Below are 288,358 nucleotides of genomic sequence, written 5' to 3'. Positions count from 1 at the left end.
GCCTTCTTTCAAGTGCAGCGCCGGAAGGGGAAAAAACAGCACACAAAAATGCAAAATGCTTTTGTTTTCGTTTTTAGGTGTGAATGAGGCCTGAGTGTTTGTTATCTCCGTAAGTTGTTTAACCTCTATGGGCTTGATTCACAAAGCAGTGCTAACCTACTTAGCACGTCTAAAGTCTTTAGACATGCTAACCAGGGTGCTAAGTAGGTTAGCACCGGATTTCTCAATCAGATCGCGCGCTAACTGTGCGCGCGCAAAGTCCTATGCGCGCTAAGTCCCATAGGTTGTAATGGGCACTTCGCGCAGAGCACGTGTAAAGTTTTGCGCGCATAAAGGTTTGCGCGCGAAAAGCTCGTTTAGACGTGCTAAGGGGGTTTTCACAGGCATGCTAACAGTTAGCACCGCTTTGTGAATCAAGCCCTATGTCTGACTATACACTCTTGAGAACACCTCTGATTTTCAAATACTTATTCACAGTTGCAGAGAGTTAGCTTGAAATGTCTTAGAACATTATTTCCAGACCAGTACCAGCTTCCTGTGTCTGACTAGCAAATCTATAGCTGCTCCTATGTGATTTAAATCTCTTTGAAGTATCTTGTGACTGTCACATGGCTCCTACTATCAGGAAATACAGGCCTTGAAAATATATAATAGCATTCTGTCTTGCAGAACAAAGTGGTTTTCAGGCAAGCAGTAGTGTGCCAGCATTGATAATAAGTCCAGGCACGTATATTAATGACATTTAAAATAGTTTTAGGCTGCAAAGTACTAATCTCAGGTGCGACAGACCCACAGTTGTTTATAACTGATGCAGAGCAATAGACATTGTTTGATGTCTATGTGGTATGTAGTTTGCGAAATAATAATTAGTAATAATCAGATGGAAGCTACCTCAGTAGTAAAAAAGGTATGCTTAAGACACTGTTCTGCTTTCCTTTCCATGGATCCTTTGCAGCATTCCCACTAGACTGATATCCATTGTAGAAATCACAGAGACACTCTGGTATTCATAGAGGTCTGAGATAAGGGTAACATACCATACGCACACAGAATTTTAGGGGACTGCATGAAAGGTAATATCACATATTACAGCCTGGATGAATAACGTTCTCCTATAACTAGAAGCAATTTTCTCAGAAATGCAGCATTTGCGGAGGAGAAAATGATATACAGTATATATATATATATATATATGATGCCACATGAGTGTGGTTTTTGGTGTATATATATATATATATATACTAAGTGATGGCCCGGCGTTTCCTGGGTATGTATTTGGCTGGTATTGGCTCCACCCACTTTTTCAAACCCTAACACGCAATTACCGTATTTTTCGGACTATAAGATGCTCCTGACCATAATACGCACCTAGGTTTAGAGGACAGAAACCAGGGTAAAAAAAATATACTAAACCTGGTGCATCCATGGTGAAGGGGCATCTTGTGGATTATGCCCCTTTGTACCTCATGCTCCCTTGTACCTCTTGTGTCTCCCTGTGTCCTCCTCTGTCCCCATTGTGTCCCCCTGTGTCCCCCATGTGTCCGCCTCTGTCCTCCCTGTGTCTTCCTCTGTGCCCCTTTGTGCCTTCCTATGTTCTCCGTTCGTCCCCCTTTGTCTTCCTCTGCATGGGCACAGTACAGGGTTGGAGTTTAATATTGGCAGGCGTTCACAAGCCAGGACCTCCCGCCATTTGGACTATAAGATGCAGTGACTTCCCCCCCACACACACACTTTTGAGGGAGAAAAAGTGAGTCTTATAGTCCAAAAAATACAGTACTCAATTACTCAATGACCAAGTTTGTGGGCTTTGCTGTCTTTGGCATCAATAATTTGCATTGAACTGAAACAGATCTGATTGGCTGTTTGTTGCTCCACCCCCTTTTCTCAATTTGAACTCCAGTCACCCAATGACCAACTGTACCAGGTTTGAGGCTTTGGCTATCATTCATAAAACAGCTTTCGGTAAGGAGAATCAATGCAGGAAAACACCGCTGCCGGTATTTTAGACTTCTGGGTGGGCATTCATAGAAAAGGATACAGGTGCGATAGGAGTGCAGAGATTTTCTGAACTAGGCTGGCGGTAGGCAGGCAGTAGGCTTGCGGAAACAGGAGAAGCTGCGGAGTTTATACATTTCTCCGTGTTCTGCTCTACTGCAGCTGCCTGGGAGGTCTGTGTCTCCATTAACTTAACATTGTTATCGCCACATCAGAGGGGGCGGTATTCCCCGTCCTCATACCGCTTGCGGTAATCTTTATGAATTGACAGTTTGTTACATTTTTTATGATAATCACCGCACAAGGCAGTAATTTATCGCTCTGCTCGGAAATGTCAGCTTCGCATGAGGAAAGAGCCTTTATGAATAGAGACTTTGCTAAGAGGTCGGTAAAGTGAGCTGTTTTCAGCATTTCCGCATGCGGAAATGCTTTATGAATGATAGCCTTTGTATGCTTTGTATTCTTTTGCAGCATCAGACTGTATTTTTGATAATTCTGAGCACCTCAGCATTTGGATGTCCTCTTGTCTTAACTCATCAGCATCATAGCTCTTCCTCTACTCTTAGTTGTCTTCTTCTCTTCCCCAGTACCTTGTTGAGCATCTTCAGACCTTGGGGCCACATCTTCGGATGCCATATTGACATAACTCTGGTTGCCTCTGCTCATCTGGTTTTCTTGGTAGAAGTTAAATAAAGTGGGTCTCTGGCTAAAAGGGGCAGATAATCAGCAGGACTGTAATGCAATTTAAATTGTTTAAAAATAAATATGGTAAATATTTCAATCTCCATATTCCTCTCAGTTCAAGTGTCCTTTAAGTGTGTCAATTATCACTTTCCAATAAAGATTGTTTAAGGTTAGTAGTATACAGAGCACCTAAGGTGAGTGAAGGAGGGGGGAGATGGCCCCCCTTCTCCACCGCTGCTCACAGCTCTCCCTCTTCTCTGCGCTGCTCCCCTCCTAAAAAAAAAAAACCCCTGCAGCTCAGCTGGGCGCCCTCGGGGACCCGGCGCCCCTGTCCTACCCCGACCCCCCCTAGCTCTGCGTCTGACTCCAAATGCATTGCTAAGGGCAGGGGCGCCTCTAGCCATTTTGTCACTCCAGGCGAGAAAACCTGTGGCACCCCTGCAAACCACCATGAAAATAATCGTAATGCGGCAGCATTTCACCAGAAAATAATCGTAATGCAGCGGTGTTTCACTATAAAATTGTAATGCGACAATGTTTCACCAGGAAACAATTGTAATGCGGCAGCATTTCACCAGAAATTACACTTATTGTGGCAGCGTTTCAACAGAAAAACAGGGGACTGAAGGTGGCACAAAGGGGGACAGAAGGAGGCACAAAGGGGGTCAGAAGGAGGCACAAAGGGAGATAGAGGATCAAACAGAGGATCAGACATGGCACAAGGGACTGAAGGAGGCACAAGAGGGACAAAAAGAGGCACTAAAAGGGGAAAAGGATGCACAAGGCACAAAGGGGCACAGTGGCAGCTGCCTGCAACTTACGTTAAGCAGATGCAGCAGAAGCAAGTAATAGAACACCCAAAGGGGGTGCGGCTTAGTCAAGGGTGGGGCTTCATTCACGGGGTGGGGCTTAATCCAACAACATGGCACCCCCAGGACCAACGGCTCTCCAGGCAATGGCCTGTACTGCCTTTGTAAAAGCGCCCCTGGCTAAGGGCAATGACAACAGCAAAGAAATGACTCATTCCCAGCAGGTAAATGCCCTGATTACATGTAGTGCATTTCACCATAGTACATGACAACAAACAGCCAAGACCCATAGTCAGAGGCCAATTACACCTTTATCTTCATTATGGAAGGCTGCAGGCAGACAATGTTAGGCACTGGACACCAACATTTTAGTTTGCTAATAATATTCAGGCATATATACTAATTATGTTGAAGCAATGGTACTGTGTCATTCATTATTGAAATCATTGCTAAAGGCAACAACAACAGCACAAGAATTAATTCTTCACAGCAGATAATAACCTAATTATGTGCAGTAAATTCCACCCTATTACTTGGCAGCAAACAGTTAAGTATACTTTCATGCACGTGGTCAAGCGCTGCAAACACCGTTAGAAGCTTGACACCAACATGTTCGATTGTTGACCATATTAACAGTGTTGACACAGAGGTCCACCTCAGAGAATACCCATATGTAAAAATGTCCAGAATATTAGCAGCAGTAGTCACTATCCACAGCATTACTGATTGTTGGTTAAAGAGAACCTGAACTGAGTAAAATTATTTAAAATAAACGCATGAGGTAACTTCAAATGAACGTTACATTGTTACCTTGCCATCAGTTCCTCTCAGAAGCTCATCATTTTCTTCTGACAATAATCCCTTCCAGTTCTGACAACATTTTGTCAGAACTGAAATATATCAGTTGCTGCCAGTTATATATCAGTTGCTGTCAGTTATAGCTGAGAGGACAACTGATGTGCCAGGTAATGTCCATGTTTCCCTATGGCTCAAGTGGGTGATGTTACAGTTTAACAGTGCGCTGACCAAAAAACTATTATGGGGTAATGGCCATTTTCAAAATGGAGGACAGAGAATTCCCTTGATCACAGTGGAAAAACAGGATGCAGGACAAGAGAAAAAGATTGAGGAGTAGACTACACGGGAGGTAAGTATGACTTGTCTATGTTTATTTTGACTTTTAATTTTCAGTTCAGGTTCTCTTTAAAAAGGTGTGGCACAACTTGTTGGTCATCAGAAAGCACCAATCCAGTCACAACTTCCACTCAGTGTTCTATGTAGCTGACCGTCTTATTATATAGATCTTGGGGATCTTCTCTGCTAGTGACTCCTCTTGCAAGCGGTGAAGCAGAAACCACCAGTAGCCATAGCCAGCACATATCACTTGCACATTGCAGGTTTCTTCAAGTGAGCATGCTTAAAAACAATAAAGACTAGTAAAAGTCAAATGTCAAATGTACAGGTACAAGGAGGAATATGAGCAGTGTTGCCAACCTCAGAAAATTGTTTTTACTGACAAAACTCAAAAAATTCACTGACAGAACATTTTTTTTTTACTGACGTCTAATATTACTGAAATTCAATTAAAGATGTCACACACACGCCTCATATACCGACAATCACTTGGGGCGCCAATGAGGAAGAAGAGTGCAGAGACAGGGACAGACACCGGACAGGAAACGTATTAATGCACAGGCACTAGGAGGGGTACATCTACATTTGAGGAACGTGACCCGGGGATTTGTCGTCCGTTATTATGGCATGCCGTGCACCCAATTGAGCATGTTGGCCCAAGATTTTTTAGCATTTTCCGATCCATACCTGTGACCAATTTCAGCCTGAAATTGGTAGAATTGTCAATTGAGGATGCTTTTGGCGGCACCAATTTTCGAGTGGCTGCCAAGTCTACAGATGTTTGGCCACCTTCAGCTAAAGCAGTGTACATTCCAGAGTGACACATGAACTGATAAGCAGGAAGTGCTGTAATCTACTAGGGAAGAGAAAGGGTTTTTTTTTACACCACAAAGTTAGCACAGACTTTACTGGCAGCCCAGATTTGTTTACTTGTTTACTGACTGTCAGTAAATTTACTGACGTTTGTCAACACTGAATATGAGGATCCTGATAGTGTGCTGTAATGGGGGTCTTGTACTGAGATTTTCATATTGCAGGAGCTTAGAGACATCATAGTAATAGCCACAGCAGTCACAGCAGTTGCTATGGGGTCCATATTAAAGAGGGGCCCAGGTAGTCCTTAATGTGCTTACTATCCTTAATTTTTCAGTGTTCTTCCATCCTATAAATACAAGAGAGGTAGATGTAGTATGTATGTAGTATGTGGACTGGTGGAATCAGTGGGTACTCACAGATACTGATGTGGTGTGTATGTAGTATGGGGACTGGTGGAATCAGTGGATGCTCACAGATACTGATGTGGTGTGTATGTAGTATGTGGACTGGTGGAATCAGTGGGTACTCACAGATACTGATGTGGTATGTATGTAGTATGGGGACTGGTGGAATCAGTGGATGCTCTCAGATACTGATGTGGTATGTGTGTAGTATGTGGACTGGTGGAATCAGTGGGTGCTCACAGATACTGATGTGGTGTAACGATTGTGGAACTTTCTCCGTGATCAGCGCACAACGCGTGCGCTGACACGGCGGAAATCCTCCACAAGCGTGTAATTGCAGGCACCCAGCAAAAGGTGCTACGCACCTGTAGAGAGAAATTCCTGTCGGCAGATGGCGCTGGGGAGTGCAGAGGAACCAATCCTCTGTACCTCCACAAATGCCAGACAGGAATTGTACGAAGCGCAGAACGTAATCGCAAGAGAGGCGATTGCGAATGAGAACGAGCAAAGGGACAGGTTGTATGTGTGTGCACCAATCCAATCGCCACCCCGCTACCGTGCACACACAACAGCAGATATGAAATAGGAACGCGATCGCGAGACGTGCGATCGCCAGACGTGACACAAGGCAGATCAGAACAGAATACGAGGGTAGCAAAGGCACAGTAAATAATACAATGAGAAGATGGGGAAAACAACAAATGCTAGCTAACCGCGAACACCGCACTCATTCGCAACAGTGCACGCGGTCATGCGCGGTCTCCACGTGATAAGCACAATAGAGACAAGCACGCCTAACTAACCATCGACAGACAAACATGAAACAGAGGACGCGAACACTTGCTTAACGGTTACCTCACCGAGCATCCAGCAAGCGGTTGTAGCAGATAAGACAGACACACGAAAACAGGGACAAGCGAGAGATAGGATCCACAGCACTAGCGAAAAGTGGCTAGCGTGATCCAGGTACAGAGTAGCAGAACAGAAGGATCCCCAGCGCTAGCGAAAAGTAGCTAGCGCGATCCCAGGAGACAGAACAGAAGGATCCCCAGCGCTACTGAAAAGTAGCTAGCGCGATCCCAGGAGACAGAACAGAAGGATCCCCAGCGCTAGCGAAAAGTAGCTAGCGCGATCCCAGGAGACAGAACAGAAGGATCCCCAGCGCTAGCGAAAAGTAGCTAGCGCGATCCCAGGAGGCAGAACAGAAGGATCCCCAGCGCTAGCAAAAAGTAGCTAGTGCGATCCCAGGAGACAGAACAGAAGAGATAGCTGGTAGCAACCGCTGCACCAGCTATACTCCAAGAACAGAGATCAGAACCATTTCCTGTCAACCACCATAGGGACAGGACAATGGCAACAGGCAAGACAAGACAGAACAGGCAATACAGATAATACAATCCTAACTGCACTAGGGAAATCTGTCTAGCGCAGATTCAGGAATTACTCTAAGCTGATGTTCAAACAGAGAGCAAGGCTGACACCCCACCAGGAGTGTTACATAGGACGAAATCCTTATGAACAGCGAAGCATTGTGGGAAAGACATAGTACTTATAGTACACGCCTCCAATGAATGTGGCCAGGCAATTCGCATGACAACGTATGCAAATTCCTCTGCAAGCACAAGCTGCAAAACTGACAGAAGCTCTTCTTTCCAGAGTCCTGCAGCATGCAAATCAAAACAATGGTCAAAAAGCTGCCTGCCTGCACAGGCAGCTGAGCAAATCATCACATGTGCTATGTATGTAGTATGTGGGCTGGTGGAATCAGTGGGTACTCACAGATACTGATGTGGTATGTATGTAGTATGGGGACTGGTGGAATCAGTGGATGCTCACAGATACTGATGTGGTATGTATGTAGTATGGGGACTGGTGGAATCAGTGGGTACTCACAGATACTGATGTGGTATGTATGTAGTATGGGGACTGGTGGAATCAGTGGATGCTCACAGATACTGATGTGGTGTGTATGTAGTATGGGGACTGGTGGAATCAGTGGGTACTCACAGATACTGATGTGGTATGTGTGTAGTATGGGGACTGGTGGAATCAGTGGATGCTCACAGATACTGATGTGGTATGTATGTAGTATGGGGACTGGTGGAATCAGTGGTTACTCACAGATACTGATGTTGTATGTATATAGTATGTGGGCTGGTGGAATCAGAGGGTACTCACAGATACTGATGTGGGGTGTATGTAGTATGGGGACTGGTGGAATTAGTGGATGCTCACAGATACTGATATGGTATGTATGTAGTATGGGGACTGGTGGAATCAGTGGATACTCACAGATACTGATGTGGTATGTGTGTAGTATGGGGATTGGTGGAATCAGTGGGTACTCACAGATACTGATGTGGTATGTATGTAGTATGTGGACTGGTGGAATCAGTGGGTACTCACAGATACTGATGTGGTATGTATGTAGTATGTGGACTGGTGGAATCAGTGGGTACTCACAGATACTGATGTGGTATGTATGTAGTATGGGGACTGGTGGAATCAGTGGGTACTCACAGATACTGATGTGGTATGTATGTAGTATGTGGACTGGTGGAATCAGTGGGTACTCACAGATACTGATGTGGTATGTATGTAGTATGGGGACTGGTGGAATCAGTGGGTACTCACAGATACTGATGTGGTATGTATGTAGTATGTGGACTGGTGGAATCAGTGGGTACTCACAGATACTGATGTGGTATGTATGTAGTATGGGGACTGGTGAAATCAGTGGGTACTCACAGATACTGATGTGGTATGTATGTAGTATGGGGACTGGTGGAATCAGTGGATGCTCACAGATACTGATGTGGTATGTGTGTAGTATGGGGACTGGTGGAATCAGTGGGTACTCACAGATACTGATGTGGTATGTATGTAGTATGTGGACTGGTGGAATCAGTGGGTACTCACAGATACTGATGTGGTATGTATGTAGTATGTGGGCTGGTGGAATCAGTGGATGCTCACAGATACAGATATGGTGTGTATGTAGTATGGGGACTGGTGGAATCAGTGGGTACTCACAGATACTGATGTGGTAAGTATGTAGTATGGGGACTGTTGGAATCAGTGGGTACTCACAGATACTGATGTGGGGTGTATGTAGTATGGGGACTGGTGGAATCAGTGGGTACTCACAGATACTGATGTGGTTTGTATGTAGTATGGGGACTGGTGGAATCAGTAGGTACTCACAGATACTGATGTGGTTTGTATGTAGTATGGGGACTGGTGGAATCAGTAGGTACTCACAGATACTGATGTGGTATGTATGTAGTATGGGGACTGGTGGAATCAGTGGGTACTCACAGATACTGATGTGGTTTGTATGTAGTATGGGGACTGGTGGAATCAGTAGGTACTCACAGATACTGATGTGGTATGTATGTAGCATGGGGACTGGTGGAATCAGTAGGTACTCACAGATACTGATGTGGTATGTATGTAGTATGTGGGCTGGTGGAATCAGTGGGTACTCACAGATACTGATGTGGTATGTATATAGTATGGGGACTGGTGGAATCAGTGGGTACTCACAGATACTGATGTGGTGTGTATGTAGTATGGGGACTGGTGGAATCAGTGGGTACTCACAGATACTGATGCGGTATGTATGTAGTATGGGGACTGGTGGAATCAGTGGATGCTCTCAGATACAGATGTGGTGTGTATGTAGTATGGGGACTGGTGGAATCAGTGGGTACTCACAGATACTGATGTGGTGTGTATGTAGTATGGGGACTGGTGGAATCAGTGGGTACTCACAGATACTGATGTGGTATGTATGTAGTATGGGGACTGGTGGAATCAGTGGATACTCGCAGATACTGATGTGGTGTGTATGTAGTATGTGGACTGGTGGAATCAGTGGGTACTCACAGATACTTATGTGGTATGTATGTAGTATGTGGGCTGGTGGAATCAGTGGATACTCACAGATATTGATGTGGTATGTACAGTATGTAGTATGGGGACTGGTGGAATCAGTGGATGCTCACAGATACAGATGTGGTGTGTATGTAGTATGGGGACTGGTGGAATCAGTGGGTACTCACAGATACTGATGTGGTGTGTATGTAGTATGGGGACTGGTGGAATCAGTGGGTACTCACAGATACTGATGTGGTATGTATATAGTATGGGGACTGGTGGAATCAGTGGGTACTCACAGATACTGATGTGGTGTGTATGTAGTATGGGGACTGGTGGAATCAGTGGGTACTCACAGATACTGATGCGGTATGTATGTAGTATGGGGACTGGTGGAATCAGTGGATGCTCACAGATACAGATGTGGTGTGTATGTAGTATGGGGACTGGTGGAATCAGTGGGTACTCACAGATACTGATGTGGTGTGTATGTAGTATGGGGACTGGTGGAATCAGTGGGTACTCACAGATACTGATGTGGTATGTATGTAGTATGGGGACTGGTGGAATCAGTGGATACTCGCAGATACTGATGTGGTGTGTATGTAGTATGTGGACTGGTGGAATCAGTGGGTACTCACAGATACTTATGTGGTATGTATGTAGTATGTGGGCTGGTGGAATCAGTGGATACTCACAGATACTGATGTGGTATGTATGTAGTATGGGGACTGGTGGAATCAGTGGGTACTCACAGATACTGATGTGGTATGTATGTAGTATGGGGACTGGTGGAATCAGTGGATGCTCACAGATACTGATGTGGTGTGTATGTAGTATGGGGACTGGTGGAATCAGTGGGTACTCACAGATACTGATGTGGTATGTGTGTAGTATGGGGACTGGTGGAATCAGTGGATGCTCACAGATACTGATGTGGTATGTATGTAGTATGGGGACTGGTGGAATCAGTGGTTACTCACAGATACTGATGTTGTATGTATATAGTATGTGGGCTGGTGGAATCAGAGGGTACTCACAGATACTGATGTGGGGTGTATGTAGTATGGGGACTGGTGGAATTAGTGGATGCTCACAGATACTGATGTGGTATGTGTGTAGTATGGGGATTGGTGGAATCAGTGGGTACTCACAGATACTGATGTGGTATGTATGTAGTATGTGGACTGGTGGAATCAGTGGGTACTCACAGATACTGATGTGGTATGTATGTAGTATGGGGACTGGTGGAATCAGTGGGTACTCACAGATACTGATGTGGTATGTATGTAGTATGTGGACTGGTGGAATCAGTGGGTACTCACAGATACTGATGTGGTATGTATGTAGTATGGGGACTGGTGGAATCAGTGGGTACTCACAGATACTGATGTGGTATGTATGTAGTATGTGGACTGGTGGAATCAGTGGGTACTCACAGATACTGATGTGGTATGTATGTAGTATGGGGACTGGTGGAATCAGTGGGTACTCACAGATACTGATGTGGTATGTATGTAGTATGTGGACTGGTGGAATCAGTGGGTACTCACAGATACTGATGTGGTATGTATGTAGTATGGGGACTGGTGAAATCAGTGGGTACTCACAGATACTGATGTGGTATGTATGTAGTATGGGGACTGGTGGAATCAGTGGATGCTCACAGATACTGATGTGGTATGTGTGTAGTATGGGGACTGGTGGAATCAGTGGGTACTCACAGATACTGATGTGGTATGTATGTAGTATGTGGACTGGTGGAATCAGTGGGTACTCACAAATACTGATGTGGTATGTATGTAGTATGTGGGCTGGTGGAATCAGTGGATGCTCACAGATACAGATATGGTGTGTATGTAGTATGGGGACTGGTGGAATCAGTGGGTACTCACAGATACTGATGTGGTAAGTATGTAGTATGGGGACTGTTGGAATCAGTGGGTACTCACAGATACTGATGTGGGGTGTATGTAGTATGGGGACTGGTGGAATCAGTGGGTACTCACAGATACTGATGTGGTTTGTATGTAGTATGGGGACTGGTGGAATCAGTAGGTACTCACAGATACTGATGTGGTTTGTATGTAGTATGGGGACTGGTGGAATCAGTAGGTACTCACAGATACCGATGTGGTATGTATGTAGTATGGGGACTGGTGGAATCAGTGGGTACTCACAGATACTGATGTGGTTTGTATGTAGTATGGGGACTGGTGGAATCAGTAGGTACTCACAGATACTGATGTGGTATGTATGTAGCATGGGGACTGGTGGAATCAGTAGGTACTCACAGATACTGATGTGGTATGTATGTAGTATGTGGGCTGGTGGAATCAGTGGGTACTCACAGATACTGATGTGGTATGTATATAGTATGGGGACTGGTGGAATCAGTGGGTACTCACAGATACTGATGTGGTGTGTATGTAGTATGGGGACTGGTGGAATCAGTGGGTACTCACAGATACTGATGCGGTATGTATGTAGTATGGGGACTGGTGGAATCAGTGGATGCTCACAGATACAGATGTGGTGTGTATGTAGTATGGGGACTGGTGGAATCAGTGGGTACTCACAGATACTGATGTGGTGTGTATGTAGTATGGGGACTGGTGGAATCAGTGGGTACTCACAGATACTGATGTGGTATGTATGTAGTATGGGGACTGGTGGAATCAGTGGATACTCGCAGATACTGATGTGGTGTGTATGTAGTATGTGGACTGGTGGAATCAGTGGGTACTCACAGATACTTATGTGGTATGTATGTAGTATGTGGGCTGGTGGAATCAGTGGATACTCACAGATACTGATGTGGTATGTATGTAGTATGGGGACTGGTGGAATCAGTGGGTACTCACAGATACTGATGTGGTATGTATGTAGTATGGGGACTGGTGGAATCAGTGGATGCTCACAGATACTGATGTGGTGTGTATGTAGTATGGGGACTGGTGGAATCAGTGGGTACTCACAGATACTGATGTGGTATGTGTGTAGTATGGGGACTGGTGGAATCAGTGGATGCTCACAGATACTGATGTGGTATGTATGTAGTATGGGGACTGGTGGAATCAGTGGTTACTCACAGATACTGATGTTGTATGTATATAGTATGTGGGCTGGTGGAATCAGAGGGTACTCACAGATACTGATGTGGGGTGTATGTAGTATGGGGACTGGTGGAATTAGTGGATGCTCACAGATACTGATGTGGTATGTGTGTAGTATGGGGATTGGTGGAATCAGTGGGTACTCACAGATACTGATGTGGTATGTATGTAGTATGTGGACTGGTGGAATCAGTGGGTACTCACAGATACTGATGTGGTATGTATGTAGTATGGGGACTGGTGGAATCAGTGGGTACTCACAGATACTGATGTGGTATGTATGTAGTATGTGGACTGGTGGAATCAGTGGGTACTCACAGATACTGATGTGGTATGTATGTAGTATGGGGACTGGTGGAATCAGTGGGTACTCACAGATACTGATGTGGTATGTATGTAGTATGTGGACTGGTGGAATCAGTGGGTACTCACAGATACTGATGTGGTATGTATGTAGTATGGGGACTGGTGGAATCAGTGGGTACTCACAGATACTGATGTGGTATGTATGTAGTATGTGGACTGGTGGAATCAGTGGGTACTCACAGATACTGATGTGGTATGTATGTAGTATGGGGACTGGTGAAATCAGTGGGTACTCACAGATACTGATGTGGTATGTATGTAGTATGGGGACTGGTGGAATCAGTGGATGCTCACAGATACTGATGTGGTATGTGTGTAGTATGGGGACTGGTGGAATCAGTGGGTACTCACAGATACTGATGTAGTATGTATGTAGTATGTGGACTGGTGGAATCAGTGGGTACTCACAAATACTGATGTGGTATGTATGTAGTATGTGGGCTGGTGGAATCAGTGGATGCTCACAGATACAGATATGGTGTGTATGTAGTATGGGGACTGGTGGAATCAGTGGGTACTCACAGATACTGATGTGGTAAGTATGTAGTATGGGGACTGTTGGAATCAGTGGGTACTCACAGATACTGATGTGGGGTGTATGTAGTATGGGGACTGGTGGAATCAGTGGGTACTCACAGATACTGATGTGGTTTGTATGTAGTATGGGGACTGGTGGAATCAGTAGGTACTCACAGATACTGATGTGGTTTGTATGTAGTATGGGGACTGGTGGAATCAGTAGGTACTCACAGATACCGATGTGGTATGTATGTAGTATGGGGACTGGTGGAATCAGTGGGTACTCACAGATACTGATGTGGTTTGTATGTAGTATGGGGACTGGTGGAATCAGTAGGTACTCACAGATACTGATGTGGTATGTATGTAGCATGGGGACTGGTGGAATCAGTAGGTACTCACAGATACTGATGTGGTATGTATGTAGTATGTGGGCTGGTGGAATCAGTGGGTACTCACAGATACTGATGTGGTATGTATATAGTATGGGGACTGGTGGAATCAGTGGGTACTCACAGATACTGATGTGGTGTGTATGTAGTATGGGGACTGGTGGAATCAGTGGGTACTCACAGATACTGATGCGGTATGTATGTAGTATGGGGACTGGTGGAATCAGTGGATGCTCACAGATACAGATGTGGTGTGTATGTAGTATGGGGACTGGTGGAATCAGTGGGTACTCACAGATACTGATGTGGTGTGTATGTAGTATGGGGACTGGTGGAATCAGTGGGTACTCACAGATACTGATGTGGTATGTATGTAGTATGGGGACTGGTGGAATCAGTGGATACTCGCAGATACTGATGTGGTGTGTATGTAGTATGTGGACTGGTGGAATCAGTGGGTACTCACAGATACTTATGTGGTATGTATGTAGTATGGGGACTGGTGGAATCAGTGGGTACTCACAGATACTGATGTGGTATTTATATAGTATGGAGACTGGTGGAATCAGTGGATGCTCACGGATACAGATGTGTTATGTATGTAGTATGGGGACTGGTAGAATCAGTGGATACTCACATATACTGATGTGGTATGTATGTAGTATGGGGACTGGTGGAATCAGTGGCTGCTCACAGATACTGATGTGGTGTGTATGTAGTATGGGGACTGGTGGAATCAGTGGGTACTCACAGATACTGATGTGGTATGTATGTAGTATGGGGACTGGTGGAATCAGTGGGTACTCACAGATACTGATGTGGTGTGTATGTAGTATGGGGACTGGTGAAATCAGTGGGTACTCACAGATACTGATGTGGTATGTATGTAGTATGGGGACTGGTGGAATCAGTGGGTACTCACAGATACTGATGTGGTTTGTATGTAGTATGGGGACTGGTGGAATCAGTGGGTACTCACAGATACTGATGTGGTATGTATGTAGTATGTGGGCTGGTGGAATCAGTGGGTACTCACAGATACTGATGTGGTATGTATGTAGTATGGGGACTGGTGGAATCAGTGGGTACTCACAGATACAGATGTGGTATGTATGTAGTATGGGGACTGGTGGAATCAGTGGGTACTCACAGATACTGATGTGGTATGTATGTAGTATGTGGACTGGTGGAATCAGTGGGTACACACAGATACTGATGTGGTATGTATGTAGTATGTGGACTGGTGGAATCAGTGGGTACTCACAGATACTGATGCGGTATGTATGTAGTATGGGGACTGGTGGAATCAGTGGGTACTCATAGATACTGATGTGGTGTGTATGTAGTATGGGGACTGGTGGAATCAGTGGATGCTCACAGATACTGATGTGGTATGTATGTAGTATGGGGACTGGTGGAATTAGTGGATGCTCACAGATACTGATGTGGTATGTATGTAGTATGGGGACTGGTGGAATCAGTGGGTACTCACAGATACTGATGTGGTATGTATGTAGTATGTGGACTGGTGGAATCAGTGGGTACTCACAGATACTGATGTGGTATGTGTGTAGTATGGGGACTGGTGGAATCAGTGGGTACTCACAGATACTGATGTGGTATGTGTGTAGTATGGGGACTGGTGGAATCAGTGGATACTCACATATACTGATGTGGTATGTATGTAGTATGGGGACTGGTGGAATCAGTGGGTACTCACAGATACTGATGTGGTATGTATGTAGTATGGGGACTGGTGGAATCAGTGGGTACTCACAGATACTGATGTGGTATGTATGTAGTATGTGGACTGGTGGAATCAGTGGGTACTCACAGATACTGATGTGGTATGTATGTAGTATGGGGACTGGTGGAATCAGTGGGTACTCACAGATACTGATGTGGTACGTATGTAGTATGTGGACTGGTGGAATCAGTGGGTACTCACAGATACTGATGTGGTATGTATGTAGTATGGGGACTGGTGGAATCAGTGGGTACTCACAGATACTGATGTGGTATGTATGTAGTATGGGGACTGGTGGAATCAGTGGGTACTCACAGATACTGATGTGGTATGTATGTAGTATGTGGACTGGTGGAATCAGTGGGTACACACAGATACTGATGTGGTATGTATGTAGTATGGGGACTGGTGAAATCAGTGGGTACTCACAGATACTAATTTGGTATGTATGTAGTATGGGGACTGGTGGAATCAGTGGATGCTCACAGATACTGATGTGGTATGTGTGTAGTATGGGGACTGGTGGAATCAGTGGGTACTCACAGATACTGATGTGGTATGTATGTAGTATGTGGACTGGTGGAATCAGTGGGTACTCACAGATACTGATGTGGTATGTATGTAGTATGGGGACTGGTGGAATCAGTGGATGCTCACAGATACAGATATGGTGTGTATGTAGTATGGGGACTGGTGGAATCAGTGGGTACTCACAGATACTGATGTGGTAAGTATGTAGTATGGGGACTGTTGGAATCAGTGGGTACTCACAGATACTGATGTGGTATGTATGTAGCATGGGGACTGGTGGAATCAGTGGTTACTCACAGATACTGATGTGGTATGTATGTAGTATGTGGGCTGGTGGAATCAGAGGGTACTCACAGATACTGATGTGGGGTGTATGTAGTATGGGGACTGGTGGAATCAGTGGATGCTCACAGATACTGATGTGGTATGTATGTAGTATGGGGACTGGTGGAATCAGTGGGTACTCACAGATACTGATGTGGTTTGTATGTAGTATGGGGACTGGTGGAATCAGTAGGTACTCACAGATACTGATGTGGTATGTATGTAGCATGGGGACTGGTGGAATCAGTAGGTACTCACAGATACTGATGTGGTATGTATGTAGTATGTGGGCTGGTGGAATCAGTGGGTACTCACAGATACTGATGTGGTATGTATGTAGTATGGGGACTGGTGGAATCAGTGGGTACTCACAGATACTGATGCGGTGTGTATGTAGTATGGGGACTGGTGGAATCAGTGGGTACTCACAGATACTGATGCGGTATGTATGTAGTATGGGGACTGGTGGAATCAGTGGATGTTCACAGATACTGATGTGGTATGTATGTAGTATGGGTACTAGTGGAATCAGTGGGTACTCACAGATACTGATGTGGTATGTATGTAGTATGGGGACTGGTGGAATCAGTGGATGCTCACAGATACAGATGTGGTGTGTATGTAGTATGGGGACTGGTGGAATCAGTGGGTACTCACAGATACTGATGTGGTGTGTATGTAGTATGGGGACTGGTGGAATCAGTGGGTACTCACAGATACTGATGTGGTATGTATGTAGTATGGGGACTGGTGGAATCAGTGGATACTCGCAGATACTGATGTGGTGTGTATGTAGTATGTGGACTGGTGGAATCAGTGGGTACTCACAGATACTTATGTGGTATGTATGTAGTATGTGGGCTGGTGGAATCAGTGGATACTCACAGATATTGATGTGGTATGTACAGTATGTAGTATGGGGACTGGTGGAATCAGTGGGTACTCACAGATACTGATGTGGTATTTATATAGTATGGAGACTGGTGGAATCAGTGGATGCTCACGGATACAGATGTGTTATGTATGTAGTATGGGGACTGGTAGAATCAGTGAATACTCACATATACTGATGTGGTGTGTATGTAGTATGGGGACTGGTGGAATCAGTGGGTACTCACAGATACTGATGTGGTATGTATGTAGTATGGGGACTGGTGGAATCAGTGGGTACTCACAGATACTGATGTGGTGTGTATGTAGTATGGGGACTGGTGAAATCAGTGGGTACTCACAGATACTGATGTGGTATGTATGTAGTATGGAGACTGGTGGAATCAGTGGGTACTCACAGATACTGATGTGGTGTGTATGTAGTATGGGGACTGGTGAAATCAGTGGGTACTCACAGATACTGATGTGGTATGTATGTAGTATGTGGACTGGTGGAATCAGTGGATGCTCACAGATACTGATGTGGTGTGTATGTAGTATGGGGACTGGTGGAATCAGTGGTTACTCACAGATACTGATGTGTTATGTATGTAGTATGGGGACTGGTGGAATCAGTGGATACTCACATATACTGATGTGGTGTGTATGTAGTATGGGGACTGGTGGAATCAGTGGGTACTCACAGATACTGATGTGGTATGTATGTAGTATGGGGACTGGTGGAATCAGTGGGTACTCACAGATACTGATGTGGTGTGTATGTAGTATGGGGACTGGTGAAATCAGTGGGTACTCACAGATACTGATGTGGTATGTATGTAGTATGGAGACTGGTGGAATCAGTGGGTACTCACAGATACTGATGTGGTTTGTATGTAGTATGGGGACTGGTGGAATCAGTGGGTACTCACAGATACTGATGTGGTATGTATGTAGTATGGAGACTGGTGGAATCAGTGGGTACTCACAGATACTGATGTGGTTTGTATGTAGTATGGGGACTGGTGGAATCAGTGGGTACTCACAGATACTGATGTGGTATGTATGTAGTATGTGGGCTGGTGGAATCAGTGGGTACTCACAGATACTGATGTGGTATGTATGTAATATGGGGACTGGTGGAATCAGTGGGTACTCACAGATACAGATGTGGTATGTATGTAGTATGGGGACTGGTGGAATCAGTGGGTACTCACAGATACTGATGTGGTATGTATGTAGTATGTGGACTGGTGGAATCAGTGGGTACTCACAGATACTGATGTGGTATGTATGTAGTATGTGGACTGGTGGAATCAGTGGGTACTCACAGATACTGATGCGGTATGTATGTAGTATGGGGACTGGTGGAATCAGTGGGTACTCACAGATACTGATGTGGTATGTATGTAGTATGGGGACTGGTGGAATCAGTGGATGCTCACAGATACTGATGTGGTGTGTATGTAATATGGGGACTGGTAGAATCAGTGGATGCTCACAGATACTGATGTGGTATGTATGTAGTATGGGGACTGGTGGAATTAGTGGATGCTCACAGATACTGATGTGGTATGTATGTAGTATGTGGGCTGGTGGAATCAGTGGATACTCACAGATATTGATGTGGTGTGTACAGTATGTAGTATGGGGACTTGTGAAATCAGTGGGTACTCACAGATACTGATGTGGTATTTATATAGTACGGAGACTGGTGGAATCAGTGGATGCTCACGGATACAGATGTGTTATGTATGTAGTATGGGGACTGGTGGAATCAGTGGATACTCACATATACTGATGTGGTATGTATGTAGTATGGGGACTGGTGGAATCAGTGGGTACTCACAGATACTGATGTGGTGTGTATGTAGTATGGGGACTGGTGGAATCAGTGGGTGCTCATAGATACTGATGTGGTATGTATGTAGTATGGGGACTGGTGGAATCAGTGGTTACTCACAGATACTATAGGCCATATCCCCTAAATATCAATAAAGTTGCCATGTGCAGGTATTGACTTCAACCAACTATATAACAAGCGTTGCACAGTTAGCACAATCAATTATACCTGGGTAGTGAGCGTGTTGCTTGGATAATGCATGCAACGCAAATATATTTATAGAAATTAAGTGACTATGGCCATATGTGAAAGGGTAACTACACATCTCTGTGTCCATACACTGTGGGTATTGTCATTTGTATGCAGGTATACTCTGCCATATTCATTCATATCTAAAGGTGGCCATACATTAGAACGATTATGGGCAGATTCGACCAAGAGACAAATACATTTGTCTCTAGTCGAATCTGCCCATACACTACAGGCCGATTCCCATCCGATCTCAGCATAAAATCATCAGGGAGTAAGCTGAGCCGCTGCGTCCGCCCCGCCAGTGCCCCTAAAATGTATAAATGTATGTAGTGTAGTGCATTTATACATTACCTGTCCTGTAGCAGCTTCTGCACGGTGTCCATCCATCTCGCCGGGTAAGCCGCATACACGCTAGCGGCGCATAGTGTCTGACGTCAGCCGCTATGCGCCTTTGTGACGTCAGACATAGCGCCACCGGCGTGTATGCGGAACCTGGCGAGATGGACAGAACCTGCGTGGAGGCTGACACCGGACAGGTAATGTATAAATGCACTACACTACATACATTTATACAGGCTTCCCACTACTGAGGCAAGCATCCAAACTTTGCCCCCCCCCCCGCCAATCAAAGGTTTGCTTTAGTGCTGGAACCCACTAGAAAGCGCAAATGGCTATCGCTGAGCGCTTTTTCAGGGTTTTTGTTTGTTTGTTTGTTTGTTTGTTTTTAGCTTCTCCTGAGATTTTGAAGCGATTTTGAATTTAATGCAAGTGACTTGTACAGGGACTGTGGTTTCCATAGCAATTTGCAATTTGAGTTTTGAAGTAAAAGCGCTGCAAAATTGCATTGTACTAATAGAAAATCAATTAGGCAGTGTTCCTATACTTTGTATACTGATGTGCAAACGTTAGAAAAAAGCTGCAGGAACTACGATTGCAATTTTGGGACTATCCACTACTATGCCCCCCTCCCCCTTCCCCCATTGACATAGAGCTTTTGAAATCGCCAGCGATTCCAAAACATTGCTGAAAGCACTCTAGTAGGCCCCAAGCCCTAATTTAGATGAATCAAAAGATAAGTAGGTCACAGTGGCGTAAGGATCACCATAGCAGCCATAGTGGCTGCAAAGGGGCCATAGCCAAAGAGCGCTCGGTGTGAGTGGCCAGCTGTGATAAGCTGGTCTGCTGCAGGCCACATGAAGACTTCTGAGGTGCAGAGTAGCGTGAGCCAGGGATGTAACTAGAGGGGAGCAGCCCCTGCTATCACAGGGGGGCCTAGAGCTGTTTTGGGGCCCCAACTACTTCCTTTCCTCTGATAAAGGGGACTATACTTCAGATCAGGTGTTTTGTGGCTACACTTGTTTAGGGTGTAAAGATCATGATGGCCACACGAGTTTTATGACCCTTGTGAGATGGGCCCCAAGGCTGAAAAGGGCACCAAGGGGAAGCAAGGTGGGAACATTGGGGTCCCATCAAAGTTTTCCAGGGGCCCCATGACATGTAGTTACTCCACTGGTAGGTCCCTTAAAATCTGAGTGAAAAAAAACGGCTTTCAATGAATGGTGAGAAAAAAGATAGGTGAAACAAAAGTTTCTTCCCTCAGAGCTATTGTCTTCTGCAGGTTAAGAAAAAGTTGCCTAGCAGGATAAAAGAACAATGCAGACTGTATAGTAGATAAACTGTACCTATTCTGTTATACCTGCTGTCACGTTAATAGCTTTGAATAATAATGTGGGTGATATACTATGGGAGATAACTATGGGAATTCTCTGTAGCAGAGAACCGGATCTATCAGGCTTACTTACCTGCCAGTCTGCCCATTGAGGCTGCTGAGACGAGTGTGGCACCAAAGGGTAATTACTATAAATACAGGTGTGCATGTGTTTACCTGGACAAATGTCACACAAACTTTCATACAGTTACTGGAACTAAAGTAGTCAGTAAAGAGGTTCACAGCAAATCATAGTAGCAAACTGTGCATATGTATACAGTGTATACAAAGGTATGCACTGCAGATGTGGGATACAACGATTTATTTCAGGTTTACCACATTTAAAGGCTGCCAAAAGGAAATGTTGTTCCTCAATGCTCAATGCTGTCACACAAGTGCAATAACAGGTTTTAGAGCCAGTTGAACCGGGAAGAATCCCCAATGCAGAGAAGTGGATAGAAGACCACCCCCTGTTCCTCCACCCCTCCCAGAGATTTGGCATTTCACACAATGGACCAGTTGATGAGATGTTCCAGCTTCTTAGATCCCTTAGGATGAACTTAGCAATGCTGAAAACAGAGTAATAAAGCTGTATTGTTCTCGTGCAGATTGTTGATTGCACCAAGAGAATATCAGTAGTACAATAGGTTCTGTGCTCAAGAGCTTGCAGTCTTTCAAGGGAAGGATGCCCCCGTAATTAGAGTTGATTTCTCAGCCATGTCGCTAAAAGCGAATTGGTTGTTTACTGATGACTGCACTTTGCTCTTCACGCTGCCTTACTGAACAACAAGATGAGTAACACATTTTAAACTTTAAAGAACTATAATCAAAATTAAAAGTTGTGTCTTGTTTTAAAATAAACAAATTCCACAATCATTAATTGTAACTATTTAACCCCGCTTTCATTGCAAAAGCTGAGCACTTTAGAAACATCCCAGGACATATTCACCCACACAGATGCCACCTTTGTACCCAGTAACCATGGCAGCCCCCTATAGTATGACAGTGAAGAATAAAGGATGTTGCATCATGGGACCTTTTTTCTATTGGTAGGTACAATCTCATGCTGTTATGACTTGCTGAGACAGGAGAGTGACTACAGGCAGCACCATGTATTGATGCCACAACCATACAAAAAGGTTTTTGGTTCATGTTACGTTTTCAACGCAAACACTGCTAATGGAGTTATGCTTTAGTTTGGCTTGCAAAAGACTAAAAGAAAACATACAAAATTATGAATATCAAATGTCATTAAAATATTTTCTAAGCCCCATGGATTAACACAGTGGCACTAAAGCCAAATCAGTTATGAAGGAAGTCACAATTAGCTTCTGTAAACGTTTAACTATGCATAACCACCTAACAGAATGCCTATTGAAGAGCAGCAGGCATTCACCAACTATTAATTACACAAGCTGGCACGCAATGAAATCTGTGTCACCTATATTGTAATTTGTACAACGTGACCAAATGAAGCATGGAAGTCACTTTCTTAAGCACAATGGAGAGAAGCAAAAAGGGAGACTAAGCCAGTAAGTGCAAAGCTCAAGGGCAGGAAAGAATCATGGAATAAGATATGTCACAATGGCAAGTTCAAAAGCATTTAACACTCTGTCTTCTACTCATCTTCAAAAATAGCCCTATGAGCTTGACATTAAATCCAGGGTCGGATTTGTGATAAGGCCACATAGACTGAACAAACTCTCATGTATTCCTGTAATAATAACTCAAATGTAACAATCATAACAGGCAGAACACATTGGTTTCTTTTTGTGTGCTGTTTTTAGAACTACAGAACAAAGTGATCCAGCTAACGTGCCTGGTAGTGCCTACTGTGGGAAACATTTTTTTTTCCATTAAATAACAATAACAATAACAATAATATTTATATAGCGCTTTTCTCCCTGGGGACTCAAAGCGCTGCTAAATGCAGACTTATGTATTTATTACAGATAGGATCTTGTTGGTTTGCCATGTGACTGCAGTCACATCAACTATAATTCACCACACTCTCATATATCCTGTCTATATTCATATGACATAAATATGATCCAAGTGAGAATTCATTCCACCTAATGGCAGAAATGTTCACAACTTATCAATGAAATGCCTATTAACCTCTTGAGGACTGCAGGGCTAAACCCCCCTAGTGACCAGGCAATTTTTAGTTTAAAAGGCCACTGCAGCTTTAAGGCCAAGCTGCAGGGCCGCACAACATAGCACACGAGTGATTCCCCCCCCCCCTTTTCTCCCCACCAACAGAGCTCTCTGTTGGTGGGGTCTGATCGCTCCCCCCCTGTTTATTTTTTTTTTAATAAATATTTATGTTGCTGCTTTTTTTTCAAAAAACCCTCTTCCTTTAAATCCCCTCCCTCCCTCCGTCCCTCCCTCCCCCCCAGCCGGCCAATCACGCAATCGGCTGTCATAGGCTTCTGCCTATGAGAGCCGATCGCTCTCTTGTCCCCCATGGGGACAGCAGTGTCACACGGCTGTCCCCAGTGCAGCGCTGCTGCTCATCGCAGCGCTGCACGTAGTATATAGACGGCGTGATCGCCGTCTAACAGTCTCCCGAGCGGCAGTAGCCGCTCGGAGACTGAAGGCGGAGCTCCGCTCCGCCCACCAAGCAGGAGATGCGCGCGCATCCTGCGCGCGATCTCCTGCAAATGCAAGCCCCAGGACTTTCCGCCAATCGGCGTTAGGCGGTCCTGGGGCTGCCGCCGCGGCCACGCCTACTGGCGTGTAGCCGTCGGCAAGTGGTTAAGCTACAGCAAGCAAGAAAATAATCAGAATAATTTTGATAGTACTTTTTCACCTATGTTTTCTGAATGCTGAAAAGCCATTTTAAACAGAAGATGAAAAATAAGCTCCTAGGAGAAAAAATGAATTGGATCGGGCCCAATGTGTAAATCATCCAGGTCAGGTTTTCTGGATCACCTACAGTCTCACATTTTTGTAAATATTTTATATCTTTTCATGGGACAGCACTGAAGATATGACACATTGATACTATTTAAAGTAGTCAGTGTACAGCTTGTATAACAGTGTAAATTTGCTGTCCCATCAAAATAACTTAACACACAGCCATTACTGTCAACAAAAGTGAGTACACCCCTAAGTGAAGAATGACAAAATTGTGTCATATCTTCAGTGTTATCCCAAGAAAAGATATGATAACGTATTTATAAAACTGTGAGAGGTGCACTGACTTTTGTGAGATGCTCTATATTCTCCAGCATTTCTCCAGTCTTAGTAAATCAGCATCTATGGAGTTATGGCACGAAGCAGCAGTAATATTGCTGTGCACACACACTGCACGGCAATATTACCATTACTACTGTCAGCAGGTTACTGCAAATCACAGTGTTAGCACAACCTGTGGCACTAGAATACATTGAGCATTACTATGGTAATGCGCAATGCACATTAGTAACAGCAATATTACTGTAGCTTTGTGCATCTACCCCTTCAACCCCTATATGTTTACAGTTTATGCAGGGTGCTTACAATCTATGGAGCAAGGCACAGCAAAAGCAGCAGTATGGATGTGCGGTCAGATTCAGGGTACGTTCACACTGTGCATGTTGCAATTCACTGTAACGTAAATTATATATGCACAGCAATGTGTTCTATAACAATGTTTTGTTTTATATTGCCCTTGTTTTCCCCTGTATTTGTCTATAAAATATTTATCTGTACAGCACCATGGAATATATTAGCCCTTTATAAATCAGTAATAATACTGTAATAATGATGATCTGACAACCTGAAATTTCTAATTACACTGTTATGCTCATTTTGTCTCCATCTGATTTTCTTAGTGGTCTTCCCAACTAGCAAAGGGTTAAAGGACAACCCAGGTGACATGTGACATAATGAGATAGACATGTGTATAGACCAGGCATGGGCAAACTTGGCCCTCCAGCTGTTAAGGAACTACAAGTCCCACAATGCATTGCAGGAGTCTTACAGCCACAGTCATGACTCATAAAGGCAAATGCATTTTGGGACTTGTAGTTCCGTAACAGCTGGAGGGCCAAGTTTGCCCATGCCTGGTATAGACAGTACCAAGCACACAAATAACTAGGCTGTGTTTCTTTTTTTCTTTCTCCGCCTGAAAGAGTTAAACATCAGGCATGCAAGTGAGTTTCTGTCTGGGTCGGGACCGGGGCGGACTGGGTCAGATTATAGCATGACCCTCACTGATAAGTAATTATAGCCATAAAACACTTTCCTGTCAGTAAATGGCTTCTGAGAGCAGGAAAGAGATAAAAAATAAAATTGAGCTCTGGAATACTTAAATGAAAGTATCATTGAGCAGACATAATAAAATAGTAAAAACTTTAAAACTAGTTTTAAATATAAAATGAAACTATGGGATATCTAAAAAAAGTCATTTTTAGGAGAAGGAGGACAGGTACAATTATTTTTCTCATCAGCTAATTTTCACCTCGGATCTCCTTTAAGTAGATCACCCCAGACTTTTTGCTGAATTAAAGGTTCCTCTATCTTAAACCTTTGGCCAACAAGAGAGCTTACCGCAAAGTTTCCTATGCTGTTTCCTTATATACAAACCTTGGAAAATGTTGAAATATACAAAAGTGAAACGAAGCAAAGGCTATGCTCATTATGTTTCTTCCTATTTACTTTTTCTAGGGCTTCTGTCTTTCCATTCTCCTCAGCCATCTTCTCACATTCACGCCTGCAAAAGTCAGGGCGAATATGCTATTGCTGAAATATGAGGATATACTGATAGAGTGGGTTGGAAGTATTAGATTTAACAACCACAAGATGTCGTATATATGGAGAAAAGAAAAAACGTGCACCTTCCGTCCTCTGTAGTCGTGTTTATTTCAGCAGTGATACATCCATCACATGGGATCCATATAGTGGATAGTTCCGCGGAACGCAGCGTGACCAAGTGTCTGTGTGACACGAAACGGCCGTCGCCCTCCGCCGTTCTGATCCGCCACCCACCCACTCCACCACCATTGCCTCATAAGTTGGTTTGTTACCACTAAGACCACTATATGGATCCCATGTGATGGATATACAAAAAGAGGGAGAACCGAGAGCCCGATATGGTGTAGTAAGTTTAGGCAAATGGTATAATGAAAGGGAGTAGAAATATACTCACAAACCAGGGTTACCTCCAGGCAACCACTGTATAAGCAGGTGAGGAGTTTGACCTGTCCCCACTCAGGATTAAGAAGTCGCTCTCTGTAGACGTGAAAAAGAAAGGGGGTATCCCCCTCCACCAAGGGTGGATATATGGTACAGTATAAGTAGAACAGAGGTGCCAAAAGGATAAAAGCAGTATTTAAAATGTGTAAAAAATTGCTGAGGAGGCAGTGGTGGATCCGCCCCCTCCAAGCAGACACAAAAAACTGTGTAATATAACAAAAATAAATTTATTGGTACACTCCAGGGTTTATATATACAACGCGTTTCGCGGGCATAAACCCGCTTCTTCAGGCAGTAGAGGTAGGAGTGCACAGCAATTTGTCAGCAACACACCTGGCGCCTTTGTCCTACATTTTAAATACTGCTTTTATCCTTTTGGCGCCTCTGTTGTACTTATACTGGACCTTGTGAGGTCGTCCGCTACTGAGCCTGTGTGAGCGCCGTTGTCAATCACTCTCATGTGGTGTGGAGTGTACTGCGCAGGTGCAGAACTAATGCCTGCGCAGTACACTCCACACCATGTGCTGGCGGCTGGGAGCGGAGCTGCTGCGAGGGACATGTCGGCTGCAAGGGGCTGGAGGAAGCCCAGAGTAAGTAAATGTAAATTTTTCCCCCTGCTCGGATATTCCCTTAAAGTACACCCTAGGTGAAAATAAACTAATGAAATAAACAATTGTATCTACCCTCCTTTTCCTAAAAATGACTTTTTAAGCTATTCCACAGTTTCATTATATATTTAAATCTACTTTTTAAGTTTTATTGTTTTTGCTCAATGATACATTCACTGAAGTATGCCAGAGCTAAAATCTATGAACTGTTGACCCTTATTATCTCTTTCCTGCTCTCGGAAGCCATTTTCTGCTAGGAAAGTATAGTTGTACTCTCTTATCAGTGAGGGTCACACTGTAGTCTGACCCAGTCCGGAACTGCCACTTACATGCACTGTACATAGACATGTCTATCTCATCATGTCACATGTTACCTCGTGTATCCTTTAAAGAGTTCTAACTTATTATACCGGGTGCCTATCTGCATCTACCTACCCCTCTGCTCCATCAGGATTCAGGAAGGGCTACTGACACATGAGAGAACACAAAAAAATGGTCAAGTAAGCACATCACAAAGGAAAAACAAGGGCTATGCATTTGTCCCATTTGTATTAATAACAGGATAACAGGATGTTGCTCCAGAGTTCTAAAATAAATGTGTATGAAAAGGATTAAAAAAGAATACAAAGACACAGAGAATTGATTTTCTCATGGGAAAGATATTCATATTTGCAGATGTGAGCCACCAAGATAGAAAGTTTGGATTTACTGCAGCGCAACAGTTACTTTGGATACTAAAGGTCATATGTAATGGAGAAAGGATCTGGGTGGTACAATGCCTTTATATATTTATGAATGTGTTTTTAATGGAAAGAGGACCTGTAATGACTCATAGCAGAACATAAATGCTGCATTTTATTGGTGTGATTTCAAGCTGCATACATTTTCATAAAATTCGCACAAGAAATAAATGTCTTCAACTTGGAATTATTTGCTTCTTATTGACCACCCCTAGTAAAAAAAACCTTGCTGCCCATTTTATCCTGAACAAGAAAAATAAAACAAAGTGCGTAGCGTCACAGGACTGCAGCACAATAGTTGGAACACACATTGAACATGCAACCTAATGTAAATCTGTTGGAAATGAGACCGCAACAAATGGCAGAAAGAAGTCTGACTGCAGTGCTTGCTCCAAAGCTGACCGCTGCTGATGTGAAGAAGAGACGGTTTCACCTTCTCCACCAACAGAAATGTGCTGCTGTAGGAGGTAAGCAGGGCAGGTTTTATACATTTTGTCCTCCACCCCACCCCTGGGACAACTCACTTATGCTAAATCCACCAAAGAAAACCGTAAAGCTAAGCTGAAACTATACAGCATGCTAAACTGCTTAGTAACTGCATAGTGAAAACACGGCTCAAGTACCCATCCATGTTGTTCTGTAGGGTGCAGTGCTGGTTCTACACTATTTGCTGTCAGAAGCCAATTTTTTTCTAACTGCCGCCCTCCCTTGCAGGACTTAGATGGGGAGACACCCGCCCAGCAGAGGTGTTGAGGGGGTCAATATCATGCCTCCTATCTCCATTGCTCCATGCCCCTCCTGTGTCCCCTTGCAGAGCTGACAAGGTGGTGTGTTTTTGTAAACCTCTCACCTGTCCATGTGAGGCTTCCATGCTTCTCAGCAGCCAGCTCTTCTCTACTTCCTGTTTACTTGCATGACACGTAGTGAAACAGGAAGTAGAGAGGAGCCGGCTGCCGAGAAACATGGTAGCGCCGCATGGACAGGTAAGAAATTTACAAAAATTCACCACTGCACCAGCTCTGCAAGGGGACACAGGATGGGGGCCCATGGAGAAGGAGAGAGGAATGGTGTTGGCCCCCCTTCATACTTCTGCCAGGTGGGTGTCACCCCTTCCAAATCTACACCGCCGCTCACGATGTCACTGTCCCTGCACCATCCCCTGGTAATCTGCAGCTTTAAGCAGGAGCTTCAGACTTTGTCATGGTAGGGTAAAAATAATGGCTCATGTCCATCTAGTACACATTGTAAAATAGGAGGAAATCACTCCATGTCCAGTTATTTAGATTGGAGTCTAGAATGTCAGAAGGCTTTGTTGCTAGACCTTAATTGTGCATGGCCAGGACGCTCCTGGCCAAGGTGAGCACAAAGAGAGGAGTGAGAGAGAGAGAGAGAGAGAGAGGGGGGGGGGCAGAGCATGTGCCCTTTGAAGAAGATCGTGAAGTGTGTGTGTGTGTGCGGGGGGGGGGGGGTTAATAAAAGCTGCAAAAAGAAGCTCCGTACAAACATGTCACTAGCCTGCAGGTGCGGTGCACAATGGAGCTGCATTAAGTGGGTGAGGTAAGTACGGTCGGCTAAAATGATCTGCCAGGTTGATCTCTAACCAACCCTTCGATTTGTATTTGGTTTCATTGCAGAGATTTTCAACAGAGGTGGCCCTGACTGTACTGGCTTAAACCTTTAGAATAACTATCTTGTTTGTTTACAGAAGTTTTTATGGTGTGGCTAACCTATTGCAGGAGAAGGGATATTATGACTGAAGCTCCACTTACAGTAAACCCATTCCCGGTGCCGAACCCCAACTGTATTTTTTTACCTATGCCTAGCCCTAATCTCAACCCTTTTCTATCAATCTGTCAACCACAACATACTCAACTAGTTTCTTCTAACCATAAATGATAACCCTATCAGACTTGCATAAGCTATGGTAGCACTCTCCAGCCGCACCCCCTAAAGCTCATGTTAAGGCGCTCTAAAGCAGCCAACTCAGAAATTCACAAGAAAAGGCTTGCAGCTTCTATGTGTTTATTGACAACAAGACACACCTTAATTCTCCAAGACAGTCATAGATCAAAATAGCAAATGATCAGGTATTGCCAGCCATGACCAGCTTTTAATCATAATCATGTTCCTTTTTTTCTTTTGAACTTCAAGGCAACCCTAGCAGACCCCAATACACTGGTGCTAACCATCCAAGTCCAACCTCCCCTGAGCTTCCTGTCCCCTGATAACCTCTAACGTTCATTTTTGTGCACGTGGAATGTTGATAATAGCGTTATCAGACGCCCAGATGAAGCAGCACCCAGTTTATCAGGCATGAATACACAAGCCCGGACTGTCGCAACAGGAGTAGGAATGAGAGAGAGCTATAATAGAATGCAAGCACTGTGTCCTTTTCTGTCATGGAAATGAGAGAACTGTTTAGCTATAACATGCTGGGAAGTCTTGGCATGTGATAATGATCATTTTATTATCAGACAGTTAATCTTATTTGTTAGTATCTGGTCATGTGTCGCTACCAAAACCCCCTAATAAGACAGATTTCCTGGGGTACTGTTTTCAGTTCTGAGATACCCCTCAAGAGCTTCAACATCATTACCATTTTGGGGAATTGGATAAAGAATACATCATCAAAACTATTGAGAGGTTTTTGGCTGAATCTGTTACATCCCAATGTGCTGCATCACAATACGATATTCATAAATGTTTTAGAATTTGTAAGATGTGCACTTAATTTTAAGGAAGAGGTGACTGGTGACACTAGACTTTTCATCATAGGCCTTGTCAGTGGTGTAGCTTAGGAGATCTGGGCCCCAGTGCAAGTATTACATTGGGCCCCCTCCATACATAACAATTAATATGGAGCGCCAAACCTGCTAAGGACAGCTACAGTGTCAGAGAGATGTAAGCTGGGGAGAAGAAAAGTACATTAACCACCTGAGCAGTCTGGACGAGCTGAGCTCGTCCAACACCGCCGGAGGTCGCCGCTCAGGCCCTGCTGGGCCGATTTTAATCAAATAAAAAGCAGCACACGCAGCCGGCACTTTGCCAGCCGCGTGTGCTGCCTGATCGCCGCCGCTCTGCGGCGATTCGCCGCGAGCAGCGGCGAAAGAGGGCCCCCCTAGCCGCCTGAGCCCTGCGCAGCCGGAACAAAAAGTTCCGGCCAGCGCTAAGGGCTGGATCGAAGGCGGCTGACGTCAGGACGTCGGCTGACGTCGATGACGTCACTCCGCTCGTCGCTATGGCGACGATATAAGCAAAACAAGGAAGGCCGCTCATTGCGGCCTTCCTTGTTTATTCTGGGCGCCGGAGGCGATCGGAAGATCGCCTCCGGAGCGCCCTCTAGTGGGCTTTCATGCAGCCAACTTTCAGTTGGCTGCATGAAATAGTTTTTTTTTTATTTGAAAAAAACCCTCCCGCAGCCACCCTGGCGATTTAATCAGAACGCCAGGGTGGTTAATGTTTACAATGAATCCAAACACATATAGAGGTGATCATTAGAGATAGGCCGAATATCAAATTCTAGGTTCGCAAATTTCGAATGTGAATTTCCACAAAACTTTGTAATAGTCGAATCCAGCGAATCTCCATAGACTTCAACAAGCAGGTACTGAGGTTTGAACCCAGGTTGCCAGTGCCAGAGGCAGAGCCCTTAACCACTACACTATCCAGAGAGAGTGGAGAAAAAAAACTTTTATTTAGCTTCCCTGTATGACAAGAAGACAGCCAGCACTAGGGGAAGGGAGAAACATAGGTTAATAAGGTGAATAGGGCAGCACGGTGGTGTAGAGGTTAGCGCTCTCGCCTTGCAATGCCGGGTCCCTGGTTTGAATCCCAGCCATCTGCAATGCTTTTCTTCATGTAACAACTGCTGCCTTTTTGTAATTACAGTGCATCTATGTAGCATTGCATATTGTATATGTACTTTGAACAACAACTATTAAAGAAATTGTAAACCCCACATACCTATTGAGCTTTTACCTAGCAATACTAAAATGCTTTTCAGAGATCTCAGCACAACCTATGTATGTATATATCGGGGGGGGGGGGGGGGGGTGCAGAGCTGAACTGTAATGAACTGTAACCTGGCTGTAATGTGTTTACTTTACACAGACAGGAACACAGAGCTTCAGCTGGTGATCATTTACACACATTTGAAGCTATATTTCTGCTTTCTATCATTCTAAACATATTCCAGTTACAGTATTAGAGCCAGTGAAGATTGCTTCTGTGTGCTGGATGTGCTTGGCACAGTCCTCCATTGTAATGCCCACAGTGAGAACTGCTCTCTGTAAATGTCATTTTCTTCAAATAAAACATGAAAAGATAATAAAAAAAGCCTTTTTATTGCTATTTGCTATTAACTGCTGGCATTTAAAATTTTAGTGAACTTTGATAGTTGTCCTTTAAGCATCCTCTAAACCATTACTATACATATTTAATGTATGGAAAGCTGAATGTGATAAAAATGGTTTAATTTTGTTATATTATTTGTGATGCTAACCACAGAAAAATTTGACTACAATCTTCTTAAACTATCAATTTTACAATAATTGCAAAAGCATCTGAAGTGAATATTTTAAAACTCAAATTGATTCAATGCTGTCAAAATTGTACCCCATTCACTAGAACTATCACATTTGACTGTAAACAACCGCCACTGATTGGTCCTTGTTAACTTACCAGTTTGAGTTTGCATAGATGCATGGTTTTTCAAGATCTAACGTGCCAAATGATAGATCAAAACTGAAATTAATGTGGTCAGCACCACATCTATAGAATACACTTATTATTTAGTATTTATATAGTGCCGACATCTTCCACAGCGCTGTACAGAGTATATTGTCTTGTCACTAACTGTCCCTCAGAGGGGCTCACAATCTTAGTCATTAGTGTTGAGCCGAAAGTTGCGTAATTTCGTGTTTCCATAATTACGGACGTGGATTTAGCCACTACATCGCAAATTCATAATTTTCGTAATTAATATATAAACAGTAATTCACAATTCCATAAGCAACATTTCCGTCACGTCATTTCGCGTTTCAGCGCAAATTCGTGTTTAACACAAAATTTCGTAATTTCATGTTTTCTATAGAAACAGTTATTTTAATTACGAAAATGGATGTAATTTCGTTTTTAATAGCAATTATGCAAATTTAAGTAATTACTAAACTCAGGAAAGTCACTCATTGATTGCAATTTCTGATTGCAATTACTAGTAATGCAAAGGCCCCTGCGCGTGCTGTCGCTTTAAATGTATCAGGATGCTCTACCTGCAGCCTCTTCTAAGACAGGTGCTCATTATCAAGGTGCACTTAGTGATAATGCATGCTGAGACACTTGGTTTTGGGCTTTGCAATATCTGAAAATGCAAAGGTCCCTGCACGTGCTGTCGCTTTAAATGTATCAGGAGGCTCTACCTGCAACCACTTCTAAGGCCTCTTTTCCATAGACAGATGAACTGTGTGTTCAGCAAGCAGTTACCAGGCAGCAGTGAGCAATTATCTGGCAGCAGCAAGCAGTTACCAGGCAGCAGCAAGCAGTTGTGAGAGTTTGAAAGGCATAACACTGCTTATCAACTGTCCATGGAAAAGAGGCCTCAGACAGGTGCTCTTTGTCAAGGTGCACTTAGCGTTCATGCATGCTGAATCACTTGGTTTGGGGCCTTGCAATATCTGATAATGCAAAGGTCCCTGCACGTGTTGTCACTTTAAATGTATCAGGAGGCCCTGGTCTGGAACACAATTTCGAAAACGGGCGAATTTCCATGTTAAACACGAAATTACATTTTGTTTCCGTTACAAAAACAACTGAAATTACAAAAAACATTTGTAATAATGAAATTTCGCATAAATGTGAAATGTGAAAATACGATTACGGCCATAATCGTAATTTTGTGAGTTACGCGAAATTTTGTGTAAACATAATTAGGTCATTACGCTCATCACTAAATATGTATGTATTGTGTAGTGTAAGTATCGTAGTATTGGGTCAATTTAGGGCAAAGCCAATTCACTTATCTGTATGTTTTGGCATGTGGGTGGAAACCAGAGTGCCCGGAGGAAACCCACATTTACACTTCATATAAGGCATACAGCTCAGGCACGTGCTCATAAGTAAATATTAATGATTGATTTATTTTTAATAAGAAGCTAGTCTTCATTCCTGTAGCAGACAGGAAAAACTAATTACAACTATTTTTTTTTCTGTTTAAAGTCTTTTTGAAACTCACAATCTTGGATCTTATTCTGAAGAGCACCCCTTAACTTTTGTGCAAATAACAGAGAGATCCGCATTTTATTTAATTTGGTTTGAATATATTTACATGAGCATTTGATACCATTGCAAAACGGGTTAAAGTTTATTCAACCTATACAGGATTGTGTATTTTGGCCCTTGCAACACAATGGAAAAAAATTACAAAATCAAACATGCTGAAAGAAGAGTAATATATGAACAGGATGTAATGTCAGAGGCTAAATGAGAAAACTTTACAGAAAACAATGGATCAAAATGAATTTGGTTGTTTTAAAACTTGTGTCATGTGAGAAGTGTATCATATATACCAAAACAAATACTGTAATAATATAATGTTTCTAAAACTATGGGAATTTATCAAGACCAGTGCAGAAAAAGAAGTAAGCAAAAAAAAAAAAAAATAAGTCAGTTGTCTACAGCAACCAATCAGAATCCTTGTTCTCCTTTACAACTGAAACCTGTTGGTTGCACTGGCTGGTTGCTGCACTTTTGTTTCAGCTTTCTTGTAATGTTATTGATAGATCAGCCCATGGTCTCCAAATCACTCTCTGAGGAGGAATGAATACCTATAGCTTGCAATACAACTGAATGTGAGTGAGGACAAATATAATAGAAAATAGGGCAGATTTTTTTTTCTCTACTAATACTAAAAAGAAATACAGTAAGGGTTTTCCCCCTTAAAAAAAAAACAGAGCACTTTTCACCTGTCAGCACTCCTTCCATTCACTCGCCTATAACTTTGTTACTACTTATTACAATAAAACAATCTATATCTTGTTTTTTTCGCCACCAATTAGGCTTTCTTTGGCCTTAGAATTATTTTATTCTAACTGCGTTTTAACAGTAAAAATAAGAAAAAAATGTTAAAAATTCATTAGGTCTCAGTTTTCTGCCATTATAGTTTTAAAATAAATTATATATGCTACCATAATTAAAACCCACACATTTTATTTGTCCATTTCACCTGGTTATTCCAACGTTTAAAATTTTTACCTAGTTCAATGTATTTTATTTGGAAATAAAGGTGTATTTTTTCAGTTTTGCGTTCATCACTAATTACAAGCCCATAATTAAAAAAATGACAGTAATATACCTTCTTGACATACATATTAAAAAAGTTTAGTCTCTAAGGTAACTATTTATGTATTTTTTATATATATATAGATATATATATATATATATATATATAGAGAGAGAGAGAGAGAGAGAGAGAGAGAGAGAGAGAGAGAGAGAGCCCAGGGGTAACTGGGGTAGCCCAATCCTAAAATATAAATAAGAAGAAACGTGGAGCACACAGCTCTTTTTTATTTGAGCAATACACAAGTATACAGGTATATATATATATATATATATATATATATATATACATATATATATTACAAGAAAATGTTTTGGGTAACTATTGGGGAGTGTAGGAGGTAAGGGGGTTAATTTTAAATGTAAAAAATGTCTTTAAATGAAAAAAATACTTGTAGATGTAATTTTACTATTTGGCCACAAGATATCCTCACGCATAACTTTCCTGTGCATAGTATTACTACGCAACCAGGAAGTAATGCGTGGATGTGTAAGTATCGGTTTTTGTGGATGACGGCACCATCTCGTTGATGGCGGCGGTCATTCACATGGGGACTTAGATCAATGAATGGGAACACTGTTCCCATTCATTGATCTCCCATCTAATGATTTGTGGTGAGAACAAGTGCGGGAGCGGGGGGGGGGGGGAGAGGGGGGGGAGCGAGAGTGTGCGGCAGCAGGGAACATAGTAGCTACGTCCCTGTGAGAGAATATGGGGAAATGCAGGCGCGTAGTTACTCGTCCCGTGGGAGGGGAAGTGGTTAATGCTTCTATTTAAAGAGAACCCGAAGTGGGTTTGAAAAATCCTATTAGGACACAGAGGCACATTCTGCATACAATGCCCAGCCTCTGTGTCCTTACAGTGTCCCCCCAGTCTCTGCCCAGCCTCTGTGTCCTTACAGTGTCCCCCCAGTCTCCCCCCGTGCTCTGCTGTTCCCCAGCTGGCTCCAGAAAATCCTCAGGCTGGGGCCAGTTGGAGCAGACGCAGTCCGGCAGCATGTGTTCCCTGTTGTGCTCCCGACGCAGGGAGCGTTCTGTTTAACCACTTCGGGACCGGCCGCCTAACCCCCCTTAATGACAAGGGCAATTTGCATGGTGGGGGGGCGCATTTGGGGAGGTCGGGCGGCCAGATCCCGTCTGTAGCTGGCTGGGCATGGTGTCCCCCATGGAGGCAGGTGTCCCCCCTGTAGCTGGCAGCCATCACTCACCTGAATATATATAATTGGGTGTTATCCTTTCGAAAAAGTGAAGGATCAAAAACACAAAGTCCTCTTAAGGGCAGTCCACCTTGCCCACAAGACCTAAGTAATTTATAGAAAAGGACTTATAAAAATAAAAATAAACAGGGAGATACAGTGCAATTTAGGCAAAATCTGTAGAAAAACTTTATTGATACAAAATATCGAAAAATTCATTAAAAGCTTCTTCAATTCCACATAATTAATTAGTCTTCATATGATCAATTAAGTATCACAAAACATGGATAATCAAAGCTGATTGATTGGTATTATATTCTGGCTTGATGCAAACTTAAAATAGATTTTTTGTATTTTACAGGCTACGACACATGTTCGTTTCGGGCTCCTTATATTGTAAATATGCCCTTCATCAGGCCGTAATACACATTTCTGTATGGCAAAATCAATCAAAAAGGCCAGAAATTAACAAGAAGCAGACATAGGCATCTGGACCTAGCAGATGCACATAAGAATCTTTCCACGGCGTGACAGAAGAAGAACGCTGCTAGGATGGAAGCCATCACTCACCTTCCAGGCTCCAGCAATGAGCTGCAGTAGCCACCTCTTCTCCAGCCGGCATCTCGGCTCCAAATGACGCTCAGGTCCGGGTCGCGGCTTGACGACGTCATCAAGCCGGGACCCGGCGCTGATGTCAGACGGAGCAGAGATGCTGGCCAGAGCAGAGGGGGGCGCCGATCGTTGCTGGAACGGCAGGGAGGTGAGTGAAACCTCTTCTTTCCCCCCTGCCGCCGCCGCTGTCAAAGTGATCACTACGATCCGCCCACGATCGTAGTGATCACTCGGGGGGAGATGCCAGCTGTCTTATGACAGCTTAATCTCCCCCTCTGGGTGCGCACGGTGGCGTTGGGATGGTTTGTTAGCGCGAACGTTGAATCAACGTCCGGTCAGAACGGTAGCACCACCTGCTGATTCAACATACCTGGTCCGCAAGTGGTTAAGTACCATTGTTTTTTATTCATCCTATTTTCCGGACTGTAAGCGTGACGCACCAGGGGGAAAGAAAAAAGATATACTAAACCTGGTGCATCCATGGTGAAGGAGCATCTTGTGGATTATGTCCCCTTTGTACCTCATACCCCCTTGTACCTCTTGTGTCCTTCTTGTGTCCTCCTCTGTGCCCCTTTGTGTCCCCCTGTGTCCTCCGTTTTTCCCCCTGTGTCCTCCTCTGCATGGCAGGTGTTCACAAGTTAGGAACTCCCTGCATTTGGACTATAAGATGCAGTGACTTTTTTGCCCCACTTTTGGGGGAAAAAAGGGTGAGTCTTATAGTCCAAAAATACAGTAATCCAATTTATTTTACAGTCGGGCCTGTTTTGTTTGTTTCCTTTTTCTGTAATACAGATGCACTGTCTTCTCTCTTTAGTGAATTATTTAACTGGTTACCGACTGCGTCACGCCGATGGGCATGGCCACGGCGACAGCCCCAGGACCGCCTAACGCCAATCGGCGTAAAGTCCTGGGGCTTCATTTTGTAGGAGATGACGCACATGCTGCGCGCACATCTCCTGCTTGGTAGGCGGAGCTCTGCTCCGCCTTCAGTCTCCCAACGGCGACCGCCTCTCGGAGAAACATAATACAAACATAGTATAAACATAGTACAGCTCTATGATCTACAGTAGCGCTGTACTGGGAACAGCCGTGTGACATGGCTGTCCCCCTGGATGGCAAGACAGCGATCATCTGTCATTGGCTGAATCCTATGACATCCGATCACTATGACTGGCTGGCTCTGGGACGGAGGGAGGGGGGAGTAAAAAAAAAAAGTAACATTTATTTAAAAAAAACAAAAACATAAATATTTGTAAAAAAAATAAACATCTGGGGGGTGATCAGAACCCACCAACAGAGAGCTCTGTTGATGGGGAGAAAATGGGGGGGGGGGGCGCAGTGTTAAACCCCCCATGGCCTGGTCTTTAGGGGGGTTTAACACTGCGGTCCTCAAGTGGTTAAATCATTGTGCACTAAGTACTGGTAGGAAATTAAGCTCCTGCAACTGTAATGCTGCAGAAATCTAGTGTTACAGACCTTATTTAGCAAAAGGACTAGAATCACAGTAGTAAAGCTAAAACATAGGGGGTTGTAGTAATGCTAAAATGTGGTGATATAGATATGTTTGCGTGGGCAAGAATTGATCAGTTTAGGTAATGTTGTCTGTGACACTCCTCTCAGCTTGCGAGTCCTGTTGTGCTGTACACTGGATGTGCAGGTTGGGGCTGAGAGGGGGTTAATCACAGGTTTGATTTGCATCTGATTTCTTGTCCCAAACATGCCTATAAAACTAATTTCAAAACAAACACATATAACAATGAAACTGTGCATGGAGCAGTTGTACAAAGGTACATGTAACATTGATGGATTGATGGATTGAGCATTGTAGGTGGTAAGTGTGATACTAGATCTTAATCTTTTCAGGGCTAATATAGCACCATAAGGTCCAGAGCCCTTTTATTTCCTCTTTTAATGTGATTACTCTAATTGGCTTACTGTGATCACATGGTCAGGAGCCAATGGTGTTATTGTGTAGGAGTGTAGTAGCAATGGCATGACAGTGGTGGGCGAATGAAATCTACAACCTGGGAGGGTAAGAGGCAGCAAAACAGGGCATCATTTCCAAATAGTGGTGTCCAGAACAGATTAGGATGCTGCTAAAAAGATGCACTGTACATCCTACACGCAATGCTTCTTTTCGGCAGCGTTGTGATGGTACACAGTGTGAAAGGTTCAAGAAATCTTGTGCTAAACAACTGCAGAAATGGAGCAGTTGCTCAGAGTTAAGTATTGGCCGATTTCCAATTCTGTGGAAATTCCAATTTCTGAAAATAGCGATTACCATTTCTGTGGATTTCCACGGAAATCAAAATTTCTGATACCAGTACAGATTACCACAAAAAGTTTTTTTATTGACATTTTTGGTAATAAAGGCCTGTAATTTTGATAAAAGTTGTTTTGCAAAATGCGTTATATTTTGCGGATGACCACTAATATTTTTGATACAGTACCACATTTTCTGATTGGCCAAATACTTCCAAGTTGGAAGCATTGTAACAATCAGAGTCCGTTTAATTTTTCCGTATTCTGAGGTAAACCTCCACATTCTCTGATTGGTCCAAAACTACCAAGTATTTCCGAGTCTCGTGATTGGCCAAAATTTTCCAATTTTATGCCAAGCACAACACTCAAAATTCAGAAATAATCAGAGAATGCGGTAATTTACCATGGAAATCGGAATACCACAGAAAGTTTAGACCAATAACAAGACTCAGATACTACTTAGTTTTACCAAGTCTTGTGATTGCTCTAAAAAAATTTTTTGTGGTATTCTGCAGCCTGTGATTGGTCCAATGCTTCCAAGCTTTGTGACTGAGCTAAAATTTCCGAGTTACGTTAAAGCAGTATTTCCGCAAAATACCAATTTCTATGGTAAGCCACTTTTCGATCGGAAACTCAGAAATCTGTATTCCATAGAAATGTTATGGAAAACAAACGTTTGCTTTCTTAAAACAGAAAATATTAGCGATAATTTAGGATAGAGTGAGCTCCGAGATATCTCCCAGTGCATCCTTGGTCAAATATGCAAATCAACCATTGTCATCCTTAGAAGCTAAACACTCCTCCAGATCCACTGAAATGCAATGATGTGTCAGCTGCTAATTGTACAGAGCCACAATAATCCAACATGCCTACAGACTAATTCAGACTGGTTGATCTTCTTCAGTGCATGGCATGGATTCATGTGGCTCTATGGAGTAGGACTTGAAACACCCAGAGGTACAGACTAACTAAAAAGCTCATGGTGAACCTGAACTCATTGGAGTGTGTAAGGGGCTACAATGGTGTAGACATTTTCAAACCCTCCCTACGGAGAGCAACCAATCAGTATCCTTGATTTTGCACCATTTTTGCACCAGTTCTGCTCCATTTTTTGCACTGGTTTTGATAATTCTTCGTCACTGTTCTTCTGCAGCAAAGTTCTAATACAGCTGTTGATATAGATATTATATGTATAATGATAGGGCATATTAAAGCATAGCATTCCGTTATACAGTTATCTGAACATAGTGGCACCAGGCTGATGGATCACTGCTTTGTCAGTTCTCTGTTTGTCAAATGCCACTAGCTGAATTTGTTGGAAGAACAGAATGAGCTTGTGTCTAAATTCTGGGAAATAAAGAAACCCATGAAAACATAATTTTCATCTCCCTCTTTATTTTACAGCAAAACAGAAATCTGCAGCATCGTGTAATCCTTTCCTTAAAACCCTCCACAGCAAGTACTGAAATGCTGTTTAAATGCTTTTGCCAAAGCCATGATCACCTTTTAACTAAGCACAGCTGATGACCTTGCATACCCTGTACAGTTAGGCTGATAAAGAGGAGCCCAGAGCACGTTTTGTACTGACCTGAGCTTTCTCATCGGGTGATTCTTTTCAAACAAACAATCCCCATTTTATATTAATAGTTTTCTATTAAAATATTTCAATTTTCGGTTATCAAAATTATGCACAATCTAATAACAATTCACTATTCATAAAGTACTGATCTCTATACAAAGTGTGAAACTGATATAGAAAACAGAGGCAAAGGGAGCAATGTCCAATGCAAAAAATCCTAGTTGTGGACTTAAAGGAAAGTGTCATACACAGGATCACATGCATGCACACCACCGGTAATGGCACAGGATCACATGCATGCACACCACCGGTAATGGCACAGGATCACATGCATGCACGCCACCGGTAATGGCACAGGATCACATGCATGCACGCCACCGGTAATGGCACAGGATCACATGCATGCACACCACCGGTTATGGCACAGGATCACATGCATGCACACCACCGGTAATGGCACAGGATCACATGCATGCACACCACCGATAATGGCACAGGATCACATGCATGCACACCACTGGTTTTGGCACAGGATGACATGAATGCACATCACCGGTTTTGGCACAGGATCACATGCATGCACACCACCGGTAATGGCACAGGATCACATGCATGCTCACCACCGGTAACGGCACAGGATCACATGCATGCACACCACCGGTAATGGCACAGGATCACATGCATGCTCACCACCGGTAATGGCACAGGAACACATGCATGCTCACCACCGGTAACGGCACAGGATCACATGCATGTACACCACCGGTAATGGCACAGGATCACATGCATGCACACCACCGGTAATGGCACAGGATCACATGCATGCACACCACCGGTTATGGCACAGGATCACATGCATGCACACCACCAGTAATGGCACAGGATCACATGCATGCACACCACCGGTTATGGCACAGGATCACATGAAATTACTTTTCTCCTATGTTGCTGTCACTTACAGTAGGTTGTAGAAATCTGACAGAAGTGACAGGTTTTGGACTAGTCCATCTCTTCATAGGGGATTCACGGGGATATATTTATTTTCAAAAGCACTTAGTGAATGGCAGTTGCTCTGTCCAACTGCCAAAAAACGGTGTAGTGAACATGGAAGCCGGCCAGCATCATTGTATAAATCCTTTTTAGGGAATATCTTTATAAAAAATACAAGCTTTGCTGAGAATCCCCTATGAAGAGATGGACTAGTCCAAAATCTGTCACTTATGTCAGATTTCTACTGCCTACTGTAAGTGACAGCAACATAGGAGAACAGTAATTTATGGCTCATTTTACTCTGGAAAAAATGTACTTCTTATTTGTCTATGTTTGCACATATTTTAAATTTTACAATTTTTTGCCATAGTGCCCCTGTGATGGCACATTGGGAATTCACTAAGTAAGTCACAGCTATAGCTTCAGAGCTTCATGTTCCAGGTGATGGCTGCAATGACTACCTCCAGATAGCTGGTGATGATGCTGGAAAATGCTTGTAAAACATCTCTGCAAGTTTTCAAAATGTATTATATTGTCAGGCTTGTCTGGCTACCTGCTATAGGTCAGACTGTATGCTCATATGACTGACCTATGACCCAGCCCTAACACCTGCATAAACTTCTGCCTAGTAACAAACTACAAAACCCTGCAGGTAGATGTAGCATACAACCTGGCAAATAGCAATCACCAAACACATCAAGGTAATATAAACACAGTATACTTGAATAGTCACCTGAGGCCTACGATCTGAGGCAATCCAGACGAAAGTGTAATCACAATTCAGATGCGTAGTTAATCAGGCCGGAATCAGGGGCAGGCAGCGTTCATGCAAGTCCTTTAACAATCCGAGGTTGGCAACAGGTAGTCCAATAGAGATGCGTGGTCAGGTACAAGCGAGGTCGATAACAGATGATCAGAAGAGACGTAGTCAGGTGCAAGCCGGGTCAGTAACAGGTAATCCAATCTGCAAGAAGCTTGATCAAGAGACAGACAGAAGTCCGCAGCAAGACAAACACTTGGTGTGAGCGCAATCTCACCTACAAGCCCAGCACAGGCTATCACGGGGACACAGACAGAAGCGCTCACCAGATTCAAATACAAAGCCCCCACCAACAAAGCCCCCACCAAATGGAGCTCGGTGTGTCAGCTAATCAGCTGACACGCAGGGAGACACGTGGCTACTGTCGGAGTGCGCACTGAGACGCATCCTCCACCTGTTGCCGGTGGCGGCGGCCTACTGACTCCTTACATATATTCATTTTTGGAGGGTTTTGTTGCTGTTTTGCAGACCCATCTGTAAGAATTTTCATCACTTCCTATCCATACAGGAAGTGGAGAATTCTTTCCAGGTGCGACAAAGATATTAATAAATAAAATATTTCTGTAAAGAGGTGAAGTGGGGAGTCATAATCCTTAACCCTTTACCACTAATAGTTTAAAAAAAAAAAAAAAAAGCTACATTACTGTGCCAGATATTTTGGCAGACTGGTCTAAAGGTGTTTCCAAACGTTCACCTACATACATCTAAAGGCATATCTTCACCAAAATTACTTCCAAAGATAGACCTTTAGTTGTCCGCAACATACAGTTGCGAATGTTTGGAAATGCCTTGAGAAGTTTGCAGCAGGCAAATTAAGTTTTGCTGGAAATAGTGTTTAGACTTTTGCAGAATATGGAGATGAAAATTTTGAACCGTCTAACCATTAAATTGTACTCAAGGTGACATGATGAGATACACTTGCGTATGTTCAGTGCCAAGCTACAATAACTAGGCTGTGTTTCTTTTCTTCTTTCTTCTTTTTTTTTTTTGTCTGAAAGAGTTAACCATTAAAGAGAACCCGAGGTGGGTTTCTGAGAACGTGATCCCCATACAGAGACTGGGTCTGCCGATAGAGCCCAGCCTCTGTTGCTAGTCAGATTCCCCCTAAGCCCCCCCCCCTGCGCTCTGCGAGACCCTATTAATCACAGCCGCGCTGTCGACACGCAGCGTGTCGCAGCGGGCTGTGTTTACCTCTCTAATGCCAGTCTCGCCGCTCCCCCGCCTCCTGCATCGCTCCGGTCCCCACCCACGTCCCTTCCCTCGCCGCTGATTGGAGGGAAGGGATGCGGGCGGGGACCAGAGCGATGCAGGAGGCGGGGGAGAGCGGAGACTGACATTAGAGAGGTAAACACAGCCCGCACAGCGCGGCTGTGATTAATGGGGTCTCACAGAGCGCAGGGGGTGCTACATAGCAACAGAGGCTGGGCTCTATAGGCAGACCCAGCCTCTGTATGGGGATTAGGTTGTTAGAGCCCCGCCTCGGGTTCTCTTTAAGTTATGCAAGTAACAGTTTCTCTCCAGTAGGGACCTAGTCGGACTGTAGTAACCCTCACTGATCAATAAATACAGACATAAAGCTCCTGCTTGGAAGAGAATACCTTCTAAGTATAAGGGATAGCTTAAAAAAAAGGTCAAAAGTTCATATATTTTAGCTCTGGAACACTGAGATTCTGTGAAAGACAGTATCATTCACATGATACAATACTTTTAAAGAGAAAATAAAACCGTGGGATTCTAAAAAAAAACAGTCATTTTTCAGGAATATAAAGATAGATATAATTGTTTATCTCATTAGTTTATTTTCACCGCAGGTTTTTCTGCGGTGAAAATAAACTGATGAGATAAACAATTGTCTCTATCGTTCTCTCAACAGTTTATTTTCACCACTGGTTTCTTTTAACTATTTTTTCTTGCTGTTCCTCATTTCCTGTCCCTGAGTTAACCAGTTTTTATATAAAGGCCACGATATATTATGGGATAGGAAAAGAGGGAAAACCTTGGCTGGTGCAGCATATCTGGGTTGACACCATATTATAGGACATTATCTCTACAAATGTTAGCACAGTAGGATAGAGGCCAAACTTCTAGCCATCTAACTCCTACAGAAAGTCTAAAGCGAGACTCTAGACTCCAAAGGAGATGCACCAGGAAAGGAAGATTACAGAAAAAGTAACAATTTCCCTGGTTCCCAGTTACCTCTGTGGCAGCATGCTTCTTCTGGGTACTATCTAGCCTAAATATCCAGGAGAGAGATGGGCAATGCCATTATCTATCAAAAGTTAAAGTAGCCAATTGTAAATACCAAAATTGAAGGACAAGACTGCAACTCAACGTAGGTGGAATACAATCTTACTTGGTCAAGAAAGAATGTTGTTAAAGGGACTCCGAGCTCTAAATAAAAACAAAATTGGTACTCACCTGGGGCTTTCTGCAGTCCACCGTAGGTGGGGAGGTCCCCTGCGTCCATCTGGCTCTTCTCCCTGGGCCTGGCCAGAAATGGCTCCCCGGCGGCTCCCCGGCGGCTCCCGGCGACACTGGACCCGACACTTCTTCGTGAAACGTCACATCTGTTGTTATCACAGTGACAGTACTGCGTATGCGCGGTTTAATCGCACATGCGAAGTACTGTCACGCCGGCCGCCGTGATGACACGAGGCGGCCGGCGTGGTGACGACAGACGTGACGTTTCAGGAAGAAGGAGCCCGACACTCGGGCCCAGTGTTGCCGGGAGCCACCGGGAGCCATTTCTGGCCAGGCCCTGGGAGAAGAGCCAGATGGATGCCGAGGGACCTCCCGACCTACGGTGGGCTGCAGAAAGCCCCAGGTGAGTACTAATTTCGTTTTTATTTAGAGCTCGGAGTCCCTTTAAGTGTTCTTTTGCACCTAGAGTAGATGTTTTTGACACTGTCCTTGCCAAAGAAATGGCTAATAGGAAAGGGACCCCAGCTTGAACCTCTCCAGCAGGCTATGACAGTTTAATTTCTTTAAATTGGTTACTGACTGTATGCCAAGTTGTTGATTCATCTGTACAAGAAAGACCAACCAGAGAGTAGATTATTTTATAATTTTGACTTAAAGAGACACTGAAGCCTATTAAAATACTTACCTGCTATTTATGTTAGCAGTGCTGAAACGCCGCATTCCCGCTGCAGAACGAGGGCTTTATACCCCCCAAATCCCCGGGCAGTGCTTCCTGGTAGAGGCAGAGCATTGCGCTGTAGCTCTGCCTCTACTGGAGTCAATCTCCACCGATCGCCGACTCTCCCCATCCCTCTCATTCTTCTTTCACTGAGAGGGGTGGGGAGAGGTAGAGATCTGCGTAGATTGACTTCAGTAGATGCAGAGTTACAGCACAAAGCTCTGCCTCCCTGGGCAGCAAAATCCATGACCTGAAAAGTACTGGAACTTTGCCCTGGTATTTTGGGGTATAAATCCCTCGGTTTGCTGCGGGAATGCGGTGTTTCAGCACTGCTAACATTGCTTAACATAAATAGCAGGTAAAAATAAGTATTTTAATAGGCTTCAGACTCTCTTTAAACTCAGTTGTTTGTATGACATATCCACTTATCCACTGACCAATGCTTCAACCATACAGCTCTTCTAGCAGCGACAGCCAACATTATTGTTCGGGCTGAAGCTGTTACACATCAACAGCATCATCACACACCAGGGGCCATATTATTATTATTATTATTATTTATTTATTTATTTATAAACCGCCAACATATTCCATGGCGCTGTACAATTATATTTAGATTAGATGATATTTTAATAACTTGTAAATACAGTTCATGTTTAATCACCAGCAAGTAAGAATATAATTTAATTTAAGAATTTAAATAGTTGTTTTCAACTATTTTTTTTTTTTGGGGGGGGGGGAGGATACTTTTTAAATTCCAAAATGATGAAAATTATTTTAAATGCAAGATGAAAAATGATCTCCTATGAGAAAACTCAAGAGAAAAAGTTAAATGCATATAAGCCAATGCCTTTTGCTAAAGTCCTCTAGGGCAAAGAGAATTACCTTCTCATTTATATTTGCTTGGAGAGCAGCACTGATGCTCATAGTCCAAGGCTTCATAGCTTTAGCCAGTGTGGTTAAAGAGGAACTCCAGTGAAAATAACGTAATGAACAAAAGTGCTTAATTTTTACAATAATTATGTATACATGATTTAATCAGTGTTTGACCATTATAAAATCTTTCCTCTCCCTGATTTACATGCTGACATGGTGACATTTTTACATCTGGCACGTGATGTCAATGGAAGTAGCTGCTGCTTGCTTTTTTGGCAGTTGGAAACAGGTGTTATTTCCCACAATGCAACAAGGCTCCCACAGTGTGATGCCAGCACCATGGTCTTGACATCACACTGTGGGAGGGGTTTCAACACAACATCAGCCATACAGAGCCACCTGATGATCCATTTGAGAAAAGGAAAAGATTTCTCATGGGAAAGGGGGTATCAGCTACTAATTGAGATGACGTTCAAACGTTGGTCACAGTTACAATTTGTTATGATTTTTTTTATTTGTATACATGTTTAAATGTTGTTTTCTATTCAAATATTTTCTTATTTGGGATGTTGGGGTTATATACTCTATAACACTGTTTTTTGTTTGTGTCTTCCAAAAACCTCATTAGAGTGGGTCCACACTAGACACAGTTGCAGGACGGACACTGCAGTCCGGATCAGGGGAAGTACCCACCGTACTGCAAACTGATGAAAGTGCATCAGTTTTGCATCAGTTTCCGTTCAGGTTTTTCCCTGACAGAAAACGTCTCCATCATTAGGAAGGAGTGGGAGGATTTTTTTGGGCCAATCATAAAGCTCAGGCTATCCGTTTTAACATCCGTTTTTTGCCTGTGGAGCTGGAGATGCGTTTTCTCATTACTTTCACTACCCCTGCGTGTATCCGTGGTCCTGATCCGTTGCGTGAAAATGCAGCAGATCCGGACCTTCTGTTCAGGTTTTGAAAACGGATCCCCGCAAACGCAGGTGGATCCGTTTTTTACTTGGGTGAGGCTGGCTGCTATTTTCAACATTAGTATCCGGGACTCCGTTTTTCATCAGGTTTGAAAAACGCAGCCACGGATACGTTTCCGGACCTAGTGTGGACTGGCTCTTACTCTGTTGTTTACTGTCATGACATTTACTTTACACAGATTTATTTGTTTTTCAGCTCAAGATAAATCAGTTTGAAATGATTATTGATGATATGCTGTATAATACATTAACAAATAAAGATTATGAATGCAAGGCAAAGAGCCTGAATTAGAATTGCTGCAGTATACATCATTAACCTGAGATTAGGGAAAAATCCCAATTGCAAATTTAATAAATAAAACAGGCTGTGCATGACGTATCTTGACGTATTTACCAAGTGATTCCTGACCATTGCAATGCTCTCAGAAATCGCTGCAGTGAAGTCGCTTTTTAAACATTGTTTTGGTCTGTCAAGGAAATGCGTGAAATAAAGGCACCAGGAAATTCAGGCGCCGGGAAATAGCCAATAGTACAATTTCTGTAGCATTTACTGATATTCAATTATTTTACAGTGGTAATTTTCGTTAGTATAATAAGTAATATCTTTAAAAATTACAAATATTTTACGACAGCTACACCTAACCCTACAGTGGCTACACACCTCTCATAACAATTATTGAAAGGGTTTGTTATGTGGGTTGAGTGAGCGAGGGAGGTGTATCCTGCCTAGTAGCAGTTTCTGTATGCTTTATAGACTTATTTTGAGAAACAACATGATATCTGTACATATCCTATGAATTTGTTATTTCTTGCCTCCAAAACAAATGAATGCAGGGTATAATCTTCCTATTAACAGGTCTGAAACAGGACAAAAGGTGCCTTGCCTGGGGCATCGTAATTGCCGATCACACACAACTTCAGCTGGCAAAAGATGCATACCTGCCTAGCACACTCACAGTAGGGTACTAGAATCTCAATTTAACCCTTAAAGGGGCACTATGGTAAAAACTTTTAACATTTAAAATATGTGCAAACATAAACAAATAAGAAGTTTGTTTTTTTCCAGAGTAAAATGAGCCATAAATTTCTTTTCTTCTATGTTGCAGTCACTTACAGTAGGTAGTAGAAATCTTCAGAAGTGAAAGTTTTGGACTAGTCCATCTAGGAGATTCTCCATCATAGGAGATTCTCCATCATAGGAGATTCTCAGCAAGGCTTTTATAGGCAGAAGCCTATGACAGCCGATCGCCATAATTGGCTGGCTGTAGGGAGAGAGGGAGGGAGGGAGGGAAGGGATTTAAAAAACAGTTTTTTTAAAAAAAAATGACAACAATAACTTTTATAAAAAAATAAAAAATAAACATGGGGGAGCGATCAGACCCCACCAACAGAGAGCTCTGTTGGTGGGGAGAAAAGGGGGGGGGGATCACTTGTGTGCTGTGTTGTGCGGCCCTGCAGCTTGGCCTTAAAGCTGCAGTGGCCAATTTTACTGAAAATGGCCTGGTCACTAGGGGGGTTTAGCCCTGCAGTCCTCAAGAGGTTAAAGAAAACCTGAGATGACAAATGTAAAGATCTGATACTTACCTGGGGCTTCCTCCAGCCTCATAAGCACCGCTGCCCCATAAGCAGTCCATTCTCCTGTAGAGTTGGGCCGAAAATCCGATTTTAGGTTCGCGAACCTGGTTCGCGAACTTCCGCGGAAGGTTCGATTCACGTTAAAGTTCGCGAACCGCAATAGACTTCAATGGGGATGCGAACTTTGAAAAAAAAAATAATTATGCTGGCCACAAAAGTGATGGAAAAGATGTTTCAAGGGGTCTAACACCTGGAGGGGGGCATGGCGGAGTGGGATACATGCCAAAAGTCCCGGGGAAAAATCTGGATTTGACGCAAAGCAGCGTTTTAAGGGCAGAAATCACATTGAATGCTAAATGACAGGCCTAAAGTGCTTTCAAACATCTTGCATGTGTATACATCAATCAGGTAGTGTAATTAAGGTACTGCTTCACACTGACACACCAAACTCACCGTGTAACGCACCGCAAACAGCTGTTTGTGTAGTGACGGCCGTGCTGGACTGGTGCGCACCATGGCGAGAGTGCAGGTTTTGGTGGCTTTACAGCCCATATGGTCGCCTGGCTGATGTAGCTGAATGACAGAACAGTGACTGTCCAGCTGATCAAATTTGGTCTGACCACAATGAGGCAACGACCTTATTATCGTGGGTGTTCCCCCCGAGACACTCATCTAGGCGCCGGTCATTGCTTCATTGTGATACGCAAGCCCCTTCACCACGGCAAGGTAATGATCACGAAGGGGAATGGGCGCATGTACATGCCTTTTCTTTTGTTGTTGCAGCTGCCCGCAGTGCAGCCAGAAAAATTAGGCAGTCATGTACACGCACCAGAAAAATTATTACAGCGGCCGCTGCTAGCAGCGGCCTAAAAAATTCAGCAATCCGCCTGAAGTCCCGGACCCTGTTGGTGGTGGCGGAGAAGGTAGTCAAGCGGCCTGCAGGCAGACATGCTGTGTGGAGGGACTGGGAGCGACTTAGTCTTCTTGGGGCAGGCCAGGCAGCCAGTCACACGGCGTGCAGGCAGAGATGCTGTGTGTGCGGGGACTGACTTAGTCTTAGGCCGGGGAGCAGCCCTCCGGGATCCATGCCTCATTCATTTTGATAAAGGTGAGGTACTTAACACTTTTGTGACTTAGGCGACTTCTCTTCTCTGTGACAATGCCTCCAGCTGCGCTGAAGGTCCTTTCTGACAGGACGCTTGCGGCAGGGCAGGAGAGAAGTTGGATGGCAAATTGGGACAGCTCTGGCCACAGGTCAAGCCTGCGCACCCAGTAGTTCAAGGGTTCCTCATCGCTGTTCACAGCAGTGTCTACATCCACACTTAAGGCCAGGTAGTCGGCCACCTGCCGTTCCAGGCGTTGGTGGAGGGTGGATCCGGAAGGGCTACGGCGAGGCGTTGGACTAAAGAACGTCCGCATGTCCGACATCACCATGAGATCGCTGGAGCGTCCTGTCTTTGACTGCGTGGACACGGGAGGAGGATTAGTGGCAGTGGTACCTTGCTGGCGTTGTGCCGTCACATCACCCTTAAAGGCATTGTAAAGCATAGTTGACAGCTGGTTCTGCATGTGCTGCATCCTTTCCACCTTCCGGTGAGTTGGTAACAGGTCCGCCACTTTGTGCCTGTACCGAGGGTCTAGTAGTGTGGCCACCTAGTACAGCTCATTCCCCTTGAGGTTTTTTATACGGGGGTCCCTCAACAGGCAGGACAGCATAAAAGACGACATCTGCACAAAGTCGGATCCAGTACCCTCCATCTCCTCTTGCTCTTCCTCAGTGACGTCAGGTAAGTCAACCTCCTCCCCCCAGCCGCGAACAATACCACGGGAAGGTTGAGCAGCACAAGCCCCTTGCGATGCCTGCTGAGGTTGTTCTCCTGCCGCTGTCCCCTCCTCCTCCTCCTCCTCCCCCAAAGAAACACCTTGCTCATCATCCTCTGAGTCTGACTCGTCTTCTGCACACGACTTCTCTTCTTCCTCCTCCTCCCCCCTCTGTGCTGCCGCAGGGGTTGAGGAAACAGCTGGGTCTGATGAAAATTGGTCCCATGCCTGTTCCTGCCGTAACGGTTCCTGGTCACACTCATTCACAGCTTCATCCGCCACTCTACGCACAGCACGCTCCAAGAAGTAAGCGTAGGGAATTAAGTCGCTGATGGTGCCCTCACTGCGGCTCACCAGGTTGGTCACCTCCTCAAACGGCCGCATGAGCCTGCATGCATTTTCCATCAGTGTCCAGTTGTCGGGCCAGAACATCCCCATCTTCCCAGACTGTTTCATTCTACTGTAGTTGTAGAGGTAGTGGGTCACGGCTTTCTTCTGTTCTAGCAGGCGGGAGAACATGAGCAGGGTCGAGTTCCAGCGAGTCGGGCTATCGCAAATGAGGCGTCTCACCGGCATGTTGTTTTTGCGCTGAATTTCCGCAAAACGTGCCATGGCTGTGTAAGACCGCCTCAAATGCCCACAGAACTTCCTGGCCTGCTTCAGGACATTCGCTAAGCCAGGGTACTTTGCCACAAATCTTTGAACCACTAGATTCATGACATGTGCCATGCAGGGTATGTGTGTCAGCTTCCCCATATGCAAAGCGGCAAGCAGATTGCTGCCGTTGTCGCACACCACGTTGCCTATCTCCAGGTGGTGCGGGGTCAGCCACTCATCCACCTGTTTCTTAAGAGCAGCCAGGAGAGCTGCTCCAGTGTGACTCTCCGCTTTGAGACAAGACATGTCTAAGATGGCGTGACACTGTCTTACCTGGCATGCAGCATAGGCCCTGCGGAGCTGGGGCTGTGTAGCTGGAGAGGAGAACTGCCACTCAGCCAAGGAGGAGGAGGACAGCGAAGAGCATGTAGCAGGAGGAGAGGAGGTGGCAGGAGGCCTGCCTGCAAGCCGTGGAGGTGTCACAATTTGGTCCGCTGCGCCCTGCTTGCCATCGTTCACCACCAGGTTCACCCAATGGGCTGTGTAGGTAATGTAGCGGCCCTGCCCGTGCTTGGCAGACCAGGCATCCGTGGTCAGGTGTACCCTTGACCCAACGCTCTTCGCAAGAGATGACACCACTTGCCTCTCAACTTCACGGTGCAGTTTGGGTATGGCCTTTCTCGAAAAATAAGTGCGGCCTGGCATCTTCCACTGCGGTGTTCCGATGGCCACAAATTTACGGAAGGCCTCAGAGTCCACCAGCCGGTATGGTAACAGCTGCCGAGCTAACAGTTCCGCCACGGCAGCTGTCAGACGCCGGGCAAGGGGGTGACTGGCCGAAATTGGCTTCTTCCGCTCAAACATTTCCTTCACGGACACCTGACTGCTGCTGTGGGCAGAGGAGCAGGAAGCGCTCAAGGGCAGAGGCGGAGTGGAGGAGGGTGCCTGTGAAGGTGGAAGGGAGAAAGCGGCAGAAGCAGATAATGCACCTGATGGAGGAGGAAGAGGAGAAGGAGGGTGGCTTTGCTTTTGTGTGCTGCTGCTGCTTTTGCTCAGGTGGCCATCCCATTGCTGTTTGTGCCTTTTCTCCAGGTGCCTTCGTAAGGCACTTGTCCCTACGTGAGTGTTGGCCTTTCCACGGCTCAATTTTTGTTGGCAGAGCGAACAGATGGCTTTGGTCCGATCTGAGGCACACACATTAAAAAATTTCCACACCGCTGAGCCACCCTGGGATGTGGGCACTATGGGGACCTCAGCAGCTGATGCTGAAGGGCAAGTTGGCTGGCTGTACATAGGTGGCGATACATGGTGCCGGACTCTGCCACCAGCTGTTTCTGACGAAGAGCTGCCCCAGCTTCTTTCAGCAACTTCTCTCCTCCTACTACTCTCTGACTCCCCCTCTGAACTGTCCCCCTCTTCATCTCCTCTATTGGGAACATACAGAGGATCCCTATTACCGTCATCATCGTAGTCATCCTGCCCAGCTTCGCTTGCCTCAGACAAATCCAAACTTGCACCATCAGTAGGTCCTTCATCCTCCTGACACGTTACATCCATAGTGTTGCCGCGTAACATATTAGCTGGTGAAAATTCATCTGGCTGTAACAACAATGGCTGTGCATCAGTAATTTCACCACTAAATAATTCTTGCGAAGTGTCAAATGCAGCGGAAGTGGTGCTAGTAGTAGCGCTGGTGGCTGAGCAAGATGAGGTGTTCTGTGTCGCTAAATACTCAACCACGTCCTGACAATCTTGGGAGGTGATGGGACGTGCCTTCTTCCGAGCACTGTACTGTGGGCCAGGTCCACACGAAATTACATTTACACGACCTCGCGCAGACCTGCCGGGTGGCCTTCCTCTGGCTCTGGCACTACCTCTTCCTCTACCTGTTTTGTCCATATCGGGTATGCACGGAGTGGTATATCACACTGCGTGCACTCACGTAGGTAGGTGGGTTCACTTAACTGCACAGGTATGCGCACTGATGCGGTGGGTTCACTGAACAGAACAGGTATACAGTGGCGGGTTCACAGAACAGGTATGCAGTGGCAGGTTCACTGAACACAACAGGTATACAGTGGCGGGTTCACTGAACAGAACAGGTATGCAGTGGCAGGTTCACTGAACACAACAGGTATGCAGTGGCGGGTTCACTGAACAGGTATACAGTGGCGGGTCCACTGAACAGAACAGGTATGCAGTGGCGGGTTCACTAAACAGAACAGGTATACAGTGGCGGGTTCACTACACAGAACAGGTATACAGTGGCAGGTTCACAGAACAGGTATGCAGTGGCAGGTTCACTGAACACAACAGGTATGCAGTGGCGGGTTCACTGAACAGGTATACAGTGGCGGCTCCACTGAACAGAACAGGTATGCAGTGGCAGGTTCACTGAACAGGTATACAGTGGCGGGTCCACTGAACAGAACAGGTATGCAGTGGCAGGTTCACTGAACACAACAGGTATGCAGTGGCGGGTTCACTGAACAGGTATACAGTGGCGGGTCCACTGAACAGAACAGGTATGCAGTGGCGGGGTCACTAAACAGAACAGGTATACAGTGGCAGGTTCACTACACAGAACAGGTATACAGTGGCGGGTTCACAGAACAGGTATGCAGTGGCAGGTTCACTGAACACAACAGGTATGCAGTGGCGGGTTCACTGAACAGGTATACAGTGGCGGGTCCACTGAACAGAACAGGTATGCAGTGGCGGGTTCACTGAACAGGTATACAGTGGCGGGTCCACTGAACAGAACAGGTATGCAGTGGCAGGTTCACTGAACACAACAGGTATGCAGTGGCGGGTTCACTGAACAGGTATACAGTGGCGGGTCCACTGAACAGAACAGGTATGCAGTGGCGGGTTCACTAAACAGAACAGGTATACAGTGGCGGGTTCACTACACAGAACAGGTATACAGTGGCGGGTTCACAGAACAGGTATGCAGTGGCAGGTTCACTGAACACAACAGGTATGCAGTGGCGGGTTCACTGAACAGGTATACAGTGGTGGGTCCACTGAACAGAACAGGTATGCAGTGGCGGGTTCACTGAACAGAACAGGTATACAGTGGCGGGTTCACTAAACAGAACAGGTATACAGTGGCGGGTTCACAGAACAGGTATGCAGTGGCAGGTTCACTGAACACAACAGGTATGCAGTGGCGGGTTCACTGAACAGGTATACAGTGGCGGGTCCACTGAACAGAACAGGTATGCAGTGGCGGGTTCACTAAACAGAACAGGTATACAGTGGCGGGTTCACTAAACAGAACAGGTATACAGTGGCGGGTTCACTAAACAGAACAGGTATACAGTGGCGGGTTCACAGAACAGGTATGCAGTGGCAGGTTCACTGAACACAACAGGTATGCAGTGGCGGGTTCACTGAACAGGTATACAGTGGCGGGTCCACTGAACAGAACAGGTATGCAGTGGCGGGTTCACTAAACAGAACAGGTTTACAGTGGCGGGTTCACTACACAGAACAGGTATACAGTGGCGGGTTCACAGAACAGGTATGCAGTGGCAGGTTCACTGAACACAACAGGTATGCAGTGGCGGGTTCACTGAACAGGTATACAGTGGCGGGTCCACTGAACAGAACAGGTATGCAGTGGCGGGTTCACTAAACAGAACAGGTATACAGTGGCGGGTTCACTAAACAGAACAGGTATACAGTGGCGGGTTCACAGAACAGGTATACAGTGGCGGGTCCACTGAACAGAACAGGTATGCAGTGGCGGGTTCACTGAACAGGTATACAGTGGCGGGTCCACTGAACAGAACAGGTATGCAGTGGCGGGTTCACTGAACAGGTATGCAGTGGTGGGTTCACAGAACAGGTATGCAGTGGTGGGTTCACAGCACAGGTATGCAGTGGTGGGTTCACAGCACAGGTATGCAGTGGTGGGTTCAATGAACAGGTATACAGTGGCGGGTCCACTGAACAGAACAGGTATGCAGTGGCAGGTTCACTGAACAGGTATGCAGTGGTGGGTTCACAGCACAGGTATGCAGTGGTGGGTTCACTGAACAGGTATGCAGTGGTGGGTTCACAGCACAGGTATGCAGTGGTGGGTTCACAGCACAGGTATGCAGTGGTGGGTTCACAGCACAGGTATGCAGTGGTGGGTTCAATGAACAGGTATACAGTGGCGGGTCCACTGAACAGAACAGGTATGCAGTGGCAGGTTCACTGAACAGGTATGCAGTGGTGGGTTCACAGCACAGGTATGCAGTGGTGGGTTCACTGAACAGGTATGCAGTGGTGGGTTCACAGCACAGGTATGCAGTGGTGGGTTCACAGCACAGGTATGCAGTGGTGGGTTCACAGCACAGGTATGCAGTGGTGGGTTCACAACACAGGTATGCAGCCAGACAGGAACAAGTTAAGCCTAACTAATCTTTCCCTGAGAGACAGTCTGCAGCAGCTCGCCCTACTCTCACTAACGCAGGCAGCACACGAGTGACCGTAATGGCCGCCGCTGCCTGCCTTATATAAGGGGGGGTGGGGCTCCAGGGGCTAGTGTAGCCTAATTGGCTACACTGGGCCTGCTGACTGTGATGTAGAGGGTCAAAGTTGACCCTCCATGTGCATTATGGGGCGAACCGACCTTCCGCAAAGGTTCGCCTGCGGGACGCGAACGCGAACCACTGAAGTTCGCATGGAACCGTTCGCAGGCGAACCGTTCGGCCCAACTCTATTCTCCTGCTAGCTGTCCCGGTACCTGGCTCAGCTGCGCAAGTCAGGCTCATCTGCGCATGGGTTGACTGGCACGAATCAGCCAGATTACTGCTACCACTACCAGGAGAACGGAGGCACTCGGGAGGACGTGAGGGACTCAGTGGTGCTTAGGGGCTGGAGGAAGTAAGTATCAAATCGTTTACATTTGTCGTCTCAGGTACACTTAAAGGCTCATACACACGCTTGACTAAAGTTGCCTGAGGTGGCCGATAATATCCGCCTCTGGTGATAATCAAGTGTGTGTACAGCAATCCCCGACCCCAGATCTCCAACCTGCGGGCGATCTGCCCATATGATAGACTGGCTTGACAGGCAGCCAACTTCTTTGAGGTTGCCGCTCCCCCCTGCTTGCTGTGTAACATCACTTATTCTCCACTCCACAATCTCTCCTCCATCCTGCATTGTAACAGTACGCATCATCAGCTATACAGCTGACACGTGTCTGTAGTGGCCAGCCCAGCGATGCCACCCAAGGGGATTGGGTCCTAATCCCCGATGGGCGACACACATCACAGGTGTGTATGCACCTTTAGACTGGCGCTTACATCTATGGGTATTCAGTGATTTCACATCCATATGCCACAGACGTCTTAAAGACTTTTAATACTAAACTACTTCTGCCTGCAGCGGATGTCTATAGACATTTTTGTGTCCCCTTATCCCTTTGCCATGGATGTCTAAAAGGCATTTAGTGCAAAGTTCTGGCTCAGTGCCAGCTTTCTGGTTTACTTGAAATCTATGCAGCTTGAATATGGACCAGTGAAATGTTTTTACTGCAATATTCCATTAGTCCATCTTACCATAGATTTTCATAATAATTAGCATTATTCTATATCATAATTAGGATAATTCTCAATAATTTCAAATGTATTTGCCCCTCAAAACAATCCTACTGATTAGTTTGGACTTTGGTGCGTGTAGATTTGGGCAATGCATTTCATAAATATAATACAAACATAGCTGGCACTGGCGTTTAGCTTTTGTGAAAAATAGCTGGCAGTCTAAGGGCTCGTTTCTACTTGTGCGGCGTGCATCTCGCAGACGCACGCCGGCTCTGAGCGGGTGGGCGGGATCGCAGGTGAATCCCATCAGCAGTGCCATGCACAGCTATGGGAATCGCAGTCTCCGCTGCGAATTCTGCGGGGGGTTCCGGCCGAATCGCTACCGCAAGCGGCGCCGTTATACCCTATGGCAGAGTTTCCCCATGCGATTTGCCTGTGGGGAAACTCTGCGGATTCGCGGCGGAAACCGTGATAGTGGAAACGGGCCCTAAGGGTTAATTCCCGGCCCTGGTATGGGGACACAAACATCTCTATAGACATCCGCTGCAGGCAGAAGTAATTTTGTGTGTCTTTCTGTGTTTCTGTGGGATTCATGTCTGGGTGTTTCTAAAAGCATAGCTGTAATGCTATATTTCATTTGATTTTCAGAAATCAGATCTTTAAAATAAAATACTGTTATTTTCATACCACATTACGCTTGTTACAGATATATCAATATGTAATTTATACGAGTCTGCAAGTACTATAACCTAACAGTAGTTATTACATTTCTTCGCCCATGTACCTTGACATTAGTGTGGACAGTAAGTGGTTGGCACTCCAAAGGTATGGTTCAATAACCTTTATTTCATGCTGCAAAAATTATAATCTTAAATAATTTTGAGGCAACACGGGCCCCTTTATGAAGAAAACAGTGCAATTCCCTGTGATCCAATGGGAAAGGCAGGCAGCAGCCTGCAGGAGACCTCCCCCTTTTGGATTGCAACACATTTTCTCTGTTTTCCTTGATGAAGAGGCACAGTGTTGCCTCAAAATATTGGATTATAACTTTTGCGGCATGAAATAAAGGTTTTTGAACATACCAATGGAGTGCCAACCACTTACTTTCTGCATTATTGGATGACACAAGATCCAAAAATGGGGGAGCTCCAACACACAGGACTATACCATAAGGAGTGTATAGACACAATAAACCTTAGAATTTCATGACAGTTATAAGGTTTCCTGAGCATTCAGAGTATATGAACAATGCTATTTGGAAAAAAAAGCCTACCACTGAACTTTCAATAAACTGAAATGTTTGAAACCACATTGTACAGCAGTGTGTACTTTGTGGGAGGAATGTACAATTCATGCAGTTATGTTTGTATATATCACTGTGAATAATATTAATGTTTGTGCATAGTTATGGGTATTAGCATTTAGCAAGCCTGTGAGCTGATAGAAATCATCCAGTCTAATTAGGTACAGACTAACCAGCAAGCTCATGGTGAACCAGAACTCATTGGAGTGTGTGAGGGGCTACAATGGTCCTAAAATAAGCTTTTAATAAGGGCCACCTTCTGACTTTCTGTCCCTGATGAAATAGGTCTCATTTCAAAGTAAGAGAGGCAACGATTTCTGAAATTCTGAAAGTCAGATTTGTGCCCTGAAAACTTTTCAGGGTGAGGCATTCTTAGATCAACAACAGGAGTGGACTGCACTGGTGCGGTTGCTGGCTGGAGAGCTTGCACAACTCCAGACAGCTGGGTGATCTGCGTTTGTTGGGTATTGACCAGCACGGTTAAATTGTTCTCCGCTGTGGTCAAGGTCCCAACTTGGCTGCACAGTGCGTCCATAGACATTTTGGTCTGCTGTTCTGTAACGATTGGTGTCAGCAAGTAACTGAATTCTGATTATTAGGTGATCTGCAGTATAACCTATAATGCAGATATATACCTGATTATATGATGATCTGCAGAATCACCAATAATACAAGTATACCAACAGCTGATGTGATAGCAAGTATAGTGCTTGGTGCAACAGTAGTACTGATAGGTAGCTATGCCACACCAGAGGAGCTGGTGGGCACTAACAGTACAAACCCCCTCACCAGAGACTAGGGCCCTCTGGTGAGAGTAGAGAGGTCAGACTAAACGAGTTGGCAACAGACTGGCAGATATGGTACAAAGTCAGAAGGCAAAGGCAAAAAGGTTTTAACAGGCAGAGTCAGCAACAAGATCAGATGGACAGAAGTACAGAATCACTGAGAGTAAGAATAGTCAGAACGAGCAAGAGTCATACACAGATAATACAATATTCAATTATAGTTATGGCTATCAAACAATCCTATCACTGTGTGAAATTTCCTCCCGGATCAAAGCACACCGGATCTATCTAAGGTCTGAGCGCTAACACGAAGTATTCGCAACAGCAGACAAGTTGCGAGTGATTCAGGGAAGCTTAAGAAGCAGAGGAGACCCCTCCAGCACGCCCCCTCTCATCAACCAATGAGGAGCGGCGAGCGCCTCCTCTGACATCAGCCGACCGGCCGGTCAGCTGACGCGCCTCCTCCCCGCATAAAGGTCTCATCTGTGCGCACGTGCACGCGACAATGCAACCCTATGTACTGCTGCCAAACCCGTCCTCGGCGTGCTAGACGCCCGAGGACCGGATAGATCGCTAGGCAGGGAGATGGAGGCAGCTGCAGTGGTATCGCTGTTCACCGCAGCTGTCTCTTCCGTGATTGTTACACTATCCTTCCATTCCAGGCTTTTTAAGCTCGTTCCATTCATTCTCGCATTGTCTGCTCTAGCTAACACATCTGTGAAGGCTTCAGACCATAGTCAGTTCCGTGTGTGCTTTGATCCTGCAGGACCCCGGGGATTACACACAGTAGATCAGGTTTGTTATCCTTCTAGTATACTTATTATTATATTGATTATTGTATTGACCTCTGCCTGATTACTCACTCTGATTCTGCCTGCCGATTTTGTACCTCTGCCAATCTGATCTGTTGCTGACCTCTGCCTGATTACTCTCTCTGATTCTGCCTGCCGATTTTGTACCTCTGCCAATCTGATCTGTTGCCGACCCGATCTTCCTGACTTTCCTCTGTCTCTGTCTTGCAGTGTCAGTTGCTGCTTTCTTCTGTCCACTGTCTGTAGTAGTGTACGGCGTTTCCCCTCCTGGGACCGTCAAAGATCTGTTTGTCTGCTTGTGTCCCTCACACCCTAGCAGATTGTTACACATACAGACTGTTTCGGATTGTTTGATCCTCATCAGTGCATGGCATGGATTAATTTGGCTCTATGGAGTAGGGCTTGTAACACAGAGAGGTACAGACTAACCAGCAAGCTCATGGTGAACCAGAACTCATTGGAGTGTGTGAGGGGCTACAATGATCCTAAAAGCCCCCTTACTAAAATACTAAGGAAAACAAAAGTTTGCTTTCTTAAAACAGAAAGAATTTGCGATAATTCAGGTTGGAGTGAGCTGGTTCACCAGAAAGCTCATGATGAACCAGAACTCTTTGAGTTCTGGTTCACCATGAGCTTGCTGGTTAGTCTGTACCTCTCGGTGTTACAAGCCCTACTCCATAGAGCCAAATGAATCCATGCCATGCACTGATGAGGATCAAACAATCCGAAACAGTCTGTATGCATGTTGGATTATTATAGCTCTGTACAAATTAACAAACTGACACATCATTGCATTCCAGCGGTTCTGGAGGTGTGTTTAGCTTCTAAGGGCAACAATGGTTAATTTGCATATATTCAGCAGTGATGCACTGGGAGACATCTCAAACTCACTACAACCTGAATTGTCACAAATTCTTTCTGTTTTAAGAAAGCAAACTGCAGTCTAATTAAATACTGTATGTCTTCATGGTGCAAAATAAGCAGGTCATTTATGTTAACCTGGCATGCAAGACTGCTTGTGTGTACAAAACCCCTTTTGTGAAAAGAACTGAGCTTCCATTCCTATTACCTACTGTAACCTACCCAAAGACACTCACAGCAACATCATGCAAGATGGATCTGACAGAGACCAGGGGTTGCATCAGGCAGTTTGCTACAAGAAATGACATCACCTTAGCAGCTGTATACATTGGTTTTTGGAACAATGATCACAATAGTATTTTAGGAGGATGAGCAAACCTGTTAAAACAAGCTTGAAGCAAGGGTAAAAAAAAAGACTTAGATACTCATTTAAGAAGAGGGAAGACTCTGGATCCCATAGATCTTTACCAGTCCTCTCTCCATCTCCTCGTTCCACCACTGTCCATGTGTGGAACTCCACAGAAAGGCTTCAGAAGCACTCACATCCCTGAGTGCTTCTGAAGACGATGATTCTGTACTGCACAAGTTCTGTCTTGCCCATGCGCAGTACGGATCCACTCATCCTCAGAAGCACTCAGGGCTGCCCAAAGAGGGCCAAAGATGTATTTGACTTGTTGATGGAATAATTCCAATGGGTGGGACAATGGTGCATTTCTTTGTCCGTCCCAAGGCCTCAGGGTGCGAGACTTAGTGGGTAGCCCTGATTATATCACTGCGCCAAGGAGATCTTCATGATTGGGTCTTTAGCCTATCTCAGGGTCATCCTGTCCTGACTACTGAGGCTGAGTCTTTTTTTTTAAACTAGGAGAATCTTGTACTCTGACCCATATGTTATTATGACTTCTTTCACAGAAGATAAGATATTTAAAATGGGGCAGAACACAGTGGAGGAAAATGCTGCTGAGTTCCGTTGGTGGCCTGTTTCCACTTGATGGATCAATACTTGGATGGATCAATAGTCTTGATCAATACTTCCATGGGATGTCTGAAATGGTTAAAGATCATTTAGTCAGTCATCCCACACCACCTACTTTAGATGAAGCTATTACCCTGTTCATCAGAGTAGACCGCCAGCTTTGACAGTGTCGGCATGATAGAGCGATCTCTGATGTTCCTAAGTCCTCAGCATCTTCTTCTCCCTGTTCTTCTGTGTCTACTGAGGAACCCATGCGATTAGGATCTTCGAATCTCTCTGCTACACAAAAAGCAAGACGTCAATCTGAGGGCCTTTGCCTCTACTGTGGGGCGTGCAGGGCATATGGTCTGCGCTTACCCAGAAAAGAACCTGTAAAAACTTCAACGCCTAGGTGAGGTCAGGGAAACTCACCTAGGTGGCCAGGTATTTCCTCAATCATTTAAACATCTGCAATTACCTTTCATGATTAACTGGGATTTTAATAATTGGTGTAGGCATGCATTTGTTCATTCTGGGACTGCAGAAATTTCACGGATGTAGAAAATTATCTAAGAAATTGGGTATTTCTGCCATGGCCTTAGCTGATGAAGTGTGTGTCACAGCCCTTGATGATTCTCCATTACAGTCTAATCAGCCGTTTACCATCACCCCTGATGTCCAGTTAAAGTGAGTGCTATTCATTGTGAGATACAAAAAAGTTTTTATCTTTAAAACATGTCATCTACTCCACTGGTGTTGGGTCTGCCTTTGCTGAGACGTCATAAACCAGTTATTGACTGGAAGCTGAGACAACTAGTCAGTTGGTCTGGGTACTGTCATTATAATTGTCTTCATCTGCTTCCTCTGCAAAGTGTTGCTTTATGTCTTTAACAATTACCTGAAGTTTATAAAGATTTTTGTGATGTCTTTTTTTCTCAAGCAGCTGATGATCTTCCCCCACACTGACCTTATGATTGCCCCTTTGGCTTGTGCCCTGGCACCATGCCACCCAGAGGTCATCTTTATAATATTTCAGGCCCTAAGAAACTTGCTATGAAAGATTATATAAGAGAGAATTTGGCCAAGGGTTTTTATCCATCCTTCTTCTCCCACCGAACCCGGTTTCTTCTTTGAGGAGAGGAAGGATGGGGATCTCCGACCCTGTATTGACTATAGAAGCTTACTTATAAGATCACAGTCAACAACAGGTATCCCTTGCCACTTATTGATGATCTTTTTGCTCAAGTGACCCAAATTTTCACTAAATAGTACCTTGGGGGAGCCTACAATTTAATCTGCATTCACCAGATTGGCATTATAGGCATTATGAATAACCTGTTTTTCCCCTCTGTCTTTGTAAAGTTCTAGCGGTTTTCCAGGATTTTGTTAATATGTTTAGTGACTTTTGGGCAAATTTGTTGTAGTTTACTTACTTAGATGACATTTTTCTGTATTTATCATCTTTGACAGAACATTGTGTCCAGGTCAAGTCAGTATTGCAGAAATTATTAAAGGACCATCTTTATACCAAGCTGGAGAAATTAATTTTTGAGGCTTAACAGGTATCTTTTCATGGGTATGTGATGTCTGACTCTGGTTTGGGCATGAATTCAGCCAAAGTATCTGAAGTGTTGAATTGGCGTCAATCACATGACTTTAAGTCCTTGCAACGACTTTAGGTGTTCAGTGGCGTAGCTAAGGAGCTGTGGGCCCCAGTGCAAGTTTTACATTGGGGCCCCCCAAGCATTCTATACATAAAAATTGATACGGAGCACCAAAACCTGCTAATGGCAACTACAGTGTCAGAGGTGCAAGAAGGGGATGGGGAACAGTTTGGTAATGATAACTACTATTCAAAGTATCTATAGTACTGATTATTATGAGCACAGGACCAATAGAGAGCTAATACTGCAGTTGAGGGAGGGCCCTTCGGGGCCCCTCTGGTCCAAGGGCCCCAATGTGGTCGCAACCTCTGCAACACCTATTGCTACGCCCCGGTAGGTGTTGTTTTCATCTGTTGTTGCTGGGCGATGGATGCACATGGCTACACACTTAGCTTAATCTCTCACGCTGAGTTCAGAAAGTGATTGTTCTCTGCATTAGAGCCAATCACTGGAGATGTGAAGCTGGTTCTATTGGATGATGGGTTGTGTGGCTGCATCTGATTGGTGGATTCAGGTATAAATGCTCTGCTCTTGTGCACACTTGTTGCCCGTGATAGCGTTAGTCGCCTGAGCTAGCTGCTGGGTGTGATATTTGCTTGATTCTTGCTGTTACCATGCTTGAACCCTGATTACTCTATTGATTACTGCCTGGACTGACCCTTTGCTTGTATCTTGACTAAACTTCCGATTATCCCTTGTGTTGACGATTGAATTGATTTACTGTGAATGACTCCTGGCTTTTCTGGACTTCACCTTTGCTTAATCCCCTGGTTCATAGTCATCTGATTCACATGTATGATCCTGGACTGCCCGACTATTCCTTACCTGTGTTCCTGTCAAGTGAGTTCTGGTGACACCTCTGCTTTCTGTCATATCAGTTCCAATACTTTGCGCATTAAGGCCTGGGTGTAACAACATGCTGGGTAGATGCAACTAGTCTCCCCAAGCTGAGCAGAGATGGGCCACAGAGGGGGCATTGGGACTGATTAAGAAGGTGTTGGATGTGCCAGGCCTTACAGTATACAATAGGAAGGGGAATTGAAACATACCTATCAATGTGTTTTTGAAATGTCACTGCTTCTAAAATGCTTAAAGAGACTCTGTAACAAAATTTTCATCCTTATTTCTTCTATCCTATAAGTTCCTATACCTGTTCTAATGTGCTCTGTCTAACTGCAGCCTTTCCTAATTGCACAGTGGCTGTGTTATCTCTGTTATATGATCTAATCTTCTCTGCTCTGTCGGGCTCAGGCAGTCAAGCTGGAATGTGCTGTGCTCCTTGTGATTGGATAGAAGCTATACACACCCTCTTCCGGCCCCCTGCACACTCTGTATGACTCACACACTGAGCTCCTCTCAGCCTATCACTTGCTATGTCTTTTGTTTGTAAACACTGCATACAAATGGCAATTACAAGCCAGGATTGCAGCAGGGAGTGGCAGAAACAGCACAGTGGGGCCCAGGAGACATAATAAATAGAAGGATATGCTTTTTATTGTAAGAATTTTAGAGTACAGATTCTCTTTAACCCATTTGCACCAAATTAATTTATGCTAAGAATGCTGGCTTCATACTATATTTGTTTCACTAAAACCTAAAATACTACCTAAAACGTATTTATTATATGGTTCATTTTGAGTCGATAAAATAACTCTTTATCAAAATATACAGTGTGGGCAGTAACCTATAAAGATATTATATAAGAGGATTGTGCCTGTAAGGGGGATTGATGTAGTGCAGAATAGTTTTTAGCCTGCAGTCCTGGAATTGTGCTGTAATTCTACAGTGGGAATAGTTAGTTTTATTTTGTTCCCGGAACAGTGATCTGTTAAGGCTGTAGTAACAGGGATCCTAGTAGTAGTATACCTTACTTATATTACCTTGCTTTTTTTTTTTTTTGCTTTACTAGTAAATCTATATTTTTGCAGTTTTTAGACATAGAATTCCCAAGCACAACATTCAGTGTGACCTCAAGTTTCGCCACTCTCGTTATACTGCACAAAAATAAATATCCCAACGCTTGACCTTTGTTGATGTAATTAATCCTGTGCCAAATTCTTTTGCTGGCATTCCAGAGGTGCCCATCAGAAGTGTCTGGGCTGGTGGCAGCCTGTAGACCTTGTTCAAAGAATTTTTCTCATGCCTTTAGCTAATAATTTTTCTACAGTAAACAAAGACAAACAGAAGAACTGGAACAGGGCTGATTCTACCAAGGACTGTCCTGACACCTCTGATAATGTGAATAATGCCTATTTTGTTTCACACTCCAGAATTAAACTATAGCTCTAACCTGAAAAAAAGACAGTAGGGCTATGTAGTGCACATGGATACACTACTACTACTAACACTACTGTTTAGCTTTACTAGTATGTCTCATACAATGAAAAAAAAAACACATTAATGTGATATCTTTGAAAAAAAAAGCCTTAAAGTAAAATGGGGCTTCCCGCTTTAATGGTTTAATGGGGTAAGGATCTTCAAAAGTGTAGCTTTAGCTTACTGCTGAGTATTAAAATACAATAGTTTTTAAAATATCTATTGAAAAGAGACACAAAATTGCTCTCCTGATACACAGTCAACAGCAAACACAGCTAAAGAAGACATAGAATTAGAATTATATTAACTTACATCATATAGAATTACATCAACCTTTGGCAGATGATTACGTTTTGAAGACCATATTTTTGTTAGAAATTACACTTAATGGAGTTTTCCTTTAATGTGGCACCCTTAAATGTCTGCAGGTACTTGTTTTTTTCTGCTGTAGATTAATTTCTTACACCAACAATTTTTTTAGGATTAAAACCTTAAATACGCCTTATATAAATAACATTTTGATCTATCTTTGACACTTCACCCAACACTAATGTTTACTTAGCATTTGCCTTCACCATATGAAACAAGATGCTGTGCTTATTATTAATCAGCTGTTTACAGTAGAACTGGTTGGCATTGACCAGGTGAGGCAGACTACATGTAAACAGAAGGATCCCTCGTGACAGTGCTGTTTAGAGATGCCGCCTGGCAAGTACATTATTGGTCTGGCTGGCAAAATGATTCTATGTGCCAACTTTATTAATAGGGCAGAAGCATGGAAGTGATACGAAGAACATTTTTAAAGCAAATGTGTTTGTGAAATATGGACATAAACTGTGGTAAGTCCTGGCTGTGTTCATGCAGAGCAGAGAATGAACCGCTCCTGAAGGGCAGAGTTTAACAGCTGTGTACAGACACTAAACAATAGCTGGCCCAGTCAATTGTTCATTATTATTTCTGCTGACAGTCTGCTGGCAATCTGTGACACTCAGGGCCGAGCCTGGGCGGGTGCTGCGGGTGCACTGCACCCAGGCGCCTGTCTCTGACAGGCGGCCCCCGGCCGCTGCTCACCCCTGTGGCCGCCGCTCCCTCTGTCCCTGTGGCTGCCGCCGCTGCTAGCCCCCTCCCTCCTGGCGCCTCACTCAGACCTCGATCAGGTGGCGACCAATCGTGCGGGCGCTAGGACCCAGCGCCCGCACTGATATGCGGAAGTGACATCACTTCTGCATATAGAGCGGGTGCGTCCGGCGCCCGCTCGTACTGGTCGGGTCGCCGCTGATCCTGAGGTCTGCAAGGTGAGGGGGAGCGGGAGCGGCGGTGGCTGGGGGGCTCCCTTTCACTCTCTGCCTAAAGGGGCTCCCTGTCACTCACTGCCTAAAGGGGCTCCCTGTCACTCACTGCTTAAACGGGCTCCCTGTCACTCACTGCCTAAAGGGGCTCCCTGTCACTCACTGCCTAAAGGGGCTCCCTGTCACTCACTGCCTAAAGGGGCTCCCTGTCACTCACTGCTCAAACGGGCTCCCTGTCACTCACTGCCTAAAGGGGCTCCCTGCTACTCACTGCTCAAACGAGCTCCCTGTCACTCACTGCCTAAAGGAGCTACCTGTCACTCACTGCCTAAAGGGGCTACCTCTCACTCACTGCCTAAAGGGGCTCCCTGTCACTCACTGCCTAAAGGGGCTCCCTGTCACTCACTGCCTAAAGGGGCTCCCTGTCACTCACTGCCTAAAGGGGCTCCCTGTCACTCACTGCCTAAATTGGCTCCCTGTCACTCACTGCCTAAAGGGAGTCCAGGCTGGCTACATATACTGGGGACACTGGCTATTTGTCATTATGCGCATTTACTGGTGAAAATTTGCCTCTTATTATGTGCATTTACTGGTGAAAAGCTGTCTCTTATTATGTGCATTTACTGGTGAAAAGCTGTCTCTTATTATGTGCATTTACTGGTGAAAAGCGGTCTCTTATTATGTGCTTCTACTGGTGAAAAGCGGTCTCTTATTATGTGCATTTACTGGTGAAAAGCGGTCTCTTATTATGTGCATTTACTGGTGAAATGCGGTCTCTTATTATGTGCATTTACTGGTGAAAAGCTGTCTGTCATTACGTGCATTTACTGGTGAAACGCTGTCTCTTATGTGCATTTAGTGGGGAAATTTTGTCAGTAAAAATAATCTTTTGTCAGTAAATTTTTAGGTATTTGTCAGTAAAAAATAACGTGAAAGGTTGGCAACACTGGCAAGCTGCACAGCGCAAAGGGAAAGATACAGGCAGCCCACCTCATGCTTGAGCTTGGCGGGGGGAGGAGCCGACGACAGCGAGCGAGAGTAGGGTGGCCGCAGGCAGCCATTAATATGCAGTGTGTGACTGCGTCTCACTCGCAGAGCTTCTCAACCTGAGTCAGTCCAGAGACTAGCAGACTGGCAGGCAGCCAAAGCCAGCCAGGAGCAAGCCCATGGAAGAGGGGTAGGAATGGGGTATCACATGCATGCGTAAAGAGGTGGAAGGTGTGGGTGTGATTAGGCAGGACATGGGTGTGGTTATGTGGTTGTGCGTGGTTAATTTAACCACTCCCATAGGCGCCAGAGAAAATCTTGCACCCAGGTGCCAGGCACCCCAGGCTCACCCCTGGTGACACTTCAAGTAAATTTGACTGAGCCATGCTGCCAAGCAGGAGGATATATACCACATATGAGAATAAGGCTATCAGCTAAAATTCTGTCATGGCTGCCTGCTAGTATTATGACAGGTGGACAAGACAGGGATGGATGTGAGACATCAGCCTCATGATTACAAACGATGGCTTCAGCCATCAAATGTCTGTCTATTCCACAGGGCACAAGTGCACCTCAGTAGGTAGTCCCTAATATAGTTGGCCAGAGGCCCCAGTATTATTTAGCCAATTTCTATATATTGCCACTGCACTGCACGCTCCTGCTTGTCATCCAGCTGCACCTGGAAAACAGTGCTTCACATGATGGGATACTGTCTTACTCCACAGACTCCCAGTGAAAGTGCCACTTGTGCTTACAAATCACCCCTTCCTTGCGCACTCACAGCGGCTCACCAGATAGATACCACCTTCTAGATCAGGTGGTTCTCATTATTACTTTATTATTAATTATCTTATTATTATTATTTAGCCAGAGAGCCCCCATTTAGGTATCCAAAGAAGCCCCCCCATTAGGGCAGCCAGAGAGGCCCCAAAATAAGGCAGCCAGAGAGTTCCCCACTAAGGCAGCCAGAGAGCCCCCCTCCCCACTTGTAGAGTGCGTTTCTGAAGCTTTCACTCACATCCCGGGATCCATGCACCACATTTCGTTCTTCTTCCTGGTTCTAGGTGTCCCGTATCATGGTAACAGTTGTTACCATGATACTGTAGTCCTAGTACAAGGAAGGAGGAAAGACATAAGGTGCGTGGATCCCGAAAGGTGAGTGAAAGCTTCTGATAAGCACTCTGCTGCCGCTCAACCCCTGCCTGCTGCACCCCCTCCTTCAATATTCACCGCTTAGCCCTGGGCAATACCTCACCGACCCCACCTCTAGAAAAAGGCATGCACTAGAGCCCGTAACAGAGAAGAGGTTGACTGCAGAGCAATGCTGACTGTAGTTCCAAGTAGTAGACCATTCTATCACTCTCATTCAGACTCTAATACTAGACCTTATGCTGGATACACACCATGCGTTTCCGCGTTCAATGCGTCCATCGATACGCATCAATTCGATTATTTCCGACATGTCCGATTCAAGCTTCGATGGATCGTTAGGTCGATTTGCCATACTTTACATGGCAATCGACCTAAAAATCATCGAAATGCGTTCGGAAATGCTCGGAAATAATCAAATCGACGCGTATCGACGGACGCATTCGACGCGGAAATGCATGGTGTGTATCCAGCATTAGCATCAATATTATCTGGAAGATAGAGAATCAGCCCACCGGTAAACAGTGCATAATCAGTGGGGTACGGGTAGTAATCCAGTACTTTCAAGGGGTTCCAGAAGCCACTTTAAGCCAATATTCTAATTCTAGCTGCTATAAACAAAATCATTAATGGTTCTGGGGTAGCTTTCCCCCTCTCCCTCTGTCAAAATGGTTTGCAAAGATTGTTTTGTCCAGCTTCGATGAGAAAAAGCAATTCATCGTATTTCTGTCATCTCACACTGCACCTGCCCCTCCTCCACATGCTCCTGCTACTAGTTAATGATAATAATCCTAAATTCTAAATCACATTCAGAGGGAAGTCCTGGAATTCCTGACAGAAACTTCAAGGCCACTCTGTGGTAACCTTTTATTTCAGCCACAAAAAAATCAATTCAAAGCGACTCAGCGATCCAACTTTACAAAAGGGAAATGTTACCTTCATCTCTCTAAACAGGGAGGCTCCTTCTCCTTTATGGAATAAATAAAAGGCCTTATCTGAGAAGAATGGAAAAAGACACCTCTGCAAAATAAATAATCTAAGTCTAATGCTAAATGGAACTCGGCTGTGATGACCATTTGGGGCCATCTTGTCTAAGAATCCAGCATGTGTATAAGTATCCACCTAGCATGTTTAAAGACCCAGCATGTTGTTGATTCTTTCTGTTTTAAAATGTTTATCTACGTTTTCCAAAATTTTCATCACAAACAATTGTTCGCAAAACTGTATATCACAGAGATGGTGCACATGATCTTTAGGATGTTGAATCTTTAAACGACAGTGATCCACAAGTGCATTGTTTGCCCCCTCACCCACCCACTGGAAGCTGATCCCAATTCTCCCGCTGTGTGCTGTGCCATTCCCATCTTCCCTCTCCATAACAACAGTATGTGTGGCTATGCTATGCTATGCCTGTACAGTGCTCTTTCCCCACAGTACTGTCTGCAGATTTTTACTCACTCCTGACAGGTGACAATAATAGTAACAAACATGTATGTACTTTTAGTTCTGTTGTTTAATGTTCTCCTAGTAGATGCTTCAATTTCCATTCTCACCAAATCAATGGAACAGTCAGTTTCATTCCAAGAGTCTTCAAACTGAAACTAAATTTGGACCTTATAAAAATTAATGTTTCTGTTGGTAGAACATGTCACTCTGCCATTGCCTTAAAGAGGAACTTCAGCTTAAAGAAACACACTGATTAAGTTACATTAGTTATGTTAATTAAAATATAATCTCTTACCCACCCTGTTTTAAAATAACAGGCAAATGTTTGTGATTTCATGAGGGCAGCCATCTTTTTGGTTGAAAGGAGGTGTGCACGCTAGGCAACGAGAACAACAACATCAGAAATCCCATCATGCCTTGCTCAGCATCAGAGGAAAAATGGCCGTGCAGATTTCTTTGATGGGGCGGAGCTTAGCTGCTGTGCAGCTTAAAATAAGGCTTGGGTAAGAAAAACAGTTTCTGATACAAAAAGTTCTGATGCTGTGAAACTGTTAAAGAAACACCAAACCTTTTCAGTGCTGCTGAGTAGATTGCTGTAAGTAGTCAAACTACTTACCATATATACTACAACAATGACACGATTAAAAGCAGAACATACCTTCAAAAATAGAAAACAACAACCAACGCATTGCCCTCACCACTAGCACTGCTAAATGTAGGAATGGATGAGATAGACCCGATGCATAGACCAATTACTTTTCATATACTGGCGGCAGCTAGGTCCCTAATCCTCCAAAATTGGAAATCCGAGGATAGCCCACATCTGGCACAACTTAAATGCCTCTGTGAGCAAAACATTCTACTTGAGCACAGGATCAGATCCAGGTGTCCAACCTCAATGTTGTCATTATTTCCCCCCCCCCCCCGGCCAGATGGATAGTATAAAAGGTCCACCCGATCCTTGGCTTCCCATTAAAACTCTTAGGTATGCCTACAATCTCTTAATAAATAGATAGCCAATAATGTGGGACACCAACTTTGACAAATCCTAGAACACACCTCTAAATGACCACAACCACAACGGGAAGAGTGAACCTGTGGAACAGCTAGTTAGAAGTTAAAATGGCAGTGAGTACATGTATGTTTGTTTGTTATTGTGTTTGTAGTATTTCTGTTTCAGACTGTACGGTCCATAGGACACTAGAAAACAACACTAGATCAAGGACCCTAGCACTTCACAGCAAGGTTAACAATTACATAAGTGCAACCCATTAAAAACCCACTACGATAAATAAAAGCTCAAGAACAGTTAACCGGTCTCGAAACCTTCTATAGCCGCCTCTCCCTGTACGCTGGTACAGACTAGGAGTGGTAAGCACAGCGTTAAGATTAAATACCGTTATAATGACCCATTTAGAACAAGCCCTGGATATCCATCTCAAGGTCTCTAACCTAGATTGAGGGGCCGCAGTTTGGTAGATGTTTTATAGATGTTACTAGATGTCTTTTCCTTGTCTGTAATAATATATATTGTATCTACTGTTTTTGCAATATGATATTGACGTTGTACGTTAAAAGAAAACTTCAATAAAACATGTTTAATACAAAAAAAAATAGAAAACAAGAACAATATACAGTAATATATATGCCGGTATATAGATATGGGAAGTGTTTCTGATGCTGAAACCAGGATAATTTATGTAACATTTTGGGTCCTGAATCATTTTAGTACATCCTTCTATATGTTGTTGCAGTTCTTTAAATTGCAGTTCCTGTAAAGTAAATGCCAGGACACTAGGTAACAATTACAAAGCATATATTAAAATCTAAGCATGACAAAGCTCTCCTGTTTGTAACTCAAATATACTTCTGCAACTGTTGTTGAAAGATAGCAGCAATGTGCAATTATCTCACTTGGAAACACACATAAACTGGATGCATTTGGTATATAAAATGTCGGGAAGAATGTTAGTTTAAACATAGCAAGAAAAAATTTAAAACATTCAGGGATGGAACGTGTTTTCTGTTTTCCATGCTGCATAAAATCAAACATTTGACTAACAATAACTTTGGTGACATAGCTATACAAACAGTCGTTTGCTTTCAAATTCATATGTCTACCCAGAGGACAACACAACATCAAAAGTGGGGAAACTCAGTCATTTGGAACTTATCTAAAAACTAAATCTTAATAATTTAATCTAGCCAAAGTCTAAAGAGGTGGTGCTAATCATATATATATTGTACTAAAATGCTATGCATGTTATTATACTTATTATTATTGATTTATATAGCGCCAGTATCTTCCGTGGTGCTGTACAACAGAAGACAGGTATAACAATACAAAATAAACAACACAACAGTTAACAATGGTGGATTACAGCTGATGCAATGAACAGAACTACAGATTTATACATAAGCATACACAGTACACAGTATTGAGAGACAGAAGGGAAAGAGAGCCCTGTTCAATCGGCCTAACATTCTAAAGGCATAGGACAGTAGGTGAAGGGAATCTGTGTATAAGAGGGTGAAAGTGGTGGTCAGTGGGCAAAGTGTCCTAGGTAAGAGAGTATGCTTGCTTGAAGAGGTTAGTTTTCAGGTTGTACCTAAAAAGGGAAAGTGTAGGTGAGTGGCGGATGTGTTGAGGGAGGGTGTTCCAGAGCAGGGGAGAGGATCAAGAGAAGCCTTGTACGTTGGAGTTAGAAGAGGTGACTAGAGAGGAAGACCGGAGAATATTGTTAGTAGAGCGGAGAGAGCGGAGACTAGTACATTTTCTGACACTTCAAACTTGGCTGTTACTCAGCAACCATGGGTTATTCTAACTAAGCAACTGAGTAAGGAAATTATTATGAAGCAAATCAAACCCTACAAAACAGGGAAAGGCTGTAAAAAGATTGCAAAAAAAATGGTGATTAAAGTGAACTATGAAAGTCAGGGATCAAGACCAAGAATGCTAGGCCTGTATGCTAGGCAGAAAGCGGAAAGCCTATTTTTGCTGCAACGGCTACCATTAATTTGCATCTATGGGGCGCCAGAAAGATCTGCAATGGTGCGCCATTCAACAAGCGGTTCAACTGTTCAACTTGAGTGCTCAGCAAGCGCTAGTCAGTGTTCCATAAGCAGCAGCAGTTTGGCAAGTGGTGTGTCAGGATGAACACGTTTGTTGCAGCAATCGGTAAACTGTCGCAGTGCAGCGGTTAGTGTTAGGTGTAGCTGTAGGTAAGTTAGTGATAGGTGTTGAGAATAGGAAAGTTAGTGTAAGATAATAGGCTATTTGTGTTACGTACAATATCTGTAATATGATATTGCCGATATAACGCATGATCCAAACTCATTTGTGTATATGCTAAATGTATACCCAGGAAGACTAAAGCAAACTTCCTTGTCACTGCAAAATATTTGTGGGAAGATTGCAGGATGTTTTGGCTTAAAAAGGAGTAGTGGTGCAGCTTTGCTTGCATAAACATTATCTACATGGAACAGTCATCAGAACAAAGTCTCACCTGTAGCCTAAATAGAGCAGTCAAAGTTGTGGTATGCAGAACAGCATCAAGACAAGCCAGGTCTTTTAGAAACAAGTGTTGTGGAGTGATGACATTAAACTAAAATATGTGGCTACAACTGCCAAAAGTTTGTTTGGGGGAAAAAAAAGGAAAACACCTTTGCCAGCTGCTAATCGTGGCTGTTCATTCATTACACTTAGGAGTTGTGTGCAGCCAGTGGAATAGGAAATACTGTGTAGGTGGTAAAAGCATGGCGTCCACAGAATATCAGCAAATTCTGAATGCCAGTAACACAAACAGTGAAGAAGTTGCAGATGAGAAAAGGACGGCTTCTACAACATAGAATAATTCTAAACATACCCCAAAAAAAGCATCCTAAGCATGGGCGTCCACAGAAAATGTTCCGAGGGGGGGCAAAAAAAGGGGGGGGGGGGAATGGGGGTACTTTGTGTGGCGCACAGACGCACAAAAAAAAATTGGGTTATGTCATGCCGAAAAATGGGTGTGGTCATGGACCAGAATGTGGGTGTGGTCACGGGTGGAGACAAATTTACATGAACTTAGCAATAGTGGGACATTAGCTTAGGACAGTGGTGGTGAACCTTTTGGAGGTCAAGTGCCCAAACTGCAACCCAAAAGTCACTTACAGTGGTGTGAAAAACTATTTGCCCCCTTCCTGATTTCTTATTCTTTTGCATGTTTGTCACACTTAAATGTTTCTGCTCATCAAAAACCGTTAACTATTAGTCAAAGATAATATAATTGAACACAAAATGCAGTTTTAAATGATGGTTTTTATTATTTAGTGAGAAAAAAAACTCCAAATCTACATTGCCCTGTGTGAAAAAGTGATTGCCCCCCTTGTTAAAAAATAACTTAACTGTGGTTTATCACACCTGAGTTCAATTTCTGTAGTCACCCCCAGGCCTGATTACTGCCACACCTGTTTCAATCAAGAAATCACTTAAATAGGAGCTATCTGACACAGAGAAGTAGATCAAAAGCACCTCAAAAGCTAGACATCATGCCAAGATCCAAAGAAATTCAGGAACAAATGAGAACAAAAGTACTGTAATTGAAATCTATCAGTCTGGTAAAGGTTATAAAGCCATTTCTAAAGCTTTGGGACTCCAGCGAACCACAGTGAGAGCCATTATCCACTAATGGCAAACATATGGAACAGTGATGAACCTTCCCAGGAGTGGCCGGCCGACCAAAATTATCCCAAGAGCGCAGAGAAAACTCATCCGAGAGGCCACAAAAGACCCCAGGACAACATCTAAAGAACTGCAGGCCTCACTTGCCTCAATTAAGGTCAGTGTTCACGACTCCACCATAAGAAAGAGACTGGGCAAAAACGGCCTGCATGGAAGATATCCAAGGCGCAAACCACTTTTCAGCAAAAAGAACATTAAGGCTCGTCTCAATTTTGCTAAAAAAACATCTCAATGATTGCCAAGACTTTTGGGAAAATACCTTGTGGACCGAGGAGACAAAAGTTGAACTTTTTGGAAGGTGCGTGTCCCGTTAGAAGTAACACAGCATTTCAGCAAAAGAACATCATACCAACAGTAAAATATGGTGGTGGTAGTGTGATGGTCTGGGGTTGTTTTGCTGCTTCAGGACCTGGAAGGCTTGCTGTGATAGATGGAACCATGAATTTTACTGTTTACCAAAAAATTCTGAAGGAGAATGTCCGGCCATCTGTTCGTCAACTCAAGCTGAAGCGATCTTGGGTGCTGCAGCAGGACAATGACCCAAAAAACACCAGCAAATCCACCTCTGAATGGCTGAAGAAAAACAAAATGAAGACTTTGGAGTGGCCTAGTCAAAGTCCTGACCTGAATCCTATTGAGAAGTTGTGGCATGACCTTAAAAAGGCGGTTCATGCTAGAAAACCCTCAAATAAAGCTGAATTACAACAATTCTGCAAAGATGAGTGGGCCAAAATTCCTCCAGAGCGCTGTAAAAGACTCGTTGCAAGTTATCGCAAACGCTTGATTGCAGTTATTGCTGCTAAGGGTGGCCCAACCAGTTATTAGGTTCAGGGGGCAATTTCTTTTTCATACAGGGCCATGTAGGTTTTGAGGGTTTTTTTTCTCACTAAATAATAAAAACCATCATTTAAAACTGCATTTTGTGTTCAATTATGTTATCTTTGACTAACAGTTAACGGTTTTTGATGAGCAGAAACATTTAAGTGTGACAAACATGCAAAAGAATAAGAAATCAGGAAGGGGACAAATAGTTTTTCACACCACTGTATCTATCGCAAAGTGCCAACAGCAATTTAAACTAAATACTGTACAAACGTTTTAACTCATACATGAACATTATGGAAAATCCAAGTAAACTGTGAAGATAAACAATTTTATCCATCCTACTCCTGAAAAATGTATTCATTTTTTAGAACCTCCCAGTTTTATCTTCTGTTTTAAAAAGCTAAAAAAGTAGGTTTAATGCTATTGTCTCATATGATGATGATTCAGCTTTTCCCATAGTCTCGCAGTTAGCAACCATGTGACCCCCAACAAGACAAATTCAGCAATCATGAGGCCCCCCATCAAAACAAATTCAGCAATCATGAGGCCCCCAACAAGACAAATTCAGCAATCATGAGGCCCCCAACAAGACAAATTCAGCAATCTTGAGACCCCCAACAAATCATGAGACCCCCAACAAGACAAATTCAGCCATCATGAGGCCCCCCAACAGGACAAATTCAGTAACCATGAGGCCCCCAACAAGACAAATTCAGCAGTCATGAGGCACATAAATAGACAGCATTTTACATAAATAGGCATAATGCCCCCTTAATATGGTAGACACCTCTCACCTGGCTTCTGAATTCTCCTCTAATGGCTGCTGTGCCTGGCTGGCCTGGCAGTACTGTTTTGGCTGGATTGGGGATGATGTGTGGGCTGAAAGGCCTGGCAGTGATGCTGTGGCCTGGCTGGCGCTGATGCTGTGGCCGGACTGGCGGTGATGCTAGGCTGGCCTGGCTGGCGGCGATGCTGTGGCCTTTTTGACAGTGATTCTGGGCTAGTTGGCTGGTGGTGATGCTGGGCTGGCTGGCTGGCCTGGATAGTATAGGTAGTGACAGGTGGCCCCTAGTTTAGGTAGAACCAGGAGCCTCCCAGTTTAGGTAGTGACAGGGCCCCCCAGTTCAGGTAGTGACAGGAGCCCCCCAGTGTATGTAGTGACAGGTGCCCCCCAGGTTAGGTAGTGACAGGAGCCCCCCAGTGTATGTGGTGACAGGTGCCTCCCAGTTCAGATAGTGACAGGGACCCCTCAGTGTATGTGGTGACAGGTGCCCCCCAGTTTAGGTAGTGACAGGGAACCCCCAGTGTATGTGGTGACAAGTGCCCCCAAGTTCAGGTAGTGACGGGGACCCCCAGTGTATGTAGCAACAGGTGCCCCCCAGGTTAGGTAGTGACTGGGACCCCCCAGTGTATGTAGTGACAGGAGCCCCTCCAGTTCAGGTAGTAACAGGGACCCCCCAGTGTATGTAGTGACAGGAGCCCCTAGTTTAGGTAGTGACAGGGACCTCCAGTTCAGGTAGTGGCAGGCGCCCCCCAGGTTAGCTATTGACAGGGACCCCCCCCCATGTGTATGTAGTGACAGGAGCCCCCAGGTTAGTTAGTGACAGTGACCCCCAGTTTAAGTAGTGACAGGGACCCCCCTGTGTATGTAGTGACAGGAGCCCCCCAGGTTAGTTAGTGACAGTGACCCCCAGTTTAGGTAGTGACAGGCGCCCCCCAGGTTAGGTAGTGACAGGTACCCCCCTGGTTAGGTAGTGACAGGAACCCCCCAGGTTCAGCGGTGGGAAACTTACTCTATCATCTGCAGCGAGTGAGCTCTGTATCTGTGCGCCACTGCTCTGGTCTAGTCCAGACCAGACCACTGCGATTGCCAAAACACATGTGCTTTTGAAAATCGTATGGAAGCCCATGTAGTGTGGAAGGGCCCGTACCCCTTCTTTGTCAAGGTCAAGTCACACCAGAGATAGGCGCAGTCCTTTTCAACCCTTCTGTTTTATATTATGTAACTTTCTGGCCAGCAGATTTAAGGACCTAATCTTAGCCTAGTGGCTTTTTCACACTAGGAGCTGACCCAAGCGTTTTGAAGGATCGCTCCAAGGATGCGGTTAGAAAGGTAATATTGACAGCATAGCTTGACAAAGGGGCGGTTGCCCTGAAACGTTGCTTTTACCGCTGTCATGCAACTCTGATCAATAAAAGAGCATATATCTATGGATGGTGCCGGATCTTGTGATTACTACTGTTAGAAAGGTAATATGAAAGTCTGGCTTTCATGTTACCTTTCACATTAGACAAAGCGTTCCAGAGCTTTACATTGTAACGCCTCTAGGAGTTTTTTTATTGTCCAGCGCACGTGTTTTTTCCCGTCGGATGAATTAGAACTAGGGCCGCTGATATGCGTCGAACCCCAACTTCCTGACGTCATACCGTGATTCATAATGCGTGCACAAAATCGGATTCATGCACTCGTTAGCTAGTGTGAAAGAGCCCTGAAGCATACCATTTATATCTGTTGCACTAAAATTGCATTATAGCAGTTTATATACAGGAAAGCCTGGTGTGTTCAAATGACTTGGCTATGCAAATGAGGCGAGCAGCACGGTGGCGTAGTGATTAGCACTCTCACTTTGCAGTACTGGGTCCTGGGTTTGAATCCCAGCCAGATCAACATCTGCAAGGAGTTTGTATGTTCTCCATGTGTCTGTGTGGGTTTCCTCTGGGCACTCCGGTTTCCTCTCACATCCCAACAACATACATATAAGTTAATTTCCTTCCCCCTAATTTGGCCCTAGACTACAACACATACAGTACTTGATACATATCTAGACATAGGACTATGGTAGGGATTAGACTGTGAGCTCCTCTGTGGGACACTTAGTGACAAGACTATATACTGTACAGTGCTGCACAAGATGTTGGCGCTATATAAATACTAAATAATAATAAAAGCCTCTCCCTCTGTTCTCTCCATCCCTCTGAAATACAGTGTCAGAGAACACACTGAAACACACTGACAGAGAGCATTTTTAAAAGCACTTGATTATTATCACATGGGCTATTTCACACTTCAGTGATTTGTGTTTGTTTTTTTTTAAACGCAAAAACGCTTCTTGTAGCATTTTCGCAGCGATTATGATTCTAATCTCAATGCGCTTTTTGATGTAAAACAGCTGAGTAGCAAGGAACTACAATAGCAGATTGACAAGGATTTTCCAGCTTGGCAGACTACCGAATGTTATAATTTAAGTAGGCCTCAGTTACTTGGCCTGAGTTTTATGTAAAAGGCTTGTCCGCAGTGTATGCCTTTAAAATAAATAGAGGTTTTGTGATGCAGGCAGAGGCATCTCAGGGTCTGCGTGTAGCAGAGGATACACGCAGATACTGAGAACATGTTCCTAAAAGAAGGCCATCGGACTACTCTGACCTTAACACTACACCACAGGAACAGAAAACATTGGCCATATTTACTAAACATCCACGTTCCTGCATATGGGTCAAATGCCTCATTGATTATTAATCAAGTAGGTGTGTATGATGACACCACGAGTGGGTCCACCAATAATCTGGTCTAGGGGGTGGCGAAGATGATGTCATATTTAACTCTTTCCTAGTCGGTATTAAAGGCTGAGGGAGCTATGAGAGCTCACTTCTGCTTCTTCCTTCCGCACTAGCTCGCAAGGCCGACTGGGACCTCTAAGCATGTTCTTCCTTTCTGTAATCTGATATAATGTATGCTGTACATAGGTAGTTTAGTGTAACGTAGTTAGGAAGAAGGTACCTGATAGACTTCAGCAGGGAGTCTCATCACGAGCTTGTAACGCAACATGAAGATTGGCATAGCTAGGATATGATGACTGTATCTATCTGTCTTTCTGTGACTTGAATAAATAACGTAAACATTGAAGAAGCCTGAGAAAGTCTATCTCCTGTTTGCTGTGTGGAGAGTCAAGTGATCTCACAGTCTGTGAGACGATGGTGTCGAAGCAAGGTGATAAGAACAGTTTATAACAATGGTGCCGATTTAAACCCTGATTGAACACTGTCTAGCAGTACAAGCAGACAGGGGCCGGGGGCCGAAGGTGTTTTCAAGATAGTCCACAGCAAAACAAGCGGAATAGACGGAAGCGGACGGTAAAGCTTATCAAGCTGATACTGATAAGTGGTGTGGAAAGTGTGCGGGAGCCAAGCACACGGCAGCAATTCGAGAAATCAGCGGCGAAACTCTTGGACGTTACACTGTGACTGCATTGTGCATTGTAGTCACCAGCCTAAATATGGATCGGACGGAAGCCTCTGTGGCCAGCTGGGAACGTGCTGTGAGAGGTCGATCCGCTGTCGAAAATTCCGGGGTCCATTCGGTTTCGTGGAAGAACCGTTGCGGAATGCTGATGAATTGCGAAGAGTCTGCAGAGGCACGTAAGATTTACGTTGTTATGTTGCATTATCTTTATTGTATGAGGAGGGGATAATGTGTTCTGTGTTTTGTGTTAATTGCAGCGTGGAGGCTGCGGGCTTCTCATCTTGTAAATGCATAGTGCTGTTTTCAGAGTTTATGTGTTTTGATTTTTTCTTAGGATTCAAAGTTCCTGTGTTGCAGAGGTTCCTTTTTTTTTTTCTTTCTCTTCTCTTTTCTCCCCGTCTCTACAGAGGCTGGGAAAAATGTCCAGATAGAGCAGGGGGGGGGGTCCCCCGCAGCAGGAGATAAGCCAGCGGTGCTTCAGTCTATTGGGGCTGGATGGGAGGGAGAGGGGATAGAGAGGAGCGTAGTGGAAAAGTGTAATGAGAGGTGCAAGCTTATCTAGTTTCCAGTCAGAGCTGCTAACATGCTTGTAAATATCTGTATCTGTTATGTTGTTTAGCCAGTTTGTCTGTTGTGCGTTTCAGCAGTACTAGCTGTTAATATGGTTTAGAGTTACGCTGCGCGCTTGAGTAGGTTTGAGTTATGGCAGAGATAAACTGCAGATGATTTGTGAGGAGAGAGAGGTTTCTACGTTCCTGGGTGATGCTAAGATGTAATATATTTAGCATTGCAGCTGTGACGCGGTTGGTCTCAAGTTTGGCAAGCATCCCAGAGAGTATAGGTAGCGGAAGGCTGACTCTCGGTAAAATGTATCGATGCTGTGTGTAACTATGCATAAAAATGTTTGTTCTGTGTGTATTTTGTTTTCTCTCCTAAGATATAGGAACGAGAGGCTGCTATGGGAGCAGCCATCTTAGCTGGCAGTCCAGGACTCAAAATGGCGGCAGTGGAGAGAGCCCGCCCCCGAGAGTCATGGCCCCCACTTGTCATGGCAGGGGGGAGGAGGGGCTGGGGGATCCACGTCACGTCAGGCTGTGCTCGCGGCTCCGGGCAGAGCAGCTGAAAGGGAGGGGGGTAGAAATACAGAGACATGCTACTGTGTGTCTCGGGTCTCAAAGTATTTCCCCAGAGTTTTTCCCTGAGTCCATGGAAAGGAATGCCAGGATACGTGCACCAAGCTATTACTGTCAGATTAGCAGGAGCACAGATAGGAAGAGTGTCCCAGCTAGGTGCAGGGACACACGTAGCAGTGCAGGTCAGGAAAGTGTCTGTACTGAGTTGCTTACGGGATTATTCCTGTAAGTGGGGCACCTTAATGGGTGGTGCAGCATGAGTTCCCAATAGCGTATAGGGGGGGACAGTGCATCAGGGGGGTGCCGGAGGTGGAAAAAAGGGAGTTGACCAATCCGGGTTTCCGTCGCCGCTGCTTCAGAGCGGTAACGTTTTTTTCCGGTTTTTGTCGTGGACAGGGCCAGAGCTTGACTGAGAGGTCTATGCTGGGCTGGGGCTGTTTTTTTGTGCGTTTTTTTTCGTCCACTGATTGGTCAAATATGTTTTTTACAGCTCCTATCAATTGTAGCACAAAGAACAAAAACTGACCGCAGTTCATGGGGCAATTATACAGATGATAGAATTGCCATGTACAGAGTGACAGTGTATCAGTACGCTGTTTGCCATGTGACTACCTACCATGTGGGCATTCAGGGATCTGCATACAGGCATGTGACGCTGGTATGCTTAGCCCTGCACCCTGTGTAGCTTAAGTGCAAAGTGCTCCTTCCTACAGGGAGGCAGCCGTTTTTTTTTTGGTAGTCTAGGTAGTGGCACGGCAAACATTGGTCAGAGGGTACAACACACAGAACTTCTAGCAGAGCTGGTATCGTGATGAAGTTCTAGATAAGTAAATGCGATAATGAGTAAGAGCATTGCAGGCTCACCTGCAAAGCAGCATCAGGGGTGGCATCCGTAATCTGTGCATGCGACGGCCGCGCATGGACAGATAAGGGGGGATGTGGAGTGAGCTGCAATGAGGTGAGAGCTTCCAAAGGTGAAGTCCGCGGGAGCATATTTTAAACAGGTAAGTACTGAGGATAGTACTGAGGTAGGGGGGTGAAGTTTAACTCCAATCTACCAATAAGAGTAAACAGAGTTCATGAGAACCATAGAGCAACGAGATCAATTACGATATATATTGATCAATTTCAAGTGTACAGAGTACAAGCCGCAGGGCGAATCCCAAATCATTAATAAGAATTGATTTGTTTGTATTTCGATTTCAGGAGTTGGGCAATATGGAATCGAGACAGCTGCAGTGCTGGCAGCAAAGCTGGAGATGTCAGTCGGATAAGCGAAAGGTTCCAGATGCCAATCTAAGTTTGGAGAAACACAAGATTCCTGAAATTGGAAAGAGACTAAAACACGAGATTCCTGAAATTGGAAAGAGACTAAAAACCGAGGTTCCTGAGATCGGAAAACGTCTAAAAAAACTGACTGAGCAAAGCATAGTGCAAATTGCTAATGTTTTTCTTTCCCAAGGTGGTGCTTTTATAATGAAGAGTACCGTGCTGATGGTGATCCTAGGTTGCCATTTCGTCCTAGGAGAACGAAGAGAGGACATTCTCATGTATAATAAGGGGTTAATGAGAATGCAAGGCCCAAACATGTTGATGTTGGGTGACAGAGGTACTGATCCTTTCACACCTCCCTCTGATTGGCACAGATGGACCAAGCAGGGATGGAGGAAAAGAGCACTTGTGCCAGGAGAAAACAAATTTCATGGCACAATGTGGGTGAAAGGTCTGAAAGGTCAGGTGTGCTGGCAGGGTGACTGGAAAGGCAGTGTAAATCTGCTATTGAAGGTCACACTCCCAGAATCGACGCACCGATCCAAAGGTTTGTTAAAAGGTACATTGCAGTACAATGGGTACGTGCAAAAGGTGGAGTGTGTGATTCAGGGGTACCTTGTCTTGGTTATGCAGAGTGAGATGGTTCCAGATTGGAGAGGAACGAGTAGGAGGCGTCAATTCTCCTGCCGGAGAGACGCGGGGGACAACATCACACTCTAGAGCTACCAACAGAGAGTGCCTCTGAAACAACTATACACACGTAAAGGCTGGAAAGCCAAGGGTGGGTGGTTCTCGAAACAAGAAGTAAAAATCGAGATCAAGCCACATTTCCAGGTGACAAAGAGGGTGGGGAGAGCGGTCCCGGGGGAGGGAAAGCCAACACAGGGAACCCCATTCACACCACACACGGGTCACCACAGGGGACGATATTACACAGTCCATATGCAGCCGCTTATCCTCATGCTAGGTGGGTAAGTGAAGAGGTACTCTTAATTGAAAGAGAGTACTGTCTTCCCGACCTCAGGTACATATTGTGCCTCAGGACGTAAGGGGGGAAGAGGTTCAATCAGGACGGTTGGGGGCATATTTTGTCAGGGAGATGCTTAAAGATCCTGTCCAACTGAGATTGGACAAGGGGAGAGATATTAATTTTTCTGGAGAAGGATCTTTTGCATGGCAGCTTCGAGATGTTTGGGTGAACAAAGGGAAACGGTGCAAGATTCCTTTAGGCACCGCCACTTCCTTGGTTCCCACCTCAACCCGTGTCTCACACCAGGACCTGAGAGGTCAACCTTTTTTGGTGCTAGACGGGGAGGTGAAGCAAGTAGAGTTGTCCTCATGCGGGCAATTCTTGCAGAAGTACCTGCGTTGGCCGGGGCAAGTCAAATTTAGTGAAAAAGCCTGCAGGCTCAATAACGCAGAATGCGAGGCTACCATTCAAAAGATCCACCCTGAAGCCAAACCAATAGTTCCGGTGGCTGAAGGAAAGGTTTGGTTTTTTTAACATAAGGTCTAATGATACATTCAAGGTATATTCTCATAATTGTTCCGATAAGGGAGATTTTCCAAGGGGAACATATTGTGGGAGCGGAGATCCCATATGGATCCAGTCATCCAGGTTGGATGACGTTGTTTCTCAAATTGTTAAGAGAACTCTAAAGTGCAAAGTTTCACGGGTAGTTCCCGTCCTGAAAGAGAACACGACATGGGACAAAGGGGAACAGGGTTTGATCCAAGACGACCACATTTTGTTACAAAGGTTAAACAAACAGTACACTAAGTTAGAGGTAAGATTTCACCATGATACAGGTGATCTTAACGAGGTAGAACACAAAAATGAGCAGGTGAGCGCCAGTCTGACCTGGTGGACAAAGGTTCCGGTGATGTTCCAGGGACACTCGGACTGGGCCTCTGCAGTTCCAAAGTTCTTTCTACACCCACTGGTCGTCTGGATGGGGATGACAAATTTAGGCATCATTATCCAGGTGAGGTTGCGTGATAAAATTACGTAAAACAAATTAACCTGGTCCAGAGATTGGTGCCTCATAAACAATCTCCTGAACCAATAGTTTAAATTAAGGGATATACAGGGTTACGGGTATAGGTTTAGTAGTACCTGTGATGGAGCTGATTGTATAAAGGCGCTCTTTTAGAAGGCACCTGGCACTGCTCCATCGAGTAACAAACAAACGAGTTTCACTTTTCTGTGGTCATGCAAGTTTGTGAGTGATACGCAAGTGACGCAAATGCTGAGCATGTGGTATAGAGGGATTTAGAAGTAGGGCCTCCCCAGAGAGCCTGGTTACAGGAAGACCAAGAGGTCGTGCTCTCTCTCTTCGAGGGGTAACCCCCGAGAGCAGAGAAGTTGTGTGAGCACGAACATCGAAAAGTGAAACATAAAAGAAAGAAACCAGGTACTGGGAGGTTCAGACGCTGGGATCTGCGGGTCAAGCTGTTTTAGGGGGGATTGTTATAATTTAAGTAGGCCTCAGTTACTTGGCCTGAGTTTTATGTAAAAGGCTTGTCCGCAGTGTATGCCTTTAAAATAAATAGAGGTTTTGTGATGCAGGCAGAGGCATCTCAGGGTCTGCGTGTAGCAGAGGATACACGCAGATACTGAGAACATGTTCCTAAAAGAAGGCCATCGGACTACTCTGACCTTAACACTACACCACAGGAACAGAAAACATTGGCCATATTTACTAAACATCCACGTTCCTGCATATGGGTCAAATGCCTCATTGATTATTAATCAAGTAGGTGTGTATGATGACACCACGAGTGGGTCCACCAATAATCTGGTCTAGGGGGTGGCGAAGATGATGTCATATTTAACTCTTTCCTAGTCGGTATTAAAGGCTGAGGGAGCTATGAGAGCTCACTTCTGCTTCTTCCTTCCGCACTAGCTCGCAAGGTCGACTGGGACCTCTAAGCATGTTCTTCCTTTCTGTAATCTGATATAATGTATGCTGTACATAGGTAGTTTAGTGTAACGTAGTTAGGAAGAAGGTACCTGATAGACTTCAGCAGGGAGTCTCATCACGAGCTTGTAACGCAACATGAAGATTGGCATAGCTAGGATATGATGACTGTATCTATCTGTCTTTCTGTGACTTGAATAAATAACGTAAACATTGAAGAAGCCTGAGAAAGTCTATCTCCTGTTTGCTGTGTGGAGAGTCAAGTGATCTCACAGTCTGTGAGACGATGGTGTCGAAGCAAGGTGATAAGAACAGTTTATAACACCGAAGAAGAAAGAGCTGATGCTGAGGGACACATGTACAGGTGGTAAGATTGTAATCTGAAACATTATTCAGGTAATAAAAGCCTACCATGTAAATGTAGGTCAGCTGTACTCTGTATCACTGTTGCATTTAATAATAATGATAATAACAAACAAGTTATGCATTCCTGCTTTATTCTAGTGGTAGATACTTAAAGTTCTAAATGGCATTCATAGGTATTATTTCAGATGTGCAGAGACTGCATTGCAAAGGCTTCCTCTCATACATACCTATAGTCTCTTGCGGCAATCTATGGTCTTTACTCATCAGCTGCTTGTCTTGCTGCATGAACCTGTGGTCGCTTCATGCCACACACATCATATCCTATAACAACCACAGACTCAGTATAGATTTTCTTCTTAATTGGAAGCTTTAGGTCTAAATGGTAGAGATCAGAAGCTTTGTCAGACACATAGCTCACTGCCAAATAGCATATTCAGTCAAGGGCAAAGTAGTGGCACTGATTATACTACAGCAATGGGACATCCTAAAGATATCTAGCCTGGCTTAAAATAGTGAAGACTAAAATGGCATTGTTGATTTCATATGAGATCAACCGTATTTATGTGGGCAGAGATGCTGTAATGGTTTCTGCATGAGTATATCCCAGTCTGGTGCAATATGTATGAGGTGTCCTAACAGAAACCTCTGCTAGTGTTGGTGTTTGGATTTGGTACACCATTAAATAGACCTGAATGCTCAGTACAGTTCAACCCAACCCAAAGAACAGCAACCGCATTAAGGACAAATAGCCTGCCCTCACTCCATTCTGCAATTATGTACACTCATGATTGCATGTGGTCCACTGTAAGTCATGGAGATAATCTGAAAACATAACATTAGAAGTTGTTTAGGTGATCCCTTTAATGACAAACTGCAGAACATTTTTTTTTACAAAATTTCAAAGCTTTCTGATCCAGTTCTATTTCATAAAGAAGAAACATTGTTTAGAAAGTTTAGAAAGGTTGCAAAACAATCTTGTAGTTGGCTATTAACATTATCACCGAAACAACTTTTATTGTTATGTCTCTGCATACTCCTGACAACAAGACTGGAGGACTAGGACCATTTGGCAAACACAACCAAGTAGCCATTGGAGGAGGGTGATGCAGAAGGAGGAGTGCTGAAAAATGTAAGTGGTGCCACAGTTGTCAAACATAGCATGTGGGGTTTTTTGTTGTTGTTGTTTTTGTTTTGTTTTTTTATAATTCCTTAAAGGAATACTGTAGGGGGGTAGGGGGAAAATGAATTGAACTTACTCGGGGCTTCTAATGGTCCTCCGCAGACATCCTGTGCCCGCGCAGCCACTCACCGATGCTCTGGCCCCGCCTCCGGTTCACTTCTGGAATTTTAGACTTTAAAGTTTGAAAACCACTGCGCCTGTGTTGCCGTGTCCTCGCTCCCACTGATTTCACCAGGAGCATACTGCGCAGGCACAGACCATACTGGGCCTGCGCAGTACTCTCCTGGTTGACAACAGTGGGAGCGAGGACATGGCAACGCAGGCGCAGTGGTTTTCAGACTTTGAAGTTGGAAATTCCAGAAGTGAACCGGAGGCGGGGCCGGAGCATCGGTGAGTGGCTGCGCGGGCATTGGATGTCTGCGGAGGACCATTAGAAGCCCCGGGTAAGTTCAACTCATTTTCCCCCGACCGCCCTACAGTATTCCTTTAATTAATAAACATGAAACAGGGAAATTGCAGGAAAATCATATAGCACAGCATTTGGTATACAGTTTTTTTTTTCCTTTGGACACTACGCTTGCGTTTGGCCTAAAGTTTGGGCATCTGTGGAAATGTGTTCCTGTTATTTACATAATGTTGCATGTGTCTTATGCTGGTAATACACAATGGGCTCTATTCACAAAGCGGTGCTAACCCAGTTAGAGACTTTAGGCGTGATAACAATCGCACCACGCTGGTGAAAAGCCAGTTTAGGCGTGATAAGTTTAGGCGTGATAAGTTTAGATAAGTTTAGATCGCACGCAAAGTCCCGCACGCAAAGCAGCACCATTAACCTGCTGGGCGGTCTGGACGAGCTCAGCTCGTCCAGTACCGCCGGAGCCTGCCGCTCAGGCCCTGCTGGGCCGATTTGGCTCAAATAAAGTGCAGCACACGCAGCCGGCACTTTGCCAGCCGCGTGTGCTGCCTGATCGCCGCCGCTCTGCGGCGATCCGCCGCGAGCAGCGGCGAAAGAGGGTCCCCCCAGCCGCCTGAGCCCAGCGTAGCCGGAACAAAAAGTTCCGGCCAGCGCTAAGGGCTGGATCGGAGGCGGCTGACGTCAGGACGTCGGCTGACGTCGATGACGTCACTCCGCTCGTCGCTATGGCGACGATATAAGCAAAACAAGGAAGGCCGCTCATTGCGGCCTTCCTTGTTTATTCTGGGCGCCGGAGGCGATCGGAAGAACGCCTCCGGAGCGCCCTCTAGTGGGCTTTCATGCAGCCAACTTTCAGTTGGCTGCATGAAATAGTTTTTTTTTTATTCAAAAAAAACCCTCCCGCAGCCTGCCTGGCGATCTTAATAGAACGCCAGGCAGGTTAAACTCTATGCAAAGTGCACCAGACTTTGCTAGCGCAAAACTTTTGATCAGCTGTGCACTGCGGTGCTAACCCAGTTGGTGCTTAAACTTATCACACCTAAACTTATCACGCCTAAACTTATCATGCCTAAACTTATCACACCTAAACTTATCATGCCTAAACTGAGTTTAGGCGTGATAAAGGGCTTTTCACCAGCGTGCTAACTGTTAGCACCACTTTGTGAATCAGGCCCAATGAGTTTTTTTGGCAGATAGATCATTTCCAACAGGTATGATCTGATTTTGATCCTTTTTCTGATCGATTTTCTCATAGAGGTGAATGTAAATCGATCAGAAAAACTGTTGGTTGCGTGAAAGACAGTATCAGTCATATGAAACACTACCACATTAACCTCCTTGGCGGTATGATTACTTCCAGATTTTATTGTTTAAAGGATATTCAAGGTGAAAATAAACTGATGGGAAAAACATTTGTATCTATCCTCCTTCTCCTAAAAAAATTACTTTTTAGATATCTCACAGTTTTATTTTATATTTAAAACTAGTTTTTAAGTTTTTATTGTTTCATTGTCTCTTCTCAACGACACCTTCATTAAGGTATGCCAGAGCTCAAATCTATGAATTATTGACCCTATTTATCTCTTTCCTGCTCTCAGAAGGCATTTACTGACAGGAAAGTGTTTTATGGCTGTAATTACTTATCAGTGAGGGTTATTCTATGGTCTGACCCAGTACGACCCGATCCTCACCCGGACAGAAACTATCACTTCCGGCATAAATAAAAATCTAAATATTAAAAAAAAGAAACTATCACTTCCATACTCAATGTTTAACTCTTTCACAAGCTTTTAGACCCTAAAAATCATACTGCTAGATAGATCTGTGGCAGCCCGGCACATTACACACCTTCCATGGATCCAACTGGGGATTACCGCTCTGTGCTACAGATTTCCATCCCGAGCCTGACTTTTTAGCTTTTGAAAAGAAGAAAAAACGTAATTTTCAGGAGTAGGATGGATACAATTGTTTATTATTTCATTGTTTATTGTCTATAGAAAGAGCATTCCCTTTGGAGTACAGTCTGCCAATAAACTCCCATCTTACTGTATAATGAATTCGCTGCACAAAGCAGGAACTGTTGTTTTCAACATCTACACTATTTTGCTTGGTGTGAAGTTATAAAGAAATAGATTTTGCCTATTTTTACTCCAAAGAATCAATCAGATTCACAAAATTTATATGCAAAAAAAAATGACTCATGATATGTGTATTTGAAGTAAAAACAGGCATTTTTGTAGTGACAGTGAATTTTTCTCTCTTCATAGCATCACTGACTGGCAGCAAACCTTGTCACATTACCGTATGCTCGCTTACACTAGGAAATGTGTGTGCTTTATATGCACATGAAATAAATCCTTGTAATATATAAAACTGAGCTGCATACTTTCTCAACACATGTGTAATTCCTTATTGTCAGTAGGAGAACATACACTATATTAAATTCAGCTGAGTCAGCCACTAAAGACCACCTCTGCCAATAATGTTGTGCAGCACCTGACCCTCTGACCCTCTTCGATGCGTCAGAAAAGGATCTGGCCAGCTGGATCATCTCAGCCGAACACTGCCCCACTCTCTTATTCTCCCTCCTTACACCTCATGCTCCAGGTCTCCTCAAGTTAATAGTGGTCCCCTGAGGCCCTGTTTCACTGCAGAGTACTTACCCCATTTCACTGTACATACATGCTACTGGGTCAGGGAGACAGAGTTGCAGTGAGGATGAAGATAGTAGGAAACTGACAGAAGGAAGTACACCAGCCAGACAGATGGGTTTGCTTCACTACAGGTACCCTGCGGGACCACTATTAACTTGGGGAAAGTCCTTAGGAACACATCAGCTGGCTCTGGGTCCCCAGAGGGACAACCTAACACTATCTGGGGGGTACGTTGGGACAAAGGGGTCACCTAATACTGGTATGATGGGGGAGAGGCCACCTAATGATGCGTTGGGGGGGGGGGGTCGCTTGGCTGTTTTGATTTTTTTAAGGAGTAGGGGCATGTTAATTTTCATCCAGGGCCACATTTTAGCTACAATTGGCCCTGAGAACACTTCACTAGCCTGCAGGCCTGAACTGTTACCCAGGGGAACGATTGTCATTCCCTGCCGGGGGACAGTGATAGCATGTGTGTACCTTTTGTGCAAACAGGCCCTGCAGGTGTGTTTGAGCAACAGTTGGACCCCAGCTGTGATACAGTTTTCTGAACACGTCATTTTCTGTGCTCACATTACACCTGTGGTACATTCATATCGTGTTACACAGGTGTCAGCATTTTCATACATTGGCGACAGTACAGAGAAAAATCGTTTGAAAGACTATAAAAAAGAAATAAGCATGGTAGAATATACAGCTTTTAGGATTATTCTTAAACTGAAGCAACACAGTGGTAGAATGTTGAGTACACCCAGTGACAGCTGTATATGTGAATGCTTTATGACCAATAATAAATCACCCTTGTAGTGTAAGTTGTCCTTGGAGACTACAAGTTGCACAGTAGCATGCACTCACTGCTGGAGCACACATTCCAAAGCTCAGTGAGACTGGAATATGCACAGTAGCACATATCCACACACTGATGTGCTTGAACACACTGTTCTGTGGGATGGAGGGGGTGAGGTTGTTGTTTGTCTGTGTGCAGTGTTTCTCTCCCCATCTGCCCCTCCCGTTTCAACCCTCCCTCTCCTCTACCTCCCCTTCCTTTTTATGCCCTCACCTAACTGACCCCCTCACACCCTCCTCTTCTGTCCTAGATTTAAGAACCCTGGCACCATTCCCTGTGTTACTTGTTGTGAAAGTCAAGGGAGAGACTGTTGAGAGAGGAAGGAATTAAGAGAAACAGAAAGAGGCCCATTGACTGTTAGTAACAGACAGAAGAGATAGATCCTGAGCTGTTACAGGCAGCAGAAGTAAACACAAAATACCAGTGAATAAACACACTGAGGCACTGACATGCTTCCAATAAATCCTGCTGTTTTACAATGATAAGCACTGCGCTAAGTGATGCTTACTTAAAGTACATGTGACTATTAGCTTGATATGTGAAAGTGAGTTTTATGTGCCAGGCGCTTTCCCAAAGGAATGATGCTGATCTCCCACGATTCTACTTCTGGCAAGCGGAGTTCATGTTCTGCAATATCTATGAGAAAGAATGACAGGAAATCTAGTCCAAAATGTACTGCTTATAATAATAATTAAAAAATCTTGATTTTAGCATAATAATAACTATGTTCACTGAGATGTGTATTTTTTGTTTTTGCATACAGTATGTACAATAAACACCTCACACATTAACATATCATTGGTATAAAATAAAAAAGTCAATATATATTAAAAAATATTGCTCTGTGAACATCAGGGTATTTCAAATGCTGTGGTGCTGTTTACGAGTTTTCCTTTATTAGATCTTGCTATTTTTATGATCTTAAAGAGAATCTGTATTGTTAGAATCGCACAAAAGTAAACATACCAGTGTGTTAGGGGACATCTCCTATTACCCTTTGTCACAATTTCGCTGCTCCTCGCCGCATTAAAAGTGGTTAAAAACAGTTTTAAAAAGTTTGTTTATAAACAAACAAAATGGCCACCAAAACAGGAAGTAGGTTGATGTACAGTATGTCCACACATAGAAAATACATTCATACACAAGCAGGCTGTATACACCCTTCCTTTTGAATCTCAAGAGATCATTTGTGTGTTTCTTTCCCCCTGCAGCTATCTTCCACTGAAGTGTCAGGCTGTTTCTTCCTGCAGAGTGCAGACAGCTCTGCCTGTATGTAATTCCTCAGTATGTGAAAGCCCAGCCAGCTCAGAGCAGGATTTATCCAGCTTGTAAAAGATAAGAGAGAAGAGAGAAGCTGCCCTAATCTAAATAATACACAGGCAGTGTGCAGAGAGGGGCCTGGAGGGTGGAGATGCATCACAGAACCACAACACTGAAGAACTTGGCAGCCTTCCAGACACAGGCTGACAAGTCTGACAAGAGAGAGATAAGTTGATTTATCACAGAGATGGTGATAGTAGAACGTGCTGCAGTAAGCCAGAACACATTAGAATAGCTTTTGGAACTTGTAGAATGATAAAAAACAGGATGCAATTTTTGTTACGGAGTCTCTTTAAGAAAAAAACACGAGTGATGTTACATCCTTTGGCTATTTTTTATTTTTTTAAGATTGTAAACAAGTCTAAAATGTACCTCCAAAAATGTGACAAAAAAAGTTAAAGATAAATGGTTACCTCAGTGGAGGGGAGCCTCTGTATAGTTCTCCAATAGTGGGCTGGAGGAGGATGTCACTTACTTTGCTAGTGTTAGGAGACTTTGTTGGGAGACAGAGCTTATTTTTTTCGGGCCTGAAGTGCTTGATACTGGTTCTGCTGTTTTTATACTACCTCAGGAAATCCACTTCCAGTACTTTACAAATAAATCATTTACTGTGCCTACTTATGAAGCTAGTGAGCTAAGAAACTCTATTCCGGTGCTTGGTTGCCTGCCAGTGACTGTTGCATTTCAATCAACTAGGGTGCAAGCCAAATTCTACATTTTAAAGAAAGGTTCAGCTATAATGGGCAGAGATCTTTTATTATTATTTATTGGATTTACAGTATATAACGCCGACATATTACGCAGCGATGTACAATACATAGTTTACATAGATTACAGTCAATGATAACAAGGGTGACCGATAGCACAATACAGGTAATAGGCAATGTACAACCGGTGGATGGTCTTAACACAACAGCTTCATATTCTCATTAAAAAAAAACAGTATCCAGTGTCTCATCACATATGAACAATACATTGGGCTGTTCAAAGAACTCTGTACACAAAATTAAAGTGCATCCAGATGTCCAACCAGTGTGTCAGAGTTATGACAAATCTGCTGTAATCCATATGACACACTAATGTCCAGTGCCTCAAAGATCTTTGGTTGCTGGAACTGTTTAAAGAGAGTCTGAAGCGAGAATAAATCTCGCTTCAGACCTCATATATAGCAGGGGCACGTGTGCCCCTGCTAAACCGCCGCTATCCCGCGGCTTTACGAGGGTCCCTGTCCCCCCAAATCCCCTCCGTAATGCGGGGGAGCGCTTCCTGGTTGGGGCAGGGCTAACCGCCGCAGCCCTGCCCCACCCGCGTCTGTCAGCGCGTATCTCCGCCTCTCCCCGCCCCTTTCAGTCTTCCTTTACTGAGAGGGGCGGGGGAGAGGCGGCGATGCGCGACTGATAGATGCGAATGGAGGCAGGGCTGCAGCCGTTAGCCCTGCCTCCAGGAGCGACCAAGCCTGCGACCAAGTGTCGCAGTGGGGGGTTTGGGGGTGAAGGGACCCCCGTTTAGCGGCGCATATGCGGCGGTTTAGCAGGGGCACACGTGCCCCTGCTAACTATGAGCTCTGAAGCGAGATTTATTCTCGCTTCAGAGTCTCTTTAAGTGTAACTACTGTAGATAAATGTAATGCATACACGGATCTGAAGCACAGTGCTAGAGAAGTCCACTTTCAGCCTGGATCTCTAGAGTTAAGAGACCTGGAATATTGAATAAGGGACAAATTTTCTGACCCACTTCGAGTGACAGGGCAAAGAGGACCCTACACCTATGAGCAAAGAGGAGGTGACTGTAAACCTTAAAAAATGAAGCACAGAGACAACAGGAGCCCAAATAGTGCAATATGTCACCAAAAAGAAGATGCAGGAAAAATGAGAATTTGTACTCACAAAGTTGGGTTGTACAAGACGCAAACAACTACATTAAGCAGGTGGAGATTCACAACAACCCCAACTCGGGTGTCCAGGATATGCTGGATACAGTTGCTCACTTGGGATAAAAATGGTTCTTATCAAGGTCAGATGGGACCAAAACACCCCTTCAATGGAGGGTGATCAGCACAAAGGCTTTAAGAGGCACCCAGGTGAGTTAAAAACAACTAAAATTGAATGAAAAGGAGGTACCTCAATAATGACAACTTCATACAAAAATGAAATTTATTATGCACTGGCAACATGTTTTGAGGGTAATTAGCCCAATTTTGAGTGCCAAACTGCCAAAAATAGCCGAATGTAGAGCACTCCTTGGTCGGATATTTTTGGCAGTTTGGCACTACAAAACCATCCTTTGTGCTTACACTTGTGAACTGTTTGATGGATGAATATGGAATGCCAGCTGTGAAACCATGGGAAGATACCTTAGACATGAGTTACACCTACCTATCACATGTTGAACATATGATGTGAACCTTTCAGTCTGTGTCCTATTTCAGGATCTTTATATATTCCAGCCAGGAGAATAGTGACGTGCACTTTACACGTTCTGTCAAACAAATGGTGCATTTTACATGGAATCATGGGAACAATGCTATAACTGTGAAGGCAGCATATGCGCTGAATTATCATGTCTAGTAGAAAGTAGGATATCATTTGAAGAGCTGTAATGCTGGGAATACACGGTTATTTTTGAGTCAGATAGATGGTTAGATAGATAATTTCCGACATGTCAGATCTCCCGTTTGATCATTTTGCTGCTCGATTCCTAAAAGAAGTGAATGGAAAAAGATAAGAAAAATGAGCGGAAGATAAGAGAATCGACTGCAGAATAAAGATGGCCCGAACCTCCGATTTTAGGTTCGCGAACTTATGCAAAAAGTTTGGTTCGCGCGAACGTTCGCGAACCGCAATAGACTTCAATGGGGATGCAAACTTTGAAAACTAGAAACATTTATGCTGGCCACAAAAAGTGATGGAAAAGATGTTTCAAGGGGTCTAACACCTGGAGGGGGGCATGGATGAGTGTAATAGACGCCAAAAGTCCCTGGGAAAATCTGGATTTGAAGCAAAGCAGCGTTTTAAGGGTAGAAATCACATTGAATGCTAAATTGCAGGACTAAAGTACTTTAAAACATCTTGCATGTGTATACATCAATCAGGGAGTGTAGTTAGAGTACTGCTTCACACTGACACACCAAACTCACTGTGTAACGCACCGCAAACAGCTGTTTGTGTAGTGACGGCCGTGCTGGACTGGTGCGCACCATGGCGAGAGTGTAGGCCATGGCGGTTTTCAAGACCATATGGTCGCCGGGCTGTGGTAGCTCAATGATAGAACAACAGTGATTGTCCAGCTGATCAAATTTGGTCTGTCCACAATGAAGCAACAAACTTATTATCTTCTTGTATGTAGGTAGGCATAGGTAGGTGCCCAAGTACAGGTAGGTAGGCATAGGTAGGTGCCCCAGTAGTTAGCTAGGCATAGGTAGGAGTCCCAGTATAGGTAGGTAGGCATAGGTAGGAGTCCCAGTATAAGTAGATAGGCATAGGTAGGTGTCCCAGTATAGGTAGATAGGCATAGGTAGGTGCCCCAGTAGTTAGCTAGGCATAGGTAGGAGACCCAGTATAGGTAGGTAGGCATAGGTTGGTGCCCTAGTATAGTTAGGTAGGCATAGGTAGATGCCCCAGTAGTTAGCTAGGAGTTCCAGTATAGGTAGGTAGGCATAGGTAGGAGTCCCAGTGTAGGTAGGTAGGCATAGGTAGGAGTCCCAGTATAGGTAGGTAGGCATAGGTAGGTGCCCCGCAGCCCCAGTAGTTAGCTAGGCATAGGTAGGAGTCCCAGTATAGGTAGGTAGGCATAGGTAGGATTCCTTGGATAGGTAAGTTGGCATAGGTAGGTGCCCCAGTAGTTAGATAGGCATAGGTCGGAGACCCAGTATAGGTAGATAGGCATAGGTAGGTGCCCTAGTATGGGTAGGTAGGTAGGCAGGCATAGGCAGATGTCCCCGTATAGGTAGATAGGTGCCCCAGTAGTTAGGTAGGCATAGGTAGGTGTCCCAGTATAGATAGTTAGGCAGGGCCAGGCTGGCACAGTAATAGCAATTACCAAGGTCCAGCTGCAACAGATAGGGCTGTATAATGCAGTGGCATTGGGCAACACAAAAAAAAAACACATCAGGAGAACATTAGCTCTCAAAAGAGCTGTTGAGGTGTGCAATTTTAGCAATAACAACCAGCCAGGAGCAAGCTAACAAGCCTACAAGAACCTAACTAATCTTTCCCTATGAGAGTCTGCCAGCAGCTGTCCCTTCACTAAGTAATGCAGGAACACGAGTGAGTGTAAAGCCTGGGGCTGCCTGCCTTTTATAAGGGGGGGAATGGCTCCAGGAGAGAGTGTAGCCTAATTGGCTACAATGTGCCTGCTGACTGTGATGTAGAGGGTCAAAGTTGACCCTAATGGCGCACTATGGGGGTGAATCGAACTTCCGCAAAACCACCGAACGCGAACCAAAAGTTCGCCTGGAACCGTTCGCATGCGAACCGTTCGGGCCATCTCTACCAGGGATGAGCAGAAACTACGTCAGAGCGAATTTACGCATCGTACTTCGCATCTACGCATTGTAGTTCATAGGTGACGTTTCAAAACTACGCTTACGAATTTACGTGTAGCGATGTACCGCTAAGCGTAGCTTACGCCCACTATGCATAGTTAACATGTGTATTGCGTAGTGAACTACGAATGCGTTACTCGCGTCTAATTTTCCGTGTGCAGTTGCATGCTTACAAATCTACGCATTGGAAAGGGGAATGTACGCATAGAAGAGTTAATGAATTAATGCGTAAAATTTTCTGCATGCCGGCATAAGCATCCGCATACACTGCGCTTCGCACTATGCGTAATTGCGTGTTTTAACGCGTAGTCTACGAAATGCATACAAAGCGAACATTTGATTTCGAAGCCGTAGTTTGGCGAAGCGTAATTGCATAAAACTACGCTTAGTTCCAGCGTAGCGAAGTTGGCTGAATACGACCATCCCTGATCTCTACTGCAGAATAGAGCGGCAAAAACAATTGAGCGGATAATCGAGTGGCAGAAACGATACGTGCAGGCCCAGCATGAGAAGCTCATGTTCAAGACCTCAAGATAAAGTATGTGCATTCTATTTTACTTCACTTGCCAGAGCTGCATATTGGCAGGATATTTGTACTTACCGTAATTTGTTGGCATAGGTAGGTGCCCCAGTAGTTAGATAGCCATAGGTCGGAGACCCAGTATAGGTAGATAGGCATAGGTAGGTGCCCTAGTATGGGTAGGTAGGTAGGCAGGCATAGGCAGGTGTCCCCGTATAGGTAGATAGGTGCCCCAGTAGTTAGGTAGGCATAGGTAGGTGTCCCAGTATAGATAGTTAGGCAGGGCCAGGCTGGCACAGTAATAGCAATTACCAAGGTCCAGCTGCAACAGATAGGGCTGTATAATGCAGTGGCATTGGGCAACACAAAAAAAAAACACATCAGGAGAACATTAGCTCTCAAAAGAGCTGTTGAGGTGTGCAATTTTAGCAATAACAACCAGCCAGGAGCAAGCTAACAAGCCTACAAGAACCTAACTAATCTTTCCCTATGAGAGTCTGCCAGCAGCTGTCCCTTCACTAAGTAATGCAGGAACACGAGTGAGTGTAAAGCCTGGGGCTGCCTGCCTTTTATAAGGGGGGGAATGGCTCCAGGAGAGAGTGTAGCCTAATTGGCTACAATGTGCCTGCTGACTGTGATGTAGAGGGTCAAAGTTGACCCTAATGGCGCACTATGGGGGTGAATCGAACTTCCGCAAAACCACCGAACGCGAACCAAAAGTTCGCCTGGAACCGTTCGCATGCGAACCGTTCGGGCCATCTCTACCAGGGATGAGCAGAAACTACGTCAGAGCGAATTTACGCATCGTACTTCGCATCTACGCATTGTAGTTCATAGGTGACATTTCAAAACTACGCTTACGAATTTACGTGTAGCGATGTACCGCTAAGCGTAGCTTACACCCACTATGCATAGTTAACATGTGTATTGCGTAGTGAACTACGAATGCGTTACTCGCGTCTAATTTTCCGTGTGCAGTTGCATGCTTACAAATCTACGCATTGGAAAGGGGAATGTACGCATAGAAGAGTTAATGAATTAATGCGTAAAATTTTCTGCATGCCGGCATAAGCATCCGCATACACTGCGCTTCGCACTATGCGTAATTGCGTGTTTTAACGCGTAGTCTACGAAATGCATACAAAGCGAACATTTGATTTCGAAGCCGTAGTTTGGCGAAGCGTAATTGCATAAAACTACGCTTAGTTCCAGCGTAGCGAAGTTGGCTGAATACGACCATCCCTGATCTCTACTGCAGAATAGAGCGGCAAAAACAATTGAGCGGATAATCGAGTGGCAGAAACGATACGTGCAGGCCCAGCATGAGAAGCTCATGTTCAAGACCTCAAGATAAAGTATGTGCATTCTATTTTACTTCCCTTGCCAGAGCTGCCTATTGGCAGGATATTTGTACTTACCGTAATTTGTTGTTTGTTTTTCTTTGCCATCTAACTTGCTCTTCTTATTCTACTGGTGTTTTTTGTTATCAAAAAGGTTTCTACAAAAGCTACTGTCCCAGTATTATTTTTAAATATCTTATTTCAGCAGAGACAGGCCAGAGCAGGCGCCTCAACTGTGAACACTCTAGCATACATACCAGCTTTTAGCGTGAACTTAAAGCTGACCTGATTTTACAATATACTTATTGCCTGCATATCATGCTGATCTCCTGGCTTCAGGGAACATGTTATAGGGAGATCTGAATGATAGGGTTAGGATCCTTTGTGTAATTGGTAGCCAATAGAGGAACTGGCAGAGAGGAGCAGCTTGAGAGGAGTGGGAGGAGAGGTCGATGAGAAAGGCTGTAGAGTTCAGTAGGGAATGGAAAGGTGGAGGTCTTTTTTGTGGTAGGCTTCTGAGTAGGATGTTGCACTGGTCGAGATGGTAAATGATTAATTTAACCACTTAAAGTGGACCCAAATTAAAAATACAAGATTTCAGAAATAAAATCTATTTTCTAAATTATAATAATAAATAGCAGCCTTTTTTCAGCTGCATGATGACAAATATAAAATATTTTACATTTATTGGAGGAACCCCTCCCTTCCTTTCAAATTGCCGGCATTTTTCCGGCAAACTGGTGGAGTAGATGGTGTCCGGCAATGGAGGAATTGCTAATGGCTGCCCCCAGTATAACCCTAGCTATGAAAAGAGAAGGGTAAAAAGCATGCACTGAAATTATAATAGGTTTGAAGGAGTGTTCATTTATCTTTGTATGTGTCAGAGTGGTGCAACTAACTATTGTTAATTAAAAAAATGTTTGGTTTGGGTCCGCTTTAAGGGCTCGATTCACAAAGCGGTGATAACTCAGTTATCACGCCTAAAATACTTTAGGCGTGATAACCTTTGCACCACTGAGTTATCACCGATTTTTGCTCTAACTCGCGCGAAGTTTCCGCGCGTACGCGCGTACGTGCGCGCGCAAAGTCCCATAGGGCTTAATGGGAGCTTCGCACGAAGCGGGGACGCTGCGCGCGCGCGTGCGTGGCTGCGTGCGCAAAAGTTTGCGCGTGGAAAATTCGCGCAAGTTGCTTCTTATCATGCCTAAAGTGAGTTTAGGCGTGATAAGGGGCTTTTCACTGGCGTGCAAACACTTTGCACCGCTTTGTGAATCAAGCCCTAAGTCTATCTGGATGGATATATTCGTCCAGATAGGCTGTGCTGCTGCCACTGAGTGAGGCGCGCAATCGGGCACGCTCCCGCTGCCTGCCGTTACCTCCCCGATCAGTGAATGGGAATATAATTCCCATTCACCGATCTAAGTCCCCCGGAGAAAAACCGACGCTTTCTAAGCAGAGAGCACGGTATTTCTGCCTCCCCAAAAAATTTACAGCCACCTAATAGTTCCTGGTAGCGTGATCGTACGCTCCAGGACTTTCTTGATTGTGGCCATCTTGTGGTCAAATAGTAAACTGCACTCACATACATTTTTTAAATAAATAATTACATTATATTACATCTAAAATTAGCTGTTTACCTACCAACCTAAAATTACCCCAATACATTTTTTAATTAAAAAATATCTACATAAATAGTTACCTAAGGGTCTGAACTTTTTAAATATACATGTCAAGAGAGTATCTTATTAATTTTTTTAAAATGTAAATAGTGTAATTTTTTAAAAATTGTAAATAGTGATGGACGCAAATTGAAAAAATGCACCTTTATTTTTAAATAAAATATCTTCGCCATAAATTGTGATAGGGACATAATTTGAACGGTGTATTAAGCGGGATAAATGGGCAAATAAAATACATGGGTTTTAATTATGGTAGCATGTATTAATTTTAACCACTTCGGGACCACAGTCTTTTCGCCCCTTAAGGACCAGAGCCTTTTTCTCCATTCAGACCACTGCAGCTTTCACGGTTTATTGCTCGGTCATAAAACCTACCACCTAAATGAATTTTACCTCCTTTTCTTGTCACTAATACAGCTTTCTTTTGATGCTATTTGATTGCTGCTGCGAGTTTTACTTTTTATTATATTCATCAAAAAAGACATGAATTTTGTCAAAAAAATGACTTTTTTAACTTTCTGTGCTGACATTTTTCAAATAAAGTAAAATTTCCTATACATTTGAGCGCGAAAGTTATTCTGCTACATGTCTTTGATAAAAAAAAAAACATTCAGTGTATATTTATTGGATTGGGTAAAAGTTATAGCGTTTACAAACTATGGTGCCAAAAGTGAATTTTCCCATTTTCAAGCATCTCTGACTTTTCTGCGCACCTGTCATGTTTCATGAGGGGCTAAAATTCCAGGATAGTACAAATACCCCCCAAATGACCCCATTTTGGAAAGAAGACATCCCAAAGTATTCAGTGAGAGGCATGGTGAGTTCATAGAAGATTTTATTTTTTGTCACAAGTTAGCGGAAAATGACAGTTTGTGACAAAAAAAAAAAAAAAAAAAAGTTTCCATTTCTTCTAACTTGCGACAAAAAAAAATGAAATCTGCCACGGACTCACTATGCTCCTCTCTGAATACCTTGAAGTGTCTACTTTCCAGAATGGGGTCATTTGTGGGGTGTGTTTACTGTCCTGGCATTTGGGGGGTGCCTAATTGTAAGCACCCCTGTAAAGCCTAAAGATGCTCATTGGACTTTGGGCCCCTTAGCGCAGTTAGGCCGCAAAAAAGTGCCACACATGTGGTATTGCCGTACTCAGGAAAAGTAGTATAATGTGTTTTGGGGTGTATTTTTACACATACACATGCTGGGTGGGAGAAATATCTCCGTAAATGACAATTTTTTTATTTTTTTTACACACAATTGTCTATTTATAGAGATATTTCTCCCACTCAGCATGGGTATGTGGAAAAATACACCCCAAAACACATTATACTACTTCTCCTGAGTACGGCGATACCACATGTGTGGCACTTTTTTGCACCCTAACTGCGCTAAGGGGCCCAAAGTCCAATGAGTACCTTTAGGATTTCACAGGTCATTTTGAGAAATTTCGTTTCAAGACTACTCCTCACGGTTTAGGGCCCCTAAAATGCCAGGACAGTATAGGAACCCCACAAATTACCCCATTTTAGAAAGAAGACACCCCAAGGTATTCCGTTAGATGTATGGTGAGTTCATAGAAGATTTTTTTTTTTTGTCACAAGTTAGCGGAAATTGATTGTAATTGTTTTTTTTCACAAAGTGTCATTTTCCGCTAACTTGTGACAAAAAATAAAATCTTCTATGAACTCGCCATTCTCCTAACGGAATACCTTGGGGTGTCTTCTTTCTAAAATGGAGTCATTTGTGGGGTTCCTATACTGCCCTGGCATTTTAGGGGCCCTAAACCGTGAGGAGTAGTCTTGAAACCAAATGTGGCAAAATGACCTGTGAAATCCTAAAGGTACTCATTGGACTTTGGGCCCCTTAGCGCACTTAGGGTGCAAAAAAGTGCCACACATGTGGTACCGCCGTACTCAGGAGAAGTAGTATAATGTGTTTTGGGGTGTATTTTTACACATACCCATGCTGGGTGGGAGAAATATCTCTGTAAATGACAATTATTTGATTTTTTTTACACACAATTGTCCATTTACAGAGAGATTTCTCCCACCCAGCATGGGTATGTATAAAAATACACCCCAAAACACATTATACTACTTCTTCTGAGTACGGCGATACCACATGTGTGACACTTTTTTGCAACCTAGGTGCGCTAAGGGGCCTAACGTCCTATTCACAGGTCATTTTGAGGCATTTGGATTCTAGACTACTCCTCACGGTTTAGGGCCCCTAAAATGCCAGGGCAGTATAGGAACCCCACAAGTGACCCCATTTTAGAAAGAAGACACCCCAAGGTATTCTGTTAGGAGTATGGTGAGTTCATAGAAGATTTTTTTTTTGTCACAAGTTAGCGGAAAATGACACTTTGTGAAAAAAAAAACAATACATATCAATTTCCGCTAACTTGTGACAAAAAATAAAATCTTCTATGAACTCATCATACACCTAAAAGAATACCTTGGGGTGTCTTCTTTCTAAAATGGGGTCACTTGTGGGGTTCCTATACTGCCCTGGCATTTTAGGGGCCCTAAACCGTGAGGAGTAGTCTTGAACCCAAATGTCTCAAAATGACCTGTGAAATCCTAAAGGTACTCATTGGACTTTGGGCCCCTTAGCACAGTTAGGCTGCAAAAAAGTGTCACACATGTGGTATCGCCGTACTCAGAAGAAGTAGTATAATGTGTTTTGTGGTGTATTTTTACATATAACCATGCTGGGTGGGAGAAATATCTCTGTAAATGACACATTTTTGATTTTTTTTACACACAATTGTCCATTTACAGAGAGATTTCTCCCACCCAGCATGGGTATGTGTAAAAATACACCACAAAACACATTATACTACTTCTCCTGAGTATGGCGATACCACATGTGTGACACTTTTTTGCAGCCTAGGTGCGCTAAGGGGCCCAACGTCCTATTCACAGGTCATTTTGAGGCATTTGTTTTCTAGACTACTCCTCACGGTTTAGGGCCCCTAAAATGCCAGGGCAGTATAGGAACCCCACAAGTGACCCCATTTTAGAAAGAAGACACCCCAAGGTATTCCGTTAGGGGTATGGTGAGTTCATAGAAGATTTTATTTTTTCTCACAAGTTAGTGAAAAATGACACTTTGTGAAAAAAACAATAACAATCCAATTTCCGCTAACTTTTGACAAAAAATAAAATATTCTATGAACTCATCATACACCTAACAGAATACCTTGGGGTGTCTTCTTTCTAAAATGGGGTCACTTGTGGGGTTCCTATACTGCCCTGGCATTTTACGGGCCCAAAACTGTGAGTAGTCTGGAAACCAAATTTCTCAAAATGACTGTTCAGGGGTATAAGCATCTGCAAATTTTGATGACAGGTGGTCTATGAGGGGGCAAATTTTGTGGAATCGGTCATAAGCAGGGTGGCCTCTTAGATGACAGGATGTATTGGGCCTGATCTGATGGATAGGAGTGCTAGGGGGGTGACAGGAGGTGATTGATGGGTGTCTCAGGGGGCGGTTAGAGGGGAAAATAGATGCAATCAATGCACTGGGGAGGTGATCGGAAGGGGGTCTGAGGGGGATCTGAGGGTTTGGCCGAGTGATCAGGAGCCCACACGGGGCAAATTAGGGCCTGATCTGATGGGTAGGTGTGCTAGGGGGTGACAGGAGGTGATTGATGGGTGTCTCAAGGTGTGATTAGAGGGGGGAAATAGATGCAAGCAATGCACTGGCGAGGTGATCAGGGCTGGGGTCTGAGGGCGTTCTGAGGTGTGGGCGGGTGATTGGGTGCCCGCAAGGGGCAGATTAGGGTCTAATCTGATGGGTAACAGTGACAGGTGGTGATAGGGGGTGATTGATGGGTAATTAGTGGGTGTTTAGAGGAGAGAATAGATGTAAACAATGGATTTGGGAGGTGATCTGATGTCGGATCTGCGGGCGATCTATTGGTGTGGGTGGGTGATCAGATTGCCCGCAAGGGGCAGGTTAGGGGCTGATTGATGGGTGGCAGTGACAGGGGGTGATTGATGGGTGGCAGTGACAGGGGGTGATTGATGGGTGATTGACAGGTAATCAGTGGGTTATTACAGGGGAGAACAGATGTAAATATTGCACGGGCGAATTGATAAGGGGGGGGTCTGAGGGCAATCTGAGCGTGTGGGCAGGTGATTGGGTGCCCGCAAGGGGCAGATTAGGGTCTAATCTGATGGGTAACAGTGACAGGTGGTGATAGGGGGTGATTGATGGGTAATTAGTGGGTGTTTAGAGGAGAGAATAGATGTAAACAATGGATTTGGGAGGTGATCTGATGTCGGATCTGCGGGCGATCTATTGGTGTGGGTGGGTGATCAGATTGCCCGCAAGGGGCAGGTTAGGGGCTGATTGATGGGTGGCAGTGACAGGGGGTGATTGATGGGTGGCAGTGACAGGGGGTGATTGATGGGTGATTGACAGGTAATCAGTGGGTTATTACAGGGGAGAACAGATGTAAATATTGCACGGGCGAATTGATAAGGGGGGGGTCTGAGGGCAATCTGAGCGTGTGGGCAGGTGATTGGGTGCCCGCAAGGGGCAGATTAGGGTCTAATCTGATGGGTAACAGTGACAGGTGGTGATAGGGGGTGATTGATGGGTAATTAGTGGGTGTTTAGAGGAGAGAATAGATGTAAACAATGGATTTGGGAGGTGATCTGATGTCGGATCTGCGGGCGATCTATTGGTGTGGGGGGGTGATCAGATTGCCCGCAAGGGGCAGATCAGGGGCTGATTGATGGGTGGCAGTGACAGGGGGTGATTGACGGGTGATTGACAGGTGATTGACAGGTGATTGACAGGTGATTGACAGGTGATCAGGGGGGATAGATGCATACAGTACACGGGGGGGGGGGGGGTCTGGGGGGGGTCTGGGGAGAATCTGAGGGGTGGGGGGGTGATCAGGAGGGAGTAGGGGGCAGATTAGGGACTTAAAAAAAAAATAGCGTTGACAGATAGTGACAGGGAGTGATTGATGGGTGATTAGGAGGGTGACTGGGTGCAAACAGTGGTCTGGGGGGTGGGCAGGGGGGGGTCTGAGGGGTGCTGTGGGCGATCAGGGGGCAGGGGGGGGGGAAATCAGTGTGCTTGGGTGCAGACTAGGGTGGCTGCAGCCTGCCCTGGTGGTCCCTCGGACACTGGGACCACCAGGGCAGGAGGCAGCCAGTATAATAGGCTTTGTATACATTACAAAGCCTATTATACACTGTTGCAGCGGCGATCCGGATGCCAGTAACCCGCCGGCGCTTCCGAACGGCCGGCGGGTTACGGCGAACGGGGGGCGGAGCCAGTCCCCGGCGGCTGATCGCGTCACGAATGACGCGATCGCCGCATAGCCACTCCCGCAGCCGCCCCCGCCGATGGGCGTATTGCGGTCGTTTGGGCCCAGACTTTGCCGCCGCCCATCGGCTGGGGGCGGTCGTTATGTGGTTAAACTATAATGGCCAAAAACTGAGAAATAATGATTTTTTTTCCATTTCTTTCTTAATCTTCCTGTTAAAATGGATTTAGAAAAAAATAATTCTTAGCAAAATGTACTACCCAAAGAAAGCCTAATTAGTGGCGGAAAAAACAAGATATAGATCAATTAATTGTGATAAGTAGTTATAAAGTTATTGGCGAATGAATGGGAGGTGAACGTTGCTCGGATGCATACGATTTTTGACTCTGTAGGCTGAAGTGGTTGCACAAGCAGGAGGGATGAGTTTGGGACATATTTTTAAGATAGAGGTATCAGGAGCTAGTTAATGAGGTAATATGTGAATTAAATGAAAAAAGAGTCAAATATTACCCCTGCTAGCTACAGGTGTGGAAGCGGAGGGAGACTGTGGAAATAACACAATCTCTGTTTTATTCATAGAAGTTTTTGAGGAAACAGGATGGCATAAAGGCAGAAATAGTAGACAGACAGTCAGGGACTCGAAATAATAGCATACAGAGGTCAGGAGCCAAAAGATAGAATTTGGTGTACACCAACAAGCAGATGTTAAAGGCAGAGAGTCAGTACACTACCAAGGTATCTGGATTTTTTTTTTAATCAAGTTCAGCAATTTTTTTATTTTCTTAAACTATTTTGTGTTTATATACTGCCTTACACTAGTTACTAACTGTCCCTCAGGGGGACTTACAATCTAATCCCTACCTAGCATAGTCAATTTTCATAGTCTAATTTTTAGGATAGTAGTTAATTAACTTGCCTGTACTTGTTTGGGATGTGGGAGGAAACTGGAGTGCCCAGAGGAAACCCACACAAACATGGGGAGAACATACAATCTCAATGCCGATAGTACCTGGCCTAGACTCCATCCAGGGAGCCAGAACTGCAAGGCAAGATGGCTATCCTCTACACTACTGTGACACCCATGGCAGCTTTCATATTTTTTTAGCACAGGTCCACTCTAAAACGGAAATAGAATAATTTACTAAGCAAAAGGATTGCATAATGTAATTATTGGGCTCAGTATAACCAATGAATACTGTTGCCAGAACGAATTCTAGCACATCCTGGCCAGACTACGACCTTTAAAGGGGAACTGAAGAGAGAGGTATATGGAGGCTGCCATGTTTATTTCCTTTTAAGCAATACCAGTTGCCTGGCAGCCCTGCTGATCCTCTGCCTCTAATACTATTAGCCATAGCCCCTGAACAAGAATGCAGCAGATCAGGTGTTTCAGACTTTAAAGTCAGATCTGACAAGACTAGCTGCATGCTTGTTTCTGGTGTTATTGAAATACTACTGCAGAGAAATAGACCAGCAGGGCTGCCAGGCAACTGGTATTGATTAAAAGGAAATAAATATGTCAGCCTCCGATTACCTCTTACTTCAGTTCCCCTTTAAAGCCGTGTAAAAGACACCCACAGTTCTCTGCGCACAAATAGCTGTCATTGGCTTCATTGAAATGACAAGGGAATAGTGAGCTTGTACACATTTTCCTATTCACCACCCTTGTCCCAGCTACAGACCACCCACAGACATGCAGTCGTAGTTCCACGGATAGACGGTGCAATAGCCACTGTGAAAATTTTTCTTTTAACATTGAGTGAACGCTTGCAGCCATTTTTTCACTGGAAAAATCTTAAAAGTTATTGCTACCCGCTGCAGCTCAGATTTGTTTTTTCAATCCGCTTAGCAAAATGTATATAAATGAACAACAAACAGAAAAAAATACATGAAAAAAATGAAATAAAAAAAATAACACATTACATTTTTGTGAAATGTATTTGTTTGAAATATTCAAACTTTATTTCAACTAAAACTGCAAATATTTTAACCATGTCACTATATGTATCTCACAGTTTTTGGTTTTTTTTTCCATGTGCAATCAAAGAGTCAAAAATACAAAAGTGCTAAGCGTCATGACCCAGAGGTAGAGATGGACCGAACGGTTCGCCTCTGAACGATTACAGGCGAACTTGGTGGTGGTTCGCGTTCGCCTGGACCAGGCGAACTTTTGTGGAAGTTCGATTCATCCCATAATGCACTATGAGGGTCAACTTTGTCCCTCTGCATCACAGTCAACAGGCACATTGTAGCCATTCAGGCTACACTAAGCCCTGGAGCCCCACCCCTCCTTATATAAGGCAGGCTTGCCGGCCATTACACTCACTCATGTGCCTGCTAGAGACAGACTAGGGACAGCTGCTGCAGACTTGTTCTCCTAGGGAAAGATTAGTTAGGCTCTTGGTCTTGGCTTGCTCCTGGCTGATTGTTATTGCTAAAATAGCACCCCTCAACAGCTCTTTTGAGAGCTAATGTTTTCCAGATGTGTTTTTTTGTGTGTGATGCTCACTGACATTATACAGCCCTATCTGTTGCAGCTGGACCTTGGTAATTGTTATTACTGTGCCAGCCAGGCCCTGCCTAACTAGCGATACTGGGACACCTACCTATGCCTACCTAACTACTGGGGCACCTACTTACCTATACGGGGACACCTACCTACCTACCTATACTAGGGGACCTACCTATTCCTACCTACCTATACTGGGTCTCCTACCTATGCTTAGCTAACTACTGGGTCTCCTACCTATGCCTACCTACCTATACAGGGACTCCTACCTATGCCTAGCTAACTACTGGGACACCTACCTATGCCTACCTACCTATACTGGGACTCCTACCTGTGCCTAGCTAACTACTGGGACACCTACCTATGCCTACCTACCTATACTGGGTCTCCTACCTATGCCTAGCTAACTACTGGGACTCCTACCTATGCCTACCTACCTATACTGGGTCTCCTACCTATGCCTAGCTAACTACTGGGACATCTACCTATGCCTGCCTACCTATACTGAGTCTCCTACCTATGCCTAGCTAACTACTGGGACACCTACCTATGCCTACCTACCTATACTGGGACTCCTATCTATGCCTACCTACATACAAGAAGATAATAAGGTCGTTGCTTCATTGTGGACAGACCAAATTTGATCAGCTGGACAGTCACTGTTGTTCTATCATTGAGCTACCACAGCCCGGCGACCATATGGGCTGGAAAACTGCCACGGCCTGCACTCTGGCCATGTTGCGCATCAGTCCAGCACGGCCGTCACTACGCAAATAGCTGTTTGCAGTGCGTTACACAGTGAGTTTGGTGTGTCAGTGTGAAGCAGAACTCTAATTACACTCCCTGATTTATGTATACACATGCAAGATGTTTGAAAGCACTTTAGGCCTGCAATTTAGCATTCAATGTGATTTCTGCCCTTAAAACGCTGCTTTGCGTCACATCCAGATTTTTCCCCGGGACTTTGGGCATGTATCCCACTCTGCCATGCCCCCCTCCAGGTGTTAGACCCCTTTAAAAAACATCTTTTCCATCACTTTTGTGTTTTTCAAAGTTCGCATCCCCATTAAAGTCTATTGCGGATCGCAAACTTTTCCGCGAACCGAACTTTCCGTGAAGGTTCGCGAACGGGGTTTGCGAACCTAAAATCGGAGGTTCGGCCCATCTCTACCCAGAGGTCACGAAAGTGAAAGTGGGCCAGTGCGGCCCACAGGAGTGGCGGAGAGCGGCGGTTTTGGCGGCTACCTGATCTGCTTAGCCCCCCGGATCAGGTATTTCTTCTATCCTATAAGTTCCTATACCTGTGGTCTGTCTTACTGCAGCCTTTCCTAGTTGCACAGTAGCTGCAATATCTCTGTTATATAATCTAATCTTCTTTCCTTTGTCAGCTTTGTCGGGCTCAGGCACTCAGGCAAGAATGTGCTTCTCTGCTTGTTATAGGCAGAAGCTATACACACCCTCTCCACGCCCCATGCAGGCTCTGTATGAGTCACAGACTGAGCTCCTCTCAGCCTATCACATGCTATGTCTTCTGTTTGTAAACACTACCTAAAATTGGCAATTACAAGCCAGGATTGCAGCAGGGAGTGGCAGAAACAGCACAGAGGGGCCCAGGAAACATAATGAAAACAATGGTATGCTTTTTATTGTAAGAATTTTAGAGTACATATTCTCTTTAAAGAATTTGCAGGGATATGGGAGGGCATAGCCACAAATGGGATTTTACATGTGATTAACTTAGTGATATACAGTTGGTAATCTCCCAATTTAATTCCACCTCAATCTGGAAACAAATGTACAAGTAAGGCACAAACTGGACGTGGACATTAACTGTCTCGAACTGTTACCATACTTGAAAAGGAGTGAAATCTGAACTTTGTGGTAATTTTTATAGCATTAGTGTACAAAAGGGTTTGCCTAGCACTGACATATGTTACGTCATTTTTTAAACAATTGTTATCCTTATTCAATGACAATTCTACTTCGATTATTGTGTTATATTTCTAACCTTAACCTTATTACCAATACTGTTCATACTTTGTAAACATAATTCTTATAACATACAGTGTGTCCTCTTACGTTCCTCTGTTAATCATGGTCAATGATTGACTGTTGTCTCACTCATACCAACCATTTTCTGCTCTTGAACGTCACACTCTGTCCCTGACACACATTGGGGTCCTATTGGAAATCAATGGCCCGAATCCCTTGGGGCAACAACAGCCCCATTTGCTCATGGAACCGTCCTGTTTACATTACCAGCTATATGCCTTTCCCAGTGCCCTCACAGCTCTAGAAGATGTTCATGAGAGTTATCCTAATTCTCCGACCACGCTTTTTGGTGTTTGTCTTCTGGAAAATGGACACAGGAAACATTGACATTGAGTTTGCAGTTATGATGTGAAGACAAAAGAAAAAAAAACAATATAATAATGTTAGAAGCTGGAAATTAGGAAATCAAAAGGAAGAAACTTAACAAAAGTACTTTTAAAGATTGTGATAAACACTTGAGAAGGAAAGCCAAGGAAAGCCTAAGAGGGTGAGCATTACACAAGAAGAAACAAAGACCAGTATTCTCAGGTGAGAAATCCCATAAAATGCATCTCTCTGCCTCTCATTCTAACCTCCTTGCTCCCTTTCTTTCTTCTGCTTTCCTCCAAACTGTCGATTTGATTTCAGAGCCAAGATTTCACAGTTGGAAAATAACAAGAGGGAATGCAGCCAGCAAGGAGAAAGGGGGAGAGACTGATAGGGAGAGAAAAACTGTGTCAGTAGGAAGGGAACTATGCAGTGCTTCTTTTGGGGGGTAATTACTTGAATAGTAAGTATATTTTTTAACTGAAGTCAGCATATCAAATGAACATCTTGGTTGAGTTTATTTACAGGAAATGTGTACTTAGAGAAATATACAGGCTGACATCGGCAATCTCATTTTAAATAATTCATCATTGCCTGGTTGTTTTACTAAAGCTTTTGGATCCAGTATCTTCTGAGTCACAGACCTGAAACAAACATGCAGCGAGTAAGCCTGGTGCGAAACCACAACTCCTAATCTGTTCTGGGTCAGTGGCTCAGAAATTAATTTAAGTGCCCAAAAACACAACTAAAAGACCTTTACTTGGAAACCTGGACTGAAAGAAATATTTAAATTGCCATGACTGAATCCCTTTGGAAAGTGTTCCCTGGCTGTTGTTACTTTTTCCACCCCTAGGCCAACTTTCCTGCAGCTTCCCTTCCATGTGCAGCACCCCCCTCATATTCATTGTGCAACCCCTTCTTCCAAATCAAACATTCATGTACAGCAGCCTCCTTTAGTTCTATGCAGGTCCCGTGGGCAGCATCTCCCTATTTCCATGCGTTTCTCCTTATTTGCAATCATTGTATTCCACTTGCAGCTTCTTCTTCCATATGCAGCAATCCCTCTCCCATGTCCAGCCGCCCCTTGGCCAGCTGCTGCCCAAGGCCCGGGCCTTGGTGGCTTTTCCAGAAATCAGACCCTGGCTGTCCTATTGCTTCTGACATTACTGTTACTAAAGCAGAACCGGAATGCAAGTCAGGATTTCTTTGTGTAAGTCAGACACAACATTCGTCAAGAGTTCAGCATGACAACCAGGCACTTAGCATTTTAAACGTGGATATAAATGGTTCCCTCTGTCAGTTTAGCTCAGGTTTCCTTTAAGACTGGTACAAACATCCGATGGTTGTTGGGTGTTAAATACCTCATGCAGAATACATCTTGTGCATATGACCATGCACACTTACCTCAGCTGAGCAGTATATTAATTTACATTTTACAGTATGTGTGGAGACTGGAGAGAAGATGGGGAGGAAACCTCTTGTGGTGGCAGAATACTCAGTTGGTCCTCTCCTACACCCCTCCTCGCACAACCTCGGAAAGGAGCGTGCTGTAGGATTGCCATTCCAGCAAAGGACGCCTTTTCCCATTTCATATATTCGACAAGCTGCTTGTCAGAAACTTCGGGGTTACAATATGGCCACTGAGAGAGACAGAGAGGAGCCCCGAGGGGACACGGAGATAGTGAATATTGCGGGTACATGTTTCTGTGTCCCGTTTACCAACTTTATACCTTCTCATATACACTTTAAGGCTTCTTTCACACATGACACGGCGCATCTAAGTACTCTTCCTCCGTCACAGCTCATCGCAGTGGCCATTAGTCTCTATGAAAATGGCCACAGTACCTGAAGTGTGCCGTGATGCGTCAGAAGTGCTTTGAATGACGCAGAGGTGACACTAACTCTGCACTGGGCATTAAAGTTTTAAAACTATGCCTCTGCATACACATGCACATATGTGCGTATACACACACACACACACACACACACACACACACACATACACATATGCATTTTAGTAGGTGTATTAGTTTAAATTATTTACGGTCTGACTATTGGAGCAGACATGGAACTGTCAGCTAGTCTCAAAGTACAAATCTGAGCTCTGCATTGCGTTAAATAAGTCCATTTCTGTAATCCTTCTCCATTGCTGACGACACAGGCACCAGCTAGCAGTGCATTGTAAGCTTTTTCTTCCCTATCTGGAGGTGTTGCATTTTACAGTCCTGTTCACATTATACAAACAGAGAATGGAAACAGGATGGTTTAAATACAGGACAAAAATAGAAAAGCATGAAAAGTACCAGGACTGCTTATAAAAAGATGAAGAGATATTGTGGACGGCTCTGTGAGAATTGTGCACAGCACTTGTTCCTTAGACACACCCGCATACTCATGGATACGAGGTACAGGTGCAGTCTCGTTTAGACGGGCTGTGGCTACAATCATCTACCATGCCCCAGTTAATAGCCCTAGGGATAGAGTTCAAGCCAAATTAAACAAGCAGAGGAAACAGGCACAGCAATCTAATCCAGTCTTACAACACTCCCATAACAAAGATCACCTACAAAATGTGCATGTAGTACTCTTCCAGAGTTTTCAGTTTCACAGAGCAAGTTTACTTTAGTTATTTCTTACTTATTGTCTCATATTTCTAGCAATACAGGTGATCAAGCCTTAAGAATTAATACTGGTCAGGTAGTCTTATAGTCTTAATTATGTACAAAAATAAGTATAGTTACACAAGGTGTACACACTGGTATACACTGTGGTAAGTTCAGCTGCAGTGAAATATAACAAGTGCTGTCTCTGTGTTGCCTCTGGCATTGGACAAGTTTAGCTAGAGAATGCTGAATGGATAAACACTTGATCACCTTAAAGAGACAGTGAAGCGGGAAAAAAAATGATGTAATGAATTGGTTGTGTAGTACAGATAATTACTAGAAGAAAATATTTTCATATCTTTATTTTCAATTATATAGTGTTTTTATAACATTGCATCATTTTCTAATATTTGCAGTTTACACACTACTCAGCATTCTAAATGTTTTTACAGAGCAGTCTTGTGAACTATTGACCTGTCCTCTGGAGAGAAAAAGAAAATACAATGACTGACAGTTGAGATAACAAGCTTCAGAAGGCAGAGATCTCAGCGACTTTGAAAGTCATGGAGATCAATGGTTTTTTTTGCATAGATAACAACTGGAGTTTCTTATCTCTTCCTGTACTGGAAACTATATTAGACGTATGTCTCTTCTCCTAATGCAATTTCTCAAACCTCGTGACTCCCCAATGGTGCATGTTTTGCAAGCAACCTCACCTATGCACAGGTGGGGTAATAAGTGTCTCAGCTAGGTGGATTCCATGTAGCTGAGACACTAATTACTCCACCTGTGCACCAATGAGGTTGCCTGCAAAACATGCACCGTTGGGAAGTCACGAGGACAGGTTTGAGAAACACTGTCCTAATGTTTTATTTCTTATCTGCACTACACATACAAATCTAAAAAAAAATTTAGTTTCAGTGTCTCTTTAACCCCCTTTGCCGGTCTAATTCCCACCGGCAAAGGGGCAGCGCAGCACTTATTTTTAATTTTTTTTTTTAATCATGTAGCGAGCCCAGGGCTCGCTAAATGATAGCCGCTCAGCAGCGGCATCCCCCCACCCACTCCGATCGCCTTCGGTGATCAGAGTAAGCAGGAAATCCCCTTCAGAACGGGATTTCCTGCTGGGCTTCCCCGGTCGCCATGATGTATTCCCCGGAAAACAATGATGTATTTACTTAGCACTGTTTATGACTTTTTTTTTTTACTATGCACTGCTTCAAACACATCTGAAGCATAATCAAATACAGTTCTAATGTGTCCAAGTCCTACTCTCAGATGTTTGGGTTATTGGTGTACCCTGTAGCACTGCAGCCAATTGTAGTAATGAATGGGGAGAAACAACACACAGAGGCCCTGATTCAGATAACACTGCAAAGCAGTGCAGACAATGGACTCAATTCACTAAGCATTACCACATTCAGTAATGCAGAAAACAGCTGATTTTACCGACCACCTTGCCAAATACCAATTCACTAAACCTATTACCACAAAGTAAAATTACCGACTAGTGAGGTCAATTACAGACTTGTGTGGTAAATACAATGTGAAAAGAACAAACAACTGGGTCTCGACCTGGATTTATGCAATTATAGTTTGATTTATTTAGTAGCACAGCCACTAGATAGCACGACATTTCGGCATGCAGGCCTTTACATTTAATACATTTGATAAAGGCTTGTGTGCCGAAACGTCGTGCTATCTAGTGGCTGTGCTACTAATAAATCAAGCTATAATTGCATAAATCCAGGTTGAGACCCAGTCGTTTGTTCTTGTTCTTTTCACTTTGGATTTTGACACCTGTTGCTGGGATCCGGATGTTGGCTGGTTGACTCCCTGGTTGAGAGAAGATTTGTGGTCTGAGCGATGGGGCAAATGGTTTTTTGTGTGTGGTAAATACCTCAAGAAATGTCAAGAAATTGCAATTCACAAAGTTTAAAGCATTCGGTAAATCAAGCTAAAGTGTTTGGTATTAACCTCCAGCTCTGACCGTCTGATAACTCACACTCTCCATGTGGTAACAATGACCGATGTAGCAGACAGCCAGTAGGGAGTGCCACATAGCCCTGCTTCTCACCCCATTTGGTCCAATACCCTTGAGGGCAGGACTTTAGAATGTCAGAGCAGGAGAAGGAGACTTTTTAAAAGGCTTTGAATATCTGTATGCTGGTATACAGAAGAGCTCCCACTGGTGGCTGCAGCAAATCTAAAGGGATGCCAGGGGTGCACTGGACAGAAAACCCCAACTCATGCACACAGACTCATAGCTTCCTGCCTGACCTGCTCCACAGATGGTAAGTTAGATTTACCGAGCATGGTTTGGTGAATTGAAGCCAGACGCGTATCTGGAGAGATGCAGGCATGACACGTGCCCCAGGCGACCTCCCTCTTCAATCATCAGGGGGGCGCAGTGCTGCTGACAGTATTCCTGAGTCTAAGGGAGCAACAATCATCCAGCAGCCTGCCCATCTCAGCCTTTGTCTCATATCTACATTACAAGCTATTGAGAGGTGAGCTCCGAAGTTTTCCCTCACTCCCTACCATGTCTCAGTCCCCCGAGATAGCAGCAGATGCTCCTGGTCTGGAGGTTACAAGATCTCACATCCATTCAGCTCTGTCATTCACACATTCCTCAGCCTTATCTCAGTGTGCTGTTTACTTACTTTTATTTATGACACTCTCTGCACTTTAACCATTACGCTGCTGGCATCTCTGTGGCCAGATTTAACAACATCTCTCTTGTACAGTGTATCTCAGTTGTTAAAATGCATTATATTTCTAGCTCAGTACCTATCTACTGATATTTAATAGGTTGTCAGCCTTTTATTATGTTATAATTGTCACTGCAAATGTTTCATTGCTTTCATTCATATGAGAGTGGTGGCTGCCATATTTATTTCCTTGTCAGATGTGTGATAGACATTTGATCTGCTTGCTTGTTCGGGGTCTATGGCTTATGCAGGGATCACACTTGTTTTTCAGTTTTCAACTCAGATTTTTCTGCGCACATTTTCTGCACACCAAGTGTGTTTCTATGCAGAAAAATGTGTGCTTTTTTCACAACAGTTAATGTAATTGATACAGAAAACTGACAAAATGAGCAGAATTATCATGCAGAATGTTCGTTTTTTTTTCCTGTGCAAGAAAAACACATTAAGTGTGAACTAGCCGCTTGATTAACATGAATTTTCAGTTCTTCTGTGCAGAAAACACATATGAAAACAGTCAAGTATGTTCCCTGCCTTAAAGTATTAGAGGCAGAGGATCAGAAGGTTAGCCTAATTTATTTCATACTGACTGTTACATTCTGGTATTTGTGTGCGTGTGTGTTCTGAACGCATGATGGGGTTACCCTGACCAAAAAGGTTAGACAGGATGCTGTTGATTGTAGGTGTGTGTGTGTGTGTGTGTGGGGGGGGGGGCCTGGGGGGCGCAATTTTAGTATTTGCCATGGGCGCTGTCTTGCCTAGATACGCCACTGATTAAAGCATGCTTGTTCGGTAAATTACCAATCTGCTACCGCATGGGGGAACACTTAGTGAATTCGGAAAAAAGTGCCAAATTAGGTATTTTACCAAACTGCCCTTAATTAATTGAGGCCAATGTGTAACTCAGCAAATCTGGGCTTGATTCTTTTAAAACTGTCTGCTATTACAATGCAAAAGTTTGCACCTATGGAGAAACTATACATAAAAAATTTCTAGATTGGTATTTAACTCTGGCTAAATTAGCCAAATATTCCAGTTATTATTTAAAGGGGAACTGAAGAGAGAGGTATATGGAGCCTGTCATGTTTATTTCCTTTTAATCAATACCAGTTGCCTGGCAGCCCTGCAGGTCTATTTCTCTGCAGTAGTATCTGATTAAAACCAGAAACAAGCATGCAGCTAGTCTTGTCAGATCAGACTTATAAGTCTGAACCACTGAAACACCTCATCTGCTGCATGCTTGTTCAGGGGTTATGGCTAATAGTATTAGAGGCAGAGGATCAGCAGGGCTGCCAGGCAACTGGTATTGCTTAAAAGGAAATAAACATGACAGCCTCCATATACTTCTCTCTTCAGTTCCCCTTTAAGGTTATGCTGGAGAAGCTGCACATATACATATACTATGGCACTTCCCTGTTATCAAGCCTGTTTGGGTAAAAGTGTTCCTTGATATTTTGGCCAATTTCTAGTATATACTGTATCTAGAACCAGTTACCCAATTAGCCCTTTAACACAAAGGAATGGACATGTTTTCTAAAATCAACAGATTAGAGAGATTAATCTTCTACTTTGTGCTATTGGACAAATCATTTATGCAGGTTGGGAAGATCCTGATCCTCCAACATATCAATGCATAAGTAGGTAGCACAAACATAACTCTTGGGTCACTACTAGGACTGGTGTGTGTCATTTCTATTCAGGTTTGCTGGGTCACACAGGCCTTCTACTGCTCTCTGTGCTTTATCTGAACCAAACTGTCAGCTCAGTATTGTGGGTTCTCATTTCCTATATTGGTTCCACCTTTTAAGTTGGACTGCTGAAGTGTATAAGCACGCAGATCAGATGCTGTGATTCTGGTATGATTTCATTGACTGCATGCCTGTGTTGCAGGCGTGTGACTCAACATGATAGCCAGGCAATTGGGATTGTTTATAAGGGACTGAAGGCATCCATCATATTGTAAGCCTTTGGGCAGGGTCCTACTCCTTTTGTGTCCTACCTGATCACGCACCTCCATTACTGTGCGCCCATCCTATGCATTTGAGTGAACTCAACTTGCCTAATCTCCATGCTCCCCTCCAGTGACTAAGCTTAACCTTGTACTGTGTTGTGTGATCTCGTTTTTCTTGTATTCCTGTATTGTCATATTGCTGTATGTCACCTCTAAATATTGTCTGTAACCTTAACTGATGTCCAGCGCTGCGTAATATGTTGGCGCTTTAGAAATACAATAAATAATAATAATAATTACATCCACAGTTGTAAGCAAAGCAGAAGCTGCACTGTACAGCTGAATTAGCTTATCTGCCACACAGATGAGTATGAAGCCTGTCACACCGCAATTATTGTAGAAAAGCACATATTTATACAAACAAAATTTGATAAACATTAAAACTCCTAATTATAATCTGTCACTATAAACCAGCTGTAATCCTGATCTTACTGCAAGTCTCTAAGTGCTCTTTCACAGGTATGGCAAAATGTTGAATTCAATGCTGCGTTTTGCAGCTCAATTGTTGGGGTATAAGGGAAGGTCCAAGCTCAATTAAAAAAAAAAAAAGATTTACTTCCTCCAGCCCCTGGCAGCCGATATGTCCTTCGCTGCAGCTCCACTTCCAGCCGGTGACCCAGGGTCCCCTCCATTGCAGATGCCAACCTCGCCAGGTCAGCATCTCCTGTGCCTGCGCGAGCGCCTCTCGCGACCACGGGAACGCTGCCCCGCCCTCTAGCATGTGCAGTAGATTCTGGTTGGCATTTGCAATGTAGGTGACCTAGCCACTGGCGGAAGCAGAGCTGCGGTGAGGGACCTATCGGGTAAGTAGCTCTTTTTATTTTTATTATTATTCTCGCATCAGTCCTATAAGCACCTTACAGTTGCAAACTAATGCAACCAAATGAGAGTGTTTGTAATAACAAGCATGTCAGCGGATTGACACACAGTGTGGTTCCTTATCCTCATTCCTTGAGTTGACTCTGACTCTTCATGACCATATGCAGGGCCGGATTTGTACTTTTTACCGCCCAAGGCCAACTATACTGTCTGTTTGGTTTTTATATCTGTGTGCCCCAATGAGAATTCTACTTACTTTCCATCATTGGATGTCACAGACAATAACTATTTTAGTAATATGCGTATAGACTATGTTATGTTTTCCTTAAGAACTTTTATGTTATGCTTGCCATCTCGTTAATGATGGACCCATTGTGTCACCATGAGAGTTAGGCTGATGTGTACCTGCATGATAGAGCTTACAGGTCTTGCAGGGACGACACAAGTACAGGACAGATGGTTCAAAGGGTAAATCTGTCCTTGTAGATAGGGATGGCTCCATAGAACAGCTTTACTGCCCCTCACTGAGCCGCCCCTAAATTTCTGGTGCCCTAGGCCATGGCCTATGTGGCCTTGCCAGAAATCCGGCCCTGACCATATGTACTTTTGCACACCAGATTTGTCTGTCAAACACTGCTTCTTTCAGCTGTTGCATAGGCACAGGGGCATTGCTAGCCCCAAAGATCAGTGGCACATGCCCCAGATCTATTCTGGGGTGCTCGGATGTTCCCCAGGCAGATTAGAGACACCACAGCACCCAGCATGGCACCACTGCACCCAGCATGGCACCAATGCACCCAGCGTGCCCCACAGAGGCACCATAGCACCCAGCATGACACCATAGCACACAGCAATGGGGGGTATGCTGGGTGCTATGGTGCCTGTCTGTGGGCATATTGGGTGCTGTGATGCTATGCTAGGTGCTGTGATGTCTTTATGGGGGCATGCAGGGAGCTGCGGTTCTTTTATGGGGGCATGCTGGGAGGTGTGGTGCCTTAATGGGAGGCCCGAGGGAGCATGGGAGTGGGTCCACTAGAAGGTCAGGGAATGCACAGAATCTAAACTCTGCCTAGGTATGTTTAAGTGACATTGCCTATTTATGTGATATGCTACATTTTTTTATTTATTAATTTTTTTGTATTAATGGAGAGGGAAGCTTCATCCAACATTTTGCTGGGCAGGCCTACTTAGACAGCTGTTAAAGTCATGTAAATTTGGTTCCACCCATGACTACACCCACATTCCGGTGCATGGCCACACCCATTTTTGGCCGGAGTGCCCAAAAGTGCCACGGATCTCTTAGGATCCTAGCAACGCCCCTGCATAGGCATCAAAGCTTAGCTGCCTGGTAAAAAAAACGCTGCATGGTGTGGGCTGCACGCTTAGATGCATGTGCAAGAGATCGCCACAATTGCTAGACGCTTGCAGCTGGCTTCAAGTGCCCAGCAAAGAAAAAGCAGTTAAAGGACCACTCCAGCGAATAAAGTAAGCAGTTAAAATCTGACATAACCAAAAGGTTCTGGACTAGTGCATCTCCTCAAGGGGTTTCTCAGGGTCAGGGCCGGCCTTAGGTTTCACAGCGCCCTGAGCGAAACCTGATTTTTGTGCATCAGGTTCATCCTCTTCCCGAATGCACACACACACAGGCCCATATGCAATTCACCTTTTCTCCTTAAAAAAATATTGTGCAGGTAAGTGCCGAAAGGCGCTAAAAAAAAAACGCCCACAAAATCGCAAAACGCTGGCTTCAGCGATTTATGATGTGAACAAGGCCTCTAGGTTGAAACTGTATTTCATATGCATATTTCAACCCTCTTCATCTTCTGTGGAGGTGAATAAATGAGGGAACCTTTTTACGCAGTTATCAGTATGGAAGCTCCCAGCTTAGGCTAGAAACCTGCACATAAGTTATATGATGTAAAGCCCAATTCCAGGATACAATTTTTTTTGTTTTGGATAGTGCATTAACCCTCCTGGTGGTCTATTAGAAACCGCCAGGGGGCAGCGCAGTAGCTTTTTAAATTTTTTTTTTTTTGTTAAATCATGTAGCGAGCCCTAGGCTCACGATAGCCGCTGTGCAGCGGCTTCCCCCCGCCCGTTTCGATCGCCTTCGGCGATCTTTGATCAGGAAATCCCGTTCAAAGAACGGGATTTCCTGAAGGGCTTCGCCCGTCGCCATGGCGACGGGGCGGGATGACGTCACCGACGTCAAATGGAGTCCCGAACCACCCCTCAGTGCTGCCTGGCACTGATTGGCCAGGCAGCGCATGGGGTCTGGGGGTGGCACGGCGCGGCGATCGGCGGCTAATCGGCGGGCAAGGGTGGCGATCGGAATGCACACGCAGCTAGCAAAGTGCTGCAAAAAAATTTATGCGAATCGGCCCAGCAGGGCCTGAGAAATCCTCCTGCGCGGCATAGCCCGAGCTCAGCTCGGGCTTACCGCCAGGAAGGTTAAGGTGCTAGAATTTGAATTGTTATTCGTGCTCTGTTTCCCCATCTGTGAGGCCTGGAACACACTAGGAATCGCTGCACACGCTTTAAAATAGCCGCAGGGCTGTGTGCAGAGATTCCTAGGGCGATTGTGATGGAGATTCCCCGGCGCTTGAATTCACTGTACAGTAAATTGTACAGCGCTTCCGATTTGTGATTCATTTTTTTTTGTTTTACATAAAACTTTATTATACTTATCCAGCATCCTTCTTCCAACCCCTTAAAGGAAGAGGTCATAGGTGCTTCTCTAGGACCAATCAGAGAAGCGCCTGTGACTTCTTCCTTTAGGGACGGAGCTACAGACGAAAGAAGGTAATCAAGACCCTAGGTAAGTATTTGAAGTTTTATTCAAAGCGCGATTGCTCCCCAAAGCGCTGCATAATTGCTTTGATAAGCGATTTATGCAGCGCTTATATACTTTGCATTGAGCGCTGACGTGCTCAAAATGCTGTATGTCCTTCGATTGCGATTACCCCTAATCGCAATCGCGCTAATGGATTCCCCCTCACTCACTTACATTGGCAAAGAGTTTTTGGGAATCGCCGGCAATCATCTACGATCCCAAAACATAAACAAAAATGCCTTAGTGGGTTCAAGGCCTGAGAAGTGTTTTCATCACTTCCTGCCCAGACAGGAGACGGGGAAATCCCTCAATCGGTGCTGGAGGCAGTAACAAATAAAACATTTTTCTGTAATGAAAATTCCTGACTTGTTTTAATTCCCGTTCTTTAAACCACCAGATTTCATATTAACCCCCCTGGCGGTATAAAAAATTCCGCCAGGGGGCAGCGCAGCAGTTTTTTTTTTTTTAAATCATGTAGCGAGCCCTTCGGCGATCTCCAATCAGGAAATCCCGTTCAAAGAACGGGATTTCCTGGTGGGCTTCCCCTGTCGCCATGGCGACGGGGCGGGATGACGTCACCGACGTCGGGACGTCATTGGGAGTCCCGATCCACCCCTCGGCGCTGCCTGGCACTGAATGGCCAGGCAGCGCACGGGGTCTGGGGGGGGGCGCACGCCGCAACAGATAGCGGCGATCGGGCGCCTGCCGGCGGCGATCAGTGTGCTGGCGCAGCTAGCAAAGTGCTAGCTGCGTCCAGCAAAAAAAAAAATTATGTAAATCGGCCCAGCAGGGCCTGAGCGGCACCCTTCGGCGGCTTACCCCGTGTCCAGCACGGGGTTACCGCTAAGGAGGTTAAAGCCACATAATTCAACAGTCTTAAAAAAAGCAGTGAGGACGTAGACAACAATAAAACCGAAACAGGAAAAAAGGGCGCCCAAGGCAACCCTGTAAAAAGGGTGCTGTCGCTGGCGGCAATAGATGGAAATTTGTGTCCCGAAGGTACCCGATAAAATAGCTGGTGCAAGCAGGCCCACTATTTATATTCATAGTTCATATAATTTAAAAAACCTAGGCTACCTGACCTAGGACTAGGCGGATCAGGTAGCCGCCATCCTCACCGCTCTCTGCCACTCCGTTGGTCTGCCAGGACTTCTGTCATTTTTGTGACCTCTGGGTCACGATGCAGGAAGGAGAGAGATCTCACTCTCCCAGCGCACAGGGATGTGGGGTAGGGGCAGGGGGCGTTGCACAGGGAGAGCTGCCTAGTGGCAGCTCTGGAAAGCCTGCAGGAACGCCCCTATTAGGTGTTTAGAGCAGGGAATCCCTATCCTCCCCTTACCCTCTGAGATAGCGACAAATATTGTTGCTAATTTCGGGGGGCTATAGCGCAGATGTGGGGGGACAACACAGGCATGTCATGAGGCAGAGAACATGCCTCTGTGTCCCATCTGTCCCCCTGCCGCATACCTCGGCTTCTCTTTAAGCACCACCAGGGGGGTTTAAGATTTGACACCACTAGGGGGGTTAAGGTTAGGCACCGCCAGGTGGGGTTAGGCCGATATTTTACTATTAGAATCAAGTAGTACATTTTACTGATATTCTTCTAGCGGCAATATCAGGGTCTGTTTATTTCAGGCATCCTTTTTGCATGTTCACCAATAAAATCACCAACATTTCGAATCTTTTTCCATACAAAGAATAAAAAGAAAGAAATCCCGGAATTGTGCTTCAAATAAAATCACACTATAGTCATTTTTTATTGGAGATCTGCTTTCAATAACTCAAAAGTGGCCAAACTGCAAATCATACTGTACTGGGAATGCCTGTAACATGCTGCCAAAACGGGTCCAAATCATACCAACCCACCGGTTCCAAGTCACACATTTCAAATAAAACAGCAAACTGAACACAGAGATGGTCATGTCTGCATTGCTGACAACGTGATATGGCTCTATGGGATAGGACTTGGACCAGTACTACAGAATAGGGATGGTCAATAAGATGCACATAATTTCAAGTTGATACAGCATTATGCAAATTTTGTATACAAATGTATGCAGCATGAGAATGAACAATCAAATCCTGCTGAGGTAGAATTCAATTAGTCCATTTTAATCTTCATAAATTTGCGTACAAGATTTGCATAATCCTGCATCAGCTCAAAATTATTTGCATCTCACTGACCATCCCTACTACAGAATACCCGAATAGATCATGGTGGCCCAGAACCACTAGAAATGTATAAAAGAGACTGAAAGGCCCTCTTACTAAAAAGTGTTACGGTAATTATAAATGTACCATCACATTGGTCAATGTACCAAGGTGATGGTACACTGACCAATATTTAAAGGACTTACGAGGCGAAACGCCGAAAAAAAGTTAATCACTTGCCTCATCTGTTAAGGCACGGAGGACGCCGTCCGCGCCCTCCGTGCCGATCCGCCGGGTCCCCCGCTCATTAGCCTCCCCGGGCCGGCTGCCGACCCCACGGCCCGGGTCGGGCTCTCTCGCCTCTCCCAAGATGGCCGTATCCTTTGCCCGCGGCTGCGCAGTCCACATAGCCGCGAGTCCGGCTGCGCAGCTCTAGGGCCAACTCCCCCGATCCACGCTACGTAACTTACTTTATTTCTAGGTAGCTGTCATTCACAGTACCATGCGTGTTTTAAACTGATGGAATAAATGCACATCTTTTACATATGTGAACACAATTATTTTACATTTTACAGTTTTTTTTACATAGTGCCATTTTAAGGTTTAGTTGTTTTGGGAGACAAATAGAGACTGCCATGGTCAACCCCCTTCAGAAATCTCTCACTGCCTGATTGTTATTGGGATTTGTTATCTTCAGCATCTGAATCACTAACTTGTGACAAGCATGCAGTCAGTGAGGTCACAGAGGCTGATTTATGAAGACAGGTGGAAAGAAAACCAGCATTCGTATTACATTTTAACAAACATGAACTAAATTGTCCTTCACGTGGCCTCACCTGTGTGCTGCAGACATTGTTTTAGTAACGCAGCTTTTCTCACCTTAAAGGCCAGATCCGCACAAGCAGCTGTCTTTGTTTTGCACAAAATTTACCGACTGCAGATTCTTAACCACTTCAGCCTTCAGTCGTTTTCACTTTATGCATCCGAGCAATGTTCACCTCCCATTAATTAGCCTATAACTTTATCACTACTTATCACAATGAACTGATCTATATCTTGTTTTTTCCGCCGCCAATTAGGCTTTCTTTGGGGGGTACATTTTGCTAAGAGCCACTTTACTGTAAATGCATTTTAACAGGAAGAATAAGAAAAAAAATGGAAAAAATGCATTATTTCTCAGTTTTCAGTCATTATAGTTTTAAAATAATACATGCCTCCATAATTAAAACTCACGTATTGTATTTGCCCATATGTCCCGTTTATTACACCGTTAAAATTATGTCCCTATAACGATGTATGGCGACAATATTTTATTTGGAAATAAAGGTGCATTTTTTCCGTTTTGCATCTATCATTATTTACAAGTTTAGAATAAAAAAAAATATTGAAATATTTCATCTTTACATTGATATTTAAAAAGTTTAGACCCTTAGGTAAATATTTACATGTTTTTTTTTTATTATTGTAATGGTTTTTTTTTTTTTTTTATATTAAACATTTTATTTGGGTAGTTTTGGGAGGGTGGGAGGTAAACAATGTGTTTATAATGTAAATGTGTGTTAATTTTTATTTTTTTTTCAATTTCAGATGTAGTATTACTTTTTGGCCACAAGATGGCGGCCATGAGTTTGTTTACATGACGTCACTCTAAGCGTAGCATACACTTAGAGGGACGCACGGGAGACGCAACAGCCAGAAAAAGCGGAGCTTCTGAGAGAAGCTGTCGCTTTTTCTGCGGGGGAGAGGAATCAGTGATCGGGCACCATAGCCCGATACACTGATTCGTGGGATAACGATCCGCGGCTGGGAGCACGCGTGCACGTGCGCGATAGGCCGCGGGAGCGCGCGGACGTGCACATGGCCTCCTGGGCGTAGCTAGTACGTCCAGGAGGCCAAAGTAGTTAAAATTATGGTACATTACCTGCATAACTCTGGTTTAACAACAACAATAACAATAATATTTATATAGCGCTTTTCTCCCTGGGGACTCAAAGCGCTGTGACCCTGCATTATGCAGTCTCAAAGGCTAGGGAAAAGAGGTGAGTTTTTAGCCTTTTTTTAAAGCTGTCCAGAGAGGGAGCCTCTGGTACTGATTGTGGAAGTGAGTTCCATAGAGTAGGGGCTGCATAGGATAAGGCCCCAGCACCAAATGTTAAGTGTATCCTGGGAGTAACCAGCTTCATCTTGTTGGCAGAGCGGAGGGTGCGTGGAGGGGCATAAAGTTCCAATAGATCCGCTAAGTATTTGGGTCCCATGTGGTGTAGAGCCTTGAATGTCAGCAGGCAGGTCTTAAAATTGATTCTCCATTTTACTGCCAACCAGTGAAGAGTTTGCAGTACTGGGGTGATGTGTGAGCTGCGGGGGGCATTGGCTAGGAGTCTGTCTGCAGCATTCTGTACTAGCTGTAAGGGGCGCAGAACCTTATCTGTAGATCAGATGAACAGGGCGTTGCAGTAGTCTAGGCGGGAGGATACAAATGCATGAACCAGGGCAGGTAGGTCTTCAGCTGGGATAAGTTGTTTGATTTTCGCTATATTTCTTAGATGGAAGAAGAAAGACTTGACGACAGCTGATATCTGCTGTTTGAGTTTTAGATTTCCATCCAGGATCACCCCAAGGTTTCGCACAGAGTCTTTATACTGTACAGAATCTCCCCCAATTGCTAGTTTGAGGTGGTGAGCGTTTTGAACTTTATCCATCATATGTGGACCACCTACCACCAACACCTCTGTTTTGTCAGAGTTCAGCTGCAGCCAGCTGGTGTTCATCCAATTTTGTAAATACACTAGACACGCATTTATGGATGCTGATGGGTCTTGGGTGCCAGGCTTGAAGGACAGATACAGTTGTGTGTCATCTGCATAACAATGGTATCCTAGGCCATAGTTCTGGATTATTTTGCCCAGTGGGAGCATGTACACTGCAAAGAGTAATGGTGATAGTACAGAACCCTGTGGAACTCCATAGGGAAGTGGCACTGGATTAGAGTAGTGTGTGCCCAGACATACTTGCTGTGTCCTGCCAGATAGGAAGGTCTGAAACCAGCTAAGAACAGTACCCCTTAGGCCACAGTAATTCTTCAGTCGCTGGATTAGTATTTCATGATCCACAGTATCAAATGCTGCAGACAAGTCAAGAAGAATCAGAATTGAGCAATCACCCTTGTCCCTTGCAGTAAGTAGATCATTCATTACTCGGACTAATGCCGTTTCAGTGCTGTGCCTTTTCCTGAATCCTGACTGAAAAGTATCAAAGATGTTGTTATCTGTAAGCCTGGCTTCCAGCTGGTTGGCGACTGCTTTCCCGATAACTTTTGATAGGAATGGTAAGTTCGCCACAGGTCTGTAGTTGGTTACAAAATCAGGATCTAGTGATGGTTTCTTCAAGAGGGGTTTTATGATTGCTTTCTTTATAAGTAACATATCACATTGCTTAAAGGATACTTGAGGAAAACCTAAGAAAGAAAAGTTTTACTCACCTGAGGCTTCTTACAGCCAATAGAAGTCTATCCCATGCTTAAAGGAAACCAGAGATGAACGCTTTGGCACAAAATAAACATATCCCCCAATAGATTTTACAAAATAAATACTATACCAGGTATTTTTGCCGCTCTGGTGTGCAGTTTTTTGTGGGTTTTTTTTTACTAAAACTCCATGCAAAACACAGGTCATCGGAAAAGCATATTATTTAGTGCGCTGTGTGCAAAATGAAATCACCATTTCTAAAAACCTCTTATGACTAACAAATATAAATTAAAAAAATGTCTTTCAATATACCCTTACATTAGCAGCTCCTCCCATCTCATCACAGCTTTCTATGATGCTGTAAATATACAGAACAGGAAAGCAGAGCCAGAAGGGGGCAGGCTTTTGCTTGAAAAGACATCAGAGAAGACAGACTCAGCTATAATGATTCCTGAGCAAAGCCAGACTGAATGCTCAGTCAGTATCTTTATTATGGCTGTTAACAAGCAGGCTGAGGAGTGAAGGATGAAACAGAGAGCAGGGTAGGTGTTTTCTCGTTTCGGAGTCACATAGGGCCCCTTTATCAAGGCAATATTTTCTCGGCCGTCGCTGTCACTGCACGCTGAGAACACATTGCTGGATGAGAGTGCTTAAAAGGAGTCTGACACCCACTTCCCTTACAGGAGCTGTTTTGCAGCCATAGGAGTTGATTTGCAGCGACAGACAGATTTTTGTAGGTTACAGTACAGAAACGTATCTTTTTTTTTTTTTTTTTTATCAACTTGATGGATGGTTGTCTTTTTTTTCACACTAACTATGTAACTATGATGTCATTTACCTAAGGTGAAATGCAGAGACCTGACGTGAATCTGAGTAGTATAACCACTTCACGCCATGGCTGAAAGGCACAAATGCGCACACTGCCACAGCAAGTATGCAGTTGCACTTTGGCAGAATAGCTGGACTTATATAAATGTTCTATTTGAAATAAAGGTGCACAAATAAAACATTTAAAAACATCCATAATTCATCACGAAAAAACTTAAATTGCATTTGATTGGATGTGTGAGGTGGGCATAGTCGCAGTTAATTTTACCTTATACAGTTCTGTTTTCAAAATGCTGAAACGTGTCATTAATATTGTGTTCCCAGAATAACTAGTGCTGGCCTTGAATTTAAAATATGATTACATGGGCCAGAAGTATGAAAAGATTCATTCACAGTCCATCTGGGATTTGTAACAAAACCATGGACTATTTCATGAGCAATCTACAGATTACTGTTGTGTTCCAGAGGGATAAGCAAGTGAACAAATTTGTTATAGTTATGCAGAATAATATTTGCCTCTATACCGCAGTGTTTCCCTTAACTGGGCAAGTATGTTGTTACTTAGATTTAGAGCTTATATGTAAATGTAGCTGTAGCCTCTAGGATAAGGAGGGAAGCTTGTTAGTAAATGATGTGCTGTAAATAAAATATGTACTGTAGGCCATAGACATCACTGGTCATGATGCAGTCACACTCAGAGCATTTAATTCGCCAGCTGTCAGATGAATAGAAACACCCAGCTCTGCTAAGCCCTTTTACTTATGCTATGAAATAAAAAGGGTGGAGCCATGTGTTGAGTGTAGATGCTGCCGCCACAAACTTATCAGGAGGAAAAGTAAGCAGCTAGTCGGTTGTGTATGAAGGGCGCCCATAAGGATAAGTTATACAGCATGTCTATAGTTAGGATAAAAGGTGGGATTCTTAAAACCTTGGGAAAAGAACACAGAGGCAACAGGAGCCCAAATAGCATAATATGTAGAGAAAGGGGAATGTATAAGAATAGAAAAAAAATACTCACCAAGGTAGGTTGCAGCAGGGGAAACCAACCACTTGAGGCAGGTGGAGATGATAAACCCAGCTCCACTCGGGATGTCCAACATGGACTGGGACGGACGCTCTATTGGTAAAAAAATACTGGCATTCACAATGGTAGAACCATGTGAGACAAGGATGGATCCCGTCACCTAAATGTGGTGGAGGTATATATGCACATAAGGGTAAAGAGGCGTCCAGATTGAATAAAACTAGATTAAAAACAAACTAAAAGTAAAAAGATGAAGTGGCTTACCTCAGTAACGACAGTCTTAAGGTGGTCACACTCTATACAATTTTTAAAATATCTTTTCAATTCAAGAATTGCAATCAATTTTTCTGACTGATTGTAACATTAAAAGAATCTGACCAATGTACCACACACATGTGGTGAATTTTTACCCAATTATGAAAAAAATGATTGAAAACTCTGAGAAAATATCTTGGAAGTATATATATACCGAAATGGACAATCACACACCATTCAATTTTCATAAAAAATGATCAGAAAAATCCAGCACTCCCAACAGACTTTTATTGAATAAAAACGGGAAATGTGATCGGACTTCTTGCTCAAATAAAATAAAAGCTTTTGACCTTTTGGCAAATCTGATCGTTTTTATCAAATTGCTGTAAAATCGGATCATTGTATTGTATCGTGTGGCCACCTTTACAAGACAAAAGGATTAGTTACACAGGCAATGGGTTTGCGTCCACTTCCTCAGGCCAATAAAAGTCCCGAAGGGTTAGCAGCCATGAAGCTTTGAGCGCGTCTCTCTACCCTTATGTCCCTCTGGGTGCCTCTTTACCCTCATGTCTGCAAGTAGCTGTAGATAAACTGCTGTTATCCATAAAGATTCTCATGACATCATTCCTTCTGCTGTGAGGCCGAGGCATAGTCACATGACTATGATTAGAACTGTGACAGAAATGATATATAAGCATTGGATCTATCTGATCATGTGACTTTTTATCACATTATACAACTGAACACAAGATTTCTGCTACAGGTGATTATGACCCCAGCATGAAGAATTTTGGTGATGCACACCATTTGGAAACATGCAGAAACTGCTGCTGTGGACCTCTATATTCTATTCAATGTGTCTATTTGTGTAGTCAGCCACTTGACAAAAACACAATCCAATCCAAGAGCCACTTCTAATGTAATAAGTTAAACACATGAAGAGAAAGTATAGAGGTACTCACAAGAAATGTTACCACACCAGTGGAGATAATAAGTCTATCTCCACTCAGGGCTCCTGATTGTACCTAGGACTGTTGCATTCCAACAAAAGGATGGGGAAACCAAACCAAACTTCTACCAAGGTGGGAATGTAACTGATACAAAGGAGGCTCCATTGGATGTAAAACAATTGTAAAACATTGGATGTAAAACAAAAAACAGCTTAAAGGAAAATAAGTGTTGGACTTAAAAAGGAACTCCAGTGAAAATAATAAAAAAGTGCTTCATTTTTACAATTACTATGTATACATGATTTAGTCAGTATTTGCACATTGTAAAATCTTTCCTCTGCCTGATTTACATTATGCCATTTATCACATGGTGACATTTCTACTGCTGGCAGGTGATTTAACTGGAAGGAGATGCTGCTTGCTTTTTTGGCAGTTGTAAACAGCTTTTATTTCCCACAATGCAACAAGGCTCCCTCAGTGTGATGTCAGTACCTCAGTGCTGTGAGGCACTGACATCATTTGTGGGAGGGGTTTCACCACAATATCAGCCCCCTGATGATCTGTTTTAGAAAAGGATAATATTTCTCATTGGAAAGGGGGTATCAGCTACTGATTGGGATTAAGTTCAATTCTTGGTTATGGTTTCTCTTTAACTCCACGAAAAAGATCCAGATCACTCAAGGTCAAATGAAAATGGGTCTATAGTAGCTCACAAAAATGTATTTTGTGAACTAAATGGCTACATGAATCAAGAGTATCAGTTGGATACTATGCTGAAGGAGGCGCACAAAGGCAGTTCTCTTTGAGCACAGCATCAAATTACTACTCTTAACTGACCTGAAGAAGTGAAGTTTGGTATAGGAAACATGCTGTCATGAGTTAATAGGAAAACCCTTTTTTTGTGATCATGAATGGTCTGTGTTTTTTAAACTGCTTTAAAAACCTTTGGTGCCGTATCAGATATATTTAAATTAGTATAAAAAATCTTGTGAACAAGCACTAAAAGAAGAATTGTTACGTGTCTTGTTACTAATGCGGGAATTTCCTGTGTAGAACAGGCCTTACGAAGGTCCCAGACTACAAGCACCAGGGCACACTTCACACAGAACAGAAGTGCTCCTCTATTTCGCTTGTGTAGATAGCCTCAAGGAACACACAAACAGCTTTAATTTAGGAGTAATGTGTCCTGCTCTACTGCAGTGACCTTAAAGTGTTTTTTTATGCTTTACATTATGTACTGAGTTTGTGTACGATTCTGTGCCATAAACAGCTTTCTTGGACATAAGGAACCCCAGGCTATAGTGTTCTCTGGGAAAAGAAAACCTGTTACCGAGACATACAAGTTTGTCAAGTAGGAGGCCCAGGAGAAAGCACACTCTATGGACAAGAATGCAAATGTACTGCTCTTCACCAGGAGAGAGCAATCCACCAGAAGGAGACCTCTATAATATGCCTGTCTCCACACAGACTTATCTTTGTCCTGGCTTTCTGTCACTGCACAGATTCCAAGGTATAAAGTGCTCTGTGTTCTGCCAATATAGCCACTTCACATATACAGTATATCGTTTTTCATTGCTGCCTCTGTAATTCCCTATAACATACAGACTTTATTTTCTGTGCTGCGATGCCAGCATGCATACAATCTGTTTATTATGTACATGCTGAAAAAAATTGCATAATGGAGGCATCTGTTTTTTTCTAAGTACATAACAAGGTTGATGATCGCATGGAAAATATTTAGACTGAGTACATAACGACATGATCGATACTCAAGTAAACAAGATAATAAAAACAATAAAATCCTTGATTCTTATCAAATTTTAATATCCACAACTACAGTACCTGCTAGTTTTCACACAACACAGTTCTAGCTATTTAATCATCTGTAGTAGCAAGTAGCAGTCTATGCGATTCAGGTTTATTAGCAGATATATAGTACAGGCATAACATACAGCGTTAGGCAAGAGACACTGGCCCTACTGTCTTACACATTTAGACTGACTGCGTTCCCATTCATTGATCTCCCCTCTAATGGGCGGCGATGAGTACCCACGCAAGGGCGCGTGCAGGAGTGCACAGCGGCTGCCCCCAGCAAAAGACGCGTTTCTACGTCCCTGGGACTTCAGATGAAGTTTCCCAGGGCGTAGATATACTGCAGTAAGTGGTTAAAGTGGACCTGAACTCTTGCACAGGACAAAAGGAAAACATAGAGAAATGCACTCTGTATGCATTTAGAGAGTTTAGCCTGTCTAATACCCCCTCATTTGTATCTAATCACAAGTTGTAATTTGATCTCTCCCCTGTGTCACCTGACTGCCATGGCAGATAAGGCAGGTAAGCTAATTTGAAAGCACAGGATGTTAACAATATGTCTGCTTCCATGAGAGCAGGAAGTAGAAACAGGGCAGATTTATTTTAGGATTTGAATCAGCGATAACAAAGAAATGTTTTTCTTTAAAGGTTATGATGCTGTTGCATATCTTTTAGAGCTGAGAGGAAGTTCTGAGTTCAGGTCCGCTTTAAGAAATCAAGTTCAGGTTTGCTCTACAAGCCCAGTGAATCAAACTCATACATATGTATTGTTTGTATAAGTCAAACAAAATAAAGGATTATGCCATACATAAGTAAGGGCCCATTCACACTAGAAATTGCTAAACGCAAACACTAAGCGATTTTCTGGAGTTTTTACCAAGTGATTTTTCACTGTATAGAAAGCGTTTTTCCAGCATTTTTTCAGCGATTAGTGTTCTGCGATTTCTAGTTCAATTAAGCCTGCAGAATCGCTCAAGAATCGCTCAGAAAACGCTGCAGGCAACGAGTTTGCGTTTCAGCAAATCGCTTAGATGAGAACACTTCATATACTTTCATTGTACACGTGTTTTTCAAACCGCTAGCGATGCTGAAATCACTCTGAAAATGCACAAGTGTGAATGGGCCCTAAAAGTGTTGGATTATGTCATGCGATGTTCATACCAGTATGTTATGAATTCAGTAAACTTCCACATACAAAGAAAAAGAGAACAGTAGCTAAAAAAAATTCACAGAACAACGAAACAAAAATATACTTTCCCAATATCTACTGTACTTGAATACTTAAATGATATATAATCACATACACATGGTGATCTTTTGTAAAATTAGAGGCCATCACCTGTGTAACTTTACTACATTACCATTTCCCGTGAAGTCAAAAGTACAACAATGTATTTACAGAATGGATGAACGTAAAGTCAAAAGTACAATAATGTATTTACAGAATGGATGATAGAAGTATTAGGGACCTATCCTAAACCATTTATTTAAGATATTCTGGGACTTATTAGGGTTATCTCCTTGTTCATAAATTGGCTTGTGACATGGAAAACCATTATTTATTACAATTATCTGTTCCCTAAAGCCTAATACACATATACAATTGTGGTTGGCCAATTTTACGACCTCCATGTAGTATGAGAGAAAACAGATTTTGAATACTTTACAGATTGTGCAGGCAAGTTCTCATACTACATGGAGGTGGCAAAATTGGCCAGTCCTTAGCCAATCAAAATTGGATGTGTAGCAGGCTTAACTGTTGGAATTGCATGAATGTCTAGTTCATATGTTCCATGTCATAGAAAGTGTTTTACATAGCAAATGCTTTTTAATACTGTTCATCCCTATGACAAAAAGCCAGTGATACAGGATCTTGTAGTACTGAAAGCCCATAGCTTCATCCAAACACTTGGAAGTTGTTTTCAGGATTCAGAAACACAGAGACATGCATTAAGTACCTTTTTAATCATTCATACATTTGGTACAAAGAGATGATTTAGTATAATATACTGTAAATGAATACAGCTGTCCCAGCAGAGTAGCAAGGAGCAGCTCATGCATGATCGGTTGTGGCTTACTGTGCAGGCGCAGTCATACTTGCAAAGGTGTATTATGGCCACGCATGTACACTGTGGGGAGCACAGCTATGGTAACATTTCCAACACGCTCTTGTCGGATATGTTCTGGGGGTCTGTGCACAGTAACAGAGGCGGTGAGGCGGACACAGGAAGCCTATACCTAGGTAAGTATCTGTTTTTTGTTGCAGGTTTCGCCTCAGGTACACTTTTAATGAATATCCTAAAAGCCTACAAGTGTATTTGGGACACTTGATTCTTAATGTTTAGAGATGGAAATGCACTTGAACTAGTCCTTAGTCTGAACTAGAGAACAAATCCATGCCTATAGGTGTTATACATACACATAGAGCCAGTATAGCAGAAAGTGATCAGTCAGGCTGGAAAAACTTGTCCGTTTGCTTTGATTTCTCCCTGATAAGATGGGGCCAGCATTGTCTATATGCAGTTCTCCCTCCCCTCTCCATAGCTTAAACAGGAATACTGGGCTGAGCTAAACATTCCAGTTTATGCTGAATCAGGGGATGGAATGCCCTTGGGGTGCTTGGAATGTGCTTGCAAGCTTACACCACAGTTTGATGTCAGTCCATTATTTATTTGCAGAAGACTTGCCTTACATAAATATATAAAAAATTAAATTAAATAAAAAAAAAAAACCTTCAGGCAACATACCGTAATTGTTGGACTGACAACACACTACTTAAATGTTGTTGCAATGTGGCTGATTTTAGGAAAGTCTTTCACAAATTAAAATATATTTGTCAAAGCCAAGCTGTGACTCTTGACGTTTGGCATCCACCTCATGGCTCTGTGTTAGTTATGCCACATGTGTGAAGCAAGGTTCAGATTTACTGCACTAGGAGCTCCTTCCCATAGGCTCAATGTGCAGTTCAGTCTATGATCTGCAGGACACTGCGTGCAAATTAATATGGCAGAATGGTAGAGTTTGTGACCCCAGTGTGTCTGCACTTGACATGCAGTGCAGATACCCAGCAGCAGGAAACTGCATAATGTTTGTGGCTGCTGCCACGCCTAGATGTGACTCCAGGAGAGGGAAGCCTCCCAACATACCTGTGCTGAGCACTTCTCCGCACCTTGATGGTGCATGGAAGCAGATGACGGGTGGTGAATTCACTGCCTTCAGCTTCCTGTCTGAAAGAGGCGTAAATCTGGTACAGAGCTTTAGATAAGAAAAAGACACCGAGAGCCCAATATGGTGTAGTATGCTCAGGACAATAGTGGATAATGTAATGTGAGAAGGTTATACTCACAAACAAGGGTTACCGCTGAGGCAACCACTGTGAATGCAGGTGAGGAGATTAGACCTGTCCTCACTCAGGTTTAAGAAGTCGCTCTCTGTAGATAGAAGAAAGGTAGGGGTGGGTCCCCCTTCCACCAAGGGTGGACACTATAATGACTTTGATGAACAGAGGCGCCAGCAGAATAAAAACAACAATTAAAAGTTATAAAATATGCTGGGGAGGCAGTGGTGGACTAACCTCCGAAAGCAGACTAGACTACTTGTCTGACATAAATAAACACTTTATTAGTACCCCAATAGATGCAACGCGTTTCGCAGGACCTAGCCCGCTTCATCAGGCAATAAAACAGGAGACAAAACAGTAGCTCTCAGGTAGCACATATAGCGCCTCTGTGGCGCTATATGTGCTACCTGAGAGCTACTGTTTTGTCCCGTTTTATTGCCTGATGAAGCGGGCTAGGTCCTGCAAAACGCGTTGCATCTATTGGGGTACTAATAAAGTGTTTATTTATGTCAGACAAGTAGTCTAGTCTGCTTTCGGAGGTAAGTCCACCACTGCCTCCCCAGCATATTTTAAAACTTTTAATTGTTGTTTTTTTTCTGCTGGCGCCTCTGTTCATCAAAGTCATGGTACAGAGCTTTGATTATAGCAGCTTGCACGTAATACAGGTATTTTGCATCACAGTAAATTCCCATTAAAGCCCCTTTCCAGGCATAAATGTCTTCTTAGATCAGGTAGATGTTCAGTTGCAGAGTTTGTTTTTATCTGTGTATAAACTCCTTGATTAGCTTATAAATCAAGAGCCCAAAGATCGGCCATTTTCTGCACCACTGATTGTCAGTGCTATAAGCTGCAAGCTTCTCAGAGAGATTCAGTCTTTGCCTGACCCCTTCCACGCTGAACACCAGGATGAATCTAACAGCTTCACCTGCAGAGCCTAAAACTGACTCACACCATGCATGGTCATGTGATAATGCAGAAGCCTCATTCCACAAAGGGAGATGTGTTTTTTTTTAAGGAATAAGAAGTAAGATTATTATGAAAAGTCACATTACTGCTCTATTTTTAAAATACCAGTACTACTTGCCTGGCTGTTGTGCTGATCGGCTCCCTTTAATGGTTTCTGGTGTTCTGACTCCAACAGCTGCAAGTTTGTCACAGGCCTCGGTCACTACTTGAGATGAAAAATGAACACAGTAACTATGGTACATTTTTAAAGAATAATGGAAATGGCAGTTTTCATATCTTTCTTATCTTTTATGATGCTCATATTTGGTGTTCAGGAGACTATGCATTTTGACACCAGAACATCAGGAGGTGAAGGAAATTTCACTGGAAACACATTGATTGGAAAAGACTCAGCATTCTTGTTTTACAATCTAAAATGCAAAACCTCATGGTTTTGATAAAAAGGAAGATGGACAAGACAGAGAAGGACATTATATATCATACACCAAATAAAGAAGTACATTAATTGGTGCTGTCAAACTGAGAATATCATTCTTACTAAAATTCCTTGAAATAGATTTGTGTTTAGTGGTCCCTGGTGTAGGCTAAAGTAAGTTAAATAAGCTATTATGCAAGTGGTTGACCTTGGTATAATCCCCCTCTTTTAGTTCAGGATCCTTTGCCAGTAAAGCAATACCCTATTTCATTACTCCTCATCCAAAACATAGTCTCCATCTCCCGTTTCTATTCTATCCAGTTCCCGCGTGTGGTCTACCACACGGCTAGCAATACTACTCAGGCCACCAGTCATCCAGCAGCCACTCTGTGCCACTTTCCACCAACCATTTCATATACAAACAAAAAAAAAAGGGGGGGTCCGCTTCAATGTCATGCAAAAAATGTATTGGGGACTTATCCCAGAACAGCAGTGAAGCACTCAGCTAACATGTTTCGGACCTGAAGTGGTGATAAAGAGACCCAGAGATAACATATTTATACATACCTGGGGCTTCCTCCAGCCCCATCAGCCTGGATCGCTCCCACGCCGCCTTTCTCCGCTGCCTCTGTCCGCCGGTACCGGGTCCCGTCATTTCGGCCAGTCGACGCAAGCGCAGTGCGCTCCCTCCGTACTGCGCAGGCGCATGCGTACAAAGCCGGAGGGAGCCCCTGTGCATGCGGAAGACTGGCCGCATCCGGCGGAAGCGACGGGACCCGATACCGGCGATAGAGGTAGCGGAGGACGGCGGCGTTGGAGCGATCCAAGCTTATGCGGCTGGAGGAAGCCCCAGGTATGTATAACATCTTTTTTTCATTTTTAGCATAGGTTCGTCTCTGGTTCCCTTTAATCATAGCGCTTTTTCTTGCTTTCATACTGACTTATGGGGTGGTTGCCCAGGTCCAGCTCTGTCATCTCAATAAGTGTAGCGGTATATTCGATTCTACATTGAACATTTCATATACAACTGCAAAACTTCCACTGGTGTAGATTTGTCACAAAATATATCACTCCCCACTTCCTCTTGCAGCTGAAACCTGTTCAATGTTTTCTGTCTGCATCTATCACTTTTGTGACCAAAGACAAAAACTTTATAGTTTAATAAAATTCTGGGTCACAAAGAATTTTATCCTTGTAGCAGCAGTGTGTATTGACATAACATTTACTGTTCTCAGTTGGTGGCAGACACCTCTCCTCGACCTCTGTTCTACAACTTGTACACAGAGCAATGGGGATTAGTATTTTCCACGTGATTACTAACTGTGCCATCCTCAGTACTCTTCAAATTAAACTTATTTGTGTCTCGATGTTATGCTCGTGCTTGCATGAAACATGAGTCTGTGTAAACAGGCTATGATAAAATGCTAGGCTTTATGCCCACTGAGTATACGCTTTGCCCAAATGATTTAACTGTGGTTCCTTTGGGTAAAAGGACAATAATGCTGGGAATACATGGTTCGTTTCTGCCGTGCGTCTCTGCTCTCGATCATTTTTGCTGCTCGATTTCAGCTCTCAATTCTTATCTTCCTCTCGTTTTTTTTCTTATCTTTTTCCATTCACTTCTATCAGAAATCGAGTGGCAAAAGAATCGAAAGGGAGATTGGACATGTCGGAAATTATCTATCGAACCATCTAATCAGCTACAAAACGAACTGTGTATTCCCAGCATAACTCTGGTCTATTCATCACAGAAGTGTACTTTTGACTTTGCTTTTTCTTGACTTTTCTTTAAAAAACAAACAAAACGAATACAGCAAAGACTAGTCCTCCCAGCAATCAGAGTTCAGACCCTCTACCATTTTACAGTAGGGTCCCACAACGGTTATCCGGAACTCAGCTAACCAGCAGTCTCAACCAACCAGCACAAATCGCTGGCAGTACTCACAGTGGTGAAGGCCAAAATCTTAGGCTGTTTGTGGGTTCTGCTTTGTTTAAAGAGACACTGAAGCGAGAATAATTCTCGCTTCAGAGCTCATAGTTAGCAGGGGCACGTGTGCCCCTGCTAAACCGCCGCTATCCCGCGGCTAAACGGGGGTCCCTTCACCCCCAACCCCCCCCCCCCCCCGCAAAATCAACGACCAAAGTGGTCGTAGATTTTGCTGCTCCTAGAGGCAGGGCTAACGGCTGCAGCCCTGCCTCTAGTCGCGTCAATCAGCGGCGCATCGCCGCCTCTCCCCCGCCCCTCTCAGTGAAGGAAGACTGAGAGGGGCGGGGGAGAGGCGAAGATACGCGCTGACAGACGCGCGTGGGGCAGGGCTGCGGCGGTTAGCCCTGCCTCAATCCGGAAGAGATCCCCTGCTGCTCGGAGGGGATTTCGGCGAGTCAGGGACCCTCGTTTAGCCGCGGGATAGCGGCGGTTTAGCAGGGGCACACATGCCCCTGCTAACTATGAGCTCTGAAGCGAGATTTATTCTCGCTTCAGAGTCTCTTTAAAGTCATTGGGAATCTAGATTTTAAAAAGCCAGTACTTACCTAAGGAGAGGGAAGGCTCTGGGTCCTAATGAACCTTCCCTCTCCTCTCTCGTGCCCTCGGTGCAGTGCTGGCTTCCCCGTTTGAATCCCCTACTGTGGGAGACTTTGGAAGCCGAGTCCTCCCGAAGACAGAAAACTCCATACTGCGTATGCGTGAGAGAGGGCACTCGAGCGTGCGCAGTATGGAGTGCCTCCTCTTTGGGAGCACTCGGGCTCCCGAAGTCTTCCGAAGCCTCCCTTCGGAGGCAGAGACAGAAGCATTTGACCGAATTGGTTGAATGCTGCTACGGGGGATACTGCGCAGGAATGGCCACCGGGTTGGGATAGGGAAGGCTCATTAGGACCCAGAGCCTTCCCTCTCCTTAGGTAAGTATCTGGCTTTTTTTTTTTTAATGCAATTCCCAATGACTTTAAAGACTGGGTTCCACAGCTTCATCAAGGATAATATACTTTCAGTTGCTGACACAATTGAGATTCTACTGTATTTTTGTCTTCCCTCTTTTTATCCTTCTTGATTACATGTCATGTAACTGCTTGCTTATCTCTGCAACAGTCAGAGGTAGCCTACATAACATTTTGTCCGTTGGAAAATATTAAAAGAAAAAAGAGATGTTCTAAGTCTTTCCTGTTTGTCTTGCCTTTTGGTTATAATTCATACTGTTCTCCTGTCCAATAGGCAGACCAGGAACAGAATACATTTCATGACAGGGCAACAACAAGCATGTGTTTGACATATTACAAATGAGTTTTGCTTAATGTTAGATGTTATTTAATGTCTCACAGTTACATACATGTTCTACTCTCCCAAAGGGAACCCGAGGTGAGAGACATATAGAAGCTGACATTTATTTTGTTTTAAACAAAGCACGTTGCCTGGCTGTCCTTCTGATCCACTGCCTCTAATTTGTTTAGCCATAGACCCTGAACAAGCATTCAGATCAGGTGTTTCTGATTTAACCACTTAACGACCAGCTAACGGTGGCTGGTCATTTGTGGTTTTACATGGCGGCCGTTCCATGTCAGTTCACGGAGGGTGTCTCCATGAACAGCCTGCGAGCCTCCGATCGCGGCTCGCAGGCTAATTGTAAACACGCGGGGAAGAAATCCCCGCTGTTTACATCAATACGGCGCTGCTGCGCAGCAGTGCCGTAAAGGAGGTCGGCGATCCCCGGCCTCTGATTGGCCGGGGATCGCCGCCGTGTGATAGGCTGAAGCATCGCAGTCCTGTGCCGCCCACGGAGCGAAGGGGAGGGAGGAAAGGAGAGGGAGGGAGGAATCGCGCTGCGGAGGGGGGCTTTGAGGAGCCCCCCCCCCCCCACTCGGCCACACTGAGTGGCGCCGATCAGACCCCCCCAGCAGGTCATCCCCCTAAAAAAAAGGGGGGAAGTCTGGTCGCCCTGCCTTATTCCTGATCTGTGCTGTGGGCTGGAGAGCTCATGCAGCACAGATCCTGCAAAGCACCCCTGGTCTTTAAGTGGTTAAGTCTGACTGAATAAGCTGCATGCTTCTTTCAGGTGTGTGATTCAGACACTATTGATCAGAAAGATGAGCAGGACTGCCAGGCAACTGGTATTGTTTAAAAGGAAATAAATATTGCATCCTCCATATATCTCTTACCTCAGGTTCGGGTATTACTATCTGTGTTCCAAATGTATAGATCTTGCATACTTACATAAATGTTTTCTATACTGTCTGAACACAGAAGATGCATTGGTAACCCACACCTAACGCTTTGACAAAGTAAGAAAATTACAGTAAAAAACTTTCTCCCACATATACACTTGTGCACAAACTCACAACCAGATATTACCCTTCCCAAATTACACTCACACACACAGACACACATACATGGACACACGTTCCCAAACACTAAAAAATAAATAAAATGGTCTTTTCACCTGCCAAGATTAAAATAACCACCCATAAACTGTAATATGTAAAATACATGTGTGCACATACATACATTTGCCCCAGAATAAATTTACTTTAAATTACTTACTTTCTTACTCACTTACAGTAGGTATTATAATCTGACAGCTCTAAAGCACACAATTAAAGGTTTTACACTAGTCCATCTCCTCATGGGGGATTCTCAAGGTTAACTTTATTTCCAAAAGGAAGGCACTAAGGCAATGCCAGCATAGTAGGCTACCACTGGACCTTCTCCACACATCTAGAATGGGGTCCAAGGCCTACAGGATAATACTCGACCACTCCCACCCCAGCAGACATTTTTTCAACCTCTTTCCCTCGGGCCACTGCTGCAGGACCATTCCCACTGCTGCAGGACCATTCCCACCAAAACCTCAAGGCACAGAAATACCTTTTTCCCGCAAGGAGTCCTCCTCCTGAACTCATGCCCCCTTCCAAATGTAACTTCCCGGTCTCCCTTTCCAGCATCTCTGGAGGCTTTTCCCTATCTCTAACTGCTGTAAATGTGTGTCTTATGTTTGCCTTTCAATCTCTTTGCACCTTTCTGAACCGTTTTGCACCGTCATATTGTTGTTGTTTCGCATGATGCTAATTGTCATGTATACCACAAATAATTCTGGGTGTGACAACTTGGTGAATAAAGTTGATTCTAACAAGGGTAGGGAGAACAGCCAGTATCTTTATATAGATCGTTTTCCATGGAATGCTTTTGAAAAGCATAAGGACAGGGTCCTACTAGCATTACTTTCGATGCACTTGATGATCAACGACACTTAGCCGGCCCTCGTCAAAGCTCTAGGACAGTGGAATCCTTAGATGGTGATTCCAATACAGTGTTGCGATTTGTATTAAATTAAAAAACGTGCTTTTCTGAGCGACTGCGCTTAAAGGAATACTGCACATTCCTTCAAACCGCTGGGAAAATCGATTGGTAAAATATTGAAAAACGGTAAGTGTTTGCGGTTGCTAATGGGACCAGGCCCTCTAGGACGTTTGAGAGCAGTGACATACCAAGGGAATTTGACACCCGGTGCTGATGTTTAAATTTTTAGATGGGAGGGTTGATGGGTTGGAGCGCTGAGCATGTTGCTGCAAATTTAGGGGGATTTTTGAGGAAAAGGAGTCCTCAGGATGTAGGCAGAGCTAACCGTTATGAAACTCTGTACTCTATACATTGGTGCAGATGTCAGCGAGTGCTATAGAAATACACAATAATACTAATACTAATAATAATAGGACATTAGACTGTGACTATGGTGCGATTAGATTGTGAGCTCCTCTGAGGACAGTCAGAAAAGGGGGACATACAAAAGAGGGGGATGCATAGTGTGTGTGTGTGTGTGTGTGTGGGGGGGGGGGTGTAATGAGGTAGAGGCAAAAGACAGACAGCCTGGTGGGAGAGAAGAGATTGCAGCAAGGACTTATATCAGGACTGCAGACATCACCAGTGCTGTTTGGCAGGGACACGCTGTTAAAAGAAGCCACTAAAATCTGTAATGAGCAAAGGGTCAAAGAGGAAGACAACGGGATGGGAGGGGGAGCTAGGATATCAAGCTAATTTAAATTGCCTGGAGCTTGCTTCTCTGCTCACTACAGAAGTCAGCTGTCAGCACCTGTATCACTGGCTTCTGCAACAGCAGACTTGCCCTGCATTATTAATTACTCTGATCAGGATAAATAATCAATATATCCACTTATAAAATACTGACACGCGCTAGGTCTAATTATTTTATTAATACCTTCAAAACTGATATTCCTTAAAATGTAATAAGCACATGCATTCAATTCAGTATCTACACACAGTCACATACATACATCCCTAGAGAGGCCTCTCTATATATTAAAAAAAGTTATAATGGATCCACATAAAATACAGTCCTAAAAAATCATTCCTGGTATCCCCTGAGCATGTAATGGGTTGTCACAAATACCCCTTTAAAGGATTTTGGTTAGTCCGTGCCAGACAGTTTATAGTCTGTATTATAGTTTAGTATAGCCAAACACTCACGGTTTCCTCTCCGCAAATATTCCACCACCTGGTCAGATCTTAATAGGATAGCAGCTTCACTCCTGCTTCAACTCCCAAACAGCTCCGTGTAGCTGTCTCCAGGGAGTTTCAATCTGCGTGCCGCTCTCCCGACTGGCGTCCTCCGTACAGCATACGTCACTTCCGTCTGTAAGTGGCAAAGGTCCGCTCGCTGTACTCCACGTCTCACAGTCTTCCGCATGCACTTCACTTGGGTGACGTCACCACTCTAGGTTGCTGGAACTCTGCTGGCGGCTGTTGCGCGCTTCCAGCACGCCGCTTCCAGGACCTATTACAGATTGTTACACGTTCTCCAAACACTTGAACTAAGCACCTAAGAGGTGCTTAGTTCAAGTGTTTGGAGAACGTGTAACAATCTGTAATAGGTCCTGGAAGCGGCGTGCTGGAAGCGCGCAACAGCCGCCAGCAGAGTTCCAGCAACCTAGAGTGGTGACGTCACCCAAGTGAAGTGCATGCGGAAGACTGTGAGACGTGGAGTACAGCGAGCGGACCTTTGCCACTTACAGACGGAAGTGACGTATGCTGTACGGAGGACGCCAGTCGGGAGAGCGGCACGCAGATTGAAACTCCCTGGAGACAGCTACACGGAGCTGTTTGGGAGTTGAAGCAGGAGTGAAGCTGCTATCCTATTAAGATCTGACCAGGTGGTGGAATATTTGCGGAGAGGAAACCGTGAGTGTTTGGCTATACTAAACTATAATACAGACTATAAACTGTCTGGCACGGACTAACCAAAATCCTTTAAAGGGGTATTTGTGACAACCCATTACATGCATCAGGGGATACCAGGAATGATTTTTTAGGACTGTATTTTATGTGGATCCATTATAACTTTTTTTAATATATAGAGAGGCCTCTCTAGGGATGTATGTATGTGACTGTGTGTAGATACTGAATTGAATGCATGTGCTTATTACATTTTAAGGAATATCAGTTTTGAAGGTATTAATAAAATAATTAGACCTAGCGCGTGTCAGTATTTTATAAGTGGATAGAATATGCAATTTGGGGGTTAAGGGATCCCTCTACGTGTCACGCAGCTTGTTTGAGGAAAGTGTTCCAGCGCCGGTGAGTGTGTTTTGTATAATATATAAATAATCAATAGTCCAGGGCACTCTGGTATTACAGCAGCCAGTGCACATGGCTACTAATGACAGGCTGCTTGTGAAGCACTAAACACATCCTGCCACCTCCCCTGCTAATGTCCCTGCTGCAGCACAGCAATCATTCTCTCTTCTCACCTTGCTGCTCTGCACATTCACTCACAGTAGGCTGTGTGTAGAGAGCGAGGAGATGCATTGCCCACGGGACAGGAAGGGGGAGGGGTGCTACATCTAGTGCAGGAAGTAGTACAGTCCCATGCACTGCCTGCTGCTATTTTCCCAAATGTTGCCTGAACTATGAAAACAGGTCCCAGGTGGAAGAACACAGTGGTTGAGCACCACAGTCGCACCCCTAGCCTTGGCTACACCCGGTGCTGTGAGCACCTGTAGCCATGTGGTAGGTACGCCACTGTTTGAGTCTATTATGAGGAGATGGTCTAATTTAAACCCTGTCAGTGAGCAGTTCAGAGATGTCAGATCGATAATGACTCATTTTAGTTTTTCATGCGTTAACAGCCTTAGTCAATTGACATTCCACAAATTTTGCAGTAAGATCAGCTGTTTTCTGCTTTACAAGTGCAGTGATGCATAGTGAAATGAGACCAATGCAGCCGAACTCAATACTGATCCGAGCGCCATCCTTGCCGCTTCTCCTGTCGTTCACGCCGAGCAGGTGTGCCAAATTTACAATCGTCTACATGGTGGAGCCGAGACACTACAGGCCCCTATGCCCCAAAAACTATTGCTTCATCTTGTACATGTAGGGCAGTGTCTAGACCAAATAGCTATCAGAGCAGAAAAAAAAATAATCCTCCTCCTCACACCACAATCATTGATGGCGCCCCAAAAGATAAGAAACACCCCTGGTCAGAAAATAATGATCCCAGGTTGATGTAGGTTATACTGTATTTAAGTGCCACACTTGTTTTTCCCATACTTTATTCATCAGTATTCTTTAGGCAGCAGTGTCACACATCCTTCCAAGGAAAAAGAGGCCACTTGTTACTGGAAAAAACACACAGGAAATAGATCATTTACTAACCAAGTTCAACAGGAAAATTCCAATTAATGTGCAAATATTACGAAAAAACAGGTAGATATTATCTATAATGTCAAACAGATATTACCAAAGTCAAACAGAAAATACCAATAACAGGCAGTTATTTAGCTGCAACATCTATATTTTATCAACAATAGGCAGACATTAAAAGCAACAAGCAGATGATACCAGCAACAGGCAAATAGCATTGACATGAAGATAATACCGCCAAAACTAACCACTATTGTTCTTGCAGGAACTTCTGATATGCTGGGAATACACCGTGAGATTTTTTGGTAGATAGATGATTCGATAGATAATTTCCGGCAGGTCCGATCTTATTTTCGATCTTTTTTCTGGTCGATTTCTCATAGAATTCGAAAAAAAATCTCATGGTGTATTCCCAGCATTAAAGTTCTCTTCTCCTCCCCCTCTCTGTCCATACAACAGGTATGTTTGTACTGTAATTGTTAAACTATCAGCTGAAACTATCACAAATACTCATTTCAGGCAACAGAAATTTAAAGTGTATACATATCTAACGTTTCATGCTCCTTCGCCAAAATCTTGTATGTCACATGTACAAGATTCTCTATGGAACCTGTCGCTGTGGACGCTTTCTGGTGTCATAAAGACTGCAATCACATGTGATCTGGCAGTAAATCTTCTCTCTATGGTTATTTAGTAGTGGCATTGAGATTAAATTATGTTTTCGCAGTAGCTGTTACGCCTGTGATATTACTTAAATATGTCTGGGAATTGTTTTGCTGAAAAGGTCATACATGTCTACTTTGCATCAAATGTAAAATAATTTTCTCAAACTCCTTCTACCACAGACACCACTTTTATTCCAGTTAAGGCCCCGTTCACACTTGCGGTTTTGTCAAAACCGCACCGGATGTCCGGACCGCACCGGAGCCGGACCGGATCCGTACGGTTCCTATCCGGATCCGGTCCGTTTGCATCCGGTTTCCATGCGGTGTGAACACGGTTGCGGTCCGGATCCGGTTTCTTAAGGAGATAACATCCTGTAAATACCTGGGGTCTGGGAGGTCAGCAGAAGGGTCTGGGGTCATTGTTGGAGACAGGTGGACGTGTGGAGACCATCCGTGGATACAGAGACTGCAGTTGGGACCATGGATCCAGGCATTTTTTACTCGTAAACCTGGGAATTCTCTCCTTCCTGTTGTTCGCCTCCTCGTTATCAGACATCAGACATGTTGCTGCCAAAACGAGCTCCAGCATGAAATCGCTGCTGCCCCACTCTTTGAACGCTGGGCCCATGTGGTCCCCATCGAAAATGCATAGGAAGTGGGGTAGAACGTCCGGTTTTTGTAGCCAGTGTGTTGTGCGCTCTCCGGCTCTCATTGCTTTGTATTGGCCGGATGGTGCAGTCCGGCTCCGCTCCGGATACGGCTGCCGGAGGAGCCGGACCAAAAAATAGCGCATGTTGGAACGGACGCCGGAGTCCGGATCCGGCTCCGGTCCGGCAGAACGGACGCATGTGAACGGACGCATAGGCTTTCATTGCTATTGCCGTGCGTCCGTTCCGTCCGTTCTGCAAGCGGTCCGGCTCCGGCACGGCGATTCCGGACGGCCACCGCTAATGTGAACCGGGCCTAAATGTTCAGATTCAGACCTGTTCATCTAGAATTAAGATTACCCAGCTACACCCATGCAATTAGAGAAGCAAGCAATTAATGTTCAATATCTTTTGACTAATTAGTTCTAACACAAACTACAGTATTTGGAATATAATTTGAGGACATAAAGGGGTGCTGCCTCCTAAAAAGGGTTTTAGCTCCAATGCAGGCTATTTTAATTGTATTGCTATATTTACACTTTGCTCCCCTTGCTATGGGCTAAGATTTCCTAAGGTTTCGGTAGTTGTTTTTGTCCCATTTCGCACCACTGGCTTTCTGTGGTGCAGCCCTCATTTGCATTCCTGACTGGCACCCTTGCTGCCTGTCGTTGCCTCAGAGCTGTTTTTCAGAGCTTGAATGACTGCTAACTATTCTGCTTGTGTATTCCCATCCTTTCAGCAGGCAGGCTGTCTCTCCCTCCTGGCTTTCAGCGGAGACACTAGCTAAGTAGCTAGTACTAGTCCGATGGTTTATTACTCCACCACGACCACGAGTCTCATAGCAGTCTCTGGCTAGGACCTCCCCCTGCAGCTCCTCCCCCTGCTGTCTCTTTATCGGGGAGTGCCTAGGTGCCTTTGTCTGGGTGTCTCTCAGATAGCTGTACAGAACGGATAGAGAAGGCGAGAGACAGTGTGCAAGGCGAGCCCCAGATTGCAGTAAGTGTTCTCACACATTATATGTGGTATGTTTTCCATAGGCAGAGTCCTGTGTGCTGTGCTGCATGCTGTATTGCGCAGCTCTGTTCTGCAGGGAGCCCCATCGGGCCCTTCATTTCTCATTGAAAGGCGAAAGCCATGTGCAGGGCGAGCAGTCCCCTGTCTGCACATGTTGGGTGGCTGGTGTGGTGCCTGTGAGTGTGCTAGCTGGGGATGCATGTGACAGATGGCTCCTGTGTATGATGTGTGTGTGTCATTGGGCATGCTGACATGAATGGAGCAGATGGCCTGCTGTGCGCACACTCTTATGTCCTTTTATGTTCATGTGTGCCAGTTCTTTTATACACAGATACGAATGTCACTTGTATGGCGAGCTGGGACTGTCCTTTGGTGTAATGTCACCCCTACGCTGCATTCAGCCCACTAGAGCTTTATCTCGGCAAGTGTCAGGCGGGCTGTCAGAGGAGGCACAATGCATGCTGCAGCCATACACGGATAATGGGGCACTCTGCAGCGCCAGGAGCTTTGTATGCGCTGCACAGCTCTTCTCTGCTCAGGAAAACAGCTCTTGTTATTTAGGATCTCTCCAAATGTAATGCACAGTGATAAAAACACCCCCTCCCCAAAATACACGGACACCCTCCAGAAGCAGCATAGCCCCTCCCACACTGCTGGAGCCACACATAAACATCCCCTCCTATCTGTGCACTGTCCCCACGTGTACCAGTAACAACACACCAGCCAGGCTCAGCCTTCACCAGAGATCATGGTGGGTTACCCTCTCCAAATAGCTCTCAAAATATCCTCTGCAATGCATGCTATGTAGTATGACATTGCTTAACTGCTAGGGAGAAGCAAGGAAGTACCGGTAATGCCCTTTTACACTGCGTCCATTGCAGTGCAATGCATTGCAACTGACAATATCACCGCCAAACAATGCAATGAGTTTCCTATTTCCCATTAATTGCGGTGGGTGTGTAACAGGGTAACGTGTGCATTTACAGTGGCAGTAAGGCATACTTTGTACTGTATGTGACTTTAGGATGTGTTTTGGTGTCATTACAACGCAACTTGCTCAGTGTGAAAGGGCCCTTCATTTAAACAAAATGTTCCTCAGTCAGTCCTCAATTAGGCTAAATGTTGCATATGTTTTACCACCCTCAAAATTGTACTGTGGGAGCAGTAATGGAAACCGCAGGACCAGTACACACATTAGCGGAGTGGCACTGTAGAGGTCAGTTGGAATATCATGGCCTTCTCCCAAGCATTTATGTATAGGTTTTGGTGGGCCATGGAGCCATTGCCACTTGTGGGCGAAGTAGTAGAGGGCAAGTAGGAAGAATGGTAGATAGCAGCTTGCCTGTTGCCACTTAAAATTGTGTGGACTGGTCTTGTCATGTGAGGCTTCCTGAACGCCACACTTTTGTAAACAAACACATTTTTTTTACATCTGTGCAATGCAATTCAGTGCACAAACGTGCACTGTATCCAGGTAAGAGCAACTTGCTGTCATTTTTTTTTTCAACATATGAAATATCGCATTGGTTGGAAATGGCCCATGGCTTAGCTTAGCCATCTATAACGAATGATGCTTTGCCTTGCAAACATCCGAACTGGTATATTTGAAAAAGAAAATATGTTTGTTTTAGTGCTGGTACACTCAAGCCAGTGTGAAAAATGATTGGATTGGTTCAGGCGTTCTTTTGCACAACACTTAATAAACAGCCGTTTTCCAATAAGATGCTCTAGTAAGTATTGATTGGTTCTGCACTTGGTGGATTGTGTACATGAAAGCAACCAATGACTGTTTACCCGTGGAAACTTACTTGAAAGTCAGTTGGAACTTGGAAGGCCCGTACACAGCCTTGATTGATGTCGGCTGATGGTCCCTTTGACAATACTGCCAGGCCGAGGCAGTACACACACAGGGTCAGCTGTACAGGTAACAACGCGCTCTGTTTCTATGCTGGGGGGTGGAGGGCCAACGGGACAGCGCCGATATGATGTTACGTGGTGAGCTGGGTGATCGACGCCCACAAAGGTATCGGCTGTCGCTTGGCTGAGTTGATCCGTCTGGCGGATCGCTGGCCAAGCGACAGACGCTGGTCAGGGGCTACTGTATTCATGTCTGATTACCTGCAGAGATGGTCGGTCGTTATCTACCGCCTCAGCCGATGGATGGCTCGATAGATAATTTTCGACATGTCCGATCTCCCGCTCGATCGTTTTGCCGCTCGACTTGTGATAGAAGTGAATGGAAAAAGATAAGAAAAACGAGCGAAAGATAAGAGAATCAACTGCAGAATCGAGCGGCGAAATGATCGAACGGGAGAATCGAGAGGCAGAAACTAATGGTGTATGCCCAGCATTAGGCTAAAGTAACAGGAGAGTTCTCTTTCAAATATGTTAGAAAGTCCCTTTGATGCATCTGAACATTTAACATTGTCACAGCAGGAAAAAGCCCCATATACTGCTGTGAAAAGTGGGTGATTTTCACATGCCCCATGCTCATACACATGGTATTTCACTTCTGTTTCTTGGCTACCATGGATGGAACTGAAAGTGACTCATGATCTTGCAGTGGATTTGTAATCCCTTGATTGCGTGGTCATGTGATAAGTGACATTCATTTCCTGTCTTATGTGGTATAAGGAGAAATGTTAGATGAGTGGGTCATATCTCCTGTGACCAGGGGATCAGCTTCATTCAAAAGCTCTAAGTTCTGTAACGCACTGTGGCTGGGAAGGCCGGGAAATACTTTTTTTCTGTAGCTGGAAATTGAGTTTCACCAATTGTAGACCATTCCCACTAGATAATTCCATGGACCTGTATTTTATATATGAGCCGGCCACTGAATGATTGTAGCAGCTGCTTTTTGCAACTATTATTTTCCTTTTCCATTAGATTGGCCTTATTTCATGTCCATTGAAGGATAAAATTTAAATCTAAGCAAAGTTATGTAATCTGTTTCATGCCATGTCAATTTCTGTATACAACCGCCCATAGGCGGTTGTATACAGATTGGGCGGTTGTATACAGCATTGTGAATGGTGAGCTCAGCTGCACTGCTAATAGATGGGAATTAGGAAATGTTTATTGGAAACTGCGGTGCAGACAACTAGTAAACCTATGTCTGCTGGGCTCCATAGAGAACAAGGCTGGATTTACTAAAAAGGTTTTTTGTGGAGTTGCTTTTTACAGTTAACATCAGTAACCAATGTAACACGTTTACTTAGTCAATAAGAAGGCTCAGTGAAGCCTAGGATATACTTGTGCCAGTCTAGCTTTTCAGCAGACCAAACACTTATATTGTTAATCGCTTAAACTTTAGATTTGATAAACATGGGGGAAAAAAAGTTAGCAAAAATCTATTTAAAAAAATTGATGTTTGAGCATTTTATTGATTGAACGTTGACCAGGAAATTCTGTTTGTTTTTGAAATCTAAAATCAAGTGGTGTAAGGCGGAAAACAAATAATTACAACAGGGTATAGATGAATGAATAGTTTGATCTCATATTATGTAGCAGGCTTTACATTTTGTAGCATTGATCTCCTACAATGTTCAGTACATAGTTTCTTACATTCCTGGCAAATTTGACATTGTGAGTCAAGGTCATGAACTAATCTCATGTCAGGAGACATATAGGGATAATGCAACAAGACATGTAATGAGTATTATATACAGAGTGGATTATTTCACTGTCCTGCTTTAACAATGTCAGTGCTTTACCTTGTTATGTGCTACCTTTCCATTGGGGTCCTCAAAACAGTCAATTTCATTCACCTGTTTTATTGTTTTGTCCAGCCAGATTTTATGCCTGCCTCCCCCCCATCCCTAATTGTCATATATATGAACTTTAATTTTTTTATGCTTGTACAAATGTATTCTGAAATGTAGAACGCACTTTCTATCTTGTTCCATGAGATACATATCTGCTCTCGTTATGTAAAGGTTGTGATATCTATGGTACACTAGTTCTGTGGTGGACATGTTATCTGCACACTTGTTGTGTAGGGGACATGATATCTACACTTGCCCTGTGGGATCAGGATATCTGCACACTTGGATGTTGAGGACATGATACGTGTACTTGTCCTGTGGGATCAGGATATCTGCACACTTCTTACGTAGGGGACATTATATATGCAGTTGTTATGTTTGGTGCTTGATACGTGCACTTGTCCTGTGGGATCAGAATATCTGCACACATGTTATGTGGGGGACATTATACATGCACTTGTCCCGTGGGATCAGGATATCTGCACACATGTTATTAAGGGTACATTATATATGCACACTTGTTATATTGGGGGCATGATACATGCCCTTGCCTTGTGGGATCAGGATATCTGCACACTTGTTATGTAGGGGACATTATATATGCACTTGTTATGTTGGGGGCATGATACATGCACTTGTCCTGTGGGATCAGGATATCTGCACACATGTTATGTAGGGGACATTATATATGCACTTATGTTGGGGACATTATACAGGCACTTGTCCTGTGGGATCAGGATATGTGCACACATGTTATGTAGGGGACAATATATATGCATTTGTTATGTTGGGGACATGATACAGGCACTTGTCCTGTGGGATCAGAATATCTGCACACATGTTATGTAGGGGACATTATATATGCACACTTGTTATGTTGGGGACATGATACATGCACTTGTCCCGTGGGATCAGGATATCTGCACACTTGTTATGTAGGGGACATTATATATGCATTTGTTATGTTGGGGGCATGATACAGGCACTTGTCCCATGGGATCAGGATATCTGCGCACGTTATGTAGGGGACATGATATATGCTGTTGTTGTGTAGGGGACATGTAACATGAACTTACCCTGTGGGATCAGGATATCTGCCCACTTGTTATGTAGCCGACATGGTATATGCACTTGTTATTTTGGGGACATGATATCTGAAAAACAATATATCTGTCCTTCATCTGATGGGGCATGATATCTGCACTTTTTCTGTCGGGGACAGGATACCTTTACTTGTTATGTTAGGGATGTGATACATGTACTTGCTATGTGGAGGACATGATGCGCACACTGTCTGCACTATGGTTATGTGGAAGCTATAAATATTAGATTGTCATGTGGGCTGCATAGTATATGCACTTGTTACATGTGGGACATATTTGCACTTGTCATGTGGAGAACTTTTATTATGTGGGAGATATAACACCAGCACAGTTGTTTTGTGGAGATTATATGCATATTTGTTATGTGATATCTGCATACTTGTTATGTGGAAGTATCTGCATACTTGTTATATAGTGGGGCATGATATGTGCTCTTTTTATTTGGGGAACATGGTGGATGCACATACCATATAATACATGGTTTATTCCATGTAGGACATGTTTTATGTGAATAGGTGTAGTTAACCCTGGTGCAATCAGTTAATGTTATCTCTGATTGTATGATTTCATGCATAGTCTAGGCCATGTCAAGAATGTGGAACCTGCGGTTTAAAAAGTTGGAGTGCTGCTGCTCCAGGGTATTGAAAATGCTTCAGTCTGAGGTGTGTGTGTCACATCCTCCTTCTCTTTCCTACTCAAAAAATGGTAGCATTAGGGCTGGCTTACACTCAAGGCACTACTCCTGCATCTCTGTTGCCGCCTCTTCTAAGTCAGGGCTCTGCCTCCTACTTAGGAGACCTAGGTTTAATTCTTGCCCTGTCATATTCAGTAAACCAGCACCTATTCAGTAAGGAGTTCTTTGGGCTACACTCCCCAACACTGCTACTGCTTACTGAGCACACCCTAGTGGCTGCCTTACAAGTGCTTTGAGTCTGACAGGAGAAAATATACAAATACTGGAATTATTAAAATGTTGTGCCATTCAGTGTGATGGTTACGTGTCTGTCGTAGCGCACAATACACTGCATGCAGTGGATGCCTTGTCATTCCACTGAAAAAATAATACTGATCCAGCGCATTCATTGTAAACCAGTGCCTGATAAGTGTGATGGTGCCTACTCCATTGTGTCTCATGGGGGCAGAGGAAGGTGACATTAGTTAGGTGTGCACTGGCTCCCCTCTTTTTGATGATATATTTATGGAGGCCTGTGTGGTCCCACATATCATAGCCATGTACAGTTGTTCACCGTTATTCTGGGCTTCTTCTATAATCTATTTTTATGCACATTTGCATTGTAGAGTACAGATATTCAGTATACTTATTTCTTTGTCTCCATTATTATATTTTCTACTCTAATGCAGTGAATCTCAGAGATCTGTGGTCACAGATGCCCAGGACTTACACCCACTTTGAGTGTTCCGGAAGTGGAATGTAATTTGTTTAATTAAACATGCTTTGGAGACTTTGAAAACATGGTTTGGAGAGATAGTTAAAAGCTCTTCTAAGCCGCCTTAGATTTATTATTGCAAATGGACACACGGTAAAAATCTGCATGCAACCTGACCACAAACAGAAAGTTCAGCTTTACCGTGGCAGCCCTCCCATCCACGGCCAACCAGTGGCATGGAGTCACACCCACCTTTCTTAGCAAGAAGGGATAAGTGGGTGGGGAGCCTTCTGCACAAATGCAAGGAGGAATGTCCCAGTTCCCGCTCCCCACTGGATGGGATTTTTTCTGTGGGACGGTAATACTTATGACAATGAAATAAAGGTGGTTTAGGCTCACTTTTAACAAGCTCTTTGGGACACGTTTAATTAAACAAATTAAATTACACATCAGGTTTACTTTGACCTGTAAAATCTGTTCCTATTAATGAATAACTAAAAACAAATTACATCTATGGAAGGTACAAATGTTTTTCCAAACAGAAAAGAACACATCATTTCAGTATTTCAGCAGAGAGGCTGTGATAATGTCATTTCGCTCCTCAAGTAAACAAGTGACTTTATCAAAGATATACGGTAAATCTCAGCCCCATGGGCCCAGGCGGTAGTAGTCCACTATAATAAGACTGAATGCTATGTATTTTCTGTATAGAAGACATTTTCTAGGGACTATTGTAGACCAGCACCCGACACTCGGGTAAGGTGTAAACTCCAGGATTCTGGGTTTACTATTGTAGACCAGTGATATAGTGGCCAATATGGTTTTATATTGTAAACATACATTATCTTTTTCTTTCGGATAGAGGTTTAAAAATGTGTTGTTACATTAAAGGAAATCTGTAGTGTAATTTAAAAAATGAGTTGAACTTACCTGGGGCTTCTTATAGCCCCCTGGAGTCCACTTGTGCCCACAATGCTGGTCCAAGTCCTTCCAGTCGGCAACAGCGAACCCCCCCACCCCTTCCCATCCCCGCTAAGCTGGTGGCCAGCCACACGCCTCCTCATCGCGCTCCAGCGGTCGGGAGCATTCTGCGCATGTGCAGTACGCAAAAAACGCTATTGTGCCCCCAGCTGTGGAAACACGATCGGGATGTACGGGACTTGGGGCCAGACATGGGTAGCAGCCGCTGACTGGCAGCGACCGGCCATTTTTGTGGGAGTCGACGCTGCAGGCCAGAGGGGCTTGGACCGGCGTTGTGGGCACAGGAGGACTCCAGGGTGCTGTAAAATGCCCCAAGTAAGTTCAACTCATTTTTTTATTCAGACTTGAAGGAAACGCCCAGCCAAAAAAAAAATGAGTTTTCCTTACCTGGGGCTTCTACCAGCCCCATGCAGCCACCCTGTGCCCTCGTAGTCACTCACTGGTGCTCCAGTCCCTAGCTGCCAGCTAGTTTTGCTTTTGCCAACCTCGGGGGTCAGCGGGCCGCATTGCGTACATTTTTACGCATTCCCGCTAGTGCAGGAACATGAACACATACATTTTTACGCGTTAGTGGTGTAACACGTACATTTTTTCTGGTTGAACCTTCTGGTATCTCCTTCCCTGCTGCCCCATCACACAGACTTTTCCTCCAGTGCAGAGGCTGGTCTGCAGTCACATGGGGCTTAGGTGGGCCTGCAGCTAGGTCTAAAGTCTGAATTCCATTCTATGTCAGCCACATTTTAGAGCCCCCAGGAAAGCCCTTATTGGTAAAGAAGACAATGTAAGTGCAGTGGTAGGTTTGCATACAGTGGGTCGTCAAACCCTGAGATTTCAGTGCATAACTCAAGTCACTAGGTCTCTCTGGATTAGATATACAAAACATCAACATAGACTGTAATGAACAGGTTAGTTTCATTGTTTACATTTGGTGAGGGCAGTTTAATACTGCAAGCATTTGAAAACAGTTTACTGATTTATTCTCTGCCAGTTGGCAAAAGAAGTTGCCAATATGACCTAGTGCTAATGTTGAAATGAACAGGGATCTTGCACAACTTTTGTTTTCCACTAGAGTAGATGTCAGCTGTGAAGCAATCAGAATAACGCAAATAAGAAGTAACAACTTCTTATAATACTGATTTTGGTAGAGATGACATAAGGTGAAATGGGATGGGGAATTATGCAAAGTTACCAGCTCTGCCTCCTCCTGCTCTCCTCTTGGCCTGTTTGGTGAGAAGATGTGGGAAACATGGTCAGATGAGGTGTCAGCCAGGCCCCTGGACACCCTCCAGGCACACCCGCCATGTGACCTCATGCATGCAGCATTGTCAACTTGACAGCTGATTCACGTCTGTACAGGCCGGCCCTCCGACGGGCAACATGAGTAGAAGGTGTGTACGCACCTTTACATGCATCCTCTACACTACACTCAGCAAGCAATTACCGTAGATAGCATTGGAAGTTTAGAACTGGACCACCCTTCACCACAATACAGCAAAAAGGCTAACTTGCTCCAAATCATTTGTAATAATTCCTGTATATCTTAGAAATATACTATGGAAATCTATCTGGGATCTCATATTGCATTCACAGATACTACTGTACTATCTGGAAGGAGTTTGTATAATTATTCTCAGTGGACTAGAATTAGCCATAAATCCAGAAACATATGGCTAAGTTAATAAGCTTTCACACATTCATTGTGCAGATGTTAGTACAGATTTCGGATTGTCATCTTCTAGCAGATTTTGGTGAGTTAAAATGTCAGTGTACTTCTGTTAAGTGTGTTTATAATGCTTTATAATGTGTTTTAAACCGGGAATGCAGTATATCGGTACTTGTATTATTGATTTTCTTCAAATCTGTACATTAACAAGTATTACTCTAGTCTATGCCCATATTGTTTGTAAGTTAGCTGCAGTATGTGGTGACTAATGTACTTCTAAGATGTTCCCTGCTTTGCAGCCCTAACTCTTTTTATAATAACAGGCCATAGCAAAGTTTGCAAAAAGTTTAGCTGCCCCGCGGTGTCACTTAGCAATCTGCCATGTGTCTTCCCTGGCAAATTGACTCTGTGATCTTTGAGCTAATTGGCTCACAGTGCTCACAGGGTCAGGAGCTAATGAAATCGGCTCCTGACCAGCTCACGAAGCTCTGCTGTCATACCTCCAGCAGGGTGAGTGGGCTGCAGCGGTGCGATCTGTGGTAGCGTGCTATGCGGTAATTGGGATAACAGGTCCCAAACAGGGCGTGGATTTTAATTAGCTCGGTATGGGAGCGTTTAATGATTGTGTATCAGTTTCGGGCACGGGTGCTATTATTATTATAATTTAGTATTTATATAGGGCCGACATCTTCCGCAGCGCTGTACAGAGTATATATAGTCTTACTAACTGTCCCTCAAAGGAGCTCACAATCTAGTCCCTACTATAGTCATATGTCTATATTGTGTGTAGTGTATGTATTGTTGTCTAGGGCCAATTTAGAGGGGACGCCAATTAACTTATGTGTATGTTTTTGGGATGTGGGAGGAAACCGGAGTGCCCGGAGGAAACCCACACAAACACGGAGAGAACATACAAACTCCTTGCAGATGTTCACCAGGCTGGGATTTGAACTGGGGACCCAGCGCTGCAAGGCGAGAGCGCTAACCACTATGCCTCAGTGCTGCTATATGCCAAAGTTGAGCATTGTGTGAGACCTGAGGCCAGCCCTGACTCCCACCTAATCCCCAGTGAGATGTGCTAAGTGACTTCTTTGCTTTCTTTTATGTTGCGGAGGCCATGGATTGGCCAGCTTAAACATAAGATCAGTGATGGCATTGCTTTGGGGACAGTGCATCTGCCCTGATGCTGCTCTGCTATCCATTCAGTTTAGATCAAGGGACTTAAAAATCCACTTTAAGTTGGCAATACATTCACAGATTTGATCAGCAGACGGTTGGGACTAGTGTCAGTAGATGTGCCCATATAGATATTATACAGCAGAAACTGTGCTATTGGCCCTGGTTCAGCTGACTGAATTCAGTGGAAGATGTGCTGTTAAAGCAATGAATAGAGTTTCTCCTTTCAATCGTAATACAATGCAAAGCTTGGCCAACATAAGCCCCACTGGTGCATTGGGTTTGTGTTGTGCTTATTTATGTAAAGGAACAACTTTAATGTGTATATTTATGTTTAATTGAACCACGGTGGCAGCATAAAGCGCATTTCTTATTCACTTGAATGAGAATCGTGGAGATTGATGTTTCTTGTGAATCTCAATAAAAAAACACAAACGCAGCCAGTGCGGATCATCCCTAGTCTGCGTATATCAGCAGTGGGAGGAATGTATCACATGCAGGCTGTGTGAACACCACAATGTGTTCTGCTGTGGATATACAGCATTTGTGCATTTCTAAGCACAGCGGCATAAAACCTGCATCACTTGCAAAACCACAATGCAACTTTGGTTCAGCAGTTTTAGGCATGGCACAAATGCTACTGAACTGCTTTTCTACATAAACGTACAGCTACATACACATGCTAGTTAAAGACCACCTCAGACAACAATTTAGTGTGTGCAGTCCATCGACTTTCGATTTTGACTGCTGATGAATCGAAAGTATCGATCAAAAAGGACGAAACCTCTAGCTTGATTGGGGACGGGGCAGGAGCAGCGGTGGATGGATGCCTATAGTGTTGCACCCTGCAGTTTCACTGATTCTCAATAAAATCCCTGCTGGAATCTATTGAAAATTGATGTGCAGTGTGTGGTAGGAATTGATTACTTTCTGAATTAGTTCCTTTCAGAGAGGAATCAATCCTTTTGCCACATCAGGTGGCAGTCTATGAATGTATGAGCTGCCATTGTCTCTGTACTGTAGGGCTGTTTGTTTCATCACTAAAAATAAGTACTTAAAGAGAATCTGTATTGTTAAAATCGCACAAAAGTAAACATACCAGTGCATTAGGGGACATCTCCCACTACCCTCTGACACAATTTCGCCGCTCCTCGCCGCATTAAAAGTGGTTAAAAACAGTTTTTAAAAGTTTGTTTATAAACAAACAAAATGGCCACCAAAACAGGAAGTAGGTTGATGTACAGTATGTCCACACATAGAAAATACATCCATACACAAGCAGGCTGTATACAGCTTTCCTTTTGAATCTCAAGAGATCATTTGTGTGTTTCTTTCCCCCTGCAGCTATCTTCCACTGAAGTGTCAGGCTGTTTCTTCCTGCAGAGTGCAGACAGCTCTGCCTGTATGTAATTCTTCAGTATGTGAAAGCCCAGCCAGCTCAGAGGACGATTTATCCAGCTTGTAAAAGATAAGAGAGAAGAGAGAAGCTGCCATAATCTAAATAATACACAGGTAGTGTGCATAGAGGGGCCTGGAAGGGGGAGTTCATAGCAGAACCACAACACTGAAGAACTTGGCAGCCTTCCAGACACAGGCTGACAAGTCTGACAGGGGAAAGATACATTGATTTATTACAGAGACTGTTATAGTAGAAAGTGCTGCAGTAAGCCAGAACACATTAGAATAGCTTTTGGAACTTGTAGGATGATAAAAAACAGGATGCAATTTTTGTTACGGAGTCTCTTTAAAGAGTAACTGTTAGGCTTAAAAACAAAAATCAATTCCCTATTTCTATCTGTAATACAGATACAATGGATGCTAAAAAGGCAATGCCTAACTTACAAATCTTACTTTTCTTTAATCGTAGATAAATCCTCATGTCCCCAGCTCTAAAGGACGCAGCAAGAGGCCGCATAACAGAAGATGCAGTGCAGGCTGGGGCGGGAGGGAGTTCTCTTTTGCTTTTCTCCCCAGACACAGCTAGTTTAGCCTGATTGGCTGCAGCCTGTGTCACTCACGCCTGTCCCTCTCTCATTGGCCGCCTCGCGTCTGCACTGTCCGCCCCCTCCCTGCACTCTGGCGGCATCTCCGTCCCTTTATTCGGGGGGCAGCGGGCATCTCCGCATCCATGGGGACCCCCGGCCCTGCTACTATTTACAAAGGGATTCCCCCTGCATTATCCCTCCACTCTGTAACATCCCCGCTCGCCCGCAGCATTATAGAGCTTAGCGGGGAAGAATATATGCAGCGCACACAGATTCCCCTCTGGTGCTGGAGCTGCATATATTCTTCCCTGCTAAGCGCTGTTATGCTGGGAGACGAGATGGACGCTGCAGGGCTGAGGGTAATTGCAGGGGGAATTACTACTGATATAGTAGCAGGGCTGGGGGTTCTCATGGATGCAGGGGTGTCACTAATATAGCGCTGGCAATTGCTGTGGGTAGGAGGGAAGGGGGTAAGGGAGGAAATGACCTCAGGATTGGCTTCGCTGGAGGGACTAAAGATGGCCCCTGCCAGGGAACAGAATTCTCTGCATTTCCATGTTTGTTTTATAAAATTCACTGAAATGAAATCGTGGACAGTGCAATACATCTGTCATGTAAGTAGAGATAGTATTTATCTACTTATATGTGTGTTTTTTTTTTATCCTGGCATAGTAGGGCTGACAGCTCCTCTTTAAAGTAGATCTTCAGCGGTTTAAAAAAAAAGTTTCACTTACCTGGGGCTTCTATCAGCCATGCAGGAGCAGTTGCCATGGACTTGTAAGATGGCAGAAGTGAAAGCGAGTTGTTGCGGGGCCCGGAGGGTCCTTGAGGACCGGCGTGGGACACAACGTCTGCAGAGGGCTTGTAGAAGCCTCAGGTAAGTGAAACTTTTTATTTTTTAAACGCTGAACATTACTTTAAAGGATTCCTGAGGTGACCCTAAAGTTATATAGGGATGTGCAGACACTTGCACATTACCTGGTATTGCCTGCCTCTGTATATCCACTTTGCCCATCTGAAGCAGGATTCCAGTTGTAGATACTAGGGAAGCAGACAAACTGACTGGGGAAGGCAAATAGGAAGATACAGTAGTGAAACTGGCACTCAATACACTGGATACAGCCGCTGGACCTTGGTTGCAATCCACTGTGCTCTAGGTTAGGTACACTTCAAATTTTCCAGTAGATAAGAACAGCAGACCTGGCACCAGTATGCAATTAATCCAATATTCCTTTAATCCAGCAAGTACATGCAACACATTAGGAGCATAAAGAGGCCGACCTCTTTATGCTCCTAATGTGTTGCATGTACTTGCTGGATTAAAGGAATATTGGATTAATTGCATACTGGTGCCAGGTCTGCTGTTCTTATCTACTGGAAAACTGGGGAAGGCAGATGAAACCAGGTAATGTGTAAGTAGCTGGACATCTTTGTGCAAAAATGAATGTATTACTTCGGGTTCGGTAATCTTAGGTACCCTTTAGCAGCGTGTGTGTTGCTTTAATGGTTTAATGCGTAATATTGGTTTCCAGCACATTGAGTGAGGTGTAGATGTCTTCTAGCCTGTTATCAGTCAGACATGTGCCTGTCTGGGGCCAACAGATACTAGGTAGATATACATGTATGCACACTTATTCATATACAGGTTTCAGTGTTTACGTGAACACAATACAGAGGCAAAAGTGGTTTCATTACACAAGAAACAGAAGCAGCCTGAAGGAAATTGACCATGTACTTATTCTAGATTCATGCAATATATTCTGGATTGGACTGGTCCTGGTTTGAAAGGTTGCATGACTCTACCAATCTTGCTACACTTGTTCTTCTTCATTCACAAAACAAATTGTGATAACTGAGAGCACTTTTCTTTGACTGTGATAGCCATCTTCTGAGTTGTTTGGGAACTGCTTTTTGCACAGGATCTCCAAGTCATTTTTAAACAGGTAGAACCTGATCTTTTTTGTGGTAATCACATTTGGGATCACAAGAAGTTTGGTGTGCACAAAGGTCAGTAGTGTGGGGAAGTGAATTGCAGGAGACTGGGAAATTCAGAAGAGATCCTGCTACAAAAGCCAGTGGCAGCTCTCCCCATTTGTGATGCTTTATGTTCCATCACCCAGGGCCTGCATCTGCTGACTAACCTGATTGTGAGGGGCAGATTGTCCTCTTCCAGCCACACATCTCTTCTGTGGACAGACAGCTGGGTTATGTTATTCTGAATGAGAGAAGAAGAGGAAGCATTGCTGGCTGGAAGTTCAGGAACTGTTTTTTAAAAGTAAGTAACTGCTAGTCAGTAAATGAAAGCCCTGGATGACTGCAGACACAGAGATGATTACTTCCATTGGCTTTATTGCAGGTCACCAGAACTACATGAGTAGAGCATGTGTATGTATAAGTAACTTAAAAAAATGCTTTTATTTATAAAAGTATTTTCAGTTTTCATCTGTACTGTAGATCATGTATTAATGACAAAACATTTTCAGCTTGAATACATTATTTTACTGTAGATGTACAACATAAGCATTACACACTGCTTCTAAGGGGACCCTCTAATGATACAATCTTGATTCTTCTATGTAATAGAAGGGTAAGTTGAGGAAATACACTTTTAATGGGTACTTCAGGTAGTCCCTCATATTACATAGAAATAGTAAGATTTTACAATCAAGTTTGTATCATTAATGGGCACCTACAGAAACTGGGAGAGAGGAGTATCAGAATTTGCTGCTACTCAGTGGTTTAGCCTAGGTGTGGCAAACGAGTAACGAAGGTTTCTACACTGTGCAGCTTATTGCTCCTGCAGCAATTTCTGGGCAGTCTTATAACAACTGTATTCCAGTTTGGGAAATTCATAGTTGGCTGCAGTTTGAAATGAACATTATGTTGCAAAATAGTTTTGGAGTACCATACTACATTTATGGTAATTTATATATGTATAGGTGTATTTCTGTTTTTTTACAGACAAAAAGGATTGATTTGCCTGTTCACTCACATGATGCATTAGGGGAGTAACTTGTTGCTCACATGTAGCTGAATATTTGCAAATACCTTCTTTTATAAAGAACAACTGAAGTGAGAGGAATATGAAGGCTGCCATATTTATTTCCTTATCAGCAATACCAGTTGCCAAGCTATTATGCTGATCCTCTACCTCTGGCCATATCCCTTGAACAAGCATATGCAGATCAGGTGTTTCTGGCATTATTGCCAGATCGGACTGGTTTAGCTGCATGCTTGTTTCTGATGTTATTCAGACTGCAGCCAAAGAGATCAGCAGGGCTGCCAGGCAACTTGTATTGTTTAAAAGGGAATAAATATGATAGCCCCCATATTCTTTTCACTACTGTTTCCCTTTAAGGAGGTAAAATTGTTTTGGCAAAGTTTAAAGAGAACCTGAAACGAAGGAGGTAAGACAATTTATTACCGGGGGCTTCCCCCAGCCTCATGACCGTCGTTGCCTCCCTCACCGTCTTGCCGGGTGACTCTATTCGCCTGCTATTGCCCCAGTAAACCTTGTTCAGTCGCATCAGTATAGGTCTTCTGCACATGCGCGCCCGTTGCGTTCACATCACCGGGAGCATTCTGCACCTGCACAGGTTGTACTGAGCAAGTGTAGAACGCTCCCGGCAACGTGAACACAGTGTGTGCGTGGCCAGGCATGCGCAGAAAAGCCTGACTGACGCGACTGAACAAGGATTACTGGGTCCAATAACGTGCGAACGGAACTGCTCGGGAGGGTGGCAAGGGAGGCAACAGTGGTTATGGGGCTAGAGGGAGCCCCAGGTAAGTATGAATAATTTTATCCCCTTCGTCTTGGTTTTAAAGCACATTTGTAATAAAGTTTGTTCCAATAGATCCCATCTCTGCTATTTTTGATTTAAGTAGTGCTGTCAGAGCTTAGTATCTGCCGCTGCAGGTTTATGTAGGCTGATATTTGCTTTTTGTAAATGACCCTACTTGCAGAGATGACTGAAGTGTGACAGCTGGTTAATGCTTGGTACTCACAATGCAACTTCCCGTCCAATTGTTAGGATCACACCAATTATTTCTGGCATGTCCGATTGGCTCTCGATCAATAACGGGATTTTTTGGGGGAAGTTACCAAAAAAAAAAAAATCAGAAAAATCGATCCTGCTATCGATCGGGAGCAGTTTTCAGGACGATCAACAAACCCGAAGAAAGCCCCCCGCACTGCCCCCCCTAATGTTAAAGGGAAGGTCCAAGCAAAATAAAAAAATGAGTTTCACTTACCTGGGGCTTCTACCAGCCCCATGCAGCCATCCTGTGCCCTCGTAGTCACTCACTGCTGCTCCAGTCCCCCGCTGGCAGCTTGCCGACCTTGGAGGTTGGCGGGCCGCATTGCATACGTTTTTACGCATTCCCACTAGTGCAGGAACATTAACACATACATTTTTACGCATTACTGGTTCAATGCGTAAAAATTTACGCATAGAACCAGTAATGCGTAAAAATGTATGTGTTAATGTTCTTACACTAGCGGGAATGCGTAAAAACGTACGCAATGCGGCCCGCCGACCTCCGAGGTCGGAAAGCTACCAGCGGGGGACTGGAGCAGCAGTGAGTGACTACGAGGGCACAGGATGGCTACATGGGGCTGGTAGAAGCCCCAGAAAAGTCATTTTTTTATTTTGCTTGGACCTTCCCTTTAAATGTCCGCCCACTGCAAGTGATGCATTACCCGTGCGCGGCCTCCACTTCCAACGGGATTCATCCGTTCTGCATACACGTGCGCCCCACATGGCTGCCTAGTAAGGACGCGCGTTTGTGACGACAGACGTCACACACGCACCCACGTTGCTAGGCAACCATGTGGTGTGTGTGTATAGAGAAAGGAGGAATCGCGGAGGCCGTGAACAGCTAATGTATCACTTGCACTGGTCCCCGGGGGAACATTTAACATTGGGGGGGCAGCATCGGGGCAGCAGATGCAGCATCACAAGGAGGATTGATTCTGCATCAATTTCAGCATGAAATTAATCGGGAATCAGTCTGCGGTGTTTGTGCAGCTGACAGATCTCTCTTTGATTAGATTCGATTGGAGAGAGATTTATCTCTTGGTCAAATCTGCCCATCATTGCCAGATGTAGGGCTACCTTACTTAGATCGAAAACCCTATAGAGCTAACAGGTATTTTGAGTATATAATCAGGACAGTGATTGACAGATAGAAGTAGGACAAATGTTTCAGGGGAACAAGCAATCTCTCTTGAACTGTATATACTGAGGAAGGCAAAAAAAATGGCACAGAATGGCTGTACTCATCAGTTTTAAAACATTGGGCTCGATTCACAAATCGGTGCTAACCCAGTTAGAGACTTTAGGCATGATAACCATTGCACCACGCCGGTGAAAAGCCAGTTTAGGCGTGATAAGTTTAGATAAGTTTAGCTCGCGCGCAAAGTCCCGCACGCAAAGCAGCGCCTTTAAACTCTATGTGAAGTGCACCAGACTTTGCTAGCGCAAAACTTTTGATCAGCTGTGCACTGCGGTGCTAACCCAGTTGGTGCTTAAACTTATCACGCCTAAACTTATCACGCCTAAACTTATCACGCCTAAACTTATCACGCCTAAACTTATCACGCCTAAACTGAGTTTAGGCGTGATAAAGGGCTTTTCACCAGCGTGCTAACTGTAAGCACCACTTTGTGAATCAGGCCTGGAATCCACTGGGAGTGATTTTGCAGTGCTTACCATTTGTAAAGCTCTGCAACAGTGGAACACTATTGGGTGGTTCCACTTTCAGAAATCGCATGCAGCATTTTAAGATCACTCCCAGAGCAATCACATCAGTGGATGCAGAACAAAATCGTGATATCTCTGGGAAAAGCAGTAAAAATTGCGGACTTTCATAATTTTGGAAATCACAAATGCTTTGCGGTCCATCACAAAGCACCGCCAGTGGGTCCCAGGCCGCAAAAACTACATGCCGCAATATAAGAAAACAGAGAGCAAGAAACTACTTATTAGCATTCCTTTTATACATACAAACATGTAAATATTTTACTTAATAGTTAATTTTGTGACACAGGTGTAATTTAGCTACTTTTCTCTGTTTTGAACAGCTATTTTGTAGTAAAAAGTGCGCAATATTAAAAATATGTGGGCAATATGCCAAAACAGGTCTGGACAATTTGTAGGTAAACTTTCTCCTAATTTCCATTCTAATTGGTCAGTCCCTGTGCTAAAATATTTGGATATTTATTCTTAATAAAAAAAACTTATTTCATACTCTAGTCTGCTAAGGTGGTGTGAAGAGTATCTGAATAGTAAGGATATGCTGTACCACTCTGGATGCATGGCAAAGTATCTGCTGCCTGAAAAAAATTGCGCAAGTTGGGTTTGCACATTGCATTTATTGTGGTCTGTCTCCTATGTACTTGTATCAGGGTGTGTGCTATCACTGCAGCAGACCGCTCTGGCACTCACCCACAAAAACGTTTTTCTTACAAGAAAGATCATAATTTAGCAGGTGGGGCCTGCTCTACTGTTAATAGGTTAGGGAATGAAAACTGGAGTTTCAGGTAATACCTATGTTTATGTTTCATCTTCCCAAATGATACAAAATTATGTAGAAATGTCAACACTCAATACTGCTGAAAAGTTTAAACATGATTGTAGTTTATTGCATGAATATGGCACTTTCTGTCTACAAATCAGCCATGGAAATGTAAAGGCATGTACACAGAAGTGTTTTGGTAATAGTTGGAACAAATGTTCCACACATTCTGCCAGGGCTTTGGAGTCGGTACAAAAATCATCCTACTCCAACTCAGACTCCTCAGTTTTTGAAACCACCGACTCCAACTCCGACTCCAGCTACCTAAAATGGCTCTGACTTCTCAACTCCGACTCCTAAGTCTAATACTTACCAGAACTGAGAATTTGGTACAAAAATCCTCCGACTCCTCAGTTATGAAACCACCGACTCCAACTCCGACTCCAGGTACCCAAAATTGCTCCGACTCTGACTCTAACTCCTCTAACCTGTCCAACCTACATTTCCGATCTTACTCAGAGGTACACACCTAGCCGCTCACTCCGCTCTTCCAATGAACTTCGCCTAACCGCCCCCCGAATCACCCAGTCCCATGCACGCCTCCAGGACTTCTCAAGAGCTGCTCCAACACTATGGAACTCCCTACCTCCACCCATTAGGACAGCCCCCTCCTTCAACATCTTCAAGAAAGCCCTCAAAACTCACCTTTTCACTCTGGCCTACCACCCCTCACAAGTGCTCTAAACCTACAGCTGAACTCTGGTCCCCTACCATTCGTGTCCTTACCTCTCCCTCTAGATTGTAAGCCTTTGGGCAGGGTCCTCCTCCCTTTGTGTCCTACCTGATCTTGCACCTCCATTACTGTGCACCCATGCTATGCATCTGAGTGAACCTAACTTGCCTAATCTCCATGCTCCATCCAGTGACTGACTAAGCATTACCTGGTACTCATACTATGGTGTGTGATCTGGTTTTCTTGTATTCCTGTATTGTCATATTGCTGTATGTCACCCCTAAATATTGTCTGTAACCTAAATTAATGTTCAGCGCTGCGTAATATGTTGGCGCTTTATAAATACAATAAATAATAATAATAATAATACTCCACAGGCCTGCATTCTGCACATATGCTACGATCAGTTTTGTGACAGTATGTTTTTTTTTAACCCGCAGAGTTTCTCCCTGTCTATTGGCTACCTTCTCCTTCCTAATGCCTAACCCTAACCTTCCTCCCTGAAGGTTAAATTCGTCCCCTTCACTTAAGCCCCTCCCTAATGCCTGCCCCGTCACCTCCCTCTACCCCTAGCGTTGTTCAGTCTATCCTCCTCTCCACCATTCTCTAACACTAAACTTAATCTAGTGGCTGACGGAAACCTCTAAAGGTCGCCATACAGTATTCGATGGCTAACCGATTTAGTCAGAAGATAGAGCCCTCTCAGATTGAAATATGATCAGAGAGGGATCTATTGCTGCCACAGACTACAAGAAGATTTTTATTCGATTTCAGCATAAAATATGTTAGAAAACCTATAAGACTGCCGCTACCGCTGCTCCCCATTTGTTCCCCTCGGGGCCCCATAGCCGATTATGGCGCCCCACCAGGTCCCCCCAATCAATAGTGCTTCCCTGGTTCCGTTGCAGTTTACCCGCAGTGGAGCACACTCCCCTGTCCACGGGCACACTCTATCCTGTGTCCTTCCTCCTTCATCTCCCCAGTGCCTCTTCTCCACGACCCTGTGGGAATGCGCCAGCCAGACAGGTGAGTGGTGAGTGTGCTCCAATGCCAGTACTCTGCAGAGGCCCCACGGGAGCACTATAGCTTGGTGGGCCTGTCCCCGAATCTGAGGCAATTACATACTGCCAGTTCCCAGCTGTTGTAAAGCTGAGCACTGGTTAGGCTATAGGATATGAATCGCACACCATAGCCTGTAGCAAATAACCAGGACTCTACAGCAGCCATTTGCTGGTACCCAGATTTATCCTGGGCTTTCACTGAATCAGTTGCTGTCAGCTGTAATGCAACAGGCCACTGATGAGAAGGTATTTTCTATGTTTCCCTGTGGGTCAATTAACATTTATTTTATAATGCATAGCTGTAAACCGGTAACATGAAAAATTCCTTGTTATCAGTTGCCCACGGTGACGTTTTTACCAACAACGTTCCTAAAAGACAGCTACATGGGACATAGACATAGCTAGAGAAAACTAACCCATTTCTGAACCAAAATAACCTAAACTACTTTTTAGACCTTTTTAGTTTAGTATACCTACTATGGTCTAAAGCCATTTTTTTATTTCTTTTTTTTGGGGACCAATTAGCTTATTAGTACAGTATGTTTTTGGTATGTAGAAGAAAAAAAGTGGGTGCCTTGAGGAATCAATAGAAACTCAGAGACACTGTGTAGATAGTTCCTTGGTGGACATTTGAATCTGAGACTCGAATGGCAGTTTGAGGAAATTGTTGATCAGAAAACAGAGGAGTTGCTATAGGTTACTTCATGCTCAATCATTTCTTTTTGTACTTATTTAAGAAAATGGTATGTTTCCCTATGTGGTCATCGTGGGCTAAGTGCAAAAAGATTGCTAGCTTAAAGGACATCTGAAGTAAGAGGTACAGTCAGGTCCATAAATATTGGGACATCTACACAATTCTAAAATGTTTGGCTCTATACACAACCACAATGAATATGAAATGAAACAAACGTGATGTGCTTTCACTGCAGACTGTCAGCTTTAATTTGAGGGTATTTACATCCAAATCAGTTGAACGGTGTAGGAATTACAACAGTTTGCATATGTGCCTCCCACTTGTTAAAGGGAAGGTTCAGGGACGCTACAAAAAAAATAAAAATCCACATCCACTTACCTGGGGCTTCCTCCAGCCTGTGGCAGGCAGGAGGTGCCCTCTGCGCCGCTCCGCAGGCTCCTGGTGGTCTCCGGTAGCCGTTCCGACCTGGCCAGGCCGGCGGCCAGGTCGGGCCTCTTCTGCGCTCCATTGTGCGTTCCACGCCTGCGCAGTACAGCCCGGAGGACGCTCCATTGTGCGTGAAACGCAAAATGGAACGCAGAAGAGGCCCGACCTGGCCGCCGGCCTGGCCAGGTCGGGTCGGCCACCGGAGACCACCGGGAGCCTGCGGACCAGCGCAGAGGGCACCTCCTGCCTGCCACGGGCTGGAGGAAGCCCCAGGTAAGTGGATGTGGATTTTTATTTTTTTTGTAGTGTCCCTGAACCTTTCCTTTAACAAGTGGGAGGCACATATGCAAACTGTTGTAATTCCTACACCGTTCACCTGATTTGGATGTAAATACCCTCAAATTAAAGCTGACAGTCTGCAGTGATCGTTTTATTTCAAATCCATTGTGCCTGTGTATAGAGCAAAAAATGTTAGAATTGTGTCAATGTCCCAATATTTATGGATCTGACTGTACATTTTAATAAAGCTGTCAGGCTGAAAACACTGGTCTAGATATTCCTAGTGATTGATGCAGTGAGGCGCTACACCTGCTATTGCTGGAATTCTGTTTTGTCCCCACGTTTATTGCCTGATGAAGCGGGCTCAGCCTGCGAAACGCGTTGCACTTTTGGGGTACTATATAATAAATGTGATTGCTACTTTTCAGACAGTCTTTCGTGTCTGCTTTATTAAGTCCACCACTTCCTCCTAGCAAATTTTAAAATTTTATCCACTTTTATTCTGCTGGCGCCTCTGCTCTCCTACTGCAAAATCGTGTCCACCCCAGGTGGAGGGGTGATCTACCCCTTTTTCTCATCTACAGAGAGTGACTTCTTAGCCCTGAGTGAGGACAGGTCTAATCTCCTCACCTGCTTATACAGTGGTTGCCTGTGTGGTAACCCACGTTTGTGAGTATATTCTTCTCACCGATTTGCCTTACTTCGTTTATGTTTTAACATACTACACTATATTGGGCTCTCGGTTTCTCTACATTTTAAGTAGTAATTGATGCACTAAATGTGCTATTTTTAGAAATCTCATTGACTTTAGTCAAATTCTCCCTTTTTCATGGATTTGTACTGCATAACATCAGGATTTCCTTCTGCTTCCAGTAGTGGTTACCATTGATTTTGATCTTGAAAGTGATGTCATTGCTGAGCAGTTTATGGAAGCAGTAGATATGAGGCAGATTTAGAGAAAATGGTCAGATATGCCCAAAACAAATTGTGTTTTTTGCCTTAAAATAGATCTTCGTTAAAGCTCATCATACGCCAGTACCGCCTTCCACATGACCAAGCTAAAATCCAATAGCCTAGTATTATTACAAATAATATTATTTATAGCTTGATATTTTGCTGCAGGAATGTCCATTCTCCTCAGCCCAAGCACAGGGCTGCATCTGTTGTGTAAGACAATTCTCTGTGTGTCTGATAAATAATCGTAGGCTCTTCATTTATAGTTAATATTTGAATAGGGCTTTGTGAACATGCAATCTATCAATGGAAATGGGGATCATGGGAAATTTGAGAGTTTTCAGGAAACTCTTGATATAATGTTTAGTTATGTTTTTGTAAGAGGATGAAAGGTGTTTATTGAGAGAACAGCAGGAAAACGATTCATTCAAGTTAATGCTAGCCACGCACAAGGATTTTAATGCTATCACTGTATACAGTCAATTTCAAATGGATCCCCAAAAGAATGCTAAGAAATCTGTTGATTGTAGTTAAATAAACTGCTTTTCTTCAGATTCTACCATAATTGATACAATCTCATTTTTAAAAGTCTTCTATCCACATATAAATTACAAATTATCACAATTGATCAATTGTTAGATTTTGCATTCTACTGCTACATTTTGCTATGCGTGGCGGGTAGTGATTATCCAAAAACTGCACTTTTGGTGATCCAGTCAGATAGTTACCAGGAGTTTGCTAGGACAGAAATGGAATTTAGGCATTGAATTACTGTCATACTGAAAATCTCATATTTATCAAGCTTTATGATCACCACTAGTGGGCAGCACAAAACCTGCACCAAGGCTGCCTATTTCACGTGTAGAAGGAGTGAGCGTAGAATGACAATTACAGTGATATTTTGTAGCCCCAAGGCGTTTCATTCTCTGGTTTCATCACAAGCCACCAGGTAGGAATCCTCTGACAATCAGGGCTCTCATCTGCTCCTGTGTATCTGCTGGGCGATTGCAGGCAGCTGTAATCCTTTGGTACAAGTGGTTAGGTGGCACCTGCCCCCTGCATAAACATCTGGGTGGCAACTGCTCACTAAACGTTTCATGCTGCAGTTTTCTACTGCGCATTATCCACTGTGTGTGTCATGAATGGTTGCATTACACAGCAATAGCGCTCATCGCCCAGCAGATAAGGGGTAGATTCACAGCCGTCCATGTGAATTATCCCTCAGATAGGCAGGATCAAGGATTGACGGGGAAAATGGATTGCAGGATCCCCGTAGATGACAGATATGACGAAAGAGCGTTCCCCGATCCAACATCCGCAATCCCGTACCGCAGGAACAAACAACGGACGCAAACAAGACTTTTAACAATCGCTGTAATTATTGCTGAAGTCTATGGGGATCGACGTGATAGTCTGCAATGGAATCCGTCGTGACGGTCGCAATCCCTGATAAACATCTTTCAACTAAGGTTAGTTAAACGATGTTCCATAATCTTGTGAAAGTGATAGTTTGTCGTGAAAAAAGTCAACTGTTGCCGGAAAAATCACTACGAAAATTGTGTCGTGGGCACAAGCCTTAAGATCTGGAACAGACCATAACGTAATTGATTTTTACATTACACATGTATGACGTTCCCTAGCCTATGATCATTCACCCTCAAGGAATTCAGAGCCTCTATGAAAGAGCTCTTTAAATTTTGTTTCTTTTACAAGAGCAAAGGACGTCATTTATTTAAGGAAGTGCGTTGTAGGCTTTATGCCAGTTCTATTCATAAATCGTAGCACAGCACAAATTGCAGTGAAGGAGTTCAGCATGTGTATGCCATCTGTGTCCAGATTTGCATGCATGGCCAGGTCACCGAGCAAGTAACATTTATGCAGATTGTGTGTTCCAGCATTCATAGTGTTGTAGAATAGTACAAAATGTTTGTGTGTGTGTGTGTTCAGCAGTCTGTTTTCTCTCATGGGGTTGATCTCATGACCTTCAAGATTTGAAGGGCAGAAGCTGCGTAACTCCTGGGAGCTCTGCCACAGCTCCAGCCCATGCTGGCAGGAACATACCATTATTTACTGGGGAGTTTATGTGACAGCTCAGCTGTGGAAAAAAACCATAGCATGATGAAAAAACAGACTGTACTTCTGCTCTCTACTGACTGGTTCATACCAATTCCAAAGAGTAGGGACAACAATGTGGAGGACAGTAACCACATCTGTGTGAGCTCGGCTACTGATGTTAGCAGCAGTTCCTAACTTGTGTACTATGAGACATTTTTGTGTTGTGGCAGTTCAGGTCATGTGTCACCACTTACAAGCTGATTACACGCTTACTGCTCAGTGCTGTGATAATGAAATTTTATCTGCCTGTAACACATTATGCTATTATTGTGTATTTATATTACACTGAAATCTTCAGTAGTGCTTTATATAGGCAAATAAAAAAACTGTCCCTCAGAGCAAGGTACACCTATACCAGGGGCTACTCGGGGGTACTTGAACATGAAAAAGTCAACTTAACATAGGAAGTTGTGAGATTATTAAATGATAAATCATTAAAAGAATAAAGAAATGTTTGGAAAACATTCCCATGCAGTTATGGAGTGTTTCTAACAATGATATATGTTATAGATAATGTTACCCACAACAGAGGATAAATGCAGTTTTTCAAAGGGGTACAGCATGTTAAGAAATATTACCTGCCATAGTTATATTTGTCTAACATAGTTAAAGTAAACCAGAGACGAGGTAACATGAAAGTTTTATACATACCTGGGGCTTTCACTAGGATCGCTCCCACGCCACCGTCCTCAGTCTTCTCTGTTGCCAGTACCGGGTCCCATAACTTCTGCCAGTTGTGGCCAGTCTAACACAAGAGAAGTGCGCTCTCTACGTATCTCTCCGGCGGCTCCAATATTTGACCCTCTTAAGCTGGAATTATTTATTGACTCAAATAAAAGTCTACCCAGCAAAGTTAATGGCTGCACTTGGGGACCAGGAATAATTAACAGCTGCACTAGGGAACCAGCACTGCACACAGTATTGCAGCTATTAACCCCTCCTGTCCCTTAAGTGCAGCCAATAATTCCTCCAGACCCCCAAGTGCAGCAATTATTCCCTCCTCTTCCTGCAGCCCAGTATTTTCCCCCCTGCCCCTTTCCTTGTTTGTTGTGACCAGGACTTTCAGACCTGTGTTTTCTTGGCAGTGAATAAATTGTTTCAAATGGGACTGTCACCAATAGTACACACATCACTCAGTGTTGCTCGTGACTTGTGTATAAGTCGACCCCTATGCTTTTATTCAGTGAGTCAGACCTAAATTTCAAGACTTAAAGTCGAGTATATACGGTAGTTTACTATATCAGAAGTTTACAATACGAGAATTGGTCAAACTTTTTATATTTATACAGAGCATTTCCTGGGACCTGAGGACTGAGGCTACTATATCCAGAGGTTAACTATATCAGTGTTTACTATAATGAGATTCTACTGTAGTAACGGGTGTTTGCAATAAACTGTGTTAAGCAGGTTTACCTGCGTAAAGTCTTATGCACGATGAGTAGTGCGTAACACATTGCATGTTATGTATTGCATTCTACTCTAAAACTTTACGCATGTAATTCTCCTTGATGCAGTTTATTGCATACACCCCAGTTAGTTTAGACAATGAATTTGTACCAGGAATCCAGCGCTGCAAGGTAAGAGTGTGCTGTGTGTTACAAACATTGGAAGCATCATTGTGCTGTGTCTATGCCTGAAAAGGTTTGGTAATCTCTGATTGCAAGGTACTTTATAATCGTATACTGAGAAAACACTACCTTTATATTACCTTTTCCACAGCTTTAATGGGAGCAACAGGAATGTTTAATCATTTATTGCAACCTGTCAGATTCAGTTCTGTAAAGCAAATTTCGCACGTCAGGGATTTCTGGAGGTTCTAGTCAGCACTTTGCTTTTTGTTCTGTTTGTTGAATAAGGTTGAAAACATACATATTTTTCTATATCATGTACAAGATTTAAAACAAGGAAAACAAATGTAGTGAAACATTGCAATGCTTTAGTTTGAGGAACTGGAAATGCAGATGGTTTATGGTACAAAGACAGCATCTGAAAGGAAGTGCCTGCTCCTGTTTCCTACTGTAGTGCATTGATTATGTAATAGCACAGCTAATGCTTTGAGAGCCATAGCAGTATCTTGTTACTAACCATCGCAGTGGCTTTCCTGCCATTAGGCCATAGATTGCCATTATGGGAATATTGATTCAGTCCGTTTGGTTTATGGCATGAAGCACTGATGTACAGTTACTTACAGCAGCCCCTCAATTTCAGTGTTTATTGTGGTAAGATGAGCAATTGTCTTAGATTGTTTGCTGAGGGATCCCTACATGTTGCACACCAGTATTCTTTTTAAACAGCACTAAACTCACTGTAGACATAATATGTTTGTCTTTGTGTTTTTACCTCACATGACTAAAAGTTCAGTCCCACAAGCCAAACACTAAGGCATATTAGGCGTCACAACCTAATATCATTTACTTTAATAATACTAACACGGGGCGAATGCCAACACTTGAAACAACACAGATTTCAAGATATGCAAATTTTGTGAAGTATTTATTCCTGACTAGCAGAAACATGTCTAATCTGTTTGTGAATTGTTAATATGCCAGCTTACATAAATGTTTCTCAGTAAGTCTTAGCACTGTGTCGCTTGGTCGGCTCAGTCATGGCGGGCCATACTCGATCTGGAGCAGATCAGACGGGTTGGAGGAAATCATTGATTCCATTGATCTGACGGGAAATTCCGTTGTCTGTACCAGGCATTAAACTTCAGTACATTATATTGGAGATAGCAATGACAGCAGCAATGACAACAGTGAGCAGTTGTTAGTCCTAGCAACGGGTTTCTTTGTGCCTTTAAAGGTTCTCTTTTATCCAGCTCATGGGATAGCCAAACAAAAACAAGGTAGCTTCAGATGTACACCTTTACTTGTTTTGAAGACATTTCTTCACTCCTGCAGAGCAACTGCTACAGTTATAACTAAATTGAGGAGATACGTATTCCTGTCTCTTCAGGTTCACAATGTTAAAGAGGAACTCCAGTGAAAATAATGTAGTAAAAAAGTGCTTCATTTTTACCATAATTATGTATAAATGATTTAGTCAGTGTTTGCTCATTGTAAAATCTTTCCTCTCCCCGATTTACATTCTGACATTTATTACATGGTGACATTTTTACTGTGGGCAGGTTATGTAGCTGCGCCTAGCTGTTTTGGCTGTTAGAGACAGCTGTAAACAGCTATTTCCTGTCTGTGAACCTTGTTCCATTGTAACAAACTGCCAAAAGTACTGTGGTCCCAGAGCTTCTTGTGGGAGGGGTTTCAGCACAAAATCAGTCATACAGCGCCCCCTGATGGTCTGTTTGTGAAAAGCATTGTATTTATCATGTAAAAGGGGGTATCAGCTACTGATTGGGATAAAGTTCAATTCTAGGTTGGAGTTTCTCTTTAACCTCCTTAGCGGTCTGGACGAGCTCAGCTCATCCATTACTGCCGGAGGGTGCCGCTCAGGCCCTGCTGGGCCGATTTTATTCAAATAAAAAGGTGCACACGCAGCCGGCACTTTGCCAGCCGCGTGTGCTACCTGATTGCCGCCGTAGCGCGGCGATCCGCCGCGTGCAGCGGCGAAAGAGGGTCCCCCCCCCCCGCCCGAGCCCAGCGCAGCCAGAACAAACAGTTCCGGCCAGCGCTAAGGGCTAGATCGAAGGCGGCTGACGTCAGGATGTCGGCTGACGTCCATGACGTCACTCCGCTCGTCGCCATGGCGACGAGGAAAGCAAAACAAGGAAGGCCGCTCATTGCGGCCTTCCTTGTTACTTCTGATCGCCGGAGGCGATCAGAAGTACGCATCGGGAGCGCCCTCTAGTGGGCTTTCATGCAGCCAATAGTTTTTTTTTTTATTACAAAAAAACCCTCCCGCAGCCGTCCTGGCGATCTTAATAGAACGCCAGGGAGGTTAAAGGACCACTATCGCGAAAAAAGTAGGCAGTTAAAAAATGTGACAGATGACAGGTTTTGGGCCAGTCCATCTTTTTAAGGGGGATTCTCAGGGCTTTCTTTGTTTTCAACAGCATTTCCTGAACAGCAGTTCAACAAAATCTAACTGACATAATAGTGTGCAAGTGTTTAGGGAGGCCGACTGGTATCTTGCTATTTTGGCAGTTAAACTGCTGTTCAGGAAATGCTGTTGAAATCAAAGCAAACCCTTGAAATACCCTATGAGGAGATGGATTGTCCCAAAACCTGTCGGTTCTGTCAGATTTTAAATGCCTACTTTTTTTTCGCGATGGTGGTCGCACAAGTTTCTGTTAATTTGTGTTGCTTGTCTTGTAGACAACAGAGATGTGAGGTTTGATAAAGGTGCTTCTGAGTTGTGTCCTTGGCTGTGGCAACGCATCCATTAACTATCATGCAGGTCAGGAGTGTCAACCACAAAATTGCAATATTGCGGCAGACTGTCCCGTATCCGATGCACAGGGGCTGTGTGAACAAGACTATAGGAAGGCATGGGTCTGTTCTACTCGTCTGTTAGTATGCTGCTGCCCACTCTGGAAGTGTACATCAGAAAAGATGATAGTAGACTATCAATAAATTTACTGATATTTACGGATCGCTCAAACCCACTCTTATCAAACGAACGATAGTCTGTACACACGCCCGATTTAGCAGGCGAACGACGGGACGTTCAAACGACCCGTCGTTCGCGGAAATCCGACGTGTGTATGAGCCTTAACTCTGACATATCCATTTCTGATCATTAGACTGTGCAGTATACTAAATGACAACTGACAAAACGAACTCAAATCCCCCATCCCACTCCTTTTAACTCCCCTCCTCAAGTACTCTCATCCCTTGGCAAATATCATAAGACCTGAAATTTCCGAAATCACACAGAAATGAGTAATGGTCACAAGCACAACAAACTCTCAACTTCAGTCGGGTTGTATTAGTTCAAGGTGTCCCAGCAGACAATGGGTTTTGACTAAGCCAGTCACCATTTGAAGCAGGTCTGCGGTGCCAAATGACAAACAGCAGTTGACAATGATGCAAGGTGAAAGCAGCACCCATTTTTTTGTGTGAAAAAATGCAATTGAGGTGCATGGCCATGAGGTTTGTGAACATGCCTGACAAATACTTATTGCTGTATTACGATTTTTGTTTGGAGTTCCACATGAAGCTCTGTGGAAACACTTAGCTGCAGTGGAAAACACTCATAAAGAGTAAGAATGTCCCTGTACCTAGGAAAGAGTAGACTGTCGACTATAGAAACATCTAATGGTGTTTTTGAAACCCTTTGTTTTATGCCTGTTTTTGAAGCATGTGTACATACACTTATCTCCTCTGCGTTTTTCTCCTGTCTACTTAGTTATAACTACAGACCTTAGTTTTCTGTATGTCTAACTTTTACCCTTTAGCAGACTCCAATGTTTAGTTACATCACAGTGAACCTGTCGGGTTTCCTCTACTGGAGTCTGTAAATGACAAGCTGAGAGCTGTACCTGTGGCAAATGTGCCACTGATCTTTTTGTCTTTTTTTTTTTTTAAAGATTCTTTTATTTTGTTTTTCAAAAAGAAATATGAGATATAACATACAAAATATATGAAAGTACAGAAGTACAAGAATTTTGTCAAAACAGGCGTATTCATATAGGATACCATATAACAGTGTAAATAAGGCACTAAACATTGGTACGTCTATGACAAAGAGTGTTAGGTATGAGGTCAGGTCACAAACCAGCGTGACTAGTGATGGCTTCATAGAGTACCCATAAAAAAAAAAAAAAACAGAAAACATATGGACAAGCGGAAGTTTACTGATGATATAAGTGTAAGGGAGAGGGTGTCCACCGATTTGTTTGGCTGGAGAGGGTGGTCCTGGGCCCAAGGGGAACAAACACCAGGAGCCACCAACACATCTTTTTTTGGGGGGGTGGGGGACACCCTTAATCCCTAATTCCTTGTCCCATATAGAGAATTCACTCAGCCCTTATAGGAAGTATATCTGTATATAAGAACAAACAAGTGGGCATGTCCCTTAGTCTAGGTAATCCCTTGGGGTATATTAGAAAACTATGACTTAAATGTTAGGAAAAGAGAAAAGAAAAGAGGAAGGTAAGAAAAGAAATAGAAAATAGAGTAGTAAAGTAGTGTAGAGTATGTCAGAGTATGTCAGGAGACCGTCCCTATAACCGACCCCCGCTCCCTAAACGCCTAGGGGATATTGAGGGGAAGAGCAGCCAATACGTGGGCCTACGTATACTAGTGTACAGTTCCATCTCTCTTGTGTATATCAATTGGAGCCCTGCGCAAGCGCAAGAGACCGGTAGTGGTCCGATTCCTTAAACTCAAACCAGCCAAACCATGTCTTCCAAAATTGCTCATGTCTCTCATGTATAGTGGCAGTGAGCTCCTCCATATACCTGGTCTGATCTACCTCACGTAACCACTCCCGAATTGTGGGAGGGTCCGGGGATTTCCATTTTTTCGCTATCAAGGCCCGAGCTGAGTTTACTAGGTGCCTCGTAAGTGTTTTCTTGTATTTGCGAATGGACCAAGAGTTATGGTGCAATAGGAAGAAGGCTGGTGAGTCTGGTGGGAGGAAATCTGTCATTTTGTGCATTAAGTCCCTTATATCTGCCCAGTATTGGGTAATTCTGCTACAGGACCAGAATATGTGCAAGATAGTCCCTGCGTCTTGCCCACATCTCCAACAGAGGGGGGATGTACCAGGGAACATTTGATGTAATTTAGAAGGAGTAAGGTACCATCTCGTAAAAATTTTATATCCTGCCTCTTGAATTTTAGAAGAGATTGAAGATTTATGAGAGAAAGTGAGGATTTTCCCCCATTGTTTGTCAGAGAATGTTAATCTCAGGTCTTGTTCCCACTTATCTTTATATGATGAGGCAGGGGCTTCAGGGTTGTTAAGGAGTGCATACATATATGAGACCATGCCTCGCATTGGTCCCTCCCCCTGGCAGGTTTGTTCGAAGTGTGTTAAGGGTCTACTAAAGCCCATCTTAGTACCCTGGGATAGGATGAAGTGTTTAAACTGCATCCAAGACCACTGGTCTAATGTTGCGGAATTAAAGTCTTGCCGTAGCTTCTGTAGTGGAACCCATTCTCCCTCGGATACAAAGCTTTGTGCTCTAAGATTAGGGCATTTGCGCCATAGGGGATAGCTTTTAGATGAAAGTCCAAGGGGGAAATTGGGATTATCCAGCACAGGAAGCAGGGGAGATGGCCAAGGCGACATGGCCGAGTCTTGTCTGTACTTTGCAAAGGTCTTAAGCGTGTGGGCTATTAGAGTGGTTGCGGGATCAAGTCCTGTATGTGACGTGTCAGACCAAGTCGAGGATACTAGATGACCTTTCATTATCTCAGTCTCCAGACCCACCCAACGTTTGAGTTTTGCATGCCTGTGCCAGTCTATGATTCTAATCAGGGTGGCTGCCGCGTGGTAAAGGCGAGGGTTTGGGACCGCCATTCCTCCCGATTCTTTGGGGGCTGTTTGAAGAGCATATTTAATTCTTGGTTTATGGCCTCTCCAAATAAATTTCGAGAAAGTTTGTGTAACTGCTTTAAAATATTGGACAGGTATAAAAATCGGCAGGGTTTGAAATAAGTAAAGCAAGCGGGGCATAATAGTCATCTTAATAATACTCGATCGCCCGAACCACGAAAAATGGGGTTTATCCCAATGATGCAGATCTTGTTTAATGCGTTCGTGGGTAGGTATAAAATTAGCCGTAAACAGATCTTTTGGGTTCGGGGTGATCTGTACCCCTAGGTATTTTAGTGCTGCCTTAGGCCATTTAAAGGGAAAGTTCGCTTGCAGTAAGGACTTCAGGTTTCTAGGGAGAAGTACGCCCAATGCCTCGCTTTTATCATAATTAATGGACATGTTAGATAGATGGCCGTATCGTTTAAACTCCATTAGTAAGTTAGGCAGGGAGATGTGTGGATTGGTAAGATAAAAGAGTAGATCATCTGCGTAAGCAGCTACTTTGTGTGATGAGGATGGAAGGGAGATGCCTGTGATGTCGGGATTGCTACGTATTGTATATAAAAGATCTTTTTGTCTTTTAAAGTGATCTCTGTTTGGCTCCAGTTGTGCTCTTCTTCCTGTTTGTGGAGCTTTTTGTAGTGCTATTTTCACAACTGACATGAAGGAGCTATTCCCAGACCAAAGCAGTCCATTACATTTAATCAGATTATGCGCATAGATACACAGTAAGAGAATTAAATAAAGGACAAATCTTGTGCATTTGTGGCATTTTGATTAGTCAGCTAGCGTATATGATGGCGAGGGGGTTAGTGCGCACATCTTCCTCTCCTGGGGAACAGTAGCAGATGGCTTTTCCTGAGGGATGTGGGTCACTCACAGCGAACCATATTCGTTTCTTTTCAGTTACATGGTGCTATGTGAGTGCCTGGGCACACTGAGCCCCATCCACTCTAGAAATACAGACACACGTTTGTCCTTCAGTGTTTTTAGCCTTGTTCAATATGGTAAATGCTGCCTGAGCTTCACCAATAATGATAATTATCTCTCTGGTAAGCACATAATCAGTGCGCATTACAGAAGTAGATGGGTTGGGAGCGTGGAGCGCATTCAGAGAATGTGTTTTACTGTTAGGGAAAAAAATCAATGAACTCTGATAACTGCAGCCTGAGTTCACTGTGTGTTCCTCAAACTTAAAAGCCCTTCAGAGTGTCCTCTATAATGATACGAGTCATTAGTTATAGGAGGCTCATTAAACCCTGAGAGCCATGGTGAAATTAGCCTGTGATCAGGTAATGCTTAATGATCCAGTGTTTATCCTTTCTGTTGAGTCAATGGACTGCGAGAAATGGCAATACAGTATTAGAAAAATAACCAGTGAAAGCAGACCTATCACTGGAATCACAAAGAGAACCTGAGGTGAGAGACATGGAGACTGCCATATTTATCTCCTTTTAAATAATGCACATTGCCTGACTATCCTGCTGATCCTTTCCCTCTAACAACCCTGCAGATCAGATTTTATTCTGACAAAAATCTGACAAGAATAGTTGCATGCTTGTTTCAGGTGTTATTCAGACACCACTGCAGACAAATAGATCAGCAGGACTGCCAGGCAACTATAGCAGCCTACATATGTCTCTCACCCGGAGTGCCTTTTTTATGTTATCCTAGTGCTGTCTAGCTAGGAGCTCTGTAGAAAACATTTTCTGATCATATACCACACATTTTTTTTGTTCATATGTTTGGAGATCTTTTAAATTCAGTAAATGTTCTTGGAAATTTGAAAAATCAAATCAGTCCACTTAGTCACTTGTTTCTAATGAAAAGATGGATCAGTATTTTCAACCATGGCCAATAATTATTGAAACATTTGAGAAAAAAGATTGATTGTTCTTGATCTAAAAAAAAATAAAAATATTTGCTTTTTCTATACAATCAAATCAAATTTTTATGGGAACAAGACTGGAAAATCAAAGGTATTGGTTAAATTGTGTGTGGCCACCTAAATTCTGGCCATACACGTATCAGTTTTTCCACTTGACATATTTCACAGACGAATCAATCACTTTGATCAAATTTGCCAGTCATCCATCATCCCAGCATATCCAATAGATTGCCCTTTTATCAATTCTAAGCAGATAATTGATTGAAAATCTGATCTCCATGCTGTTTTATGGCACCACATTTTTAAAACAGAATTTTAACTACAGAAACCTCATTGAAATAAAACATGAGATTTAGTCAATCTGCTTTTAAAGTGAACCTTAAAGTGGACCCAAACCAAACATTTTTTTAATTCAAAATATTTAGTTGCACCACTCTGACACATACAAAGATAAATAAACACTCCTTCAAACCTATGAGCATTTCAGTGCATACTTTTCACCATTCTCTTTTTATTACTAGGGTTATACAGGTGGCAGCCATTAGCAACTCCTCCTTTGCCAGACACCTTCTACTCCAGCAGTTTGCCGGATTCTGTCCCGGCAAAGGAAGGGAGGGGTTCCTCCAATAAATGTAAAATATTTTATATGTGTCATCATGCAGCTGAAAAAAGGCTGCTATTTATTATTATAATTTACAAAATAGATTTTATTTCTGAAATCTTGTATTTTTAATTTGGGTCCACTTTAACTGATGAACAAAAAAAAAGAGTTGAACTTACCTGGGGCTTCTACTGGCCCCCTGCAAACATCCTGTGCTCGCATGGGACAAAATGATCCTCCGGTTCCTTGTAGCAAGCCAGTTTACTTTCTGGCGACTGGCCAGAGGGTGGGCACTGCGCCTGTGCGGCTCTGGCCATGTGCGTTTGGAGTTCCGTGTGCGTCCTCTATCATGCTCCCATTGCCATCCTGCACATGTCCAGGATGGTGATGGCTGTAGTGATGAGCAAAAAAGTCTCTTTCTATGCAAATCTCCGATGACTCAAGTATAAATCCTAAGCAGCTGCCAGCAAATAGATCAGCAGCTGGTTTTGATAGGCTCAACTTCTTTCCCACCTTGAGTGAGTGGAAATTTGTATGGTATGCTAAAGTCCCATACACATGTACAAGGACCGTCACCCAGCGCTGAATGGTACACGATTCTTTGGGCTGCAGTGCGAGGCCAAGGCTGTACAGACACATTGCTAGTCTTTAGGCTAGCAAGGCATTCTGCTGCTATGAGGAGAAAGCAATAGAGGAGGCTCAGAGTGGGTGGGATAAAGTGGGAGAACAATGCCTTCAGCCAGCACTCGTGGAGTTGATCTGCCAGTCGGATCCCCAACAAACATGCTAAGGGGAATCGGGGTCCACTATACACACGATAGATTCATGCTTGAGGAAGTCATTATCAGCCACTTCAGCCGAGTTTAATTCAGCATGTTTATGGTTCAAATCGCAAACGGATTTTTTTGAAATTTTGCATTGATAAGGTTCCTCACATTAACCATGGCACCACTGGAACTGATGTATAGTAGGTAAAGAATGCACAGGGTCTGCAGGATCTGAATTGAAGGCAGTCGGCTACAGAGGCTGATTGTAGAAGAGAACAGAGCTGCCTAAGAGTAAAGGAAGCATTTAGTATGCAAAATATCGTAAAATGCCCGTTAGCAAAATTGATGTCCTAATTTTATCACCTCTGCTCTCCATTGTTACGTACATTTAATGCCTTGAGCAGTCCCTGGTCCACCAGTTCGAGTGCTACTTGACAGTGGAGTAGGATGGCAATAAAACCAATCCAACTGGCCACACAGGCTCCAGCTGTCCATGCTGTAGTGTCTCATGTGGTCACACTGTGTCATAGTCATGTGATCACACTGTGTCAGACAGTCTGAGAGGTCAATCGATGAAAGTGTTGGTGTAAAAAAGATATGCCGGTGGTGAGTAAGAGGAGGAAGATATAGGCTCTAGCATTGTTGAGTGATCAATATGTAAATAATTTATGAATGTGAGGTTTATTGTTGGAATGGGATTAATAAATAAGTTCTAGTGATGTTTACAATTCTCGCTGTCTGTACTTCTATACTATCCAAAATTAGCATAAGCAATGTCTTTTAAAAGACTTGGGACCTATTTCTGCCTTGATTTTGGAGACGAGGCTAACCAAAACAATGAGCATATACTAAACAAATTTCAACGGTCACACAGCCTTCTAAAGTATACCAAGTCACTTTTATTGTATGAAAAATTGTATGAAAATCTTCAAACATATATACCACAGAACAATATATCCCAAAAGAACCCCTTTAAAAACAGTAACTGCGGATTGCATAATGACGCAGGCTGCGTTTCAAAACATGCCAATTTGATCAGGTAAGTGTAACAGTTAGCTACATCTGGCCAGATGATTCAATTTTGCCACAGTACACTTGCGTCCGCGCATTCATACTACACACACACATGTGCCCAGATGCAGGGGGGCCCCCTTAAAAGATAGCTTTGGCTTTCCAACAGTTCGATTCGCAATATGACAGAAGAACTTGAATTGTCAGCCACTTGATTTATGACAAAAAGGATTGGCTCTCACCCATGTCAGCATAGGCATCCGGTCATCGGAAACTTCCGCTGGTCCAAGTAGTTGAGTCCATACCGCTTGGAGGGGCTTAAGAGCATGAAACTGTCAGCTCCATCACGCCAGAAAACTTCACTGCGGAGGACCCCAGCCCGGAGTTCCGTAAGCAACGTGTGTAGATAAATGCTGCAGCGCACGCAGCCGCGTCAGCTCCGCCCACCGACGCGTTTCATGTCCTCATTGGACGTTTCATCAGGGTCTGTACTTCTATGCAGATTGGAAAAGAGCTGACTTGCTGATACATAACTTTGAGCAGAACTAGAGGCAGATGGCTAAAAGCACGGTTGGAATTAATTTTGTTCCCATTCCGTACACAATCTCCCAGTGTTAGCCATGTACACAGCAATTTTTATTCTACAGCCTTGTTTCTATCTATCAATGATTTACCCAGGCTGTGTTAGCTAGTCAACTGCCCAGCTTATTTTCCAAGCATATTACCAAGCGACAATCTATGTGTTGTGGGCTCCCATGCAATGTTAGGGGAACATACCATCTTGCTATACTCATCTGTCCATGCTTCCTTCGCAGTCTTTTTCCAGCCACACTCTGCCATCAGTGTTCTCACTGGTCCACTGGTCATTGGAAAAATACTGCAAAGGAACGTAGATCTGTGAGTATAGAAACCTGGCACTCCCCCCAGAAGTACTAATTTGCATGTGGTAAAGGGGAGGAGCACTACAATAACAGGCACTAGGAGGCAGACTTTAATAATGGGGTCAGTATGGGGAAGACTATAATGTAGGTACTAGGAGAGAAACACTGGGAGGAGGACTATGGCTATCATTCATAAAGCATTTCCGCATGCGGAAATGCTTAAAACAGCTGACTTTACCGAACACTTAGCAAATTCTGCATTCATAAAGGCTCTTTCCGCATGAAAAGCTGACATTACCGAGCAGAGCGATAAATCACCACCTTGTGCGGTGATTATCGTAAAAAATGTAACAAAATGTTAATTCATAAAGATTACCGCAAGCGGTATGAGGACGGGAAATACCGCTCCCTTGGATGTGGTGATAACAATGTTAAAGTGAACCTAAAGTCAAAAAAAAAAAATGAGATGAACTCACCTGGGGATTCCCTCAGCCCCCTGCAGCCGATCGGTGCCCTCGCAGCTCCGCTCCGATGCCTCTGCACCCGCCGACGAACACTTCCGGTTTGGCCAACACTGGCCGACAGGCATGGGAACGCGAGTGATTGTTCGCGTTCCCAGCCTGTATATCGCCCCCTATGCTGCTATTGCGGCCAGGAGGCGCGATCGGCCAGTGACGGCCAAACTGGAACCGGCCAGGAGACGCGATCGGCCAGTGACGGCCAAACCGGAAGTGTTCGGCGGCGGGGGCAGAGGCATTGGAGCGGAGCTGCGAGGGCACCGATCGGCTGCAGGGGGCTGAGGGAAGCCCCAGATGAGATCATCTCATTTTTTTTTTTTTTTTTGACTTTAGGTTATCTTTAAGTTAATGGAGACACAGACCTCCTAGGCAGCTGCAGTAGAGCGGAACACGGAGAAATGTATCAACTCGGCAGCTTCCTGTGTTTCCGCAAGCCTACCGCCAGCCTAGTTCGGGGAATCTCCGCATTGCTATCGTGACTGTATACATTTTTATGAAGGAGCAGCCAGAAGTCTAAAATACCGCCAGCGGTGTTTTCCCGCATGGATTTACTTTACCGACAACACTTTTATGAATGATAGCCAATAACAGCGGCACACTAATTACTGCAACACTATAATAGAGCACTGCTACAATAGGGGTGTTATGGGGAGTCCTATGATATTGGGAGCTCTATGATAAAATAGAGACTATGGTGGGACTTTATAAAAGAGTACTATGGGGAGCATCAAAAAACTGCTACAAAAGATGTGAGGCACTGAAAATCTCCCACACTCTACTAGAGTTTTACGAGGCTCCTACTTTAGGCCACACTCGTTAAGTGATCACCCAGCTTTTGGTATAGCCCACCTAGCTGACAGACCATTCTGGAGAGAACACTGATCTTGCCTCATAATTATTGTATGAGTACCAAACTGCCTCTTGACTTTCTGGATTTTACGGTGTATGCCTATCTTTAGATGGTAACAATGTACAATTCAGCAGAGCCTTGTTAGTTCATGCTGTAGTGCTGGCCTTCTTTATTGAACTTTGAAGTCTTAGGGCTTGGGTAACACTGTATCTGCTGCCCTGCATATTACCATAGTGGATAAACAGATGTGCAGGAAGTGCTTATGCTTTCCTGTGGACCATTTCCCATAGTGCAGCGTTATCTGCTGCAGAAAATTCACACTGATGAGATCTTACTAGACCATTGCCATTCATCAGATGAATAGCTAGCATCTGCTTTGGAGTGGCAGTGGAGCCTGGAGAGGTACCACTCTGGCATAGTGTGGATCCTGCTTTGAAGTGGCTCGAGCCTCCTCCAGAAGATAGTAAGCACAGCATACCAGCACTTGTTTCTCCTTAGTGTTCTCTCACAGCTCCCTCCCTTCCAATCCTTGCCTTGCACATGTGATGACCTGTCTGTGTGTTAATGTTGCCAGGTTGTGGGTACTCCTCTCCACCCTCTGCAGCTCAGCTACATACAGATGCTCAGTTACTGTCATCTGTAACCATTAATGGTGATCGTACCAGAAGAATGAGCACTGCTTGGTTAAGAAGCCCGTTCTGTTCTACAGGGAGGGTAGAACAACTACAAGCTGTTGTAGCTTGTTTAATGGTCCCTGATTGCTAGATTATATTGTGGGACAACTGTACTGAACTGTGCTAGAGGAAATCTAGCATGTGTTTGTAGTTTATTCAGCATTAAATACATTTGATTGTTTTTCTTTTTGAGCCCAATAAAACTACGTTAAACAGTATGCATTTTTATATATGTGTTTATAGTTCAGTTTCCACAGTTATGACTTTGCATTGAACCACAAAATTAACCACTACATATCAATACAGTTCATTTATATCTCTAATGAAAGGGAGGCATAAGATAAATCTAGAATAACCTTCACAAGGTTATATAGTATCAGAGTGACTTGAAGACAGTAAAAAATATACCATATTTTTCGGACCATAAGACGCACTTTTTCTCCCCCGAAAGTGGGGAGAAAAAGTCAGAACTACTGCGCCTGCGCAGTCCGCTCTGGCCCACGTGGCGGTGATTGACAGCGCCTCTTGCACAGGAGCAGTACAGGCATACCTGGGGGTCGCCCTGACGTCATCGCCAGGGAGTGGGATGGAGCTGCGGCGAACGCCTGCGGGGAGAGCTGCGGCGAGGGACGTGCTGGGAGCTTGGGGCTGGAGAAAGCCCCTGGAAGTAGCACTTATTTTATTAGAAACTCCCTGATGACTCCTTTAAAGACACACTTAAGTGAAAAAAATATATATGATATAATGAATTGTATGTGTATAATAACTAGAACATTAGTAACAAAAAAAAAATTCTCATATTTTTATTTTCAGTTATATAGCTTTTTTTTTTATAACATTGCATCATTCTCTAATATTTGCAGTTTACATACTACTCAGCATTCTAAATGATTTTACAGAGCAGGCTAGAGAACTTTTGAACTGTTCTCTGCAGAGAATAAGAGGATACAATGACTGACAGTTGAGATAGCAAGCTTCAGAATACAGAGCTCTCTGGGACTTTGAAAAGTCGTGGAGCTCAACGGTTCTTTTGCATAGATAACTGGAGTTTCTTAACTCTTCCTGTACTGAAAACAATATTAGACTTATGTCTCTGCTCCTAATGCTTTATTTCTTAGCTGTACTACACATACAAATCATGATATCATAATTTTTTTTGTAGCTTCAGTGTCTCTTTAACCTCCTTGCCGGTTATCCCGAGCTCAGCTCGGGGTAACCTGCGTAGGAGGATTTTTCAGGCCCCGCTGGGCCGATTTGCAAAAATTTTTTTTTACTGCACTCGGCTAGCACTTTGCTAGCTGCGTGCAGTTTCCGATCGCCGCCGATTCGCAGCTACCCGCCGTGCCGCCCCCCCCCCTCCCTCCAGACCCCTTGCGCAGCCTGGCCAATCAGTGCCAGGCAGCGCTGAGGGGTGGATCGGGATTCCCTCTGACGTCCCGACGTCCAAGATGTCGGCGACATCATCCCGCCCGGTCGCTATGGCGACCGGGGAAGCCCAGCAGGAAATCCCATTCTGAACGGGATTTCCTGCTTACTCTGATCGCCGAAGGCGATCGGAGTGGATAGGGGGATGCCGCTTGTCAGCGGCTATCATGTAGCGAGCCCTGGGCTCGCTACATGGTTTTAAATTTTTTTTTTTTTAAAAAGTGCTGTGCTGCCCCCTTGCCGCCAGAATTGGAACGGCAAGGGGGTTAAACAACACGTTAGACTTCCAATGAAAAGGCCACTATTAACACTCTGCAAGCGTCTTCCTGAACTAGCCTTTGTGCTGGCTACATATGTATAGTATTAATGCAGTACTCCTAAATTATCAATTTGCTACAAAAAAATTAAATGAAAAGATAAGCGAACATACCACAGAGATCCTTCAATCAAATAAAAATTTTTTATCCTGATCATTATTACAGTATTATGAATTTGTATAGTTTTGGCATGTTTTGGAGACAGAGGACATAGTCTCTCTCAGTCTAATCCTTACCGCGTCATAATCTCATGTCCCTACGGTACCATAGTCATAGGCCAATATTTAGGAAAAGCAACTAACGGTAACTTATTTGTATGTTGTTTGTGTTGTTTCTATGTTTCTAAGTGGAAAAGAGCTTTTAAAGGGAACCTGAATTGAGGAAACTCACTTCAGGTTTGATGCATACCTAAGCTGCTGCGTAGAGGGAATACTCTGGACACCACAGAGCCTTCCCAATCCTCAGTCCATCCTGTCATTCCTGCGGCATCCTCGGTTGAAGTTATTTAACCTGCTAGGTCTTCTGTACTCCTTGGCAGAGCCAGATTAAGGCTAAATGGGGCCCTAAGCAAAGTAACTGATTTGGGCCCCCCCCATCATGTCGTAATAGAATCAGAAGATGCAGCTGCACAGCAACATGCCGCACACACCGGGGCAGCCGAGCTACTGGTTCTATGGGCAACAGTCCGCTTTCCTCTGTGGGTGCACAATGCAGGGGATAGCAGCGGCAAAATGCAGAGTGAGAGATGAATGGCTGGGACATTTGCACTCAGGGGCTGGGGCACCCCTGTGAAGAGGGCGCCAGATATCACAGCAGCAGCACTTTCCCCCTGCATCTCCAGCCTGGCAATAGCAGAAAGCTCTGGACACCGCCAAACCAGAAGCCGTTCCCCAAACAGAATTACATAACCACCCCCACCACCGAACAACCGATTTCCTCCCAAACTAGACAGCCACCATGCAGCCTCCATCCCAGTGAATATGTTAGTACAGCAGAGAAGGCAGCCGCAGCAGGGGAGAATGACAGCACCAGATGACTCACATTCCCCTATTGCGATCCAAGCAATAGAGGTCCCGTCATCCGGAGTCAATCTGTCTCCTCTAGAGTGCTGCCGCTCTGTTACTACTACTATTATTACTTCCTACTTCCTGTCTGATCTGAGAATCAGGAAGTTCAGAGCGAGCGGCTGCACTGTAGAAGAGACCGATGGGTTTCAGATGACGGGATCTCTATCGCTTGGATCATGGATAGGTGAGTGAGCGTTTGCCATTTGCTGCTATCATTCTCGCTGCAGCTGTGGTTCTCTGTGGGAAGGGAGGGAGGAGTGGGCAGCGGCAGAGCGCACAGTAGCAGGAGTGGGACCTAGGAGGAGAGCGTGGCTCTGAAGACAATCAGCAGCGCACGGCATCATTAGACAAGACAAATAACATTTATATTGCGCTTTTCTCCTGGCGGACTCAAAGCGCCAGAGCTGCAGCCACTAGGAAGTGCCCTATAGGCAGTAGCAGTGTTAGAGAGACTTGCCTAAGGTCTCCTACTGAATAGGTGCTGGCTTACTGAACAGGCAGAGATGAGATTTGAACCCTGGTCTCCTGTGTCAGAGGCAGAGCCCCTAAAGGGACTCCGGGCAGTGCCTGTGGGTATGCCTTTAAGCATACCCACAACTAATTATTACATCCTCACACCTACCAGTATGATGTTTGTAATTATATCCCCCTGGGTTCCTTATATTTCATTGCATTGTGCTGAATCGAGCTGCCGACTTTGGAGAAAAGTCGTCCTGTGTAACACAATGTAACTATGGAAAGATGCATATAATTTTGAAGCTCTCTTTCTCCTCTTTCCAATGATAGATGAACTGCCACTCTACGCCTTTTAGTTTTCGCAATTTTTGCGATCGAAATTGCAGCGGCCGCGATTTTGACCGTGAATATATAGCGAAAACTAAAAGGCATAGGGCGGCGGTTTATATATCATTGGAAAGAGGAGAAAGAGAGCTTTAAAATGATATGCATCTTTCCATAGTTACTGCACTGCTCAGAGTCCCTTTAACCATTATACCATCCAGCCACCGCTGACAGGATGGCGAGGGATGGTTTATGTGCTGATGGGGCCCCTTTGACTCTGAATGGGGCCCCAAGCGACTGCTTTTTTTGCCTGGTCGGTAATCCGGCCCTGCTCCTTGGACAGCCTTTGGAACTCTTCTGTATCCAGAGCCTTCACGAAGTATGGTAAATATCAAAGCTGAAGTGAGTTTCCTCACTTCTGGTTTGCTTTAAAGCCAATGGGTACCGGTTTTAAAAACAAAAAGTTAGATACTCACTTAAGGAGAGGGAAGGCTCGGTCCTAATGAGCCTTCCCTCTCCTCTCCCGGTGCCCTCGGTGCTGCGCTGGCTCCCCCGTTCGCGTCCGCCGCCGCAGGGACTTCGGAGGTCTTCGGGAGCACTCGGGCTTCCGAAGACGGGCCGCTCCATACTACGTACGCGCGAGCGCGTCATAGAGGGCGCTCGCGCATGCGTAGTAAGGAGCGGCCGCGTCATCGGGAGCCCGAGTGCTCCCGAAGCCTTCCGAAAGCTCCCTTCGGCATGCGGAAGTGGCAGTATTTGACCGAACTGGTCGAATACTGCCACGGGGGACCCTGCGCGGGACCGGGCACCGGGAGAGGAGAGGGAAGGCTCATTAGGACCGAGCCTTCCCTCTCCTTAGGTGAGTATCTGACTTTTTGTTTTTAAAACAGGTAAACATTCACTTTAAGCCTGTATGGATAGATTCACAGCTGCACGCAAACACATCGTTACAAGGAATTTTTTAAACTTGAAAGTTCAACACTAATACTGATAGTATAATAATTGTGTGTGTGTGTGTGTGTTTTGATTAACTTCTGTTTTTAACTCTATGAGTGGACTGAATGGATCCCTCTAATGGAATTGGAAACTTATGCAATACTTACTTATTTGGGCCCCAGTGCCTGCAATTTTAGCATCAGATACTCACAGTAAATGATATAAAAAGTGTTAGCTTCCTGGTAATGTTGTTTCCAGTAATCCTCCAGGACTAATATTCTCCTGCTCAGACTAAACATGAATACCTCCCCTATAAATAAAACACATCATTAGCCCCCTTCTCAGTATAGTATACCACGAACCAGACAAGGAAGGCACAGACTTGGACAGCAAACATTACAGTATTTTCATGTTGAAAAAGTATCCCCCATATATTCATAGTAAAATCTGGTTGGGCTTTCTATCCTCAAGAATTACTGGAAACATTGCTAGGGAACTTCCCAGTAATCTTCCTCTACAAATACTCAGAAACGTTAAGCAAGAAACACCAAAGCTAAGGGTGGCACAACTGCCTGAATAGCTTACCTTCCAAAGGCTTGATTCTGGCTGATAGTACGAAATGCTTTATACAGTGTTGAAACTTGACCATGTAGTAACTTGGTTTATCTGTTCCAGTTGTCACTACTGCTTTGTGAGAACAGGTCATTGCTATAGGCCTTGTGAAGTGAGCCAAAAATGAAATGGAAGCCTGCAGATCCATAGGTTTATAAGCCTCAATGATTGCCAGACTAACCTACGGAACTGTTGTGGATTTTCAGGCCTTACTCCCTTTGTTTTTCTCTGAACAAATGCAAAGAATATGACCTTATTAATTCAAAGATCCTCTTTAAGTAAGTAAGGATACTTCTATTATCAAGCATGTAAAATCTGTAATTAGCCAAATAGCTGCAAACAAAAGGCTGGATAATATCCTGAGATCTGTGAAATGGTGATATAACTTTCAGAAGGAATAGAGGATCAGTCTGTAGAACGGTTCTATTTCTCCTGAAAATACGAATGTACCCGTAGTTGATATGATGACGATTCCTTCTGGCATTAGTGATAGCTACCAGAAATGCTGGACTGTCATCAGTTACTTTAAAGAGACACTGAAGCGAAAAAAATATATGATATAATGAATTGGTTGTGTACTATGAATAATTACTAGAAGATTAGCAGCAAAGAAAATAGTCTCATATTTTTATTTTCAGGTATATAGTGTTTTTTCTAACATTGCATCATTCTCTAATATGTGCAGATTACACAACACTCAGCATTCAAAATGATTCTTTCAGAGCAGTCTGTGAACTAATGACCTCTCCTCTGGCAGAGAAAAAGACAACAGTTGAGATAATAAAAGTCAGATAACAGCCCTCTCCACGACTTTGAAAGTCGTAGAGCTTAATGGCTTTTTTGCATAGAGATAACAACTGGAGTTTCTTAACTCTTCCTGTACTAAAAACAATTAGACTGATGTGTCTGATCTTAATGTTTTATTTCTTAGCTGTACTACACATACAAATAATATCATAATTTTTTTTTTCGCTTCAGTGTCTCTTTAAAGGGTATCTTTTCAATAGGCTTGAAGGGTTTTTTTTCAATAACTCCTGACAAGTCACAAGGGAAAATTTAACTTCAAAAGGGTTCTATTATTTTTAGCAAATATCAACAACAAACCATCACATAACTCATCCCACACAGGGGAAGCCATGAACAGTAGAATTATCAGAGAGCAATTATTACACGCTGCATAGTGTAGATTAAAGCCCTATACACACGCTCAACAGCGGTCTTTTATGCTTTCACAACTTTTCTTGTGAAACAAGTTGAAACACCTAAAACAAATCTTTCGCTATTGTTCAAAGAGCTGATAAGAAGTCAATCCAACTGTTGGATTGACTTCTTATCACTCTTATCAGCTCTTTGAACAATAGCAAAAGATTTTTTTTAGGTGTTTCAACTTGTTTCACAACAAAAGTTGTGAAAGCATAAAAGATCGCTGTTAAGCGTGTGTATGGGGCTTAAGAACAAATCTTAAATTGAAGAAACAACAAAGTAAATAGGAATATTAATAACGGGGAGGGGGTCTCAAGGCTTTACCATTATTACAAATGGAATGGATCATAGAAAAGTTAAAAGGTGTGGAGGGCATAACTTTGGCCATTGTTTGACAGCCACAATATCTAGGAGCCCCAAGTGATCTAAAATATTACAGGTTTTTGGCACACAAGTGGTCAGCGGCCATAATTTTAGTCAAGAAGTCAAAAACCTGTTCAGTGCATAAATTCAGTTATTCCAACTGTGAGCCAAAATTTTAGCTGATGAGACCACATGTTGAATAAATCTATGGGTAGGATAGTTGGCTTTCTCAGGCTTATCACCCAATAAAAGGGCACATTTAAGGATCACACAAGTTTTATGTAGAGGCATTTTTATGGCTTTGAAAAATCTCATCACCAAATGGACTGAAGAAAAATAAATTCTTAAAGGGCTGAAAAAAAGTTCTGTACTTTCAGTGTACTGATGGCAAACTCTTTGTCTACACCGTCTTGTTAACAAAATCAGAACAGAAAAGGTTTTCCAATATTAAGCATAGTTTAGGCTTTGGTTCCCACTTATTGCAAAAATATACCCGTAAAAATAGGACCCGCTTCCACCTGTTAAAAAAACACAGCGTCCCAACTTGCTGCATTTTTCCAGACAAGCGGATATTCTGCCTACAGCCACTAATATACATGCATGTAAATCAGCACTGCATAATATGTTGGTGCTTTATAAATACAATAATAAATAAATCCGCACTCCTTAATAGTTGTGGTGTGCAAGCCTCAGGATCAATTAGACCATGTGAAAACCAAACAGTAAAGAAATCCTGAAGAGGAAAATGGCTGCACCACCATGTCACAGTATCAGAAATCTTTATTAAACACTGTATAAACATGATAAAATCATTTAAAAAGCTGAACATACAGCAACTCGCCACAATACAATATTATGTGGAAATATCAATCAAAAATGCCTCACCACCTGAATTCATGATAAACCCTGAAAGCTACATAAATTGTCACTTGGGTAAGGACGTCCTGTGTGCCTCCCTCTGTCCTTACTTCACAGCTGTTTGCACATCCAGTCCTGGGATACGTATGTAAATAATCCTGTTATACTTGCATCATTGATCCTTATATGCACTGTCCATTTATTATCATTGCACCATATGTTCTTTGAGCATAACTCAGATGCACCATCACTTTCATTACTTGCACTATGGCTTTCAAACCGTTTACTTACATGGGATGTCTACATGGACCCTCTTTGGCAATGGACATTAGAGCAGTGAACCAACTCCTTCTTGGCTACCCCGAGTAATTAGAATAAAGGGAGCTTCTGTTTATCTCCACTTGTTCAATACTGCTCAGATCAAATTTAGCTGGAATCAAATTGAAATTGTCCCGACATGCCTGTGGGAGATGCCAGCTCATCTGCATAGCTGGTCCTGCAGCCATTTGTGTGGTAGTTTCTGACCATGCTACTTGATCTGGACCTTTCTGCCCGCTCCAGCTGGTATGACTACTAGTCATGGGGAATATGCCACGCGCTGCTGTGTCCACCAGGGATAGCCATCACAAGATGCAGTACATTCCCTAAAAGTCAAATGGCACGAACAAGAAGAGCAGCTAACATACTCTTTGGAGAGGTAGTGTCCTGCCTGGATGCAGGGACATCAACACTAAATCGTACTAATAAGTCTAATTTTTAGGGAAGGTACTGATGTTTCCTGCCACAGGTAGGAGATAATCTTGGAGTATTTGTCTTGGAGGACTGAGCACAGATAGCTTCTGATCATTTTGTTTTTTAGGCGCTATTGGACTGTATATCTATATATGTGCATGTAGTTGGGCTCTAAAGGACATCTTACGTTAATGTACTGCCAACTTGAGTGCTCAGTGAATATTGTGGGAGAGTTATGTTCTTGTTATTGTATAAGGTTGCCGTTAGATGCCCTATTATATCCTTTTTAGAGTTAAAGGAGGTCACAGGGGGTGAGTTGTAGAGGAGGACCTGATGTGTTTATAAATAGATCAGAGGTTTGGATTTCATGTCCTGTAATAAGAACTTGGCTGTATTTTTTTTTTCTTACGCTAAATAAACAGCACTTGATATAACACGAAGTCAACCGTTTGTTTTCTGTGTTGCAGATCTGGAGATGTCGGAATTACAAGAAGTTCAGATCACGGATGAGAATGCTCTTCTGCAGGACCCTTTGAAGGTAATGCTGTACCTAATGCTTTACATTTAAAGCATAACCACAACAGTCATCACATATACCTATTTTTTGTATTTATTTTCAGGCAGCTGAGTTAGCAGCAAAATTACTGCAAGTACAAGAGCAGGTATGAAGTGCATATATTCTACACTTTAATGCATGTGCCCATGAGCGCTTCAGGCTGAACTAAAATCAAAACAGCTCAACATATGGCAGAGTCCTTGTGATTTTTTTCAAGTAGTTTTAAAACTTTTTCACATAGCAGTCCTGAGCATTTTCATCTGCTTCTTTCTCTCTCTCCAGTGGTACTGAATGGCAGGAACGCCATGTAAACACTGCTACTCTCAGACAGCAGCTGTTATATATGAATAACCAAAAACAAATCAGGTCTTCACTTAGAGGTTGTTCACAGGGCTATCATAGTACCAGGCAACATTTTAGAGATTTTTTTGTTTGGCCATTGTTAGTGTTATGTCTTTGCCGCATGCTGGATTGCTTTCTTTTTTTTTACTTTAGTTCTGCCGCATTGCTACATCTTTGTGCAGAGGTATGCGGAGGAGTCTGGGTTTGCCTCCAGTACCCATATGTCACCGATCTCGCTCCGCTAACTAGTGGCTGTTTGGAAATGATGCTGTATAGACCTATTCTTCCACCCTGCTGTTCATACTAATACAAAAACACACGTGGTCATGCTCAGCAGGTCAACAGATAGCAATCTACCACAAGCTGGCTTTCATTGAAGAACTAGACTTATGGCCCATACTTACAGGCTACAATTGTCACGGCAACCATGTGGCAGGCGCGTGTTGCGGCGACAAGTCGCCTGTGAGTATGAGAGGAACGTCGGCGACAGCTTCCGTCGCTTCAGTAATCCCTCTTCCGCGTGTGTACGAACTGTCGCGCACACGCTTCCGTGTGCTGGCGACAGGGCACAAAAGTAGTCCGTGAGTATGGGCCATTAAGCTGAATACTCTCCCAACAACGTAGGAAGATAGATCACAGCGATGTCCCCCGACAATGACAGTTCCCCAATCAATCTTCCTGCTGTGTACAGGCAACGGCCCACGACGGGCGTGAATAAGAGTTCAAACAATTGCGGCACTTTGCACAGGAGATCTTAAAGATCTGCAGTGTCTGTCCTTATCGCCGCACGTTCGCAAACATTGTGTAATTGTGCCTATACTAATGATGCAACATCGCGGAAATGATCGCTGCCACTCATAACAATTGACGGTTGTCGGAGAAATTGCATAGTGGGTATGGGCCTTCACAGATGTAAGACAAGTTTAGACTGACCTTGAACTGTGTTATTAGGTAAAAGTTATGCAGTAAATTGTTGACCAATTTACTCTTATGGGAGAGAAAGGGTTAGAACCTTAGTCAGATGTGTATTGCTGCCTGGGGTCTGGCTGGCAAGGTTTCTCCTCATTCAGCCAATAAGATTTCATTGGAAGAGCATTGGATTGTGGAACAGGCACTGAAGCAGAATAGGAAAGATGAGTATGGTTTAGGGGTATGTATAGTCGAGGAAGGTTAGGGGATGGGGTAGGCTGGTGGAAGATACGACTCGTTCTGATCCCAATTTTTTCTGCCATTTCAGCTGATCCTGGAAGCAACAAGCTGCTTCTAGGGTTGCTTGCTGCAGTGTTTCCATGTCCCTCTGCAGGGGTTAAAAAAACGACATACGCCGCTGAAAGCTGCTAAATGCTTTTCTGCACACTTGCAATAATACTGCCAGAAGCCCATGTGTACCGGCCCTTAGGAAGCCATGTAATTAAACGCTAGCAGTGGCACCCAATCTAGGCAACTGCAGTTCAGAGGGGAAGAGAAAATACCTCCAATTGGGACACAGGCAGAAATTAAAAAAAAATGTGTTTTAGTAGAAGGATGAAAGAATATTTTTTTTCTCTTTTCTTGTTGAGAAGATTTCCATCACTGTATGTCCAGGGTCACCATGAACTGGAAATGAGGAGAAATCTGCATAACAGAGACAACAATAAAAACCTGGCCAACACATTAACCCTTTCCCATTCTCCCCAACACTAAAATAAAATGTTTTTTTTGCTTAAGTTATAATATAAAGTTACTTTTACACTAGGAGGTTGTACTGCGTTCTTTGTAAAAACAGGAACGCAAAGGAGGGAAAAATTCACATTGCATGTTATGGGCTTGATTCACAAAGCGGTGCTAACCTACTTAGCATGTCTAAAGTCTTTAGACGTGCTAACCAGGGTGCTAAGTAGGTTAGCACCGGATTTCTCAATCAAAGTCCTATGCGTGCTAAGTCCCATAGGCTTTAATGGACACTTCGCGCGTAGCGCCCTGCGCTCTGTGCAGTGTGCGCGTAAAGTTTTATGCGCATAAAGTTTTGCGCGCGTAAAGTTTTACGCGCGAAAAGCTTGTTTGGACGTGCTAAGGGGGTTTTCATAGGCGTGCTAACAGTTAGCACCGCTTTGTGAATCAAGCCCTATGTGTGCATTGCATGCAGTAAAGCATACAATCAATGGAAAAAAATGCTTCAACGCCACTGTTAACACATGCGTTATGCAGTAACGCACTACATCCATTGCATTATGCTCAATGGAACTACCACAACACACTAACATGCCAATTTGAACGGTACCATTCCAATATAATATGATTATATTGTCTGATGCACCACAGCATGGCACTTTGAAAGTAGCCAAATGTGTAAGAACCATAAAATGAACCTATTTTATTGCAAAGTGTTTTTGTTTTTTTTCTCCGTGTTTACAGGAGTTGGGTTTTCATTCACGCGCTGTTCATATACAGCGCATGACCTGGGGCAGTCCTTAGGACAAATCCAGCAAGTGTATTGTGTTGCACCAGTATTAGTGGGTACTGTGTTAGCTATCAGTCACCTTTTTGTTGCTGCGCCAATCATTTAAGGTTCAGAACATATTTTCCCAGGAAATTCTGCATCTCAATAGTCCTTATCTTTAACTTTATGTGTAATTTTTAGAACTGTAAATATTCTTAATTTTTACTCCTGGACGGCGGACAAATTACTCATTACTATTTAGTCAAGGTTTAGTCAAGGTTTGTGTGTTGTAAATAGATATTGTGAGACTTTATGTTACGGACTTTGGAGCTCTGTAGGCTTTTGTTGTGTTCAGCTGGCCAATAGTAGACCTATGATTGTGTGTGTTTCTGTTGTTACGTAGCAGTGACCATTTAGAAATGTGTTTTAGAATATTTTGGCCACTGTAATGTGTTGGTGTGTTCCAGTATGTCTGTGATTTCTAGTAGTGTAATGTATCTCGAAGCGCCTGCCTAAGAACCCCTGTTCAGGAGTGTATCAGTTACACTGGTATGTCTAGTATGTACTCACCATACCTTCCTTTCTGTATCTCGTGATGTAGAAACACTCTATTGAGACTCCCTTTGGGACAGTGACTGTCACAATTCAGGGCTCCCCCAAACCCAAGCGTCCAGCGATTGTTACATTCCATGATGTGGGGATGGACCGTGAGTATTGGGGCTATCTGTGCCAACCTAACTGTTGTGTGTCTGTGTCCAACTCTCTTGTGTCTGCACTGCCTGTTCTGTGTAGTTCCTCCTGTTGACGTTGTCCGTCTTCCTTATCACACTCTGATTGTCAGTCTAACAAGTTTCTGTGATTGTTGCTTTTTACATTTGTGTCCAAGTTTGTTGTCTGTCTTCTGAAATGCTTCAATTACCACAAATGGAAAATTACACACACAAACACATTTTTTCTCATTTTATATGGCAACATTCTCAGCATAATTGAGAGCGTCTGTGGCCAGTGTTTGTCTTCTATCACATTTGAGTGTTCATTTTAGGGCAGTCAGTGGATTGCATTCAACCACTGACATTAAACATTCTTGAATTATGTACATTTACAGCCAGAACAAAGCAAGTTATATGCAGTCCATTGCGGGCTTATCGATTGGGAAAAACACCATCTGGCTGTTTTGTCTTTAAGAAACAATGGCTGAGCTGCTCATATCAGGCATGGTGTTATAGTGCCAATTAGTGTAACTTGCACACAGTGCATAGAAGGAAACTGCATACATTTTTCCATTTAGACTTTTGAGCGTACCCAAAGATGATCCCAGTGATAGCTGCATAGCTGTATTAATCACCTCATGAGACCTTTCTGGCCATTTGTCTCATTCACATAAGTACACATTTTTTCACATGAAGTCTTCATTTTGTCTGCTTCACGTCCGTTTTTTTTCGAGTTCCATACAGTTGTGTGAGATTAGAAAATACACAGGAGTACTTAACTGATTTACATCTTCATTTGCTAAAATGCCACTAATTTCCTGTTTGTTTTAAGCTTTTATGTTTTCTGTTTCTGCAGAGTTGCCAGTTATGGAATACATTTTGTCACATTTTTTGCTTTTCTCTAGATAAACTGTGCTTTGAAACATTATTTAAAAATGAGGACATGTACGAGATTGTGAAAAACTTTGTTGTCTGCCACATTGATGCCCCAGGACAAGAAGAAGGGGCAGCTGTCTACCCCCCTGGGTAAGTTTCATGCATTTAACGCCACATAGTGAAGGACTGGGATGCACTTACTGGTTAAAAGACATCCGAGGTGAAAATAAACTGATGAAAAAAACAATTGTATCTATCCTCTTCCTCCTAAAAATGACTTTTTAAGATATCCCACGGTTTTATTTTTGATTTAAATCTAGTTAGTAAGTTTTTACTATTTCATTGTCTCTGCTCAATGACACCACATTGAAGTATGTCAGAGCTTAAATATATGAATTATTGACCCTTTTTATCTCTTTTCTGCTCTCAGAAGCCATTTACTGACAGGAAAGTGTTTTATGGCTGTAAATGCTTATCAGTGAGGGTTATGCTATAGTCTGACCCAGGCAGAAACTGTCACTTGCATACCTGATGTTTAACTTTTTCAGGCAGAGAAAGAAAAAAAGGAACACAGCATAGTTATTTGTGTGCTTTGCACTATACATACACATGTCTATCTCTTCATGTCACATGTCACCTCGGTTGTCCTTTAAAGAACAACTCAAGACACAATTGAAAAATAGTTCATGTAAAACCCATTGCCAGGCAGAGATGCCATCTTGGCCCTGACCGAATTTTCACACAAAGGTTTCTAATGATACTATTAGGCTGCTTTCTCACTAGATGCTGTGCCATGCGTTCTGACGGACCGCACATAGGGTGCGATAAGCAAGATAACATGAAAGTCTATTGGCTTTCATGTTACCGTTCACATTAGTTAAATTGTTCCAGAGCATTATGGTGTAACGCCTCTGGGAACATTTAATCGTACTACGCAAGGGCTTTTCCCGTCGGGTGAATTAGAACTACCGCCGCTGATATGCGTCGAAGAGCAAATTCCCGCTGTCATGCCGTGCGTTGTAACCCATGCACGAAATCGGGCTTGTGCACACATTAGCTAGTAGGAAAGGGCCCATAGAGCCCCCAGATAGTGCCGCTGATGTCTTTGGCTGCAGTACTACCAGGCAACTGATATAGTTTGAAAGGAAATAAATATGGCAGCTTACATATCCCTCTCAGTCCCTCTTTAATGCATTGATGAAGATGACTACTGAGAAAATGCTCATGCAAGGTAAAAACACTTCACTTGTTCACTAATATCCAACAAACGTTGTTGCCAGGGATCCTGTCCATGAGATTCCTGCTTTTCACTATTGTTGCTCACATAAAGAGGCTATTTTATAAATATGCTCTATGGCTTGTTCGTTTTACTCACGTTTCATTTTTATTGAACCAGGTATCAATACCCATCACTGGATCAGCTGGCAGACACAATCTCTTCTGTGCTGCAGTACCTCAAGTGAGTGATGCTGTAGGTAGAACAATAGTACACAAGCTGCTGTGATGGAGGATGTGTTGTATGTAACTTTACTTTGTGTTTTTGCACTGCAGTTTCCCCAGTATTATTGGAATTGGTGTTGGAGCTGGAGCCTACGTCCTCGCAAGATACACGGTAAATGTCTATTATTGAGATTATTTCATCAGTAGGCCTGTGCTAAATAAACATCTATCATTATTCTTATATATATATGTGTGTATTTATATAAACTTTTCAGTAATATAAACGTCTCAGTAAATATAGTTATGGTAAAAGCTTTGAGCTCGAGAGGTTCAATGGTTCCTGCTTGCTGCCTTGACTCATCAGCTGTCAGAATTGGCAATTCCATAAATATCACGGCGAAAGTAAAAAGCTCTGGACACATCGACTGTCTGTACTGAATGCAATACATTTCTCCTAGACAATGCATCCTTATCTGGCCTTATGTATTACCTGTTGCAAGTGAATGGAACATCACATTAGATATTATCTTTTCCTTTTGTTGAAAGTGACCAGTGCTTTCTATTTACATTTCTTTGTAGTGTATAATATCACACAATACACAGTCATCTAATTTGTCAATGTTCTTGTTCACCAAAATCCTGAAAATGTCCTTTAATTTCCGCTGACCTTTAGTTTATAACTCACCTGAGCTTTTCATTATCTATTTTTATTAAAGTGAGGCTGCTATTCCTGACAACCCTTTCAGATCAGCTCTGTGCATTGCAGGTATTTAAAAAGCACCGTAACAACATATAGTAGAATGTAATACTTTATTAAAGCAGATCTGAGGTGAAAAACGAACTATAACAAATAACTTGTCTATATATCTTATCTAAAGTTTAGATAGTTTGCACTGCAAATCTAGCTGCAAACAGCTTCATTTCTATATGATTATTTCTTCCTGTGATACAATGAAAGCAGCCATGTTCTGCTTGTCACATTACACAGGCAAGCTGATAGCATCTACAGCAATTAGCTCAATCCCCTCTCCTCCTCCCCTCTGCCTCTCAAATCTATGGCTAGTAAAACCTCCTCCTCCTGCCCAGACTGAGCTCCCATAAGCCCTTGCTACATTGCTCTAAGAGTGCCAAGGCACAAAAGGAGCTGTGGGCAAGGCTTGTTTAGTTTATAGGGAATTAGAGTATTAAAACAAACAAAAAATGGTATTTGGCTTAAGGAATGCCCCATAAACTAAATGAAAGGAACACTACTATACAATGAGTAAAAGTTTATCTCGGATCCACTTTAAGGGACCTCGCCATACCCATCTGCTAAACTTTATTAAAGAATGCTTAACCCAAACTGATATTCACCTTTTGTCATCTTTATCCACACTGTCAAATCCAAACTCTCTTGTTGCTAATTCTCAGCAACACCTTGACACTAAAGTATCTGGGCATCGCCAAAGCGTTGTGCCTTTGCCAAAACATGCTACCACTGGTTGCTGTTGTTAGGTACCAACATCCAAGCCATGGTGCCAAATCTACCTGCTTCCATTAATGGGAACCTGAAGTTAGAGGAATACAGGGGCTGCATTACTGCTGACTCATTTAAAAAAATAAATGCCATGTTCCTAACTGTCATCGTTATCCTTTAGCTTTAGTCTAGTCTACAACACACACCTGCAGCTAGCATGCATCTAAATAAACTATCTCTGTTGTGCATGTATGGTCAACATAGCATAATATGTCTCCAATTTTCATTCCGTTGTGGTCCTGTGGAGGCGTTCCACTTATAAAGATATGTGAAAGCCTCCAGCTGGGATCTGTTCCACAAGCCAGATACCAGCAGAGCTGGTGCGAGTAACGCCTAAAACAGTGTACACGTGCTAGGTAAAACTCTGGTGAGGCAGCCAATAATGGCCGCCTCTCCGGTGAATTGAGGGTGCGTACAGTAAGCCCCCGCCCGCTTGGCTAGGGTTTAGCCTGTCTGATGACTTCGGCCAATTGACAGCAGAGAACATTTTTCTCCCTATTACATAGTTACATAGTTATTTGGGTTGAAAAAAGACATACGTCCATCGAGTTCAACCAGAGAAAATACTCTGTGTGACGTCACTTCCATACCACTCCATTGGCTTCCCCCATAGCAATAGAACACGTTGCAATCTCCACTGGGCAACATGCCTCATAGATGTGTACATGGCTTAGCTCAAAACACCGGAACTGTAAATGACCTCTAGGTTAGGGTTTCAGTACATGCTAGAGGTAGAGGATCAGAATAGGAGCCAGGCAAATCGCATTTAAAATAAAAAAAAATACAAGCCGAAAATGACACCTACATACCCCTGCCACTTTAGGTTTCTTTTAAACCAGACCTTTATTTAAGGCATACTTAATACTATTGTCCTGTTGGCAGTGTTTTCCCTGCCTGGCATCTGCCACTTAGCTGGTGATGAGATGGTGATGCCGAATACACAGGATAGTCAGAATTGACATGTTTAGCTCTTGACATGTATGTGTCAACTTAGTCATTTGGAAGCTGACAGAGGAGCAGCTCCTATCTATTCCTTTGTTTGTGCAAAGGGGGCTTAGATCTGTCATGTCAATTTGAGACTGTTAATCAATAGATAGTCTGATGGGACATGTTGGGCTGTGTGTGAGGGGGCAGGGCAGGAGTGGTGGGGGATCGATAGCCACATAGCATTGCACTGCCTCAAGCTGTAGTATGCTTGTGATTGATGCTTGGTAGATTTCTACTGAAATCTATCACAATTGTGTTTGCTATGTAGTTTAGGAATCAATCACAATCAAATGAATTTTAATTGTGGAGGGATCAGTTGGCTTTGCTTATTGAGCTGTAATGGACCCGCGTATGCCGAGTCTTAAAGAGAATCTGTACTCTGAAATTCTTACAATAAAAAGCATACCATTCTATTCATTATGTGCTCCTGGTCCCCTCTGTGCTGTTTCTGCCATTCTCTGCTGCAAACCTGGCTTGTAATTGCCAGTTTTAGGCAGTGTTTACAAACAAACTAACCAGCTTCTAATAGGCTCAGCTAAGCAGAGTGTGTTAGTCACACAGAGCCTGCAGGGGGTGTGTACAGCTTCTAGCTAATCACAAGCAGCCCTGCACATTCCAGTCTGACTGCCTCAGCCTGACTGTGCCGACTATAGAGAGAAGATTAGATCATATAACAGAGATAACACAGCTACTGTGCAATTAGGAAAAGCTGCAGTAAGCCAGACCACATTAGAAAAGGCATAGGAACTTATAGCATAGAAGAAATAAAGATAAACAATTTGTTACAGAGTCTCTTTAAAATGGAAAGAAAATTATGACCCACTAGCTCCTCTTATAACTGTATAGTTTGCTCAGTATAGTCAGTGCATGTTACAAGCTAATTTATATACAGTAGCTAGTGACAATCATTTTTAATAATGTTATATTAGATGCATGAACACAGCCACAGCTGTAAATATGTACACTGTGTAAAATCCTCATCTCACAGATTTTCCAAAAAGGTAAATATACCAATACTTGATAATCATTGCAGTATATACATTTTGTAGCACAAGTAGTGCGACTGCAGTAATCATGTATTACATATGAATGACATCATTGAACAAAACTTTATCGTGCCAGAGAGACGCTCACAGAAAACCTCCAGTGCTGACGTTATCTTTCAGACCTTAAAGAGAAACTCCGACCAAGAATTGAACTTTATCCCAATCAGTAGCTGATACCCACTTTTACATGAAAAATATAATGATTTTCACAAACAGACCATCAGGGGGCGCTGTATGACTGATTTTGTGCTGAAACCCCTCCCACAAGAGGCTCTGGTACCGTACGGTACTCTGGGCAAACTGCCACAATGTAACAATGACACACACAGGAAATGGCTGTTTATAGCTGTCTGTTAAAGCCAGAACAGCTACATAATCTGCCCACAGTAACAATGTCACCATGTAATACATGTCAGAATGTGAATCTGGGAGAGGAAAGATTTTACAATGAGCAAACTCTGACTAAATCATGTATACATAATTATTGTAAAAATTAAGCACCTTTTTATATTAAATTATTTTCACTGGAGTTCCTCTTTAAGCTTGCTGAACATTAAGCCTCAGATCTAGTAGTTTTCATTATGAGTAAATATTTAATGAGAACTGATGTATGACTATAATTCATCTCTCCACATTGCTGTTGGTACATGTTGAGCTTTGCAGCAATGCACTTGTTAGTGACAGTGGCATGTAGAGGGTTAGTATATTTGTATTTAAGTGTGCTTAAAATGGGGTTCCAATCATTACTGTGATATGCTGGCATTATTGATTTGATTCCCATTTTAAAACACTGACATGCCACCTACCATATATACACTATAGGTTGTTATTCATTTTAATGTGGACTTGTAAGTCTCTTTTGTCCACATTTCAGGAACAGTAAGGCTATGTCCTTAAATTTGCATTTATCTATATCCCATACAGGGAGAGGTAGTAAACGATGTAAGAATTTTAATAGTGTTAAGCACTGCTTCCATCAATTTGGTTGAAAAAGGGAGTGGGACTTCATAAGGGCTTATTTTCAGTAGGTACCCAAAGCCACAGTTGAATTGCTATAGCTGTACTGTGCACGGCTATAGAGATTTGGATGCGTGCTATGAAAAACTGCTGCATGCTGCCCAGAATCACACTGGTATTGCGATTCGGACGACATGCTGTTGTCTGAATAGGCTGCATTTCCCTGGCTCACAGCGTATTTTGTACGTAGTAGAAATGGGCCCTAAAGCTAATCCTGTAACAGTTTTTCATAGTTTAAATAAAAAAAGAGTAGCTTGTAAATCTCCCAACCATTTATTAGCAGTATTAAAAGTATTAAGTTCCAGTATCATGGCTATGGCATAGGTTTCTATTCTCTACCATGGGTAGCAACATGCCAATTAGTGACAATAGAAAAGGCAGCAGACTGCCTTGTAAATATTGTCATAATCTCCTGTGTTTTGTCAGCAAGTTACCATTGAAAGTACAGAACCCAAAGCATATACAACAGAGCGTTTATCAAGGGAGACCAAAATTATCTCTCACGCTTATTCACCTTTCTTCCCTCTTTCTCTCTTATTTAATTTGCTCAATGCAGAATTATACAGTCTGGCTTAATATTCAAAAGGGCTCTAATTCGCCATACAGTTATCCTACTTAGGTTTGTTCCAAAGTAATGTCATTTATGTAAAAATCACTTCCTCCTCCCCCTTTCCACCAGCTTAAAGTAAAGCAAAGTTGGGAACTGCTATTACATAAAGTTAGTATGTCAAACTCAATCGGAAAATACATTGAGAAAAACGATCTCTGCCTACAGTCACACCGAATCTCTGATCACCTGCAATTAGTGATGAAAAGCTTCTAAGTAAAGTGAACCACAGTCACACAAACTTTTTAGTATTTATTTGGCAAATAATTGTTTTTCCTTAGAAGTTATTATGGTGTGGTTAATCTGTTGGAGCAAAGAGAATACTTTGCCTATAGTTTTACTTCAAATATCATAGTAAACCCTTTCAGGCAATTCATCCTTGTATTATTAGTATCCTGCATTGTATTTCTTTACAACATGACAGTGTACACACCATCACAAACAAAATTGTGGAGCTTTTTCCCCGCACAGTTAATCTTATGGTTTATTTTTAGTGTGTGATTCAGAAGGAGAAACATTATCTTGGCTGCAGTTATAAGAAGCAATCAAGAGGCTCTACTTATGGGGCTGCAGCAACTGATTTAAAGGGGTTATTCCATTCATAACATATGACTTACCAATGGACATTAGTAATTTCCATAAGCTACTGGTTTCCAATGCCTCTGTGGCCTGTGGCTAGTCCTTGGATGTGGTTTCCAATGCCTCTGTGGCCTGTGGCTAGTCCTTGGATGTAGTGGGTTCTTCTCACTAAAGTTTGTACTGTACTCCACAAATCCAGGCACCTCCTCCTGTGGAGCAGTTATCTTTCCTACAGTGGTTTTGTCATATTACTGCCACAAACCTGAATCAATCTTATTGGAATTTCATGTGAAAGACCAATACAAAGTGGTGTACATGTGAGAAGTGGAACGAAAATCATACATGATTCTAGACATTTTTTACAAATAAATAACTGCAAATTGGGGTGTGCATAATTATTCAGCCCCCTTTGGTCTGAGTGCAGTCAGTTGCCCATAGACATTGCCTGATGAGTGCTAATGACTAAATAGAGTGCACCTGTGTGTAATCTAATGTCAGTACAAATACAGCTGCTCTGTGACGGCCTCAGAGATTGTCTGAGAGAACATTGGGAGCAACAACACCATGAAGTCCAAAGAACACACCAGACAGGTCAGGGATAAAGTTATTGAGAAATTTAAAGCAGGCTTAGGCTACAAAAAGATTTCCAAAGCCTTGAACATCCCACGGAGCACTGTTCAAGTGATCATTCAGAAATGGAAGGAGTATGGCACAACAGTAGACCTACCAAGACAAGGCCGTCCACCTAAACTCACAGGCCGAACAAGGAGAGCGCTGATCAGAAATGCATTCAAGAGGCCAATGGTGACTCTGGACGAGCTGCAGAGATCTACAGCTCAGGTGGGGGAATCTGTCCATAGGACAACTATTAGTCGTGCACTGCACAAAGTTGGCCTTTATGAAAGAGTGGCAAGAAGAAAGCCATTGTTAACAGAAAAGCATAAGATGTCCCATTTGCAGTTTGCCACAAGCCATGTGGGGGACACGGCAAACACGTGGAAGAAGGTGCTCTGGTCAGATGAGACCAAAATTGAACTTTTTGGCCAAAATGCAAAACATTGAGAGTGTGGCGGAAAACTAACACTGCACATCACTCTGAACACACCATCCCCACTGTCAAATATGGTGGTGGCAGCATCATGCTCTGGGGGTGCTTCTCTTCAGCAGGGACAGGGAAGCTGGTCAGAGTTAATGGGAAGATGGATGGAGCCAAATACAGGGCAATCTTGGAAGAAAACCTCTTGGAATCTGCAAAAGACTTGAGACTAGGGCAGAGGTTCACCTTCCAGCAGGACAACGACCCTAAACATAAAGCCAGGGCAACAATGGAATGGTTTAAAACAAAACATATCCATGTGGTAGAATGGCGCAGTCAAAGTCCAGATCTAAATCCAATTGAGAATCTGTGGCGAGATCTGAAAACTGCTGTTCACAAACGCTGTCCATCTAATCTGACTGAGCTGGAGCTGTTTTGCAAAGAAGAACGGGCAAGGATTTCAGTCTCTAGATGTGCAAAGCTGGTAGAGACATACCCTAAAAGACTGGTAGCTGTAATTGCAACAAAATTTGGTTCTACAAATTATTGGCTCAGGGGGCTGAGTAATTACGCACACCCCACTTTGCAGTTGTTGTTTTTTTAAATGTTTGGAATCATGTATGATTTTTGTTCCACTTCTCACGTGTACACCACTTTGTATTGGTCTTTCACGTGGAATTTCAATAAAATTGACTCATGTTTGTAGCAGTAATATGACAAAATGTGGAAAACTTCAAGGGGGACGAATACTTTTGCAAACCACTGTATATCTGTCATCCTCTTGCATGAATAAACTATGTAATTGTAGCCTGGCCGTCTTTAGAGTGTACTTATAACAATGGCCTCAATTCACTAAGCTTTATCAAACATTTTATTGAACGTTTGACAATTTCCCTCATCGGTAAAATTTTATTTTGAATTCACTAAGGTGTTATAGATTTATTCACCGTTTTATCAATAAAACATTCGATAAATCTATAACACCTTAGTGAATTCAAAATTAGGTTTTACCCATGAGGTAAATTATCAAACGCTCGATAAAGTGTTTGATAAAGCTTAGTGAATTGAAGCCAATTGTGCTTAAAGAGACTCTGTAACATTCAAAAGATCCCCTGGGGGGTACTCACCTCGGGTGGGGGAAGCCTCCGGATCCTAATGAGGCTTCCCACGCCGTCCTCTGTCCCACGGGGGTCTCTCCGCAGCCCTCCGAACAGCCGGCGACTGTGCCGACTGTCATTTCAATATTTACCTTTGCTGGCTCCAGCGGGGGCGCTGTGGCGGCTTTCCATTCCGAACTACACGGAAATACCCGATCTCATTCGGGTCCGCTCTACTGCGCAGGCGCAGTAAACTTGCGCCTGCGCAGTAGAGCGGACCCGACGGCGATCGGGTATTTCCGTGTAGTTCGGAGCCGACAGCCGTCAGAGCGCCTGCGCAGGAGCCAGGAAGGTAAATATTGACGTCACCGCTGCCCGGACTCCACGGAGGGCTGCAGCGAGACCCCTGACGGATGGAGGACGGCGTGGGAAGCCTCATTAGGATCCGGAGGCTTCCCCCACCCGAGGTGAGTACCCCCCAGGGGATCTTTTTATGTTACAGTTCCTCTTTAAAATAACATAAAATGAGGCTTTGATCAATAATGCAATATGCAGTCGGTCCTTACCCCTCCCCCACTTATATATACACATTCTGTTCCCAGAGTCGTTGTTTAGTCCAACGTGAGTCCAGCATGTACTGTACATATTGGTACGTGTGTGTTAATGTTTTACTTTCAGACAACCCTGGATCTGGACATGCAGTCATGCTTTTTGTTGTTTTAGATCTGCTTTATTGTTTAAACAAATTCCAGCAGTGTATACAATCAATTTTGTGTGCATGGGACATTTCTAACTTGAGTGTGCATTTTTGCAGGAGTATCGGTACTTTTACATGTGATTTTGCTTCTATTCCAGCATATAAACGTTGTCCTCTGCTTCTTTTTTTTCAGCAGTAGCTTTTTGTTTAGAGATATTATACACACCTGAACAGAGAGATAATATGAGTGTGCAGACTAACTTTAACTCTTTAGAAGCAATGGGGAATTCTTCAGACAGATTACTCAAGCAGAGACAGCTTCTTTACTAACAATGTGATCACAATGTAAATGCCTAAACTACCGTATTTTTCGGACTATAAGACGCTCCGGACTATAAGACGCACCTAGGTTTAAAGGGCATAAACCAGGGAAAAAAAAATACTAAACCTGGGTGCATTCATGGTCCAGGAGTGTCTTATGGGCCTTTCCTCCCCCCAAGATGTCTAAGTTACACTGCTAGGCTACACTAACAACTCCTGCTGCCCCCACAAACTATACTAAACTACACTGCACTGCACTGCACTAACCCTTGCTGCCCCCCCCCAGCTACACTGCACTACACAACACTACACTACCTACAGTACAGTACAGTACAGTACACAACCCCACACTACACAACCCCCACCCCAGCTACAATAACCAACAAATACAATAGCATTACATGAGATCTCACCAGCCTGGGTGGCAGTTGCTGGGTCCGGTCTGGGTGTCCATGCTGTCCAAATGAGGTGGTGGTATCAGCAGCAGCGTGATTCACAGCAATCCTAAACAGCATAGGAGCTGCCTTTGATCTTTAATCTTACCTAGAGTGTCTAGCAGTGCGATCCCCATTGTTTTTAAGCGGCATTGGAGCAGCCGCTGTAGTGTTCACAATGCCTGTCCTTTGATCTTCCGTCTGCCTCATTGTTCCCCGCAGCGCGATCCACAGTGTCTCTAAGTGGATTAAGAAAAGCAGCGGTAATCCTCCACAATGATTAGTCTTTGATGTTGCCCCACAGCAGCGCGATGCAAGCTGACATAGCACATCTTCAGCCGCTATAGCGGCAGAGTCCACAGCGGCTTCCGTACTGGTTTGTTTACTTTCATCATCACATGACCCCGGCGCACGTGCGCCGGGGTCATGTGATGATGCAAGTATGCAAGACAGTACAGAAGCCGCTGTGGACTCTGCCGCTATAGCGGCTGAAGATGTGCTATGTCAGCTTGCATCGCGCTGCTGCAGGGCAACATCAAAGACTAATCATTGTGGAGGATTACCGCTGCTTTTCTTAATCCACTTAGAGACACTGTGGATCGCGCTGCGGGGAACAATGAGGCAGACGGAAGATCAAAGGACAGGCATTGTGAACACTACAGCGGCTGCTCCAATGCCACTTAGAAACAATGGGGATCGCACTGCTAGGTGAGATTAAAGATCAAAGGGGATGATTACATTGGGGATGATTACAGCAGTTTCCATATGCAGCTCAGAATGTTTTGCGCTGCTGCCACCCCACTGCGGACCAAGGAAACAAGTACCTGAATGTTACATTCGGACTATAAGACGCAGTAACTTTTTCTCCCCACTTTTGGGGGAGTAAAAGTGCGTCTTATAGTCCGAAAAATACGGTATACATCCTAGGGGTTAAATAATTGTATCTTAAATAAGGCTATAATATGAATCATGTAGATAAACGACATTATTCATCAGGGCCTTATCTATCATTAATCCAAGTACCCTTAGTTATAAGCACACTAGGACATGTCCCATTTCTGTGACTCGAGTTACTCTTCATCTCTTGCCAATCTGAGTGGGGGCTTCCTGGCTACAGGGAACACAGATCATGAAGCAGTTCCTTAGAGGTCACTCTGTTTCAGCATTGGAAATTATTCTCAAGGACTTTGTAGATCTGAAAAAGCAGTTTGTAGGAGGAGGGGGGAGCTACCCAGGCTCATTTTATCTGAGCTGGGAGTTTTTTTCAGTTCCACTAAAATTAGATACAGATCTTGGAGTTTTTGGTTTAAAGATAATAATTTTGTGGCACATTCCAATATCTGTGTTTTTCTTTTTACAGCTTTTACACCCTAACACAGTGGAAGGATTAGTTCTTCTTAACATTGACCCAAATGCCAAAGGTTGGATGGACTGGGCAGCACATAAGGTGAGATTTGATTTGACATGAAAGAAGCTCATCTTGCACTAATGAACTTTCTCTTCAGTTCTGAAAGTTATGTTGCTTACAAATCTAGTTGTATTGTATTTAACATCTTGATAAGGGCCAATCTATAATGGAATATGGGGTTTATTTACCAAACTTTTCTCATGATATCAGAATCTTATAGCAGTCTCTTTCCTTTGTTTTATTCGCTCTTCCGTTCTTGAGTGTAAACAGGCTTTCTGTGACCCAATCAACCATATTAATTAGTAACATATTTTTATCCAGGCAGAACATGTCCACGTTTCTTTTTTTATCTGTTTATATTCAGAGCTGTCAATCAAGAATTTAAACAGTCTTATTTCCACAGCCCTGCTCAGTGAGGTAATAGATGGATCTTTTAGTATATTTTGAAAAGTTTTCCTAGCAATTAACTTTTAAAGAAACCTTCAAAACAAAATGTGCTGTGAAGACAATCTGCTTTCAGCTGTAGCTTTGAGAATAATCGCATAATCATCTGAGCAACTTTTACCTCAGAACACCAAACGTGGTTGCTAAATCGCTTTCACAAATTACACGATTTGCCTCTTAGATTAAATCTTGTGTGTATACTTGTGCCAGTATAGAGCATGCAGCAGATCTCTACTCTGTTGTGTCCCACCTGTTTCAGGTCACGGCCAAAGTATATTCTGGGTTCTTTCTACTGTCAGAATCCTCCAGCCTCACTCTGGATCCTGCTCTTCATTGTTGATATGAGGTAACGAAGAGTGAAGCTAAAGGACTGTGACAGCAGAAAGGACCCATAATACAATGTGGCTTGGTCCTAGCAACTGGAATATAGTAGAGGTAGTTATCGGAACCCATTTCCAGCACCCTTCACTGTATATAACTGCATTAGGTAAAGGGAATCACTGGTGGGACCAGTGGTGGGTAAAGAGGTGCCATTGCACTGTTTGCAGTGTAATATTACAGGGACCACCTATGTGGAGAGGTTGCTGGTGCTGGATCCCAGTAGCAGTAGTATCAGGACAATTGAAGGAGGGGTCCAAACACAGTCTTGTTACTTCAGGAACTATGCAATACTTTTATTGTTCCAACACACACAGCCAGTATTTCATTGTATTGTTCCTTAAGTAATGCTCGGCATACACGGACAGGAGGGAGGCTTATGAATCGAGCCTGATGGCTCGATTGATAAGATCCAACCTGTCCGATACCCCGCCGGATCGATAGTGCGCTCGATACCGGTGGGGAGAACAATGGGAGAAACGAGCGGCTGATTAGCAGCCGCCCGTGGGGACGAGCGGGGATCGATCCGCGCGGACAAGTGGGGATGCGCCGGCATCGAGCCAGCGCGAGCCGCTGCCCTATGCCGTGTATGCCCGGCATTAGACTGTGTGCAGGCCCCTCCATTGATTGTCCTAATGTTACAGGGAGACACTAGTGGCTGCAAGACCATTGGGAGGGGTGGGAGGAAAAACTTCCACTATACACTCTGCATTGTAGTATTTCAGGGGTTCTGAGGACTCTGGTAACAGAACTCATGGGAAAACCAGCATATCAGCAGGAGCACAAGCAGGGAGGCTGCAAAGGCTTCCATGGGTTAATGATACAGTCATTGTTTTTTCTTTTCTTTCTGGTAAAAATGGAGGGGGAGCTCGGTTTACTCTCAAACCAGTTTATATTTCGTACATTTCAAAAAAGTCATTCTAATTCTATGCCCAGCCCAATGACACTGCATGGAGTTCTCCATTTATTAGAAGATTGTGTTTTGTCCGTTTCTCTGACCATATGGTATGTCTTTATACACTACAGCTTTCAGGCTTAACATCCTCAATACCGGAAATGATCCTGTCTCATCTCTTCAGTCCTGTGAGTAGAAGCGGTCCTACAAGTATCAGATTCACGGTTAGCCATATGGCTAGAGGAGCTGACTAAATCTAGGTTATGTTCTGTTTATACAGGAAGAGCTCTCTGGAAACACAGACTTTGTGCGTCAGTATAAGGCAGCCATCCTGAATTCCCCGATTATCAGCAACAACCACCTGTACTGGAACAGCTACAACAGGTAACAAAAGTCACAGAGATTGTTGGATAGACTTGCTGGTTTTTAGTTCATAATGGGGTTTGTGCTGGTGGAAGTCGTCTTTTCATAAGATATAGAGACAACCTGAAGTGAGGTTAATATGAAAGGTGTTAATTGTGATGCCCCTTTAAAAAAATACCCTTTGCCTGGCTGTAGTGCTGATCTTCAGCATGTAGGCAATTTTCACTAATACAGAACAAGTATATACATCATGGTCTGATGCAGGAACTTAGGATAATATGGGATAATATAATAAGGATAATATTACCATCACTAACACCAGCAGCACAGTGGCGTAATAATTCATGGGTCCACCCTCCCTCCCCCAGCAAACGTTGATGGAGGCCACCCCATGGTCATACCCTTTACCTTGCCAACCCCTTGTGACCCTCACAGCCATGGAGCTCATCTTGCAAGGGTCATAAAACAAGTGTGGACATCATAATGTTCATACCAATAACAATTTTAGCCACAAAAATGACTGATTTGAAGGATGGAGCCCTTTATCAGAGGTAGTAGTTGGGGCCCCCTTAAAGCTCTGTCCCTGCTCCCCTGTAGTTACACCCCTGCCAACAGAGTTTTGCGTGTTGCACAGTTAGTGTAACCCACTATACATAGGTATCACAAGCATTATTACAATGAGCACTAAGCAAGTTTGTAACACTTGTTACTAAGTAATACTTGTTACCATAGCAATACCCCATTACTCATGTACCATGAGTTATACTAATTGCACAACATGCAGTACCCTGCTGGCGTTAGTTCTGGTAATATTGTTGTGCACATGGCTATATTACCGTAGTTTTGGTGCATCAGGCCAAATTTTGACTTTGCTGCATGCTTATTACAGGTGTATGATCAGACAGACCTGAAACCAAAAGAACAGTAGTATAAACTGGAAAATAACATCCTTAAAATGTGACAGAATTATAGTTGCCTTAGGAACTCTTAAAAAAAAAAAATATATATATATATATATATATATATATATATATATATATATATATATATATATATACACACCGGTATCTATATTCTCTGCCATTATGTGTAAAAACAGACTCTGCATGCTGTTATGGTTGATTTATAGGGCATGCTGGTAACTGACATATTTGTTACTGCAGACATATTTTGTTAAGTAATGCCACCTCTTGTCAGGGATTTGCAGTGTTTCCTTTGCTGGAGGCCCACTGATAAATAGCTGAAAGGAGGGGGGGTGTTCAGTTGCTGGGAACTCTTTGTCAGTGGTGAGTTACTCTGGCTACCAATGATGTCTGTGGAAGGAAAGGAGGCTGAGTTCCTGGGGAGAAGAATGCCAGAGTGAAAGTACTCAGTCTCATTACCCTGCTATTTCTATTTAACTTTCTCAGAGGAAAAAGAATCCCTTGGGAGAATGTAGGATAGCCCTAGGAGACTGATACTTTTGGGTGAATTGTATGTGCGTGCTACCACGACAACCATTACAGCCCTACACTTTTCCAATCCATTGAACTGTCCCAGGGCCTGTAAGAAATTGGAAATTACATAAGGTCTTTTTCAAGGGCCCCTGAATATTATTATTTTTCAGAAAGAATTGTGTCTTAGCAAAAAATAACAAGTTTGTCTGGTTCTGTTGTATGTTCTCAATCTTTGTAACTCTCTTGTTGATCTTATCTGTAGCCGCCGAGACCTGAACTTGGAACGTGGTGGAGATGTCACCTTAAAGTGAGTATATCTGTTGTGTGATTCTCCTCACAGAAATCTTTCAGTTTTAATGCTTCTTTCAAGCAGAACTAGCACGTGCAAAAATAACTAGAAACCACAATGACAATATGGAAAAGTTGGGAAGTACATGTACATCTACATCTTTATACTAGTCTATTCATGTAACAGCCAGCTGCGAAAAAAGCGCTCTTACTGCACAAATATTTATAAAAGGGATGATTAGCAGAAATGATTGCCACATCCATAAGGGATCGCCTGTTTGCAGGATATCCGCATTGGGACCTGGAATATCGCCGATTTTCTACAGATCAACTTATTTATAAAGGGCTGGACTGAAGCATTATGCAATGTTTCATAGCCTTTGCCACTTTGAAAGGGAAGAACACTGTTCCATTCAGTGTAGCATACAGTAGTCCACCAGTTTTCCCATGGATTGCCCTTTTAAAAACAGGCTATCCGCAGCCACAATAGGAATCAATTCTGTGCACTTTTTCTGGAAGTCAGCTGCTTTCACTTCAGACCTGCGGCTCCATTCACATTTGGATTGCAATTTTCAGGTATTAGGCCTCTTGCACACTACATGCAATTCGGATTTTTTTTTTTTATACAATCCGATTTTTAATTCCGATTAAAAAACGTAGCAGCATGAAGTACTGTTTTTAATTGGAATAAAAAATCGGATTGTTTAAAAAATCGGAATTGCATGTAGTGTGCAAAAGGTCTTAGAGCCCATTCCCTCTAGCCGTGAATTGTGGCTGTTTTCTGCACGCGATTTTGTATGTGAAATTGGAGCTTATTAAACTCAATAGGCTGCTCATGAATTGCGTGTGGGCAAAAAAATCATGAAGCATGCTACAGTTTACCACAGCATGCATCCGAATCCCCATAGCCATGCATGACATAGCTGAGGAATACGGGAATACATATATGCATATATGCCTCAGCAGGGGAGCTGCGTCTGTTTTGGAACACGGCAGCACAGTGGAAATTGGCCTTTACAGGAGGCAGCCCTTACAGGAAATGGCAATCTGTTTTTAGTAGAGAACACAAGAGTGGCGGCCTGAATCCCAGCTTGCCACTCTTTACCACTAGGCCACATTGTATTTTTGCTTATTCGCTGCATCCACATCTTCTTGCTCTTTATCCAACATCAGTGGCTTCTTGTAGGAATTCCAACTCAGACTTGGCGTCATTAGGTCTCGTGCATGCTTATAGCTTCCTATCTGTAACATTGTATTCAGTATGAAGCTTGCCAAGCCTTGGATTGCTAGATTGTGGATGAATTGCATTCCTGCCTTTAAAAGTACTCTATCTCAGCATTGCAAAGATGCCTGGAATATAACTGGTACTACAAATGTGTGAGAAAATGTTGGAAGAAAACAGGGGAAAGGCCTTTGTGTAAGATAATATAACACAGCATAGGTAAGCAGGAGCAGCGGTGTGGAAGAAAAATGTCATTAGGGCCCATTTACACTTCAGAATGCAAAAAGCCCACTGGAGGATTGCAGTTGTTTCTTCCTGTGTGCTTGCTCTTTTATTTTTGGTGCAATTGCAAATGGCATTGTACAAGAAATGTGTTAGCCAGTCACAGAGAATCGGATTGCAATAGTGGGTACAGCACACTGTGGTTTATATTACTGGTATCGGTATCCTTGCAATCGGAAATCAGATTGAAATGCTTGCAATGTGAAAGGCCCCTTAGGTGTTAGAGTTGCACTTTAACATGGTGTGGTAACTGTGTTGCAGATGTCCTGTGATGCTGGTGGTTGGGGATCAGGCTCCTCATGAGGATGCTGTGGTAAGTCTAGCTAGGTTTATCATGCTCAGGAAACTTTCTTTGTTTTTTACATTTGTTTTATAATAATATGACCTTTTGTGTTCTTGTAGGTGGAGTGTAACTCAAAACTGGATCCAACACAGACCTCATTCTTGAAGGTTAGCTGATTTGGAGAAAATATTTTCTTGGTAACAGTGTGGCGTTTGGATCATCAGAACATAGAACGTGTGTAGGCCGCAACAGATTTCTGATGGACATAAATAATAGAACAGTTGGGCTTTATACGTTGCCAGTGGTAATCATTACTCATCTTGTCAGGCTCTGTCTATGTTCATGATTTAATAATAGCAGTTTTATAGGCCGATTAATGGAGTTATTGCAGCTTGCTATAATGGCCAAGTCAGGTATCGGTATATATTTGTACTAAGCTGTTCTTTCAGCAGAAGTGTGATTATGCTAGGCCAGGGTCACACCACTTGTAGCCTGTATGAGCCGCTCTCCATGTCTCACAGAGGAGCTGCAGGGGTTTTATCATAGTGAGCTGCATGAGGTTTTCCAGCTTTCAGTTCTGTCTCATGGCCTAGTCTGTGTGGGATTCTGTGACAATATTGATGGAGTTTTATACAAGAAAGCTAACATAACTGGACGCCTGGACAGGATGGTAATGATAAGTATAGAGTGTACTTTTCTACATGTGGAACTTATATGTACAGGATAGGATTGACGTACTATGGGATTGATAACTCAAATATCACACCTTATCAAAGATATCACACCTTATTAAAGTTATCACACGTTATCAAAGTTAACACGCCTTATCAGAGTCCCTGCAGGTTCGTAGTGCTCGCTATGCTACTCTGATAAGGCATGTTAACTTTGATAAGATGCGATATCTTGATAAGGTGTGATATTTGAGTTATCACGGTTTAGTGAATCAAGCCCTATGTGTGGAGGACATTCATGACAGGCAAAGCTGGACTAGATTTTGCCTGCTTGGCAAAAGTTTGCATCCCATGCCTGGGACACATCAGAATATAGTGGGGATTGTTGAAAGGTTAGTGGTTATGTCATTGCACTAATATTGCCAACACCTACACTGAGAACATTTTTGTAACAAGTCCAAACTGTTCTGGGTTTAGTAAAGATGAGTTCTTGCATGTGTCTGTAATAGCACAAACTCCCTAACATTTCACGGTTCCTAATTGAACAATTGAACAAAAGAAGAAAAACCAAAAGGTCGCACCAGGATATGCTAGTAATATGTTACCTTTCTTAATCACATGAAAGTATTAAAAACATAAAAACAGTGTAAAGGGGGCTTGGGTATGGCCGTAATAATAAATGTATAGTACCACAATAATTGCATTCTTTGTGTCTACCATCAAGGATATATGGGTAATAATGACAATAATTGCTCCCAATGTTTATTTACATCTCATAAATAATCATATGATACACCAACCATAAATATAAATAACATTTGAGAATATACAATCATAGTATGTGTGTTCAATGAAGGGAGAAATAACAAAGTGCAATGGTACAGATGTTACTCTGCGCAGCAGAGCAATAGTGCAAACCATCCGCGCCTGCAACGGCGCATGTATAAAGTGCAAGTGCTGTGCAGAGAGCGCCACCAAAGATATAGGAGGGAATGTATCGCACTGAGCACGGTGCGAATAGAAAGACGTGCTTCTGATGAAGTGGGCGTGGCCCACGACATGCGGGAGGCTCGGCGGGGTGTAGCTGGTTTGCAGTCTCCATCCAGGTCGTATATAAATATATAAATGTTATTTATATTTATGGTTGGTGTATCATTATTACCCATATATCCTTGATGGTAGATACAAACATATGCAATTATTGTGGTACTATACATTTATTATTGCGGCCTTACCCTGCCCCCTTTACCCTGTTTTTAAGGGGTTTTTTTTATACTTTCATGTGATTAATAAAGGCAACATATTATTAACATATCCTGGTGTGACCTTTTGGTTTTTCTCCTTTTGTTCAAGTGTCTATATTGACCTGTTGCACAGGATATTGCGGTATTTTACAATATAATTCTGTCATTAACTTTTGGTAGTGTTGGCCTATAGATTATTGGTTGCTGAATACTGACATATATTCTGAACTTGTACTTAGTAGAACACGAAGAATACACATGTAATATTCATACATTTGTTTTGCAGATGGCAGATTCTGGTGGACAGCCACAAATTACACAGGTAACAATAAATTACTTTATACCACATTTTCTACCCTGCATATCTCTATGAATCGTAACCAGGAAGTGAGAGTTGTATGGAAGATGCTGTTGGTGCCCCTTTTAAATATATCAGTTACATGGCTGACACTTTAAAGGGAACCAGAGAGGATGCAATATACATACCTGGGGCTTCCTCCAGCCCCATACGCACGGATCGCTCCCACGCCGCAGTCCTCCTCTGCCTGGAACCGCCGCCACCGGGTCCCGTCATTGCCGCGAGTCGGCCGGCGGACGCGGCCAATTCTCCGCATCACCGGGTGCTCTCCCCATACTGATACGCATGTGGCCGCTAACTGCGCAGCCGCATGCGTACATGTATGGAGGGAGCCCCTGTGATGCGGACAATTGGCCGCGTCCGCCGGAAGTGACGGGCCCGGTACCGGCGGATCCAGGAAGCTGAGGACGGCGGCGTGGGAGCGATTCAGGCTTATGGGACTGGAAGAAGCCCCAGGTATGTATAAAATCTTTTTCTTTTTCCACCCCCCCGTTCCTCTCTGGTTCCCTTTAACCTCAATATTCTCCGTCCTACACTTACAATAAGCATATAACAATAATCTTCTCCTTTTACTTATTTCCACATATGCTATAGTATACGGTCATTCAGGGCTATGGGTAGCTGTATGGAACCTTGCTGGAGCACTGCATCTCTGCATTCCCCTCCACCATGTTGGCTTTAAAAAGAACTGCTCTGCCCAATCAATATTTTGATTGATTTTGTCTTTGTTTGTATAGATTTTAGTTAGATTTGGGTTTTTTTTCTGTGTTTAATCATATGTACGATTTGATCAATTAAAAATCTCCAAGAAACTTCTAACAGCTAATCCTATAAGGCCTCTTTTCCACGGACAGCTGAACTGTGTGCTCAGCATGCAGTTACCAGGCAGCAGTGAGCAGTTACCAGGCAGCAGCAAGCAGTTCTGAGCATTTGAGAGGTATTTCACTGCCTATCAACTGTCTAATGCTGGGAATACACCATGAGATTTTTTTTCGCAGATAGATAGTTCGACAGATAATTTACGACAGGTCCGATCTGATTTTCGATCGTTTTTCTGATCGATTTCTCATTGAAGTGAATGGAAATTGATCAGAAACGATCAGAAAATCAATCGGAAGAACGATCGTACAGTAAATCTTCTGAAAAATCTTATCGTGTATTCTCAGCATCACAGTGTTTGTTATTGTACTCAGCCTTTTGTGATGAAGAACTGAACTTAGGGCCCGTTTCCACAAGCAGTTGATATGCAGTGAAAAGACTGTCAAACCCTGACAACTGCTTGCTGCTGCCAGGCCACTACTCACTGCTGCTTGGTAACTGCTCACTGAGTGTGAAGTTCAGTCGCCCGTGGAAAAGGGTCCTACAGTTATAGAGAAGGTGGTGTAAGGCATTCTTGATGCATGAGGTGCGCTGAGAACTCAAATTCCTCTTAGGCCTCTTTTCCACAGGCAGTTGATAGGCAGTGAAATGCCTCTCAAACTCTCACAACTGCTCACTGCTGCCTGGTAACTGCTCACTGCTGCCTGGTAACTGCTCGCTGCTGCCTGGCAACAGCTTGCTGAGTACACACATCAACTGCCGGTAGAAAAGAGACCTTAATGTTTGCATTATAGGGCCCTGCATTGTACTTTAATGTGGTTTACAAAATGACACCTGACCTCTCTTATATTTTTATTTCTGAGTTTAGATTACTAATACATCCCCCCCCCCCCCCCCCTCATTTTTTTTCCCTCTTCTATGGTTTTATTGAAACTGAACTGAAATGTGAACGCTGTCCCCCTGTTGCATCATGTTTGTGTAGTTGATCAATAATATTAATAGCAATTATCTAAACATATTCTTTCCATCCAATTTTAGCCTGGTAAACTCGCTGAAGCTTTCAAATACTTTGTACAAGGAATGGGATACAGTGAGTATTGTTATCATTTGATTCAACTATACATATATATAAGTATTCAGCCCCCTTGAAGTTTTCCACATTTTTGTCACATTACTGCCACAAACATGAATCCATGTTGTTGGAATTCCATGTGAAAGACCAATACAAAGTGGTGTACATGTGAGAAGTGTAACGAAAATCATACATGATTCCAAACATTTTTTACAAATAAATAACTGCAAAGTGGGGTGTGCGTAATAATTATTCGGCCCCCTGAGTTAATACTTTGTAGAACCACCTTTTGCTGCAATTACAGCTGCCAGTCTTTTAGGGTATGTCTCTACCAGCTTTGCACATCTAGAGACTGAAATCCATGCCCATTCTTCTTTGCATAATAGCTCCAGCTCAGTCAAATTAGATGGACAGCATTTGGGAACAACAGTTTTCAGATCTTACCACAGATTCTTGATTGGGTTTAGATCTGGACTTTGACTGGGCCATTCTAACACATGGATATATTTTGCTTTAAACCATTCCATTGTTGCCCTGGCTTTATGTTTAGGGTCGTTGTCCTGCTGGAAGGTGAACCTCCGCCCCAGTCTCAAGTCTTTTGACTCCAAGAGGTTTCCTTCCAAGATTGCCCTGTATTTGGCTCCATCCATCTTCCTATCAACTCTGACCTGTCCCTGCTGAAGAAAAGCACCCCCAGAGCTTGATGCTGCCACCACCATATTTGACAGTGGGGATGGTGTGTTCAGAGTGCTGTGCAGTGTTAGTTTTCCGCCACACATAACGTTTTGCATTTTGGCCAAAATGTTCCATTTTGGTCTCATCCGACCAAAGCACCTTCTTCCACATGTTTCCTGTGTCCCCCACATGGCTTGTGGCAAACTGCAAATGGTACTTCTTATGCTTTTCTGTTAACAATGGCTTTCTTCTTGCCACTCTTCCATAAAGGCCAACTTTGTGCAGTGCACGACTAATAGTTGTCTTATGGACAGATTCCCCCACCTGAGCTGTAGATATCTGCAGCTCGTCCAGAGTCACCATAGGCCTCTTGACTGCATTTGTGATGAGCGCTCTCCTTGTTTGGACTGTGAGTTTAGGTGGCCGGCCTTGTCTTGGTAGGTTTACAGTTGTGCCATACTCCTTCCATTTCTGAATGATCGCTTGAACAGTGCTCCATGGGATGTTCAAGGCTCTGGAAATCTTTTTGTAGCCTAAGTCTGCTTTAAATTTCTCAATAACTTTATCCCTGACCTGTCTGGTGTGTTCTTTGGACTTCATGGTGTTGTTGCTCCCAATATTCTCTTAGACAACCTCTGAAGCCGTCACAGAGCAGCTGTATTTGTGCTGACATTAGATTACACACAGGTGCACTCTATTTAGTCATTAGCACTCATCAGACAATGTCTATGGGCAACTGACTGCACTCAGACCAAAGGGGGCTGAATAATTATGCACACCCCACTTTGCAGTTATTTATTTGTAAAATAAAAAATGTTTGGAATCATGTATGATTTTCGTTCCACTTCTCACATGTACACCACTTTGTATTGGTCTTTCACGTGGAATTCCAATAAAATTGATTCATGTTTGTGGCAGTAATGTGACAAAATGTGGAAAACTTCAAGGGGGCCGAATACTTTTGCAAGCCACTGTATATATTATATATATATTTAAACACACACTTATTCAGTAAAGAACTGTACAATGCAGTAACCCTAGTAACCAGGCTGGACCAGTGCAGTTCTGCTTTGTTGCTATGGGCTACATTGCTCTGCTCCTTGAACTCTCTGCTATCTAAGTTTAACAGTGTTTATAACTTGTGTTATTGGTATCTGCAGTGTCAATGCTTGTATCTATTCTGTCTGTATTCAGGGACAAAGCTTAGCTGATCTTACCCCTGCAGAATTCTGTGGAAAAATGACCACCCCCATAGAGTCAAATTGGCAGATAACAAAATCGTTTTGCTTTCTGTCAATGGCTTATTCTGTTTTAGGGTCATGTCACACTGTGCATGTTGTGTTGAGATACCATTGCAACCCTGCCAAAAAGCTAATGTGCAGTGAAGCATACAGTACAATGAAACTATGCGTCACTGCCACTGTAAATGCATTCGTTTTTCCAGGCACAGTGTTGAAGGGCACACATCTTATTCATACAAAGCCAGTTGAGCTTATTTTCCCAGACACTGAAATAACTTCTAAGAGGAAGGCTGTCACTTGAGTTTGTTGGAAACCATTTTGTGACCCTGCTCATACGGCAGCTAAAACCCTCCCAATTTATTTTAGTGTAATTAAACTGTAGCATAAAAGTAAGCCTTTGGCCGGAAGTTTAGACCTACTGTACATGATGACTGTTGAGTGCTGAAGGCTGGGGTGTTATGAAGCTCTATATATTTATCTACAAGTGTCTGTGGCCCTCTGCCTCTAGCTTTCTCAGCAGCAGCTATGTCTGTAGAATCTGGGGTGAAGGTGAATGCAGCCTCACATGTTGTTGATGGATCCCAGAAGATGACTACTATATCTAATTACAGCTTATAGTTCAATATTAATAGCTTCATAACACCCTCCTCCACCAACATCATTTAATGCTGGCCGTAGCTCTGAGATTAAATGTCATTGTAAGCAGAAGAGTTACCGCATATGCATTTTATTTCTCTAGACAGAAACCGTTTGGAATGCAGGTTTCTTTTGATTGCGTGTTCTGTATAAGGCATAAACAGATAAACATGCTCTATCATTTCTTGTATTTCACATCTCCTGCCTTCCATTAATCCATACCAGATTCCCCTGTAGAAGTCATGCTTGTATCTTACATGCAGACAACAGTTCCACAAAGGACTGTTGTGCTTTCACCTCCAAGAAATGTCCACTGGTATTGTGACAGCCATCTTTCATATTGCCCTGACCTTTCTAACCACTTAGATATGGATGAAGAGAGACCGGCCTCTTCTGACTTTCTGGGTTCTTCATCACCTACAACAGAATTGCCAAATAAGAGAGAAAAAGCCAGATCTAGTTGCAGCTGCACTGTAAAAAATATCATTTGATCTACCAAACTATTATTAATATCCAGGTTAGCAACCTACTTAAAAAAAAAGTAAGAAGGTGTTGTCATGGCAACCATTAAAAGGACAATGGTTCCATTCAGAAGAGTAGCAAATAATGCTATTAGCACCATAAAATGATTATCTGTATCCTGCTTTTCTGTGTGTGTTTATTTGGTCATGACTTTACAAGGAAGCAGCCGGCACCCTTACATGTATTTACTTTATGGATCATTGAGCCTAATCAGGAAATCTTTTCTCATAGCAGTATGAGCAAAAAACCCTACATTAATAACTTCAGAATAACCATAAACCCGACAGGCAACAATGCTTTCAGCCAGCGCACAGCCCAAAAGATCCACCAGGATGATCACTGACTGAGGCGTTTTGAGGCATTGGGGGCACTGTACACTTGCTGGATTCTCAGTAGAGGCGATCTTTATTGGCCGCCTCGGTCGAGTTTCATCTAGCATGTGTACAAGGCTTAGTGTTTGAATCTTATATGTTAAAGCAAACATGAATCTGAAAAAAACAACATATGATATAACGAATTGTATGTGTAATATGGATAATGAACAGAACATTCATAGCAAAAAAAAGAGTCTCTTGCTTTTATTTTCAGTTATATAGCTTTTTTTTTTTTTTTTTTTTTTTTTTATTACATTGCATCAAACTGTCACTGTTGCAGTTTTATCACCACATTCTTTCTTTTAATCTATAAGGGCTCGTTCACATTACATAAAGCCTTCAGGAGCTGATTTCCTGCAAGTGTTATGATCTGCTATAACACTATAGTTCAGGAGGAGCACCACAAAAGAGGAACTGCTGTGCCACGATCCTACATCCTAGTGTATTGGCGTGCCTTCGTTGCGTCTTTTTGTGTCACTTTTCTGGAGCACTGCCCCCTGGCTCCTGATTGGCTTAGATATTTTTACATTCGAGATGCGGATGTTTTTCCGCGTTTAGTATGACGCCGGGATTTCGGAATAGAGGGACGTCACTTCCGGTTTATCCGGAAGTGAGTTCGCTGTTGGAACGCACCGTGGTTCCGTAGTGCACCACGTGGTTTTGCGTTCTCCTCCCCTGAGTTACGTGGTGTGACCCCATTGACCTGGTTGTATTGGCCAATTGGGAATAGCTGCCGGTGCCGTTTTTTGATTGTCGCACTTTGTATATGTGCGGGGATGCACGCTGATGACGCGCTTCAACATGGATTGCTGCATATTCGCTTAGGTGACAGGTAAATGCTCTAATTGCTAATTTACATAGTATCTTATGTGTTCCCCATCAGGTCCGCCAGTTATCCCGCCCAGCTGGACACCTATTGGTGCTTGTAGAGGGTGTGAGTTATTTAAGGGTTATTTTACTGGTGTGCAATTTATGGCTATTACAACTTGAGAAAGGGCATAGCCCGAAACAGCGTCTGTCGTTGTCAGCCTTTTTTTGATGCAATAAAAGAGCTATATTTCCATTCAGCAGAGTGGTGCCGATCACTTTTGAATGTACCACAGCGTTATGATATGCGGCATGGACGTCGGGATGTTGCAGTACGATGCTGATTAGCGTCGGTAGTTCTAATTCACCCAACGGGAAAACACAGGCGCCGGACGATTAAAAGCTCCTGGCTGCGTCGTACCGCAATGAGAAAGGTAAAATAAAAAGTCTATGGACTTTCATTTTACCTTGGTTAACGCAAAGTATTGACGTTGCGTCAAAATGCCAGAAATCAGCTCTGGTGTGAAAGAGCCCTAAACAAAGCAGAAATAATGACCCTTTGAACTTTCCTGCAGTAAAATCTTATTTCAAGCTGTCTCTCACTGTTTCTTGGCTGTTAAAGTGGATCCGAGATAAACTTTTACTCATTGCATAATTGTGTTCCTTTCATATAGTTTATAGGGCATTCCTCAAGCCAAATACTTTTTTATTTTTGTTTTAATACTCTAATTCCGTATAAACTAAACAAGCCTCGCCCACAGCTTTTCAGAGTGCCTTGGCATTTTCAGACAGTAGCAAGGGCTTATGGGAGCTCAGTCTGGGCAGGAGGATAGGATGGTGTTACAAGCCAGAGATTTCAGAGGCAGAGGGGAGGAGGAGGGGGATTAGGTTTTCATTGGCTGAGTGCTGGAGATGCAGATCAGCTTGCCTGTGTATAATATTTACAAACAACCTGGCCGCTGTCATTGTATCACAGGAATAAATAATCATATACTGTTGAAACTGTTTGCAGTTAGATTTGCTGTGTAAACTATCTAAACTTTAGATAAGATATACAGACAAGTTACTTGTTATAGTTAGTTTTTCATCTTATCCGCTTTAAGTGCTTCAGAAAACAGGACTGTATTTGACCCAGTTGGTCACTCAGAGAAGCTCTGTCGCATAGATAACGGAAGTTTTTTTTTTTTTAACTCTTCCTGTACTTGAAACCAATATGAGACTCTTTTCTTTGCTACTAATGTTCTACTGTATTTCTTAGCTATACTACACATACAATTCATTATTTCATAAGTTTATTTTCGCTTCACTTTGCCTATAAATTCAGGTCACAGCAGGTACATAAGTTGCCTTATGACTGCAGCAACAATGAAATATCAGAACAAATAACAGTAAATGCAATGTGTTTGTATAAAAAAGGGGGGCTTTACTGACAGATTTGAAAATTAAGCCGTTCTTTCAGCACTACAACCAGTCCCTGGCTCCAACGTCACTATGTAAACATTACAAGTAGATGCTGGAGGAAGCGTTGGTCAGACAGATAACTGCACTTTAGACTGTAGGTGCATAATATACTCTAGTAACTGATCTCTGTAGATGGACAACTATCAAGTTTCTAATAATGAGAGGACTAAAAATCAGGGCCGCATGAAAATGTTATGTATGTGCTTTAGCCCACATAACGCCTCATCCAAGGCCATCTTTATGTTGTCAAGTAAGGGATATGCCCTATTCTATGGCATCCTGCAGTTATTTAACTTGGAATAAAGTAGTTAAAATGTGCAGAGTATCATCTCTGTGTGCATATTTTGACTTGTGCAATCTGATATACTTAGATTATAAAAATGGCAATAAAAGCAGCATACCAGGATTATGCAGAAATCCAGCTTAAGCCTCTGACACAGGGAATTCCAGGCCTTCTACACAAAATTCAGAGAGTCTGCATTCTGGAAGCTAAAAAGGTCACTGTTGTCACCTACTGAACTGGTGTAAACTATCCAGTCATCCAGAAGAAAACGACACACTTCCCATAGCCAGTTTCTTCATATTAGTTCAGATAAATATGATCCAGAATCAGATCATTGTCGGATTTGCTGTATGAACAGAAGCCATCTCTAGGAGAGAGCAGTAGAGGAGAACACAATATTTTATCCTGAGATTTATTACTGGAACCTCAAACACACTGCAGCGCAGCCAGATCATTTCCATAGGACAGCAAAAGCTGGGCCTCCGATAATGGCCAGTATTTTCTACAAATAACATGTTACATGCTGGACTGTTTAGCCATCTGTCTCCCTTGTAATGTATTCAGAAGCTCAGATTGGTTTATGTGTGTGACCTTCTCCAGGTCACTATTGTAACTTGTCACTACTTACTCCTCAGAATAATATTACACTGACATACAGACCTCCATTTGTGAAAGGGATAGCTGTAGAATTATTAAACAGGAGAGAGGCTACCAAGTTCATTGTGTGAGCCACTCAGTGCCCTTGTTCTACATGCCATCTGCACCCTATGGCTCTTCTCATTAGTTCCAGTTTTCATTTCTCTCGCTATTTCTTCTCCCCAGTCCCTCACATCCTGGATAAGAGGCGCAGTATTGGGTGAAGTATCTTTTGAAGAACTTGTGAATTGACCCTACCCTCTCACTACTCTTTGCCCTTTGCACCCTTCTTGCCTCTTCTCACCCAGCTTCTGCCCAGGTGCTTGGGCATGAGACACTCACTTCACCTGTTGTGTGTCTGATCTGTATGTAAAGAGCTGTAATATTTGTGTAAACTGACACCTGAATACCACGCTATGCCTTTAGTTTTTTTGAGAAGACTTAATGTGTGATAAACCAGTGCTACATTAGCATTAGATTACCTTTTAACATTTCACCTATGACCTGTAAGCATGGCAAACCTATTGTAGATTGCTGGCCTGTAGTTCCTAAGATCCCACCAGACCCACCTACCTGTCACCTTTATTTTGAAAGTCACTGTGTTGCCACTCATGGACATGCTTTATCTGATGTTTATATGCTGTGAAAGGAACAAAATCCTAAAGATGGCCATACATGGGTTGACAGCGGCTGATCCAGCTCCACTCCCCAGTTGGAAATTGATTTCGTGGTTTTGATTTATCTACCTTATTGTCCCATTTGATCCCAGTCATATTGTATCAGAAATCTGATGAAGCAATCTGCTTGCTTACACCGCTCAATGCCATACAATTCTATGCTGATCTTACTGCGGCTCCTCTCTCCATTGAAAATTTACCATTTTGCTCAGTCCTGCTTTTGATTGATTAACTATTCCTTATCAGCAGGAAGTTTATTAATCAGTTATGTTGCAGTCAATTTTTCTTTGGCAGATTCAATGTGCCGAAAATGTCAACCCGTGTATGGTCACCTTATATCTCACAAATATACTACTGGGCACAAATGTCATTATTTATGCCTACTATTGTTTTATTTTATTTTTGTCAGTTTAACTCAGAAAACAGTTTTTAAAGCATAAATATACAGAAACGTTATCAAATACAGTGAAGGGCATCTTTTACAATACTGAATATTTTACTTGAATGCACTTAGATCTATGACTCCTGCCTACAAGACAAGCAATGTTAATTGTTAGTTAAATCCAGCAGGAAAGCCATTTTATTTTTAAGATCATTTTCAAAATTGTTCAATTTCCTTAATTGAGTTTTGTTTTCTTTACATGTGTTCTCAGTGAAGGCATTACCATACATATTCCAGTATAAACCAAATGTCCCCCAAGTAAAAATCCCAGTAAATACTCAAGGCATACAGCGTTATCCACTGGTGTCTAAGGAACCCCCACCCTATCCTATATAGTGTTTTCTGTTGGTCCCCCTGTGACCCCAAATTGCAGAGTAATGGAAACCAAGGCAGTGGAAGAACAATCTCATCTGATCCAGATTCAGCCTATAGTGTTTGCAGCTCATTTTTTTTTACTATTGCTCTGCAACTAGGGGAGGGCGAGCACTAGAGCACCAAGGAGCACTCTATGGGAGAGTGAGCGGGGACAATAAGACATGGGGAGGGGGAACCACCAGACTCTGGAGAACACTGTATGGGGAGGGGAGACTAGACCACCAGAGGTTCAATATGGGGATGATAAAGGTAGTGGCCTGGTTTTCTATGTTAGGTTTATACTCAAGTTAAACATTTTTTCTGGAGTCAGAAGAAAAAAATAAGCACCTCAGGTTATACTCACATTGGTTTAAATATGAGTCTATACAGTAAATATCATTTTCTGCATCTAAAATATATTTGCAGCCATGTGTATAGAATCATATGAAAAGATTTGGGTAGAATAGAGTTTAGTCAAGTTGTAGCTAAGAAGTAGAAGTTTTTCTGTTTTCTTTTGCACTGGATGATTTATCTAAATATGATCTGCATACTAGTAATATTACAAGAGGTTAAGTAATATAAATTCAGTCAACACAGACACTCTTAAGTTGCAATTTTATAATTATGTAAAGTTAAAGCTGGAGCCTGCTCTAAGGTGATATGTTAGTCTTTGTTGGGTATGGCTATTATAAACTGGATGCTTACTCTGCACTAGGACTCCTACTGAGAGTTCTCCCTAAATAATTTCACAGCCTCCACCACAGTCAGTACAGTCTCATTTATGGTCTGTTTTAGGTAGAATGGAGTAGGCCATTTCTGCTCTTCGATGGCAAATCTAGCAGGAATCGTACAACTGCTCAGCATGGCATAACATTATTTTTTTTAAACACACCCTGGTGGGGTTTGGAGCCACAGATAGGGATGAGCCGGAAATGCATGCTGTAACTAGCTTCAGCCCAATACTAAAATCTCACTTTTGCAGAACTCAAAGAACTTTGGTTTTCATCTCCCCCAAGTGTAGCTTTAGAAATGTGTCATTGAGGGCATCAGTTATTAACCTTCAGATCCTGTTTCTCACTGCATTTTTTTTCTGTCTTTTCTTTTTATTTGCAGTGGCGTCCTCCTGTATGACTCGCCTGTCTCGCTCTCGCACCGCCTCTCTATCCAGCGAGGGGAATCGCTCACGCTCTCGTACCCTCTCTCAGAGCAGCGAGTCGGGGGGAGGACCAACAGGAACGTTCACGGAGGTGACCTGCTGAGAAGTCGCGACGCGGGGGACATGTGATCTCCTCCACTCTGCTTGAGGGGGGCACAGCATTTTAGCAGAGCTAATTATGCTACTTAGAAAACTAAAAACACACCCAGACGTCACATGGGAGATAACAAGATGTCTGTACCTGTCTTTCTTTTTCTCCTATCTCGAGATTTTTACTGTCCTTTGTTTCTGATCACTTTGCCTTTTCTTATTTTATACTTACAACTCATATAACTATGTAAACATAAAAAATGCAGTATTGGCTTACCTTGGTTAAAGCTTACTTGTTGGATAAACTAACCCGTGTTCCAAAGGGGTAATTAGGATCTAATGCTTTCTTCCTCACCGTATACGGTTTTCTGTATGTGAATCCCTATTCATTCTTTTTTCTATCTCTTAATGTGGTCAGGCAGAATACAAGACAGCTTTTTATAGCTCCACCTCCATGTGTCTTTTTAAATCATTTCTGTTACCCTAACAGGCTTCTTTGTCCCTCCTTTGCACATAACAATAAGTTGTAATATGGGGTAACATCTCCTCCTAAAACTCTATGCCCACGAGAAGAGGGAGAGTGAGGAACTTGTGGGGAGAGATCTTGAAGGTCCAACCACTGGAATATACTTGCTTTTCATAACTGAGGTCACTGTAGAGATTGCAGCACAATGGGGAACTCTGGCACGAAGACCTTTATGCTACTAAAAAGCTTAGAGCTGCTGTCTGTTCCTAAACCTGACATCCTTTAACTGGTAATACTTGTAGTAGTAGTGTAAGGTTTTTATTTTTACTTAGCCGTAACTCCCCCCTCCCCGCCGCCACTTGCTCAGGGGAATTTCCGTGAGTCTTAGGGGAAGGTTTCTAGAAACGTAGGACTTGCTTTTTTTCAGTTGTAAAAACATGTAGATAAAACACACCTTAGATGCTTTTTTTAATATTATTAAATCAGGGTGTATCTTGGTTGGGGACATATATAATTAGATTAGACGTGTCATGTGCCTCCATGTATTTCTTACCTACATCTTACCAGTCCTTCCCCAATGGTTGATTGATTGAAGCTGGTGATGACTCAAGTTGAGATCATCATATTCAGGCATGTGACCAGCAGCTTGCAAACAAATAGTTAGGACATTTGGAACGTCTCCTGGTACGATTTTTGTGGCTTGCTGTCTGGAATCTAAAGCCAGGGCACAGGGATGTATGTCTCGGTATTATAAAGTAAGCTGTCATAGGGTTGATTGTTGACATGTATCTTCAGCTGTTACATTTTACCTGCTGACACCTAAAGCCCTGCTGCTGGTAGATGGCAAAGGCAAGTTAAAACAACTTCGGGTTGGCTTGTGAAGTATTCCTAACTGTATTATGTGAAAATATTGTGCCAACTATACAGTTAGAGTAGTCCATATAAGTGGATCTGTATACTTATCTTTTCTGTTTTTCAAGCACATTAAATCTCTCTATATACAAATACTGAATACATATGATGAATTTGCTTCAATTAAAAGCATATTGTACTCTTGGTCATTTTATATTTGGAAGATATAATTCCTGAGAAATACGAATGTATGGATTGACATGGTTTGAATGGGTAAGAATGGACAAGGCTTTGTCCACCTGCTGTTACTGAATGGCTTTGCTGCATTTGGTCACAACCAGAGAGTTGAAAGCAGAGCTGTCTCCACTGAAGAGCGAGATGAGTCTTGGTGGTCAGCAGAAGCTTCTAGAGTGCTCTGGTTTCTTCATTTGCTGATTGATTGAAAGAGAGCAGAGGAACCCTAAATACCATAATTACTTGCAAACCTCACCTTAAGTATTACATTAACATTCTAGTTGAGGGTACTGAATTCTATATAATTGTAACTTCTGTAGACCTGATCCACTTATGTTAAAGTAGATCATATACTAAAGTCACACTTCCATAGGGCATATGTCACAGTATCACATTGCTTTCTTAGATTGAGTAAATATATACCATCTTCCTGGTTTCAATGAAGGGTTAAAGGAGAACCCCAGGAAGTGTCATAGGACTAAGCATAAAGTAGCAATTACATTGGTCATTTGTACCTCTTAAAAGAATGTTGTCCTTCACTAGTTATCATCTGCAGATGTTTTAAACACTTTCTAGCTGGTTGACCAAGTCACTTAAATGAGACTAGAGATAACAAGAGAAAGCTTCAAGCACAAACTACGCTTATGTATCGTATACACTTTAAGGCTGACGTATTTAGGAGGTTACCTGATGCAGTCAACAAACTCTTACACATGCCCTGTTGATTCACATGAAGTGTGGTTTGTATCAAGTCCTGCCCTTTTGCAGCCACCATTGTTTAGTGGCATTCATATACACTTTTCACTAGACTTTATGCCAGTAAGTAACACCACCCTCCTACTAAAGCTAAAGAAAAAAAACAGTGGGAATAGTATGGCTAGTACAGTACTTCATCTCTTACCACCACAACCTCTATTTTCTTTTAAATAGTGTGCAGCTTCGTCTTGCTCGGTAGATCTATGCCTGCAGGTCTTTCAATTAGTTGCATGAGGCCTAGCCCCCATTCACTAACATTAGGCAGTGTGTATGCCCCCTAGTGTTACTGTATTGGGTGCTGGGACCACTGGAACTAGCGTTGCTATGGTTTTGGCTCAGAAAATAGAGACAGACATCTGGGAGGGAAAGGAGGTTGCACATTTCTTACATGCCGAATATAAAGGCAGGGATGGTATTAGACGCAGGGCAGGCTGATTCTGTTAGAACTTTTTTATTTTTTTTTAATTTTGGTTAAGTAGGACTTTGAATCACCCCTTTAAAATGTGCTATTTTTGATATTTGCCAAATGAGAGGGTTGTTTGCTGTAGCTTTGTTGCTTCATCTATCTAACCCTGCTATGACCTCTTGCAGCATTATAAGATAGTTCCATGATGTATTACGCAAAGTGCACTAAGCAAATGTAGTTCAGAGAAAAGGGAAAAGCACTTGTTGGCGTTGCTTTTCTTCACTGCTCTTGTGGATCTTTTTCCAGTGTGTAAACTGGAAATAAAAGTGAAACAGTTAGGGCCCTTTCACACTAAAGTGTGCATTGTGTTGCACTGTGACGCCGTGCACAACCTTTACGATGGAGCACAGCTGCACTTTAGTGATGAATGGCCAATGTGTGTGCGGTCCAAGAGTCGGCGTGTGGCAGTGTGTGGTGTGCTGCACTGAAGCAAGTGTGAAAGGACCCATTTAAAACGATGTGCCCATTCTACACCGCTGTGCACTGAGCTGCTGCACACATTAGTGCATTTTGTGTGAAGGGAGCACAACCCAACTCTCTGCTTTATATTGTGTCTATATAACCAAAGCTTCCACAGCAGAGGGTGATCTCTATTTATATAGTGACCTATCCATCTTCATGTGTTGTGGACAGACTAAAAGAGCGACATTATGGCTTCAGCTTGGAAAGGTAAATGTATAGAAGGGGGCATTCTGTATAGCATTCATTTTGTTGTTCTCTTTATATTTTTCTGTTAGTTTTATTTTTTCCTTACACTGAAAAATAAACTATTCAACAATGAAATAGTGGCTTGTTAATTTGTAAAGATATAATACACTGAAATTATGTTTGGTGATTTGTGGGTATAGTACAATCTTTGCTTGCTTCAGAGAAAAGGTTACATTTTATTTTAGGGAACAGTGTTCAACTTTTCACACTGAAACATTATATATGATCAGAGCAATTATAGTAAGGGTGTGTACACACTACCAATCTTGATTAGCCAATGTAACCACCTCCATGTAGTATGAGAGCCAACAGATTTTGAATACTATGAAGCGATTGTGAAGGTCTCATACTACTTGTGCCACTTTCTCCCAGGTGGCTTTGCTGAAGGAAATTGCAATCTGCAGTTTAGATTGTCTTGTCCTCTCCTCTGACATTCTCCATAGTAATAAGCAGGCACAGTACACCTTGCATGTATATAAATACAGTGATCTGGCACTCAAAATGCACCAAAGAACAAAACTGTACCTCCCTCCAGATCAGGGCTGTGGAGTCAAGGAGTCGAAATTGGAGACATTTTTGGGTACTCGGTGTCGGTAGTTTCATAACTGAAGAGTCCGATGATTTTTGTACCCACTTCACCGCCCTTCTCCAGATATAGAGATGTGGCCTAATGCCTTCCTCCCCCCCCCACAAGATTGCACATTGCTTAACGCAATATTAAAAAAATATAAAACAAACCTTGCCCTGAGGCAGGTTTGCTTCCAGTGAAAAAACAGAGCCTGTCATCATCTGTCTTAATGATGCCAGGATCGGTGGGTCTCAGGGTTAATAACCCACCCACTGGCACGTAATTTACTAGACCGGTGAAGCTTTGCACCATCCACGAGCAAGACAGTTGCAGACATTTCTTGTGAAGTTCTGGCCACCCCCACCTGCGTTGCCACGGCCAGCTCGGAAGCCACACCTCTGAGCTGACCCTGGCAACGCAGGTGGGAGTGGTCAGAACGGCTGAAAAAATAGAAAAAATGCCATGTTGGGGGGCACAGCTTCTGACATTGATGAACTAAGGGCGAGTGGGGGAGTTATTAACCCCGCGACCAACCAATCCTGGCAGCATTACGACAGAGGCTTACATGACAGGCTCTGTCTTTTTTACTTTAAAGGGAACCAGAGAGGAACGGGGGGGGGGGTGAAAAAAGAAAAAGATTTTATACATACCTGGGGCTTCTTCCAGCCCCATAAGCCTGAATCGCTCCCACGCCGCCGTCCTCAGCTTCCTGGATCCGCCGGTACCGGACCTGTCACTTCCGGCGGACGCGGCCAATTGTCCGCATCACAGGGGCTCCCTCCACACATGTACGCATGCGGCTGCGCAGTTAACAGCCACATGCGTATCTGTATGGGGAGAGCACCCTGTGATGCGGAGAATTGGCCGCGTCCGCCGGCCGACTCTCGGCAATGACGGGACCCGGTGGCGGCTGATCTAGGCAGCGGAGGAGTGCGGCGTGGGAGCGATCCGTGCGTATGGGGCTGGAGGAAGCCCCAGGTATGTATATTGCATCCTCTCTGGTTCCCTTTAAGTACTCTTGAAGTGTAAGAACAGAACTGCCATTAAACTAGAAATATTGTGCAGCTATTCTACAAATAATTTACATAGCATCTCTGTATTTCGGATGTATATAGTGCCAGCGTCTTCCATGGCACGTACACACAATAAGATATGGAAGAACTCACACTTACATCACAGAGCCAGAGAGTTTCCTGCTCCCAGCCATACCACAGCACTCACAGTACTAGCATTTAAAATTCCATATCAACGGGCTTACTGAATAGGTCACTGAGATCACTCATGGTGGGTGTGAAATGTAACTCCACAGAAACATTCAGATCTCCTAAGTCACAAGTCTTTGCCAGCATGGGATCTGCTAAGAAGCTTATTTAGCTGTGTTTCTGGGTAACATTGTAATAAACTTGAAAACATGAAATAACTGAAGGCCTATCTGAGATCAGCCTGGTGATGCCATTAAAGAAATATTGCAAATTAAAATCACCAGATCTATTGCATCTTCATGCACGTCACTACTTGTGATTTATCTGGCTGCATGCTTGTACTGGGTCTGTGAGTCATTAGTAAGAACATAGCAGAATAACAAACCAGCACTATCAGCTCTGATATTTCTGTTGTAACAGGTCTAATTTAATGCTTAACTCAACCCAAGTACAAGAAAATAGTAATAGCAATCATGATGTTAATGTAAACACTGTACAAATGTGTTTGCCACTGCAATACAGCCTGCTTCCTACAGTATCCACATATATAGCTGGAGAGTCAATCAGCAATGACCACCAAACTCACAAAGTAGGCATAACAACAGAGGCCATACTACATTTTCCAGCATTACAGGAAAAGGTGGTGATAGAGGCAGTGACAATGGTGCAGCATGTTAATAGTTTGCAGTTGTTGTTTTTTTAGTTGCACAGTTCATTGCCCCCCTCATCTATATTCAGTTTCATGTTCATGAGATGGTATGGAGCTTGTGTCATATATGATGCTGGGACAATCTGGTGTAGTCTTGTAGTTATGAACAGGAAGGCAGCCAATGCAGGGGTCCTTAAATCTCTATGGTTAGATGTACAGTTGCAGACAAATACAGCGAGAAAAACAAACTGAGGGGGTGGCGTTGGGCTTGGGAGAGAAGTCCTATCTTACCTGGGGCTTCGTCCTAGGATAGCCAAGCAACTGGTATTGTTTAAAAGGAAATAAATATGGCAGCCTCCATATCCCTCTTTACTGTTGTCCTTTAAAGTACTGGGTGGCACACGAGAGACTGTCCCTGAACTTGTCACACCAGTATACAGGCAGACTCTGTTGTGTGTGTGTTATCTGTTCCCTGTAGCCTCTGTTCCCTGTATTTGCTGCTCTATGAGAGCCTTACCTATAAGCAGTGTACCCCAACCCTGTCCTCTAGGCCCACCAACAATGCATGTGTTGTATAAATCCACAGAGGTAGTTAATCAGCTCTGCTGAGACACTAATTACCTCACCTGTGCATGTTAGTGGTTTCCTGCAAAACATGTACTTTTGGTGGGCTCTGAGGACAGAGTTTGGGAAACACTGATCTATAGGGCAGCAGATGCAGGCAAAACAGGCTTCATTAACCACTTGAGGACCTAGGGCTTTACCCCCCTTAAAGAGGAACTGTAACATAAAAAGATCCCCTGGGGGGTACTCACCTCGGGTGGGGGAAGCCTCCGGATCCTAATTAGGCTTCCCACGCCGTCCTCCATCCGTCAGGGGTCTCGCTGCAGCCCTCCGTGGAGTCCGGGCAGCGGTGACGTCATTATTTACCTTCCTGGCTCCTGCGCAGGCGCTCTGACGGCTGTCGGCTCCGAACTACACGGAAATACCCGATCGCCGTCGGGTCCGCTCTACTGCGCAGGCGCAAGTTTACTGCGCCTGCGCAGTAGAGCGGACCCGAATGAGATCGGGTATTTCCGTGTAGTTCGGAATGGAAAGCCGCCACAGCGCCCCCGCTGGAGCCAGCAAAGGTAAATATTGAAATGACAGTCGGCACAGTCGCCGGCTGTTCGGAGGGCTGCGGAGAGACCCCCGTGGGACAGAGGACGGCGTGGGAAGCCTCATTAGGATCCGGAGGCTTCCCCCACCCGAGGTGAGTACCCCCCAGGGGATCTTTTTAATGTTACAGAGTCTCTTTAAGGACCGGCCACTTTTTTTCCATTCAGACCACTGCAGCTTTCACGGTTTATTGCTCGCTCATACAACCTACCACCTAAATGAATTTTGGCTCCTTTTCTTGTCACTAATAAAGCTTTCTTTTGATGCTATTTGATTGCTCCTGCGATTTTTACTTTTTATTATATTCATCAAAAAAGACATGAATTTTGGCAAAAAAATGATTTTTTTAACTTTCTGTGCTGACAGTTTTCAAATAAAGTAAAATTTCTGTATACATGCAGCGCGAAAAATGTGGACAAACATGTTTTTGATAAAAAAAAACCATTCAGTGTATATTTATTGGTTTGGGTAAAAGTTATAGCGTTTACAAACTATGGTGCCAAAAGTGAATTTTCCCATTTTCAAGCATCTCTGACTTTTCTGACCCCCTGTCATGTTTCATGAGGGGCTAGAATTCCAGGATAGTATAAATACCCCCCAAATGACCCCATTTTGGAAAGAAGACATCCCAAAGTATTCACTGAGAGGCATAGTGAGTTCATAGAAGATATTATTTTTTGTCACAAGTAAGCGGAAAATGACACTTTGTGAGGAAAAAAAAAAAAAAAAAAAGTTTCCATTTCTTCTAACTTGCGACAAAAAAAAATGAAATCTGCCACGGACTCACCATGCCCCTCTCTGAATACCTTGAAGGGTCTACTTTCCAAAATGGGATCATTTGTGGGGTGTGTTTACTGTCCTGACATTTTGGGGGGTGCTAAATTGTAAGCACCCCTGTAAAGCCTAAAGGTGCTCATTGGACTTTGGACCCCTTAGCGCAGTTAGGCTGCAAAAAAGTGCCACACATGTGGTATTGCCGTACTCAGGAGAAGTAGTATAATGTGTTTTGGGGTGTATTTTTACACATACCCATGCTGGGTGGGAGAAATATCTCTGTAAATGACAATTTGTTAATTTTTTTTACACACAATTGTCCATTTACAGAGATATTTCTCCCACTCAGCATGGGTATGTGTAAAAATACACCACAAAACACATTATACTACTTCTCCTGAGTACGGCGATACCACATGTGTGGCACTTTTTTGCACCCTAACTGCGCTAAAGGGCCCAAAGTCCAATGAGTACCTTTAGGATTTCACAGGTCATTTTGAGAAATTTCGTTTCAAGACTACTCCTCACGGTTTAGGGCCCCTAAAATGCCAGGGCAGTATAGGAACCCCACAAATGACCCCATTTTAGAAAGAAGACACCCCAAGGTATTCCGTTAGTAGTATGGCGAGTTCATAGAAGATTTTATTTTTTGTCACAAGTTAGCGGAAAATGACACTTTGTGAAAAAACACAATTAAAATCAATTTCCGCTAACTTTTGACAAAAAATAAAATCTTCTATGAACTCACCATACTCCTAACGGAATACCTTGGGGTGTCTTCTTTCTAAAATGGGGTCATTTGTGGGGTTCCTATACTGCCCTGGCATTTTAGGGGCCCTAAACCGTGAGGAGTAGTCTTGAAACCAAATGTCGCAAAATGACCTGTGAAATCCTAAAGGTACTCATTGGACTTTGGGCCCTTTAGCGCAGTTAGGGTGCAAAAAAGTGCCACACATGTGGTATCGCCATACTCGGGAGAAGTAGTACAATGTGTTTTGGGGTGTATTTTTACACATACCCATGCTGGGTGGGAGAAATACCTCTGTAAATGGACAATTGTGTGTAAAAAAATCAAAAGATTGTCATTTACAGAGGTATTTCTCCCACCCAGCATGGGTATGTGTAAAAATACACCCCAAAACACATTGTACTACTTCTCCCGAGTACGGCGATACCACATGTGTGGCACTTTTTTGCACCCTAACTGCACTAAGGGGCCCAAAGTCCAATGAGTACCTTTAGGATTTCACAGGTCATTTTTGTTTCAAGACTACTCCTCACGGTTTAGGGCCCCTAAAATGCCAGGGCAGTATAGGAACCCCACTAATGACCCCATTTTAGAAAGAAGACACCCCAAGGTATTCCGTTAGGAGTATGGTGAGTTCATAGAAGTTTTTATTTTTTTGTCACAAGTTAGCGGAAATTGATTTTAATAGTTTTTTTTCACAAAGTGTCATTTTCCGCTAACTTGTGACAAAAAATAAAATCTTCTATGAACTCACCATACTCCGTACGGAATACCTTTGGGTGTCTTCTTTCTAGAATGGGGTCATTTGTGGGGTTCCTATACTGCCCTGGCATTTTAGGGGCCCTAAACCGTGAGGAGTAGTCTTGAAACCAAATGTCGCAAAATGACCTGTGAAATCCTAAAGGTACTCATTGGACTTTGGGCCCCTTAGCGTACTTAGGGTGTAAAAAAGTGCCACACATGTGGTACCGCTGTACTCAGGAGAAGTAGTATAATGCGTTTTGGGGTGTATTTTTACACATACCCATGCTAAGTGGGAGAAATATCTCTGTAAATGACAATTGTTTGATTTTTTTACACACAATTGTCCATTTACATAGAAATTTCTCCCACCCAGCATGGGTATGTGTAAAAATACACCCCAAAACACATTATACTACTTTTCCTGAGTACGGCGGTACCACATGTGTGACACTTTTTTGCAGCCTAGGTGCGCTAAGGGGCCCAACGTCCTATTCACAGGTCATTTTGAAGCATTTGTTTTCTAGACTACTCCTCGCGGTTTAGGGCCCCTAAAATGCCAGGGCAGTATAGGAACCCCACAAGTGACCCCATTTTAGAAAGAAGACACCCCAAGGTATTCCGTTAGGTGTATGGCGAGTTCATAGAAGATTTTATTTTTTGTCACAAGTTAGTGAAAAATGACACTTTGTGAAAAAAAACCAATAAAAATTAATTTCCGCTAACTTTTGACAAAAAATTAAATCTTCTATGAACTCGTCATACACCTAACATAATACCTTGGGGTGTCTTTTTTTTCTAAAATGGGGTCACTTGTGGGGTTCCTATACCGCCCTGGCATTTTACAGGCCCAAAACCGTGAGTAGTCTGGAAACCAAATGTCTCAAAATGACTGTTCAGGGGTATAAGCATCTGCAAATTTTGATGACAGGTGGTCTATGAGGGGGCGAATTTTGTGGAACCGGTCATAAGCAGGGTGGCCTTTTAGATGACAGGTTGTATTGGGCCTGATCTGATGGATAGGAGTGCTAGGGGGGTGACAGGAGGTGATTGATGGGTGTCTCAGGGGGTGGTTAGAGGGGAAAATAGATGCAATCCATGCACTGGGGAGGTGATCGGAAGGGGGTCTGAGGGTTTGGCCGAGTGATCAGGAGCCCACACGGGGCAAATTGGGGCCTGATCTGATGGGTAGGTGTGCTAGGGGGTGACAGGAGGTGATTGATGGGTGTCTCAAGGTGTGATTAGAGGGGGGAATGGATGCAAGCAATGCACTGGCGAGGTGATCAGGGCTGGGGTCTGAGGGCATTCTGAGGGTGTGGGCGGGTGATTGAGTGCCCTAGGGGCAGATAGGGGTCTAATCTGATAGGTAGCAGTGACAGGGGGTGATTGATGGGTAATTAGTGGGTGTTTAGGGTAGAGAATAGATGGAAACACTGCGCTTGGGTGGTGATCTGATGTCGGATCTGCGGGCGATCTATTGGTGTGGGTGGGTGATCAGTTTGCCCGCAAGGGGCAGGTTAGGGGCTGATTGATGGGTGGCAGTGACAGCGGGTGATTGATGGGTGGCAGTGACAGGGGGTGATTGATGGGTGGCAGTGACAGGGGGTGATTGATGGGTGATTGATAGGTGATTGACAGGTAATCAGTGGGTTATTACAGGGGAGAACAGATGTAAATATTGCACTGGCGAATTGATAAGGGGGGGTCTGAGGGCAATCTGAGCGTGTAGGCGGGCGATTGGGTGCCCGCAAGGGGCAGATTAGGGTCTGATCTGATAGGTAACAGTGACAGGTGGTGATAGGGAGTGATTGATGGGTAATTAGTGGGTGTTTAGAGGAGAGAATAGATGGAAACACTGCGCTTGGGTGGTGATCTGATGTCGGATCTGCGGGCGATCTATTGGTGTGGGTGGGTGATCAGATTGCCCGCAAGGGGCAGGTTAGGGGCTGATTGTTGGGTGGCAGTGACAGGGGGTGATTGATGGGTGATAGGTGATTGGCAGGTGATTGACAGGTGATCAGTGGGTTATTACAGGGAAGGACAGATGTAATTAATGCACTGGCGAATTGATAAGGGGGGGGGGGGGTCTGAGGGCAATCTGAGCGTGTGGGCGGGTGATTGGGTGCCCGCAAGGGGCAGATTAGGGTCTGATCTGATAGGTAACAGTGACAGGTGGTGATAGGGGGTGATTGATGGGTAATTAGTGGGTGTTTAGAGAAGATAACAGATGTAAACGATACATTTGGGAGGTAATCTGACGGCGGGTTTGCGGGCGATCTAATGGTGTGGGTGGGTGATCAGATTGCCCGCAAGGGGCAGGTTAGGGGCTGATTGATGGGTGGCAGTGACAGGGGGTGATTGATGGGTGATAGGTGATTGGCAGGTGATTGACAGGTGATCAGTGGGTTATTACAGGGAAGAACAGATGTAATTAATGCACTGGTGAATTGATAAGGGGGGGTCAGAGGGCAATCTGAGCGTGTGGGCGGGTGATTGGGTGCCCGCAAGGGGCAGATTAGGGTCTGATCTGATAGGTAAAAGTGACAAGTGGTGATAGGGGGTGATTGATGGGTAATTAGTGGGTGTTTAGAGGAGAGAATAGATGTAAACAATGGATTTGGGTGGTGATCTGATGTCGGATCTGTGGGCGATCTATTGGTGTGGGGGGGTGATCAGATTGCCCGCAAGGGGCAGGTTAGGGGCTGATTGATGGGTGGCAGTGACAGGGGGTGATTGATGGGTGATTGACGGGTGATTGACAGGTGATTGACAGGTGATCAGGGGGATAGATGCATACAGTAAACAGGGGGGGGTGGTCTGGGGGGGGGGGTCTGGGGAGAATCTGAGGGGTGGGGGGTGATCAGGAGGGGGCAGGGAGCAGGGGGGGGGGATAAAAAAAAAATAGCGTTGACAGATAGTGACAGGGAGTGATTGATGGGTGATTAGGGGGGTGATTGGGTGCAAACGGGTCTGGGGGGTGGGCAGGGGGGGGGTCTGATGGGTGCTGTGGGCGATCTGGGGCAGGGGGGGGGAGAAATCAGTGTGCTTGGGTGCAGACTAGGGTGGCTGCAGCCTGCCCTGGTGGTCCCTCGGACACTGGGACCACCAGGGCAGGAGGCAGCATGTATAATACACTTTGTAAACATTACAAAGTGTATTATACACTTTGTATGCGGCGATCGCGGGGTTAACATCCCGCCGGCGCTTCCGTATAGCCGGCGGGATGTTGCGGCGAGCGAGCGGTGACAGGCGCCGGCGGAGGATCGCGTCACGGATGACGCGATCGCTCCGCCCATGCCCTTAAATGGACCGCCGCCTCTGTGGGTGAGGCCGTCCTGCAGGGCTCCACTTCCCCGCCGCCCCTGTGTAGTGGGCGGTCGGGAAGTGGTTAAAGTGGATCTGAACTCTTGCACATGACAGAAGGAAAACAGAGAAAGGTGCACCCTGTATGTATTTAGAGAGTTTAGCCTGTCTGATTCCACCTGATCTGTGACTAATCACCACCGTAATTTGATCTCTCAGCTGAATAATCTCCTCTGCCACGGCAGTGAAGCTAATTTGTAAACACAGGATGTTAACAAGATGTATGCTTCCATGAAAGCAGGAAGTAGACACACAGTAGATGTATTGCAGGATTTGTATCAGCTGTAACAAAGACTGGTTATTATGCTGTAGCATATCTTTTAGAGCAGAGAGGAAGTTCTGAGTTCAGGTCCTCTTAAAGCCGCACACGCCCGGGACTGGCCGCAGGAATTTGCAGCTACACTGGCATGCTCCAGGCTCCAGGCCGGTCTTACATGCACTACCCTGTATACTGTAAGTAAGTTTTGAAATGTAATCAACAATTTCCATATTATCCACTGATCAACAGGGTACTAAAAATGCATCACCGATTCTGCTCCTCTGATGAGATCTGTAGGAATGGCTTAAAATAACAGAGCACTAATGATATGTGAACAATGCTGATATACCCAGACATGAGTACCAGCAGGAGTTTGCAGGGAAAAGATACCTGACCGGAGGACTGACATTATACAGGGTGGGCCATTTATATGGATACACCTTAATAAAATGGGAATGGTTGGTGATATTAACTTCCTGTTTGTGGCACATTAGTATATGTGAGGGGGGGGAAACTTTTCAAGATGGGTGGTGACCAAGGTGGCCATTTTGAAGTCGGCCTTTTTGAATCCGACTTTTGTTTTTTTTTTAATAGGAAGATGGTCATGTGACACATCAAACTGATTGGGAATTTCACAAGAAAAACAATGGTGTGCTCGGTTTTAACGTAACGTTATTCTTTCATGAGTTATTTACAAGTTTCTGACCACTTATAAAATGTGTTCAATGTGCTGCCCACTGTGTTGGATTGTCAATGCAATGCTCTTTTCCCCACTCTTCACACACTGATAGCAACACCGCAGGAGAAATGCTAGCACAGGCTTCCAGTATCCGTAGTTTCAGGTGCTGCACATCTCGCATCTTCACAGCATAGATAGACAATTGCCTTCAGATGACCCCCAAAGATAAAAGTCTATAAGGGGGTCAGATTGGGAGACCTTGGGGGCCATTCAACTGGCCCATGATGACCAATCCACTTTCCAGGAAACTGTTCATCTAGGAATGCTCAGACCTGCCACCCATAATGTGGTGGTGCACCATCTTGTTGGAAAAACTCAGGGAACGTGCCAGCTTCCGTGCATAAAGAGGGAAGCACATAATCATGTAGCAATTTCGCATTACCAGTGGCCTTGAGGTTTCCATTGATGAAGAATGGCCCCACTATCTTTGACATCTTCATGTGTTGTGGACAGACTAAAAGAGCGACATTATGGCTTCAGCTTGGAAAGGTAAATGTATAGAAGGGGGCATTCTGTATAGCATTCATTTTGTTGTTCTCTTTATATTTTTCTGTTAGTTTTATTTTTTCCTTACACTGAAAAATAAACTATTCAACAATGAAATAGTGGCTTGTTAATTTGTAAAGATATAATACACTGAAATTATGTTTGGTGATTTGTGGGTATAGTACAATCTTTGCTTGCTTCAGAGAAAAGGTTACATTTTATTTTAGGGAACAGTGTTCAACTTTTCACACTGAAACATTATATATGATCAGAGCAATTATAGTAAGGGTGTGTACACACTACCAATCTTGATTAGCCAATGTAACCACCTCCATGTAGTATGAGAGCCAACAGATTTTGAATACTATGAAGCGATTGTGAAGGTCTCATACTACTTGTGCCACTTTCTCCCAGGTGGCTTTGCTGAAGGAAATTGCAATCTGCAGTTTAGATTGTCTTGTCCTCTCCTCTGACATTCTCCATAGTAATAAGCAGGCACAGTACACCTTGCATGTATATAAATACAGTGATCTGGCACTCAAAATGCACCAAAGAACAAAACTGTACCTCCCTCCAGATCAGGGCTGTGGAGTCAAGGAGTCGAAATTGGAGACATTTTTGGGTACTCGGTGTCGGTAGTTTCATAACTGAAGAGTCCGATGATTTTTGTACCCACTTCACCGCCCTCCTCCAGATATAGAGATGTGGCCTAATGCCTTCCTCCCCCCCCCCCCCCCCCCCCCAAGATTGCACATTGCTTAACGCAATATTAAAAAAATATAAAACAAACCTTGCCCTGAGGCAGGTTTGCTTCCAGTGAAAAAACAGAGCCTGTCATCATCTGTCTTAATGATGCCAGGATCGGTGGGTCTCAGGGTTAATAACCCACCCACTGGCACGTAATTTACTAGACCGGTGAAGCTTTGCACCATCCACGAGCAAGACAGTTGCAGACATTTCTTGTGAAGTTCTGGCCACCCCCACCTGCGTTGCCACGGCCAGCTCGGAAGCCACACCTCTGAGCTGACCCTGGCAACGCAGGTGGGAGTGGTCAGAACGGCTGAAAAAATAGAAAAAATGCCATGTTGGGGGGCACAGCTTCTGACATTGTGATTTATCTGGCTGCATGCTTGTACTGGGTCTGTGAGTCATTAGTAAGAACATAGCAGAATAACAAACCAGCACTATCAGCTCTCATATTTCTGTTGTAACAGGTCTAATTTAATGCTTAACTCAACCCAAGTACAAGAAAATAGTAATAGCAATCATGATGTTAATGTAAACACTGTACAAATGTGTTTGCCACTGCAATACAGCCTGCTTCCTACAGTATCCACATATATAGCTGGAGAGTCAATCAGCAATGACCACCAAACTCACAAAGTAGGCATAACAACAGAGGCCATACTACATTTTCCAGCATTACAGGAAAAGGTGGTGATAGAGGCAGTGACAATGGTGCAGCATGTTAATAGTTTGCAGTTGTTGTTTTTTTAGTTGCACAGTTCATTGCCCCCCTCATCTATATTCAGTTTCATGTTCATGAGATGGTATGGAGCTTGTGTCATATATGATGCTGGGACAATCTGGTGTAGTCTTGTAGTTATGAACAGGAAGGCAGCCAATGCAGGGGTCCTTAAATCTCTATGGTTAGATGTACAGTTGCAGACAAATACAGCGAGAAAAACAAACTGAGGGGGTGGCGTTGGGCTTGGGAGAGAAGTCCTATCTTACCTGGGGCTTCGTCCTAGGATAGCCAAGCAACTGGTATTGTTTAAAAGGAAATAAATATGGCAGCCTCCATATCCCTCTTTACTGTTGTCCTTTAAAGTACTGGGTGGCACACGAGAGACTGTCCCTGAACTTGTCACACCAGTATACAGGCAGACTCTGTTGTGTGTGTGTTATCTGTTCCCTGTAGCCTCTGTTCCCTGTATTTGCTGCTCTATGAGAGCCTTACCTATAAGCAGTGTACCCCAACCCTGTCCTCTAGGCCCACCAACAATGCATGTGTTGTATAAATCCACAGAGGTAGTTAATCAGCTCTGCTGAGACACTAATTACCTCACCTGTGCATGTTAGTGGTTTCCTGCAAAACATGTACTTTTGGTGGGCTCTGAGGACAGAGTTTGGGAAACACTGATCTATAGGGCAGCAGATGCAGGCAAAACAGGCTTCATTAAAGTGGATCTGAACTCTTGCACATGACAGAAGGAAAACAGAGAAAGGTGCACCCTGTATGTATTTAGAGAGTTTAGCCTGTCTGATTCCACCTGATCTGTGACTAATCACCACCGTAATTTGATCTCTCAGCTGAATAATCTCCTCTGCCACGGCAGTGAAGCTAATTTGTAAACACAGGATGTTAACAAGATGTATGCTTCCATGAAAGCAGGAAGTAGACACACAGTAGATGTATTGCAGGATTTGTATCAGCTGTAACAAAGACTGGTTATTATGCTGTAGCATATCTTTTAGAGCAGAGAGGAAGTTCTGAGTTCAGGTCCTCTTAAAGCCGCACACGCCCGGGACTGGCTGCAGGAATTTGCAGCTACACTGGCATGCTCCAGGCTCCAGGCCGGTCTTACATGCACTACCCTGTATACTGTAAGTAAGTTTTGAAATGTAATCAACAATTTCCATATTATCCACTGATCAACAGGGTACTAAAAATGCATCACCGATTCTGCTCCTCTGATGAGATCTGTAGGAATGGCTTAAAATAACAGATCACTAATGATATGTGAACAATGCTGGTATACCCAGACATGAGTACCAGCAGGAGTTTGCAGGGAAAAGATACCTGACTGGAGGACTGACATTATACAGGGTGGGCCATTTATATGGATACACCTTAATAAAATGGGAATGGTTGGTGATATTAACTTCCTGTTTGTGGCACATTAGTATATGTGAGGGGGGGGAAACTTTTCAAGATGGGTGGTGACCAAGGTGGCCATTTTGAAGTCGGCCTTTTTGAATCCGACTTTTGTTTTTTTTTCAATAGGAAGATGGTCATGTGACACATCAAACTGATTGGGAATTTCACAAGAAAAACAATGGTGTGCTCGGTTTTAACGTAACGTTATTCTTTCATGAGTTATTTACAAGTTTCTGACCACTTATAAAATGTGTTCAATGTGCTGCCCACTGTGTTGGATTGTCAATGCAATGCTCTTTTCCCCACTCTTCACACACTGATAGCAACACCGCAGGAGAAATGCTAGCACAGGCTTCCAGTATCCGTAGTTTCAGGTGCTGCACATCTCGCATCTTCACAGCATAGATAGACAATTGCCTTCAGATGACCCCCAAAGATAAAAGTCTATAAGGGGGTCAGATTGGGAGACCTTGGGGGCCATTCAACTGGCCCATGATGACCAATCCACTTTCCAGGAAACTGTTCATCTAGGAATGCTCAGACCTGCCACCCATAATGTGGTGGTGCACCATCTTGTTGGAAAAACTCAGGGAACGTGCCAGCTTCCGTGCATAAAGAGGGAAGCACATAATCATGTAGCAATTTCGCATTACCAGTGGCCTTGAGGTTTCCATTGATGAAGAATGGCCCCACTATCTTTGTCATCTGAAGGCAATTGTCTATGCTGTGAAGATACGAGATGAGCAGCACCTGAAACTACGGATACTGGAAGCCTGTGCTAGCATTTCTCCTGCAGTGTAGCTATCAGTGTGTGCAAAATACAAATGCAAATGCAAAACACATTTTATAAGTGCAGGTCAAAAGAAGAAAAAGATGGGCACCGCTGCATAAAATACCCTTTATTGTGACCGGGTTGACACAATAGTTACAGCAGTGGGGGGAAAAAAGTTGTCTGACAGCTGTGAAACTTTCCTCCCCCCACTGCTGTAACTATTGTGTCAACCCGGTCACAATAAAGGGTATTTTATGCAGCGGTGCCCATCTTTTTCTTCTTTTGACCTTGACTGTGTACTGCATTGGAGCACGCCGCAGGTAAGCCCAGTGTGACCTGGGATCCATCCCTGCCGCATTTAGTGCCAGTTTTCTGCTCTCCTTACATTTGAACATTTTATAAGTGGTCAGAAACTTGTAAATAACTCATGAAAGAATAACATTATGTTAAAACCAAGCACACCATTATTTTTCTTGTGAAATTCCCAATCAGTTTGATGTGACATGACCCTCTTAGTATTGAAAAAACAAAAGTTGGATTCAAAATTGCCGACTTCTAAATGGCCGCCATGGTCACCACCCATCTTGAAAAGTTTCCCCCCCTCACATATACTAATGTGCCACAAACAGGAAGTTAATATCACCAACCATTCCCATTTTATTAAGGTGTATCCATATAAATGGCCCACCCTGCATGTAAGATTGTGGACTCATGGGTGAGCTCTGGGGTTGTTGGGAAAGACAACGTATATGTATAGCGACATAAGTGCCATGCATTATGATATAACACAGCCACCTGGGTTGTGTGAATGAGGCCATAAAATAAACACATTGAGATGAGGCAGTTGTACCCCTCTGAAGCGATCTGCTGTCATGAGTGCTGATTAAGTCGCTCTTCTTCCCTTCTGATTAACTTTTTAGCAGTGCATTGGTGCTGCCTGCTCCTGTTCTAGCCCAGGGCAGGATGCTTTAAAACATTTTGCAGAAGCAAAAAGATCCTGGAAATTCCCATCGCTTGAACCTCAGAGCAGGTGGCTTTGCTTGCAGACTGTGATCATTTTGACTTACCATAGTTTGTGTGTGATGCGCTTTCCCTTGCATCAGCCTGTGCTGCATACAAGTCTGGCACGCATTGTCCAGAAATGTTCAAGCAAAACAATGAAAATGTGTTTGTTTTTTCTTGAATTTTTGCACTTTTTTATATGTGCTGCTTTCTACCAGCTAAACGTAAGGACTTTACTACTTCAAATCAGTGAAAAGGGATGATATCCCGAGTAAAACAGGAAAGTGTAAAGGAAAAACATGAATTTTACCAACATTTAGCTAAGAGATGTCAGATTGCCATGAATACACTGGTGACGTCAGTTTCACAGTGCCTAGCATTATGATGTACAATAAGGAAAAGCTTTCTGTGGTCATATGACGTACAGCAGAGGCTCACAAACAACAGCTAATGGAAGAAACCACATCAGTAGTAGAAGGGTAATGTGTTCATGCTTTGCAGCATAGCAGTCTCCTGCTGTCACTAATGTGGCAAGCACAAAGGTATAAAATGGATCATTTGTGTGAATTTATAATTCAGGCACTGCTCTGAGGATTTGGTCATCATCCACTTTCCCGTCCTTTTATACATGTAAGCCGACTTCTTCACAAAGGTCTCCTTTATTTATGGATGTTTTTTATGTTTTGGTTGTTTTTGGTGAGTGTGCAATAGCAAATCAAAAAGCCAAAATGAAAACATGCAAGGAAAACTATAATAAGGTATACAACTTCAAGCATGCATGACTAAGCAAGCAGCATATGTTCTCTCCCCGGTAGAGATGGCCCGAACAGTTTGCACGCAAAATTATTCACGTGAACTTCGGTGGATTTATGCTGGTTCGACCCGCCCCCTGTACTACATCATTAGGGTCAACTTTGACCCTCTACACCACAGTCAGCAGACACAGGGTAGCCAGACAGGCTACACTCCCTCCTGGAGCCCCACGCCCCTTATAAAATGCAGGCAGCGTCAGCCATTTCACTCACTCGTGTGGCTGCAGTAATTAGAGAAGGGAGAGAACCTTGCTGCTGACATAGGGAAAGCTTAGTTAGGCTCTTGTGTTAGGCTTGTTAGGTTGCTCCTTCTTGCTGATCTTATTGCTAAAAAGCACATTCAGTGACTACCTGTGTGTGTGACAGGCAGCTGCACATTTGTAATACCAATCACTGCATAAAGAAATGTTGTTCAGTGCACCTACCTACCTACATGACTGTACGCAGTGTCACTGCACCTGTTCACGGTACCTGTGTGTGTGTGTGACAGGTGCACATTTGTAATACCAATCACTACATACCCACCTGTTGTTCAGTGCACCTACCTACCTACATGACTGCACGCAGTGTCACTGCACCTGTTCACGGTACCTGTGTGTGTGAGACAGCTGCACATTTGTAATACCAAGCACTGCATACCCACCTGTTCAGTGCACCTACCTACCTACGTGACCACAAGCAGTGTTATATACCAGTCACTTGCACCTGTTGACGGTACCTGTGTGTATGACAGCTGCAAATTTGTAATACTAGTCATTGCATAATTGTTCACAGCACCTGTGTGACTGCACGCTGTGTAATATACCAGTCCGTGCATACCTATTAACTGCACCTGTGTGACAGCTGCACATTATTGTAATACCAGTTACCACATACCTTTCACTGCACCTGTGTGACTGCACATTGTATTAGTCAAGTCAGTGCATACCTTTCACTTCATCTTCGTCCCCCCGCTCCCCCCCCCCCCCCCGATATGGACAAAACAAGAGGCCGAGCCAGAGGCAGGCCACCCAGCAGGTCTGTTTGAGGTCGTGCTGACGTGATTTCTACAGGCCTGGCCCAAAGTATAGTGCTCAGAAAAAGGCACGTCCCATTAACTCCCAAGATTGTCAGGACGTAGTTCCCGTGGTATTGTTCGTGGCTGGGGGGAGGAGAAGAACTTACCTGACATCACTGAGGAGGAGCAAGAGGAGATGGATAGTACATCTGGATCCAAATTTTTGCAGATGGCATCTTTCATGCTGTCCAGCCTGTTGAGGGACCCCCAAATAAAAAAAACTCAAGGGGAATGACAATTACTAGGTGGCCACGCTACTAGACCCTCGGTATACGCACAAAGTGGCGGAGATGTTACCAACTCACCTGAAGGCAGAAAGGATGCTGCACATGCAGAACAAGCTGGCAACTATGCCTTTACAGTGTATTTAAGGGTGATGTCACAGCACAACGGAAAAAAGGTACAACTGCCAGTAATCCTTCCCTCATGTCCACGCAGGCAAGGACAATGTCCACGCAGGCAAGGACAGGACGCTCTAGCGATCTCATGGTGATGTCGGACATGCGGACATTCTTTAGTCCAATGCCTCGCCCTAGCCCTTCCGGATCCACCCTCCACCAACGCCTCAACCGGCAGGTAGCCGACTACCTGGCCTTTAGGCCTCGTTCACATCAGGGATGTTTCTGTGCGCTTTCCACAGCGCACTGCCCTGTGCGTTCAGCAAGGTATTGATTTTTCCATGTAACTAAATGTAGCTGGTTCAAATCTATGCGCTGCGCTGAGCAGCGTTACAAAAACGTAGTGCTGCATGCATTTCTGTGCGCTGAGCTGTAAAGCGCACATCAATGCAAGTAAATGTGTGCGCTTTTTTAGCGCATAGAAGCGCGTACAAGCGCATAGAAGCGCATGCGTTTTTTTACCCCTAATTGGAGAAAAAAATACATTTACATACAAAAACAAAGTTTTATTGACAACTGCTGCTGCTACAGTAAGCAAAACGTGCTTTAAAGAAGCGCAGCGCAACGCACAGAAACGCGCACTAAAGCACGCACAAGCGCATGCATTTTTTACTACGTGCTTTAACACGTTTTTCAGTGCAGCAGATGTGAACGAGGCCTAAGTGTGGATGTAGACACTGTGAGCAGCGATGAACCCTTGCACTACTGGGTGCGTAGGCTTGACCTGTGGCCAGAGTTATCACAATTTGCCATCCAACCTCTGTCTTGCCCTGCCTCAAGCATCCTGTCAGAAAGGACATTCAGCACAGCTGGAGGCATTGTCACTTAGAAGAGAAGTCGCCTAAGTTACAAAAGTGTTCAGTACCTCACTTTTATCAAAATGATTGAGGCATGGATCCCGGAGGGCTACTGCCCGCTCGAAGACTAAGTCGGTCCCCACACAGCATCTCTGCCTGCAGGCCGCTTGACTGCCTTCTCTGCCACCACCAACACGGTCCAGGACTCCAGGTGGATTCCTGAATTTTTAAGGCCGCTGCTAGCATAATTATTTTTCTGTTATGTGTACATGCCTGACTAATTTTCTGGTTACACTGCAGCTGCAACAACAAAACAAAAGGCATGTACATGTGTCAATTCCCCTTCATGAGCGTTACCGTGCCGTGGTGAAGGGGCTTGCGTATCACAATGAAGCAATGACCACCGGCTATATGAGTGTCTTGGGGGGGCACACCCAAGATAATAAGGTCGTTGCTTCATTGTGGACAGACCATTCGATCAGCTGGACAGTCACTGTTGTTCTGACATTGAGCTACCTCAGCCCGGCGACCATAAGGGCTTGAAAACCGACACGGCCTGCACTCTCGCCATGGTGCGCACCAGTCCAGCACCGCTGTCACTACACAAACAGCTGTTTGCGGTGCGTTACACAGTGAGCTTGGTCTGTCAGTGTGAAGCAGTACACTAATTACACTACCTGATTGATGTATACACATGCAAGATGTTTTAAAGCACTTTAGGCCTCCAATTTAGTATGCAATGTGATTTCTGCTTTGCATCAAATCCAGGTTTTTCCCCGGGACTTTTGGCATCTATCCCACTCCTCCATGCAAAAACTCAGATGTTAGACCCCTTGAAACATCTTTCCCATCACTTTTCTGGCCAGCATAAATGTCTCTAGTTTTCAAAGTTCGCCTCCCCATTGAAGTCTAATGCGGTTCGCGAAAGTTCGAGTGAACCAAACTTTTTGCATAGGTTCACGTTCGAGGTTCGTGAACCGAAAATCAGAGGTTCGAGCTATCTCTACTCCCCAGCTGTTAAATCATCCATGTTGTTATAAATATGTTCATACAGTAAAAGCTATTAATGTTAAGATGTGATGTTTTATTTATGTAATTTAACCACTTCACCTCCAAGGGTTTTTTTCCCCTTAAAAAACCAGAGCAATTTTCACTTGTCAGAATTCCTCCCATTCATTCGCCTATAACTTAACTACTACTTATCACAATGAAACAATCTATATCTTGTTTTTTGCGGCCAATGTTAGAAATGATTTTCAGATTCCCCAGCGGCCACCTTGTACTCTATGACAAATGAAGCCCCCCCAGAATCATTCGTCGTGGCAGGGAAGCAGAGCAGGAACGCTGCAGACATTGCTTCTGCCAGCACCCGCTCTGCAGAAATGAACAGCAGGAATCCCTGCCTCCCTGCCGCAACAAACGACTCTGGGGGGGGGGGGGGACGCTAGTGTCCCCAGGTGCCAGAGCTAAATAGGAGGGGGGACAGGGAGAGGAGCCAGAAAGTCGGCTTCATTTGACACATTGAAACAGTAATTGGGCGGCCCGGCTTCTCTGAAATCTTTTTTTCATTTCTAACATTGGCCGCAGTGAGACGGCCACTTCGCATTTTGCCCGGCCAGAACCCGAAGTGGCCAGACTTCATGTTTTAGTCATTATATAAATATATATATATATGTGTGTGTGTGTGTGTGTATATATATATATATATATATATATATATATATATATATATATTTATTTTTTAACTAATTTTTGAGTAACTGTTGGGGAGTGTGAAGGGAGGTAAGAGGTTAATTTGAAATGTAAAAAAATTTATTTTGATAAAAAAAATGTTTGTGGATGTAATTTTACTATTTGGCCACAAGATGTCCTCACACATATCTTTCCTATGTGTATTATTACTACGCAAACAGGAAGTAATGCGTGGATGTGTAAGTATCATTTTTTGTGAATGAGAGTGCCATCTCATTGATGGCCGCAGTCATTCACACGGGGATTTAGATCAATGAATGGGAACTATTTCCCATTCATTGAGCTCCCATCTAGCAATCAGCCACGGTAATGATCGCAGGGAGGGGGGGGGGGGGCGAGCGGGAGTGCGCGGCAGCAAGGGACATAGTAGCTATGTTCCTATAAGGAGATATGGGGAAATGCAGGGACGTAGTTACTCGGCCCAGGGGAGGGGAAGTGGTTAGTTATTAATTTTATTCTATGTTATAACACAACATGTTGGGACTAAATTTGCCATTATAAAAAAAAACCCTGTTTCTTTTATGAATTAACACAACAAAATATAAACTGAATCTATAATGTTTAACTACTTACAGACCACCCTAATTGAAATCTATGCCGTTTTGATGCTGATCTGGCTGCAAGGGCGTAGATTTCAATTTACGCCGCAGTGCGCATCCGCTGTTTTAATCACTCCCACCGATCTCGCTGTTGTCTCCCTGCCGTCTCCCATCGCAGCTGACTCACCCTGTCAGTCTCTATGACTGCAGAGCCCTGTGAACCGGTCAGGAGCCAATTTCATTGGCTCCCGGCTGTGTCTATCAATGTAAGCAACTCCCATAAGCTTACATTGATAGACACGGTCAGGAGCCAGTGAAAGCGGCTCCTGACCGGCTCACATGACTCTGCTATCATAGAGACGGCAGAGTGGATGTTCTGAGGATCCCATCGTGCGGCGTGGATGGCAGTAGCAGAGGGTATGTGCGGCGATTCGTCGGTATTCCGTCTTTATTGTACCAGCGGTCTTTGCTTCTTAAAGGAATGGTCCAAGCTAGTAAAAAAAAAAATCCACTTACCTGGGGCTTCCTCCAGCCCGTGGCAGCCGTCCTGTGCCCTCGCCACAGCTCCGGTGGCTCTCGGTCTTCTCTTCTGGCGCAGCCAGGTCGGGTTCCGGATTGGCTTCTTCTGCGCTCTACCGCGCGGGTCACGTGGTCTCTCCATCATCAGGACGGTACTGCACAGGCGTAGTAGTTCTGCACCTGCTGATCGAACGGGAAATTGCATTGTGTGTTCCCAGCATAAGTTCAAGATAAGTGAGCTCATCCTCCGTCCAGTTACAGGGGAAAACCTTCCGCAGTACCAAACAACTCCCAGCAGGGACAGTAAGCAGGGGCGTAGCAATAGGGGGTGCAGAGGTAGCGACCGCATCGGGGCCCTTGGGCCAGAGGGGCCCCGAAGGGCTCTCCCTCATCTACATTATTACCTCTCTATTGGTCCTGTGCTCATAATAATCATTTCTATAGATGCTGTGAATAGTAGTAATCACTAACAAACTGTTTCCCAGCCTCTTCTTGCACCTCTGACACTGTAGTTGCCATTCGCAGGTTTTGGCATGCCGTATCAATTGTTATGTATCGAGTGCTTGGGGGGCCCCATGTAAAACTTGCATCAGGGCCCACAGCTCCTTAGCTACGCCACTGACAGTAAGATTTAATACCTGACATTTAGAAGTGTTCTTTTTAAAAATTGCTGAGTATTCCAAACTGCTTAATAGTAGAGAAGATGTTAGGTAAGGAAATGACAAGTTTTGTCATGTATAATAAGAGCTCATCGGCAAAAATAGCAACTTCAGAACATTATTTTCCCATATATCTAAATTGTTCCTAATAGACTTGATGAAGGTGGAAGTGCTACTGAAACATGTTGTAACGCAAACCATTAGGAGAGAGGCATTTGTCCACACAGTCTGGAGCACAGAGAACACTTTTTTGGATTTTGTTTCTAATAGCAACTGCTGAATACTCCATCGATATAACATATAATAAAGGTGACAAGGGACAGCCTCGACATGTACCATTGCTTACCTGGGTAACTTCTGACATTTGACCTTTCACTTTAATCCATGCAGTGTGATAGTCATTCAGAGCAGAAACCAAGGTAAAAAAAGGTAGAGCCAGGCCCCAAACTTATATCTGAGACATTTCCAGGACAGCCTATAAAGGCTTTTTCTGCATCAATGGATAGCAGATGAGCTGGCCTTGGTGCTTTCTGAGTAAAACAGGTCTGTAACAACATTTTGATGGTATTGTCTCTAGGCTCTCTGCCCGGTACAAACTCCACTTGATTTGAGTCAATGATAGATGGGATAATCTGTAAAAACCTATTGAAGAGCATTTTAGGAATGATCTTTAAATCCACATTGACAAGGGAAATAGGCTTATAATTGGAGCTAATGGTTGCATCTTTACCCTGTTTGGGTATAACAGATATATGTGCCATTTTAGCCTCCTTAAAGGGACACTTAAGTCAAACAAAAAAAATGAGTTTTACTCACCTGGGGCTTCCAATAGCCCGCTGCAGCTGTCCGGTGCCCTCGCCATCTCCCTTCGATCCTCCTGGCCCTGCCGGCAGCCACTTCCTGTTTCGGTGACAGGAGCTGACAGGCTGGGGACGCGAGTGATTCTTTGCGTTCCTGGCCACAATAGCGCCATCTATGCTGCTATAGCATATATCATATACCATATAGCAGCATAGAGGGTGCTAATGTGTCTGGGAACGCGAAGAATCACTCGCATCCCCAGCCTGTCAGCTCCTGTCACCGAAACAGGAAGTGGCTGCTGGCGGGGCCAGGAGGATCGGAGGGAGATGGCGAGGGCACCGGACAGCTGCAGGGGGCTATTGGAAGCCCTAGGTGAGTAAAACTCATTTTTTTTGTTTGACTTAAGTGTCCCTTTAAGTAAAGCTGCAGATTGGTTAATACTGTTGAAGGCTTTAATGAAAAGTGGGGCTAACTTTGCTTTAAACATTTTGAAATACTCTGCTGCGTACCCGTCTGGACCTGCTGCCTTGCCAGTTTTCAACCCTTTGATCGTTCTGATGCATTCTTCCACAGTGAAAGGCTCAATAAGCTGCAAGCTGGAGGGAGTCGAGAGATGGTGTTGTTTAATACAATCCGTCTTCTCTACTCTACTGAAGTATCCTGATCCCCTGTATTGTATAACTTAAAATAATAAGAATGAAAGACTTTAGCCATCTCTTCTGTAGTATGCACTCTCTGATTCTGTGGATTCAAAATGTGGGAAATAAATGCTGAAGCTCTTTTTTTAAGGGATTGATTGAGCCACCAATCAGCACCTTATTAATAAGGAGTTATTGGGCTAGGTAGGTATTCAGTAAGCAGTTATAGGGCTAGTAAGGTATTCAGTAAGGAGTTATTGGTTACCTCGCAAGCGCTTTGAGTTTAACAGGAGAAAAGCGCTATACGAATTAGCATTTTTATTTATTATCAATCTCTTATACGCAACAGATGGGAGAGTGGCACCACGCGATATCCACATGTTGCATCGCATACAGTGAAGTATAGTGTCAATGAAAAGTATTATGCTTTACCATCACTATTAATGCACACAATTTGCAGCAACGCACGTTACAATGCTGCATGGCGTAATACCGTACTGGCCGCACTGTAAGTATTGCATAGGTGGTGCATTGCAGTACAGCAAGCCGTGTTACAAATCGGCCGTCATGGCACACTGCAACACACCACTGTGAACGTAGCCTGAAGCAGCTGTTTCAGGCTCCACCTAAGCTCCTGTCATTTCAAAAGAGCAGTTTATGTTTAGATTCAGGGGCATGAATTTTTTCTAATAAAGAGTTTAATAGGGCCTTCCTCTCTCTTCCTTTTTGATCCATGGTGGATAAAGATGACCCTCATTATTACACATACAATGTATTGATATTTGAGACCTCCTCCACCTCAGCATTGTTGAGAATATATAGTTGTCAGGGCCGGTTGTAGACTTTTTGCTACCTGAGGCAAACTTGGGACTTGGGAGGATGCGCCCCCCCCCCCCCCACACACACACACACACACACACACACACACACAATTCGGAATGGTCACACACCACCCTGAAATTTGCTCTGCTTCATATAGTGTTCTCACATGACATGCTGCAGCTCAACACAATAGCACACTGGCTGGCTGTGAGTCACTCTTCTCCTCCTACTCTGACTGCATGCTGTAAGTGTGAACGCACAGTACAAAAATTGCTGCCTCCGTAATCTCTGCAACTGATGCAAATATTTCACCTTGCTTCATGAGAGAACCGGCCCTGATTGTTGCAGCTCCTGGGCAATACAGTATGTGCTTTACAAGTAGGATCAAATAGTAAAGAGTTGTTAAATTTCCAGGTGAACGACTGCCTAGTCTGATCTGCGATAAGAAACCAGATATAAACAGGAGAGTGGTCGGACCACACTTGGGTAGTTATCTTGGCCTCTGTTGGCCATGACAACAGTGTATGAGATACAAGGAAAAGGTCAAGCCTACTGTCATTCTTATGGGGATGGTAATAGAAAGTACATTCTCCTGCTTCAGGGTGAAGGATACGCTAAACATCAATCAACTGGAGATCAATCAGCAGACTCTTTAGGGATTTATGGCCTTTAAAAGAAATACTAGATGTCTGGCTAGAAATGTCGAGACTAGGATTTGGAGTAAGATTCAGGTCATCTCCCTCAATTAAGTGCATTTGTCCAATGGAATCAAGCTCCTTCATTAGCAAACTGACTTGATTTATCTTTGGCATAAACTTAGTCAGTAATGGTGGTTTATCCATTTACCCCTAGCAGATGTAGTTTTATATGGCAATGCAAAAAGAAAAAAAAAGTGATGAATAGTTAACAAACCAAATTCGAAAGCCCACTAATTCACAGCAACAGCCAATTAGACTTCACCTGTCACATCCTGAGAACAGTATGAACAAAGGAAAATGATCCAGAAATAATTATTATGGGTTGCTGTGCTCTGCACGCATTTGGTTTATTATAGTCAATTTGTATAGTGAGCACAGCAGAGATAAATACATAAATTACAGAGAAACTGTCTTGTCTGTCAAATAAACGTTAAATCTGTTTAGCTGCTGTTCTGTTGAGTTAAGCTTCTTTGTCAAGTTGTCCTTCCAGGTAGGACAACAGGATAGCAGTGTCTGTCAAAATATGCTATCCTATTGAGTTATCCTACTAGAACCCTTGCATCCTTGCTTGTGTGTATATTTCAGCAACCATTGTGGTCTGGCTGCAGGCTGTAGCTCTCCTGCTCCTGTGCCAGCCATTTATGTAATGGTGTGAGTAGTGCAGCTCCCTGGAGATCGCAGACTGATTTGCGTGCATGCATGTGTTCCTTAGAATGGTAGAACCAGACAGGCCTTTGTGAATCTCAGGTTTGAGAGCATGTAATGTTTTCTTGCTTGCTGACTGTGTGGGTAGAGTAGGGACCCTTTCGACCTGGAGGGAACCTCAACGCTGGTAAAATAGTTTAGGACAGAATGCTTTTTCATGGAAATCATTTTGGAAGCGAATAGCCTCTATTACTGCAACCGAATACACAGTTGCATTCAAGTTGTTTTTATTTACCAGTGGCTGGATAGTGTAATGGTTAAGGGCTCTGCCCTAGGAGACACCTGGGTTCGAATCTTGGCTCTTCCTAATTCAGTAACTATTCAGTAAGTAATTCTTGGGTGAGACGTCCTAACACTGCTACTGTCTATTGAGTGTGCTCTAGTGGCTGCCTCGCAAGCGCTTTGAGTCCAACAGGAGAAAAGCACTATGCAAATACTGCAATTATTATTATTAATAAGCTTGTTGTGTGAGTATTTGAGTGCACTCCATTTCCCCTTTAAATCCTGGGCCCTTGACAGGATGAGCATAGCTTTCCTTGCTTGTGTAACTTACTGGGCTGAAGAAGTGGGGGAATTGTTATTATTTATTGGATTTATATTGCACCAATATATTACATAGAGTACGAGTCACAGTAATTCAGGTTCACGTTCAGAGCCAGAGCTACCATGGAGGCAAAAGGGGCAAATGCCCCGGGGCCTCTGACCTCTGCTGAGCCCCCCAGGTGGTCTTTCTGGCTGTTCCCATATGCCTGCATTAGCCTGCTGAACGCTCAACTGCAGTGGCTGGCAGACCCACACTGGCCAGGGGGGAAGGGGGGCCATCTCCCCCCAGGCAGCCTTTCATTCAGTGATTTAGGGCTGGTCTGGTGTTTGGTGTATTCAGGTTTGTTGTTGTAAGGCAATGTGAAACACAAGGCTAGCAGTTCAATTAGAGGGCAGGCAAGCTGGTAAATATACACAGCATGATGCAGAGCTTGCCTGGAGGGTCCGTGGGCAAACATCTGTTTTGTCTCTCCCCATTGTTATAATGACTGCATGTGTGGATAAGGTGTTATACAAGTTGAAACGTTTTTGACAGTCCCTAGACTCCAGGAGGGCTGCTTTCTGACTTGTGTTAGAGACTGGCAGGGACAGGAGTCCTATTACAGGCAAGTAGCCTCTGTGTGATGTGAGACTGCAATACAGCTCTGCTCTATCTCAGGCTATTCTCAATTTCTCTGCACTCCTCCTTTCTCTGGGCTAGTACACGCCAAAATCGCAATAGGAATTGCTAGCAATTTGTTAGTGCGATATTGTGAAACGATTTTCAGAGCAATTTTTGAATGAATCGCTCAAAAAAATGCTACATGCAGTGTGTTTGTTATTTTGAAAAAAAATCACAACGCTGCTGTGAGAACACTGTCATAGGGTAACATTAGCCAAGTGCTTTCCAAATCACTGTTGATTTGAAAAACGCTCAGAAGCCCTCTTGGTGTGCACCAGCCCTCCCTCATTCACCTTTGTTTCCCTCTTCCCCTAGAGCTGGCTGTGTCTTCTTGTCATACAGAAAAGCTAAATAAAAGTGCAATCCTGGTGATTTTTTTTAAAGTGTCTGAATAGTTGACTGAATAGCTTGTTGGAACATGGTATACGTAGCTTTGTGGGACATTCTTGGGCGACACTCATATTTTCTTTACTGATTGATTCTGCTGGTATGTCTCTGTTCTGGTCCAAGGGGGGTGTCCACCAACAAATCTCTGCAGAGGGGCCTGATGTAGTTATACCCCTACCCACAGGGCCGGGCCGAGGCATAGGCTGGAGAGGCTCCAGCCTCAGGGCGCAGTGTAGAAGGGGGCGCAGAATTCATTCAGCTGTCATTCCTAATTGTGTTTGAAGCAGAGAGAAATAAGAAAAAGGGATACATGGCAGTGACTGCAAGCCAGATAACTAGATATTAAGGTGTTGGGGAGGTTGTGGGCCCTGTGGCACCTCTTAGTCTAATAGCAATCAGTGTGTGACGGCTGGGGTGGGAGGGATGGAGGGGCGCAATTTGGTGTCTCAGCCTTGGGTGCTGGAGGACCTTGTCCCGGCTCTGCCTACCCATCTGCCTTGTAATAACTCACCTGTCCCTGCAGCAGCTCCATCCTGTACTCCCTCTTCAGCAACGCTGCCTGCCTCTATGACCCTGTGCATGTTATTTACATGTAACATGTGCCGGATGGAGGAGACACAGGCAGCAGGGCTGAAGGCAAAGCACAGGATGGAGCAGCTGATACAGGTGAGTTATTACAAGGCAGCTAAGCTACACAATGTGCAGGGGCCATGGGAGAAGTCTATGCGAGACCACGAGGGGCAGCAGTCAGTTCGGGGGCTGACTTCACTGGGGGGGATTGTGGGGGGTGTAGGGGGGCCCCCAAGTTACTTTTTGCCCCAGGGCCCCTGTGTGACTTAAACCGGCCCTGTTCGCGTTATTCTGTGAGCAGGATGCACAATCAAGCAGAATACACAAGAAGGGGGGCCCTGCCAAAGGCTCACAATCTAAAGGGAGGGGGTGGTGACACGATAGGAGGGGGCTGAGAAGAAGGTACCTTGTTGTGATGTAGAATATTGGAGACTTGCTGGTGTATTCTGGTAAGTTAATTTGCTTGACCCACAAAAAGCTACTCTTGAGGCCGGATTCAGACTATAAAGGTAGGAACACACTAGGCAGAATCGCATATGCGTTCTCCATAGCACATAGTGGAAAAGGGCATATGCGATTTTGCCTAGTGTGTTCCTGCCCTCAACCAGCATCAACTATGCGGTGCGTTGCGCCCAGCGCACTGCATCACACCATCTAAAACAGGCCTTCCGGTGACGCGTGTGTGACGCGCACTTGCCGTCACTTCCTGTTTCAGGTATGCAGAAGTGCACGGAAGCGTATTGTTAAAATATGCTTCTGCGCATGCGTGTCACAACATTGTGCCGGTAATTTTTTTAGAATCTATGCGTCACCATAGACTAACATGCAGATCACTGCAGCTCGCCGCCGCTGCCAGGCAACCGAGAGGAGGAGGTTGAAGGCAAGGTTAGAGTTAGGCAGAGGAGAGGGGAGAGGTTAGTGTTGGGCAAAGAGAAGGGAAGGTTAGTGTGGGCCAGAGGGCAAGGTTTGGTTAGTCTGAAGCAGAGGCCAAGGGCAAGGTTAGTGTGGGACAGATGTCAGAGGCACTAAGGTATTCCCTGTGTATATTAGAAAGGTCTGTAGTAAGATCAGAAGAAACAACGGAGCGCTCCTTGGTGCATTAACTTTTTAATATCAAAAGACACGCAACATAGATACACTTACAGTGTGTAGGTAAAATGAGCGCTTGTCAGGCCTGCAGGCGGTTCTCTCCCCGCTCCTGTGCCTGGCCGGGGCTACGGGAGCGATGGTATCAGCGGGGGTAACACGCAGTGGGCGGAGCCTGGTGCGATGGAGCCGTATGACGTCACAACGCGTTTCGGCGTAACCACGCCTTCGTCAGGTGACGCTACAGCAAATACGGCTCACATTTAAGCTTCCCAGAATGGGAGTGCCTAAAGTTATTGAACTATAGGACTCCGCCTATATGGCGTGTCCTATTGGTGAACAGGTGTGTTTAAAACAAAAACTTTATTAGTTTAAAAACAATCCCATGGGCTTTGCCTTATAGATTGCCATTGCTGAAAATAAAAATGGTAATAAAAATGAGAAATTACAGGCGGAAATGTTGTACTTAACCAACGTGCTGGACTTACTAATGAGCTTTGGGAATAAATTGAATTTATATGTGGAGTGAGTGATAAAAGTGCACTCCACGGACATGACTCGTGTCCCATGGTGCTGATGATCGAGACATGGGGCAAAGGGTCTATATTTTGGACAGCCTCATTGGGCTGTACCTTCGCTACCGTTTTCCCTATATCAAAGTTCATAGTGCGGCGAGGAAATGCATACCAAATTAATATAAAGAAGAATCGTATGCAGAAAAAGAGGGGCTACAGATGCGAAGTTAAAACCGCATCGGTGCCTAGCGCAGTTGGGAGTGAAGCTTACGGGTGCGTTGGTACAGGGTGAATGGGAACTCTGAGCCCCCAAATCGGCACTTATGTCGCTTATCGTTAAGTTCGCCCGAATTTTTTTTCATTTTTATTACCATTTTTATTTTCAGCAATGGCAATGTATAAGGCAAAGCCCATGGGATTGTTTTTAAACTAATAAAGTTTTTGTTTTAAACACACCTGTTCACCAATAGGACACACCATATAGGCGGAGTCCTATAGTTCAATAACTTTAGGCACTCCCATTCTGGGAAGCTTAAATGTGAGCCGTATTTGTCGTAGCGTCACCTGACAAAGGCGTGGTTACGCCGAAACGCGTCGTGACGTCATACGGCTCCAGCGCACCAGGCTCCGCCCACCACGTGTTACCCCCGCTGATACCATCGCTCCCGTAGCCCCGGCCTGGCACAGGAGCGGGGAGAGAACCGCCAGCAGGCCTGACAAGCGCTCATTTTACCTACACACTGTAAGTGTATCTATGTTGCGTGTCTTTTGATATTAAAAAGTTAATGCACCAAGGAGCGCTCCGTTGTTTCTTCTGATCTTACTACAGACCTTTCTAATATACACAGGGAATACCTTAGTGCCTCTGACATCTGTCCCACACTAACCTTGCCCTTGGCCTCTGCTTCAGACTAACCAAACCTTGCAGTGGCGTAGCTACGGTGCTGTGGGCCCCGATGCAAGTTTTACAATGGGGCCCCCCTAGCACTCTATACACAACCATTGATACGGCGCACCAAAACCTGCCAATGGCAACTACAGTGTCAGAGGTGCAAGAAGGAGATGGGCAACAGTTTGTTAATGATTAGCACTATTTAAAGTATCTATAGAAGTGATTATTACCAGCACAGTACCAATAGAGAGCTAATACTGCAGTTGAGGGAGGGCCCTTCGGGGCCCCTCTGGCCCAAGGGCCCCGATGCGGTCGCTACCTCTGCACCCCCTATTGTTACGCCCCTGAAACCTTGCCCTCTGGCCCACACTAACCTTCCCTTCTCTTTGCCCAACACTAACCTCTCCCCTCTCCTCTGCCTAACTCTAACCTTGCCTTCAACCTCCTCCTCTCGGTTGCCTGGCAGCTGCAGTTGACAAGCCCACAGAGGCATATCGGCAGGACTGAACTCATGTTTTCCTGTACATGCACAGATGCAGTGGAAGCATGCTTCAATAAGAAGTGGAACTTGACAGAACACCAGTCGTATGATCTCCAAACTCCTGCTAGGCTGCAACACCACATTGGCAGCTCAGAGGGTTCACTTTTCTCAGACCAAGATTAGATGAGCACTGAAGAAGGGTAACTACAAATCTTGGGCCCCATACCAAAATATTCATAAGGCTCCTGGCCCTAACCGTACTAGCTGTTTAGGAGGTTTGGGGAGGCGCCCAGTTTTTCTGCTGATAGGTCTAAGTATGATAACTCGTCAGTAATATAGAAAGAGGTGTCTTGCCTCCAAAGAAGACTCACTCGAATAGGATATAAGGAGTCTTTATTTTAATGTGGTTAATTGTAGACAATGCGTTTCACGGATCTCAGCCCGCTTCCTCAGGTCAATACAAACAAATAACCTTTAACAGGAGTTGTGTGTGGCGCGGGCGCCTTGCACTTCCCACTTGTACACCTACCCTACCAGTGGAAAGGCCGACAGGAGGAGAGCGACCACCCTGTTCCAGAAGGTTCCGGGATACCGAGCGGGAATGGTTTCTTTCTGCATGCCTATATGGTGGTTGCAGGACTGCAACCCATCCTTGTGAGTATAAATTACCCACAATCCCCCACCAATTAATTAACTGGCGATACTGCACTATTGTACTCCCGGTCTCTCCATTCCCATTGTGAAGGGACTTCCAGGGACCTGGACCAATTCTAACCGTACTAGGACACTAGTAACATAAAGGCACATATAGCATACAGTGCACGGACAAGCATGTGTGTAGTATGTCTTGCCTTGACAGGAAATGAGACCTGCATGTTACTAAACACCAGGAAGAAAATATAGAGTGTTCCATGGTGTAAAATCTCAGGAGACTTTTTATTGCACACAGCCCAGTGTTCGGTGTCCTGGAACGATCAGCGGCCGGGGAGTGGGCGGATTCTGGAATCAGCGTGTCCTCAGCGTCATTACTCATTTCGGCGTACAACGCATTCATCAAATCTATTTACTAAACACAATTGTGTTACAGGTATAAATTACTAATGTTTGGAGCACACTTGATTTTTCAGTTATTTCCGAGGCTTGCAGTGCTCTGCATTTGCGATTTCATTTTCCGCCAGCAATTTCCCACAGTCGTTCGATTTCTTCACTTGCAGTGCAATGTATTGAATTTGTAAACAGGTGTGTAGTGCAGGGAAAAGCACACTTCTGTACATTTTAAAATCGCAGCAAAAATCGCAAACACAGAATGCAAACGACGTGTGATTCCAGAGCAGATCGTTGACTACATTGGCCAGTGGGCAAGTGCGCATTTTGCTGTGAGTGGCAAAACACACAATTCTAAAGGCTCGTTTCTACTATCGGCAATTTTCCATATTTCTCCACTTGGGAATTTGGAGTGGGAAACACATCCTATTGAAATTAGTAGGCTGCTGTCTGATTCACATGCAGAATAAAAATGAATGGCATGCAGCTAAAAATCATGTCATGCATGCACATCCCTATAGCCATGCATGGCAAAGCTAGAGTGATAGGGGTGCATTATTGCATCACAGCAAGTGTCAGCGTGCTTCTTGTAAGATTCATACCAGCACAGTGGAAAGGGGCCCTAACGTGTGCTCCCTGCCTTAAAGTGACACTGAAGCAAAAAAAATATGGTATAATAAATTGTATGTGTAGGATAGATAATTAACAGAACATCAGTTGCAAAGAAAATAGTCTCATATTTTTATTTTCAGTTATATAGCTTTTTGTATAACATTGCATCATTCTGTCATATTTGCAATTCACAAATTACACTCTGTATTTTAAACACAGCAGAGCTAATGACCCTTTGAACTGCCCTGCAATAAAACCTTATCTGAAGCTGTCTTTTACTGTTTCTTTGATGTATAAGTGCTCCAGAAAACAGCACTGTACCCAACCAAACTTGGTCAGAGAGCTAAGAGAAGGTCTTTTGCATAGAAAACAACTGAAGTTTCCTAACTTCCTGTACTGGAAACAACATGAGATTCTTTTCTTTGCTATTGTTCTATTTCTTAGCTGTACTACACATACAGTTCATTATATCATAAGTCTATTTTCACTTCATATTCCCTTTAATAAAAAATTAGAGATGCTGCAGAGCTGCATGTTTTTGTTTTTTTACAGTTTGTTTTTCTAAAGGATCACAGGATAGGCAGCCAATGAGATGCTAACTATTCCTGCATGTAATTACATTAACTGCAAATTGTATGCAGCTTAGAATTGAGTCAGTCAAATGCAGTTCGTGACTGGCCCAATTCCAAGCTGCATGCAATTTGCATTATATTTGCATGCAAGCTGGAATTAAGAGCACTGCACTGACCACAACAGTAGATTCTACAGTATAGGCTTTATAGTTTTGGAGGTGTAGCATTTCATATAATTGGCCAGTAGGTGGCAGTATTACACTGTAATACTGTAACACTAGATAGCTTCCTTCTGTCCTTTTTGTAATATTCAAAATATTTTTAAAAGGATTCTGAACAGTGTTTTGAGTTTTGAAGTGGATTTTTCGCTTGTGTTTATGGTAAGCCCTTATGAGCTGATTTGTAACTACTTTTGTTCTTGTGTAGCTCTCATTGACAATGCATGGTGGAAGGACAGCAAAGAAAAGTAGTTATATCATAAAGGGATAATATTCCTTATTTATTTAGGCCCCATACACACATCAGACTATAGTCTTTTGAAAATGAAAGATCACAGACCAATCTTACCACCATGTAGTATGAGAGCCATACCTTCACAGTCTTTTCTATGGAGCTGAACTCCACATCAGAAAAAAATCTTTGCAAGATGCTGCACACACAGATGCTGTACAGACACAAAAGATCAGTAGCTGCAAAAGATCTGTTCCTGCCAAAAATCCATTCCTGCAAATTGCAATGATAGTCTATGAGATCTGCAGATCATCATACACACATGATTTAACTGACATTCATCTGCAGATCAAGCAATCATCTGCAGATCTGAAAATCCATCCTGGTGGATCTGATCTGCAGATGAATGTCAGTTAAATCATGTGTGTATGATGATCTGCAGATCTCATAGACTATCATTGCAATTTGCAGGAATGGATTTTTGGCAGGAACAGATCTTTTGCAGATACTGATCTTTTGTGTCTGTACAGCATCTGTGTGTGCAGCATCTTGCAAAGATTTTTTTCTGATGTGGAGTTCAGCTCCATAGAAAAGACTGTGTAGAGTATGGCTCTTATACTACAGGAAGGGTGGTAAGATTGGTCTGTGATCTTTCATTTTCAAAAGACTATGGTCTGATGTGTGTATGGGGCCTTAGGGTCAGAAACAAAAGAAAACAGGACTCACAAGTATAGCTAATATATTCCACACACATCAGGCATCAAAAAATGCATAAAGTGAGTAAAAATTGCCCTTTCATGGTCCAATTTTTTAGCAAACAATTGTATTTTCAATCAGGTTTTTTTCCCCTCTAATTTTGTGAAAACAGAGAAGCTGGTGGGCCCAATTGACTGAATGACTGCATTTTCCATCGTTTCCTTAAAGGAGAACTGTAGTGAGAGGTATATGGAAGCTGCCATATTTATTTCCTTTGAGGCCTGGAACCCACTGAAATCAGCAAATGCAAAACGCAACTGCTAGCGTTTTGTCTGAGCGTTTTGCAAGCGGATTCATGCGCGTTTTTGGTCGTGTTTTGCAACATTATATTTTTTTGCCCAGCGGGTGCGTAGCGTTTTGCGTTTTTATCCTGATTGGTCCTGTGAATTATTTTTAATTTTGTTACAGTGTGCTGAACCGCAAAACACTAGCAAAACCGCTCAGTTTAGCTTTTGCTGAGCGTTTCTGCTAGCGTTTCAATACTTTACATTGAAGCGCTAACGCTCCCAAAATGCTGCAGGTCCTGCGTTTGCGTTTCTGGGAAACGCAAACGCTCCTGTGGAAGTTGCCCCATCCACTAACATTAGCCCAGCGTTTTGGCAAACTGCTAGCGTATCGCAGTGCTGCCAAAACGCTGCCAAAAGCGCTCCTGTGGGTTCCAGCCCTCAAGCAATACCAGTTGCCTAGCAGCCCTGCTGATCTATTTGGCTGAAGTAGTGGCTGAATCACACCAGATACAAGCATGCAGCTAATCTTGCCATATCTGTCAAAATTGTCAGAAAAACCTGATCTGCTGCCTGCTTGTTCAGGGCCTATGGCTGAAAGTATTAGACGCAGAGGATCAGCAGGATAGCCAGGTAACTGGTATAGCTTAAATGGAAATAAATATGGCAGCCTCAATACACCTCTCTCTACAGTTCTCCTTTAAAGGGAACCTGAAGTAAGAGGTATATGGAGGCCGCGCCATATTTATTTCCTTTTAACCACTTGAGGACCACAGTGGTAAACCCAGGGGCGTCTCTAGCCATTTTGTCACTCCAGGCGAGAAAACCTGTGCCCCCCCCTCCCCCGTGTGGTGCCCCCCCCCCCCTCCCCCGTGTGGTGCCCCCTGATGAAAATAATCGTAAAGCAGCAATGTTTCACCATAAAATAATCGTAAAGCAGCAATGTTTCACCGTAAAATAATCGTAACGCAGCAATGTTTCACCACATGATAAAAGTAATGCGGCAATCTTTCAACAGAAAATATTCATAACGCAGCAATGATTCACTTAAAATAATTGGAATGCGGCAATCTTTCACCAGAAAATAACCATAACGCAGCAATGATTCACCATAAAATAATCATAACTCAGCAATAATTCACCATAAAATAACCATAACGCAGCAACGATTCACCATAAAATAATTATAACGCAGCAATGATTCACCATAAAATAATCATAATGTGGGCAGCGTTCACCATAAAATAATCGTAATGTGGGCAGCATTCACCAGAAAATAATCGTAATGTGGCCAGCCTTCACCAGAAAATAATCTTAATGTGGCCAGCGTTCACCAGAAAATAATCGTAATGTGGCCAGTGTTCACCAGAAAATAATCGTAATGTGGCCAGCATTCACCAGAAAATAATCGTAATGTGGGCAGCATTCAACATAAAATAATCGTAATGTGGGCAGCATTCACCAGGAAATAATCGTATGTAGCCAGCTTTCCCCAGAAAATAATCGTAATGTGGCCAGCGTTCACCAGAAAATAATCGTAATGTGGCCAGCGTTCACCAGGAAATTATGCTAATGTGGCCAGCGTTCACCAGGAAATTATGCTAATATAGGCAGCGTTCACTAGGAACTTATGCTAATGTGGGCAGCGTTCACCAGGAAATTATGGTAATGTGGGCAGCATTCACCAGGAAATTATGCTAATGTTGGCAGCGTTCACCAGGAAATTATGCTAATGTGGGCAGCGTTTCACTAAAAATGTATAATCACCTGTAAAAACAAAAGCATTTACTCACCTGCAGAAGAGTCCTCTCCCTGGGCGCAGCTTCCCCTGACGGTCTGCAGCAGCGCAGCCAGCCTGTGAAAGTCCCGCGCTGGCCTGCAGAGCAGGGCTACGGGAAGATGGCACCTGAAGCCCTGTACTGGAGACACAAATATTCTCCAGTACAGGGCTTCTGACGCCATCTTGCCGTAGCCCTGCTCTGCCTGCCGGAAGACTGCAGGCTAGAGCAGGGAGCTGTGGGGATGAACTGGGTTCACAACAGGGGTCGCACAGTTTGGCCGGGGAAGGTGGGCACTCCCCCCCCCCCCCCCCCCCGCAGCGGCGCCCTTCCCCCACCCGGCACTCTAGGCCACCATCTGTCCTTGCCTGGTGGCTGGGACGCCTCTGGGTAAACCCCCCTACAGACCAGGCTAATTTTTTGTAAAATGGCCACTGCAGCTTTAAAGAGACACTGAAGCGAAAAAAAAATTATGATATTATGATTTGTATGTGTAGTACAGCTAAGAAATAAAACATTAAGATCAGATACATCAGTCTAATTGTTTCCAGTACAGGAAGAGTTGAGAAACTCCAGTTGTTATCTCTATGCAAACAAGCCATTAAGCTCTCCGACTTAGTTAGTCATGGAGAGGGCTATTATCTGACTTTTATTATCTCAACTGTAAGGCCTAGTGCACACCGGAGCGTTTCCGCTGCGGTTTGCGATCTGCTTGCGGGTGCGGATCCGCTAGGGTAATGTATTTCAATGGGCTGGTGCACACCAGAGCGGGAGGCGTTTTGCAGAAACGCATACTCCCGGGCTGCTGCAGATTTTGGATTGCGGATGCGTTTCTGCCTCAATGTTAAGTATAGGAAAACCGCAAACCGCTCTGAAAAACGGCACTTCAGAGCGGTTTGCCAGGCGTTTTTTGTTACAGTAGCTGTTCAGTAACAGCTTTACTGTAACAATACATGAAATCTACTATACCAAAATCGCTACACAAAACCGCAAAACGCTAGCTGAAACGCTGCAGAAAAATAAGAAAAAGCGTTTCAAAATCTGCTAGCATTTTGCGGATCTGCTAGCGGTTTTTGGTGTGCACTAGGCCTTAGTGAACTGCTAGAGGAGAGGTCATTACTCCAGACTGCTCTGAAAGACTCATTTTGAATGCTGAGTGTTGTGTAATCTGCACATATTATAGAATGATGCAATGTTAGAAAAAACACTATATACCTGAAAATAAAAGTATGAGAATATTTTCTTTGCTGCTAATCTTCTAGTAATTATTCATAGTACACAACCAATTCACTATATCATATATTTTTTTTCGCTTCAGTGTCTCTTTAAGGCCAAGCTGCAGGGCCGCACAACACAGCACAGGAGTGATTCCCCCACCCCTTTTCCCCCAACCAGCGTGGAGCGGTCTCAGAGAAGTTAAACAATGCCTGGTATTGGAGTCCTGCTAGTCTGTTTGGCTGCAGTAGTGTCTGAATCACAAATCTTAAACAAGCATGCAGCTAATCTAATCTAGTCAGACTTCAGTCAGAAACACCTGATCTGCATTCTTGATCAGGGTGTTTGGCTAAGGCCTCCTTTCCAAGAACTGTTGATAGGCAGTGAAATGCCTCTCAAACTCTTTCAACTGCTCACTGCTGCCTGGTAACTGCTTCTTGCTGCATGATAACTGCTTACTTCTGCCTGGTAACTGCTTGCTGAGCACACAGCTCAACAGTTCGTGGAAAGGAGGCCTAAGTATTCAAGGTAGAGGCTCAACAGGACAGGCAGGCAATCTGCATTATTAAAAGAAAATAAATATGTCAGCTTTCATATTCCTCTCACTTCACATGTGCTTTAAAAAATTGGTCAATGGGCTTGGCAGATTTTTCATAGAAATCATCACATCTGGTTTCGATATTGAGAACAGTTAGACTTTTTTTTAACTTTGTGGATTAAATATAATGTTTGTGTCAGTGTTCTATTTGAAAATATGTTTGCTAAAAATTGCACCGTTGGGGCCTGACCCGCTTTTCAACAATTCATCAAATCAGATCTAGCGCTTTTCAGAGCAGTTTTCCACTTTCCTATACTTTACATTGAGGCAGAAACGCCTCAGGAATCCGCAAACATGCTGCAGGACTCAAGTTTGCGTTTGGGTAAAAAACTGGTATGCACCATCCCATTGCAATACATTAGCCAAGTGGTTTTCAACCCGCAAGCCTTTTTAAAAACGCTCAGAACCGCTCTTGGTGTGCACCAGCCCAAAAACTTGCGGTCCCTTACTTACAAACAGGTTCTGCTATGGGAAATTGTAAGTTGAGTTTTGTGTTAAATATGGTGAAACCTGGATAAATTATTTACTTTCAGACAACTCTGGATTTGGACATACAGTATCTATGTTTTTTGGTTGTTTTGAATGTGCTTTTAAAGTGTTTTTAACTACTTATAACAGTTTATACAATACTGTAACAACAAAAATATGTAATAAAAATTAGAATTATATGGTTTGTACATGAAGACATCTTTATTTATATGTCTGAAACGTTGTAGCTTGAGTCATTAAAGAGACTCTGTAACAACAAAAAGATCCCCTGGGGGGTACTCACCTCGGGTGGGGGAAGCCTCAGGATCCTAATGAGGCTTCCCACGCCGTCCTCTGTCCCACGGAGGTCTCGCTGCAGCCCTCCGAACAGCCGGCGACTGTGCCGACTGTTCAATTCAATATTTACCTTTGCAGGCTCCAGCGGGGGCGCTGTGGCTGCTTTCGTTCCGAAGGAGGCGGAAATACCCGATCTCAGTCGGGTCCGCTCTACTGCGCAGGCGCCGGAGACTTGCGCCTGCGCAGTAGAGCGGACCCGACGGCGATCGGGTATTTCCGCCTCCTTCGGAGCGAAAGCAGCCAGAACGCCTGCGCAGGAGCCTGCAAAGGTAAATATTACGTCATCGCTGTACGGAGGGCTACAGCGAGACCCCCGAGGGACGCAGGACGGCGTGGGAAGCCTCATTAGGATCCTGAGGCTTCCCCCACCCGAGGTGAGTACCCCCCAGGGGCCGTTTTTTCGTTACAGTTCCTCTTTAAGTAGAGGACTATCTGTTTGCTTCTTCTCTCTGGTAGCAAGTGCATCCACATTGAGCATGGTCACCACATATGGTCTGTGCATGACGAGTAGAATGAAGCTTTTTCCCTCCATGCATAAGTGGCTTTGTTTTACTGTGCATGTGTGGATGCTCACACCACGTCTGTATGTGGAAGGGAATGGGGGACCCTGGCTAGACTGGTGAGCTGGAGAAGGATGGTCTAGAGCAGCCTTTCTCAACCAGGGTTCCCTGCAACACCAGGGTTCCTTGAGTACTCTGCAGGGGCTCCCTGGCATTTCCCCCCATTGTGGGGGAAGTGTAATAGAGCACATTAGGGGATACTGAAAAAAAAGAACTAAATTGTGGGTCAGATTAATGAGTACATCAATAAAACGCAGTGGAATAAGGAGACAGTATAATGAGGGACACTGTAATAAGTAATAGTGAAATAAACAGCCACATCTACTTTTAAAGACCATGGGGTTGATTCACTATAGCAAATAGCGAGCGTTACCTCCTGTAACGCTCTCTATCTCCTTTTGCTCCCCTTACTGCACGCTTAGCAAGCCTTATCAGAGTTAGAGTGTCTTATCAGAGTTAGTGTGCCTTATCAGAGTTAGCATGCCTTATCAGAGTAGCATAGCGAGCGCTACAAACGTATGCCTGCTAATTGGCAATGACGAGAGTTCCACTTGTACTGCCCTGAGCCCCTGCAGGTCCAATCACTTTAAAGGACATTATCTCCGCACTTTGATTTGCCAAATAGGCTGCCTGTCACTTGACAGGAAACTTGACAGGCAGTCTATTGGGCCAATGAAAGTGCGGAGATAATGTTCTTTAAAGTGATTGTACCCGCAGTGGCTCAGGGCAGGACGAGTGGAGCTCTCGTCATTGCCAATCAGCAGGCATAAGTTCGCTATGGTACTCTGATAAGGCATGCTAACTCTGATAAGGCACATCAACTCTGATAAGGCACGTTAACTCTGATAACGCAAACTATGCGTGCAGTGAGGGGGGGGGGCAAAAGGAGATAGTGAGCGTTACAGGAGGTATCGCTCGGTATTTGTTATAGTGAATCAACCCCCATGCCTCCTGCAAAATAAATGCAGGGGTTCCTCGATATCCAAAACATATTTGCAGGGGTTCTTTCAAATCCAAAATTATTTTCAGGGTTCCTCCAGGTTAAAAAGGTTGAGAAAGGCTGGTCCAGAGGCTTTGCCATACGGAGGTAAGTGTGACTTCAGTATTGATTCACTGGCTTACATTTTGTTATGCAAAATGTCTCCCCTTTGCTTTATTGTTGAGTGAACATCTCACTCCTACAATTTATGTGTTAGTTTTCCAATACTTATGCAGTATATGTTACTCATGACTGATTTATGAACATAGACAAACCTCTGTCATATAGTTCGTTTCCTAACTTAGCAGATTCTGACACCATCCTTGTCGGAGAATCATATACAATACATAACAAAATCCAGCCTTTATTTTTCTTCAAACTTAAAATGGAAAGTTCTAGCTGAGGAATAATAGCAGCATGAAGAGTACTAATAAAGTATAGCACACAGTCACCCCTGTACATAGCTCTTCCTCATTGTTCCCATGAAAGGTAGGATTTCAGCCGCAGCTGTTATATACAATATGTATGCACAAATGATTAATAACCAGTCAGCGCAGCCGCAGAGCACTGGCCATTACTGTTTCCACAGCTGTTGTTGGCCCGAGTTCCTTATGAGAGGATAGAGGTAGAGGATGTGCTGCCCTGGTGGACTGTAGCTTTCATTCCATCACAGAGAAGAATTGTCACTACACCAGTTACTTCCTTACAAATCAAATATCTTTGTGTTTAGGAAATTGTTAGCGACACTTCCAGTAGTCCCGTGTCGTTAGACACAGAACATTTATATTGCGCTTTTCTCCTGGTGGACTAAAAGCGCCAGAGCGTTAGGGAGATTTGCCCAAGGTCTCATACTAAATAGGTGCTAGCTTACTGAACAGGCAGAGCCTAGATTTTAACCCTGGTCTCCTGTGTCAGATGCAGAGCCCTTGACCGATACACTATCCAGCCACTTCACTGAACCCACATTGGAACATCACCACAGAAATGATCTCCGAGGAGAAAACTCAGGAGAAAAAGTCAATTGAATAAGGGCCACAGTGTTTTGGAGCACCTGCCTTCATTACTGTGTCCAGTTTAACCCTTACACTGCCAGCTATTTTTGTTTTTAAAAAGCTACATGCCAGTGACTGCTATATTTGTATTGTGTTTTTGTAAATGCCTTGCACCAATATACGTTTACCAAAGTTCAAATTAATCAGTAAGATTGTTATTGAGGTGCAGGGCCGGGCCGAGGCAGAGGCTGGAGAGGCTCCAGCCTCAGGGCGCAGTGTAGGAGGGGGCGCACAACTCATTCAGCTGTCATTCCCAATTGTGTTTAAAGCAGAAAGAAATAAGAAAAGGGGATACATGACAGTGACTGCAAGCCAGATAACTAGAGATTAAGGTGTTGGGGAGGTTGGGGGCTCTGGGGCACCTCTTAGTTTAATAGCAATCAGTATGTGATGGCTGGGGTGGGAGGGATGGAGGGGCGCTCTTTGCTGTCTCAACCTTGGGTGCTGGAGGACCTTGTCCCGGCTCTGTTGAGGTGTAAATACATTTGAGATGATTAACCCCCTTGACGTTATGATTCTTTCCAGATTTTAGGGTCTAAAAGCAGTGCAGTTTTTTTGCATGCTTTTTGACCCTAAAACTTGGAAAAAATCACGCTGCTAAGGAGTTCTGCATCAGCTCAGCAATCACTCACCTCCCAGGGAACCAGCACTGCAGTTTTCCCTCCATCCTCTGGGTGACGCTGTAACCCTTTAGTGAGATTGCAGGCTGGCATCATGATGACAGACAGCGATTTCACCAAGAGGAAGCAGAGCCTCGAAGGAGAGGGAGTAGAATGACGGTAGATGTCGGGATCCCCCGGGTGGTGAGTTAGAACGCCCGCTGTGCTCATTGCTCTGCACAGACCTCCCGGCGGCTACGACGAGTTCAGCTTGGGGATAGCGCTCCTACCATGTTTTTCCTACCCCAAGCTAAACTCACGATTACCGCTAAGGAGGTTAAAAACTACGCTTATTATTATGATACAGAATTATGCTAATTATTATGAAAATCTATTGGACTGATCAAATCTTGCAGTGGAATCATTTGATTGGACCATTTTCAAGCTGCATAGATTTGCAGTAACATTTGTATAAATCTGTATCAACTTATAATTATTTGAATATTTCAAATAAAGTAGAAAGTTGGCACTGAGCCAAAACTTTTTACAAAACGCTTTTTACACGTCCGTGACAAGGGAATATGATGGGGATTGCACATGGAAGAGAGTGGTTGCTGATGGGAACGGCACATGGGAGAGGGGAGTTGCTGATTTGGACTGCAAATGGGAGAGGAAAGTTGCTGATGGGGACTGCACATGGAAGAGAGTGTTGCTGAAGGGGACTGCGCATGGGAGAGGGGAGTTGCTGATGGGGACTGCACCTGGGAGAGAGGAGATGCTGATAGGAACTACACATGGAAGAAAGGAGTTGCTGATGGGGACTGCACATAGGAGCATGGAGACTGCGTATGGAGGAGGCGAGTTGCTGATGTGGACTGAACATAAAAGATAGGTGTTGCTGATAGGGACTGCACATGGAAGAGGTGAGTTGCTGATTGGAACTGCATATAGAAGAGGGAAGTTGCTGATGGGGACTGCACATGGAAGAGGGGAGTTGCTGATGGGGACTGCATATGGAAGAGAGGTGTGGCTGATGGGAACTGCGTATGGAAGAGGCGAGTCTCTGATGAGGACTGCATATAGAAGAGGTGAGTTGCTGATGGGAACTGCATATAGAAGAGGGGAGTTGCTGATGGGAACTGCATATGGAAGAGAGGAGTTGCTGATGGGGACTGCATATGGAAGAGGCGAGTTGCTGATGGGGACTGCACATGGAAGAGGCGAGATGCTGATGGGGACTGCGTATGGAAGAGGCGAGTTGCTGATGGGGACTGCATATGGAAGAGGTGAGTTGCTGATGGAGACTGCACATGGAAGAGGTGAGTTTCTGATGAGAACTGCATAGTAAAGAGGTGAGTTGCTGATGGGCACTGCGTATGGAAGAGACGAGTTGCTGATGGAGACTGCATATGGAAGAGGCGAGTTGCTGATGGGGACTACACATGGAAGAGGGGAGTTCCTTCTTTTATATGCAGTCTCCATCAGCAACTCCTATTTTCCATGTACAGCATCATTTGAATTACAGCCCTCAACCACCTCCAGATGCAGCAGTCCCATTGAGTATCTTTTTTCCTAGGCCACGCACTGTGTGGCTTTGGCAGAAAACCAGGCCCGCTATAGAGCACTCTCTAAGCTACTACTTCATTACAACCTTTCTCAACTTTTAGAGGTAGAATTATATCTGCACTTTGGGTACAGAAAATAAAGAGTCTTGTTTGCTACTGCAAACAAGATGCAAGCACAAGGAAAGGAAATCAGAGCTTACCAAGCAGCACCTGCTATTTAACTGGTCTTCAGGGTAAAGCCAGTCAGCAAATTTAAAGGCACAGTAAAGGTACCCAGACCTGCAGTACAGAATCTAGTACAGGCTGAACAGGTTACACTATCTCCTCTTTACTATAAGGAGTTTTTTAGTTTTACATTGTAATGTGGCAGCAGGGACCACCAATCCCCAAGCCCCATTCCACCACCATGAAGTGACCCGTGAGATACATTACCTGTGGGATGCCAGGGCAGTTTTTTTGGGCAGTGCGGGCAGGGCGACCGCACTGGGCGCAGACCGGCAAGTAGAAGAAGGGGGGCGCAGGCAGAAGGACATAACCACTAGGGAGCTGGTGACGCGCAGTGCAACTAAATGGAAGAAGAAAGAAAATTACCAGTGCAGTCACCTTCCTTGACTCTTCCTAGGCTACCTGTGTCAGACATCAAGTCATCATCATGTCACCACCGCGTGATGACACCTGATGTCCGGTAGCGGTACTGCAGGCTATCAGTGCGCGCCGCCCATGGAGGAGTCGGCTTGCCGGGGCTCTATAGCCTGTGTGTTTTCCTGGTCCCTGCTTCCTCCTGGATGAGCGGCTGGTCACTAGTAAGTAGGCAGATCTACTTGTGTCCTGCGGTTGTGTGACTGTACCTAAAGAGAATGGGTTTGCGAGTCCACGGGGGTGGGGGGAAGGGGGCGCAATGTTTACACCCTCGCCCTGGGTGCAATTTAGCCTAGAAACTGCCCTGTGGGATGCTATACACTTCAAACACAGGTGAGCAATACAGGCCGGCTCCCGAGCCCTGCCACCAGCTGGGAACACCAATCACATGCTGTACAACAGAGGAAGAGTGGGCAGCCCTCCCCAACGCCCTCACCCACCAGGGAAACCAACCACCATTACTACCCAAATGCAGAAAAACACAAGGAAAGGCAATGCTTATTCACCAAGCAGCACCTCCTATTTAACTGGTCTGCAGGGTAAAGACAGTCAGCAAATTTAAAGGCACAGTTAAGGCTTGTTCACACTATGATCGTTTTCGATCTTTCTTAAGTACTGGCGATTTTTAAAATCACTCTAAAAGCGCTTGTGGAATAATTTCCTATGAGAGTGTTCATACTTGAGCGCTCCGCTTTCTATTGAATCGCAAACCATTTTTTGAGCGACGCTCAGAGCGTTTGTGTTCAATAGAAAGTATAGGGAAATCGCAAAGCACTTGAAAAAGCACTTTGAATAGCGATTTCCCCAGCGCTTTTATGAATAAATACATTGTTTTTATTCATTTCCAGGTCTAAGAGTTCACTTCCTGACTGACGCCAGAAAGTGTAAAAAAAAATCATCACTCCACAAAAGCGCTTTTCCAAGTGCAAAGTGCAGGGAAAAGCGCTTTTTAAATCACTAATCAAATCGATCAGCGTTTGTGATAGCGCTGACTATTCGTAATGTGAACAAGGCTTGAATATGCCTGGACCTACAGTACCAATCTAGCATGGGCCATACAGATTACGCTATCTCCTCTATACTACAAGTAGAGATGGCCCGAACGGTTCACCGGTGAATGGGAACCGGCGAACTTCCGGGGTTCGCGGTCGCGGAGAACCGCAAACTTTTCCGGAAGTTCGATTCGCCCCCATAGTACATCACTAGGGTCAACTTTGACCCTCTACATCACAGTCAGCAGGCACACTGTAGCCAATCAGGCTACACTCCCTCCGGGAGCCCCACCCCCTGCTTAAAAAAGGCAGACAGCGTCAGGCTTTTCAATCGTGTGCATGCAGTAATTAGAGAAGGGAGAGCTGCAGCAGAGAGAGATATAGGGAAAGCTTAGTTAAGCTCTTGTAGGCTTGTTAGCTTGCTCCTTGCTGATTCATATTGCTAAAATAGCACCCCACAACAGCTCTTTTGGGAGCTAATCTTGTTCTTGTGATCTATTTTTTTTGTTTTGTTTTGTGTGGCCCACTTGCATTAAATACAGCCCAGTCAGTCACAGCTGGCCTTTGGCTCCTTGGTGGTAATTCCTACTGTGCCACTGCCAGGCCCAGCACATTCAGTGACTGTGTGTGACAAGCAGCTGCACATTTGTAATCCCAATCACTGCACCTGTTCTCTGGTCAGTGCACCTATCTACCTACCTAGTGATGCTCATCCGAGCTAGGATATCCGAGATACTCGGATATCCTAGCTCTTTTTTTACTATTCGAGCTCGAATACCGAGCTCGAATAGTATTAGCTATCCGGGCTGTGCTATCCGAGCGCATTCGGATAGCAATCAGCTATCCGGAGATATCCAAGCTATCCGAGCTCGAATACGGAGCTCAGATAGCGTCATCAGCGGGTGACGTCACCTCAAGTCCTCACAAGCGAATCAGAGAGCTCCCAGCCCTCTGACTGCAGCCAATCACAGAGGGGAAGCCTGGCCAAGCCCCCCTCTATAAATAGCGGGCGCCATGTTGCCTCACTCGTCCTGCTTGTGACTTACTGACTGACTGTACTGAGAGACTACTCCAGTGCTTTTTGTCTGTGCAAGTAGTGCATTTATTGTTCAATACACCAAGCGTTTTTACACTCCAACACTTGATATTCACCTGTATTGCTTTGTATTGTAGATAGATTGTATTTTAGGCAGTTTAGTTTGTGTGATTAGGGACTAGGGAGGGAGACTGTCACTGGTGCTGCTGCAGCTGCAGCAGCTAGGCCCTGTGCCTAGGCAAGGCAGCCTGCCCTGCTCTGTGCTCTAGTCTCTAGTTACCTGGGCTCTCACCTGTCCTACTCTACTCCTGTACTACTTCTGTGTTAGATAGATTATTGTACTATTTTGTAGTTAGCAAGGCCCAGCTTTACTGCTATACCTGTCCTGTATCTGCTCTCTATAATCTAGTCACACCTGTTCTATTGTTTAGCTAGATTCTTCTATTGTTTAGTTAGTACTGTAGTGTACTCTAGTCTGTGTATAGGGACCGTCCGTCACCGCGTTACCTAGGGTCTTTGTGTGCGCAGTGCACGTCTGCGCTGTCCGCACCCTCTCATTAGTGCTACACCCGTCCTATTGTTTATATTACTTGTATTGTGTATTCGCTGAATTGTACTGTACTCTAGTCTGTGTATAGGGACACCGTCAGTCAGCGTCAGCTAGATTCTTTGTGTGCGCACTGCGCACTCTCTCGTTAGCGCTACACCGGTCTCTGCTGTAGGGTACACCTGTCCGTCACCTCACACACCCACCACCACCAGTCCCACCCCATTAAAGTATCCCACTTGTCCCACCCGCCTTTACATACATAACTTTTTTTTTTATTTGTATAATATTAAAAATATAAGATGTCTGGCACTGGCAGCCGGTTTGGGCAGGGGCAGCAAGGGCAGCAAGGTCATCGGCAAGAGAGGAGGTTGTGGCAGCCGCGCCACCACCACCATGCGCAGTTCTGCGTCTGCACCAGTGGCTATTCCGCCATTAGCCACTGGCCATGGACGCCTTGGCCGCCCAACAGCTGGGAGTCACGCTGCAGAGACGCAGCAGCGTGTGGCGCAGATGTTCCTCCCACCGCCAGGTCGTAGCCGTCCTATTGAGGAGAAGGACGCAGACTCTGTGGTGGAACTGATGGTGGATGAGCAGGCCACCATTAGCTCTGGAACCGAGTCCTCCACCCCAGCCACCACTCCTGTTCGCAAGAGCAGCAGCAGCTGCCCAGCACTGCCTGGGGAAGAGGAGGAGGAGGAGTGCAGTGCTCCAGCCCCAGTGGGCAACACCAGCACCCTGTCACTCAGCACCTTCTTTACCCCAAACACAGCGAGGGTATTGAGTGCTGTTGCGTCAGAATTTTAGGAGGAAGAAATGCTGATGGGCACTTTGGGGGATGATGCTTTGGACAGTCAGACAGTGGTGAGTGTCCATCAGCCCATGCATGCAGAAGGGGAGTTTGTGGGGTCATCCCAGCAGGACATGTCTGCGGAGGCATAGGATGATGATGACAGGGTGAAGGACAGAGACTGGGTGGCAGATCCTGGGGATGTCATCAGCTCTGAGGAGGAGGAGGATGCATCTGCGGGCCTTGCTAGAAGGATCAGCATCGCAGACATAGGCAGGATCAGAAGTGGGCGTGGTATGCAGGCCACACAGGGTGCTGATCCGGAGAGTTCTGCCAGTGCCACCAGCCGCACCAAGAACGCCCCCCCCAACCACCACAGGGAGACCAGTGGCAGCAGCACCTTCGAGCCGAAGGGGAAACTTCACCTCCCCAATTTGGAATTTTTTTCACTATGCCATATGTGGATTGCAAGTATGCCACCTGCAACCAGTGCCGCCAGCAGCTCAGCAGAGGGAAGAAGCCCTCTGCGTACGGCACCACCTCTCTGGTGAACCATCTGGCAGGGAAACACTTCCATGAGCATGAGTAGTTCATGAAGTTGAAGGAAGCTGGCAGTGGCAGACCCGCCACCACTGCGAAGTCGTCGGCAGCAGCCACCCGCCCTCCTCCACCTCCTCCAGCAGCACCAGCAGGAGTGCGTCAGAAACGCACTGCTCCTCCTCCCTCTACAACTTCTGCCGCCGACACTGAGGCCTGTTCTGGCAGCCAGTCCTCAGTGGCCTCCTCTGCTCCCTCCAGTGATTCCCGTGCCAACAAAAGGCGTCGCCAGACCCTGCTCAGCGACACCTTCCAGGGGGTGGTCATTGTTCTGCCTCCCAGCAGCCGTCGCGTGCGTCACCTGAACGGCTTGCTGGCACGGGCCATGTGCTCCCAACTCCTGCCTTATTTCCTTGTGCAGGAGGGGAGCGACATGCGTGCGCTCCTGATGTGTGCAGCCCCTGATTGGCCAATCCCCAGCCGACATTTTTTTGCACACACGGCCATCCCTGCACTTCACCGCTCTGTGATGGCCAATGTCGGGAGAGGGATGGATCACGCGGTGGATCAATGGGTCCACGTCACCATGGACTCGTGGAGCAGCCGGTTTGGGACAGGCAGCTATCTGTCATTCACCGCGCATTGGGTCAGCTTGGTGGAAGGGGGTGAGGAGGGGGGAGCAGCATCGGGCACTGTCAGAGCAGCAGCAGCAGCAGCAACAACGCAGTGGGTGCTGCCTAGAGATGAGCGTAATGACGTAATTACGATTTCGCGAAATTTCGCGTAATTAGTGTAATTACGATTATGGCCGTAAGTACATAATCGTAATGAAGAAGGATTTCGCGAAATTTCGCGTAACCGTAATTTTCGCATTACAGTGGGTATTACGAACTTAATGCGTATGGCCATGTTCCCAAGTGGAAAAGTTGACGCATGGATCAATGTTAGGTAGCCGCCGACTTTAAGGGTTAATAGCAAAGCCCCCTTAAATGCTAAGAGCCTCAAATTTGGAGAATATATTAAGGAGATCAGGAGGAATAAGAGGAACATTTTTTTTTCAAAAAGACCTTATAGTTTTTGAGAAAATCGATGTTAAAGTTTCAAAGTAAAAATGTATACATTTAAAAACCCGCCGACTTTAACGGTTAATAGCAAAGCCTGCTTAAAGTTTAGGAACACCAAATTCCTAGGGGATATTAAGGGGATAAGTGGGAATAAGAGGAAAACATTTTTTTTTCAAAAAGACCTTATAGTTTTTGAGAAAATCGATTTTTAAGTTTCAAGGGCAAAAATGTCTTTTAAATGCGGAGAATGTCAGTTTTTTTTGCACAGGTAACAATAGTGTATTATTTTCATAGATTCCCCCAAGTGGGAAGAGTTTTACTTACTTCGTTCTGAGTGTGGGAAATATAAAAAAAAACGACGTGGGGTCCCCCCTCCCAGACCTCTTTAACCCCTTGTCCCCCATGCAGGCTGGGATAGCCAGAATGCGGAGCACCGGCCGCGTGGGGCTCCGCACCCTGACTATACCAGCCCGCATGGTCCATGGATTGGGGGGTCTCGGAAGGGGAGGGGCAGCCAAGCTTTCCCCTCCCCCTCCGAGCCCTTGTCCAATCCAAGGACAAGGGGCTCTTCTCCACCTCCGATGGGCGGTGGAGGTGGAGGCCGCGATTTCCTGGGGGGGGGGGGGGGGGGGTTCATGGTGGAATCTGGGAGTCCCCTGTAAAAAGGGGTCCCCCAGCTGCCCACCCCCCCCCCTCCCAGGAGAAATGAGTATAGAGGTACTTGTACCCCTTACCCATTTCCTTTAAGAGTTAAAAGTAAATAAAACACACAAACACTTAGAAAAAGTATTTTAATTGAACAAAAAACATAACCATGAAAAAAGTCCTTTAATATTCTTAATTAACCAATATACTTACCTGTCCCTTTAAATAAATGATCCCACGCAATATCCTCGGAAATGTTCTATCAGTTACAATGTAACAAAGTTATTACAATGTAACAACTTTGTTACATTGTAACTACGCCGCACCCGACGTCACTCGCCGCTCAGCCGCCGCAGCCCGCATACACTTACGCGTCCTTGCAGGACGCTAAGTCCCCGCCGGCTCTCGCTGTCCACCCCGCCCACATCTGTCACCCACATGTCACCCACATGTGGGTGACATGTGGGTGACATGTGGGAGAGGCGGGGAGGGCAGCGGAGCCGGCGGGGACTTAGCGCCCTGCACGGACCCGACAGAGCTCTGAGCTATATAGCTCAGAGCTCTCTAAGCATCTTTGTATTTGGGCTCCAAGGAGCCCCATTGGTCCTTAGCAGACCAATGGGGTTCCTTCAAATCAGAAGGAACCCCATTGGTCTGCTAAGGACCAATGGGGCTCCTTGGAGCCCAAATACAAAGATGCTTAGAGAGCTCTGAGCTATATAGCTCAGAGCTCTGTCGGGTCCGTGCGGCGGCTGAGCGGCGAGTGACGTCGGGTGCGGCGTAGTTACAATGCAACAAAGTTGTTACATTGTAATAACTTTGTTACATTGTAACTGATAGAACATTTCCGAGGATATTGCGTGGGATCATTTATTTAAAGGGACAGGTAAGTATTATTGGCTAATTAAGAATATTAACCACTTAAGCCCGAAGGGTTGAAATTTTTTTACATCCGAGCAACTTTCACCCCCCATTCATTTGCCAATAACTTTATCACTACTCATCACAATTAATTGATCTATATCTTGTTTTTTCCGCCACCAATTAGGCTTTCTGTGGGTGGTATATTTTGCTAAGAGCCACTTTACTGTAAATGCATTTTAACAGGAAGAATAAGAAAAAAATGGAAAAAAATCATTATTTCTCAGTTTTCAGCCATTATAGTTTTAAAATAATACATGCCTCCATAATTAAAACTCATGTATTGTATTTGCCCATATGCCCCGGGTATTTCACCGTTAAAATTATGTCCCTATCACAATGTATGGCGACAATATTTTATTTGGAAATAAAGGTGCATTTTTTCCGTTTTGCGTCCATCACTGTTTAGAAACCCATAATTTATTAAATCATATTGATATACTCCTTTGACATGCATATTTAAAAAGTTCAGACCCTTAGGTAACTATTTATGTTTTGGTTTTTTTTTATTATTGTAATTTTTTTTTTTTTTATTTAAACTTGTATGTGGGTATTTTTTGGTGTGGGAGGTAAACAGGGTTTTTTTTATATATATATTTATATGTTTATTTGTAAAACTTTTTTTTTTAGGTGTAATTTGCTATTTGGCCACAAGATGGCCAGAATCAAAAAGTCCTGGGAGCGATCGATCTCGCTCCCAGGCAGAAGAAAGGAGACCAGAGCTCAGAAAAGCCGCAGCGTCTGAAGAGACGCTGTCGGCTTTTCTCCGGGGGGGTCCGATCAGCGAAAGGGATTTATAATCCCTTTCACTGATCGGTGGGCTAGCGGCCAGCAGCGGGGGCGCGCACGGGGGGGGGGGCCCGCGGGAGCGCGCGCGACCCGCGGGAGTGCGCGCAGCCCAACTGGACGAGAAATCTCGTCCAGTTGGGCTTAAGTGGTTAAAGGACTTTTTTCGTGGTTATGTTTTTTGTTCAATTAAAATACTTTTTCTAAGTGTTTGTGTGTTTATTTACTTTTAACTCTTAAAGGAAATGGGTAAGGGGTACAAGTACCTCTATACTCATTTCTCCTGGGAGGGGGGGTGGGCATCTGGGGGACCCCTTTTTAAAGGGGACTCCCAGATTCCACCATGAACCCCCCCCAGGAAATCGCGCCCTCCACCTCCACCGCCCATCGGAGGTGGAGAAGAGCCCCTTGTCCTTGGATTGGACAAGGGCTCGGAGGGGGAGGGGAAAGCTTGGCTGCCCCTCCCCTTCCAAGACCCCCCAATCCATGGACCATGCGGGCTGGTATAGTCAGGGTGCGGAGCCCCACGCGGCCGGTGCTCCGCATTCTGGCTATCCCAGCCTGCATGGGGGACAAGGGGTTAAAGAGGTCTGGGAGGGGGGACCCCACGTCGTTTTTTTTTTATATTTCCCACACTCAGAACGAAGTAAGTAAAACTCTTCCCACTTGGGGGAATCTATGAAAATAATACACTATTGTTACCTGTGCAAAAAAAACTGACATTTTCCGCATTTAAAAGACATTTTTGCCCTTGAAACTTAAAAATCGATTTTCTAAAAAACTATAAGGTCTTTTTAAAAAAAAAATGTTTCCTCTTATTCCCACTGATCCCCTTAATATATCCTAGGAATTTTGTGTTCCTAAACTTTAAGCAGGCTTTGCTATTAACCGTTAAAGTCGGCGGGTTTTTAAATGTATACATTTTTACTTTGAAACTTTAACATCGATTTTCTCAAAAACTATAAGGTCTTTTTGAAAAAAAAATGTTCCTCTTATTCCTCCTGATCTCCTTAATATATTCTCCAAATTTGAGGCTCTTAGCATTTAAGGGGGCTTTGCTATTAACCCTTAAAGTCGGCGGCTTTTTTATATTATACGGAGCGTTGCGGTTTAACGCGAAATTACGGTAGCGTTTAATGCGAAATTACGGCATGAACGAAACGCGAAATTACGCGTTGAAAATTACGCTTACGGTATTTTCAATTACGATTTTAATGGCAATTACGCTACTGTAATTTCGCATCGTAATCGCAAATTTCGCATGCGTAATTATAGTAATGCGAAATTACGAAAATTTCGGCTCAACTCTAGTGCTGCCACCATGCAGGGTCAGCGGAATTGCAGCAGGTTCCTCTGATCCGCTTCCATCCTCCAGCACACCAGCC

The 288,358-nt window shown here is 43.9% G+C and overlaps 1 protein-coding gene across 3 annotated transcripts; it reads left to right on the top strand.

Annotated features, from left to right (window-relative positions):
• The first annotated feature begins 110,892 nt into the window (after positions 1-110,892).
• NDRG2 (NDRG family member 2) lies at positions 110,893-235,588 on the top strand. Of its 3 annotated transcripts, none has more exons than XM_068241072.1 (17): positions 110,893-111,143; positions 196,302-196,372; positions 196,455-196,496; positions 199,753-199,858; positions 200,767-200,887; positions 202,134-202,196; positions 202,289-202,349; positions 212,875-212,961; positions 214,771-214,827; positions 214,920-215,023; positions 216,701-216,745; positions 218,492-218,543; positions 218,633-218,680; positions 220,715-220,750; positions 222,644-222,695; positions 229,499-229,532; positions 231,899-235,588. In XM_068241072.1, the coding sequence occupies exons 2-17, from the start codon at positions 196,310-196,312 to the stop codon at positions 232,068-232,070; spliced, it is 1,143 nt and encodes a 380-aa protein (XP_068097173.1). In that variant the 5' UTR covers positions 110,893-111,143; positions 196,302-196,309; the 3' UTR covers positions 232,071-235,588. The 3 variants fall into 3 exon arrangements, with proteins under 3 accessions (XP_068097173.1, XP_068097166.1, XP_068097180.1); XM_068241065.1 differs by lacking the exon at positions 110,893-111,143 and adding an exon at positions 147,945-148,052; XM_068241079.1 differs by lacking the exons at positions 110,893-111,143; positions 229,499-229,532 and adding an exon at positions 147,945-148,052.
• Positions 235,589-288,358: the final 52,770 nt, after the last annotated feature.

The sequence above is a fragment of the Hyperolius riggenbachi genome, chromosome 1 (assembly GCF_040937935.1).
Source record: "Hyperolius riggenbachi isolate aHypRig1 chromosome 1, aHypRig1.pri, whole genome shotgun sequence".
Lineage (NCBI taxonomy): Eukaryota > Metazoa > Chordata > Amphibia > Anura > Hyperoliidae > Hyperolius > Hyperolius riggenbachi.
The sequence above is the reverse complement of the archived record's forward strand: the minus strand, read 5'-3'. Positions and strand labels throughout refer to the sequence as shown.

Coding starts and splice junctions, on each gene's coding strand:
- NDRG2 (XM_068241072.1), top strand. CDS start 196,310: ATGTCGGAATTACAAGAAGTTCAGATCACGGATGAGAATGCTCTTCTG. Junction 196,497..199,752: donor TACTGCAAGTACAAGAGCAG/GTATGAAGTGCA, acceptor CTCGTGATGTAG/AAACACTCTATTGAGACTCC. Junction 218,681..220,714: donor CACAGACCTCATTCTTGAAG/GTTAGCTGATTT, acceptor TTTGTTTTGCAG/ATGGCAGATTCTGGTGGACA.